The 235,415-nt window shown below is 41.8% G+C and overlaps 2 protein-coding genes and 1 long non-coding RNA gene across 3 annotated transcripts in view; 2 read left to right on the forward strand and 1 right to left on the reverse strand.

Moving 5' to 3' along the window:
* FZD4 (frizzled class receptor 4) overlaps nucleotides 1-2,668 on the reverse strand; it is an 11,348-nt gene extending 8,680 nt beyond the window's left edge. Inside the window, exon 1 of the mRNA XM_026706814.2 lies at nucleotides 2,125-2,668. Coding sequence (XP_026562599.1) covers nucleotides 2,125-2,403 — 279 coding nt within the window. The 5' untranslated portion in view covers nucleotides 2,404-2,668. The remainder of the gene's footprint in view (nucleotides 1-2,124) is intronic.
* A 41,455-nt stretch (nucleotides 2,669-44,123) lies between these two features.
* On the forward strand, nucleotides 44,124-198,818 carry TMEM135 (transmembrane protein 135). Its single transcript, XM_026706815.2, has 15 exons — nucleotides 44,124-44,285; nucleotides 58,046-58,173; nucleotides 59,979-60,071; nucleotides 80,918-80,951; nucleotides 105,125-105,190; nucleotides 146,511-146,557; nucleotides 175,958-175,999; nucleotides 177,382-177,528; nucleotides 181,586-181,655; nucleotides 190,085-190,252; nucleotides 191,362-191,425; nucleotides 193,643-193,719; nucleotides 195,232-195,330; nucleotides 197,040-197,107; nucleotides 198,267-198,818. The coding sequence occupies exons 1-15, from the start codon at nucleotides 44,145-44,147 to the stop codon at nucleotides 198,403-198,405; spliced, it is 1,383 nt and encodes a 460-aa protein (XP_026562600.1). The 5' UTR covers nucleotides 44,124-44,144; the 3' UTR covers nucleotides 198,406-198,818.
* LOC148125237 (uncharacterized) lies at nucleotides 114,817-116,456 on the forward strand. Its single transcript, XR_015744247.1, has 3 exons — nucleotides 114,817-114,845; nucleotides 116,216-116,258; nucleotides 116,374-116,456. It is a non-coding gene; the product is annotated as an uncharacterized LOC148125237 (long non-coding RNA).
* Nucleotides 198,819-235,415: the final 36,597 nt, after the last annotated feature.

The raw sequence follows: 235,415 nt of genomic DNA on the forward strand, positions 1-235,415 counted from the left end.
TCTACTGCTTCAACCTCCGTTGGGCGCCCCCTCCCCAGGGCGTCCTCTTTGCCAGGTACCCTTTCCCTCTCAGTACACCTGATCCCCCCCAAAGCCTCCTGTCTGGAAACACCCAGGAGTGGATTAAGCACTCCACTCCTCTGGAGAAAAGCATTGTTTTGAAAGGCGCAAGGAGGAGTCGTCATCATGGTTCTTTCATGCCCGTCATGAATAGGGTTGGTTGGGCTGTTCCTTGCAAAGTTTCACAGGAGTCTGCCCAGCCTCCCTTTTGAATCCCCCCCCCCTTTGGAAACAGCCCCCCCAACACCCATCCACCAGCAGAAAGACAGCAAGATCTCAAAAGAAGGGACGGGGCTGTTCTTATCAACCAGGGATGGTCGCAGCCTTTCCAGATCTCCGAGAAGTTTGCCCCCATCCAGAAGACGAAATTTCCAAACTTCTTTCTTGTGACTGTCTACCGGTAAGTCCTTGACTTACTCCCACCATTCAACCTCCCAAGTTTTGGTTGCAAAGTGAGACGTCTGTTTAAAGTGAGTTTTGCTTCGTCTTAACGACCTTTCTTGTCAGAGTTGTGGGGTGAAATCACTGTGGTTGTTAAATGGGGGGAAACACAGTTTTTAAGTGAATCTGGCTTTCTCATTGGCTCGGCTTGTCATAAGATCGCCAAAGGGCATCCCATGCCCGTGGGGGCCAATGACGGTCACCAAGACGAGCCGGTCTCCAAGAGCCCAGATTTTTGATCACACGCCATGCGACAGACGTAAGTCCGAAAAAAATGGCCACCAGTCCCTTTTTTCAGTACCGTTGTAACTCGGAGCATTCGCTAAATAAGCTGTGGTTAAGGCGAGGACTACCTGTAATTCCCAGCTAGACTCAACTTTGCAGACTATTATTCCCACAACCTCTTTGACCCAGCTGGCTAAGGAGTTTTCTGGGTTAGTAGCAGCCTGAATTGGTCAAGCAAGATGACTTCAACGGATAATTAGGACTGCAGAAAAAACAATTGCTATCAACCTGCCTTCCATGGAGGACCTGTATAGAGCACGAGTCAAAAAGAGGGCTGTGAAAATATCTACAGACCCCTCATATCCCGGACATAAACTGTTTCAACTCCTACCCTCAAAATGATGTTATATAGAGCGCTGCACACAGAAGAATTAGACACAATGCCATCACTCTGCTAAACAAGTAATTCCCTCAACACTGTCCAACTATTTACCAAGACTGTATTACTATTCTTCTTCTCATCCTTTCTAGTACCTATCTCTTCCCACTTACGACTATAACCGTGTTGCTTGTATCTTTACAATTTATATTGTATTATTTGTTTTCCTAGTAAGTTTGATTGCTTATTAGTAACCTATGGCTATCACTAAGTGTTGTATCTTATGATTCTTGATGGATGTATTTTATTTTTTCTTTTATGTACACTGAGAGCTTATGCACCAAAGACAAATTCCTTGTGTGTCCAATCAAACTTGGCCAATAAAGAATTCTGTTCTGTTCTGTTCTGTTCTGTTCTACTCTACTCTACTCTACTCTACTCTACTCTACTCTACTCTACTCTACTCTACTCATACCATCTGCCCAAACGTGCACGGTTTAGTGGGGCAAAGAGAGCCATGAAGTCTTGGATGCAGGCAAGCACTACCTATGGCCTCAGTCGCCTTCTCTTCCCCTCGGACGTCTGAAAAGGCACTCAAGCACATGGCCCCACACGGGGTTCTTTTCGCGTCCTATAGTTCAGAGGGCGACTCTCAACCCATCTTCCCCCTTTAAAAAAAAAAAGTCGATCCACTTTTCTTTTCTTTTTTTGCACCGAACTCCGGAGCGAAGAGAAGTGAAACTATACAGGCAGAAAGCGCCTTTTTTGTGTTTTTTAAAACGACCTCGATCTTTGCAAGTCCAAAGGGCGAGGATCTCCACGCGGCTTACCTCGGCGTGAAGGCGGCACAGGCTCCCCACCCTGCAGGATATTCCCCCCTCGGCATCCCAGTCAGGGAAAGTCAACCCGGCCCTACGTAGGAAAGCCAACCGACCCGGGAAGGAGAAAGTGGAAGTCATCCCGGGGAGGGAGAGAAAGGGAAAGTCAGCCCCGGGGGAGCGGGCGGCGGAGGCACCCACCTGCAGCTGGCTGGAGCAGCCGTACTGGATGAGCGGGGTGAAGGTGGTCAGCTGGAGCTCGGCGTCGGTCTGGAACTGGCTTCCTACCAGGTTGGGCATCTTGGTGACGTTGTAGCCCAGGTTCTGGCACATGGAGATGCGGATGGCATCGCAGCGGCGTTCCTCTTCCTCGCCGAAAGCGCCCGCCGCCTCCAGAGCCGCCAGCAGTCCCAACAGCAGCAGCAGGAGCAGCAAACGCCGCCGGCGCCGGGCACCCTTCTGCCCCGCGGCCGGGCACATCGTCCGGGCAGGCAGGCAGGCTGGCCGCCAACCCCTGCCCGGCTTCCCAGCCCTTGCCGGAGCAGGAACCGAGAAGGCTTCGCCGCCGTCGCTTCTTTTCCAAGCGTCCCTCCCTCCGGATAGCCGTCCGCCTCTTGCGCCGTGCGCCCCGCCGAGCGCGCTTCTGGCTTCGCCGCCGGCGCAGGGCGCTGTGACACCAGGCGAGGCGGTGCTCCGGGCTGGGCGAGAGGGCGGCGCCGGGGCTGCTGCTCCCGGCGAGGAAGGGCGAGAGGGAGGGCGGGCGAGCGAGCGAGCAACCTGCCCAGGGGAGGGGAGGCCTCCGCTTTTCGGACCGCCCACCCGCCCCCCTCTCCGCCCCGCGGCCTCTCAAGCGCCGGCCGAGGGAAGAAGAAGAAGGAAAAAAAAAGAGAGGGTCGACGAGGAAGCCGAGGCGTTTCTTTGGAAGGAGCTGGCAGCCTGGGCTTCTTCCCGTGCTGCCGGGGTGGCCTCGAGACCACGGGACGCGTGTGAATGCCGCTTTATTTAGTGCCTTGCTAAGGCCACGCTTGGCGTGGGTCTACGGGGCAATTTACAACACAGGCAACTGGCCTGGGCCAACCCAACAAAGGCAACTCGCCAGGGCCAACTCAACCAAGGCAACATCCCACAGTCAACCAGCTTGCCATGGTCAACTCACCACAGCTAACTTGCCACAACCAGCTCACCACAGCCAACTTGCTATGGCCAACTCAACCAAGGCAACATCCCACAGTCAACTCACCACAGCCAGCTTGCCACGGCCAACTCACCACAGCTAACTTGCCACAACCATCTCACCACAGCCAACTTGCTATGGCCAACTCAACCAAGGCGACATCTCACAGCCAATTTATCATAGTCAACTCGCCACAACCAACCCACCACAGCCAACTTGTCATGGCCAACTCAGCAAAGGCAACATTCCACAGCCATCTCACCACAGCCAATTTATCACAGTCAACTCACCACAACCAACTTGCCACAACCAATTCACCACAGCCAACTTGCCACAGCCAACTCACCATAGCCAACTCACTGCAGGATAACTCACAGCGGGACAAGAGTTACACTAATATAAAAGAAACAATAGAATAGAATCATTAAAGAAAGGATGCAAAAGGAAGGATGTAATGAAATGGGAATAGCAAAAATGAAATATTTTTAAATTTATTTTAAATAATTAAGTATAATTGTTAAATTTTCCTGCAGAAAGTTGGCCATGGTGACTTGGCTGTGTTGAGTTGACCATGGTGAGTTGGCTATGGCAAGGTGTCCCATTCCAACTTGGAGCGCAGGTAGTCCTTGACATACAATGGTTCATTTAGTGATCGTTTAAAGTTATAATGGCACTGAAAAAAGTAACTTATGACCGTCCACTCTCTTCTTGAAAGCTTCTAGTGATGAAGCTCTCAAAACTTCCGAAGGCAATTTCTGTTCCATTGGTTGATTGTTCTCACTTTCAGAAAATTTTTCCTTATTTCTAGGTTGAATCTCTCTCTGTTCAGTTTCCAGCCATTGTCTGGCCTTCGGGTGCTTTAGAAAATAGCTTGACCCCTTCCTCCCTGTGGCAGCCCCTCAAATATTGGAAGACCGCTATCATGTCTCCCCTGGTCCTTCTCTTCCCTAGACTAGCCAAGGCCAGTTCCTGCAACCGTTCATCGTATGTTTTAGCCTCCAGTCCCCTAACCATCCTGGTTGCTCTTCTCTGCACTCTTCCTAGAGTCTCAACATCTTTTTATAGTGTAGTGACCAAAAGGATGGGTTGTGCAAATGCAACTGAGGAATCTTTAACTCTGGGTTTCTCAAGTTTAGCAACTGTCTGGACTTCAACTCCCAGAATTCCTGAGTCAGCATTTTATTCCAATTTTCCAGCATGCTAGCTGGGTATTCCGGAAGTTTAAAAAAATCCAGGCATTTTTAAAGTTGTTATAGGGTTGAGAAACACAGCAGCTTAATTGATTGAATGCTTTGATGTGTAGTAAGAAAATGAAGCCCCTCCAAAAAAGACCCCTTCTTTGCACCCCCCCAGAAACTTAACAAACAGAAAAGCCAAGAAAAGAAACATGTTGCAATCAGAAACCTAAATAAATCTGTCATGAAAGCAGAAACATTGAATTTAGCCTGTATATTCACAAAGAGGTAATAGACAAACCAAAGATAAGTTGATAGGATTAATTACATTTGTTAGACAGGATTAAAACCCCAAGGAAGCCAGTATTTAGGATTAATTAATTACATGTGTTAAACAAAATTTTAAAAAATCCAAAGAAGCCAGCACTTTAGACTCATTGCTGGAGTTTGAGAGACAAACTAATCAAAATCAAATAATAAAAGTACATAAAAACAAACCTCTAAATTATGAAATGCTGTAAAAAAGAAAAAAGAAACTGGATAAAAATCCATGCATTGGCCAAACCAATTGGTCAGCTCTCCCAGAATTGAACACTGTTCATCAGTAAACTTTCTTTCCGACCAGCCTCCATTTTATTCCTGGCTTGGACCTGGACCTGGATTTTCCTTCCAATGGATGGATGCGGCCATTGATCCAGAGATAAACCAGCTCTGTTTTAAACACAGCTCGTTGTTGGAACTTAATATATGGCAGGGGTGTCAAACTTGTTTTCATTGAGAGCTGCATCAGGGTTGTGTTTGACCTTGGGGTGGGGGGTGGGGGCGTGGCCAGGAGGCATGACCAGCTCGACGTCAGTTGTGTCGGGGGTGCCTGTGGCGGCCCAGGAGAGGCTTGGGCCGCAGTGGTGGGATTCCATTTTTTTTACTACAGGTTCTGTGGGCATGGCTTGGTGAGCGTGGCTTGATGGGCATGGCAGGAGAAGGATATTGCAAAATTTCCATTCCCTCCCCATCACACTAACCTGCTTTCCAGCTCTGTTCTCCTGTGCAGGGCAACCAAAGAAGACCCAGCCGATCAGCTGGGACTCACGAGGCAGAGAAGAGATGGGGGTGTGGCCAGTCAGAGGTGGTACATGCCAATTCTTGAACTACTCAAAATTTCCGCTACCGGTTCTCCAGAACTGGTCAGAACCAGCTGAATACCACCTCTGGCTGGCGGGATCCATTGTCTCCAGCAGAGGGAGGTGAGGCCAGGGAGAGTGCCAAACGCTTGTCCTTGCAGGCCACACAGATGACCCCTGGTCAGTGGTGTAGGCTGTCCACAGCCCTAGGCAGTAGAGAGCAGGAGCCCAGAGTGGCCCTCCCGAGCTCCATTTTAACTGGCAGAGGCACTACGAGCCAGTCCTTGCCCGTTTGCCAGGGCTGCCTGATGGGCCAGTTCTAAGCACCTTGAGGACCAGGCTGGTATACCCATGGGCCTGACATTTGACACCCCTGGCATAGGGGTTTAGAGAGCTGCAGGAATGAAAAAAAAAAATCCTGGATCCGCCATGGATAGTACAGTAGCTGGTCGAGGCCAAAGCCATATCAGTCCCCGGACCTCCCCAGTTATGACTTACAGAGTTGGAAAACATGTCCCTTCCCTAACATTCCCTAACATTTTGTAAATACTCCGACACTGGAAGCTTTTAAAAAGATGTTGGATAACCCTTTGCCTGAAGTGGTTTAGGGTTTCCTGCCTAGGCAGGGGGTTGGACTAGAAGACCTCCGAGGTCCCTTCCAACTCTGTTATTCTATTCTATTCTATTCTATTTTATTCTATTCTATTCTATTCCTATTCCATTCTGTCCTACCCTACCCTACCCTACTCCATTCCATTCCATTCCATTCTATTCCATTCTATTCTATTCTTATTCCAATTCCATCCTATCCTATCCTATCCTATCCTATCCTATCCTATCCTATCCTATCCTATCCTATCCTATCTTATTCCATTCTATTCCATTCTCTACTCTACTCTACTCTACTCTACTCTACTCTACTCTACTCTACTCTACTCTACTCTACTCTACTCTACTCTACTCTACTCTACTCTATTCTATTCTTATTCCTATTCTCTTCTATCCTATCCTGTTCTATCCTATTCTATCCTTTCCTATCCTACCCTATCCTATCCTATCCTATCCTATCTTATCCTATCCTATCCTATCCTATCCTATTGTTGTGGTCTTGCGACCTGTCTGAAATTCAGTGAAGGCCACCCAAGACGTATGGCATGAATTTCCACCCAAATCATGAAAGCCATACTGCCAGCGTTTCTTAATGATTTATGACCGTTTTTCACACTTATGACCATTGCAGCATCCCCAGGGTCACATGATCAAAATTTGGATGCTTGGCAATGATGGATGATCCGTTGCCGTGTCCTGGGTTCTTGTGATCACCTCTTTGCGATCTTCTGACAAGCAAAGTTAATGAGGAAGCCAGATTCCCTTAGCAATCAAACAACTTAACAACTGCAGTGATTCACTTAACAGCTGTGACAAAAAGGGTCGTAAAATGGGGCAAAACTCACCAGAGACAAATTCCTTGTGTGTCTGATCACTCTTGGCCAATAAAGAATATTCCTATTCTATTCTATTCCCATTCTATTCTTATTCTGTTCTGTTGTGCTCTGTCCTGTCCTGTTCTACTCTGCTCTACTCTACTCTTCTCTACTCTACTCTACTCTACTCTACTCTACTCTACTCTACTCTACTCTGTTTTAAAAATATATATTTTATTAATACATTTTCTTTTTATATCACATAAAAATTCTGTATCAATCTGAACAGTGTATTGTCTGGACACAATTAGTTTTAAGTAGAAATACAATATTAATCAGCATAAATCATAATCATAAATCAACACAACAGATATAAACTAAATGTAAACCACCCCAAACTCAATTGCAGGAAGTATGATTTCAGCAACAGTGGTCAATGTCTGGAACTCACTACCTGATTCTGTTGTCACCTGCTCAACCCCCCCACTCCTTTACCCTCAAACTAACCTCCATTGACCTCACCCCATTCCTAAGAGGTCTGTAAGGGGCGCGCATAAGTGCACAATCGCGCCTATCGTCCCTGTCCTATTGTCCCCAATTATTAGTTCCTATTTCTTGTATATAAACTTATGTTTATTCTTATTTCTATTGTATTGTAAGCTTTTGACAAAATAAATAAATAATAGTAAGCATAATAAATGTATCACTAATAATTGCAAAACAGTAATACAATTAGTTTATCCATCTTACAAAATTTTCAAGACAAAGGTGTTCATTATCTTTTAGATTTTACTAAGTTCTAACCTCCGATTCTATTCGTTCACCATTGATAAGACAAGTCCCATGTCAAGAAATATTCTACTCTTGTTCTATTCTTGTTCCGTTCAGTTTTAATCTTATTCTATTCTCTCCTGTCCTGTCCTGTCCCATCCCATCCCATCCCATTCCTTATCATTCCATTTTTCAATGCTATTGTAATTTCGAACAGTCACTAAAGAAATGCTGGTGAGTCAAGGACCACTACTTGTATCTTACTACAAGGGCAAACCTATCCATATTTATTTAAAATTCTGCCCACAGAACGCTGTGGCAGAATCCCCATCCTAAGCATGTATAGGCTTGTACCTGAAAGGTTGACTTTGGAAAAACACCCTTGTCCAAATACTACAATGCCCATGAAAATATACCCCCCCTCCCTCTCTTCATATCGCCCCTAATCCTTACACACTGCAAGGGATACTTTCCCAGATAAGATTTTTCTGCAGTCCAGATAAGAGGATTTTGCTCATTAGTTATATTGCCACTTGAGACTGATAAGGTTTAAGCTTATACAAAAGGAGGCATTGTGATTCCCTCAGCAACACAATGTACAACGCGGGTCAAGAAATGACTAAATATTTTTTGCACTGAGTGACAGCCAGTCCATCTAGGCTGGGAAGTGAATTTATGAAAAATACAATGGGATTTTTTTTTTAAAAAAAAGTTTGTCTGAATTCCCCGCTAGCCAGCTGGATACAGGCCAAGTTGCTTTATAGTATGATGGGCCATGGCTCACTTGAAGGATCTGATTTATGATTGCAGAAAATCTTTTTAGGAAGCGGTTGGGGTCCTTGTGTAGTGGGAGCCTTCCAACATCTGTGAACAGTACAAGAGTTCCCTGGAACAAGGGGTCTCCAACCTTGGCAACTTTAAGCACAGCTGGCTGGGGAATTCTGGGAGTTGAAGTCTGCCAGGCTTAAAGTTGCCAAGGTTGGAGAGCCCCCTGGTCTAAACTCCCTAGAGTGTTATAATCGGGCAAGGATTCCCAGCACTTCCCCAGAGTGCTATATGCAAACCTTCACCACTTTTATCATCACCACGGACAATCTTGGTATATAAAAGCGAAATACCACTCATGCATCATCCCAAAATTTCCAGAACCACAAAGCCTACAAACTTGAAATTTGGCACGGATGAGGGCTCTGCATCAGAGGCAGAGATGGGGCTGGGGTAGTCTGGCAGTCATCAGCTGCCTTTGGGCTCAGACAGCAGTGAGGTGGGGGTGCTTCTGGAATCGGTTCCCAGCCTGCGCATGCATAGAGCTTCTAAAAGGAAGGCACAATTAAGAACTCAGGGTCGACGTGGCAGTAAGGCCACAGGTGGACGATGAATGGCCCCACCCATCAGGATTAAAAGAAAAGCAAAAGAGGAGAGGGCTTTTGCCGGAACCAACTCGCTTGTTTGGTCGTTTGTTTGTTCCAGCCTCGTGGAGATTTGTCTGTATAACCCAGTTCTTCCGTGCCAACACTGAGTGTGGAACTATTTACTGGGCAGCATTCCAGGACTGATAAAGGTCTGAGCTCATTAGTATACCTTTTGAAGACTGTTTGCCAAGCTGTTGGCTGACTGTGAATGAAATAAATTCACATTAATGTAATAAAAGAGGCTTTTGCCGGGACTCAGAATTGACTTAATGCTTTGCGGAGAGGCCTAGGAGAGAGCAGACTGGTAGTTGGCGTTCATGGATGCATTCTGCTAATCCTCTGCCTGTATGTCCTACATCGTGGCTCGGGAATTTGTCCCTCAGCTGGCTCAGGGATTCTGGGAGTTGAAGTCCACGGGTCGTAAAGTTGCCATGGAAACCTACCCCTGCTCTATTGCACCCTGAGAAATGTTTTCCCCATGGCTGATATCACTGGCAGAAGTCTTTGACCCAGCTTAGTTTCCCCGATACGGTGCTTTGAAATAACTCACGTATTTCCCAGTTTGTTCGCTGACCTCTCTCCTCAAGGCTGAACCAATATTTTTTTCCTCTTCAATCCATGCAGAATGCTGCAAATCTGCCCTCAGGTTGCAGGAAGGAAAGTAGACCTGGAATAGATCTCTTCATAAACGATCCTCTCTTGTGCTTCGATACTTTAATGGCCCTATTTGAAAGAACAACTCACTGGGATCTGAATTGCAGATCATTGTATGGATAGAGGAGAATAATTGTAGTGCAGGGCTAAAATGAGGGGGGTCCTTGCTTCTCTCTGAGCGTGGTTGTTTTCCTGCAGACATTTCATTACCCAACTAGGTAACATCATCAGTCTTAAGGGGTAGGATTTGCTCAAGTTGTTTATTCTAAGGGCTTGCTCTAGTAGTTGATGAAACCAGTCTGGGAGGGCTCTTTACTGTTAGCTTGTTTGAATATAAACAAGCTCCGAGAGCACCAAGGATCGGGGGTGGGCTTCAAAAATTTTAGCAAAGGGTTCTCTGCCCGGTTGCTGAGTGGGCGTGGCCATGGTGGGTGTGGCCTAGCCAGCCTTCTGCACCACCGGGGGAGGGTGTTCTTGTCATCCCTGGTCTCCGGAGGCTTTTTTTGAGCCTCCAGGAGGGTGGAAATGGTCTCCCCGGGCTCCGTAGGCTCTCTGGAAGCCAGAAACAGGCCCATTTCAGCCTTCTCAAACTTCCTGGAGGCCTGTTTTTCACCCACCCCGAGCATCTGCATGCACCCTGCACTTACCTGTATCCAAAATTGACTGCGTGGGGACTCCTGGGAGGGGAGGGGTGGGCAGGACAGGACCAGTGGGATTTGGGGGTTCTCCAAACTCCGCAGGATCTTAGCTAGAGGCTCTTCCGAACCCCTGCGAATCCTCAGCAGCCCACCCCTGCCAAGGACCCTTCAGATCATCCTATTTTCTCCTGGGCTCTTAAAGTATGCATTGAGAGCAGAACTTCTAAATTTATCACTTAAGGCCGTTGGGCTGAGAACCCGTTACATCGAACAAAATGGGCTATTCTGCAAAGGAGATGCGTTTGGCAGTTCAAATCTAACCAGGCTCAAAGGTGACTCAGCCTTCCATCCTTTTCCAGGTCAGTAAAACGATGAACCAGATAGTTGGGGGCAAGAGGCTGACTGTGTAAACTGCTTAGCGAGGGGCTGTAAAGCCCCGTGAAGCCATAATATAAGTCTAAGTGCTGTTGCTATTTCTCTTCTGGCTGATTCTTTGTATTTGCCACCTGCGTATTTTACTACTGTCTTTCACGTACCCAATTCCTGCAATGGTTCTACACATGTTTTAGCCTCCGGTCACCTTTATCGCTCTCCTCTGCCCTCTTCCTAGAGTCTCGACATCTTTTTTATATTGTGGCACAATGAGAGGTGCAATGGGAAGTGTAAATTGTGAAATGGGCAAGGAAGAGAGTCATATGTTCCTGGAGCTGTTCTAATTGCAGGTTCTGCCAGGTAGTGGAGCTCCAGAGCTTGGATCAGTAGAGAAGTCAATGTCTGAATAGAGTAGAGTAGAGTAGAGTAGAGTAGAGTAGAGTAGAATAGAATAGAAATCTGTAAGGGACTTTGGAGGTCTTCTAGTCTATCCCCCTGCTCAAGTTGGAGATCCTATACCAGTGGTGTGTAACCTTTTTGGGCTCCTGTGCCAAAAATTGTGTGCACGCTTGCATGCTCGTGGTCACGTGCCAGCACCCAGAAGACAATGCCCTCCCATGCCCCCTACGCATGCATGCGCCATCCCCACTCACCCACCACCCATCGCCCCCTTACCTGCACTGCACATCACAGCTGATTTTCAGCTGGTTTGAGGCGTTTTTTGGCCTCCCAAAGACTGGAGAAAGGCTTCTGCAGGCTTTGCAGGCAGAAAACTAGCCCCATTTCATCATTTCCGGTATTTTCGGGAAAACAGGAAGTGATGAAACGGGGCAAGTTTTCAGCCTGCAAAGCTTGCAGAAGCCTGCAGAAGCTTTCCTGAAGTCTTTCGGAGGCTGAAAAAGGCCTCAAACTGGCCAAAAATCAGCTGTGAGGCACGCACATGTGCCGTGAGATAAATTTGCCTTCAGCTTGCGTGCCGGCACAAATGGCTCTGTGTGCCACCTCTGGCATACATGCCATAGGTTCGCCATCACGGCCCTATACTATCTCACACAAGTGACTGTCCAGTCTCTTCTTCAAAACCTCCAGTGATGGAGCCCCTACAACTTCCGAAGGCCAGCTGTTCCACTGGTTAATTGTCCTCACTGTTCAGGAATTTTCACATTAATTCCAGATTGCTTCTTTCCTTGATCAGTTTTCATTCATTGTTTCTTGTCTGGCCTTCTGGTGCTTTAGGTTTAGAAAATAGCTTGACCACTCCCCTCCTCTCTAGGGCAGCCCCTCAAATATTGAAAGACTGCTATCCTGTCTCCCCCGGTCCTTCTCTTCACTAGACTAGCCATGCCCAGTTCCTGTAACCGTTCTTCGTGTTCTAACCTGTGTTTCTCAGTCTCAAAGGTTTCTCCTCATACTGGGGAATTTATTTATTTTTGTCAATTGCTTACAAGATAATAGGTATAAGTAAATACATAGTTATGAATACATGGGTGCATATAAGAAAAATAAAAAATAAAAGAAACATTCGAACAGGGACGGTAGGCATGTTGGTGCGCTTATGCACGCCCCCTACAGACCTCTTAGGAAAGGGGTGAGGTCAATAGTAGACAGTCTAAGATTAAAGTTTTTGGGGTTTGGGGAAGAAACCACAGAGTCGGGTAGAGTATTCCAGACATTGACCGCTCTGTTGCTGAAGTCGTATTTCCTGCAATCAAGTTTGGTGCGGTTAACCTTGAGTTTGTATCCCTTGTGTGCTCTTGTATTGTTATGGTTGAAGCTGAAGTATTCATTGACAGGTAGGACATTGCAATGTATGATTTTATATACTATACTTAGATCGGACCGAAGGCGGTGTAGTTCTAGGTTTTCTAGGTCTAGAATTTCGAGTCTGGTGGCATAAGGTATTCTGCAACGAGTAGAGGAGTGGAGAACTCTTCTTGTGAAATATTTCTGGACTTTCTCAACTGTGCTAATATCAGCTATGTAAGGTGGGTTCCAGACTGATGAGCTGTATTCAAGTATTGGTGTAGCAAATGTTTTGTATGCTCTAGTTATTAGTGTAATATTACCAGAGAAAAAGCTATGTAAGATTAGGTTAACAACTATTAACGTCTTTTTGGCTGTGTAGTTACAGTGGGAATTCTGGAAGTTGAGATCCAAATGGCATGCTTGAGAAAGAAGATTGCTGTAAGTCTAATGCAGTTTATTTTCTCTTCACTTAGCAAGATTTGCAAATCTAGTCACGGTAGGCCAATTAATTATTTATGGCCGAAGTTATGTTTAAAGTCCAATAAATTCTGATCTGTCAAGCAAGCCATGTGGCTTAGCAGGCCGCATGCATTAAAAAAATAAGCAACTTAAGGAAAGTAATCATTTTTCTCCGTCAGTCCTGTTCAGTGTATGCTGCAAAGTGACACACTCACAAGTTCTGTTTGTGCAAGGAAGGACGTCGTACGTTTCATGAACTTGCTAGTTATTCTTCCGTGGATGTTGTTGTGCAAAATTCATATCTGTGTAGGAGAGATGCCCATTTTGACTCAGTTGCTATATGAAAGGGAAGCTTGTATAATTTGCTGTAGTCCATGATCACCATCCTTTGGCTGTTGGAACATAAATCATGTTTTTGCACAACAAGAGTTTACAGGAGTGCAGCTCTTGAGTTTTTCAATGGGAAGAAACTTAGTCACAGAAAGGTGATGGAATTAATTCATGTGTCTGACCAGAACTGTTTCCACACATTTGCCAAACATCCAGAGCTGTTTCCACACATTTGTTCTTTACATCAGGAAAATAATAGAGCAGGGGTCTTCAAACTTGACAGCTTTAAGACTTGTGGACTTCAACTCCCAGAAATCCTCCTCCAGTCATGTGACCTGAGGAATTCTGGGAGTTGAAGTCCACAAGTCTTAAACTTGCCAAGTTAGAAGAACCTTGTAAATAGAGTGTGCAAATAAATGTCTCTGGAGATTCTTAATCATCCAGGTCACGGTTGTCTCAAAGGTGTTTTTCCAAAAGACAACTGGACTTTCTTGGGGTTTTTCCCCCTTGAAAAAGTTTCGCTTCCCATTCAAGAAGCTTCTTCAGGAACTGACAAAACATTTTAAATGGAAAAAAAACCCACAAGAAAATCCAGTTATCTTTTGTAAAAAAGCACCTTTGGGGCAATACAGAGTGGTGCAGTTGGGAATGAACCTTTCAAGCAGAAACTCACCAGGGTGCAGAAAGATTGGGAACATGCTATATAAGCGCTTTAATGTTGCTTACCATGAAAATGAAATTAATTTACTGGGATCTCTCTCCAGTGCTCTTTTGGATATCCCATTCAAAATTGCAATTTGGAAACAACTGTTGCATGTCCCCGGAGATAGCACCAAGACTTTCAGAGCAGGGGGCTGGACTAGAAGATCTCTAAGGACCCTTCCAGCTCTTCTCTTCTCTTCTACTCTCTTCTACTCCTACTCTACTACTCTATTCTATTATTCTCTTCTCTTCTCTTCTCTTCTCTTCTCTTCTCTTCTCTTCTCTTCTCTTCTATTCTATTCTATTTTTTCTATTCCATATTATTCTCTATTCTATTTTCTATATTATTCCATTCTATTTTCTGTTCTATTCTATTCTCTATTCCATTTTCTACTCAATTCTATTCTATTCTATTCTACTCTACTTTACTCTACTCTATTCTCTTCTATTTTCTATTTTATTCTGTTCTGTTCTGTTCTATTCCGTTCTGTTCTGTTCCATTTCATTTTTCCTGTTGTTCTGTTCTGTTCTATTCTATTCTATTCTATTTTCTCTTCTCCTCTTCTCTCTTCCCTTCCCTTCCCTTCTTTCCTGTTGTTCTATTCTATTCTATTCTATTCTATTCTATTCTATTCTATTCTATTCTATTCCATTCCATTCCATTCCATTCCATTTTATTCCATTCCATATTTTCCATTCCATTCCATTCCATTCCATTCCATTCCATTCCATTCCATTCCATTCCATTCCATTCTCTTCTCCTCTGCAATAAATTATGATGTAAAAGTAAAGGTGCCTTCAAGTCAACTTCTCCTATAATTGTCTTATCATGATATGGAAGTGCCCTCTCCATTGCCTTGCTTGGGTACAGGTAGTCCTTGACTTCTAATCATTTGTTTAGTGACCATTCAAAGTTACAATGGTATTGAAAAAGGCCACATGACCCTTTTTCACACTTAATGACCATTGCAGCAGCCCCGTGATGCTGCAGATGGTCAAAATTTGGACCCTGAGTAACTGGTGTGTATTTACCACAGTTGCAGTGTCCCAGGGTTGTGTGATCCCTCTTATGACCTTCTGATTAGTAAAGTCCCTGGTTAAATCAGATTCACCCAAGAACCCTGTCGCTAACTCTACAACTGCAGTGATTCACATAACAACCGTGGCAATGAAGGTTGTAAAAATGGGGCAAAATTCACTTCTGGTCTCACTTTGTAGCAGAAAGTTTGGGTTCAACCGTGGTTGCAGGTCAAGGACCATGTCAATGTTTTTCCAACTTCCGAGTGAGCCCTACCCAACCGTGCTCAGATTTCCTAAATGTCTCTTGACCAGCATTTATACAGGGAGTTCTCGACTTAAAACTTTCTGTTTAATGACCATTTGAGGATGCTTGGCTATAGACTCTCACATTTATGATGTGTGTAGTGTCCTGGGGCAGGGGTGGGGTTCAAAAATTTTAGCAAGGGGTTCTCTGCCCGGTTGCTGGGTGGGCGTGGTCATGGTGGGTGTGGCCTAGTCAGCCTCCTGCACCACAGCCGGAGTGGGGAGGGGCATTTTTACCCTCCCTGGGCTCCGGAGGCTTTCCTTGAGCCTCCGGGAGGGTGAAAATGGCCTCCCCAGACTCCGGAGGCTCTTTGAAAGCCAGAAATGGACCCATTTCTGGCTTTTCCGAACTTCCAGGTGGCCCGTTTTTCCCCCTCCCCGAGCCTCCGCATGCACCCTGCACTTACCTGCATCCAAAACGGGCCAGGTGGGGACTCCTGAGAGGGGAAGGGAGGGGTGGGCGGGGCCAGCCAGGAGCCTGAATTGGAGGTTCTCTGAACTGCACAGAATCTTAGCTAGGGGCTCTCCCGAACTCCTGTGAACCCCTGCAGCCCACCCCTGGTCATAAGTCAAGGACAACCTGTATAAACCAAGTGGTGATGGGCACTGCCCTAAAAGATCCTCCTCTTGTCTTCTACTGATCAGTAGATCTTCTCTTTCTCTTTCTAGAGAACCGGTCGTTGTGTTGCTGTGTGGTTCGGAGAACCGGCAAATGGCGCCCCTGGCTAGCCGCTCCCCTCTCCACCTGCCCCTCCCCTCCCTGCCCAGTCAGTCCTTATCGCGCATGTGCGACATCACTGACTGCATTGTCCCCTGCCCAGTCCCTCCTTAAGGTATTTCTTTTTTTCCCCTTCTCCTCCCGATGATCAGCTGTTCCGACGATCAGCTATTGAGATTTGAATTTGAGCTTGTATTCTGATTGGTTGTTAGACTCCCATGGGACCATGCAAGGGAAACTCTGTAGGCTGTCCTGAATTCCAGGCTTGGTTGAGCCTTGCTGGGTGATGATGTAATGAAAAGGCTTTAGACAATTCCCATAGTTCTACCTGGAGATCTTTGTTATGTAAAATATTCTGGCCCAGGCCTGAATGGCCCACTCATTAACAAAAGTGCGGGTGAGCTTCTGCTTCTGAGGTGAGTTTCTGCTTCTGAGTTTCTACTTCCCTTTTTAGGGGAAATATTCTGCCTTTTTAATATTTTTTAGGATATTTCATTTTTTCTAGGAGAGGTGATACCTTCCTACAGTTCTTTTATCAGGGCAATCCGGCATCAGTTTAAGAAGAAAAAAAAATCTATTTTTTGAGGAAATAACTCCCTTGCAAATCTCTGGGTGAACAATCCCGTTGATCATTATCACCCACATCCTGACCCTTGAGAGGTTAATTGTACTTCCCCCTAAGAGGAATTCCAACTGCCAGTTGATCTTCCTTTTTTTATGCTGCCTTGCACAGAACTTTATTTATAGGATCAAACAATTGTCTGCACCGTTGCCCCATCCTTGATGGAGCGGTGCTGACGATGAGTTTCCACGCCTTGCAATGTCTCCTCCCCAGAAGTGAATCTTTAAATAAAACGTCGAACGAAACAAACCCACAGTTACAGTATTTTTCATAACGGGAGCCCTGCTAGAGGAAGAACCAAAATTTTTTTTAAAAAATGAAGGCGGATGGGGAAGAGAGGAACTTGTTTATGTGGGTAGGAATATCGTTTCTGCAGTGCAGATAAAATACATGCTTAATTGCTTCTTTAAATAGATCAAAGGACGGCAAGGTTAAGCTGCACAATATCAATGGCCAGGAAATGTGCCACAGCCGACCTTTAATGCGCAGGGGATGCTCGGCTATCTCAGAAAGACTATGGAGAGAGCTCAAAGAGCTTGCTGGAATAATTGAGTGAGAGACATGGAGGTGATTGATGGCTGCTGATACGGCCTTCCATCTTTCCTTCTGGAACGTGCCAATAGCTTCATTTAGATCTTATCTATCTATAGCTAGAGAACTGACTTGGGAGGGTGAGGGGGGAGCAACTGTTGGAACTTCAAACCGAGGATTGTAAAATCCACTTTTGTGGGTCGGTTGTAACTTGGAGTGTTTGCTAAGCAAGTGGTCGTAAGCAAAGGACTACTTCTATCCCCTTTTTAATCATGCACAATAGAATAGAATAGAATAGAATAGAATAGAATAGAATAGAATAGAATAGAATAGAATAGAATAGAATAACATACAATACAATTATTAGAGTAAAGTCGAGTAGAATAGAATAACAATGCAACACAATATAATACAATATAATTATTAGGATGGAATGGAATGGAATGGAATGGAGTAGAGTAGAGTAGAGTAGAGTAGAGTAGAGTGGAGTGGAGTGGAGTGGAGTGGAGTGGAGTGGAGTGGAGTGGAGTGGAGTGGAATGGAATGGAATAGAATAGAATAGAATAGAATAGAATAACAATACAATACAATACAATACAATACAATAATTAGAATAGAGTGGAATGGAATGGAGTAGAATAGAATAAAATAACAATACAATACAGTGGAGTAGAGTAGAGTAGAGTAGAATAACAGAGTTGGAAGGGACCTTGGAGGTCTTCTAGTCCAACCTTCTGCTCAGGCAGAAAACCTTATACTATTTCAGACAAATGATTGCCCAATCTCTTTTTAAAAACTTCAAATGTTGGAGCATTCATAACTTCTGGAGGCAAGTTGTTCCACTGATGAATTGATCTCACTGTCAGGAAATTTCTCCTTAGTTCTAGGTTGCTTCTCTCCTTGATTAGTTTCCACCCATTGCTCCTTGTCCTGCCTTCGGGTGCTTTGGAAAATAATTTGACCTCCTCTTCGTTTTGGCAACCCCCCAAATACTGAAATACTGCTATCAAGTCACCCCTAATTCTCCTTTTCTTTAGACTTGCCAGACCCCAAACCTGCAGCCGTTCTTCACATGGTTTAGTCTCTAGGCCTTTGATCATCTAAGTTGCTCTTCTCTGAACTTTTTCCAAAGTCTCAACATCTTTTTTGTAGTATGTCCATAATGTATTTAAGAGGAGCAGAAAATCTGAACGGCAGATGAGAAAAAACAAAATAAACACTGCTATCATGTCACCCCTAGTCCTCCTTTTCATCAAATCAGACATACCCAATTCCAGCAACCAACCTTCCTTCCTTCCTTCCTTCCTTCCTCCCTCCCTCCCTCCCTTCCTTCCATTAATTTGAGCAACAGGCATGCCCCCCCACAAAAGCTTTCATTGGGATTTTAGCATGCGTGAAAAGAGAGACAGGATAGTCGATCTTTGTGCATGTCTTTGGCTCTTCTCAGCCTGGCACCGCTAGGAAAGGGCAGATTTGATTTCAACTAGAAACTTCAACTTCAAAACTTTCAATTAATTTTCTGTAAAACCTAATTCAAAGAACTGGTGGGAAAAGCCTGGATTTCAAGCATAGCTGCGATTCCAGACCTCCCATTCCCCAATATAAGTGACATCGATCAAGAAAGGTTTTCGGTTCCTTTCTGATCCCATTGTCTAAAAAGCCTCATCTAAATAATATTATGGTCCAGGCTTCCTTTCTTTTTTAAAATTTTTTATTTTAAACCATCTCATGTTTTACTATGTTATGTCCGTTTTTATTTGATTTCCTTCACATTCAATGGTCGATATTTTTTAGCAAAGTGCAACGGGGACATGGCGTTGTTGCCCTTGGAATATTTGTGCAAGAAATTTAATTGGTGCTAGGTTGCAGCTTAATTCAGTCCTTTGCATAAAGAGAAAATGTGCAAAAGCCTTACAGGTAAGACTTACCACAATTCGTTTAGTGACCATTCGATGTCACAATTTAATTGGCGCTAGGTTGCAGCTTAATTCAGTCCTTTGCATAAAGAGAAAATGTGCAAAAGCCTTACAGGTAAGACTTACCACAATTCGTTTAGTGACCATTCGATGTCACAATTTAATTGGCGCTAGGTTGCAGATTAATTCAGTCCTTTGCATAAAGAGAAAATGTGCAAAAGCCTTACAGGTAAGACTTACCACAATTCGTTTAGTGACCATTCGATGTCACAACGGCACTTTAAAAAGTGACTTAGGACCATTTTTCGCACTTAACGACCATTGTAGCATCCTCAAGGGTCATGTGACGTACATTCAGATCCTTGACCACTGACTCGCGTTTATGATGGCTTCAGCATCCTGGAGTCGTGTGATCCCATTTTGTGACCTTTTGTGATGACCCACGGTGTGGCACAAAGGCAACACAGTCACATAAGTACAAAAAGTCCCTTTAATACCTCCAACATTGCCCCAATGTCCAGTTATCTTCGGCTGGAGAAAATAACTCTCCCAAGAACAGTCTTTAAGTGGAGGAAATTCAGTCTGAAAATGAAGTACATATAAACGATAAATAAAAATCCAGACAAACCATGCTGCAGCAATTAACTGGACAGGGCAGGATAAGGAATTGCAGACTTCAAAGGCCAACAAAACACACATAGTTTGGAAGACACCAGAACCCAGATTTGCTTCCAGCAACTTTGCTGTGCATCGCTTGCCTTTTTAAACACTGTTTTCCCAGCTGCAGCTAATGAAGGGAATCAGGGCCCTTTCCTCCCCCATAAGCCATGCAACCCATGTTGCTTTCTTCTCTGTTCGTCCCTGCATGCCCTCTAGGATGAAGAGGGGGTGGCCTGGGTCTTCGTCTGAATTCCCTCTCCCTTGTTCTCTCTCTCTCCTGCTCTGCCCAGCCAGCCTTTGCCCTTCCCCAGTTTCTTCCACAGCCAACGGAGCCAGATTCCCACTCCCTGTCAGCTGCTCAGCCTTCCCCTAGGAATCAGATTCCAACAGGGGCAATGTACCTTTCTGTCAAGCAAGATTCACTTAACAACCATGTTACTAACTTAACAACTGACAACCCAACTTACAGTCAGAATTGACCCCCACATTTCTGTTGTTAAGGGAGACATTGGTTGAGTTTGCCCCCATTTTATGCACTTTCTTGCCACCATTGTTAATTGAATCACTGCAGTTGTTGAGTTAGTAACACGGCTGTTAAGCGAATCCAGCTTCCCCATTGACTTTGCTTGTCCAAAGGTCACAAAAGGGGAAAAACATGGCTCCAGAATACTGCAACCGTCATAAATATGAGCCACTTGTCAAACATCCAAATATAAATCATGTGACCATGGGGATGTTGCAAGTGTGAAAAATGGTCATAAGTCCCCTTTTTTGAGGGCCATTGTAACTTTGAAAGATCAAAGAAAACGAACTGTTGTTAAGTCGAGGACTATTTGAATTGAGTTCCAAGAGCCTGGGATTGCTTGAACTGCAATATGGACAGCAAATATTATTTTTGTACTTATAATGCAAAATAATACACGCTAGTAATACTATTTAGTAATACTATTTACTATTTAGTAATACTATTTAGTAATACTATTACTAAATTTGAAGATGATACAACAGTGGAGGGAGTCCTCTCCAGGGAGGGATGAGTCTGCCTACCGAGATGAGGTGGACCAGTTGCTTTCATGGGTGTGGAGACAATAACTTGGCCCTCAACAACAATAGGACCAAGGAGCTTATAGTGGATTATAGAAGGAACAGATCAGACATCCAGCCCTTGCTTATCAATGGAGAACAAGTGGAGCAAGTGGCCAGTTTTCAGTTTCTGGGTGTTACTCTAAAAGAGGACCTGACCTAGGGTGCTCACATTGCAGCTCTGGTCAAAAGGGCCCAGCAGAGATTATACTACCCGAGACTTCTCAGAAAACAACAACTGAATGAAAAACTGCTGGTGACCTTCTGCACACAGAGTATCTTAAGTTACTGCACCTCTGTATGGTTTGCCAATTGCACAATGGCAGGTAGGACAGCACTTCAGAGGGTTAATGTCATTGCCCAGAGGATCATTGGTTGTCCTCTCCCCTCTTTGGAAGAGCTTTAAGAAAGTTCAAAACATTCTCCTGCTACCTTAAGAAAGTTCAAAACATTCTCAAAGATCCATCTCATCCTGGGAACTCTTTTTTTTTTTGAACTATTACCATCTGGCAGACGGTACAGGATAATAAAAACAAGGACTAATAGGCTGAAAAACAGCTTCTATCCCAGGGCAGTAGCTCTTTTGAACTCTACTGTATATTGCAATATTAATGTAATATCAGGGGTTTTCAATTCAATGTATAGAACAGTAATGGCTAACCTTTTGGGGCTCCTGTGCCAAAAATTGGGCGCGCATTAGCATGTGCGCAATTGCATGCCAGCACCCAGAATGCAATGAGACCCCCCCACGCCCCCTGCGTATGCACGTGCAATCTACCCCCTGCCACCCCCTCACAGCTTATTTTTCAGCTGATTTGAGGCCTTTTCGGCCTCCCAGAGGCTTGGAAAAAGCCTCTGCAAGGGGCCTATTATTTGTCCTGAAAAGCCTTGCAGAGGCTTTTTCCAAGCCTCTGGGATGCCAAAAAAGGCCTCAAACCAGCCAAAATATCAGCTGTGAGGTGCACACATGTGCAGTGAGGTACGTTTGCCTGCGGCTCGCAATGCCGGCACAAATGGCTCTGTGTGCCACTTGTGGCTCGCGCGCCATAGGTTTGCCATCACGGGTATAGAATGTGAAGGATGTGTGTTTGTGTTTATTTTCATTGTCATAATATACACTGAAGATGGTATTTAATTTCGTTGTACGAGATGCAGTGACAATAAAGTAAAGTAAACTAAACCTAAATAAGTTTGATAAATTGGAAAGAATTGTATCTCCCGCATCTCTTACTCAATTTTGTTTTGAAATGACATCCCTCCGAGAATTTCTCAGCCCCAAAGCAGGAATGGCTTTCCAGATATTTTAACATTTTAAAATGGCTCGGAATGACATTCTCCTACCTTGAGGCCCAGAAAGCAAAGAAAGCCAGCCAGATTTGCAAGAGGAAATGATTTAATATTTTTGCTATGTGGATAATGACCCACGCAGGAGATATTTCCTGGCAGTTGCAGTTGGTGCCTGATGGAGAAGTCATTGCCCTTCTACTGGCAGGAGACCACGGTTAGAACAGAGAGCCACAATTCTTGGTCCCCACAGCTGAAGGTGCTCAAAAATTAGATTATGTTGCCTGGATTCACAGGCTCCTTCTCTGGAAGTTCAGGAGACCCTGGTTGCAAATCTGTAATATTGTCAAGTTGCCGATTGTTTTTAACCATCTCCAGTCCTTTGGCAGAGCCTTGATTGGTAGATCGAAGCAGGTGAATAATATTTGCTTGGGTGGATAGGTAGGCGGGTGAATGGATAGGTGTATTTCCCCAGGTAGGTGTCTATAGGGATTCTCAGTCATCCAGGTCATGGTTGTCCCAAAGGTGCTTTTTTCAAGAAAGAAAAAAGAGATGAAGAAGCTTCTTCGATGAGAAGCAAAACGTGAGGTACTAATACCACTCTATAAAGCCTTAGTAAGACCACACCTAGAGCACTGCATCCACATTTTGGTCACCACACTATAAAAAAGACGTTGAGACTCTAGAAAAAATGCAGAGAAGAGCAACGAAGATTAAGGGACTAGAGGCTAAAACATATGAAGAACAGTTACAGGAACTGGGCCTGGCTAGTCTCATGAAGAGGACCAGGGAGACATGACAGCAGCCTTCCAATACTTGAGGGGCTGCCACAGAGAGGAAGGGGTCAAGCTGTTTTCCAAGGCACCAGAAGGCCAGACAAGGAATAATGGCTGGAAACAGAACAAGGAGAGATTCAACCTAGAAATAAGGAGAAATTTTCTGAAAGTGAGAACAATCAACCAACAGGAACAGAAGTTGCCTTTGGAAGTTGTGGGAGCTTCATCACTGGAAGCTTTCAAGAAGAGACTTGACGGTCATAAGACACTTTTTTTCAGTACCATTGTAACTTTAAATGATCACTAAATGAACTATTGTAAGTCAAGGACTACCTGCACTTGAAGTTGGAATGGGACACTTTGCTGCAGCCAACTCACCCTGGTCAACTCACCACAGCCATGGCCAACTTTCTGCAGGAGAAGTCACTGCGGGAAAATTTAACAATTATACTTAATTATTTAAAATAAATTAAAAAAATATTTTGATTTTTGTCATTCCTATTTCATCCCTCCTTTTGCATCCTTTCTTTAATGATTCTATTCTATTGTTTCTTTTATATTAGTGTAGTTCTTGACCCACAGTGAGTTGTCCTGCGGCGAACTGGCCACGACGAGTTGACTGTGGCAAGTTGGCTGTGGTGAATGGACTGTGGTAAATTGGCTGTGATGAGTTGGCTGTGGAATGTTGCCTTTGTTGAGTTGGCCTATTATTGAGTTATTATTAGTCTATTATTGAGTTGGTCTATTAACAGGCCTATTATTTGGCCTGCAACGCCCGCAGAGGCTTTTTTCAAGCCTCTGGGAGGCTGAGAAAGGCCTCAAACCAGCCGAAAATCAGCTGTGAGGCGCATGCATGCGCAGTGAGGTAAATTTGCCTGTGGCTCGTGTACCAGCACAATTGGCTCTGCGTGCCGTCTGTGGCACATGTGCCATAGGTTTGCCATCACAGTTCTAGGTTGTCTAGGTCAGGGGTCGCCAACCTTTTGGACCTCAGGGACCACCAAACTCATAATTTTAAATCCTGAGGACCAGAGACCCTGGGAAAATCCCCCAAAAAGTCTGCAGGAAAATTCCCCACCCTGTTTTCCTACCAATCAATCATTTTTTATTTGGGATTGCATGATACCATCTCCATCTCCATTTTTGGGGATGGGGGGGGAAGAGAGAGAGAGAGAGAGAGAGAGAGAGAGAGAGAGACTTTTGGCTTCATGCAAGGAAAGCAGCAGAAGCAACAGTCTTCCTTTCTCTCTCCCAACCTCCACCAAAAATGAGTCTGTGTGAGACTTGTCGTGCTGGCGCAGCCTCTTGAAGCAGGATGCCATGCAGGGTCCCAAAGACTCATTTCTGGTGGAATTTGGGAGAGAGAAAGAAAGACTTTTGCTGCTTTCCTTGCATGTAGCCAGAAGCAGCAGAAGAAAGAAGTGGAAAGAAGCAGCCCAGTGGCCAGGCAAAGTGTGTGGGGCAACTAGGGCAAGTTCCCCCACTCTGCCCTTCCCCCCCTCCCCTCACTACCTCGTGTTGTTCACAATGCAAGCGACACAGGCCTTGTGTTCCTGCGGCCCATGTGGGTGGTGCAGCCTTGTGTTCCTGCACAGCCTGGATTAGTTAGTTAGTTTACTTTATTGTCATTGCACCTCGTACAACGAAATCAAACTCCATTTTCAGTACACATCATGACCATGAGAATAAACACAAATACACATCCTTCACACTCCATATTAATTGCTTTGGAGGTGACCTTTCTCTGCGAACCATCAACATTTTCTCACGGAGCACCAGTGGTCCCCAGCCCACTGGTTGGCAACCACTGGTCTAGTTGGCAACCACTAGAATGGTCTAAAATGGTCTAAAATGTCAAGTCTGGTGACATTAAGGTATTCTGCTACGAGTAGAGGAGTAGAGAGCTAAATTGGCTTGCAGATTTTTTTCCCTGGGTGCAATTCAAGAATAGAATGGAATGGAATAGAATAGAATAAAATAGAAATATGGAATGGAATGGAATAGAATAGAAAATAGACTAGACTAGACTAATAGAGTTGGAAGGGACCTTGGAGGTCTTCCAGTCCAACCCCCTCCTTAGGCAGGAAACTTTATACCTTTGCAGACAAATCTCTTCTTAAAAACCTCCAGTGTTGAAGCATCCACAACTTCTGGAAGCAAGTTGTTCCACTGATTAATTGTTCTCACTGTCAGGAGATTTCTCCTTGGTTTATTTATTTCTTTATTTTGTCAAGCGATTCTAAGATAACAGGTATAAGTATAAACATAGTTATGAATACATGAAATAGATGGATATAAGAAAAATAAAAAGAAAACAACAGGGCAGGGATGGTAGGCACGTTGGTGCACTTCGGCACGCTCTAGGTTGGATCTCTCCATCTTTAAAGCCCTATATGGCACAGAGACAGGTGATCTACAGGATCACCGGTTTTTTTAAACGACATCTACCCATCCTATCAGGTCACAATAGGGTGGGCCCGCTCCTAATCCTTTCCCCTAATACATTGCTGTCTGATGGGAGCTAGGAAGCTTGCCTTTTTCTGCAGCAGCTCCTGCCCTATGGAACACTCTGCCTCCTGAAGTTTGGCTGGCCTCCACCTTCAATACGATTTGAAAACCTGGCTTATCCCCCAAACGCTTGGGGAAGACGACTCTACGTTAGAAGTTTGACTTGCTGCCAGGTGTTCGTTTTTCATTATTTTGATGTGTTTAGCTTTACAGTTTTAATCTGATTTTATATGTTGTTTTAACTTTTGATTGGGCCTCCCAGAGTTGGTTAGAAGATGGGTGGCTATGTAAATGTTTTAAATGAGTGAAGAATGATACCGGCTTGATGTTTCCTGACTCTAGTGATGATCAGAACCTAGGTCGTATCACTTCTTGTTTGATTCACTGGAAAATGAAGCTGTTCTGGTCTTGTGTGCACAATGCAGATAAGCGAAGCAACTGTATGATGCTTTTATATCTCTTCCTCCTCTTCTCCTCCTTCTCCTTCTCTTTCTTTTTCTTCTCCTCCTTCTCCTCCTCTTCTTCTCCTTCTTTTTCTCCTCCTCCTCCTCCTTCTTTTTCTCTTCCTCCTTCTCCTCTTCTTCTCCTCCTCCTTCTTTCCCTCTTCCTCCTCCTCCTCCTCCTCCTCCTCCTTTTTCTCCTCCTCCTTCTCCTCTTCTTCTTCGCCTTCTTCTTCTCCTCCTCCTTCTTCTCCTCTTCCTCCTCCTCCACCTCCTCCTCCACCTCCTCCTCCTTTTTCTCCTCCTTCTCCTCTTCTTCTCCTTCTCTTCCTTCTTCTACTTCTTCTTTCCCACTTCCTCCTCCTCCTCCTTTTTCTCCTCCTCCTTCTCCTCTTCTCCTTCTCCTTCTTCTCCTCCTCCTCCTTTTTCTTTTTCTCCTCCTCCTCCTCCTCCTCCTCCTCCTCTTCCTCCTCCTCTTCTTTTTGTCCCCCCTCCCTCCTTTTCTACTAATTCCACTCTATAAAGCCTGAATAAGACCACACCTAGAATATTGCATCCCAGTTCTGGTCACCGGACTATAAAAAAAGATGTTGAGACTCTAAAAAAAGTGCAGAAAAGAACAACAAAGATGATTAGGGGACTGGAGGCTAAAACATATGAAGAACGGTTACAGGAACTGGGCCTGGCTAGTCTCATGAAGAGAAGGACCAAGGGAGACATGATAGCAGTCTTCCAATATTTGAGGGGCTGCCACAGAGAGGAAGGAGTCAAGCTATTTTCCCAGGCACCAGAAGGCCAGGCAAGGAATAATGGATGGAATTTGAATTTGAATTCTTTATTGCCATTGTATGTATATACACAATATAAACATACAACGAAATTCACATAACATCCAGAGAGCAGACCCAACACGCACACCCACATGACAATCCCCAAACACACCCCCACCTGCCAAGGTTCCCCACCCCCTAGAAACACACAAGCATCCCACACAACAGAACAAGTAATGCTGTCCAACCGCTCATTGATGGTGGTCCTTAAGTTCATTGTTAAGTGCAATTATAGCTCTGGGATAAAAACTGTTCAGAAAACATGTGGTCCGAGTTTTAATTGTTCTGTATATTCTGCCAGAAGGCAACAGTTCACAAAGAAACATTCCACAAATAGAAACTGATCAAAGAGAGATTCAACCTAGAAATAAGGAGAACAATCAACCCATGGAACAAAAGTTGCCTTCAGAAGTTATGAGATCTTCATCATTGGAGGCTTTCAAGAAGAGACTGGACTGCCATCTGTCAGAAATGGTGTCAGGTCTGCTTGAAGAGGGTGAGGTTGGACTAGATGACCTACAAGGTCCCTTCCAAGTTTGTTAATCTATATTGTGGAGGCTGCCGAATGGAGCAGGGTGATCTACTTTCAGTGGACCCCACTGGCTAAAAAAGTTAGAACATTCCAAGTCAAAGCAACAATGCGAAATCTTGATTTGCAGAGTCAATTTTGTAGAATGCAGGCTTGTCATCCTTTTAACACTGTACTATTCTTGGGCCTTTAAGACTAGCCCGAGGGGCTTTAAATATAGAAGGACAGGAAGGGAACATTTTTCTGGGGTGGAAAGAAGCAATAATAACAACGACACTGTTCTTTACAGCCACGGATTTTGGGGTGGGTGGGGGGAGGTTAGCAAGGAAGGAATGGTGTGTGAGTCCAGTTAAAATAAACAGGCAAACAGTTGTTAATTTAATACCCAGCCGATTGTGTGCCCTGAGAAGAGAAGCATTGCACAGTCAAAATGGTGTGTAACTCATGCTGACGTTAGAGGAATAAAGAGTTTACCAGATGACTTCAGAGAGAAGCTGTGCTTCAACTTAGCATAACACCAGCCTTTTGCCTGTCAGATGTGGAGAGTGGATAAAGAAAGATCATGCTTTAAATTCACAGGTAGATTCCAGCCATTTTAACAAAACAGTGCTGCCTTTAATCCATTCCCACACTTCCCTCATTCGAGCCGTTCAACTGAGTTTTGTAGTGGCTGCACATCACTGGAGTGGCGCAAAGAACCTGAAGTGTGTGTGTGTTTGTGTGTGTGCGTGTATACACACAGTATACATAGACATACTGCTCTTTTCCCAAAAGTTTATTTATTACAGCTTGACACAATGGTCAGTTATGGGAGATTCCATTCGATACCCTATAATGCAGGGGTCTCCAACCTTTTGGACCTCAGGGACCACCGAACTCATAATTTAAAATCCCAGGGACCACTAACTGGTTCTGTGGGTGTGGCCGAATCTGTGGGTGTGGCTTGGTGGTCATGTGATTTGCTGGGCATGGCTTGTATGTCAATATTATAAATATTTATATAAATATTGAATTTTTTATAAAAAAGAGCAACTTTTACCCAAAATCAGAAAAAGCAGGCAGGCAGATTGAGTTGCTCACAGAATCATTCAGTGATCTATCTATCTGCCATCAGCTAGCTCAGTCTGTCACATAAAATTTGCTTGCTGTGAGTCTGCACTGAATAATAGAACCTTCAGTCCTAAGGGAGGTTCAGCTGTGCTTAAAAGCGGAGCCAAAGATCTAAAGACTAGCTAGAAAGCAAGAAATCCAACCATTTCCTTCTTCCTAGCTAATCTAAATCTCCCGGCACAGCAGAACAGCTGATGGTCAGAAAAACAGCAATTTAGCAAGCTTGCCAGGTAAGGGGTGAATGGGTGGGGAGGGCGGGCCATGTGGGCGGTGCAAACTTGAGTTAATGCGCAGCCTGGATTAATTGCTTTGGGGGGTTGCTCTGGGGATGAGATTTCTCTGCGGCCCACCAAAATTTTCTTGCGGCCCATTGGCGGCTCACTGGTTGGTCTGCATTTCCGGAATGGCAGAGTAAAAGACCAGGCTCACATCCTTTTTGGTTGTTACCTGTATAAGTGGGTGAAAAACAGGTACCTTGGTCTAATTCAGGGGTGGCAAACTCTGCCAGCAAAAACTGAGCTTGGGGGGGGGCAAAGGACCAGCTCTTGGTTCCTCTGCCAGAGAAAGCAGAGCTTGGGGGCGCCCCCCCCCCCGGAAGCTCTGTTTTCGCAGGCAGAGGGCTATCAAAACAAACTAAGAACAAAATAAAAGGAGAAATGTTTCCCCTTTTGCATTTGAGCATCCAAGAAGGGACAGAAAAGGAGAAAGGGAAAGAGGAAAGGCAAAGAAAAAGAAGGAAAGGAAGGAAGAGAGCAAGGAAAGAAAAATAAGGAAAGAGAAGAATGAAAAATGAAGAGGGAAGCAGTAGTGGGATTCCATTTTTTTAACTACCGGTTTTGTGGGTGTGGTTTGGTGCGCATGGCTTGGTGGGTGTGACTTGGTGGGAGTGGCAGGAGAAGGATATTGTAAAATCCCCATTCCCTCCCCAGTCCAGGGGGAAAGTTACTGCAAAATCCCATTCCCTCCCCACCCCACTAACCTGCTTTCCAGCTCCCTTCTCCTGTGCAGGGCAACCAAAAGAGACCCAGCCAATCAGCTGGGACTCAGGAGGCAGAGAATAGAAGGGGGTGGGACCAGTCAGAGGTGGTATTTGCCGGTTCTCTGAATTACTCAAAATTTCCGCTACTGGTTCTCCAGAACTGGTCAGAACCTGCTGAATACCACCTCTGGAGGGAAGGAGAAAAGAAGAAAAGGAAAGAAGGAAGAAGAAAGGAGAATGAAGTAGGAAGGAAAAAGAAGAAAAGGAAAGAAGGAAAGAAGGAAGTGACGGAGGGAGGATCTCAGGGAAGTCCTGCATTAACACTTGGTCACCACAGGTGCCCCCGACATGAGTCCTGTGTTATGCCCACCCATGGCCACACCCACCCATGGCCACGCCCACCCCCGATCCGCCAAGGTCAAACACAATCCTGATGCGGCCCTCAATGAAATCAAGTTTAATACCCTTGGTCTATATACTAAATGAATGATCCAATGGGAACCCCATATCAAAATAACTTATGTGCGGCCAGAATTTGAAACCAACATTTAATATAGCACAGTACTTGAGCAAAATGGTTTGGTTGAGATCGGCATACGTGGGACTGATTGGGGTAGGTTGTAGGGGTGACACTGAAATATAATTTTATCGTATTTTATTTACCCATATATTAAATTATTGTATTTTATTCCTATCTCATTTAAATTGTATTTTATTCCAATTTCATTTTAAATTGTACCGGTACTTTATTCCAATTCCATTTTAAATTACTTTTATCGGATTTTAGTAATAATTTGTCTTTGGAACTCTGTACTTTGATATGGCCCATGGGCTAACCAATAAAGCAAACTAACCAACCCAAAAGTTTATTGAAATGTCCCCATACAGGAATTGCTATGAAGGACATGCGTTTCAAAGAATTCCAACCCCTCTATTGTTTGATTGGCACTTGAGGAGTTGATGAATGACAAACAGGTGGGCCTTGAGTCTCCCTGTAAGAGGTAGTCCTCAACGTACAACGGTTCATCCAGTGACCATTTGAACTTACAACGGCACTGGAAAAAGTGACTTAACAACTGTTTTTCACACTTACGACCATTGCAATCCCCATGGTCATGTGATTTACATTTGGATGCTTGACAGGAACACAGGAGACTGGCCCAAAGGCATCCAACTAGCTTTCATTGTATGGAGGGACTAGAACTCAGCCTCTCCTGGTTTCTATGTCAGCACCTTAATCACTACACCAAGCTGCTACAAAGGAATTTGCCGATAGGAATTTCCTCCTATTTCTATTATTTGTGAGAAAGGATGGTGGCGGCGGGGTTGTTTTGTTTTTAAATCAGGATTTCAAGCAACATGTTCATTCCCATTGCATTTCTAATCCTTGGTTTAGTATGATCTTACTTATTTCATTTGGGATTCGGCTTTAAAAGGAGCTAATGGTACTTTTCAGATATTCAGTATGGTAAGCCAGAATTTTGGAACCCAACCCATTCCGTTTCATCTGAAAACGGTTGTGTGTTGACACACAGATCAGAATTCTGAACAACCTCTTGAATTTCAAAAAGAGTTTTATTTATGTCAGAAGACAATTCAAACATTTTGTAAGCCTGCCCAGGAAAATCATGAATAATGCTGGTGGTGTACGTGAATTTCAGTGTTTGTTTTTCATATTTCTCACAGGAATGTTTAACTCTTCAGGGAGATAACTTTGCAGCCAAAATAATATGGGAAGTAGTAATTTAGATCCAGTATGCCAGAAAGTCAATTTTTTAAAGTTATTTTGGCCCCATGGATACATCTCAGGGGTATTTTTTTTAAAGAAGCCTGGGAAAATTGTACACACAAACATGGAAGGATTGTGATTTGTAGATAGAGGCATAAAATGTGTTACTCATTATCCCAAGCTGAGACCTCTCTCTCAAAGAGGTGGTAAAAGTGTTGGATTTAGACCATTACTTCTCAACGTTGGTAATTTTAAGATGTATGGACTTCAATTCCCAGAATTCCCCAGCCAACCATGCTTAAAGTTTTAAAGTTGCCAAGGTTGGACACCCCTGGCTTAGATTATACCACTTCACTATGCAGGTGGGAAAATGCTAGCATTACTCATTACAATAGAATTATCTGGTGAACAACAATAGGTGTTGGGAAGATTCTCCCAGTGTGGAGACTTATGGCTTTGATATTTGTTTATACTGATTATTACACTGATATATTTTATTCTCTCTAGATAGCATCTCTCCCTCTGATTCAGTCCCATAGGCCTTTAATTATATAGGGTGGAAAAGATGGGGAAATAAATAGAAGTAAATAGATAAACAGAAATAAAAGAAGGGCAGTGACTCTTGTATTCAATTATTCTATTCAATTATTCTGCTATTCAGTTATTGGCAGGTAGCCAAAAGTATTTTATCTGTTCTCAAAGATAGAAAAAATATGATTTAGAGAAAGAGAGGGAGGCTCTTCACACTACCTTTGTTGAAAAGGATACATATTTATCATTGGAGAAAATCCAGTTTTCTGCAAAACTACAGGATACTGCTGTGAATAACAATTCGGCCCTTATTTATTTTGGAAAAGTGACATCTGGAAAATGGGAATGGTTCCAGTTTAATTCCCTTACCTTGAAATATCGTAGACACAGGGGTATTTTGAGATCATATTTGACTTTTAAAAGGGAGAGAAAGGAGCAAACAACATATAGCTGCCTGCCATAAAAACTGTCTTCCAACCATGTGAAAGGTCTTTGGGGCTTAATTGCTGTTATTTGGAGGAAATTCAGAGCAGAGGCTGATTTTTGGAGAACTATTCCCCAATAGTGGAGTACAAGAGCCAAATAGCATATTTTTTTCTCTCTTAATACTGTACAGGTAGTCCTTGACTTATATTACCACATCCACAATTGAACCCAAAATTTCCATTGCTAAGGGGAAGGACTCTGTAAAATCTCCATTCCCTCCCCACCCCACAAACCTGCTTTCCAGTTCCGCTCTCCTGTGCAGGGCAACCAAAGGAGACCCAGCCAATCAGCTGGGACTTGGGAGGCAGAGAATGGATGGGGGCGGGGCCAGTCGGAGGTGGTATTTGCTGATTTTCCAAACTACTCAAAATTTCCGCTACCGGTTCTCCAGAAGTGGTCAGAACCTGCTGAATACCAGCTTTGAACACTGGAGGCTTAAACATACAAAGAACGGTTGCAGGAACTAGGCCTGGCTAGTCTAGGGAAGAGAAGGAGCAGGGGAGACATGATAACAGTCTTCCAATATTTAAGGGGCTGCCACAGAGAGGAGGAAGGGGTCAAGCTATTTTCCAAGGCACCTGAAGGCCAGGCAAGGAATAATGGATGGAAACTGAACCTGGAAATAAAGAGAAATTTTCTGACAGTGAGAACAACTAACCAATGGAGCAGCTTACCTTCAGAAGTTATGAGAGCTTCATCACTTGAGAATTTCAAGAAGAGATTGGACGGCCATTTGTCAGAAATGGTGTGGGGTCTCCTGCCTGAGTGGGGGGGTTGGACTAGAAGACCTCCAGATCCCTTCCCCAACACTGTTATTCCATTATTTCTGTTAAATAAAAGACAGTTCATATGAATTGTTCGTGTTCTGAAGAACAATTCCCCCCCTGCTGCATTAACATTGCCATGTTTTTTATACAGGAAGTAAGGATTTCACCTAATTTAGAGAAGTTTGAACAATACTTTGGTGCATTTAACGATCAAGGACACTGTTGTAGATCGAGGGAAAAGAGAGGCTTAGACCAGGGCATGCTAATAACAGACTTTATTACAAGAATAAGGGGCTGTCGCGTCTGCTTGCTAACAAGGCAGACTTGCCCAGCGAACAGCGGCGGGCTCAACTCAACAGCCGGCTTTTATAGCCGACTGTCAAACGGAGCCAACCAATGGGAGCTGCTAACGCCCCCGCTAAAAGAACGGACCAGGTTGGGAACTCCAACCAGTTCCAAGGACATAACAGACACCAATTGCAGTAACTGGGGTTTCTGGTTAGTTGTGCTGGGGCAATTGTAAATATTCTAAGGCTCTACTGTCCTGTTCTTTCTTCTTCAAAATGGAAGACATTAAGTACAGCAGGGCTATCAAACTCCTGGCCCATGGGCCAGATATGGCACGTGTTGGCCACGGCCATACCCAGTTTAGTGAAGGGAAAAAAAATTCACAATACGTCATGTGACACTGCCCTGACTGTTATGTTCGGAAGGTCGGGTTCAATAAGATGAGAGACTTCGGCTCAGTAACAACAGCTCTTTATTTACTGGCTAGAACAAGCTTAAAACAATAGTAGCTGCGGCGGCTCTTTTATAGAGCTCGCCACAGCTAGGCAGCCAATGACGCTGCTTCAAGTCTGCCGTGCTTGGTTTTAGCCAATCGCGGCAGACTCTTAGCGAGCCAATCAGAACTGTCCAAGCTGTCCAATCAGGTAGCGGTCTAAATGGACCAATGGGAATGCAAGGCTTCAAGTCTATGGATATGGAACACTGACGATGTGAGTTTGACACCCCTGAAGTGCAGCCTTGTATATATAGGAACGTTATAATAGCCTAAACAAGAAGCTATCAAAGCTTAGATAATTGAGGAAAAAGGTATGTGGTATATGTATATGTGTAATGTATGTGCATATGTATCATATGTATATGTATACAGTATGAATATGTATATGAATGCATATATAATTTTTATTTATTTATATCTTGCCTTTATTATTATTTTATAGATAACTCAAGATGCCAAATGCACAAAATACTCTTTCATGTCCTATTTTCCCCAAAACAAGGACTCTATGAGGTCAGATGTGCTAAGAGAGAACAATTGACCCAAAGTTACCTAGCCAGGTTTCATGTCAAAGGTGGAGCGACCATTTCCAGTGTCCTGGTTTCTAGTCTGGTTGCTTAATTACTAGACCAAACTGGAAACTTCAACCTTAATTAATCACACAAGTTCCAGGGACAATTAGGATTATGTTGCGATTATGTAATGGAGGTGGAGCAATCAATACCTCAAGACTATGCTCAATCTTTCCAAGTTTCTCTGTGTTTATAACTGTTAGTGTTTTATCAATATATAAAATGCAAAGAAAAATAAAAATAGGAAAGTAAGGGGTGAAAAAAGAAAGGAGGAAGTAAAATATGAGGTACAAGGGAAGAAAGAAAGAGGCTTTGACTTCCGACTCTTTTTAGCACAGTACAAGATACCAACATTACCTCAACTTTTTACTTTTACATACTAGTATATAAATAGCCTTTTTTAGAACAACAAATCTATCTAATTGGCAAAACCCGTTTCATTTTCTTTTTCATCATAAGCATAAGCATCATAAAATCCAGAAGTGATATCCAAATAAAAAACATAAATATATTCTGTGTCATATAGCATATGTGAGTATATACATAATTTTGCATTTATTTATTTTGTCATGTTTATGTAGTATATGTCTGGAACCGACATTACGTATCTGATATTAACACAGTTGAGAAAGTCCAGAAATGTTTCACAAGAAGAGTTCTCCACTCCTCTACTCGTTGCAGAATACCTTATGCCACCAGACTCGAGATTCTAGACCTAGAAAACCTAGAACTATGCTGCCTTTGGTCCGATCTAAGTATAGTATATAAAATCATACATTGCAATGTCCTACCTGTCAATGAATACTTCAGCTTCAGCCATAACAACACAAGAGCAAACAATAGATACAAACTCAAGGTGAATCGCACCAAACTTGATTGCAGGAAATACGACTTCAGCAACAGAGTGGTCAATGTCTGGAACACTCTACCTGATTCTATCGTTCCTTCCCCAAACCCCAAAAACTTTAACCTTAAGACTCTCTATTATTGACCCCATCCCTTTCCTAAGAGTTCTGCAGGGGGCGTGCATAAGCGCACCAACATGCCTACCGTCCCTGTCCTATTGTTTCTTTTATTTTATTTTTCTTAAATAAGTGTGTGTGCATGAAGGGAGGTTCAGCCAATCTCATTGTACACATGTTGTACTCTGACAATAAAGGTAATAATAATTTTCACATAACTGTTGCAGCATCCCCAGAGTCAGATAATAGATAATCAGAGTTGGAAGGGACCTTGTAGGTCATCTAGTCCAACCCCCCCACCCAAGCAAGAGGCCCTACATCATTTCTGATGAATGGCAGTCCAATCTCTTCTTGAAGGTCTCAAGGTCTCCCACAGCTTCCAAGGACAAGCTGTTCCATTGGTTGACTGTTCTCACGTCACGTGATCCAAATTCAGGGGCTTGGCAACTGGCAGGTATTTATGATGGTTGCAGTGCCCGAAGGTCACGATTCCCCCTTTTGCAACCTTCTGACAGACAACGTCAATGGGAAAGCCAGATTCACCTCATAACCATGTGACTAACTTAATAGTTGAAGTGATTCACTTAACAACGATGGCAAGAAAGATTGTAAAATTGGGGGGCGGTAACTCACATAACAACTCTTTTGCCTAGCACAGAAATTTTGGGCTCAATTGCAGTTGTAAGTCAACAACTACCTGCGTATTAAGAAATACTGAGTAGGATAAAGTATGCTTGGGAACCCTCAAATCCCTGTCCTGAAACTATCCTACCTTAAACCTTCTACAAACTGCAACATTGCCTCAACTTGTTTTTGAGGTGCCTCTTGGGAGGGGCACACAATTTATGTTGACATACTTTTCTGCTGACAAGGACGTGAAGAATGTACCTTTATTAGCACAGTAGCCTAAAGGAACAGCAATATTTAGAAGGTTAATTTATCTCACAAACAGAATTGCCCACATAACTTGCACCAGGGTATAAAAGGAGATTTTACGAAGTTTACCCAGCATAGATTAACTCCAAGGTTAACATCAGACCAACCATCAAGTCAGCAATACCCCAATCAAGAAACTGTCAAAGAACCATCAGTAAACAACCCAAACAAACAAACTCTAAAATTGCCCCCACCAACACTGACAAGGCAAGACACCAGAATATAAACTGACAGAAAACCACACTCCTTACTAGCACTGATGATGTTAGCTAGTTGGGTAATGAAACGTCTTCAAGAAAACAAGCAGGCTTGGAGAGAGCAAGGATCCCAAAGCAAAAATTGTCTAACAGCTTCTCATAAGCACCTGCATTAGTGATCACAGTGATGGAGGAAAAGAGATGTGGCTCAGGGTTGAAATGAGGGGATTTTTGGTGTTGGTGGTTTTCTTGCAGACATTTCATTACCCAACTAGGTAACATCATCAGTGCTTGTAGGGAGTGGGATCTGCTCCAAGGGTGGGATTCTACCGGTTCTGTCCAGCTGTGTAGAACTGGTAGCTCTGAAGAGCAGCCGACATAGAACCGGTTCTATGTCTGCTGATGTTTTGGCTCACCCGCCCGCCGGGGCTGTTACCTGACCTTTATTTCCTGCTTTTTCAACCTCAGCTGCTGTGCAAGGCACAGCTGCAGTTGAAAAAGCAGGAAAAAGGGGCTTTTTCAAATGCTGCTTCTCTGTACTCAGCGCTGCTCAGCTGTCCAGGCAGCAAGCTGATGACGATTTACAGGTGCGTTCAGTGTGCAGGGAAGCACCTTGTAAATCACCGAACCTTGTAAATTACCGAACCGATAGTTAACCCTGTCGGATCCCACCCCTGGTTTGCTCTCAATTTATGTTCTATTGGCTTGCCCTGTCAGTGTATCTATCAAACATCCTTCAGCCCAGCAATCTGCACCCAGATGAGCAGAGCAAGATTAACATCAGACCAACAATCAAGAAATAAACAATACCACAAGCAAGAAACTGCTGAACAGCCTAACACTAAACAGTAAACAGTAAGCAGTCCAACCAAGCCATGTCACCAAGCCACACCACCAGGGGTGGGATTCTACCAGTTTGCACCTATTTGCTAGAACCAGTTGTTAACATTCTAAGCAGTTCAGAGAACCGGTTGTTAGAAGAAATTACTGGCCTAATCCTGTAAGGAAGGCAGGAAGGAAACATTCTGGTGTTGCTTACAGAAACTGCCTCTCTGTTAACCCTTATTACATTCTTGGCAGACTAGACTTCCTGTCTTAGGAATGCCTCTGGAGGTTTTCCACCCCCCCTTTGTTAGTACTTTGGTTGTGTGGAGTGACCAGTCACTGAAAAAAGTGAAAAAAGTGACTTATAACCATTCTTCACACTTATGACTGTTGCAGCATCCCCACAGTCACGAGAGGCCAGGAGAGGAGATGCGTGCCTCGATATGAGTGATGTTGAGTTGGCCACACTCAGCCAATAACATGACCAACAAGCCACACCCACCAACTAAGCCACACCCACAGAACCGGTTGTTAAAAAATTTGAATCCCACCGTGCATGCCACACCCACCAAGCCACACCCATAGAACCGGCAGTAATTTTTTTTTGAATCCCACCACTGCCATCCCCCCAGGTCAGACACAACCCTGATGCGGCCCTCAATGAAATGGAATTTGACACCCCTGCTCTAAATACTCTTAGTCCACTATTATACAGATAACCCTCCATTTACAATGTTTACTGGCTATTTAAAAGTTACAGCAGCATTGCAAACTGACTTATGACCTATGTGTTACGCTGATGACCATGGCAGCATCCCCCCGGTCACGTGATCAAAGTTGGGATGCTTGGCAACTGGCCCATGTTTATGACGGATGCAGTGTCCTGGTGTTCACGTGATCTCTTCTGGAGATCTTCTGACAAGCAAAAATGAACGGGGAAGCCAGATTCACTTCACAACTGTGGCAAGACGGGTCATAAAATGAGGCAAAACTCACTTCACCACTGCCTTGCTTACCAAGAGAAACTTTGGGCTCAATTGTGGTCGTAAGTCGAGGACTAAGTGCATTGTAATGTAAATTCTTCCCAGGAAAACTGCGGGAACCTGTCCAGGAATTTGCCAGTCAACACCGATTTGAAGGTATGCGGAGAGACATTAATCCTATTATGATGCAATGATTAAAAACAAGTTGCTTGGGAAATAAATCTGCTCTCACTGTATTTTGATTTGTATCCTTATGCTACCTTTCCCCAACATGGAACATTCTGGATGGCTCTACTTACACATTTTATCTTCCCCAGTCCACGATTCGGAACCCAGAAGGTTTGGTGAGTAGCCAGACAGATCACAATACCTTAAAATAATTATAGTCCTTGCCTTACGACCACAACTGAGCCCAAAATTTCTGTTGATAAGCGAGAGTTGTTAAGTGAGTTTTGCTTCATTTTACGACCTTTCTTGCCCCCGTTAAGTGAATCACTGCAGTTAAGTTAGTAACATATTTGTTAAGCAAATCCAATTTTCCCCATTGACTTTCCTTGTCAGAAGGTCGCAAATGGGGATCATTCGATCCTGTCATAAATATGAGTCACTTGCTAAGCATCCCAATATTGATCACATGACCCTGGGAATGCTGGAATACTTGTGTGAAAAAGAGTTATGTCACTTTTTTCAGGGCCTTTGTAACTTCGAACAGTCACTAAATGAATGGTTGTAAGTCAAGGATTAACTGTACTTAATTTTTTTTATTAGTAGATATTTACCCCACCCTTCTCAGGGCTATGAACATACCTAATACTCCTTCCTTTTCCTAGTTTCCTTACAACCCCCTTGTGAGGTGGGCTAGACTGAGAAACTATGACTGGCCCAAAGTCACGCAGCCAGCTTTCAAGCCTAAAATGGGATCAGAACTCAGTTTCCTAGTTTTTAGGCCGGCACCTGTTAATGTTATCTGTTTTTCTGCTTAGACTTTGGGTTACTGAAGGCAAAAACATATGAAGAACGGTTGGTTGCAGGTATTGAATATGTCTGGTTTAATGAACAGAAGGACCAGGGATGACATGATAGCAGTGCTCCAATATCTAAGGGGCTGCCACAAAGAAGGGGTGGGTGGGTGTCAACCTAGTCCAGAGCACCTGAAGGCAGGACAAGAAGCAATGGATGGAAACTAATCAAGGAGAGAAGCAACCTAGAACTAAGGAGGAATTTCCTGACAGTTAGAACAATTCATCAGTGGAACAAGTTGCCTGCAGAAATTATGAATGCTCCAACACTGGAAGTTTTTAAAAAGAGATTGGGCAACCATTTGTCTGAAATAGTATAAGGTTTGCTGCCTGAGCAGAGTGTTGGACTAGAAGACCTCCAAGGTCCCTTCCAACTATTCTATTCTATTCTATTCTATTCTATTCTATTCTATTCTATTCTATTCTATTCTATTTCTATTTCTAATTCTAATTCTAATCCTACTCTACCTACTCTATTTCTATCCCTATTCTATCACTCTCCCTATTCTACTCTACCTCTAAAGTTCTAAACAGTGACATAGCAGCTGTGTTCCAAGAGCTAAAGGATTGCCACAAAGAAGTGGGAGCCAATTTATTATCTGATAATGAGTAGCCCTTCTGCTTGATTAAGTATTTGGAGTTGCCACCTCGAATCAAGGATTTGCTGCACCTGGGTTTGGCCTCCTATGACCACGGGGTCTGAGGACTCACGAGGCAGGGCCTCGGGGTCGATCCGACCACAGGTTTTAAGAGGCTACTATGGAATACTGGACGCATCTTCCCTAGCAATCGGAGTAATTTCAACTGCACCGTGACTGGTAATCTTGATAACCTTTACTATGGGGAAATGGTCCCATAAACTTCGGCCCCACTTTCTTGCTAGGGAGTTTTAGCCTCAGATATTTTGTGGAGAGGTAGATCTTGTCCCCAACCTGGAATGGCTGCTGCGGGGCTCAGTGTTTGTCTGCCTGTTTTTTATAGGATTGTGCTGCTTTAGCTAGCGCTTTTCTTAACATTCTCCCAAGTTGCTTTCAGCGTTGTCATCCAATTGGTCATGCTAACTTATGGGGCGGGGGGGGGGAACCCCTTGGATATTCAGCTATTGGGATGAAGACCATACCACTCACTACTCTGAAGGGGGTTAGTCCCGTGCTACTGTGAACAGCATTATTGTGCACAACCTCCACGAAAGGCAGGAGGTCCATTCAATTGGGCTGCTGCTGATTCACCTCAAGTACCTCAAGTCCTCTCTACCATGGCATTCAGTCTCTCTGTTCCCCCGTTGGTGCTTGGATGAAAGGCCGAATTAAGGCCCTGGGATGACCCAATAGACCGCAGGAACTCTCTCCGGAACTTAGCCATGAACTGGACCCCTCTGTCTGAGATAATTCTTCGTGGTACTCCATGCAGGTGGTAGATGTGTTTCAAAAACAGCTTGGCTAACTGGTGGGCTGAGGGTAGTCTGCTGAAAGGTATGAAGTGCGCCTGTTTGTAGAATAAGCCTATTACAGTCCAGATCACCGTGTTCTGTCCACTGTTTGGCAGCTCCACTGTGAAGTCCATTGCGATCTCCTTCCATGGCCTTGTTGTGTCTGCTATCGGGCGTTTTCCTGGTTGTTTGTTCATTGAGGCGCAGATGGTACAACTCTTCACATAACCGTCCATGTCTTTCTTTATGCTGGGCCACCAGAACTGCCTCCGTGCTAAGTGCAAAGTCTTTTAAGAACCTGAAGTGGCCTGCCGGTTTGATGTCCTTGGCTCCTCTGGAGGACTAGTGTGCATAGGGATTCTGGTTTGTAGAGTTTCGTCCCCTTCCACGCTAGGTCATCTCTTTTTGTCAAGATGTGTTGATTGTCCAGAACCAGAAGTCTGCTAGTAGTTTCCTTTTGAGTTTTGTGGTTAGGTCGCTTGAGGGTTGGTTTTGCCGGTTGTGGTCGGGGCAATTTCAATTGTTGTCGTTTGGTGGTTACTTGGGCTTTCCCCCCACAAAAAAATCTTCAAAGGATTCATTAGAGGCAACATACTGGCACTGCCCTGTATGAAACCAACTCTGGCATACTTAATTTAGAGTCACCTGTGACCCTGTTTCCCCCCTCCCCCCTGGGTGTTTCATAAACTGTGATGACTCAGGACATGGCACAAAGGCAACAGAGTCAAATAAGCAAGAAAAGTCCCTTTATTATCTCCAGCTTTGCCCCCAATGTCTAGGTTACCTTCGGTTGGAGAAAAAACTCTCCCAAGAACAGTCTTTTAAGTGGAGGAAATTCAGTCCGAAAACGAAGTACATACAAACTGTAAAACTAAAAATCCAAACAAACCACGCTGCAGTAATTAACTTGACAGGGCAAGAGAAGGAATTGCAGACTTGAAAGCACAGCAAAACACACAGTTGGAAAGATGTCAGGAACCCAGATAAGCCTGGACAATAACAGATAACTCACAATTTGCTTCCAACAAGTTGCTTTCCTTTTTATACAGTTCCCAGCTGCAGCTAATGAAAGGCATCAGGGCCCTTTCCTGCCCCATAAGCCACACAACTTACATTGCTCCCTTCTCCATTCCTCCCTGCATGCCCTAGGATGAAGAGGGGGTGGGCCTGGGTCTTCCTCCAAATTTCCTCTCTCTTGCTCTGCCCAGCTGGACTTTGCCCTTCCCCAGTTTCTTCCACAGCCAAAGGAGCCACAATCCCATTCCCTGTCAGCTGCTTGGCCTCTCCCTCCAAATCAGATTCCGACAGGGGCATGACATAAACCTGATTGTCCAATTGAATAGTTCACAGGCGGGGTGTCATCATTCACCTTCCCCAATTAAATATATTTGCGGGCAAAAACTCTTAGTATTTTTTGAAGATAAAAGTTGGAATGTACTTTTGCTTTCAAACGGCTGCACTTCTCTTCCAGATTTCCTTCCTCGCCCCCTTTATGGCAACTACTAAAACAGGCATGTTTTACGACATGACACGGTCGAGGCTCAATTGTGCACTCACAACCGCTGCACTTGATTATGGGCAATGAGGATAGACTGCAAATCCCTCCCCCTCCTACTCCATGCAGCTAAGAGGTTGGGAAACTTTCCATTTGAGATCTATTACACCATATGAAGTTCCCCATCCCTTCAATGGCATTTATAGACTTGATATGAGGCGTCCTTGATGCTATCTGAGCTTGGTTCTTTCTTACAGATGTTTCATTACCCAACTAGATATCATCATCAGTGCTAACTACTACGCACAGTATCACTGATAAGAGTCTATAGAGATTCTCAGTCACCCAGGTGTGTCAGGAGGCAACTGGACTTTGAAGATGTTTCGCTTCTCATCCCAGAAGTTTCTTCAGCTCTGACTGGATAGTTGGGAATGGACAGGTTTATATTCCTTGCAGACAGGTGGTCGTTTGCATCCTTAGAGAGTTGTTGAGGCCACTTGGAGGTTTATCTGTGTCCTCAGGGTCACCTGAGTAGTGCTAATGGTCCCTGTAATCTTCAATTTTGTTTTTTTCTTCTCTGGAAATCCATTCATACTCCCACACTTCAAAGGGTGTTCATCCCAGATTGTATAGCTAAAAGTCTTTGGAGTTTCTCAGTCATCCAGGTCATGGTTGTCCCAAAGGTGCTTTTTCAAGAAGCAACTGGACTGTTTTTTTTTTCCTTGAAGATGTTTCGCTTCTCATCCAAGAAGCTTCTTCAGCTCTGACTTCCATTCCCACCATACAGTCAGCAAGAAAAAAAAAACAAACAAACAAGAAAGGCCAGTTGCCTCCTGAAAAAGCATCTTTGGGACCAGCACTGATGAGGTTACCTAACTGGGTAATGAAGGACCATAGGAAAAACTATCAAGTTCTGAGACCAACAAAGACTCCCCTCACTTATCATTTGTGTTTATTGCATTATTTTCTCCTCTTCCTCCCCCCCCCTTCTCTTCCTCCTCCCCCTTCCCCTTTTATACTTCTTTTCCTCCTCCCCGTCCTTTTATTTTTGCCTCTTCTTTTCCTTCTCCCCTCCCTCCTTTCTTCCTCCCCCTTTTCTTCCTCCCTTTCCTCCTCCTCTCCCCCTTTTATTCTTTCTCTTCCTCCTCCCTCCCTTTCTTCCTCCCCCTTTTTCTTCCTCCTTCCTCCCCTCCTCCTCCCCTTTTATTCTTTTCCTCCTCCCCTCCCTTTCTTCCTCCTCCTTTTATTCTTTTCTTCCTCCCTTTCCTTCTCCTCTCCTCCTTTTATTCTTTTCCTCTTCTTTTCCTCCTCCCTCCCTCCTTTCTTCCTCCCCTTCTTTTATTCTTTTTTCCTCCCTTTCCTCCTCCCCCTTTTATTCTTTTCTCTTCTTTTCCTCCTCCCTCCCTCTTTTCTTCCCCCCTTTTCTTTTCTTCCTCCCTTTCCTCCTCCTCCGCTCCCTCTCCTCCTTTTATTCTTTTCCTATTCTTTTCCTCCTCTCCTTCTTCCTCTTATTCTTTTCCTCTTCTTTTTCTCCTCCCCCCTCCTCCCTCCTCCCCCCCCCCTCTCCTTTTCCTCCTTCCTTGCTGGCAGCCTATCAATTCCTCCCCCTCGTTCCCACGTTCCTCGCGGGTACCAAGGCCAAGCAGCTTTTCCCCGCCGTCCCTTTTGGGGTTTTTTTGCTGCACGTTTTCCGACCTTGCTAACCCCCTCCCGGCCGCCGTCCCTGACCTCCCCCCCCCCCCAACCCGCATCCCCGCCAACGGCCGCAGCGGTTTTTGCAAAAAACTGCCTCCACGTGCCGGGAAACGTTAGGCAACGCGGCGGGGGGCGGGGCGACGAGCCGCCGTTGGGAGCGCTCGCGCCAGCTCCTCCTCCTCCCCCCCCCCCCCACTTTCTAACTCCCCCGCACCCCTACCCTCGCCCCTTCCAACCCGGCGGGGGAGAAAGCCGGCTCGGGATTGGCTGAGCGGGGCTCACGCGAGCCGGCAAAGCAAAGGGGCGGAGGGAGGGCTAAGAAGGTGGTTGATCCGGAGTAACCCCGGGCAGCCGCAGTTGTTCTCCTTGGCGCGCGCTCGCTGTCTCGCGCCGCCGCCGCCGCCGCCGTCCTCCTCGTCTTTGCTTCGGCCTCCCGGGGCCTGCGCGTGCGCGCTCGCCGTTCTCCCACAGCGCGTCCCCCCCTCACCTTCCCCTCCTCCCCCGGGTCCAGCTGCTGGCCCAAGATGGCGGCGCTGAGCAAATCCATCCCCCACAGCTGCTACGAGATCGGGCACACCTGGCACCCCCACTGCGGGCGAGCTTTCGTGCACATCACCCAAGGGGCGTTTGGAGAGTCGCTCCGCATCTATGGGACCCTTTACCTGGTGAGAGCCACCCCCACCCCACCCCCACCTCCTCACCCCCTGGTTGTGGAGGGGAAGGGAAAAGAGAGACAGGAGGAGGATGGACGTGGAGTGGGATAAGAAGAGGGTGGGGACGGGGAAAGGCTCGGTAACAGGTGTGGATCCCCACCAGGGCAACCTGGGTGGCACCTGCAACTGGACTTGAAAAGTGGGTTGGTGTGACTTCCATATATATGTATATATATGTATGTACATATGTATATATGTATATGTATAATTGCAAGCTTCATCATCGCAGGAGGTTTTTTTTTAAAGAATAGGACAGCCACCTGCCTGAAATGGTATATCGGTGTCCTGCTTGAGCAGGGGGGGTTGGACTAGATGACTTCCAAGGTCCCTTCTAGCTCTTATTCTGATTGATGGAAGCCTTGCCTGTCATCTGAATGTGCTCCCCCCTCCCCCAGGTCTCTCAAGTGAAAGGCTTATGTCTGTTGTGTTATTCCTGTTGGCGGCTATTTCCTAAAAAAAGAGATGCCCATATCCACGTACAAGATACGTCATAGATGGAATAAACTATATCCGATTCTGTGATTCTATGGCTCTATCGCTCTGATATAATGATATAATCTTCGCCAATGATGTATATATTTTGCTGTATGCCTGCGTAGGACCAGGCGACTTGAAGGATTGCTTTCTCCCAAGAATATCTGTTTGCCTCACAGCTCCCACAGGGAGGGTGTGCCCCATGTTCTTACTTTGAAATCTTGTCATCTTATGGGACTTGGGTGATGTGCCTTTTCTGTGGTTGTCCCAGATTCAGCATATGACAGACCCTTACACACCTGGCCTTTGGGAAAACCCTAACTGCTTAACAATTTCCCCCAGGCATTAGAGAGTGGGGATGCCCTCCCTTTCTTGGTTGTGTGCTTGGTTGTCATTTTATATGACATTTTATGTGGCATTTTATGTTATAATTCTTGTTTGTTGTTATATTCCTGTTATTACTATTTTATACTTCCCAGAGTCACACCATTTGAGTTGGGATGCCTCATACATTTTGAAATAAAATAGGTCATCCCTAGAAACTTAATTGAGAATGGCTGGTTAATGTTATATTTAGTTGTTGACAATGCACTCTTGCTCTTTTCTCTCTAAAGACACACTTTTCTTTAAAAAAAACAACAAACCCTTATATTTAAGCCAGTGATGGCGAACCATTTTGTTGTAGTGTGCCAAACCCACAATGCAATGCGCCCTGCTCCCCTGCTCATGCATGCACAACACCCTTGTCCCTTTACCTGCAGTGCACATGCGCATGCTTCCCAGTTGATTTTCGGCCTGTTTGAGGTCGTTTTCGCTCTCCCGGAGGCTCAAAGGAAGCATCTGCAGCTTCGGGAGGCTGAAAACGGGCCTGTTTGGGCACTTCCGGTATTTCCAAAGGCCCGTTTTTTGGCCTTCTGAGGCTGCAGAGGCTTCCTTCGAGTCTCTGGGAATGCGAAAACGGCTCCAAACAGGCCGAAAATCAGCTGAGAGGCGTGCGCATGCGCAATGCAGGTAAGTTTGGCTGGGCCTCGCGTACCCACACTAATGGCTCTATGTGCCAACTGTGCCATGCACTGCATAGGTTCACCACAGATTTAAGCTGTATGGGAGTCTACAGATTCCAAGGCAAAAAGGTGCTTTTTGAATTTGCAGGGTTGTGAAAATAAGACCCCTCTACATCTGATTTAAAGGAAATGTGTCTTTTTTCCAGGATCACATGACAAGCAGCATAATCCTTGAAAAATACACAGTTGCTTTAAGGAGTTGCAGGCAGTACTGCGTTTATACCTCAGTGTCTTCTTAAGCTTATTCTCCCCTTGGGGGATTTGAAGTGCTGCAGAGTCCTTGGGATTTGAAGTGCTGCAGAGTCCATTTAGAGCCAGATTTCCATGGTAGTTAAAGCATGAGGCTAGAAACTGGGAGACCGTGAGTTCTAGCCAGAGGGCCGACCTTGGGCCAGTCACTTTCTGTAAACCCTGAGTAGGAGGTGATGTTAAACCACTTCTGAAAAACCTTGCCAAGAAAATTGCAGAAACTTGCCTAGGCAGTTTCTGAGAATTGGACAAGATTGAACGGAAGAGTCCTATTATGCTTTTGTTTCGCTTTTCCTTCAAGGATGTCAGCATGATTTGGGGTTTCTAAGGAGATTTGATCTTTTACTAAGCCCATTCAACTTCTATAAGACTACTGTGGCAGATACTTGTACTTCTTACTTGTGCAGAGGATAATTGAGCGATGTGGGGTGTATATACCAAGCGTTTGAATTGAGAGGAATTAGCAACTCTTTCTGTGAGGTGGACTGCTATTTTTTTTTTTTTAGACAAAATCACTGATTATTGGAAGAAAACATACTATCGAAAGAGCCAGTTTTGTGTAGTCATTGAGGTGATGGCCTAGAAACCAGGAGACTGCGTTAGAGTCTTCCCTTAGGCATGAAAGCTGGTGGGTGATTTTGGGTCAGTCATGCTGTCTCTCTCTCTCTCTCAGCCCAACTCGCTTGGCAGGATAGTTGTTGTAGGGAAAACAGGAGGAGGAAGGAGTATTACTGCAAGTATGTAAAAGCCACGGCACAGTGGTTAGAGTGCAGTACTGCAGGCTACTTCAGCTGACTGCCAGCTACCAGCATTTTGGTAGTTCAAATCTCAGCAGGCTCAATGTTTTCTCACCAGCCTTCCTCCATCCAATGTTTCCAGATTTAATGGAACTCAGCTACCATGTTCCTTGGGCAATCATGAACTTCTGAACGGGGTGATGAGCATTTTGGATGATGGGGTTCTGAGATCAAAACAGCTGGCCGGTGGTATGCTGGAAAGGTTATCTTTATAATCAATAAATTACAACCACAGTAACAAAATCAGGAATGTTCCTGGATGGTTTTCCTATTAGACAAACAGACTCCCTCCTGCTCAAGAGTGGAGCAGATAAGAGCTTTATTAAGCAACAGTTCAAATGTCCACATTGAAAGGACAGAGGGATGGGATATTTACAGAGCCTTAACAAAATACCCTCCTTAGGTGCTGCAGTCATTGATATCCCGTGGGAGAAAGTTAAAACTTATATGTCAACATAAGAACGCTTTAAAACCCAGGGCTAAAATCCCAGGAGCTTTCTACGGATCAAAATTTGTTCATGATGCAAATGCATGAGGCTGCCAAGCTGGATTCACTCAATAATATCTCTTATATTTAGTAACATCTCTTATTTTCCTGCAAAGAACTCCGAAATGGTGGAAGGGGAAAACAATTCAAAAATTACGCGTCTAATTTAGACTATTGCCCGGGAAGAAAATATATTTCAGACTATAGTTGATACCAATCAAGTGGATGTTTCTATTATGAGCCGTGGTGGCACAGTGGTTAGAGTGCAGTACTGCAGGCTCCTTCTGCCGACTGCCAGTTGACTGCAATTTGGCGGTTTGAATCTCACCAGGCTTAAAGTTGACTCCTCCTTCCTCATCCTTCTGAGGTTGGTAAAATGAGGACCCGGCTTGTTGGGGCAAAAGGCTAACTCTGTAAACCGCTTAGAGAGCACTGTGGAGCAGTTTATAAGTCTAAGTGCTATTGCTAAGTGCTATTGCTATGTTCACCACCAGGAGTTATTTATAAAAATTATAAAGAGGAGGTAAAAATAAAATAAATAATAAACAAGACCAGGTTGATAATTAAGAAGTAAAAGCGAGTGTATCTCAGTTATGTCCCCAGGTTTGTTCTTTGCTGAGTTCTCCAAATTTTCCTGAGACGACTATAAAATTCCTTGTGACCTTTCCTTGCCTGTCTTTCATCTCTCTGTTTATCTTTGCGTAGCTCAGGGGATGTTCAGAGTTTAAAGGTATCTTCAGTATCAACATTAGTTGTGTGCAAGGACCTTGACTAGATTCTATTTGGCTTCAGTTCATACAAGCATTATTATGGTAAGGACAAAATGTAATAGTGAAGAAGGTAAACTGAGAAATGAATACTTTTGTTGTATAGGTGTTCAGATTATTAATTCCTGAATGATTTATTCTAACAAAGATCTGCTTCAGAACAGTAAGCAAAAGCATTTACTATTTCCTACCTGATCCTTTTGACCACGGAAATACTAAAAGTGAATCTTGAATGTAATTCCCACTGTAAAACTTTAAAGGGCTCAACGCTCCAAATAAAATATCATACCAAGTAATAATGATTGATAGTTTTGACTTAGCTGGATGTGGCATTACTCTCTATCAGCCAAAATGTACAACTTAGCAAACTTGTCATCAAATTATAGTTTAGCACAAAATGTGAACCCAACCAGGTTTATACCTACATTCTGATGATCAGTTTTTGGCTATTATATTTTTTTTTAATTGAACGTTGCTGATAGTGTCTTGGTGTTAGCCACAGGAATAGATCAAAAGACCAGTTTAAAATGAATATTTTACATCGAAAGATTTCATTAGCGGACCTCGCCCGAGCGCGAGACAAACGCTGAAGAAAAAGAAGAAGAAGAAGAAGAAGAAGAAGAAGAAGAAAGATTTCAAATTGAATCCTTAAGATCCTTAACATCCTAACTGTAGTGTTTCTAAATCGTGTGGTTTATTTAAAACATTTACATAGCCACTATCTTATAACCAATCTGGGGAGGCTCCCAATCAAAAGTTAAAACAACACACCGAACCATTGTTACTATTATAAAGCTAAACAATTAACAACAACAAAAATCTGAAGCCAAGTCAAACGTTTAATGTGTAGTTGTTTAATATTTTCTCCAGGGGGAGGCTGGCCAAACTTCTGGGGGCAGAGTGTTCCATAGGGCAGCCATAGAAAAAGGCAAGCTTCCTGGTTCTCAATATTTAGGGGAAGGGATTTGGAGCGTGCCCATCTTATCTGACCTGGTCGGATGACTAGATAATCCTTAGGAAAAGGCAGTCCTGAAGAAACCTGGCCCTGTGCGATATAGGACTTTAAAGATGATGCCCAGCACTTTGAATTGCAACCAGAAAGAAATGGGAAGCTGGTACAGCTTGTGCAAATGTGTTACTTGGGCCAACCTAGGGACTGCCATTATTGTATGAGCTGCTAATTCTGGACCTGTTGAAGTTTCTGGGTAGACTTTAAGCGCAGACAAATGTAGAGTGCATTGCAGTGATTGCAATTGTTAGCTATATTGTTGCAGGCTTAGAGGAACTGTAACCTAAAAGAACTGGAAAGCAACAATACATACCGGTAAAGTATACATACCAGTAAATATCTAAAAATAAGCTTTAGCACACTTGAATTCACATCTATATTAAACCATGTAGTTTATGAATTATAATAGCTCTATTTCTGCAAAATAGCAACGAAAGCCCAGCAAGCTATATGAGATATGAATCCAAACAATGGTTAAGGTTGGACAGCTTAGTAAGCTTCTTTCAGTAATTATGGTAACTGGATTCCTCATTTTGCTAAGGTGTGGAGCATAGCTTGCAAATCACAGTGGATGAATTTATGGAATATGTATAGCTAAAACCAGACCTACCACACTATGAGGTGAGAGCAGATGAGCCTAATTTTCAAGACGTAATCTTGAACAATATTCCCAAGGTTGAATAAATATGGTGAGCTTCTTTTAATCGTGGGTTGTGACTTATATTTTGAAGAGAATCAGCACTTTTGAAGACTAGAAAGGAACCAGCATAGACTTGTGATAGGAGCCTCTTCTCTGATTGTGATTCTTCCAAGGAGATCAAAATTATTATTGCACTGCCTCTCGAGAGAAAAATGTGTGCGTGTGTGTGTGTGTGTGTGTGTGTGTGTGTAGGGGTTAAGAGATTATTCTATTACAATTGTCAAAGTATTAATTGAATAAATCACTCAACTGAGTTTTCATAGTGTCTCTCTCTCTCTTTCTCTCTAACTCCATCCATCCATCCATCCATCCATCCATCCATCCATCCATCCATCCCTCAGAGAGAGCCTTTGGGCAGTGCACAATATAATCAATGTATAAACAATGTATAAAATTGGCATTAAATATTAAAATTAATTTTTATAAAAGTAATATCAAAAAAATTATATCCTAAATCTAAATAATCTATTGTGTTTTATTAGCTAACCATTGATAAAAAAGATCCCAAACTTCATAAAATTGTTTATCTTCTTGTTCTCTTAATTTCAAATGTCAATTTACTCATTTCAGCACAATCCAATATTTTCTTGATAATTTCTTCCTCTGATGGAATTTTCTCACTCTTTATTAAGATAGATTTGGTATGATTTTATGATTCGTTGCAAAATAAATTAAGTAAATTATAGTTATCTCGTTAAAGTATGAATTAATAAAATTATAGTTAAATGATTTCTCAGTAATGATACTAGGTTATACAATTGTTGATTGATAATATGAGTTATTATGTAATATAATTATATTAGCGTTTAGGAAATGGATGCACAAAAAAAAAGTGGTAAACCAACTGATACACTGTAAATTTATGAAGAAGGATGATGTTTTTATGTTTTATGTTGTATGTTTTATGTTGTTTTGTTTGTTGTTTTGTTTGTTGTTAAAATAAAAAACTTTTAAAAAAAATATTAAAATTAATTTAAAATATTTCAAAATTATAACAAAATTTCAAAATGTCAGGATAGTCATTTAGCATTAGTTAATACAGGTGAGTGTGTGTGTGTGCATGTGTGTTTCCTCATGGGGCCAGCCAGCTCCATGGATGTATGGTCCTCTGTGCGTCCCACCCAAGGCCGCAGAGCTAAGCGTTGACCTCTTTGTGGAATGGCAAGAGAGCAGGGGATTCTAAGGCTAGTCAACACTAAAGCTGAGCTTATAGACAGGTATCTTCAGCAATAATTTTGCAGCAAGAGATGGGTGAAGTGACTTTTGTAACATACTGATCACTAATCTCTTATCTACCACGTGATCAAACCATGGAGAAATGGCCGTTGTGCCTACAAGTTAAGATTGTGGTAAGACACACCTTGGAACTCTCGGGAATCTTCAACAGGAATATTATTCCATACTAGATTGAATCTGATCTCACACTCAAATCTGACAGCCACATCTGTTAGTGGGATTGGCTCGTGTTAAGGAGCCTTGTTACTCAAACCTGGCCATTAAAAAGTTTCTTCACTTAACTGAAAAATGTAACATCAAAGACGATTTAGGTCTTTTGGAATGCCTGTATGTCCATGTTGAAATTTAGCTATATAAAATACTTTCACAACATTAAAGTACAGTAGCAGGCTTTACTTATATCAACTTAATCTGACCAGATTTACCAAAGTTACTTGTGAAAGATCAGTATTGTGATAGAAAAGAATGATTGAAGCTCAGGGCTGAATGTGGGAATGTGCTGTCTGAGCTTGGTGGTTTTCTTGCAGATGTTTCATGACCCAACTAGGTAAGATCATCAGTTAGTTGGGAGTGGGGTTTGCTCTCTTTTATATATTAGTAGCTTGCCCTTTCAGTGTTGGTGGGAGTGGTTCCTGATTAGGCTGTTGTATACTATTAGTTTGCTTGTCTGAGTTGGTAGTTCCATGTATGGGGTATGATATACTTTATTGTTGGTTTAGTTGTTGGTTACTTTTGGTATTAATCTTTGCACAGCTAGGTATTGATTCCTGTTGAGGAGGTTGTTTTGTTTCCTTTTGTGTTTTTTTAATTGACTCTTTGGAATGGCATGTAGATGTTGTTTATGTCTATATGCCTGTTGATGGCCGATTTGTCTTGAGTGCCAGCCAGGCTTCCAGGAATTCTCTAGCATTTGAGGCTTGGCTTGATCTAGGATGCCCACAGTTTCCCAATTGAAACTATGCTCAAGTCTCTCCATATGTTGTGAAATTAAGGCATTTTCATCATGTCTTTTGACTAGTAGTTGGTGTTCATGAATGTGCTCTAGTAGTCTTCTGTAGATCACTTCTGCTTTTCTTCTGGGAGTTCTGGGTCTTTTGATTTACTCAGGATGTTCTATACAACTTTAGTTGGTTTTGTGCTACATCAATGCCATTTGGTAGTAGTAGTCTGTTAGTGATTTCTGAAATGTATTTGGTGTATGGCAGTGTTATCTTTTTCACAGTTTGTATTGGTTGTGCTATAGTGGGTTGTGTGGTTAGACCACTGTAAAGAACAGTGTACCAAAATTCCACACCAGAGGTGGTATTCAGCAGGTTCTGACCAGTTCTTGAGAACCGGTAAAGGAAATTTTGAGTAGTTCGGAGAACCGGCAAATCCCACCTCTGACTGGCCCCACCCCCATTTATTCTCTACCTGCCGAGTCCCAGCTGATTGGCTGGGTCTTCTTTTGTTCCCCTGCACAGGAGTACGGAGCTGGAAAGCAGGTTAGTGGGGTGGGGAAGGAATGGGGATTTTGCAGTATCCTTCCCCTGCTATGGCCACCAAGCCACACCATGCCCACCAAGCCATGCCCACAGAACCGGTGGTAAAAATTTTTTGAATCCTACCACTGTTCCACACTTTCTAAAAAGTAGTACCATGTTTCTCCAACAATATAGGCCCCCCAGTAGGAAGACCCAGCATATTTTCTAGGCATAAAATGAAATTAAGCCCCTCCCCCCAAATTTAGGCCTAGTTTAAAACATGCGAAATTGGGAGGGAGGCGGGAGGGGAACTTGCCCTTAGGAGTGCCCTGTGGGCAGCTATGCCTTGCCACCAGCCACTCCTTACGGCCAATTGTGGTGGAGCACGGAGGGCTCCCTTACCCATCCTTTACCCGGGTCAGCAGGCAGGCGACATTGGCGTGGTTGTCCAGCAGCGTTTCAGCTGCTTCTCAGGCCTCCGTAGCTTCCACGGTTCCCACTGGTGCTGGCGCCTTTCTCGCCAGCGCCATCTCCAACAACAACGTCTGAGTCTCTCCCGCTTTTCCCCCGTGCCCGTAACAACAGGAAAAAAAAAAAGATTTTGAGGTACCTGGGAGCGCCGCACGCTGCGTTTTGATTTAATCCCGAGCAGCTGGGTGGGCGTGAGAAGAGCCGAGCGAGCGTCTCTGCTGCCGCTACCCTTGGTGCTCCAGCCTCGGGCTCTGCAAGTTTGCAAAAGTCCTGGTGCGCAGCCCGTTCCTGCATTCCAAGCGCCCAGGCCGAGCTGCAGCTGTCCCTCTCTCGCCTGCGCCGTCTCCAACAACAGCAGCATCAGCAGCGGGAACCGTGGAAGCGTTTCAGCCGCTTCTCGAGTGGGGGAGCCGCCTCCGTAACATCCACAGTTCCCGCCGCTGCTGCCGCTGTTGTTGGAGATGGCGCTGGCGAGAGATGGGACAGCTGCAGCTCATTATCTTTGAATGGACAGGTCATGCACAAAGAAACTTAAAGTGATAAATTAATATGCATGTCAGGATATTTTAAGATGGGGAAGTAACCAGTCAGCATTTTAAAAGACCATATAGGAAACAAAGTGCCTTTGTCCATGGAAGAAATGTAAAGTTTAACTATGTGAGGCAAAAGCTTATATGAAACTAATGAGAAATGGAAGCATTGTCCTAGACATGTTAAAAGTATTCTAACCCTCCCAGTGGTCGCATTTCTTTCTATAGAACAGATCTAATGAGCCTTGTTGAATAACTTTACCTCTTTTCATTGGGTGTGGACTTGTTAGTCCACAACAGCTAAAAGAGATATTGGAAATCATGGTTGGTAAGTAGTTGGAGAAACGAGAACGAAAGAAATGAAATCTAGGTTGCTTTTACAGAGGGATAGAATCAAGATCACGCAAAGTGTTAGTATCACTTTATAATGCCTTGGTAAGACCACACTTGGAATACTGCATCTAGCTTTGGTCCCCATGATATAAGAAAGAGGCTGAGCATCTGGAAAGAGTGCAGAGAAGAGCAACAGGAATGATTGTGGGACTGACTGGAGGCTAAAACATACAAAGAATGGTTGCTGAAATTGGATATGTCTAGTTCAATGAAAAGAAGGGCTAAGGGTGACATGATAGGGGCTGACTTAGGATCAGTCCTCACACTTACGACCATGGCAGCATCCCTACGGTCACCTGAAAAAAATCAGCGGGCTTGCCAATCAGCATATATTTACAATATTTGCAGAGTCTCTGGCAGGCTCTACAAAACAAGAATGTGTGGAGTTACTTCTGAGTAGTTTCTTTATTGCTTGGCTACAGACAGAATCTTGCCGGACTATCAGCCTAACTATAGATATACTTTGTGAACTGCCAGGGAGAGAGTCCCATCTGTGGTCTCTTGGAAGCAGCCCTTCCCCTCTTGGGACTCCAAACTACAGGTAGTCCTCAATTTACGACCACAATTGAGCCCCAAATTTCTCTTGTTCAGTGAGACATTTGTTCAGTGAGGTTTGCCCCATTTTATGCAGTGGCCCCGAGGTAAGCCGATGCGGTGCGCGTAGTACCGTGAGCAACCAGATGGAATGGGTAGCCAGCCAGCTGTGCAGGCTCTTAAGTGGTGCGTATTTTGGGGGGTAGGGCTTATATTAGGGCTATGTGTAAAACATGCTAGGGCTTATTTTCAGGATAGGTCTTATTTTTGAGGGAAACGGTATTTCTGATCAGGTAGTTTGCTAATTATTAAAAAATAACTTTAATTAGAATTAAACAAAACATTATTATTTAATTTAAATAACTAAACTAATACTTCAGTTACTGGCCAGTGTAAGCCCTGCAACCTGGAGATCTTGCAACAGTGTTGTTTTGGTGTCTTAAATGCCGTTGGTGAGATGTTTACTCGTAGGCTCTGATTGGCTTAAAATTAGCACTTGTAAAAAGAACCTAGTGAAGCTATCCAAGAATATTGCAAACAGCTTTTAAACATGTTGAAACAACATTCGGGCATTCCCGCACCATTACAAATTTCCCCACAGTTCGTTAAGGCTGCTTTTTTGTTCTTTCCGGAAGTTTCCACTCAAACTTAACTCATCCAAGATAATTGGGAAACCCACGCTACTGGGGGATACTATTCATTGTGCTAGATCATTGGAAACAACTAAACAACAACAACACTTCACAGCACTCCAAATCGCGTCGTTGTAACTAATAGGCCCTAACTTGTTACCTCCCTCTGTAGGTTGGTACACTTTCCTACACTCCCTCCCTCCCAAGATAATATAGGAAAGTTTAGTAGCCATGGGTACCACACTGTAAAACAACATCTAAACCAGGGGTGTCCAACTTGCATCATCATGGGGGCGTCACATGACATAACCAGACTTTGTTAATCTGGGCGGGGCCGGGGCCAGCATGTGTCGCATTCGGCCCGTGGGCTGCGAGTTTGACACCCCTGATCTAAATGCAGGCATGATTAATATGGCCATAGTAACTACCTTTATAGAATAGCTTTTGTTTTGTTTTCTTTTTAAAAAAAATGCTTTAATTTGTAAACCAAGTTGGGGAGAATATAAATTTAATACATTAAATTACATCTCCTCAAACAAGCCTGGATAATGATACTTTTCTTGCTGATATCATAAGTTACACTTTTGAGGAAGTAGAAGAGGTGGAAATGTTAGGAAAAATAAGGGGTCCCTCCTCCGTTATCTCTATACAGGCAGGTTATTTACGCAGATACCAAGGTAATGCATTAGTATGCATGTCAGGATGTTTTAGGAGGGGGAAAATGACCAATCGGTGTTTTCAAATATCTAGGGAACAAATTTCCTTTGTATGAAAATGTAAAGGGAAAGCAGGAAGCTTGGAATTTGAGCCATTCTATGTACAAAATGTCCCTTGGAGTATGAAGAAGTTCAGATTGCCAAAATGCTCCACAGATTTTGGAAGTTTTGAGGTTTAAACAACATTATTTTGAACTTGAAATGCAGGTAGTCCTCGACCACAATTTAGCCCAAACTTTATGTTGCTAAGTGAAACATGTGTTAAGTGAGTTTGCCCCATTTTACGACTCTTTTTTACCCACAGTAGTTAAGTGAATCATTGCATTTGTTAAATTAGTAACGTGATTGTTAAGGGAAACTGGGTTTCCCATTGATTTTGCTTGTCGTAAGGTCGCAGAAGCTGATCACATGACCCCGGGACCCTGCAGCCATCATAAATGTGAGTCGGTTGCCAAGGATCTGAATTTTGATCATGTGACCCATGGGGATGCTGCAGTGGTCAAAAGTGTGGAAAACAGTCATAAGTCACTTTGTTCAGTGCCGTTGTAACTTTGAACGGTCACTAAATGAACTTTCATAAGTCGAGGACCACCTGTATATTAAAAAAGTGATCAGAACCAGCCTGTTTTTAATGCAAACTGGCTCCCAAGTACAACCCCAATTTTCCATAGGAATTACCTGACCGATTTGGACAAATGAAGGATTCTTTAAGCCTGATTTTTCCCCACAAATAGGTCTTGTAATTCAAGGAGAGACATAAAAGAGTAGGGGAATAACAGAAATAGAGGCACATGAGTAACCATAACGTTAATTCTAGTACTGGCTGACCAAGTCATGTTTCTGATTCATTGACCTCAATTAGTGCTGTTGGAAAATTGGATTTGCTTTCATGCTGAAGCAATATGACAGATAGGCCACAGTCAGTAAGAATGGGATCTCACCATTCTTCTACTCTAATACTAAGCACAGGAGCCCCCCAGGGTTGTGTGCTAAGCCCCTTCCTTTATTCTTTGTACACACATGAGTGCACCCCATTGTATAACTCCAGCGCAATTATGAAATTTGCGGATGACACAACGGTGGTGGGGCTTATTAATAAGAACAATGAGCCTGCTTATAGAAGGGAAGTACAAGGGCTGACACTGTGGTGTCAAGAAAATAATCTTATACTTAACACCAAAAGAACTAAAGAACTAATCATGGACTTCAGGAGGAAGAGAGATGTACATTTACCATTGTATGTAAATGGCGAGGAGGTGGAGAGGGTTGGTAGTTTTAAATTTCTGGGCACGTATCTTGGAGGACCTCTCATGGACTATGAATGCTAGCGTGCTTGTAAAGAAGGCACAGAAGAGGCTGTACTTCCTGAGAATGCTCAGGAGGATAAATCTATCTCAGCATCTACTTCTGTCCTACTACTGCAGCACCATTGAGAGTGTCCTGACATAAGGCATTCTTGTATGGTATGAGAGCAGCTCTGTAGTGGACAAAAAAGCTCTACAGAGAATCATTAAAACTGCCCAGAATATCATTGGGCTCCAACTACCCGCCCTGGACGACATCTTCGCATCTCATTGTTTAAGGAAGTCGCACAATATTCTCAGAGACTCTTCCCATCCTGCTCACAATCTTTGTGAACTGTTGCCTTCTGGCAGAAGATACAGAACCATTAAAATTCAGACCACCCGTTTTCTGAACAGTTTTTATCCCAGAGCTATAATTGCACTTAACAAGGAACTTAAGGACCACCATCAGTGAGCCGTTGGACAGTATTACTTGGTCTGGATGCTTGTGTGTTTTTAGGGGGCGGGGAATTTTGGTGGGTGGGTTGTGTGTTTGGGGATCGTCATTGTGCGTGCGTGTTGGGTCTGGTCTGGTTATGTGAATTTCGTTTTATGTGTATACTGTGAATATACGTACATTGAAAATAAAGAATTCAATTCAATTCAAGAATTCAATTCAATATTTTAAAAGTGTGTGGGGAGTATGTCTCAGGTATGAAACACCCCCTAATTTCATACCTAGTGGGGCAAATTAACGGAATCAGTGTTAATCCTGAGACAGGTTTTATCTCAGTGTCATTTACTGTTTTTATTGATGTGGGTTTTTCTTGTTTGTAAATAGGATTTGAAAGGGTAAACATGTAACATTTAAACAAATAGTTTGAACTGGTGCACCTGTCTCTTTCAGATTGCTGCAATTCTCCGGAAACGAAAACTTGATTATTATTTGAACAAGCTGCTTCCTGAAATTCTGCAATCAACATCCTTCCTTACAGCAAATGGAAGTCTTTACATAATGTTTTTCTGCATTTTAAGGTGATTTCATGATACATCTTTTGGACTAAATCAGTGGATGGTGAAGTAACCTGGTTTCATCTTTCATCACACCCAGGTCTTTACTCCAGGCAGTCCTCAGCTTACAACCACAATTGAGCCCAACATTTCTATTTGTTATGTGAATTCTGCCCCATTTTACGACCTTTCTTGCCTCAATTATTACATGAATCCCTGCAGTTATTAAGTCAGTGACATGGTTGTTAAGTGAATCTGGCTTCCCCATTGACTTTGGTTGTGAGAAGAGGTGATCACATGATCCTGCAACCATCATAAATATGAGCCAGTAGCCAAGCACCTGAATTTTGGTCACATGACCATGGGGATGTTATAATTGTCGTTAAGTGTGAAAAATGGTCATGTGTCACTTTTTTCAGTGATGTTGTAACTTGGAACAGTCACTAAAAGGACTGTTGTAAGTCGAGGACAACCTGTACTTACTTACTGACTGCCCTATAAAAAGGAATATAGCAATTTTCTTATTTTTACAGAATATTGGCTGCATTTTTATGTACAGTTCTTTATATTGATGGTTCCCTGTTTGGGAAATGTCACCCTGGAAGTAGGTACCTACATTTTAACAAATAGTAATTTCGTTGAATGCAAATGTAAACATTTGGTCAGCTTAGAGTTTTTTCCTGTGGTAATAAATAAGACCTATCACTAAGCCAGGGCTCGGCAACCTTAAACACTCAAAGAGCTACAAAGGTCCTAACCGGAAGTCCCCTGTTCAATTCTGGAGCGTAAGTCCGGTTCCCCCACCATAGAGTGTCCTCCTAGCTTGGCGTCCTTTTTCCTCTACCTGTCCTAGCGGAAAGCCGTATCAATTGTGCAGCCGACTGGAAAACCTGCCCCTTGCCATAGAGCCGTGATGGCGAACCTATGGCACGCGTGCCAGATGTGGCACGCAGAGCCCTCTCTGTGGGCATGGGAGTTGTCGCCCCAGCTCAGCTCTGCCGCACATGTGCGCACATGCCTCCAGCTGGCCAGCTGGCCTTCGGGTCTCTGAAGGGTGGGGTGCATACAGGGGGGACGTGTGCGCATGCATGGCAATGGGGAGCAAGCAGGGGAACACATGAGCATGTGTGTGGGATGCACCCACATGCATGGGGAAGTGGGGCACATGCGTGGGGAACGCATGCGTATTGCATTTTGGGGATGCGTGCACGCTTTGGACACTCGGTGCCCAAAAGGTTAGCCATCATTGCCATAGAGTCTCCTCCTGCTGCACCATGCTCCCCCCTACCCCCCCCAAATTGGAAGCTCTTCTCAAAATTGTGATGCCAACCGGCGACAGAGAGCCTCAGCAGAGGGACGAAAGAGCCAAATGCGGCTCCAGAGCCGCGGGTTGCCGACCCCTGCACATGTTCCTTTGTATTAAGGTAAACCTTTGAAATGTAAGACAGCAAAATTGAGGTTCCTCCTGGAGGTGTTAGAACTATGAATGGTATGAGGTTCTTTGAAGTGTTTCAGAGAGCACTCCTGATGGACCAAAGAGGAGGAAGAAAGCGTACTTAGTACTTTCCCACTACAGCCTCCCACCTTGTTTCCTAACCTAATCCTCTGCAGACAGTTTTGGGAGACACCAGTGACTGGTCAGGCAGAGGAGGAATTGAAAATCACGCCCCCTTCTTGCTTTAGTAGGAGCATCTGCTGAGTATCGTTCTGCTCACGGGAACCCTTGATCCAACGTATTGCCACCTGCAAATATTTATTTATTTAAGAAAGTATGACCGCTTTTTCCCTGTCCCATTGCATGTAACAAATCCTACCTTTAATTGTTTTAGGCGAATACTGGGAAAATTCTATTTTTGGACTCCTGGTTTTGGTGCTGCTTTACCAGCGTCCTACATGGCTATTCTTATTGAAAGGAAGAGCAGGTATGTGGCGTTTTTTTTTTTACATCCTTTACAAACAAATAGAATTGTTTGTTTATATAATTACGATTATGATGTTATCCATTCAGTTGTTTCTGACTCTTGGCGATTCTGCGGGCCCGGTCTCTCCATAACTTCCGATCTGGCACTGCTTCCCATAGTTGTTCTATGCTCTGGCTGGTACGAGCTTTGATGGTGTCCAGCCACCATGTTCTTTGGAAGCCTGGTTTCCTTCTGTGTTTATGTAATATATCTGCCATTGGGGTGTGATTCAATTGTAGCAATCAGTGAACAGATAAAACAAGCACTTAAAATAATTCAGAATCATCACACTCAGTTTATGCTGCGACATTTTTACAGTTCCCATGAAAGTGTATATTTGGGTTGACATGAGGGGTCCTTGGTTGCTTTGCAAGCTTGCTTGTTTTCTTGCAGACATTTCATTACCCGAACTAGGTAACATCATCAGTGCTAGTAAGGAGTGGGGTTTGCTCCCACTTCTTACTAGCACTCCTTACTAGCACTGATGAAGTTACCTAGTTGGTAATGAAATGTCTGCAGAAAACAGGCAAGTTTGGAGAAGCACCAGGACCCCAAATGTTTACTTGATTGTAAAATTCTAAAACCATCAATTGTCTAACTTTATTAAGAAGATTATTGGCTTCTCTTCTTGTTCTAGGTGGGACTTATTCCAATCAATTTTATTTTAGCTTATTCCTATCAATTTTACAATTAATAAATAGATATTACTGCAGGATCAGAGACCGCATGACTGTGAATATCAGATACTAGGATTGACAATAGGCAGTTACCATCATGTCCTGTTTGTCGACATCTCAGAAGTTCATTTGGTTTATGGCTATAAGAAATACAATACTGAACTAAAGAAACTTGCCTCAAATGCCTTATGGCATATATATCCTGGCCTTGTTTTGCTCAGTTTGAGCCTCGGTGCTTATCTTTATTAGTTTCTGCTTATACAATTTTTAACGATTCTTTCGTAATATTTCGAATTCTTTTCCAGTGTACAAAGATACACTCCGAAGATACGCTATAAATATGTCAAGATGGTATTGCTGGAGGGATTGTGGTTCTAGGGTCGGCCAATTCAGGTTTAAATGTGTTAGAGGAGGGAGAGCGTTTAGGAAGATAGTCACATTCCTAGAGTGGGAAGGGATATATGATCCAAAGATACTCCTCCTTACTCGTATCTCTCCAGATAATTTCCTTTAAGAACCATGGCCTTTTCCATGGCTGTAGGACCATACTTCTTGCCTTTTTGATGGGATGCATTGGTGTTTCTCGGCTATACATTTCACCTGTCCAGAAATCATGAACCTCACCCTTCTCATCTCTGTATCCTGTTGCTCCATTTGTTCTCACCGCATAACTGAGGCCAGCCACACCCACCACCCTCCAATCACCTGCTTCTCCTGAAGGCTCCTAAAGACATTCTTTGGAACGAAGCCCTGTTGCTTTTTCCCTCCTGCCGGGTTCATGTTGTTCTCATCTCTCGCCGCTCTTTACAACCGAAGGCGTCACAAGAGAGGGCAAAAGGGATTAGCCGAGAACAGGTGCAGTATTCACAAAGTGCTGTGTGAGGTTCCTTGAAAGGAAACGGCCCTGGCACGGAGCTTGGCAGATAGAGATCGCCAAGAATTAAAAGAGGGGAAAACGGGTGGGCTATCTCCCCCCTCCTCCTCTTTGTGGGTGCGGTTTGTTCTTGCTCTGCGGGTCTGTTATCATCTATCGCTTGAAGTACGTGTCTGCGAGCAGGAGGAGAGCTCACCAAATTTGCTGCAACTTGTAAATTGTTGGCAATCAACTGCATCGTCACCTGAGGACAAAGCAAATCCGAGCCCTCCCTTTCCATCAAAAGGAACTGCAGGGACTTGTCTCGACCCCTCGGTGCTTTCCCAGTCTGATTTTGGAAGGCAAATCCCAGATGGGTTATATCCCAAAGTGAGAATTGAGAAAAGTTTTGGAGCTCCTATCCAAGTTCTGGAAAATATGCTACGATTGCTTGACTGAAATTATGCAGCAGCACCATTAGATTTTATTTTAATTACATTGTAAATGAGTTGGACCGGACCTTGGAGGTCTTATCATCCAATCCTCTGCTTAAGGAGGAGACTCTAAACCTGGGGTCCCCACCCTGTGGGCCGCAGCCCACTACTGAGCCATGGCGTCTTGGCTACCGGGCCATGTGAGTGGCTGGCCAGCGCGTGTGTGTGCGCGCCTGTGCATATCCCCTCTCCTGCTAACATCACGAGCGTTGCAAGGGTACTACCTTTGTTGCGAGCGTTGCAGGGCGAACGTTGCACGCATGCTCACTGCCCCATTTGCCTCTCACGCTTGCGGCTCCGTACACTCATAGCCCAGTTTGCTCAGGCGCATGCGCACGTAAAGGCACCTGCCCCTCCCCCCCCTTCGAGCTGCCAACCCAGAAGGCTTTTGGAGCTGTGCTTTATACCATTCCAGACAAGTTGCAAGTATCTTTTTGAAAGCCTCCAGTGTTAGAGCACCCACCACTTCTGAACTCGGAGTCTTTTCACCTTCATGTTTGTTGCTATTCTCTCTCTCTCTCCCCCTCCCTCTCTTCTCTGTCCCACTATAATTTGGGTTCCTGATACATCAGTATGAAGGAGAATGAATGATTTTGATTATAAAATTATGCAGCAGCACCATTAGATTTTTATTTTAATTATATTGTAAATGAGAGACCAATTGGGAACTCTACAGGCTACCTAGCTTCTGTGGAACTCAAATAATCCCTTTTCTCTTTTGGAAATTTGGGGTTTTTTTTAAGTCAGCAAGGACATTCCTCAAACAGAATCTTGCCATTTTTGCTAAACAAATTTTTTTCAAAGGAAAGTGATTACAGCCTTTGGTGTAAATAAGATGCTTTTTGTCACATAGATGCGAAGTATTTAATATTTAGACTTCTTACCCAAAAGATCGGATTCATTCAGGAAACTAACCTCTTTCTTTTTAAAATCAGAAATAAGTATTCATGTAGACCTCGACTTTCAAGAGTTCATTTAGTGACCATTCAAAGTTACAGTGGCATTGAAAAAAAGTGACTTATAACCATTGCAGCACCCGCATCGTCCCATGATCAAAAGTTAGGCAAATCCCACGTGGTCACAGCGTTCTGTGGTCACATGATCACGATTTACACCCTCCTGCTGGCTTTCCCATTGACTTTGCTTGTCAGAAGCTGATAGTGAAGGTTGCAAATGGGGATTATAAAAAGCCATGGCGGCACAGGGCTTAGAACGATTGCAGGCTCATTCTGCCGAATGCCGGCAGTTCAATCCCGATCAGTTTAAGGTGGACTTAGTCTTCCATCCTTCCGAGGTAGGTAAAACAAGGACCCAGATGGTTGGGGGTGATAGGTTGACTCTGTAAACTGCTTAGAGAGGGGCTATAAAGCATTGTGAAGTGGTGTATAAGTCTTAAGTGCTATTGCTATTACTACCCCGTGACCATGGGCATTCTGTAACAATTGTAATTATGAGCCTCTTGCCAAGCACCTGAGTTGAACCATATGGTTGCTGCTATAACTGTTACTACGAGGAAAGACCATAAGGCTCCTTGCTCAGGACTGTCCTGACATTGAATGTTTTCTGAACAAGTGTATTTTTAGGCAGTAGCAGAGAATAAATGATTTAAAAACTTAACATCATTCCCTAACAATGCAAGACTTAAAGTGCTTTCTTATCTTTTTTATTTTATTTTAAAACAAAAGGTACTTTCTTATCTACCTTGATCTCTTTAAGTATAATGCATTTCCTCTACGTCACGTTCCATTGTTGGAGTTTTGTATAACGTAAGACAGCGAAGATTGGAAGTGGTTGCATTTTCCGTGAACCAGTTTAGGTAGGTGTCTTTCCTCTGATTGAAGGAGAAGCCGATTCAGAAGCTTCCCCTCAGTTAGGATGCAGTGGTTCAGGCATTTATACAGATCGTCCTCTACTTATGACCACAGTTGAGCCCAAATTTTACATTGCTAAGTGAGACATTTGTTAAGTGAATTTTGCCCCATTTTCTTGCCACGGTTGTTAAGTGAATCCCTGCAGATATTCAGTTGGTAATGCAGATTGTTAAGTAAATCTGTCTTCCCCATTGATGTTGCTTGTCAGAAGATTCGCAAAAGGTGATCGTGTGACCCTGGGACACCGCCACCGTCATAAATACGAGCCAAGCATTTTGATTTGGATCACGTGACCATGGAGACAACATTCGTATGTGTGAAAAATGATCACAAGCCCCCTTTTTTCCGTGACATTGTCACTTTGAACGGTCACTAAACAAATTGTTGTAAGCCAAGGACCAGCGGTACTGTAGTTAGAAACAAAGCGAATTTCCTACCTGCTAAATCAAGGTGGGCAGGTATGGCAACTTTACGACCTGTGGACTTCAACTCCCCAAATTCCTGATCCAACCTTCCTGGCTCGGGAATTCTGGGAGTAGAAGTCCAGAGTTCATAAAATCGGCATAGTTTGCCACCCCTTCTTGGATTGAACGCCTGCCTGATCTGACTTCTTGCGTCCTTGCTGTGCCTCCCCTCATAACAGAAATATTAAAGCGCCAAGCTTAATTATTCCCTTTTCTCTCTTTGGCGTGTGCAGCTGAATGGTGACTCTCTCTCCAAAGGGATACTTCACATTCCAAGTGTGCAAGCATCAAGTGCAAGCTTAATGCGGCCAACAGAGCTTGAATTTGTACTCTTTATAGTTGAAGTTGCTTTGCACTTTTTCTCTGGCATTAACAGCTCTTGCAAGAAAGGCACCAAAAATAGATCACTTGCAGGTTGGATTCTAGTTTAGGACACAGCACATACCTAACGACATCACCCCCCTTTCCTTCATTTTTTGTTCAGGTTTTGCAGAGATTTTCAGATAATATTTCAGGTCCAGTTGAAACGTGAAATATTTTGATTTTGATTCCCTCCTTTCAGCTGTGGGGATCTCCTAAAGTATTTTATTAAAAGGTCCAATAAGTCTTCAGGGTTAATCTTCGAAGAGTTAAATCATCCATCCTTTAAAAAAAAAACCCTTTCAGAGTTTCTGAAAGATGAACGCTATTACCTGTGTAAATTAATTCCTGAAAAAAAAGATATCCCTTTTCCATAGAGCTGTCTCGAGTGTCCAGGTTGGGAGGAGCTCCAGTCTCGCTCTTCCAGGCTGAGCTTGAAAATTGAGGAACGCCCTCACCGTCACATGGTCCTCGGGCACTCCCCAGTTTTTGCTCAGCCTCGTGGCTAACAGGCTGTTTTTCCTTGCTCGGTCGCATTCAACATTCTAGGCCTCTTCTCTCATCGCCACGTGGATCACCGGCAGGCAGCGCAGGAACTCAGGTTTGAACTCCCCAGGAGTGTTTTTAATATCCGAGCCGTTTCTTTAAGGGGAGAAAACGAGCGCTTCGACCCCCAGCTTCGTTTGCCGCCTAATCGCTCCGCGCAGGCCGCTTCGTTTCTGCCTGCCTCTCCTCGCCTTAGCCGCTGCGTTCCCCCCCATGAACGCCTTCTAGCCCAGGTACGCTTCCTGGTTCTCCCAAGGGCTCTAATCTTCCTGGGAGTTTACCGCTGGGGCTGCCTCCGTTACTTTTGCGCCTCCATCTTGGGCCCCTGTGGCATCCGCCATCTTGGTGTGCCCTGGAACGGCCGCCATCTTGGGTGTGCCTTGGAACGGCCGCCATCTTGGGTGTGTCCTGAACGGCCGCCATCTTGGGTGTGCTCCTGGAACGGCCGCCATCTTGGGTGTCTCCTGAATGGACGCCATCTTGGTGTGTCCTGGAACGGCCTCCATCTTGGGAGGGCCGCATGGCCGTCCCGCCATTACTAGAGGCCTTTTACAGGCCGCAGCCTTAACTGACTATTAGGCAGCCTGGGATTCCCTTGTCTCAGCCTGTCTTTTATTCTACCAACAGGCCTCCTGCAGAAATAGGGTCTGTTGGCCCTGCAGCCTTTTCCCCAGCAGGCGAAGTAGCAGCTCTGCCCCCACTCACCCCTTCCCGGTCCGTCCGGCAGGGTAGCTGCCTGGCGTTCACCTTTCTGGCTGATTGGTCTCTGGGCTAGGCCCTGGTTCGTACCAAACCTCTATTTTAAACAGAAAATTTTTTTTTTTACTAAAAGGGGGCGTGAACGTGCGTTGGGATTCCCGGCCTCCCGTAGGCCGCATCCAGACCTGGTTTCAGCTACATTATTCCCTTCTGCCTGCGGCCCCAGGGTCATTGGTTTTTTTCAGAGGCCTACCAGTAGGCCGCATTGCTTCCTGACTCCTGGGCAGATCCTGGGACTGCTCAAATACCTTGCAATTCTGCCTAAGTCTCCCCAACTAAGGAGTTATTTGCTTGCCATGTCCCTTCCCGGTTCGCCCGGCAGGGACAGCTTCTGGCGTTCATTCTGGCTGATTGGCCCCGGGCTAGGCCCTACTTCCCAACACGTTACAGAACAATTCTGTGGCCTTGACAAAAAGGGGTGCAACACGAGCACTGGGAGTTCCAGCCTCTGCTTAGGCTGTACCCAGACCCGTTAACCGCCTCGCATTAACCAGAAATTTTTTTCCTTTTTCTCTCCTCTCCAGATGGCAGACGACAATACCTCTCGTGGCACTTCTCTGAAGGCCAAGGCCAAATCCCACCACCTGCGCAAACAGGCACAGGAACCATCCAAAGCTTCCCAAAGGGATGCCTCAGGCGACACAGGGCCCTCGAAGGGAAATTGACAGACGCTCTCAGGAGTCAAGCTCTGTGTCCCGGGACCCTTCCGCTCCATCAACCTCCACCCATCCTCCTCTCCCCTCCCTCCTGCTTCTGCTTCTCCCCACAGCCTGGACAGGCCCCTGAGGTCACCTTGCCCACCACTGCTGTAGAACTGCGCCCGGAGGAGTCTCTCCCATGGCGGAAATACCCGAAAACCTAATGCAGGCTATGGAGCTGGCCATCCGGCAAAGGGTAGCGCAACAGATGCAGCAGCTGGCCGGTCTGGCTCCTCGCCCGCGGCCCCGAGGCTCTAGGATCAGCGGCCTCGCATGGTCAGGCAACTCCCCAAGAGGACTTAACCTTACCTTTGGAGTTGGAGGGAATGGAGGCCCAAGAACCCGGGACCCTTCCTCTTTGGGGACGAGCAGGACCTTGACATGAGGTCCCTCATAGGCAGTGAACTTTTTTCGGGAACAGGTCCCCTAGAAGGGGACATGTCGGAGGACGAGGGCCTCCTCCAGGTCAGCCCGTTTCTAGGGCTCTTTAAACCGCACCTATTTAGGTCCCTCCTGTTCAAAGCCAGGACCACCTCGGGCCTGAACCCCCTCCCACCCAACCCAGCGGCGGCAGGGGTTCCTCCCGACTCTCTCTTCTCTCAGCCCGTGGCGGAAACTGAGGTGATCCCTGTCCCGCCCATATTCTCAGACATGGTTTCTAGGCAGCTGGCCTCCTCGGGCCCCCTCCCCCAACGCCCAGGACAAGCGGTTTTAACCTGGAACCGCAGTTCTCCACCTTGCTCGACCCCCTCCCCGTGGGATCGAGCCCGTGGTGGCCTGGTTTCCCGCTCTACTCCCAGCGACTCACTCGATGCTCTCCAGCCCGAGGACAAGCGAGCTGAACTGGCCCTGTGCCGCGCACCACCTCTCTGACGCTTGGGCAGTCAGGGCTTCCACTGCCGTCGTTTTTCACCAGGTCTTCCATCAAGTGGCTCCAGCAGCTCAAGCAGCATGTCCCCACAGCCAATCTCAGGCGCACCAGGACATTGCCAAGATCCTGGCCGCGGCCGAGTTTTGCAGACGCCACCTTCCAGGCGGCAAAGTTCTCCACCAGGGCCATTTCGTCCCAGGTTACCGCCCGCCGTCTACTCTGGCTCCGCCACTGGCAAGCGGACGTTAAAACAAGACTAAGTTAGCAACAGCCCCATCTCTGGGGGAAGTTATTTGGACCGGTTCTCACCCATTCCTGGCCGAGACCCGGAACAAGCGCAAGTACCTCCCTTCCCTCTCTAGGAGGTCCGACTTCAGAGGCTCCCCCTCTCCTCGCCAGGGTTCTTATCACTCCTCCTCTTTGCCAGATACTACCGATCCTCTCCCTATAGATCTCCCTACCGAGCGGAGCGGATGGGTCCGGAGGTACTTCTTCCAGGAAGCCCTCCGGGATCCGGGAGAGGTTCGCTCCGTCTTCTCGATAATGCAGTCGCCCTCAGGCGCTTGTCCTTTAAAAAAAAAAAAAAAAAAAAAAAAAGAGGAAGGAGTGCGAGAAGGCCTTCTCTACTCCGACCTTTAACCCCTGCTTGCAACAGGCTCCTACCCCAGGAGCACTCTTGTCCTCCTCACCCTGCCCTGGGCAACTGGTCGGCAACACATCTACCCCCATTCAATGCTAGCCGGGTCCCTTCTTGCGCTCCCGGGCCTCACACAGATCTCTGCGCTCCCCTCCTTCTCTCTGTCCCAGAGTTCTCCCAGGGGAATTCCCAACACGGGTCGATCTTCCCAGTTTCTTGAATCCGGTCCCAGTGCACACCTGTTGGCCTCTTTGGCGGGACTGCCTCCCGGATAGCTCCGCCTCCTCTTTAGGCCCCTTGTTGAGACATTCCAACATCCAGGGTTTTCTCCTGTTGGGCATGCCTTCCAGCGGGTCATCAGGGTTCCAGGAGAGATTCTATTCCAGACGGGCCCCACCCGCAGGACTAGCCAAGCTTTGGTATGTCCCAACCTGGACACTCGAGACAGCTCTATGGAAAGGGGCGTTGGTTCTTACCTGATACGCTTCTTTTCGTAGAGCTGTTGAGAGTGTCCAGCCCCACCCGTAGGCCGTCTGGTGGGAAACCTGGCTGTTCGACCGAGCAATCTAATATATTTTTTCCTGAGTGTGATGAGAACAGGACTTTCCTTCGTCTGTGCAAAAACCTGGGGAGTGCCCGAGGACCATGTGACGGTGAGGGGTTCCTCAATTTTCAAGCTCAGCCTGGAAGAGCCGAGACTGGAGCTCCTCCCAACCTGGACACTCTCAACAGCTCTACGAAAAGAAGCGTATCAGGTAAGAACCAACGCCCCTTCTCTTTTCTTCTGCTTCAAATGATTGAACTCTAAATTAATATTATCCTGTGACAGCTTTCAAGGTAAGTCATGGATTGCTAGCGGTCTGTAAGTCAACTACTTAAGGTGATGTCACTCTCTCGAGCATTATTGTTTCATTCCGTAAGTAGAATTTATATGGTTTTCGGCATTTGTGCCAAGGACAATTTGAACATTGTTATGTTGCACGTCTAAAACAGGAAAAAAAAAACTTGTGAAAAAAATAACACCTAAGTTCTTAAGCAGAAAGTGGAGCTTGGCAGCAAATTTTCATACTCTTTTTTTTGTTTTACAGTATTATTTTAGAGTATTTATAATGCTTTTCTGAAGGACATGACTTCATGTCTTTCCTATGGGAAGGAATAAAGCTCTTTTCTGCCTTATGAATTCTGGTGGCAACCACAGAGAAAGGTGAAAAGGTAGAGAGGATTGTGGCAAACTTTTCTCAATAGCAATAGCACTTAGACTTATATACCACTCCACAGTGCTTTACAGCCCTCTCTGAGCAGGTTACAGAGTCAACCTTTTACGCCCAACAATCAGTCCTCATTTTACCGACCTCAAAAAGGATGGAAGGCTGAGTCAACCTTGAGCCTGGTGTGACTCAATCAGCCAAATTGTAGGCAGCTGGCAGTCAGCAGAAGTAGACTGCAGTACTGCACTCTTAGCACTGCGCCACCACGGCTCATAATAGAAACATCCACTTGATTGGTATCTATTATAAAAATAGTCTGAAATATATTTTCTTCCAGGACAATGGTCTAAATTAGACGTGCAACTTTTGAATTGTTTTCCCCTTTCACCATTTTGGAATTCTTTGTCGGAAAATAAGAGATATTACTAAATATAAAGAGATATTATTGAGTCAATCCAGCTTAGCAGCCTCACGCATTTGCATCATGAACAAATTTTGATCAGGAGAAAGCTCCTGGGATTTTAGCCCTGGGTTTTAAAGCATTCTTATGTTGACATATAAGTTTTAACTTTGTCCCACAGGATATCAATGACTGCACCACCTAAGGAGGGTATTTTGTTAAGGCTCTGTAAATATCCCATCCCTCTGTCCTTTCAATATGGACATTTGAACTGTTGCTTAATAAAGCTCTTATCTGCTCCGCTCTTGAGCAGGAGGGAGTTTGTTTGTCTAATAGGAAAACCATCTAGGCACGTTCGGCTTTAATTTATTAACTATAAAGGATAGCCTTTCCAGCATACTGCCGGCTGATTTGATCACAGAATCCCATCATCCAAAATGCTGAACACCCTGTTCAGAAGTTCGTTATTGCCCAAGGAACATGGTAGCTGAGTTCCATTAAATCTGGAAACATTGGATGGAGGAAGGCTGTTCTAGAGAGTAATTTTTATGGAAAATTTGCCTGGAGAAGTGAGGATGGACTTCCTCTAAAAGTGTGGGTCCCACGGAGCTAGCGTAGCGATTACGTAGGAGCAAAGAATATTGGATTTTAAAAACAATTGATCTCAGATGAAATATCTTTGCATTTTTGTGATGAGATACAGGACAAGGCCTTATAAAGGATTTCTTGATCATTTCCCGTTTTGCAATATCCTACTGAAACTTCAAAGAAACACAGCATGGACTATATACCTTCAACTCTGTATGTCCTTCTGTATATCTGTTGGTGAAACAGCCAGGAGTATCACTCCTTGCAAAAGCTGTGAATTAATCAGTTATGCAATGTGTACTTGCAGATAAAGAGCAAATAGTAACAAGTTGCATATTTTTGTTAAAGTAATCGAAGTAATTACCTTCTCCTATGTGTATTTTATGTACATTTTTGTAAAAGTAAGTTTCAGAGTTGTTCTGTGGGACTTTTCCTTTACATCTGAGAAAATTCTAGTCATAATTGTATTTAAACCACTTTTGGAAACCCAGCAGAGTGGGGTATGCACAGATCTGTAATTTGTAAGAACTCTGGGTCTGATGTACTTACCCATGTCCAGGCAGAAGTAGCAAATACACTACACAACATGCAATTTTGTGGAGTAGGTTTGAGGCTTGCTCCACACAGTGACCCCAAGGAATATTATTTTCAGTAATGGTATAATCAGATCACTTCACGTTCTGTTGCTGAGAATTTAACAATTCCATCTTGAGAAGTAGCTTTGGTCGCCCTAGAGAACGCGACCGGATTTCAGTAGTTCTGTGCTAAGTAGCCAGCGATTGGAGTTACTAGAGTTGTTTGTGTGATTGAGACAGAATCTGGGGATCCAATAATTTGGGGAAGGGGATAGTCAGTGTTTTATTCCATTTCTCCTACAAACCAATTTTGAAGATAATTCAAGTTAGCCTACAGAGTCTGAATTCATATTGTGAAGACCACAAGAAGGCAAACGTACCCTTTGTTTTCTGGCACTTTAAGCATTGTATGAGGCATAGTGAAAATATCGGTACCTGTTTTGTTTATCTGACAATTCACACAACTATAAAATTATTTTACAATGTAAAGTTACATAGGTGAAATAGCACCTAGATCCAACAGGTAAGCTAATTTCGCTTCTAGTTTTCATTGCTCATGAATTTCTTTTATCCTTGAGTCTAAGGCTCTAAGCCTATTTAATAAGCCAAATGAATTTAGAAAATAGTGAAGCCAGATATTTTTCTTTTGGGGTTAATAGGCAAACAGATTGAAAGATCATACAGAGCTTTGTTTTTATAGGATAATAGTGAGGAGTCTTCTTTATAAACAAAGGTAGAAAGACTTACAAATACCTACAGCGTAAGAATGGATAGTGGAGAGAGAGCAAATTTGACTGTTTTGATTAAAGAAAAGACTTCCCTCAATTTTATTTCTACATGGAAAACACTTTTGTACTTTTTGGAGAAAATGAAAGAAATGAAAATTTGATTTTGGGATTTGATGATTAGAATTATGTGGGATTATAGAAAAAAAAAACGTAGACTACTGTGTACTCCAGAGTTTGATGTTTGATGTTTGATCTATATCTGTACCAAAGGAACTTGGAAGACATTTCTATTCTCTTTACTTTCTCTTTTCTTTTGCACTTTTATCTTTTTCCCAACTTTTCCTTTTTTATTTTTTCTTCTTCTTGCTCATTTATTTTGTTGGGTTTTTTTGAAATTCAGTAAAGTTATATGTAAAAAAAAAAAAAGCAGTGTAACAATTCTGGCACACTATGTGCAAGAGATTTAGGTCTCTCTTTAGAAGCTGATTGTTTTATTACTTGCCTAGTGAGACCAGCTCTGTAAGTCTTCCTTTGTTTAATCACACCACTGGGAAAGAAATCTAATCTCAGCTAATGAAAATAAAGTTTAGAAGTGATTTTGAAAAGGGCTGTGTGTGTGTTTTCTCTTGTCTCCCTTCAAGTGTCCTCTAGATAGAATTAAGTATTTACTTTGTGCCTGTTAACATTATAGTGGTACCTCTAGTGCATTACTACAGAGCAAGCAAATTCTGAATTGAAGTTCTATGATTTTGCCACAAAAATATTCCTCAGGCTAGGTATAGCACTTTTTAATTCAAAAGCCAGTTTTGTCTAGTGTTAATGCACCAAGCTAGAAACCAGGAGATTGTGAATTCTAGTCCTGCCTTAGTATGAAAGCCAGGTGGGCAATTTTGAGCCAGTCATCAGGAGACGGTGAGTTCTGGTCCTATCTCAGCCATGAAAGCAAACTGGATGACTCTCTCTCAGCCCAAATCATCTGACAGGTGTGTTGTTGTGGGGAAAACAGGAGGAGGGAGGAGTATGTTTGCTGTTTTGAGTTCTTTATAAAAATAATAAAGGTGGGATAGGAAAATCTTTAAAAAAAAGCCCCTTTCTATTCACAATGCAGTGCCTGTGTTCTGGGTTTAATATTTTCAAGGCATTTAGAAAACGTCTTTGCTATCTTCATACTTATCAGCTTTCTCAAAGGCTCATGGGCCTCTCTTCCCAATCTGTGGCTTTAACTTTCATGCTATATAAAGTAGAGGAGTTCCTTTAAATGCTAAAATTAATAAAGATGTGGATGTTTATGTTAAAAACCAAGTTGCCTATTCTGGAATTTTAACAATGTAAGTTCTGAATCTGGATATCCAAGTGTTGGAGAAAACCACTTCATTAATTGATCAAATATCAGAATCTTTTTGGTACCCGGCATATTTAGGAGACGTCAATACTTACATACTGTCATTTAGGTACTACGAAGTTACGGTGGCTTGTGCAGATTTGACAGTTTCAACATAAGTTGCACTTTGGCAAAATGTTATTGTATAATTCATATGTTTGTGGCACCTTGATATAGTTACGTTTCACTGACTAGTTCTTTCTTGTTCTCTGGAGATTTTAATAATTCCTGGGTTGTTTCATCATGGATTTCTTTAAATTTGTAAAATGCATTCCCTACTTTTCATATTATGAATCATATTATGATTTCCCCCCTGAAAGATGCAAGTCTTTACTTCCATTGTAGGAGCCTGTCCTGTTTCCTTAAGGCATGGTTGCTTGCATCCTGCCTTGAAGTTGACATCTCCTAAACGTGAATCATTGTGTCCGTGCCTTACACTAACTCCTATAAAGGTTGTCCTCAAGTTAAGACCAGTTGCTTAGTGAAGTTATGACAGACAAGCTACTCATGGCCCAGTTTCAAAGTAATGGCTCAGTGGGATGGGTCAAAGCAGGCCCAAAGCCAGGCGACGGAAAGCGGAACACAGAGTGGCTCAGGTGGGGAAACTTGGGGCAGGTGGACCTGTGCCTGGTGCTAGGCCCCCCAGGGCCTCCCTCATCCCTGAGGCACCCCATGCTTTGCTTCGCCACCCATACAGTCACTTAATGACCACCATGATTTGTGTCTATAATGGGAAAGCTCCATTATGGTCAAAGGTTGAGATGTACCTCTATCTGTACCTTCCTTCGCCAGCAGGTATGTTCTTATCAATGGCATCAGTTTGGATGTTTAGTGCAGAGTATTAATCAGCAGCTCATCAGATAAACTACAAAAACCACATTCCTGTGGCAAAATGACAGGTACTTAACTTTTGTAAGTTTGAAATGAGAGAACATTTCAAAACGTTTTACAGTAGAAAAGGAAAGGAGGAGGATGAACTCAGGAGAGAGATGAAGAGGAAAGAAGGGAAAGTACGGCTGATCCCAGAATGGGACATTTGACCGCAGCTACCTGGCCACGTCTGCTTCACCATCACAGCTGACCCACCGCGGCCGTCCCTCCCTGCCACTCGTGCAGTTTGCTCTTCCCCTACTGCCTCACCCCGGGCAATTTATCAGGGGACAAATTGCCCTGCCTCTTTTGCCACACGGGTCAATTAGCTGTATGACCCAGAAGCCCATCCGCGTGCCAAGAGTGGACCTCTGCTTTCTCACTGCCCGTAGAGCATGCAGAGGGAGCCAGGTGGGACAGGCAGCGGCCTCGAGCGTCAGGTGTTTCCACGGTGGGTTGGTGTGCGCGAAGTGGATGGGGTCTCTGGCATGAAGCATGCTATGTCCCCAGTAGCGAAGCCGGAAAGGCTTAGGTTTCTATTTCTATCTGGATTAAGCGTTTGGGGTCAAGTGTCGTAGACCCAGATGTTCCCTCCATTCTACTACGAAACATGCTGCCTCAGGAGTCAACTGTTGCTGTTTGCTGTTCAGTCATTATAAAAAACGTGCAATTTTAGGAACTGGAGTTGTTGCGTGTCTAGCTCTTTTATCTTGAATCTATTCCCCCCGCCCAAACAAAACTCCCAAAATGATTTTATTTAGTTTAAATAAGTTGTACCTCATACGTGATTTCTTAGCTGTCTTAAGATACACGGTTGCTACTAAAAATTTTTTTGATTCATACATGCACTGTGAGTAGATTCAGGCGTGGTTGTGGACAGAATCAGAAAATAAATCGAGCCATGGAATTGCAAGAGTTCACATGTTGCCTGTGTTTTAAATTTGTTTTGGATTCCCCCACCCCATTCTCTGATCCAGAATGTAATTCATTCAATTATGGGCCCTTCCTTTGCACTACGGCCTCTCTAAAGAAAATTCAATATGTTATTTCTCATTTCAGACATACAAAATGTAAGTACATATCATTTTGATCCAGGAACGGCCTTTTTTTCCCCCGTAATTTGTCTGTCTGGTGAGCTATTGTTGAGCACTCTATACTAAATAACCAATTAATAGATGCCATTGATAAAAACATACTTGGTAGTGAAGGAAGATCTTTCTCTTTCTCTCTCCCTTTCTCTCTCTAACGTAATATAAGACATCAATATTCCCACAGTGGGAATCTTGGTTTTACTTTAAATAAAAATATTATTTTTTAATTAGTGCCTGATGACCTCTTGATGACCAGGAAATTAAACTTTTGTTTTAGTTTCTTATCTTTCTTCAGGAAGGAGAACAAATGTTCCAAAACACAAACACATTTTCATAATTTATTGAGACAATTAAACATGGTTCTCACAGTGAACAAAATTGTACGCAGCTCGTGGCTTTGTAATAGCAAAGGATGTTTGGTGCCTTGTGGATTATAGCTACCATTAAAGGTATGATGGCATAGCTATGATGGCATAGCTATGATGGTATGGCTATGATGGTATGGCTCTGGAGATGAGAATACCATATTGTGTTCTTGGCACCAAAGCAAACATCAGAATGGAAATTCTCTCTCTGTCTCCCTCTCTCCCTCTCCCTTCCTCTCTCTCTCTCTTTCTTCCCCCTCCCTCCCTCCTCCCTGCCACCCTCCTCTCTCTTTATCTATACACACACATACATACATACATTCTCTCTCTCTCTCTCTCTCTCTCTCTCTCTCTCTCTCTCTCTCTCTCTCCCCTTCCCTCCCTCCCTCATATACCTACCTGGAAGCTTTCAAGAAGAGACTGGACTACCATCTGTCAGAAATGGTGTGCAGGGTCTGCTTGGGCAGGAGATTGGCCTATAAGGTCCCTTCCAACTCTGTTAAACTCTCTCTCTCTCTCTCTCTCTCTCTCTGTTTCATTTGAATGAAATTCACTTTCATGTTTTAAGTGTTTGAAATGATCACCGTTGGTGTATTATCAGTGTAGAAGAACAAAGGATAAATGCCTGCATGTAACTGAAAAATGCAGGTGGGGAGCTTTCAGTCAATTTGTCTTTTCTTTGAAATGCTCCCACTCACTGCCTAGATGAAGATGGTCAAGCCTTTGACCATTGAAGCAGTTTTCATAAAGTTCCTGGGAATTTTTAAACGATTGTTCATATACCAAAGATGTAGGAGTTTCTTTTCTCATCTTCAAAATATACCAAATTCTCCCGGTGTTGTTGCAAAGAGAGAAAGGAGAGAAAGTCAGTTGTTTTCACAGGTCAGGCTTATTATTGCCTGTTTGTAACCTTCCTCAAATACCCTTTTGTCTTTGTTCATCAGTTTTGTACGCTTTCACTTAAATATGGATGCATCTATTGGGATGTATTTAGGTGAGACGTCTTGGCTTATTTCCAGTCCTGTGTTGCAAGTTGCATTATAGCAATTCTTTCCCCCCAATAAAGCAGTATCAAATCAAATATTTTGTGCTCCAGGAACCGGTAGAGAGACAAAAGGAAGAAAAGACTAATTTAATTTATTTAATTAAAGGCTAAAAAGTAATTCAGTCTAAATTAAAACCGCAGCAGGGAAGGAACGCTGCAGAGTGGCCAGTTCTTGGACAAAAGTCATTAATCGCATAATAACCAATTCAGATTACACAAATTTGCATAAAATGAGGCAAGCCTGTAGTTTATGAAGAAAGAGGACTTTCGGAGAAACAGCAGCATGATTATGCAATGTTTATTGTGGAATTTGTGAAGTAAGGCATGCAGCCTTGATACCACATCAGAAAGAAAAAGGATAAAGAGAGAAAATGGTAACAAAATCAGACACAAATACATTGCTAATGATGTGGGGTCAATTAGGGCAAGATAAATTATCAATAATAATACGCACTGTAGGTATATACTTGCTAGGTAACAGAGGAGACCATGAGAGACAGTTATACAACTGATGGGAGATTGAATTTGCGTCGGTCACCGGGACTAGAGATGTACTCTTCCGAGCTTTTGGACTCATATGATGGAGCCCATTTTCAGGGAACTTCTCTCTACTGGAACATGTGCTTTGGGCTCGTGTTTATGTGATGTCTTGTCTATGTGATGACTTCCTATTGGCTGATTGGTGTGTTGATGGCTGGCGATTGGCTGTCGTTTCCTTAGGCTGCCAAGCCCTCGGCTCCTAAGAATTTGATAGGCTAGTGGTAATTCAGCACTCCTGTTGACTGATAAGGGGCCAGTCTTCAATCATTTCCGTGGCTATTTTTGTACCTTTTCTGCTGAAAACCTTAGTAGCTGCGAAATTAAATGTGCATCCTTGTTCATTGCAATGTGAGGCTACCAGTGAATTCATCTGACTGCTCGCTGTGTACTTGCAGTCTGGTGGTTAGCTTCGTCCCCATTTGTCCTACATAATCACAGGGGCAATCCATGCAGGGGATCCAATAGATTACATTGGAAGTATCTCCCACCTCCAAACTATCTTTTACAATGCATAATTTGCCCTGGAGTGGTAGCCGCCTTTGTGAGACATACGTCTATCAATTAGAGATTCCGTAAACGTTACCCACAATGAAGTTTGATTTGTGCAAAATAACAGGCACGCTAACAATATCAGACAGGTCAAGTTATCTGTCATGCCCCTGTTGGAGTCTGAATCCGAGGAGGAAGCCGAACAGCTGACAGGGAGTGGGAATGTGGCTCCATTGGCTGTGGAGGAAGCTGGGGAAGGGCAAAGTCTGGCTGGGCAGAGCAGGGAAGAGGTAGAGCAAGGGAGAGGGAGTTCAGAGGAAGACCTAGCTCCCCACCCTTCATCCCAGGGCATGTAAGGAGGAATGGAGAAGGGAGCAACGTGGGTTGTGTGCGGCTTATGGGGGAGGAAAGGGCTCTGATTACCTTCATTAGCTGCAGCTGGGAACACAATTTATAATAAAGGCAAGGTACTTGTGGCAGGCTGTTGGGAGCAAACGTGACTTTATCTTGTATCATCGTGGCTTATCTGTGTTCCTGGCATCTTCCCAACTGTGTGAGTTTTGCCGTGCTTTCAAGTCTGAAATTCCTGCTCCTGCTCTGCCAAACTGATTGCTTCAATTTGGTTGGTTTGGATTTTAAGTTTACAATTTGTGTTTACCCTGTTTCAGACTGAATTTTCTGCAGTCAAAGGCTATTTCTGGGAGAATTTTTCTTCAGCCAGAAGGTAATCTGGACATTGGGGACAAAGTTGGAGATAATAAAGGGACTCTTATTGATTATTTGATTGTGTTACCTTTGTGCCACGCCCTGGATCATCACATTATCTTTAAATGAAAATTCATATACAATGCTAATAGGACTCTAATAAATGTAATTATATGCTTATGTAACAATGCAAGGGATGTGGTGGCTCAGTGGCTAAGACGCTGAGTTTGTCGATCAGAAAGGTTGTCAGTTCGGTGGTTCGAATCCCTAGCACCACGTAACAGAGCGAGCTCCCGTTACTTGTCCCAGCTTCTGCCAACCTGGCAGTTTGAAAGCATGTAAAAATGCAAGTAGAAAAATAGGGACCCCTTTGGTGGGAAGGTAACAGCGTTCTGTGCACCTTCGGCATTTAGTCATGCCAGCCACAGGACCATTGAGACGTCTTCAGACAGTGCTGGCTCTTTGGCTTTGTAACAGAGATGAGCACCGCCCACTAAAGCCGGAAACGATTAGCACATATGTGCGAGGGGAACCTTTACCTTTATAACAATGCATCATTGTCAAGTTTTTCTAACATTTCAAATACAATACTTCATCTCATTTTTGTCCATATTTCATGTTTTGATAAACTCTATAACCCTTTTTAACATTGCAGGGAGTCATTATTTTACTTCATTGCTAAGATGAATAAGCTACCTTAAATAAGTCTTTTGTGGTATTCTACTTAACAGTGCGGAGCCAACATTGTGCAAAGTTGCTTTAGCTGTTTGAAATTGTTTCTTGGATTTACTGATGGGGAATCTGTAAACCACATCTTGTGATAGACATTTGTTTTCACGACAAGTTCTTTCACTACAGCCTCACTACATGGGTATTGTTTAGATTGAAATTTCCCTGTCCCTGCCTGCATTTTTAGTTCTCTTATTTTGAAGCTTAGCTGTTCTTGTTGGTTTTATGTGAACTTTTGCACCGGGGTCTCTCCGTCAGACTTCAGTTGAAAGAAGGAAATAGTTGGGTGTGAGTGATTAAGCATAATCTAAACATCAACTGTAACGCTTTGTTATTTCAGACTTCCCTCCCACCAACCCCATCGTAGTTCCAGATATGGAATTGTGAGCCAATCACTTAGGCAGCTGTCCAGAGGATAAATTGGCCATTTCTTGATTTGATTATGGGTTTGAGGTCTCTGGGTAATTTTTTTTGCGTTTGATTTAGTTGCACAGGTTAACTTCTATATTTAACTTTTAAAATGACTGTGTTTATAGATTAGATTCTATCTTCTGAAGGAGCCCTGTTCCAAACAGTTTTATGCAATTAAAGTTCACGTTAAAGAAAAAAAAAGTAGCCGTATAAGCTGCCTCCAGTTGGAGCCAGTGCAAAAGATTTGTCCTTGTAATAGATGTGTTGTGAACCGTGTTTTGCTTTAGCAGAAATACAGTATGGGATAGATTTTAGCAGAAGTACAATACACAGTGACATGTGGCATTCACAAAACCAGAAGGAGCAAAGTTGTAGTACAGGATTTGTGGGTGCCTTGCTTCTTGTACTTCTTGCGGTATATAAGTCTAAATGCTATGGTTACTGCTATTACTGTATGCTGCAATGTTTTGTGAGAGTGCATCTGTCTTAAGAATGTATTGGATATATTTGGCAAGACACTTTAATAAATTGGACAACTTTGCAACTCTATCAAGATTAAAAAAAAATGGTGAGACAGGAACAAAACAAGTTGCCTTACCTTAAATGAGATTACTGGTTCTATACATGCATGTTTATTTACACAAGTTGGCAGCAGCTTTTTATATTTCCACTGGGGATTTTCCCAGCCCTATCCAGATTAAACTAAGGGCATTCTGTATGTGAAAACAGACAAATGGTTGCCCAATCTCTTCATGAAAACCTACAGTGGTGGAGCACCCACTGGTGGAAGCAAGAAGGAGGCAAGGAACAGTTTCTTTACTGTTGTTTGTCTACAGGCAAAATCTTGCTAGACTAAAGCAATCATTTGCATAATCATAGATGCACTCTACGAATCGCTAGGGAAGAGCCGTCCTTGCCCTCTTCTGCCCACCAGCCATTCCAGCTCTCTCTGCCCACGAGGGAAGAGCCCTCCCCTCCTGTGACTCCAGATTACATCCCACCACAATTTCTTAGGCTTTGGGTTAAAGCTTGTACAGGTTAGGGTGAGTTATTTACTGAGCATTCTTTAAGAAAGGATTAACAATAACAACAGCAAGTTTGATCACATCAACCGGCAGATTTGTTGTATAAAGCAGGGGTGTCAGACTGGTGGCCCACTGGCAGAATGCGTCACATGCAGGCCACACCCACCCCAGCTCTGCGAAGGCAAAAAACCCATCGCGATACATCATGTGACATCAACATGATGCGGTGAGTTTGACACCCATGGTATACAGTAATACCCCCATGGTATATAGTAATACCGCTGAAGGAACAGGATGGCATTTCCATTGCTTTGTCTACTAACAGAATTTCCTTTTAAATATGACGGAATTCTTAAATGCATTGTGTTTGACATGAGTTTCGAATGCCCTAATAATTACTCTTTGTCTTTTTTGTTTTGGTTTATAGGAGGGGGCTGCTTACAATTTACATGGCCAATTTGGTAAGTAATGCTATTGTAATGCAGTATACAAAAGCATGAAAGTTATGTACATAGTTATAATCTATATATTTATAATCCTCTTTTCATTCCATGAGATATAGTCCCTTCATTGGCTCAACTGATACCTAGAGCCCAAATCTACATTTGTTTTGGAGCCGAAAAGACAAATAAGTTTCTGAGATGAAGAGCGTTGTCATGTTGTATTAGTCTTTTTCAACTGATGCCTTCCAGCCAGCCCTCCCGATCTAATGCAAATTGGTTCTCTGGGAGCAGTAGGTTATTCAATTATCATTAAAGTTGTTGATAATAAATTTTCCATGGAGAAAAAATAATATATAATGTGACGTGCATTAAAAGTCAATAATAGAAAACAACAGAACTACCAGAAGCATAATCGTGTGATTTATGATGATTGTATTTTATGATTATGATCATATTGTTGCTTATATGTACACTGCACCAGATACAAATTCCTTGTATATCCAATCATACTTGGTCAATAAAGAAAGATTGTTCTAATCAGGGGTGGGATACCACTGGTATAACAACCAGTTCGGTGAGCGTATGCTTTGCGCACTTTCACGCCAAATGCACGCTCCTCCGCATTTAAAAAAGGCAAGCCCATGCTTACCTTCAACTGCAGCCTCTGTGAAGAAAACTGCCAGTTTTCGAACGAACCGGTTCGGATCAAGCTGAACATAGGAACAAGGGGTTCGCCCGATCCGGTCCAAACCAGTAGAATCCCACCCTGGTTCAATTCTAATTCTAATTCTAATCCTAATCTTATTCCTGGTCTGGTTTGGTCTGGTCCGGTTTGGTCCGGTCCAGTCCATTTTTAAAGTAAGAAAGTTACTTTAGGTGTTCAGCCGGGTGGAAAAGAGCGAAAAGAAGTTAGAATGAAGTGTATGGTAGGGTTGTTTAGGACAGGGGTCCCCAACCACCAGGCCGTGGACCGGTACCGGTCCGTGGAACATTTCCTACCGGGCCGCCGGTTTGCTGGGCGCCGCCATCTTGTTTGACAAGAAAGTGCTTCCGGGTGAGCTTTTCCGGTTGGAAAGCGGCGTTTGGGTCCTGAAGGAATCCTTGCGCCTTAGTTTCATCGAAGGGCGGGGGCTTCGAACGAAACTAAGGCGCGAGGATTCTTTCAGCACCCAAGGCAAGGCGAGCCGAGTGACCGTCCTGAAGCCGTCCCGAAGCGAAGCCCATCGACAAAGGTACAAAGGAGGAGTTGAAGGTGGCGGGGAGAAGCGGGGGACGGCTGGCTGGCCGGTCGCTCGGCTCGCCTTGCCTTGTCATGCGTGCTGATGCCGGTACCGGGCCGCAGATCATTTTGTGATTCCGGTACTGGGCCGTGGCACAAAAAAGATTGGGGGCCACTGGTTTAGGATATACTTGCTTAGATTTACTTTCAGTAGGAATAGAAGAGCCACAGGGCTGTGCTATAGAATTCTTTAAAAATAGACAGATTGTGTGAGAAATCTGCATTCTTGAAAGTATTCATTCACACAGGACAGCAAAGGGGTGGTGTAGAAGCTGGAAGCCTTTGAATGAAAAACAAGAAATTTGGTTTAGATGTGACAGGAAGATAATCTTTGGATTTTGTGAGGGCATTGTGTGTTTAGAGTGTTATTAAAAAAATAACAGGAATAACTTTACAAAGTGGTGTAAAATTAAAGATAATTGTCCCACACCCTGCCCTCATGAGTCATGTTAAATATTTGTGTACAAACTGTTCATGGATAATTTAAGCAAATAGACTTAAGGATATGACTTTTAATAACAAAGTTTCTTTTAGAGTTTTTCAAATATGGCTATCTTAACCTAGAAAATATTGAAAGTATTGCTCACCTTATTGTTGCACTCATAATCTCATACATATTTAAATGCCTATTAATTGAGTAAAATATCTGAATTCATAAATCCATTAAAATGATATAGCAACTAAACTTTTATAATACAAGTAGTCCTCACTTAATGACAGGAGTGGAATTTCTGATACTGAATTTATGAAGCATGATGTTACATGTACATGGCACTTAGCAAGAGCAATTCCAGCAGTCCCTGGTTACCATTGTTAAGCAAAGATTGTGCGGTTCGTTAAGGGAAAGCGACCACGATTTCTGACTTCCTACCGGCTTCCCCATTGACTTTGCTTGTGGGAAGCTGGCAGGGAAGGTTGCAAATCAGAGTCATGCGATGGCGAGACACTGCAGTGACTGGAAATCTGATACGGTTGCTGAGTGACAAATCACAATCACATGACCAAGACCAGAACTTTTGAGGATCAATGGCAATAGCACTCAGATTTATATAAAATGGTATACAGAGTCAACATATTGCCCACAACAATTTGGGTCCTCATTTTACCCACCTCGGAAGGATGGAAGGCTGAGTCAACCTTGAGCCTGGTGGGATTTGAACTGCCAAATTGTAGGCAGCTGGCTGCAGAAGTAGCTTGCAATACTGCACTCTAACCACTGCACCACAGGGGCTCCTGGGAGTAACTATCATAGTTGCCACTTGTTCAGTGCTTTTGCAAATGTGAATGATTGCTGAGCAAGCCATTGTTAAGTGAGGATGACCTGTAATATATTTTGGATTTCATAGCATCCTTCTTTAGGTAAAATAGATTCATGTACCCACTGATGACTAGATAATTGATAAAGTTGTTAGGCAACTTAAGTAACCGATAGTTTTTTTGAAACATTGTTTTGTGTTAATATAACAACTTAAACTCAAAGACTTTGGCCACCTAATGAGAAGGAAGGACTCCCTGGAGAAGAGCCTAAGGCTGGGAATGATTGAGGGCAAAAGAAGAAGAAGGAGATGGCAGAAAATGAGATGGCTGAATGGAGTCACTGAAGCAGTGAACTTAAATGGATTCTGGAGGATGGTAGAGGACAGGAAGGTCTGGAGGAATGTTGCGATGGGTTGGACACAACTTCACAACCAACAATAACAACAACAACTTAAGTTACCACTTGCGTTATTAGTCTAAACACTAAGTCTATACTAGTCTTCCCCAACCTGAACATTTTTAAGATTTTGAGCTCATTTCCAGAATTTTCAATTGTTGCCACATTGGCTGGGGAATTTTTCGGGTAAAAATCCTGAGAACTTGAAAGAAGGCTGTTCCAGTTGTTCTTTATTTATTTTTCAATTCCCTGGGTGACTCTTTCTTCCAAGAATGAAGGAAACTTTTGATTGTTTAGCAACTAGACTGTGTATTTACAGAAACAGAGGATCAACAATTATTTATTTATTCTAACCTGGGAGTGTGGGAGGCCTGTTAATGTGACTTAACAACATTTCTGCATATCAAAAGATGAATCAACTTTTATTTAGGTATTTATTTCCTGCTTTTATTATTTTTATAACCTCAAGTCAGCGAATATACCTAATACTCCCTTCTTCCTCCTCCTATTTTCCCCATAACAACTACCCTCTAAGATAAGTTGGACTGAGAGAGTGTATTTAATCTAAACTTACCCAGATAGCTCTCTTGCCTAAGGTGAGACTAGAACTCATGGACTCCTCTAGTTTCTACCCTAGTGCCTTTCAATAAACATGTCCAGAGACCACAAAACAACCTTTTTCATTTTTTTCCTGTCCCTTCCTATTCCATCAAACCTTGACTGGTGAAAAATTCTTAGAAACAATTCTATTTTCTAAACATTCAATTAGCCAACAAAAATATTGCCTCAGTTCTGATTTTGGATGTTGATGTGTTTCTCATAGGTTGCATACCTGATTTTTCATGTAATACTGAATAAAAAGTGATTAAAATAAGTTGAGGTTTAGTTCTAAACTGGGATGTTTCCCCCCCCCCTTTATTATTGTAATGGAATATATCTGCCCATTGTAACAATATAGTCTTAAAGTAAAATCTAAGTTTAATATAAGCACTGCAGGATGTTTATTTTTTAATTTGTTCAATTTGGTGTTCAATTTTGTTTCCTCTAGAAGCCCAAGAATGTATCCATAATTCTCTTTCTTTCACTTTTTCTTGGCAACAGCAACCCAATGGGGCTAGTAAGTTGTGCTGAGAGACAAAGACTGTCTCAAAGTCACTTTATGAGCTTCCATGGTTACTTGAACCAGATGTTCCCTGTCTCCATAGGCCTAAATCAGTGGTGGTATTCTACTGGTTCGGCCTGGTTCTGCTGAGCTGGTAGCAGCGATGAGCAACGGAGACCGAACTGATTCTCTCCGATGCTCTGCTCTTGAGCCCACCTACCCACCCACCTGGGGTCCCATACTCACCTGTATCCTCTGAATTTGAAGAGCAACTGCTTTGTGTGGCAGAGAAGAGTGCCTGCCGCGTGGCAGCTGTTGAAGTGATTGGGAGAGTGCAGGCTTGCGGGAGGTGAGTTAGAACGCTTCTGCGCCTGTGTAAAGTGCATGTTTGGCATGCGCGCGCAAAGTGTGTGTACACGCGCAAAGCATGCCTACCAAGCCAGGTCCACCAAACGGGTGGTAAAAATATTTGAATCCTACCACTGGCCTAAATACAATAAAATATAGACATGTAGTTTTCTACTCAAATGCATGATGATCTATAAAGACCCTATAATTTCAGGATCATGTTGGCAACATTTGACTATGGCCAAGCTTTAGAAATTCAGCATCTTCTTTATTGTAGAATTTCTGAGGAATTATCAAGTGGTCCCAGGTACTAAATACCAAGGCCACGAAATGTATATCCTGCTTAAATCTAAGATTTACAAGGCAACCATCCTCCCTGCTGCACTGTGTGGCACTGAATGCTGGACAGCAACAACAGGGACCGAAAGCTCTCTCCATGCCGTGGTAATGTGAATGTTCTGTTGGGTATCGGGCAGCTCCCTTCTTGACCACATCACAAGCGACACAATTCGACAACATTTTGGTGTGGCACCAATTATAGAGAAGACGAGAGAAGGCCGCCTCTGCTGGTCCGGGCACGTCCAGAGACCAGCACCTTCTGCAGTTGCCAAGACTGCCTACCAATTAGAAGTCAATGGCTGGCAACCTCATGGGCGTCCAAAACAGAGATGGCAAGACACACCAACAAAGTTATGCAAGCCACAGGCCTGCACCCTGGAGATGCAGCTGACTATGCAAAGTGGCGCTCAGTGACCCGAAAAGCAGACCCTGCACCTGCGGGAATATGCTAGGAAGAAGAAGATGAAATGTATATCCTACTATTGCATTTAAGAAGATCTTGTCAATTCTAGAAATGGCTGTTTTTTTTAAAAAAAAAAAATTATTTCTGCAAGTATCAAGATCTGCATTGTGGAACCTGTGATGTTCCAGATGTCGCTGTTTGATGATTCTTGTATCTTGCCTTCATTGTTTTGGTGGTTGAGACCACTGAGAGTTACCTGGGCCAGCAGAGGTTCCTCATTCTTGAGGTAGGTAGATGTCTTTTGGTCTCCTGTTTTAATAAAACTGCCAATGATTTCACTTTGGAGCCCGTACAAAAAGATATACGTAAACTAATACTAGATCTAACGTAGGGAGGAATGTGGACTGTAGCATCTCAACCAGTTGCAATCAGTGAATCAACATTTCTGTAATACCGAGGAACTGAAAATGATAGTCGCTGGTACTGGAGGCTGGACAAACGTTCACAAGTCTTTCCAAATCTATTTTGGATGGCACATGTTGACGGCAAGACATTTTTAAGATGGCCAGAAAAGGGATGTATTGGTAACATATATGTATATAAGACGATCCTTCTAAAGATATATTGAGATCAAAGAGAACCCCAGATTCCAACGAGAGGAGAAAATGATACGTGATCACAGCAGTTATTTTTATCTGATAAGATAGGAAAAGTGGGCTTAAGATTACTCTTGAAAGTAAAAGACACAGAAGGTAAAAAGCTGGCAGGAAATGGAGGAAGTACATCAAAGAAGATCCTAAATATTTAAATCCAAGAACAAAATCAGTTCGGTGGGAAAGAAACGGCGCTGAAAGCATTGTGTGTCAGTCGTTTTATTCGGCAGAATAATGTGAGACATGCCCATTTCTTTATTAATCTTTGTTCTACTTCCTAGCTTGAAGCTTTCAAAACAGTTACTAAAACACATAGAATAATATTGAACTTCTATAAAACAATGGAGGGAGAATAAAGCTAACAGAATGTCTGAAACAAAAACCTGTATCCCTGTTAGGTATTAATGGGTTTAGCCTGATTTGGAAGTTTTGGGAGACGGTTCTTTGAGAGAAAAGTTGTGGTCATCATCTTTCTAACAATAATAAAGTGCTCGCCAAGCAAGGGAACTTTTAAACAAATTTGTATCTGCTGCCTCTGCTTTTATCATTTACACGAAGCATCTTTTCTCTCTTTAGTTTTTTTTAAAAACCCGTAATTTTAGAATATTTTGATTTGCCTTGAGAAAACTTCATTTTGAATATTCTCTACAAGTCTGGGCCGGTGTCAGGGCTCCAAGTAAAAGACCCAAAGCAATCAAACCCCGAGGCGTAGGGTTTCCTCAAAAGTACAAATTTATTAGGAATGTCATAATTGGCACAGCTGGTGAAAACCCGACTCTGAAGGACCCAGAGTTTTCCTCACCCAAATCAAAACCCAAAGTTCTTGCCCCCAGGTCACACATTCATCACATGATCCAATCAGGTTGTAGTCCCAACTCCGGTTGGCTTTTGTCCACGCCCTTCCAACACCTGGTAAAGCGTCCTAGACACTCATGGGAAAGAATGCTATTTTGGCTACCCATCCCCCAGCTATTTCTCTTATCTCTCCCCTCACGTTCCCACAGTTCCACCCAGCCTCGCTGTAGTAGTCCTGAAGATGCTTCCAAAATGGCTTCAGGACTGACAGCTGGGCTGGTAGATGAGTTCTCCAGGCTGGGATATGGTGCTGGGGGATTTCAACCTGTTTTCATTTAGCTTGGTAGCTCATAGCTTCCATGACCGTGATCCAGGTTATTGGCTCAATACATGGGGGCTTTTTCTTCTTCTTCCGTGACTAGATCAAACTTTAAACTGCCAAAATGAAGCCACCTTCTGGCTTTATCATTGGCCAAAAATACATCCTTATTGGTACATATTTCTGGTGGTAGCTGACATACCAGCAGATAGGCTAAGCTCTGTGTCTCTCCACGTTCACACAGCGTGTTCTTACCTGCTAAGAGCCTCCACTTGAGTATATCATTCAGGCACTCTGACTCTCAACCTATTCTGGGTCCTCTAGGTAGTATAAGAAAGGTCAGATCCAAATATGTGGGTTAGGAGGATTGTACCATGTTCAATGTTTTTAATGTATTTTTTTTGGGTTTTGGTTTGTGTTTGTTCAATAAAATTTTTTAAAAAAAAAGGCAGGTCAGATCCTTCAGCGGTATCCTTCTTTAATATTCCTTGCTCGATAGTCCCCTTCCTCCATCTTTTAATTGGAGTTTGTTCTTGTGTACCGTCTTGTGTTTGTTCTTGCCATGGAAATGACATTTGTTCCTAGATCTGAGTCAACAGGCTTGGAGCATATGTCTGTTCAGAGGATGTCAAGGATCATCCTCTTACTTGATTCTCTCCGCATCTGCTGCTAGTTCTATCCTTAAGTGGGGCAATGACAGCGAGAGGATATATTTTCTCAATTGATGTAGGTTTGAGACCACCTGTCACTAAGTGTATTTTGTCATTGATGGTGATACCAACTTGTTTGTGTGTGCAGAGGTGCCCCACAGTGGAGCAGCATGCTCTGCTGCAGTGACGCTCAGGACCAAACATTGGGGGGAGGGGTGTCATACGTTAGAACTGTTTTGCACCTCAGGACAGCGGCTATGTGATTTTGAGTTGGTGCATGTTGTCAATCTGGTCCCTTGCTGGGAATAGATTACCTCCCGTTAACCTTGGAGTTCTCTGTGACCGTTCCTCACAGCAGGGAGGAGGGACCTATGGGATAATGCTGTCCCAGATGCTCTTGGACCCTGTGGAGCTTCTGAGGAAGCTTCGGATAATTCCTGAAGCTCAAATGTCCTATGGCAGTGATGGCTAGCCTTTTCGGCACTGAGTGCCCAAAGCGCGCATGTGCATGCGCACCCCCAAAATGCAATGCGTGTGCATCACCCGTGCATGCACCCCCCCCCCCAGTGCATGTGCACCAGAGGTGGTGTTCAGAAGGTTCTGACCAGTTCTGGAGAACCAGTAGCGGAAATTTTGAGTAGTTTGGAGAACCGGCAAATCCCACCTCTGACTGGAGATTTTACAGTATCCTTCCCCTGCCACGCCCACCAAGCCATGCCCACAGAAACGGTAGTAAAAATTTTTGAATCCCACCACTGATGCGCGCTCATCCTCCTTGGGCATGCACTCCATTTTCCCGCATGCGCCCTGCATGTGCTCTGCCCCCCCGCACATGCATGACAGAGACCTGAAGACCAGCTGGCCAGTGGGAGGTGTGCACGTGCAGCAGAGCTGACCTGGGAGCGATGGCTCACGTGCCCACAGAGAGGGTTCTGCGTGCCACCTCTGGCACGCATGCCATAGGTTCGCCATCACAGCCCGATGGTTTTAGTTGCTGCTTGAAATGAGCAGGCAACAGTAGAAGATCTAGGCAGACTGGGTGCCCGGGGCGTGGCTGTTGATCCTGGAGGATCCCTTGGTTCATGGAAGAGCTTTAGGAAATGAAGTGGCTCAAGAGAGGACTGGAAAGCCACTGGAGGAAGACAAGAGTCCAAATTCCATTGAATTTGCTTCCTGATGTTCCACATGGGACTGCTTTGAAGAGCATTTGGAACCATCAGCTAATTCAGAATGCAGTGACATATGCATTTTGGATGTGCCACAATACATCCATGTAACTGTATGTGCCACACTGGTTCCACGTAAACTCCAGGGTACAAGTTTAATGTGCCAGTTTAAAGCTGTACATAGCATGGGTCTTTACTTTGTAAGAATGCCTATCCTTGATGGTTTTGCCCATCTCACTTGAGGTGACCGCCTCATTTAATGAGCACAATTTCCTAGGTGATTTCCTCATTTAATGACCACGGTCCCAAAAAGTAGTCAGTAATTTTCATTGTTTATAGATAAAGCTTTGATTGTGTCAATTACGTCAAGGTATGGAATGTGCTCAGAAAAAAACAGGCATCCCAAAACACCTCATTGTCTTCATGGGAAACTTAAATACAGGTCAGGGTCAGTCAGAGAACATGTGAAACAGGTTGCGTCAAGGAGTGTGTCAAGGCTGCATACTCCCCTCCCCGCATTTACTCAACCTACGTGTGGAATATATTTCTAGCCTTAACCATAAAGCTAAATGTAATAACAAGTCCTACGGTGGTCCAGAACCTTAATTGAAAAGTTAATCATAACAACAATGTGCAGAGTTGCTCTGAAAGAGAATAAATGTGTTCCAAGTACATCCACATTGAGGATTTCAGTGAAATGAATTCTTAAAAAAAAAATCTCAAATGAAACATCAAAGTGTGTAAGCAAGAGTAAATAGACAATGCAGTCAAATCTGCTAAATTGTAAGGAATGAATTTTGATTTGCTGAAGTTCCAGCAACTGTCGAGAAGTTAGAGCATAAGTATAAATGTCAGTGAAAGTCATAAAGAGACATAGTAATTTGTGGCTGTAGCAAATTGAATCTTAGTTCACTAACTTTTTAAAAAAAATTCCTTCCATTGAGCTACAGTTTAGATGAGCAATAAGTTACCTTGGTCTATCTGATTTCATTCTCAGCTATTTTGGTAACTTTGTAAGGTGCTCACCGATGCTGAAAACCTTCTTTAAAAATGAAACGCATATGTTTAAAGCAATCACAGAGCAAACATGTTTTACGTTAGCTTGAAAAGTCATTTTATTCTTTGAAAATGGATGCCCTCATTGGTTAGCCATGTATATACTGAACATCTCATATTTTGTGGAATAAGCAGTTTGGAATAGAGCAAGGACAATGCTACCACGAACTGATACCCTTAAAAGAAGAAAGATTTATGAAACTTAAGCAAAAAAATTACTTGATAATTCAGATTTTTTCTGGGAGGGGGGGGAGGGAGACTTGTAATATAAGCTAATTTGATTAACAGCGCACGGTATAATCAAATTACAGAAAATGAATAGCGCTCCTATTGCCTTCTCAAAGGCCAGAGTCTAAGGTCGTTGCCGCCACTCCACAGTTAATCTTTCCGAGGCAAGTTTTAAGAATTAGGAGTTATACGAACTCTTAACATTGCTGATGTGTTCAGTTTTAAAAACCATACACTAATAATGTTAGATCCCTGCAGCTGGTGTACTTGTGGATTGACATGGCTAATTGGCATTGGCATGTTAGCCCCAGGGAACCTCATCTGTCACTTCGGCACCGGAATTCTGACAGGAGCCAGAGAAATTATTCCAGATTTTCTCTCCTTTGTTCTTGCGCAAGGCAGCTTTGCTTTCCCTTTAGCTTTCTTGGAACGCTTTTCAGATTTTTAATCTAAAAATGTTTCTGTTCCGAGAGAGGTTCTTTTGAGCGTTCACTTAATTTTTTTTTTCCTACAGTGAATGAACGCACGGCATGCATGTGATGGAACAGGAAGGAAAAGTGAAGAGAAAATGTATGTGAAGGCTTTTTTTTTTTAAAAAAAAGATATAACGTGTGCCGTATCAACCTGCGATATTCAATGCAATGTTTTACGTCAGTGCTGAGTACTATACTAGATTGTGCATGGTGAATAGGAGCAGCAAAACATTCAAGATTTTCTGACCAACTTCAGACATGTTAAAAAGTGTGTTTGAGCAATGATTCAGGCGGACCAGGCACCTTTTGTTGTTTAATTTTGATATTTCTCCTGTTGCATCATGGATATAGTCTGCTATTAACAAGTAACATAGCTGTAAAATAAAAAAAAATTGCAAGACATGTAGCAAAGCTATCACTTCTAGGTTTGCAAAACAACAACAACAACTACAAATCTTCAAGGTTCTACACTAGAAAAGAAAACCCACATTTTTACAAACCAGGTTCTGGCCAGGTTCTGGCCAGATGGACCTCATTTGAGAAGAGAGTTGGGAAGTGACGTTCCTTGAGAGAACAACGTGGCTTTTTGTCTCGGATGTCACTGAAATGTGAATGCTTGACAGTTATTATTTGTAAATAAAGATAGCTCTTTAGCTAGTTTCTGTTTGGGAACTTCTAGCTTGAAATAAGAAAAATTAAAGCGACAACCTTTCCATCTGTAATAAAATCTACCTGATGCATCTCTATCCGATTTTGTGCTTTGACTTTCCTTTTCCTAGCCAGTCTTCACTGGAATAAGGCTGGCTCTAGCATTAGGGGTGCTCAAACTTGGCAACTTTAAAGACTTGTGGACTTCAACTCCCAGAATTCTCCAGCCAGCATAGAATTCTGGGAGTTGAAGTCCACGAGTCTTAAAAGTTGCCAAGTTTGGAGACCTCTGTTACAGCACATCTCTTCACTGATGATATTACCTCATTTTTCCTTCCCAATAAAGAAGCATACAGTAGATGGATTTCCTGCCTCCAGGGTAAAACTGCCAATTCGCTTGCTAGGAATGCAGCGTTGCTACTGTAAAGCCAGAATAGAAAATATTCATTGAAAACAAATACATCTGTAAAATTGATTGTGTGTGCTCATAATAAGATATGTATGCTTACAACAAGAGGTAATAGTTCCTTCCTCCTCCTAATAAATTTTGAGAGAGTTAATTTTCCACAAGCTTACCATGGACCAACTTCCAGAATTGCCCTCTCGTTTAAAAAAAAAACACTTCAAAATTTATATTGCATTTTATTTAGTATGTCAATTAATAATTCAAAATGTGTAGTCCATGAGGCTCTTTGAGTCAAGGATTCTGTAGTTCAACCCTATATTCTCTTCTGCTGGTTATTTTAAAATATTTTTGACTGCAGCATTTACAATCTTTGAATTAAATGCTCTTAAGATATTCCCACTTTTAACACAGAAAACACCAGTTGTCTCCCAATATTGTCCCAAGTCTCAGAAAAATCATCAATTTAAGTAAGAAAGCCGATTTTTAAAGAGCGATTACAGAATACTGAAGTTGAACCTGTGGGAATTCAGGCCTGTTATGTAAACAGCTTTTGGAATGGACAGATGTGGGAGGCTGACCATTTGAGATCTTGTATCTTCAGTGAGAAACTCCTTGGGTCTTCATTAATGGTTAGTTGGGGTTGGGGTAGAAGGTTGGCTCTACCTAAGATTGTAAAAGTCAAGCTTGACGGAAGGCAGTTCCATTTTCAAGGAGTCTGGCATTGCAAAACTCCCTTTTACTTGTTCTATAAAAGGAAAGTCAAGCCCTCATCTTATTTAGGAAAAAAAGAATCCTAGATTCCACTCAGTTTAAGTATGTTTGAAGACTCTTGTTTTAGATAATTGTTATAATATTGTTTTAGATAATTGTTCCTATCTGATTAAGAATTGAGATTTCTTAACCTTGGGTTGGGAAATAAAATTCTGAACAAGAATAGAATCGGAGGAAATTATTGCCTATTTTGGGGTTGCGGTGACCTCACACTTAAGATGCTGGGCTTATCGATCCAGAAGGCTGGCAGTTTAAGACCCAGGTACCCTGTGAGGGGATGAGCTACTGTTACTTGCCCCAGCTCCTGCCAACCTAGTAGCTCAAAAGCAAGCAAATAGATAATAGAATAGATACATAGGTACCACTTTGGTGGGAAAGTAACAGCATTTTGTGCACCTGGGCATATAATCATGCTGTCTTTGGACAATGCTGGTTCCCTCAGACAAGAAACGGAGATGAGCACTACTCACTAGAGCAGGGCTGTCAAACTGAATTTCTTCGAGGGCTGGATCGGCAGTGTAGTTCTCCTCTGCAGGCTGGTGGGAGGGGTGGGGGTGTCGGGGCAGTGGGAGGGCAAGGGGGAGATGGGACGGACGCCTCCTGTAGCACCCTGCCAACCAAAACGGGCCATGGGGGGCATGGCCCATTTGGGCCGGCAGAGCCACCACAGACCGGTCCTTTGATATTTCCAGGGCCAGATTTAAGCACCCCTGAGTTTGATACCCCCGCACTAGAATCAAATATGATTAGACAGGCGAAGTGTTTACCTTTTTATTTTTCATTGCCTGTATGCATGTAGAGGTCTATAAGGATATATTTATTAGATCCGATTTGATACATAAAACAATCACAACTTGTTTAAAAATAATAAAGGTGGGATCTAAAATAAATAACATAAATAATAAAACATTTGACATTCAGTATTGGTGTCTGAGTTCTTCCTTCTTACACATGCTTGTCATTATGTCCAATGTTTATCCTTAAATGTTCCACAAAAATTGTGCAGAAGCTCCAGAAGGCTTGGAGTTGTTTAGTTGTTAAAGAACCTTAACTATGGTTACAACATGTAATTCGAAAGCACAGTTGAGATTGACTCACAGTAATTATAACTTGTTCTATATTTTTTGTTGCAGGCGAACACCATATCTTGTAAATATGAGGTGTTATTAAGCGTGAAAAAATAGGATTAAATGTTAAATACAAATATTGTGTGAGTTTGGTATGTAAGCTATCAAGACATCAGTACAAGGATTAAAAAGTGTCTTTCTAGATGAGGCGGTGGAGCGACTTCTGAATCTGGAAAGCTGCTGAATTGCAGCTCCTCTAATTTCTAATAGAGATGCCAAAATATGTGGATTGTGCTAGCCCTTAATTAAATCTTCAAATATTTAGTCTATTACAGACAAATAGTGCTTCAAGGTAGAGTTGATAATAGTGGCAGAGAAAATTAGGCAGACATAGGGAGGCTGACTAATCTTCTGGTCTTCAGTCTTTAATAGTCCATAAGCGATAAATGAGTGTGATACTTTCAGTATCTCTCATTTTAACATTTTCTTTTAATGTCGCACAAAAGTTTACATGAAAATCCTATATATTTTCAGGTCCATTTCTTCTAACATATACATTTTTTGCAAGCAGTTTCTCATAATGGAACAATTGACATGCAGTGTATTATTTCTAATATATTCATATTCTATTTACAATGTTTGACCGAGAATTGCAACACAGTTCAGAAAAATGCAAACAATGATTGGTATTTAGATTTTTCTTAATTCTGTTGGTTTAGTTGCATTAATTTGACAAATGTAAACAAGTGGATGGATGCGTATTAAAATACACATTGAATTAACTCCCCCTTCTTATGCCTATCTTTCCAGCAATCACCATTGCAAATATTCAGTTCTTTGTATGAAGGCCAAAGAAAGTCATCTGATAACAATTTGCTTAATGTATTTGGAAATTCTCTGCTGCAACCAAGAATGAGAAAGAGAGAGACAGATAAATACATATTGTTTGCTTCTCTCTCCATGCCACTCATTATTTTTATCCTGAGGTCCTGGACAATATAGTTGTTATTTCCTTTTCTCTAACACAAAATAGTTACCTTTTAAAACTAAACTAAATTGCAGTGACAAAAAAAATGAATAATAAATAAGAGAAATTTGTTGGGTCTTTTTCTTTATCCCAGGAGTACACTGGCTGTCTTTGATAGATGTCTTAATCTTGTAATTATTGTAAAGCTTTCAGAACCTTGTGATACTCTCTCATTGAAGGTTAGCTAATTTTCTTTTGAAGGAATTCAATTAGGAGCTATTACAATGGCTTATTGCTTCAGGTTACGAAACCTTGGAGCTAAGTTGGCTAAGTAATTAAAAAAAAATACTTCATGAGGCAGCACTTTCCTTAGCTGTCAGTGTTTCAGTAGCTATAAAAATTATGCTTACTCCTGCACTTTTAACATGTGGCTTCAATTCACGTTTTAATCAGAATGTGGAAGTCATTACTGTGACATCTGAAACTGAGGTAGCAATAAAAAATTATCACAAACAAGACAGCAGACACAAATTATTTTGTGTTTATTAATGGGTGGCCTTTTGGAAACTTCCCGCTCTTCTTAATTGATTCCAGATATTTTTTTAAAAAAAATTGAAATTGTTTTGATGGATATTCCACCCATGTTAAACTTGAGCTGCCTCAGTGGGAATAAAGTTGTCAGCCATTAATGTCTGTCTTCAAAGATTTTGGTGATGATAATCAGGCTGGTGGGTTTACCAGAGACTGTTTTCAAAACAAACAGTCTGACTTGCTGCTTTAGTTTTTTTTTTCCATAACTGACCAGTTTTGCTTGATGAGAGAACTAGAGTTAACTCAGATCAATTGGAAATAGATTACAGGGAGACCTCGACTTAACGACAAAATTTCTGTTGCTAAGCAAGACAGTTGTTCAATGAGATTTGCTCCATTTTGCGACCTTTCTTCCCATAGTTGCTTTGTTAACATGGGTCTGACTCTTATTTTTTTGTATGTTGCATTTTGAGATGCCTTATGGCTCCTTGGTAAAATGCGGTTATTTATTTCAGAATAGGTCATGTGTACTGGGTTTTACTAGTCTGCCTTAGAAAAAAGCCAAGTTCTTTTTTTAAATTCTTGTTTGATTTTTTGTTTAACAGAAAAAAAGAACAAGTAAAAAGAGAAAAGGAAAAAAAAGGTGATGTAGAAAGATAATATTAGTAAGTGGGCAAAGGAGTTACTATTTTATTAATAAGTTATTACTTATTAGTAACCTATGACTATCACTAAATGTTGTGTCTTATGATTCTTGATGAATGTATTTTATGTTTTCTTTATGTACACTGAGAGCATACTGAATGCGCCAAAGACAAATTCCTTGTGTGTCCAATCACACTTGGCCAATAAAGAATTCTCTTCTCTTCTCTTCTCTTCTCTTCTCTTCTCTTCTCTTCTCTTCTCTTCTCTTCTCTTCTCTTCTCTTCTCTTCTCTTCTCTTCTCTTCTCCATTCCATTCCATTCCATTCCATTCCATTCCATTCCATTCCATTCCATTCCATTCTTATTGATAATGTCACTGATAAGAAATTAAGCTTAAAAGACAAAGCACATTACTTTAACAATAGGATTTGAATTCCTGACCTAAGTGACAAAATCTTTATTTTTTGGTTAAAAATACAAATAGATAAATATTTAGTTTATAACTTCCCCTTTGTTGTGTATTCTGGCTGTTGTATATTTGTTGTATTTGTTGTATATTTATAAACCATTATTTTCTGAAAGAAAAACCAGAAAGTCCAGTTGCCTCTTGAAAAAGCACCTTTGGAACATTATTTTCTGTGTATATCTCTAATTTCAGTTGTTTAGTTACTTTTTCCTCTTTAAAACCATATTCTATGTATTTATATTTGATTTGTGCATAATATATAGAATATAATAGAAGCTATTACTGTTTAAATTTGATTAAACGTCTGACTAAAGGCTTCGTTGCCATTGGTGGATATTCTAGTATAAGTTTCCAGTATAATATCATTGTTAACATATCTGTTTTCCAAATTTGTGCTAACTTTATCCTGCAGCTGTGAACATAAATCTTCGTAATTTGTGATATTTTTTGTTAGTATGTTTTGGAATTATGCCTAATGGGAAGAATTGTGGTTTTATTTGAAATTTGATTTCTAAAATTCTTTGAATAGTGCTGTGTATTTCTTTTCAGAAATTTTGAGGGTTTTTTTTACATGTCTAAAAATGTTAAAATGTTCCTTCTGTCTCATTGCATTTATTTCTGTATAATTTGGCTCTCTTGACAATTATATTATTTGGCTCTCTTGACAATTAATCTCATTGCACTTATTTCTATATAATTTGGCTCTCTTGACAATTATTGGTGGAATTGTGTACCAGCTATAAAATATTTTGTACATCTCCCTTCTTGAGTTGCAACCTGGGATCAGTTAATAGATTTCTTCCATAGTTTCTTTCATAATTATTCCCATTATTGTGTTAGGATTGTTTCTTTAAATTTTGCACCCAAGTTATCATAAAGTTTATAATTTATTCCCTCTGTATCACATATCTGAGATGGCTGCCCAGTCTCTTCTTAAAAACCTCCCATGATACAGCACCCAGAACTTCTGAAGGCAAACGGTTCCTCTGCTCATTTGTTCTCACAGATAGTAAATTAGTTGTTAGTTCTTGGTTGGATTTCTCTTTGTTAAAGTGCTATCCATTACTTCTTGTCTTGTCTTCAGGTACTTTGGAGAATAGATTGACCCCCCTCCTCTTCGAGACACCCCTCAAATATTGGAAGACTGCTATCACGTCACTTCTTCTTTTCATTAGACTAGATATACCCAATAATTTCAACTGTTCTTCATATGTTTCAGCCTCTAGCCTTTTAATCATCTTTGCTGCTCCTTTCTGCACTTATCTTGACATCTTTTTTGTATCGCAGTGACCAAAATTGGAAACAGTATTCCAAGTGTGGTTGTGATGACCTGGGGCATGGCATGAAAGCAACACAACCAGAGAACAGGTCTAACTCTCCTTTATTGCTCCGACTTTGCCCCCAAATGTCCTCACATTTACTACAAGTCCTGGAGCAAAGCTCTCACACGCACCTTCAGCAGCCTCTGGCTGCGAATAGTCCAATAAGTCAAGTCAGCCAAACAGTAACCAAGGCCAGAAGTCCAGTAAACCAGGTTAGCCAAAAAGTAGCTAGAGCAAGAAGTTCAGCAAAGCAGGCAATCCGGGCAAGCCCCACAAGACACAGCACAGTAACCTCCAGGTGCTGGCAAGTACACATGAGGCTCCACAGATTCAACCCTTGTTCCCAACAAATGACCCTCTCACTGGCACTTCCTTACGTCTTAGTCAGTGGTGGTATTTGACCAGTTCTGCCTGGTTCTGGAGAGCCGGTAAGAGTGATGGGCAGTGGAGACCGAACCGGTTCTCTCCGCTGCTCTAATGGTTCTGCTGTTGGGCCCACCCGCCCACCCGGGCTCCCATACTCACCTTTATCAGCTGAATTTGAAGCGTAGCTGCTTTGTGCGGCACAGAATAGCGCCACGCGGAAGCTACTGAAATGCCTGGGATTGTGCAGGCTTGCAGGAGGCAAGTTAGAATGCCTCTGCGTCGGCGCAAAGTGCGCGTTTGGCATGCACGTGCACGCAAAGTGTGTGCACGCGCACAAGGCGCGCCCGCCAAGCCACGCCCACCGAACTGGTGGCAACAATATTTGAATCCCATCACTGATCTTAGCCCCCTGATGTGCTTTGTGAAGGGGGGTGGGGCACTCTCCTCCCTTGTAGCTAGCTCAGTTTTGCGTTGATCTCGCCTTCTCTCTTCTCTCCGTGCTCTAGGATCAGGAGCGGGTGGTCCATGCTCGTCACCTGAGCTCTGACTCTCCTGATCCTCCCTGTCTCCAGGCCTTTCTAACCCCAACAAATTCTGCCAGACTGGCTCTGCCCTTTCCCAGTTTCCTCCAAAGCCAATGGAGCCGCCCTGTTGATCTCTGTTGGCTCTTGTTCCAGCTCATCTTCCCCAGCAGATTCAAACTCCGACGGGGGCATGACAGTGGTCTTACCAAAGCAGTATAAAGTGATACTAACACTTCATGTGACGTTGATAATATCCCGCTGTTAATGCAGCCTAGAATTGTGTCGACTTTTTAGGCAGCTGCCGCACACTGCAGAGTCGTCCTTAAGTGCTTGTCCACTACGACGCCTCTCACAGTTACTGCTGTTGAGCAGGTACCACCTATTCTATCTCTGTTCATTTATTTTTTCTTGCCTAACTTTTGATTTAGGCAAGCCGTATAGAAGTTTAGGAAAGAGAAAGTTAATCAGCTTTGTATGCTTTACATTTATACTTCTGTGTTATAGGTATAATGAACAGAACAATGTTCGGTTGTGTAAAAATTCCTACTGCATTGAAAACATTTGTAAATACTTGAAATATTTTCATGGAGTTTTTCAGTGTTTGTTCTTCTAAGCCTTGCTATAAAGCCCAGTAGATTAAATTAAAAAAAGAGGTCGATTTTTCCCAAATAGGAAACACTTCTATAACTTATGAAAAGGTTGCCCGACCTTTCAACTATTTTACCCAATTGATTGTAAATCTTTAGTTTCAGTTTGAAGGTACTCCAAAGTAAATATTGCACCAACTAGTTCTATATCAGATTACAGGCATCCTTTGTCAGAAATGATTCAGTTCTAATTAGCCATCAGTCTAGACAGAAGGCAGCAGTAACTCCAAGAAATGTGAAATAGTTTTAAGTTTTGTTGTTCTGTTTCTGATTAGTTTGGAGGCTTTGTAAGGCATATGACTATTGAAATAAAGCTTCATTTGTCACCCAGATTGGATGCAATTGGTAATCCTTACTGTGTACTGTAAAGTTGTAGTAAATCAGTGATAGTTGGACAAGATACATTTTTTGCAGTTTTAATTTATGTATAAATAACTTGGATGACTGAGAATCTCCTTAGACAATTGTAAAATTGGTCTCAGCTCTCTTCACTGTCTTGCTAAACAACAGAAATTCTGGTCCCAACTGGGATTGTAAGTCAATTTTTACTTTTGCATATGTGTTTGTTTGTTTCCTTCTTTTCTTTCTTCTTGGAAACAAATGTGCATCTCTCATAGATACAATATATATTGTCTTCCTATAATTTATTTATCTAATCAATTGATATTTCCATTCATTTTATATATGTGACTTAGGGAGCATAAGACATAGGTGATACATACTGTAAGTCTTATTATTTTAATTGCAGATACTTTTTTGTGTGAAACTTCCTTCAAATTGTAATTTCTAGTTATTTGTTTGTTTTTAAAGAACTTCCCCAGTTTTTCATCATTTGGAAAAGCCTCAACTTTCAATCTTTCTTTATCTCGAGGTCAAATTTTAACTAAAAACATTTTGTGTCTTTGAGAGCTGTCATGTTAGCTTTTTTTTAAAATAGACTCAGATAATAGAATTAGAGGTTATAATGAGTTTGTAGATACTTGATTGAATTCATGCCATGCCTGATAGGAATCTGATCTCAAGCAAATAATTGGCATACTGTCTTGAAAAATAATTGGCGTGCTATTTAAATGGAATGAAGAAACATTACACTGTCACCTGTTGGCATTTTGCATCTGGTATTTAATGAAGTAATATGCACCCCTAGGTGAAAAATACACCAATTTCTATTGGATTTAATTACTGCTTATTAGGCTAATGACTTGGGCTGGGGCCAGGAATGCATAATATGCATAAATATATTGGACTTAGGTGTGTTGTTTAAATTAATGATATTCTTTAGTGGAAAAGTGAGAATTGGGACGATCTGGCTCCTATCCAGAATTTTTAACCAAAAATGTGATTACAGTTGCCCTGAAGACCACAGTAAATCTATCCCTGGTTTTCTTGGCAAGGCATGTTGACAGTTTTTTGAAAGGGAGAACAAGTTTTTTCTGACATTTGCAGGCATGAGGAATGGTATTGGTTAACACTGAAAAACAGAGTGTATGCCTCAATATATTGTTGTATTGATTAATGCCTAAAACAATATGCAAACAGCCCAGAATTGAAATGGAAATAGGTTGGTCGCATAGCAAGAAGAACTGATGGCAGGTGGACCAAGGCAGTCATTGAATGGATTCCACTTGATTAAAAAGTGTCCATGAAAGAGACCTAATGACCCACTGTGGCGCAGTGGTTAGAATGCAGGACTGTAGGCTATTTCTGCTGACTGCCGGCTGCCTGCAATTTGGCAGTTGGAATCTTACTAGGCTCAAGGTTGATTCAGCCTTTTATCCTTCTGAGATTGGTAAAATGAGGACTCAGATTGCTGGGGGCAATATCTTGACTCTGTAAACCACTGTAAAGCACTGTCTAAGTGCTGTTGCTATTGCTAAAACAAAATGGAGTGATGACATCAGCAAGTATTGCGGGCTCCATTGGCAAAAGAAAACTCAGGACCATATAGATTGGAAACATATGGAAGAGGCCTTCAGCCTACAGACAAGGGCTAGAATGATGATGATGATGGTGGTGGCAGTGGTTATGGATACTTACTATACGATATTCCACAGTGCATTCTCTTCATATAACACAAGACACATTTCTCATTGAGTTCATCTCATGACAGTATCATGATTTACTGCTACTATCCCATCACCTCATAATTTGTTTCACAGGAACGAACAGTTCTGCTTTATTTTATTTTGCCAAGGTTGGGGATGATCCAAATTTGTTTAGATTTAGGAGCTGGATGAAAACGTTTTACAGGCAATCACTGCTTTTAGCAAATTGTTTTGTAGTATTTTGTTTTAAATAATCTAATTTGAGGTTATTCACTGTTGTATAACTGTTGGTCATCCTTTTAGTTATAGCTTATATTTTCATTGTAATTTAGATGCTCATTAGGGAATCTTGGGGTAAGGTGGAAAGATGGATACAAATAATATTAAATCTTTAAGATGGAAGGGGACAATGTTTTAGGGGAACTTTCTCATGTAACGGCACTGTTCCCAGGAATCTCTAGTATCTGCTGTGAGGATAGACCTTTCTCAAAAGCAGCTATGAATGATATATCAGGAACCAAGGGATTTGTCTCACTTGAAGGAAGAAATTCTTTCTTCAGAAGACATGCAGTTTTGAATTATGTCTTTAGAATTTGCTAGGGAAGATTATTTTTAACTTTAAGCTCTTATGACTTAATTTTTTTCCTTGGTACAGATTTGTAGAGCTGCTGAAAATTTGTGCCAGGTTGAAAGAGATTTTTAGGGATGTTCTATTGTATGAATGTTTCCAGGACCATGTATGTTTATTGCAATATTTTTCTTTAAACCTAGTTACTATTTATTCTTAATCTCTCCAACCCCTACATTGTTTTTTTTTTTAGATCTTCTCTCTTAAAATCCATTCTTCCCATTTTTTTAATGCAATGAGTTAATGTTTCTTTTAATACTGCCTTTCATTTGCCAGAAATTCCATCTTCTGTCTTATCTAATTACATAATCCTCTCTATTTTTTTTAAAGAAAGCTAACCATTGAAATGTTTTGGCTTTGATAAGCCTCCTTTCCCCAAACTTTATCTTAAACAGAAAACTTCAGAAATATACTTAATCTTCTTAGCATATGTGAATGGTGATTCTATCAAGAACGCCACAGTCCTGGGCTCACCCAAGCTGTGAAACTCCCTTTTATCTAAGAAGCTTTGACAACTGGGTTTTAGGTATGTGAGTGCAAGTATATTAAAGGAGTTCTCTTATCAGTTGAAGAAGAAGGAAAGTTACAGAGATCGTTGGTTCTCAATAGAAACAAAGGAAGCTTAGCAGTATTGACGGAATGCCCTATTCTGCCGAAACATCTTCAAAATGTTGGTAAGAAGAACTGATGAAAGGAATCAGTTTTGGAGAACACAAAAAGGCTGCGTGAAGTTGTCACCCTTTTAATCTTCAAGGGAATGTAGAATTAAGACTTGAGACTGGCTTGCAACTTCTTGTGGGTCTAAATGAGCAAATAAATGAGGTCCCTGACAAGGCAGATGGATTCTTTGCCCCCATCTTACCCACTGTTGAAAGTACAAAGAAATAAGAATGCATTAAGAGTTCCTGAAACATAGGAGATAAGATACATATGCAATCCATAATTTTAAATAAATTGCTTTAAGGAAAAATAGGGTCTGCATTTTAAAAAACATTTTCCTACATATTTTAAACGTTAAAAAACCCACAGGATTCTTAATGAGCTTTTGTAACTCTAACCATTGAATCTTTGTATCATGATCAAAGCGGTATTTTGTTTGACCATTCTCTAAATTGTTTTCATTAGTGTTTGTAATATTGAGAAAAGTACTGTCTTTGTTTGGAAGTTTTGAATTTTCTCATTCACATTTGAACTTTTCACTGAATTAGCCAAGAGATAGATTTAAAGAGGGTTATAAATGTAGCTTGTTTATTTCAAGAGATTTAGGTTCTTCTTCCTGGCACAAAGATGATACTGGTAGGCTCACAATATAAAAACAATGAAAAAAATATATAATACAGCTAAACAATACACAAAAAGTGAATTATATTTATATTTTCCCAAAGTCTGGGGGAACATTCCAGACTTTCTGGAACCTTCTTGGTGTTGGAACTTCATGAATCTATGGGGGATCTCATTTCACAGAATAGGCTCCACACGAGCAAAGATGCAGTCCTGGGTCCTGATAAGGGGGCATTGGTTAATCAAAGGAACCCAGAGTGTGCTATCTTGCCAGCTCTTGCTAATGGGTAGAAACTAGGAGAGGTGGGTGATTCCTCAAGTAATCTTTGCCATGTAGGGTTTTATAGCAGCACCTGAAAGTACACCAGCATCTAATACGGCTTGTGAAACAGTGGTGCCACATGGGCATATTGCGGCATATTGTCTATCATGTCCATCAATAATCTGTGCCATTTCACTCTGGACTGTTTGAAATCACTGAATAGGCTTTCCATGGAGAATGCATGGCGATAGTTGAGCAGAAAGATTAGGGCAAGTGTAAGTAGGTGAAACGCCTGCTGATCTAAAACACAGTGCGGTTGTCATACAAAATAAAGATATGCAAAGGCTTCATTGGCCAAAGATGGTAGATAGTATTTGAATAGGAGTTGTGACTCCCTACAGTCTTGAATGGGAAGAGCAACTCCACCTAAGGCTAAAGGTGGGAAATCCCAGAATCTGGGGCGAGAGGTTGTTAGGTTGATGCCAAAGCCACTTGACCCTGGAGGGATTTTTTGTAGGTATACAGATTGTCATGTATTTTTATCCTTGACAACCCTTGTACCATCCACTCCATCGTGTAAACCATGGGTGTCAAACTCAAGGCCCGGGGGCCAGATCCGTCCTTTGGGGTGCCTCCTGAGCTCAATTTTTGCTGGCAGAGAGTTTCAGGAGGCCGTTGCAGCTGAAAACGGAGGTCGCGAGGGCCACGTGTACCCCCCCCGGGCTCCATTTTCACAAGCAGAAAGTTGCAGGAGGCCATCGCAGCAGAAAACGGAGCTTGGGAGCCCGTTTTCACTGGCAGAGCTCTTGGGCCACCACAGATGCCTCCGACACGAGTGACGTTGAGCTGGCCATGTCCACCCCAGCCCCCCAAGTTCAAACACAACCCTGATGCAGCCCTCAATGAAATCGAGTTTGACACTCCTGATGTAAACAAAGCAGGACATTTTCCAAAAGTCCTCCTCTTCTCAAGAATTATGTAAGCATGTTATAAATATTATAGTAAGGATTTTTACCAATATGTTTATTAAAAGAGGAAATCCCATTGAATTCCACAGTATTGTTTCTTTTTTTTTTAAATGCCCTGTGAACATTGTAATTTCAAAAAAGCAGAACATTTTACTTCAAATATTCTCTCTTTTTGTCTGCAGGCCACAGAAACACTATTCCGCATGGGAGTATCAAGAGGAACAATTACTCCGTTAAGACATGGAGAGGTAAAACATTGTTTTTTTCCCCTCATGCGTGGTATGGGTTTTAAAAATGAACTTGGGTGAAGCTGGTTGATGAGGGCTGATAGAAATATCTGAAAAATGAAAACTGAAGCGTTCTCATGATCGTCATCTCTGACATCAATTAGCAGTTCAAGGGTGAGTATTATCCTTGTATAGATTTTTTTTTAAAAAAGATGAAACGGCACCATCTTAAGAACTTAAGGACAGGACTGCTTGATCAGGCCTTTCTGTCAGAACTGCCACCTCACGCCTGCTCCTGCTCTCTGCAATCGCTTCGGTACCAATCTGCCATGAACCGGGGGGGGGGGTGAGAGTGCTTGGGGGGGCAAAGTGAAAATTAAGAAAGTGAAAGTGCCTATCTGAGACGATGTTGAAGAATGTGGCTGAAAGCCAGCCTACAATCAAGAGTGGCCATTTCTAAAACATCTTCTTTGAAACTGAGGGGAAAGAAGGGACAACAGCAATGGAAAGTGCCCTAAGCGGGGAAAAAGCTTCCACTTGGCGTTTTGCCAGACAAATTTCAGTTCTGGCTTTCTACAACTGTATTTTACTTGGCTTCCAGTAAAGTATACCTTTCTCAACCCAACGTAGCTGAGGATTGTTTTCAGTCTAAGCAGTCTAAGTTGAGGCAGGTCTGATACTTTCTGAGCCCGATATTATTTTTTCTTTCTTTCTGGTTGCTCATAAGCAGGAGATATAGATATATTCTTCTCCTGCCATTGTTTCTACATCAAACATTTGGAAGTGTATTATTCCCCCCTCAAGATAACCTGGACATTTCAAGAATAATAGCCCTTGATTTCCCGGATCTGTGTGGATTTAGTCATTCCCCTTTTCAGGTAGTCCTTGATTTAAAACCATTTATGTAACGACCTTTTGGAGTTACAGGAGCATTGAAAAAGAATGACTTTTGAATGGTCATCACTTAATGACCGTTAACAGCATCCCCCAAGACCAAAATGGCCATCACTTAACGACTGTTAAAAGCATCCCTAAGATCAAAATGCGAGTAGTTGGAAACAAGCATGTATTTATGATGGTTGCAGCATCCTGGGGTCATGTGATCAGCATCTGTGACTTTCCCAGCCGCCTTCCGACAAGCAGAATCAAAGGGGGAAGCTGGATTCGCTTAACAACCATCTGATTCTCCTAGCAACTGCAGCGATTCTCTTAGCAGCTGTGGCGGAAAAGCTTGTAAAAAAATTTTTTTTGGGGGGGGGGAGGGGACTCATTTAACAGCCTTCTGGCTTAGAAACGGAAGGTCCCAATTGTGGTCCTAAGTCAAAGACTATCTGGAAAGCCTCATCATGTAATAGATAATGAGCTTCGCAGATTAATGGTGTGAAGAAGTCACCTCAACAACAACAACAAAAATGAGGGTTCAGCAAACTGCAGGGCCGTCTCCATCTCTAAAAACGGCGCTTTGTGGGCCAATGGCGAATTGAATGGATTATTTTGAAAGAAGTTGACTGGCTGGAGTACTGAAGGGGACCGTTATTCTCTCGCATTTTGTTATGGTCCTGACTTGTACAGCAAGCTGATATTTATGAAAGAAAAAGGCCTGTTGCCCACAGAATGACTTTGGAATGCTTTGGGGCTTTCATGTGGGATGCAAAGCAAAATGTTTAGCTTGGATTCTCAGAGAGCCTGTTGCCCTTCGCACAGTTTGAATTGCTAGAGCTGAGGCAGTTAAGACTTCACTTGAGACTCCAACTAGGTATTTTTGGTTCTGAGTTCACCTTGGCCAGCGGGTGACCTTGGGCCAGGTACTTTCTCTCAGCCCTGGAAAAGGAACCAACAACAAGTTACTTCTGAAAAACTCACCTAGGAAACTGCAGGAACCTTTCCAGGGTGTCTCTGAGAATCAGACCCAATTGAACAGAGGAAATTATATATCTTTGTCTCTTATCATCTATCTACACACACACACACACACACACACACACACACACACACACACACACGTGCATGCAGTGTTGTATTAATAACATTGTCAGTGGGAAATGATTAAACTCACTTAAAATGATCGTTTCTCCTGATACGTTAAGTGGTCATTTGAGTGGTATTAAATATTCAAGACTAATCTTGAATTAATAACCGATCTTCACTTTGCGCTGCAACGAGCCGATTTGAAAGAAAACAGCACTTAAACCAAGCGAGTCCGTAAAGGGCTCTTCAAACCTGGGCACGTTTCCAGCATCAGATGGACGTGGAGTTTTATAACACCAAATATTTTCTTTCCCTTGGTTCCTTCTCTCCTCTTTTCCATAAGCTGGGATAATTCAGCTTCTTCGTCTCCCTGGCTGTATTTCTTTTAGCAAGCTTTTCCTATAAGGAGTCATCTTTTACACCTAATACGGAGGTTGTTTGCTCCTTTATGCGTGGATTATAGGATTATTGACAAGGTTTTGTCACGGGGCGTGGAAATGAGGCTGCGAAGTGTCATTTATCCAAGCAAGGCAGATAATTCTTGGAATGGCGATCCTGTTCAACAACATCTACTGGATAATGAAAAATTACTTCAGGACATGTTACAACCATGGTGTTGACGGATCCCCAAGAAGTCTAAACACACCAGGGGAGATAATGAAATTTAAGAATATAATTGACTTCAGGGCTCAGCGCATTTCTCTCCTCTTCCTTACTAAAGTATTTTCACCGGGAGTCCATTTGATCTAGGCAGCAGGCTAGAAACCAGGAGATTGTGAGTTGTAGTCCTTTTTCATTAAAGCCAGCTCTGAGCGACTTTGTGCCAGTCACTTTCTCTTAGCTCAACTCCAAAGGGTGGTTGTTGTAGGGAATGTAGAAGGAAAAATGAGTATTAGTTATTTTTCACCCTTTTGAGTTATATAAAAATAATAATAAAGTCCGGATTAAAAAAAAAATCAATCTTTTTAAAAAAGGCTACCTTCTGGAAAATACTTGTAGGTTCCGAGGTCACTCCCACCCCTTTGGTTGTTAGGAGATCTCAGTGGAATCTGGCTGGTTTTGTGATGGTTTTGTCAGTCTTCAAGAAAACTTAAGAGCACAACCTCATCCAAAAGATAGAAGAGGCAACTAGAGTGTCAGCTCTATTGGACTTTATTCTGACTAACATGGCATTTTTCTTCAGGGCAGTAGCTTGTGCTTAAATTCCTGACTATCTTTTTTTCATGCTCCAGTTTTCTTCTTAAAAAAAAAAAAAGAATAGATTTGCAGTTCATTTTTGATGGTCATCAAGGGAATATGAAAGATAAAAGGGTATAAAGTGTTTTGTCATTAAGAAGATTTGGTTCATCACAGAAGTGATATTTTACATGAGATGCAAGAAAGCTGGATGTAATTCTGCAGACAACACTTTAGGGATTCTGTTTTGGTGGACAAAGACCATTGTGTTTCCTGTCCCAAAGGGTGAAATTTTCAGGGGGGAAAATAGAATGGACAGGAACCATATGGCTTAATTTGTTGCTAAGGTTCCTTTATTTATAGGAGCAGCCATAAGCTCCCATGATCTCCCAAAGGCCCTGAAGTAACAAACCCCGACATACTAGGTATTTTCCTTCCTTCCTTCCTTCCTTCCTTCCTTCCTTCCTTCCTTCCTTCCCTCCCTCCCTCCCTCCCTCCCTCCCTCCTTCCTTCCTTCCTTCCTTCCTTCCTTCCTTCCTTCCTTCCTTCCTTCCTCTGTTTATTTTCTTTACTTTCCTTTTTTTCCCAATTAGCTGCAAGAAGGTCAGTGCATTTGCTATAAATGAATAGGTGTTTCTGTTAAATAATGACAACCTCAATAGTTTTCCAGTTCATTGGCTGGAAGGTGTAGGTTATCCCTAAGAAGAGTGCAAATTGACTGTTGATGGAGGAAGTGATACTTGGTTGCTGGGGTAAGCAAAAATCTGTTTTGCCAAACACAGAAGTTGGCTTTTAGAATCTTCCCAAGAACATTATCTTCTCGAAGAGAACTCCACTTGCTGTTTTCTAGAACCAGCGCCCAATTCTGTCTGCGTTAGCATGATGGGCTCACAACACATCTTTAAAATGCCACTGTCTTCACTCTGTGTGGAGATGAGTTTGGTTTATATCTTGGCTACAACTGTTAGCCATGTTTCCCTTGGTACGTATCTCTGTCGTTAATGAAAACTCTTAATAGCTTTGGCACTGGTACCCAGATCAGATTGCTTGAGGCAGTGAAACAACTGGGAGGTGGCCAGAGCTGATGCATTATTTCAGCAGCTATTTTGTGAATGAGATTCTGCCAAATCTAGAACAAATATCTGTGCTTTGGGACTCTGTAATGCCCCCTACAAAGGTATCAACTCACCTCACAGTCTGACTGATTTTAAGAAAAGGCCTAACCTTTTTAAACATCCTGATTCTCTCACATAATTCTCCTGCGTTCAAACCTAACATACAGCCTGATTTTTCTTCTTCTTCCCCTTGCCTCAGAAATGTCCTTCAGCGGGTGTATTAGTCAGCAAGAGAAGCAAGTTCAAATAATTGCAAGGGCAGCCTGATTTAATGGGTTTGAAGTAACAAGGTTTCAACTTTCGAAACGGCAGTACCCAAGCAACAGGAAATTATGCATTTCTCCTGATGAAAAAAAGGGGATAAGATAGCTCAGCAGTTAAAGATGCTGAGCTTGTCAGCTGGGAAGCCTGAGTTCGAGTCCCAAGCGCTGTGCGAGCTCCCTTCCTTGCCTCAGCTCCTGCCCGCTTAGCAATTCGAAAGCATGCAAATGCGAGGAGATAAATAGGTACCACTTTGGTAGGAAGGTAACAGCATTACATGCACCTTTGCCGTATAGCCATGCTGGCTACATGCGTGTGAAAAATGTCTTTGGACAATGCTGGCTTCCTCAGCCAAGAAATAGAGATGGACATTGTGCCCTAGATTCGGACATGACTGGACAGGGGAAGTATTTATTTTTTACCCGATGAAAAGAGAGGATCAGGCTTAGAAGTACATGGGAAAAACTTGGAAACATAAATAAACCTTCAGGGTATAAGTGCCCCAATTCCTTATCTTAAATGTCTCCTCATATAATAAATTCAGATATTAATGTGCATCTTCTTAGAATGTTATTCTGCCTAACAGATTCTGGGAAAGGAAAAGGACCTCATATTTTTGAAAATCTTCCCAAGTCAGAGTCTTATAACCCTATTTGAAAGTTGCAGATGGGAATGCTGTCTATCATTCTTTTAACCCTTTTAAAACTTCTCCACCAAATAACGCCATTTAATATTGAGCGGAGTCGAAGAAGACATTGAAAACTAAAAGAAACTACAGCACATTTTATTTCAAACCTTTTTGGATATCGATATGTTCTTTTTTCTCTGTCTTCTTTTCAAAATGTGGGAGAGTAATGTGAAGAAGGATTCATGCAGTTTAAACAGGCCTGTGGCAAGCGAGGTGTATGCTGATAATGTACACTGAGAGAAAAAAAGAATTTTTTAAGTCATGTGAGATGACAGTGTTACAATCCCAAATGGGAACAAATTGCAGTGTGTGTTTATGTTAAGTGATTGAAAATGAGAAGGTTGCCAGTATTGTGAAAGGAATATAGGACTGTATTTGAGTATTTGTAGAAGAGAGTGAAGAATTAAAAACCATGTATAATTAATTTCCAGTTTAGAGAGCAGAAAATAAGAATCAAACACCAAACTGTTACTTCTTCTGAAATGTCTATGGTGTTGCCCTTAATTCCAGACTTAATGCATTTTAAGACATGGACAGAGATAATAAAATTAAAAACGCTCATAAATTAAATAGTGTTTTATAGAGCCCACTTTGTAGAAATAAATATACATGTCACTCTGTCCCATCCTAAGAAGCTAACCAGATAATCTTGAGCAAGTGACCATGTTAAATTCATTCAGTGCATTTTAAATTCATCTTTTACTTCAAAGGGTTAGCGTAGATTTAAAAGATCTGCATTCCATGGTGAAAAGGTTGTACATAGATGTAAAAAAAAATGCCTTGGATTTTGTTGCAGATAAATGAAAATATTTAAATACCCAAACCCACTGGGTTCCTTTTTATGCGATACGTGATATTAAAAGGATAATGATGATGCATTACTTTAAAACAAGTTGTGCTTTCTTTTGGGAAGGAGGTGATTTTTTGATAGGGTTGAATTATTATAATGTTTCTTATTTTTAATTTTTGACTTAGTGCAGTGAATTGTATTTGAGAAAGTATACCGTGCTTGAGAGAAAACTTTTTCTGTTTTGCCCAAAACAGACAATGAAAGCATCTTAAAAGCTCATTCTAATTTAAACTTTTCAAATATGTCTCTCTCTCTTCCTCCCTCCCTCTCTTTTTCTTTTTCTCCCATTCCCCCCCAGCTTCAGGACATGGCAGGCCCTAGTTAAAGGCATATTATAGAGCTAAATGGTGATGTGATCCTAGATATCCGATCTCTTCACCCTTCTCCTTCACATCACAAAGATACCATTATTTCCGTGGGTTCAAAAGTTCTGTTCTCACGGGTAGCTTATCATCTCTAATTTCATTGCTGTTGTCTGACTACTTTGTTGTTGTGATAATTTGTGGAGAAGGTAACAATTTTCATTATGCTTTTCCTTTTTCTTTATACTGCAATTTTTAATAATTATATTAACAAAGTATTGCTTAAGAATTGATTTTTTTTTTAAAAAAAGAAAGAAATGGAGTCGTTTAAGAACATAACCCTCTGAGTCACACTATTTTGTGCTCATGTCAAAGTTGAACATTCACGGGAAACTAAGCACTATAAAGAATGCTTAATCAGACTGTATGAAAAAAAAAACTTTTATAGATATCAGTAATGCTGTTATGTTCTTGAAAGTACTGTGTAAATTTTGTTTGTTCTACAAGTTTACAGCTTTACAGTTTGTTCTAAAATTTTGTTTGTTCTACAGCTTTAAAATTGCAAAATCAAAATTATTTAAGCACATAGTGTAAAATCCCTTTTAATTGCAAGTATTACACTGCTGGGTACTATTGTAAACTTCAGATTTTCTTTGAATAATTACTTAGGTACCTAGTTGGGTCAAACTGCCACGCAATGGCTAGAATTTGTTGTTGCTGCATAACTACAAACCTTCAGTGCCTTGAAAGCTGTAGGTTAGACAGGAAAAAACCCTTGGAATATTATTTTTCAAGATTAACATCTTTTCCTATGTGAATTGAAAACCACAATTAAGGGTTGAGGAAGCTATCCCTACAGGGAAACAAAACAGCTTTAGTGAATATTTAAATATAGTTACCCTGTCTCTAGCTTCTATTTTTCCATCAGACCGGCCTGCCTCAATATGTACAGTTGTGTTATGGACATACCACAGGGTACGGAGTACTGTACTTCAAATACAACAGTAGCTTCAAGTACCACTGTGGCTTGAAGTAAGGAATTAATTCAATTCCATAAAGCACCTACATCAGCATTTCATTTTGAAATCGCACATGTAATTAGTACCCATTAGATTATTTGTAATTTTTTATAAGCCAGTTGAAAGGCTTTCTCTTCTCAGCCCTTCCTATTACAGTATCTACATGTTGGCCTTCTGGGAGAAATCAAATAGGAATTACAATTAGATGAGCTAATTCTCCTTTATTGCAAGGCTACATTGACAGAATTTTGCAAGCCTGAAAAGTACGGGTAGTCCTTACCTTACAACCATTACGCAACCTGGAATTTCTTCCACTTTCTTCCGTCTCCTTTACCACCGAAGAAACTAGGAAAGGTCCTTTCCGAGCCTCGTGCCCCGCCCATTATCCAGCTGGGGCTGTGCTGTGTCTTATCTATCCGTTCCCTTGGCGACACCTCTTGGCCAGTCTTTCCCACATACCGTCACACTATGCGTGCTCCTTGGGACTCTGTGTCATTTCTGTTTACTCTGTATATACAGGTAGTCCTCAAGTTACGACTACAATTGAGCCCAAATTTTCTGTTGTTAAATGAGAAATTTGTTATAAGTGAGTCTTGCCCCGTTTTATGACTTTCGTTGCCACATTTGCTAAGTGAATCACTGCAGTTGTTAAATTAGTAACATTAGTAACGATCATAAGTACCTTTTTTCCAGTGTCGTCGTCACTTTGAACAGTCACTAAGCTAACTGTTGTAAGCCGAGAACTAACTGTATTGTCCCTGGGTTCTCTGATTTCTGCCTCTCCTTTTAAAGTGTAACTTGCATATTCTGCTGACGGTATCCAGGTGTATCTTATCCTGGATGATGCGGCAGGAACTTCCTTCTCCTGCAGTCTTGCCAGGACTTTCAGCTGGATACCTTCCCATTATTTTAAATGTGGAGAAGGCTAAACTTTTCATTTATCTCCTGTTGAAAGAAATACCCTTCTGGGTTCAGTCCCAAGTGGGGAAAAAGACACTGGAAACATGGAGGCTGTTTGGAAAGATGGTTTAATGGTGGACAGCAGGACCACATGGCTTGGAGCTCCAAAGTAAAAAAGAACGGATGACCACATACTTCAAGGTGAGAAGGGAAGGTCAAGAAGGAAAGACCAAGATGCCGAGAGACCCTTATATAACCTCTGTTGGGCCCCACCTTAGTGTTTCCTGTTCCTATGTAAAAAAAAAAACATCCCATTGGCTGTCAGACTCTGAGAGGCGGGGTCTTAGCTAACTTTGTAGACTTTGTCTGGACCACATGGCTTCACCTGAGTGTTGGCTGATGCAGTCTTCCCAGGCCAGGTGGTGAGATGGGTAGAGGGCTTTGTTATGTAGAATACTCTGGCCTAGGCCTTAATGGCCCATTAGCATAGGTGGGGGCAGGGGGCTGAGTTTCTGCTTCTCTGAGTTTCTACTTGAATCTCTTTAGGGGAAATATTCTGCCTTTTTAATATCTCCCAGGATATTTCATTTTTCTAGGAGAGGGGTGGGTGCTAACTTCCTACACCGCCTGACTGTCCTCCTTTTCCATCTTCCTTCCTTTGTTTTGAAGACTGCTTCTTGTCAATTTTGCTGGTGGTATGAACTCTCAGAGAACTAATACACAAAGCTATTCCTTGATCGCGTGGGAAGACTGGTGGATCATTTTTCATTGTTGAGGCAACGAGTTCACACTTTCGTTATCTTTTCATCCAAGTCATTAATAATAATAATTAAAAAAAAAAAACACACACCTGAGGAATAATACAAGGCTGGGACCCTTCCTCTTGTTTTATGAAGAACAGTGTTGTTGAGCATTCTTTAAATACTTTTACCAAGTCAGCTATGATCTTTCTAACGGATGACCATTCTTTATATGCTTGCTAATTAGCTTGCTCATCAGGAATGCCATTTGAAAACCACTTTATACACATGACTCCAAAAATGTTGTAGACTGGAAATCCTCTTGTGGAGCTCATTTCAAATGCCTTTTTTTCTATGTTTTTGACAACTTGTTGGAGCAGCCTGCTTGGTTTGCATTCCACTTGTCCAATAAAGCCAAGAAATAATGAGATGTTAATTGGCAGATGTGGAATTACAAGTCTGAGTTGGTTCTGAGAATGGAAACTCTTGGCTTCTCCTGCAGAACAAGCTGCTGAAAGTATTTCTTTGAGATTCGATTAATTCATCATTGCATCTTGTGTGCTGGGAAATGCGGTGACCCGAAACACTGAAGTTGGAAGTCAATATATCTGAATGCTCTAGGGATGTTTTTTAAGCTTGCAACAGACTTGCTCATCTGTAAGTGCTCAACAGATTTGTATGTCAACATTTGGTTCTCCCCCTCCCCAAAATAAAACAAAATAAATAAAACCCTATATTCACTCTCAGAGCATTGAAAGAGTATTAAAGACTCATAAAGGAATCAGATATTGTTGTAATTGTGCTCAGTATTATCTATACAGGGAAGGCAACCTGGTACCTACCCCTCCATTGTCTCTCTTAAGTGGAGCTAGCGGGAATTTAATCTAAAACTTTTCTAGACACACCAATTGGCAATATTTAGTCGACAACGTACAGCCAATCTGGCTAGAAACTGGGAGGTCATGATTTCTAGTCCCAGCCTGAGCTAGGTGACTTTGGGCAACTCCTAGTAGAAGAAGCCAGTAGCAAACCATTCCCAAACCATATCCAAGAATACTTCAGGGACTTACTCAGGCATTTGCCAAGAATGACTCAAATGCACCCCCTCCCCAAGTTAACAATGATTGGTAGAAACCTCCTCAAGATTTAAGGCCTGTAAACTTTTGATGCCAATCACATTTGGTATTATTGAACGATGGACTTTTTCTTGCAAATGTATCCCTTTGATACATTGGCATACCATTAGCCACTTCTACCCCTTTGTAGAAAGAGAGGGAAATGACCTTGCAAAAGTGGTTACGCAAATGTGGTTAAAGCATTTTTTAAAGTCCAGAACTTTCTGGATAACATTAGGAAGTGACTCAGGCAGAGTTGTGTGCAAATTGTTCTATACTACAGAAGGTCACAGAATTCTGGCCTAAATATTTTTCTTACAATATCAAAATTAAGCCATTGGTGCTTTCTGGAAACTATGATAACACCTTTCTACATTGCAGTGAGTAGCTTATTTCTGTAGAAAATAAATATACATTAAGAAAACAGCAAGAAATATCAATTGTGGTATATTTGGTAAGCTCTGTTCTTTATGTACCTTGGGGACAAAGCTGAAATGCAGGTTCTCTCCTTTTTAACTTCAAGGAATACATCTGTTATAGTAATTTACACAAACATATGGCATTAATTAGCATCCTATATAGCAACTCCATTTATTGCAACAGGTCTGCCTTTCTAATCTCCAAATGAAAGAAATGTAACTATTAGCCTACTTATGTTCAAGCTATTGTAAGGGGAATCACTCTGTGCTACTACCAATTTTTCATTCCCCAATCCTTTTCTTTTTAAGTATGCTGGACTTATGTCACACCCCTCTTTTGCCAGTAAAGCTGGGTATTTTGGTTCAAAGCATCTGGAAAGGCCAAATTGGGGAAAATAATTTTAAAAAATACTGCAAAAGGAAAGGGGTTATTCCATGTCTTCATCGCTCTTTCTTTTTCTCCATTGTACATGATTGTGGTTCTTCAAGAAAGGAGAACATTCTACCATTCCTAGTTTTGGATCTTCTGCTCCCAGGTAAACATTATTCACACTATGTTGAATCTGAGAGTTAGAAAACCTTTGAATGGAAAAATAGGATAAGTTGCATATGCTTTACATCTTAGCCGCTAATTTGCTTTCCTTTACCTAGAGATCAAACATTATTACAATTGCAGAGACCTTACCTCAATGCATCTTTCTGGGAAAGAATCGCAGAGCAAGTGGAGATTAGAGGTAATTTCTTGGTTGTTCAAGCCAGTCCAGTCTGCTCTAGCACCAAGCATCTGAGGTTGCATTTAGAGCAAGGTTGTCAAATTCACGTTGTCATGGCATTGTCACGTGATGTATTGGGACTTTTTCAGCTACAAATATTCTCTTCTGAAATATATTTTGCTCCCCAAGCAGAGCTCTGAATTCTGGCTGATCACCAGATAGCAATGTAGGATTACCTATTCATTCTGTGTTTTGGGACAGGTGACAGCGGTTTTTCTGCATAACAATGAATGGAATTCATACTCCTGTGGGTTTTTAAAAAAAACTTTTTTGTTAATTTTTTGTTAATTTCCTACCCTGCTTTGTGATTTCAGGTTATCAACTTCTAATTTAAAAAATCATGATTTGGGTCTAGTAATAGAACTGCTAAGTTACATGCCTTCCTTTGCTGCTAAAATGACATGTGATGTGATTGCATAAAAGGGCTTTTTACTGGGGCATCTATCGCCAGACTGATGTCACAAAGATTAAGGGGAGAAAGAGCTTTAAAATTTCGATCTTTTTCATATTTTGAAGTTTCTGATAAATCTCCTTTTCTTTTTCATTTCTTGCACGTTTTGAAAATGAACTATCTATTTCCATAAAGATATTGCTCTTTAAAAAAAAAAGAAATAAATGCAGTCAAATGTTAAAGTGAAACTGCTCATGAATAACAACACGGAAAAACCTCTACAGTGTATTGCTGATATTGCATCTTGATTTCATAAAGTTACTACTTGGCTGCCAAGTGTTCTTGAAGGATTTTACAAGTTTGCCATCTCTTAGATCAATATGTTCTATTTCCTTTAGGTGCTCTGCCAGCTGGCAAGCTGAGATATATTTTACAGTTTGGAAACTTAAGTTTGCATTAGGATTTGTTCTTTAGAATGACACCTGCCTCCACTTTCATTATTTCTCCCCTAGAAGTAAGAATATAGTCATACCTGTGTGCCTTTGTTTATGTTATTGAAAAAAAAGTCACAGGTTGATCAGAATGTTGTTTTTAATTATGGATTCTAAAGTACCCTTTGTGCTCTGTTGTCACCAGCAGTTGCAGAATCTCAAATCTCAATTTAGCTTAAGTTCATCTTTGTTTTCATTCCATCTCTTTTTTTTAAATCACTACCAGTTCAGTCCATAAAAACTGTTTGAAATTCATTTATTTGCAATTCCATAACAGTTTATTTTCCATATATGTCATTTTGTTAATGTTATTTGAATATAAGTAGAACTATGGAAAGATACTACGGTTAATTTACTGGAAGCATGATAAATTTCTGGATCATTAACCTATAGACAAAATGTTTTAATGTTGGTTATAGTCATATTTAGTAACAGTGCAGGATTTCTCTTAATGGTTCTCTGCCATAAAAGGACTGGTTCTTGCATGCCACAATATACATCATTTGATTTACAGTGTATGGTGTTTTTTTTTAGTATTCTTCTCAACTGGGGTGCTTTATTGTATGCACTTTTATGTCCTCCTATTTATTATTTCATTTATTTTATTTTATTACATTTATGTAGCCGCCCATCTGATTGAAGATGACTCTAAACAGTGCAGAACAAATGGTTAAAAGCACATATAAAAATCACAGGTATAAAAAAATATAAAAATCACATTAAAAGTAAATACTATAAAAAACAGATACAAAGCATAGGCGGAGAGAGGATAAAAATAGCCGGCTCATCAGTGGAGCCATCTAAGCCTATCTCTGGTTCTTTTGGAGCCTCAGATCTGATAACATAACCAGGTTTTGAAGCCTTCTGGATAATCAACATTGAGTTGGTTTTACTTGTAACAGATCTGAATATAGATGGCACTTATCTCTTTGCTTTAAACATTCCCTCCTACCCACTTTCCACCCCACGCCCACCCCCAGTCACCTTCAGATTTTTCTGCCAAAATTATTTACATAAATCAGTAATAAATGAAACGGGTAAGTTTTTCAGGCTGAAGAACTGGAAGCAAGAGGAAAAAAACGTGGGATGGGGAAAATGTACCAATTTAGCCACTCGTGCTTAAATGATCAAACCCTTAAAAATTCCAACATTTCTTTTAAAGACCCAAATACATGGAACTATTCAAAGAGAAGTAAAGGCCAAGCAAAGCAACTAACTTCTTAATTGTCTATCTATCTATCTATCTATCTATCTATCTATCTATCTATCTATCTATCTATCTACCTACCTATCTATCCATCCATCCATCTATCATCTATCATCTATCTATCTATCTATCTATCTATCTATCTATCTATCTATCTATCTATCTATCTATCATCTCTCAGTAGGATTTGCTACCTGCTCAATTTTTCCTCATCTAGAGCTGGATAGAAAATTACTATACAGCTACCAAATTCTGCCCCTGTCTTCACCAGCCCCTGCACGACAGCGGCCTAGTTTTCATCCATGAAATACATCCATGAAATACTAGATGGTCTATTTCAGGTATAATTTTAAATCAAAAGTATTTAGTACGCTTGCTGGAAGAAGGGCATAATAGAAGTCCTTAGCTCGAACCCCAACCACCACGAGTCCCAAGGCAGGACATTGAAAACTATCTCCTCATTATCTGAAGATAATATTGTGCGAAAAGATGGCATTTCTCCCAGCTCTTTTTTGGGAATACGATAGCCTCGAATATCCATTTATATCTTGCCCTGATGCAAAGCGATGAAACATGTCAACCTCCAGCATGCATCCATCAGATTTCTGGCTGTTGTGAAGCCATGTGCTGCCTGCCTGCCTGCCTGGGCTGTTCTTGCTTTTGACTCCATTGTTTTCACTTTTGGTAATTATTCCCTTTGGCCTATAAACTTTAAGGTCCTCCCGAGGTCAGGTTATACTTCGGGGTCTTTTTTTTTTTTTAAAGAAAAATCTGCAACACACATGAAGAATTCTCTGATGTTTCCTGTTTCCGGCAAATGTTTTTGGTGCTTGGCCATCTTAACTGCGGAGATTTATCGAAACAAAGAGCAAAGTTCAAAAATTATCTTCAGGCTCAGACTGGGACTGCTGGACAGTTCCCCATTGTTTTAAATATTGTCTGAAAGATGCAGGGAAGGGCTTTGGCTTTGTTTTCCTTATAGTTTGTCTGTTTCCTTTTGGCATGTCTTTTCTTCTCGTGTTTTCGATCGAGCTGAGCTGTTCGAGCCTGTTTCCAGTTACGCAGCATTTCTATTCAGAAGTGCGAAGAGGAAATCAGAACAGTTTGGGAATAATATTGTTAGTTAATTGCTGCTGGGAGCCCACATAGGTACAGTAAAATGTTTTATTTAGTCAAACACATCTGCTTGGCGAGGATTTGTGCAACACTATCCCTATGAAACAGAGCATCCCCTATACTTAGGAATATTTTTTGTTGTTGCGCTCTAGAGGAGAGCCTCCCTTTTAGCAAAAAAAAAAAGGAATCTCTGTTTCTCTCTTTGTTAGGAAGTACTGAGACAAGATGCTGGTAAAACAATACTGTGCGGTAATGTGTTATCCTCATGTTTCTGCAAGATATGGCTTGCTTCTCAGAAGTAAATTGAGAAACGTTGGGATAATAATGTGGGCGCCCAGTATAAAATATACTGCTCCTTCTTTATCTTTTTTTTAAAAAAAATTAAGCATTATATATAGAGTGGGGGTTATGTAGAGAGAAGCAGCCAAAATACCAGGATGGGTTTGGGTGCCATTGCTGTTTAAGTATTAGATACCTGAAGGCAATTCTTAGCCAAATGTAAGTATGATTTAAAGAAGAGGCATTTACTGTTGTTCATGATGAATTTGTTACTCTCTGTCCATGATGGCTTGGAAATATGCACAGGTAGTCCTCATCCTGTTCCAGTATTTGAGGGGCTGTATTTGACAAAAAAAAGAGGGGGTCAAATTATTCTCCAAAGCACTGGAGGGCAGGACAAGAAACACTGGATGGAAACTGATCAAGGAGAGAAGCAACTTAGAACTAAGGAGAAACTTCCTAACAGGGATGACAATTAACTAGTGGAACAGCTTGCCTTCAGTCATTGTAGGGCTTCATCATTGGGGTTTTTAAAGAAGATTCTAGACAGTCACTTATCTGAAATGGTATAGGTTCTCCAGCTGTTTCTTTTAGCAACAGAAATTTTGGGCTCTATTGTGGCCTTAAGAACTAGCTGTATCTGTGTTCTGTTCTGTTCTGTTCTATTCTATTCTATTCTATTCTATTCTATTCTATTCTATTCTATTCTATTCTGTTCTATTTTATTCTCTATTTTATTCTATTCTATTTCATTCTCTATTTTATTCTATTTCATTCTCTATTCTATTTCATTCTCTCTTCTCTTCTCTTCTTCTTCTCTTCTCTTCTCTTCTCTTCTCTTTCTTCTCTTCTCTTCTTCCTTCTTCCCTTCCCTTCCTTCCTTCCTTCCTTCCTTCATTCCATTCCATTTCTATTCTTATTCCATCCTATCCTTCTATCCTATCATCCCTCCATCCATCCTATCTATCCATCCATCCCTCCATCATCCTATCCTATTCCATTCTCTATCTATTCTATTCATTCTATTCCTATTCTATTCTAATCTATTCTATTCTATTCTATTCTATTCTATTCTATTCTATTCCTATCTATTATTCTATTCTACAACTGTCTCGTTTAGTGATCAAGTGGTGATGAAAAAGTAAATTGGTGACCAATCCTCACATGACAATCTTTACAGGTCTGTAAAGCAAATGAAAGCTGGAATCAGATCATAAGCACAGTCGTAGTTTCATTTTGTGACCACTTCAAAACCAAGTTGCCAGTCCTAATTGTGGTTTGACAGCCACTCAATCCCAGGAGACACAGCTGCCTAAAAGAGTTCTAGACAAGTGCCACGTCATCTCCATTTCTTAGCCAAGAGAGCCAGTGTTGTCTGAAGACACTTCTGTGGTCATGTGGCCACCATGACTATATACACCCTGGCGCAAGGAATGCTATTACTTTCTGACTGAAGTGGTACCTATTGATCTACTCGCTTTTGCATGCTTTCAGGTTGCTAGGTGGGCAGGAACTAGTAATGGGAACTTGCTTTATCGCATGGTATTCAGGTTTCGAACAGGGACTGTCACCTTTCCAGCTGACAAGCTCAGCATCTTTTAACCACTGAGCCATTGTGGCCCATTTTTCATCCGTTTACACATCAAAAACTATAATCGACTATATGAAGACCAGGCTCATAAAAGTAAACATTGGATGAAAAATCTGAAGACCCCCCTCCACTGCAGTGGAGAGCAATGTCAGCTGTTCCTAAAGGCTTTGCTAAAGATTATAGCATTAAAGCAACTAGTATTTTATTTTATACATTTACTTGCTTAAAGAGTAGCTTCCCATTAAGGTCAGTTTCCCTTCAATTTTATGCTTCAGAAATGAGATATGGAGAATGGCAAATTTTGAAGCGTGGATCACCCAAGTTGATCTGAGTTCATCTGGGAGAATTACTGCTCTCCTTCTCGGAGATTACTCATGCTGAATATGGCTTTCAACACATCATTTATACTGGGACAGTTGTTGAGTGACATCCAATAAGTGTGGGAAGTATTTGGAATGTCCCCTACGAATATTTTATAGTTAGGGTGCAGTCAGTCTTGAACCTCTAGTGAGAAAGGTGAGGTTCTGAGGATGGTTTAGAAAGTTGTGTTGGGGGTCTTGGCCTGAACATTGCCATTCCCCCTTCCCCAAGGTTTAACCCAAGGTTAAAGAAAATTGCCATTAAAGAAAATTTTTGAACACAATGTCTTATGTCCTTGTTTCTCAACCTTGGTCACATGAAGACAGGTGGAGTTCAACTCCTAAAATTCCCTAGCCAGCCATGCTGCCTGGGAAATTCTTGGGACTTGAAGTCCACCCATCTTCAAGTGGCCAAGGTTGAGGAACACATTAACCACACAAATAATTACGTTTGATATGAAAACTTTCAGAATCTGGATCATTTGAAATGCACATGAATGGCTTTTCTGATTTTATGAGTGAATGCCGAGTTCTTTGTGAACTAGATACTGCAGTGATCTTTTTTAAAAAAGGGATTTTGAATTCTTCAAGAATTGAATTTGATCCCAGAGATCAAGAAGAATATATTATAAGTTTGGCTGCCTTGGGTTTGATATTGGATTCATTTTTCTTCAGAGGATTTTAACAAAAAAAAAACCCTTTTTAAACACAGGAATTTTTCAAATGTTTGATAGGAGGGTAAGAGAAGGGTTTGGAATTTGGGTGCAAAGATGTTGATTTTTGGGGTGAAGTATGTTTATGAAAACTGAAGACTTATTTGGAGCTTTGTTTCCACTAATGAAGGATTCAATGTTTGAGGATTACTTGCTGTAAAATGACTTTTCTTCAAATGTCATATCTATTAACACGATAATGTAATAGAACGTGATCCAGTGTTCAGGGGGCTGGACTAGAAGATCTGCAAGGTCCCTTCCAACTCTGTTATTGAGTTGATACAATGCAGAAGAGTATTTGATAAAAAAAATACACACCAACTATGTCTCTAGAATTACAATGGTGAAATTTGGGATTGTCCCTAAAGTGTAAATTAATTAAGTTTAGAAGGGTCAGAATTAGACTTCTGATCTAGTATTTTTCAAATAGTCCTTTAATTCAGTGGCACTGTTGCTAAAAAAGGAATAGGGCTCTACTATGAATATTGGAAGATTATATAATAGCTTTCCAATGGTGCCCACTTATTTGGCTTAAATATAAAGAAATTGAACCCGAAATATAAAGTCCAATGTTAAAGCTGAAAATAATAGTTAAACCCAGAATCATAGTCTGCTAGTCATAATTTAAAAACTAGAAAATGGCTTAATATATTTTCAACCTTTTAAAAATATTTTAAGGGTATTAAGAGAGAAACACTGCTAAGTAAATATATGAATATATAATCATATTCATTTTACAATTTCATTGTAACATTTTACAACATTATCCCCATAAATCCATTGGGATTTTAAATTATTTTTATGTCAATCTTGATCAGAAGAGAGAAGCTACTTGATTTATCTGCATCCTTTGCAAACATTTGCAAAGTTTCCTTGGTATAATTATTCTCAGATACTTCCAAAAGGTAAAACATGTATTTTAACAAAAGTTAAGAAAAAAACAGAGCTTGCAGGGTATTTATCAAAATGTCGGATGAAAGCAGTATATTTTCGAATTACTTCTGATGTAATATGTGTTGTTCAGCTTTGCTGATTAATGATAATATATGGGCAGATTGAGGCTGGAGAGGAAACTAATCTGAGGAAGAAACGGGAGGGTAGGGAATCTGTCAGAAAAGTATGGGGAAATCTTCAAATTAGCACACATAAAAGCGGCTTCATATTTCTAGTTAGATAAACGAAAAGAAGGAATTTTGAAATCACATTGTTTGACCTCTGCAAGACAAGGCTATACTGTCCAGAGCTAATCAAAGATATCTCCATGATGAATTGTGTAGTAATCCAGAAAGCTGTTGTTTCTCATTTGAAAGGAATGGCTTAAACGTTTAATGAGCGCCAATATTTTATGGCCAGTCTTGCTATTGTGCAGCATCCATCACACCGCCTCCTTTTCTAGCCCCTTTGATGAGGAACAACTTGACTTTTGCAAATGCCAAGGGTCTGTCAATGTAAGGTTGCATTAACAGAGGGATAGAATCAAGCTCACAAAGTGCTAGTACTGCTCTCTGTAAAGCCTTAGCACTGGAATACAGCATTACAAGAAAGATGTAGAACAGGGGTGTCAAACTCACGGCATCTCGTGATGTAACACAACTTTTCCCCCCTTCGCTAAACTGGGAGGGGGCATCGCCAGCATCTGATGCATCCGGCCCGCGGGACATGAGTTTGACACCCTGATTAGAAACTTTGGAAAGAGTGCAGAAAAGAGCAACAAAGATGATTAGGGGCTTGGAGGCTAATACCATATGAAGAACGGTTGCAGGGACTGGGCACAGCTGGTCTTATAAAGAGAAGGAACAGGGTTGACATGATAGCAGTATTTCAATATTTGAGGGGCTGCCACAGAGAGGAGGAGGTCAACCTATTTTCCAAAGCACCTGAAGGCCAGACAAGGATTAATAGATGGAAACTGAACAAGGAGATATTTAATCTGGAAATAAGGAGAAATTTTCTGACAGTGAGAACAATCAATCCATGGAACAGAAGTTGCCTTCAGAAGTTGTGTGGGCTTCATCCCTGGAGGCTTTCAAGAAGAGACTCGATAGCCACTTGTCAGAAATGATAGGAAGATCCCACAACTTCCAAAGATAAGCTGTTCCATTGGTTGGTGGTTCTCATCATCTAGTCCAAAAGGGTGTTGGATTGATGATGTCCATTGTTCTCTGTCTTGTTAAAATACAGAATAATATTACAGTGCAATTATAATTGTAACATACTCTTTTTCACATGAAAGTAACGGCTTTAATTATTCTTTTGGGAAAAAAAGATTTATAGTTCTTCCCAATATCTGGACCATTGCAAAATGCCTTCCCCTTTTAGTGTGGGTTCAACAAAATTATCCTTCCCAAATTTTCATTCACCAGAAGACATTATCGTGGCTTTCTTTTTTTAAAATAGCTCTTTCGATTCTGAGGTGCATTTCAAAGTTCAATGCCTGAATGTAAAAAGTTAATTGTTCTGAGGCATCATTAATCCTGGGAGTTAATTTTATCACATGGTGACAGCTAATGTCAGCTGTCCATTATGAGGTTTCCTGTCATGGGAAACGTGAGAGGTATTTTAAGTTTGTGCTAACTCTGCATTTTGGGATTTCCCTCGCTCTTCCTATATGTTCTCAGGAAGCTGCTCCTTAAACAAAAAAGCCTGTGGACTTCATGGCTTGATACAAGAATCTGGTTTATTTATAAGCTTTCATAAGATAAGATGGGTTTGGTGTTAACAGGTAGTCCTCAACCTACAACCCCAATTGAGCCCAAAACATATGTTGCTAAGTGAGAAATTTGTTTAGTGAGTTTTGCCCCGTTTTACGATTTCTTGCCACATTTGTTAAGTGAATCACTTCAGTTGTTAAAAGTGACATGATTGTTTTTCACACTGACACCAATTGCAGCATCCCCATGGTCATATGATCCAAATTCAGATGCAACTAGCAGTGAAGGCTTCAGAACCATAGCCTGGTTTTGTGAAAACAAGTATGTTTGTGTAAGTTACTGCAATTATATTAAGTCAGAAGTAGGGCAAGCTCGATCAAGTTACTCACGGATGTTGTTGTTTCAGGCTCTAATTCTGGGGTCTAGTTACCATCCAAACAACTCCACCTCTGTTCGTGTGGTTTGTGATGTCATTGGGACCCTTTGATGGAAATGTATGCTTCACTTGTTATCCTGCAGTAGTTTAGGAGATTTTATTACATCATTTATTACCGTAACGAAAGGGAGAAAATGTAGCTTGATTTCTTAAAAGAAATTCTCTGATTTTCATCTGCTCCCTCTCTTCCTAATATTAATTTAGTGTTAATCGCCTGGCAAACTAGAATTAATTATTGACTGCTCCGCTGATAATTGCTTTTCCTTCCTTCCACCTCTCTGCTCGCTGAATTCAAAATTATGGGAAATGTTTTATTGCAGAAATTGAAGTGTTTAAATTCACTCTGCTTCTCATTACCTACTGCCAGGGCATGAACGTGAGTTACGGTGCTGCATTAAAGAATAATTTTGGAGTGTTTTTGTAATTTTTCCTGTTATTTGGGAGAATGGGCGAGTTCTTAAGGAAGCAGGTGGCACACTGGAAATTCAGCCTGCTGTCTCAAGTTGATTTACATGCAGTATACAGTATTTCCTGCTAATAGCTTAGAGTAGGATTTCTTTCATATGTCATGCTATATTTTCCTTTCTTAATCATTTTTTAAATGATAGCCGTTATTAATCCCCAAGAATGTGATATTCGGATATGACCACAAACTTAGACTATTCCTGTGTTCCTTTGTTACTCATGACAAAATAATTCATGGAGTGTTCCCAAATGTACAGATAAGAGCAATTCTCGATTTATTTTAGGTTTTGTCCTTTGTGTGTGTGTATGTGTGTGGGGGTTTGGTGACTTCCTTGACAAATTGACACATCTTTAACTTTAATCTTACCCTTAAAAGTTTGCTACCAGGTAAAGATGCCTGAAATACATAAAGATATACGTTTACACCTTCTTGCCATGCACAATATTCACTAGCCTGTTGCAGTAATTTTTAAAAAGTTAAAATGTATACTGTAAGCACTCCGTGGTTGGTGGTTAAGCAGCTTCCTAGGTATGACCATGGGTTGATTTGTGGAACACTTCATAGCATATTGTCTGAATCAAATGATCCTGGTATCCTTTTAGGTCTTGATTCTCTAGCATTTTGTAGAAAATTCTCTGAACTAGACGTGCTGCCACAATTTCATTAGATGGATAAGGAATGCATGCACAGGGGAGAGAGGGGGGAGGGGGGGAGAGAAAGAAAAGAAAAAGAGGAAAAGGAAAAGAAAAAGAGGGAGGGAGAGAGAGAGAGAGAGAAAGTTATGAGTTCAAGGTTGCACAGCAGTTACTAAACAGTCTCTCTCTCTCTCTCTCTCTCTCTCTCTCTCTCTCTCTCTCTCTCTCTATCTATCTATCTCTATCTCTATCTCTCTATCTATCTACCTATCTATCTATCTATCATCTATATCAACAAATGTATTCAGCACTCACTGTTAGTCTATAAAATGGTATATTTTACTTACTGGTAGGATCACAATGAAAAATATTTGCCAATCTTGCTTTATTTCCAGAGTGTTTAGAGTTTGGACCTCTTGATCTGTGTGCCCTTAAGATGTAATTTGAAAAATGAACTTGCACTTGAGTGCAGCCAAAACACCAGTAAAGCTTTTTCATCATTCTGTGGTTATTTATTCTGTTTGTCTTTATCTGGATCAAGAGAAGCAAACATATTGGCTTTAAGAATTGTCAACTAGAATTGTATTCATAAAAAAAAACTGATTTAGTACTTAAACTTGTATGTAAGGTTAGCAAACCATAAAATCTAGGGATTTAATCCGATGTTTGCTTCTCCCGCCCTTCTCTAATGACAGGTGTTCTCTATTTTGGCTCAGTTGTGTTCTCTGATTGCCAGTTCTAATAATTTCACTGTGATCAGACAACATTGCTTTAACAAGAATCTACATAATCTCTTGTTTAATATCATGTATTAGTCATCCTTTTGATCTTATCTCTCTGTCGTTCACTTGGGGCTTGTTGGCAGATATGTTCAAGAGTATCTTAACAGCTGTGGTGGTGTAGGTGTAGCGGGCTTGGCTGGGAGCCCAATCTATGCTTGACAAATTGTTTTATTCCTTTCCCATAAAACACGCGAATTCAGGATGCCAAGCAATCTCGTATTCCTATTAAATTACATTGGGCCTGAAAAGCGTTGACAAATATTTACCAGAGTGCATTACATTTCAGAAAGCTTAGGACCTGCCTTTGAGATATTGCTTTATCAACACCTCATCTAGTATTCAGGTGTCAATCCTTGGAGTGAAAAATAATTTATACTGTACACAGTACCTAAGCTTAATTAAGCTACTAAGATATAAGATATAATCTCAGAAGTAACCAAACTTAGTAGTTAGGGGTTATATAGGACTAACAAAAATCCATGCCCCATCTATAAGAGGAAAGTATGGCGCTTGGTCAGTATCCACGAACTTCATGAGGAATGGGTTTTCTTTTGATGACGAGCCCAGCAGCTTCATTTCTGGCAAGGTGTTGCCAGAAGATAATCTCCGAAACTTTGAACTGGGCTGAGAAACTGCCTAGCAATTGTGGAGGGATTTCAAAATAAGTGTCATTTTAAGTCTGATGGGATTGTCCTCTCAGAAATTGGGCTGCTTATTTTGGACAAGCTGGATACAGGAACCCCATGTAAAGAATGACACAGTAGTCCAACAAATCATGGGCTGCTGTTATCAAGGCATCTTGGCCCAAGAATTGTTGCAACTCTGTTGCACTGCTCTAATGAGCTCTACCTGGGTTTACCTTTGGACTTGACCTGGAAGCTACAGCAGATACAAAATGCAGCAGGTAGACTTCTGCTGTATTTAGAGTGCAGCACTGGAATATAGCAAGAATGGATCTGGTGGTCCCATCATCAAAAGAGAACCCATTGCAGATTCTCTTTCTTCCTGAGATTCTTGAGATATGGAACAGGTGGAACCTCTTCTCAGAGATGGCTCCTGCTTTGTGGAATACCATCATTCTAGAGATACTCATGATCCCAGTTTTGCTCTAGTTCCATACAGATGAAATCAATCTTATAGCAGCATCTCATTTGGCCCTTAGTTTGGTTTGTTTCTTTTTATGGTGCCTATGATGCCCATTGTTGATTTTTTTACAATGATATTTCAGTTTGCATAGTGTTTTATTTTGTGTGGTTTGCTCTTACAGTTCCCACCTCAAAGCATGTTTGTAGTGGAATAGGCTATAAATATTGCGGAATTAGTATTTGCACACCACTTGGACTCTAAATGATTTACAGGAGTACATATAAAATCCACCAAGCCACACTCAAAGCCAGTGGCCCGCACCTGGCCCGCAATGTGGTCAGATTCAGCCGGCGGGGCCGTCCTGGTCTACCCAATGCAAAGACGAAACTTGCCAGCAGTTTGGGGAGTGGCCTCAAACTAGCCATGCCCACCCAGTTGGCCACACCTACCCAGTTAGCCACGCCTACCCGATCCCTCAAGGTCAACCACAGCCCTAATGCAGCCCTCAATGAAATTGAGTTTGACACTCCCTGCGCTAAGCCATTAAATCCAATTTCCCCAAATCCATCGCCGCCCCACACAGCTTCCCAATTAACCCAAACGAAACTAACGAATACCCGTGGTAAAATTGCATAGCATTATCTGATTACTGTAACAAAACCAGAGGGAGGACTTTGTATGGAGTGATTAATACGGCAGCAGAGAAAATCATTACTCACAATGACCATGATGTATTTAAACACTGGGCTAATTCCAGCAGAATGATGCTTCACCATTCTAGCCATTGCCTATCCATAGCAGGATAAAAGGCCCCTTCGGCCTGTTTCCAACCAATACGGTCTTGAGTTTTCTTTTGCGAGTTGGGCCCACAAAACTTGCTGGTATTGTCACTCCATCTTGTTTCAGGTCTTTTTCATGGACACTTTGTAATCAAGTGGAATCCATTCTACGACTGCCTTGGTCCACCTGCCGTCAGTTCTTCTTGTTCTGTTACCAGCCCATTCCCATTTCTTTTGATGGCATCATGTATTTTTTCTTCGTTCTCTAGTGATGATGTTGAATGGTAACAAATAGAATATTCATTCCCACATGTTGGCCAGAAAAAAAAAGAATCAAATGCATAACTGCAGAACTGGGGAGACCTAGCTGATGGCAGTGCGTCGGAAAAGTATCCCGGACTACTTCCAGAACATGAGTGAACTGAGTGATGCAGCAGTTAAAAAGTCATATAAAAATCATTGTTTCCTGATAATGTGCAGAAATGGATATCTAAAAGATTGTCATAAGCGAGAGGAGGCAGACTTGTTTTCTAAGAGCAGAATAAAGATCAGCGGAATTAAAAGAAAGAAGATTTAGGCCAGGGGTATCAAACTCGATTTCACTGAGAGCTGCATCAGGGTTGTGTTTGACCTTGGGGGACAGGGAGAGGGGCATAGCCAGGGTGGATGTGGCAAGCTCATTGTCACTCCTGTCGGAGTCGCCTGTGGTGGCCTGAGTGCTCTGCCAGCAAAAATGGGCTCCTAAGCTCTGTTTCAGCTGTGACGGCCCCCTGCAACCCTCTGCCAGTGAAAATGGAGCTTGGAAGCACCACCCGTGCCCCTCGTGAACTCCGTTTTCAGCTACAATGGCCTCCTGCAACCTCTGCCACAAAAGCTCAAGAGAATGGCACACAACCCCTGAGCACTGTTTTCGCTGGCAGAAAACAGCTGGCAGCCCTGAGCACTGTTTTCGCTGGAACTGCAGTCCAATCCTTCATTGTTTCCAGGGCGGCCCCGCGGGCCAGATCTAAGCACCCCATGGGGTAGGATCCAGCCCCCGGGCCTTGAGTTCGACACCTCTGACTTAGGCTAAACTGTTAGGTAGCATTTTCTGACGTCAGAACTGCTAAGCAGGCTGCTTAGAACAGTGGTGGATTTTCACAATAGGAAGCTTTCAAATTGGAACTGGATAGCTTCCAATTCTTACTCTGTATTTCTAACTTAGTCCGGGTTTCGTGACGAAATTCATTTAGCAACTATTTTTGTCTTCCAACTTCTTGCCATTTTTAAAAAAAGAAATTAAGCAATTTTAGAAATGTCCAGCTGAAGGTCAAGCTAGCCTTTCATGCAAAGGTCAAGAAGCAGCAGTGAATTGTCTCTTGAGTATCTCCTTTCCCTCAGCATATGCTACAGAACAGGACGAGAAATTCTGGACAGCAGCCTGACTGTTGATCTTAAGAAGTCCAAAGAAGCTTCACAATTCTTACAGGGCAAGTGCTTGCTAACTACCGGCAACAGACACACAAAACATTTGGTAGAATTCTGCAGCACTAAAAGAGCTTCCCGATAGTTGAGAAGATGCTGAAGGGAAAAGTACTCAAGAATTTTGACTTGCGTGCAAATATGTTTTGCAAGGGTATTTCTTTTCAGCTCTTTGAAAGTGAAGCTGAATGAATTTTGAAACCAAGTCCCGAATGCAAAGTACCTTCCTATCCTTTCTATACTATCCAGAAAACAGCAGCAAAAAACACCAACAAATTAGGAATCAAGTTTAGGATTTCCAAATTTCAAGGCTGCTCAACTCCTTGAAGACCCAGGGGAATGACGTATTTAAAAAGAGAGCCTGGCCAACCAGGAGAATAATCATAAACCAGACTTAATTAAATGTAGCTTCACAACCCCCATGTCTCAAAGCTGGGAAAACAATCAGGTTTTTTTTTTTTACCCAAAGGTGCTTTTTCAAAAAGCAACTGGACTTGGTTTTTCTTTGAAGACATTTCACTTCTCATCCAAGAAGCTTCTTTAGTTGCCTTTGAACTTAAGAAGCTTCTTGGAGGATAAGCGAAACATTTTCACATTTTTTGAAAAAGCATCTTTGGGACAACCATGACCTGGATGATTGAGAACCTCCATAAACAATGGCTTAACAAAGGTTTTTTGTGGAGTTCCTGAATGTCATGGAGGTGGGAACTACATGAATCTCTGGTGGGGGTAATATTGTTCCATAGGACAGGCACTACAACAGAGTAAGCATGTTTCATGTCTCATAAAATGACCCTGTTTAATCACTGGAACTGGAGTGCATCCACTTTGCTAAATCCTATTATCCAGGCATTAAAAAAGCATCCAAATAAGACCAGACCCAATTGCTTTCCAAATATATGGACATTGGCCTCCAGAAATTAGCAAAATTTATTCCAGTTGTGGAGTTCTGTAAAGTGAATTCCATACATGTAGAGCAGGTGGTTCTCCAACCTTGATAACTTTAAGACTTGTGGACCTCAACTCCCAGAATTCCTCCTGGCTGAGGAATTCTGGGAGTCGAAGTCCACAAGTCTTAAAAGTTGCCAAGGTTGGAGACCCCTGATATAAAGAGCGTCGAGACTTTAGGACAACGAATTAGGTCCTCCCAACAACGTGTGCCTGATAAGGATTATGTCGTTTCTCTACTGCTTAGGTCTGTCCCTAAATAACTGCATGATTGAAGAATCTGGCCTTTCTAGAGAGAGCAACGAGAAAAAGGGAAGACTTATGCTTAGATGGAAATAACGTCCCAAAGGAATTGCAATTGTTTTTGGCAAAACCTGTAGACATTCTATTTTCCGTTTTTGTGTCTGGTGGGGAACCATTTCTAAAGTAATTAATTTTAAGAACAGGGGTTAAGCCGGGGTAATTGAGCAGAAAATTGCATTTTGGAATGTCACTACAAAAATCTCAAACCATGTGCAAGTATTATCCACGTGCAAAACCAGGCATACTAATACACAACTCTTTTGGAACTGCTGCTGGTCTCAAATAATTCTAAACCTCATAATTCTAAACCAGAGGTGGGCAACTGTGGCCCCTTTATAACTTGTGGACTTCAACTCCCAAAATTCCTGAGCTAGCATGGCTTGCTCAGGAATTCTGGGAGTTGAAGTCCATAATTCATAAAAGGGCCATAGTTGCCCACCCCTGTTCTAAACCATCCAATGAAGCTCCTTGGAGGAGGAGTAAAACGGCTATTTCTTCCTCAAGAAAAAAAAAGTAGTTGCCTTTTGAAAGTGGGGGAAAAAGCACCTTTGAGACAACTATGACCTGGTCGATTAAGACTCTAAACCTCATACTTGTTTGCAAAGAGCTAAATTTAGCTTTCTGCTAAATAAACAGAAAGTTTATTACTAATGTTTGTTCATAGTGTAGATCTTATAATGCAGATCTTAAAATCTCTGCAGTGGTTTCTCCTCTACTTTGTATCTCCTACTTTACCTTTTAAACAAGAACTGTCTGAGTACACTTCCCCTTGTTTTGTTGCTTGATTATAAAAGAAAATAAGCATTTCTATATTGGTTGTGCTTGTAGAAGATTGGGCACTGCTGTCTCTTTCTTCCCGCTCCTCAGTTTTCATATCCAGCTCTGAAGTTTGTCTGGGCCTGTGAATGATCTACAAAGCAGCTGTTCAGTGATAAAACCGGAGCAGCTGCATAATAATATGTGGGGGGAAGAAATAAAAAAATAAAAAAAACTCCAATAGCCTTATGTGCCCAGCAACTTACAAGAGTTTAACTTCCTGTTAAGAGTTTAAAAAATGTGCAATTGAAGTGAAATTGTAATTATGAGCATATGATATTTAGGTCTTATTGATAATTATCAAAGTTATCTGCCTAAATTTGTGGAAGTTATGGAAGAGCTTGTTACTGAAGAGTCCAGTATACTTTTGTTTGGATCTAATGTGTCCATGCAGAATCGTAAATATGTGGTTTTGTTTATTGTACTTTAAATATTAGAATGATTATCCCCAGGAAAATACCTTTATCTATTGATTTAAACATTTAGTTTCCCCCCCCAGATTAATGTTGATATGATTGTAACTAGTTAAAAATTCTAATGAATTTATGGAGAAGAATAAATGGTGCGAAAAATATATACTAGGAGGGGTTCATATGTCTTAGATTCTTGAAACGGATTGATATATCATTGAGTAGCTTAGCATGGGTTAGGCAAAGATCTTATGCATCTTAATTATGACTTTCATATCATTTTATATTTTTCTAGAGTTTCAACTTTACCTTTAAGGCTATTTTTTATCTATTCATGTAAACCATTTTTCTCAAAATGTTATGGGCAAAAATAGAAAGTTATTACCTCATTCCTATTATATCTTGGTTGTTAGGTCTTCTTTTGGACAAAATTCAGTTATTTTTTCCAGCATTAAAGGATGTAGAACATATTTGTAAGATTTGAGAATGGAAATATGAAGTTGATCTCTGTCCATATAAAAAATCAACACTTTGGAATATTCCCAATTTAGAAGTAAATGCTTTGTGAACGGAGAAGAATGCAAGAAGAATGTGTACTGTCAAAATCTGATGAATAGTATCTTATTCAATTGAACATTTCTGAATTGAACCTTCTGAAGATCCTAAATTACCTATTATATCGGAAAGTGTTTTGGAGCTCTAAAACCTATGCTTTATTTATTGAGATAGCAGAGGTGTATTAATTTATTTGTGCTTTACAAGAACTTTTAATGTATTGTTTTAATAACTCAAGTGCTGTGTTTCAAAATATGTTACTCTTTGATTGGCTGGGGTCATAATACAGTAACATTTGTTCATATTGGCTGTTGTATCCGACATACTTTGAAGTGAGATTAATCCACGAAAAATTTATTTTTCCTGTTGAATACTTTGGTGGATATTTAAGAAGGGTTGGGGTTAAACCTTTGTGTGTTGAAGTATAACATAATTGACAAGACTCAACACATGAATTGTCTTATTTTGGTCTAATGTTCTCATCTTTAATAGGATTTTGGGAAGATAAATAAAATTTAAAGAAGTTAATATTAAATTTTAGAATTTATCAAGTTATGAATGTTGGACTTAAGATGCTTGGGGTATAGTTAAATAGTGTTGCATTATTAAAAATATTATCACTGCAGTATTAAAATCCTAGATTGGGTTCACTCTTAAGTCTGTGAAATGACTTTTTATTCATATTATAAAGAATGGTCAGTATGATCTTTGTGGTCAAATTTACTGTGACGTTTTAAAATAAAGCTGTTTTTACATATTTTATATATTTCATCTCTTTTATTTATGATTTCTAAAAAAGTTCCTGGTGTCTGACAGATTTATTGCAGTATCTATGTTTTTTCAGTCTTTATTATTTTTATCTTGTGGATGGCTTATCTTTTTAATATATTGAATCTCTAAAACAGGTCTCCAAACTTGGCAACATTAAGACTTCTGGACTTCAACTCCTAGAATTCTCCAGCCAGGATAGCTGGCTGGAGAATTCTAGAAGTTGAAGTCCAGAAGTCTTAATGTTGCCAAGTTTGGGGACCCCTGCTCTAAAATAAAGTTAAATGTTTTCATCAATTTTCACCAATGTTTTCTTCTGCTTCCACTCTCATTCTTCTTTTACATGAATAAGCTTGCTCACGTATGAATTATACAGTACAAGAGCTTCTGCTTGCTTAAGGAACATCTAGTAAAACTACCTAGGAAAAGCTAACCATAAAGATAACTTAAAAATGGGCACCAATAGTTCAAAATTCTTCCATTCTTTCTGTTGGATAGAGCTGTTTATACAGCTGGAAGATCTCAAGGAGTTCTGTTGCAGAACTCCATTTTATTAGGTTTCTGACATCAATCAATTATAAATGGGTCATGGCAAGGGGGAAAAATGAAGTAAAATTCCAGCAGACCATTGGGTCATTTACAGCTTTGGTGACTGGTGAATGAATACACAGTGACTATTGTATGTGATATAAAACATAAAATTTAAGCTTTTAAAGAGTGTTCTGCTGGATCAGACAAATGGCTCCTCTAGTGTAGAAATCTCTTCCAGTGATGTTTGATTGATCAGGTACTAGGAGAAGAAGGATGTGAGTCCCAAAACAATCTTCCACTCCATTGTTATCAAGACATGTTTGTTTTTAGAATGCATTTCGCATTGCTTCATGATTACTCGGCTTCTTCATTGTTAAGGCTAACTGAATCCTATCTGTATGTTTATATTTGGGCATTTTACTGAGGGATTCTGTGCATGTAAATAATCAGAGTCTGAGCATCTTTACATTAGTTTTGTTTAAAGTTTCAGGGCGTTTATTCTTAAGGGATCAGATGGAAGCAGAACTGTAACTTTCCCACCATGTAATAAGACTTTATATCCTTGCTATTGTGTGGGAAGTGTGTGTTGTGTATTGGGTGTTGCTAATCCTATAGAAAATAAAGGATTTCAGTTTGATAGCAGTAAAAAGATATAACAGAACAGAATTACAGAATTGGAAGGGACCATGGTGGTCTTCTAGTCCAACCCATGATGGCTCAGTGGTTAGAATGCAGTACTGCAGGCTACTTCTGCTGCCAGCAGTTTGGCAGTTCGGGTCTCACTGGCTCAAGATTGAATCAGCCTTCCATCCTTCAGAGGTTGGTAAAATGAGGACCCAGATTGTTGGGGGCCAATATGCTGACTCTTTAAACCACTTAGAGAGGGCTGTAAAGTACTGTGAAGCGGTATATAAGTCTAAGTGCTATTGCTAAACTCTGCTTAAGCAAGAGACCTTATACCATTTCAGTCAGATGGCTGTCCAATCTCTTCCTAAAAGCTTCCAGTGATGGAGCACCCACGACTTCTGAAGGCAAACCATTCCTCTGGTTAATTGTTCTCACAGTCAGGAAAGGTTTCCTCTGTTCATTGATGTCTAGGGGGTAGTGCCTCCGTTTCTTAGCTGAGGGAGCCAGGGTAGTCCAAAGACAATTTCCATGGTCAGGTGGCCAGCATGACTATACAACAAAAGTGCATGGAACACTGTTATCTTCCCACCCAAATGGTACCTACTTATCTACTCGCATTTGCATGCTTTGGAACTGCTGGTGGACAGGAACTAGAGCAAGTAACAGGAGTTTACCCCATCGTGTGGCGCTCGGGTCTCGAACCCGAGCTGTCAGCTTTCCAGCGGGCGAGCTCCTCATCTTTGACCGCTGAGCCATTCCCCACCCCCACCCCCCTTGATAGCAGCATATTCAGCCTTCAACAAATCTGCACAATGGAGGCCCAAAGTTGAGAAAGCCTTGATGAGGAAAATATTTCGCGAGGGAAGTTACCTCAGTTACAGGAAATGATGTAAATTAGTTGGAAGAGTCAGGATTCTGAATGGCATTTACAAGTTTTTGTTCACTTACTGTTATTTATCTGAAAATAGACCAAGCCTTATTGGTCAGCTGTGGATTAGAGCACGTCCAGGTCAATTTCTTCTCCTTTATTTATAGGTTCACAATAGTGTTCTTGTCTTTCCTCTCAGTGGACATTTGAGGGATGCTTCTAATTCTAGTTTTTGTTGTTGCTATTGTTGCGGTTAGTACTGTTTATTAAATTTGTATATCATCCACCTCCCAATGACTTAGATCACGTAGGTAACAATAAAGGAAGACACAGCGAAAAGTCACATTACTTTGAAGGTGGATTAAAAACAGCACCATGGAGAGCTCAGATTAAGATTACTTACCCAAATCTATGTTTCTGGGAACAGCTAGCTGTAAGAGGATGTTGTCTTAGCGGAAGCCAACTGAAACATTATGTATGCTGATAAAATCTAATGTAGTTGGCACATTCCCTGGAAGCGCATTCTGGATAATCAAACAAATACAGATTTTTCTGCAGATTTCAGATTTTTTTTTTTAGAGAAGAAAGCTAAAGGATATATCTACTTTATCAGATATTATTTTGCCTGTTTTCTCAAGTTTCAAATTTCAAGTTGATGCATTTTACTAATTACACGTTCGTCTTTTTTACACAATTCTGTTACATAATAACAGAGTATAAATTAAAGACAAGGAAAAAGATTCCTAAGTTCTAAATTGGAACACACTTGTTGAGTCCAGTTATGTCTCCGTATTCTTTCAGATTGCCATGTATAACCCAAGAGGGTTAAGATTTAACTTTGTAGAGAAATTTATAAAGCCTGATTTCTAACATAGTACGTGGCTCGGGATAAGTCAGATTTCTCTTCTATTTTTCCAGTCTCTGGAGGAAAGCTTTCTAGTTCGCCCCATCATTTAATGCAACTATATGATTATCCCTATTTACTACCTCTTCATACTCTGCAGTCTTAAAACTATCCCTTTGCCTCTGGAACATTTATGGTGATGTTCTTTTTCTAAATGTGAATAATGATTTTTTTCATTATTTTTCCCAAGAAATACAGTGTAACTAAAAAAACAAACAAACAACAGAAATATTTTTAAATCACATGTGCTGAATATATTTAGAAGTTAAGGGGCCTGTTTAAAAGTAATAGAGGAAGAGACCGCTTGCAGAAATAAAGGCAACAGGAAATAACAGGACAATGTGGAGGAAATAGATTTTTTCCCCTTACCTTCTCTCATAATACCAGAACATGGGAGTCATTCAGTGAAATTAATTAACACTTGATTAGGGACAGTAAGAAAAACACACTTTTTAAAGGATCTGATGACCCTTTTGCCCCTGTTAAAAATATTTCAGATATGTTTGTCCAGTTATAGTGCAGTACAGCGTATTGGATAAGATGGACGGCTGTAGGCTTAATCTGCCAGGTTCCTATATTTTTTAAGATATTTTCAGATAGGAATTCTAACATGTAATCTGTCTGGTTCTACAATAGAATTTTATAGAGTCCAGATAATGTTTTTGTCCACACAATTTTTTCAACACATAAAAAGGTCTAAGTTGGGGGCCCCCAACCTCTGGGCTGTGGCCCACCAGTGGGCCGTGAGGTGTTTGCAACCAGGACGTGGAAACAGTGGGTAATTCCTGTGAGCAGCGGGCGAGTGCATGCACGCCGCTCGCACAAATGGAGCTGCATGCACACACTTGCCTACCGCTCAGCCAAAACCATCCCCACCCCCATTCTGCCAGGCCGTGAAACCAAAAAAGTTGGGGAACTCTGATCTAAGTAACGCAGTGAGAAATTGCTTCTCTGATACATCAACTATGATTAAAACTCATAGAGGAAAATAATCTTTGGTACAGGTAGTCCTTGATGTACAACAGTTTGTTTAGTGACCATTCAAACTTAACAACGACACTGAAAAAAGTGACTGATGACTGTTTTTCACAGTTACGATCACTGCAGCACCCCCATAGTCACATGATCAAAATTCAGTTGCTTGGTAACTGACTCATATTTATGACAGTTGCAGTGTCCCAGGGTCATGGGAACACATTTTGTGACCTTCTGACAAGCAAAGTCAATGGGGAAGCTGGATTCGCTTTAATAACCATGTTGCTAACTTAGCGACTGCAGTGCGTCACTTAACCAACGTGGCAAGAAAGATAGTAAAAATGGGGCAAAACTCACCTAACAACTTGTCTTGCTGAGCGTCATAAATTTTGGACCCAATTGTGATCGTAAGTCGAGGACTGCCTATATTGTGTTACTCTTATAATTTGTTGGACTTCATGTTTGAAAGCATGCAAATGCAAGTAGATAAATAGGTACCACTTAAACTGGAAGGTAACAGAGTTTGGTGCATTTTGGGTGACGCATTGCAATGCTGGCCACAAGACCACAGAAATGTTTTCGGACAATGCTTGCTCTCTCGGCTAAGAAACAGAGATGAGAATTGGCTCCTAGAATCAGACATGACTGGACAGGAGAAACCTTTACTTTTAGCTAATTTTCCAGCCAACCTAATGAAAAAAAAAAGGCTTTTGGGAGTTGATAAACATCAAATATTAGATTTAAAATGTTAATCCTATCAACGATGGAGAAAGCGAGAAAGAGTTTTTAAAACGTTGTCTTTTTATGAACTATCAAAGTAGCATTAACAATTACAAACACATTTGTTTTAGAACAGCAATTAAAAATTAGCACAAGTTAGTTTTTGCCTTTCAAAAAAAGTGAAAGAGCTTACTGTGAACCCGCAGTCTTTCTTTAATCACATGCTCCCATGTTGACTTTTAATGATCAAAAAGTACCTTGTAGCCATTTGAACGGCTGCCAACATCACCCACTGCTGAGATAAAATGAAATAATTAACTTGAGCTGACATGCTGAAACACAAGTGTGTTAGTGTGCCTCTGCTGAAGTTATGCAAGGGCTTGTGCTAATAGGTAGCAACGGAAACGCATGGAAATGTAACAGGGGGTTGCAAGGAATGTTTATATGTGCAACTCAAGGCAGAGAGTGCTCACAATTTGGCCACGTCTGTGGACTCTTGCTAATTGTTGCTTAATCTGCAGTAAATCCAGATACAAGCACGAATGAGGTAGATTAATGGATGCAGGTGGATAGGAAAAAGAATAGAAACGATTATAAATCTGCCACTTTATAATGCCTTATGGTAAGGGTGTCAAAATCAATTTCATTGAGTGATGCATCAGGGTTCTGTTTGACCTCGGGTGTGGGGAGGGCAGGCATGGCCAGCTCAATGTCCCTTGTGTTGGGGCACCTGTGGGGGCCTGGGTGGGACTAGGGGGATCCTCCTGCGTCAAGCTCCATTTTTGCTGGCAGAGGCACTGCAGGCCGATCCTTCACTGTTTCCAGGGCAACCCCGTAGGCCAGATCTAAGCACCTGTGAGCCAGATGTGGTCCATGGGCCTTGAGTTTGACATCCCTGCCTTATGGTAAGACCACACTTGGAATAATAGAATACTTTATTGGCCAAGTGTGATTGGACACACAAGGAAGTTGGCCTGGTGTAAATACTCTCAGTGTACATAAAGAAAAGATACATTCATTAAGAATCAAGAATCATAACGTACAACACTTAATGATAATAATAGGGTACAATAAGCAATCAAATCATACTAGGAAACAGTCAACATAAATCGTAAGGATACAAGTGACAAAGTTACAGTCCTACAATCACAAGTGGGAGGGGATGGGTGATAAGTAGTAATGAGAAGATTAACAGTAATATTAGTGCAGACTTTGTAATAGTTGAACAGTGTTGAGGGAATTATTTGTTTAGCAGAGTGATGGTTTTCGGGAAAAAACTGTCCTTGTGTCTAGTTGTTCTATGTGCAGTGCTCTATATAATGTCGTTTTGAGGGAAGGAGTTGAAACAGTTTATATCCAGGATGTGAGGGGTCTGTAAATATTTTTACAGCACTCTTTTTGACTCATGCAGTATACAGGTCCTCAATGGAAGGCAGGTGGGTAGTAATTGTTTTTTCTGCAGTCCTAATTACTCTCTGAAGTCTGTGTCTGTCCTGTTGGGTTGCAGAACCAAACCAGACAGTTATAGAGGTGCAGATGATAGACTCAGTCATTCCTCTATAGAACTGTATCAACAGTTCCTTGGGCAGTTTGAGCTTTCTGAGTTGGCGCAGAAAGAACATTCTTTGTTGTGCTTTTTTAATGATGTTTTTGATGTTAGCTGTCCATTTTAGGTCATGTGATATAATAGAGCCTAGAAATTTGAAGGTCTCTACTGTTGATATTGAGTTGTCTAGTATTGTAGAAGGTGGTAGTATGGGAGGGTTTCTTCTAAAGTCTACCACCATTTCTACGGGTTTGATTGTGTTCAGTTCCAGATTGTTCCGGTTACACCACGAGGCAAGTTGTATAACCTCCTGTCTGTATGCAGATTCGTCGTTGTCTCAAATGAGACCAATCACTGTTGTGTCATCAGCAAACTTCAGTATTTTAACAGATGGATCGTTTGAGATGCAGTCATTGGTATATAGGGAGAAGAGAAGTGGAGATAGCACACAGCCTTGGGGGGCCCCTGTGCCGATTGTACAGGCATCGGATGTGATTCTGCCTAGCTTCACCTGCTGCTTCCTCTCCGTTAGGAAGCTTATGATCCACTTACCAGTGTGTTCAGGTACCGCTACTTGGTTTAATTTACTTAGAAGAGTGTCTGAAATGATGGTATTGAATCCAGTTTTGGTCTCCACAATATAAAAAAGATGTTGAGACTCTGGAAAGAGTGCAGAGAAGAGCAACAAAGTTAGCAATAGACTTATATACTGCTTTACAGTCCTCTCTAAACAGTTTACAGAATCAGCCTCTTGCCCCCAACAATCTGGGTCCTCATTTTACCCACCTCGGAAGGATCGAAGGCTGAGTCAGCCTTGAGCCAGGTGAGATTCGAACTGCCCAATTGCAAGCAGCTGTCAGGCAGCAGAAGTAGCCTGAAGTACTGCACTCTAACCATTGCGCCACCTTGGCTCCTGATGATGATTAGTGAATGGGGCGTTGGTTCTTACCTGATACGCTTCTTTTCGTAGAGCTGTTGAGAGTGTCCAGGTTGGGAGGAGCTCCAGTCTCGGCTCTTCCAGGCTGAGCTTGAAATTGAGGAACGCCCCCTCACCGTCACGTGGTCCTCGGGCGCTCCCAGGTTTTGCACAGACGAGAAGGAAGGTCCTGTTCTCATCACACTCAGGAAAAAAATATATTAGATTGCTCGGTCAAACAGCCAGGTTTCCCACCAGACGGCCTACGGGTGGGGCTGGACACTCTCAACAGCTCTACGAAAAGAAGCGTATCAGGTAAGAACCAACGCCCCTTTCCATAGAGCTGTCTCGAGTGTCCAGGTTGGGACATACCAAAGCTTGGCTAGTCCTGCGGGTGGGGCCCGTCTGGTATAGAATCTCTCCTGGAACCCTGATGACCCGCTGGAAGGCATGCCCAACAGGAGAAAACCCCTGGATATTGGGATGTCTCAACAAGTGGCCTAGAGAGGAGGCGGAGCTATCCGGGAGGCAGTCCCGCCAAAGAGGCCAACAGGTGTGCACTGGGACCGGGATTCAAGAAACTGGGAAGACCGACCCGTATGGGGAATTCCCCTGGGAGAACTCTGGGACAGAGAGAAGGAGGGAGGTGCAGAGATCTGTGTGAGGCCGGGAGCGCAAGAAGGGACCCCGGCTAGCATTGAATGGGGGTAGATGTGTTGCCGACCAGGCGCCAGGGCAGGGTGAGGAGGACAAGAGTGCTCCTGGGGTAGGAGCCTGTTGCAAGCAGGGTTAAAGATCGGAGTAGAGGTAGGCCTTCTCGCACTCCTTCCTCTTTTTTTTTTTTTTTTAAAGGACAAGCGCCTGAGGGCGACTGCATTATCGAGAACGACGGAGACGAACCTCTCCCGGATCCCGGGAGGGCTTCCCTGGAAGGATTACCTCCGGACCCATCCGGCTCCGCTCGGTAGGGGAGATCTATAGGGAGAGGATCGGTAGTATCTGGCAAAGGAGGAGGAATGAGAAGAACCCTGGCGAGGAGAGTGGGGAGCCTCTGAAGTCGGACCTCCTAGAGAGGGAAGGGAGGTACTTGCGCTTGTTCCGGGTCTCGGCCAGGAATGGGTCGAGAACCGGTCCAAATAACTTCCCCCAGAGATGGGGGCTGTTGCTAGCTTAGTCTTGTTTTTGCGTCCGCTTGCCAGTGGCGGAGCCAGAGTAGACGGCGGGCGGTAACCTGGGACAAAATGGCCCTGGTGGAGAACTTTGCCGCCTGGAAGGTGGCGTCTGCCGAAAGCTTCGCCGCGGCCAGGATCTTGGCAATGTCCTGGTGCGCCCTGAGATTGGCTGTGGGGACATGCTGCTTGAGCTGCTGGAGCCACTTGATGGAAGACCTGGTGAAAAGCGACGCGGCAGTGGAAGCCCTGACTGCCCAAGCGTCAGAGAGGTGAGCGGCACAGGGCCAGTTCAGCTCGCTTGTCCTCGGGCTGGAGAGCATCGAGTGAGTCGCTGGGAGTAGAGCGGGGAAACCAGGCCTACCACGGGCTCGTCCACGGGGGGGATCGAGCAAGGTGGAGAACTGCGGTTCCAGGTTAAAAACCGCTTGTCCTGGGCGTTGGGGGGGAGGGGGCCCGAGGAGGCCAGCTGCCTAGAAACCATGTCTGAGAATATGGGCGGGACAGGGATCACCTCAGTTTCCGCCACGGGCTGAGAGAAGAGAGAGTCGGGAGGAACCCTGCCGCCGCCGGGTTGGGTGGGGAGGGGGTTCAGGCCCGAGGTGGTCCTGGCTTTGAACAGGAGGGACCTAAATAGGTGTGGTTTAAAGAGCCCTAGAAAGCGGGCTGACCTGGAGGGAGGCCCTCGTCCTCCGACATGTCCCCTTCTAGGGGACCTGTTCCCGAAAAGAGTTCACTGCCTATGAGGGACCTCATGTCAAGGTCCTGCTCGTCCCCAAAGAGGAAGGGTCCCGGGTTCTTGGGCCTCCATTCCCTCCAACTCCAAAGGTAAGGTTAAGTCCTCTTGGGAGTTGCTTGACCATGCGAGGCCGCTGATCCTAGGGCCTCGGGGCCGCGGGCCGAGGAGCCAGGCCGGCCAGCTGCTGCATCTGTTGTGCTACCCTTTGCCGGATGGCCAGCTCCATAGCCTGCATTGGGTTTTCGGGTATTTCCGCCATGGGGGAGACTCCTCCGGGCGCAGTTCTACAGCAGTGGTGGGCAAGGTGACCTCAGGGGCCTGTCCAGGCTGTGGGGGAGAAGCAGAAGCAGGAGGGGAGGGGAGAGGAGGATGGGTGGAGGTTGATGGAACGGAAGGGTCCCGGGGCACAGAGCTTGACTCCTGGAGCGTCTGTCAATTTCCTTTCGAGGGCCCTGTGTCGCCTGAGGGCATCCCTTTGGGAAGCTTTGGATGGTTCCTGTGCCTGTTTGCGCAGGTGGTGGGATTTGGCCTTGGCCTTCAGAGAAGTGCCACGAGAGGTATTGTCGTCTGCCATCTGGAGAGGAGAGAAAAAAAAAGGAAAAAATTTTTTTTTTTTGGTTAATGCGAGGCGGTTAACGGGTCTGGGTACAGCCAAAGCAGAGGCTGGAACTCCAGTGCTCGTGTTGCACCCCCTTTTTGTCAAGGCCACAGAATTGTTCTGTAACGTGTTGGGAAGTAGGGCCTAGCCGGGGCCAATCAGCCAGAATAAACCAAGCTGTCCCTGCCGGGCGAACCGGGAAGGGACATGGCAAGCAACTAACTCCTTAGTTGGGGGAGACTTAGGCAGGATTGCAAGGTATTTGAGCAGTCCCAGGATCTGCCCAGGAGTCAGGAAACAATGCGGCCTACTGGTAGGCCTCTAAAAAAAAACCAATGACCCTGAGGCCGCAGGCAGAAGGAATAATGTAAGCTGAAACCAGGTCTGGATGCGGCCTACGGGAGGCGGGAATCCCAACGCACGTTCCACGCCCCCTTTTAGTCAAAAAATTTTTTCTGTTTAAAATAGAGGTTTGGTACGAACCAGGGCCTAGCCCAGAGACCAATCAGCCAGAAAGGTGAACGCCAGGCAGCTACCCCTGCCGGACGGACCGGGAAGGGGTGGGGGGGGCAGAGCTGCTACTTCGCCTGCTGGGAAAAAAGGCTGCAGGGCCAACAGACCCTATTTCTGCAGGAGGCTGAGGCAGGGAATCCCAGGCTGCCTAATAGTCAGTTAAGGCTGCGGCCTGTAAAGGCCTCAGTAATGGCAGACGGCCATGCGGCCACTCCCAAGATGGCGGCCGTTCCAGGGCACACCCAAGATGGCGGCCGTTCCAGGGCACACCCAAGATGGCGGCCGTTCCAGGGCACACCCAAGATGGCGGCCACTCCAGGGCACACCCAAGATGGCGGCCGGTCCAGGACACACCCAAGATGGCGGCCGTTCCAGGGCACACCCAAGATGGTGGCGTTCCAGGGCACACCCAAGATGGCGGCCGTTCCAGGGCCCACCCAAGATGGCGGACGCCACAGGGGCCCGAGATGGAGGCCGCAAGTAACGGAGGCAGCCCCAGCGGCGGTAAACTCCAGGGAAGATTAGAGCCTTTGGGAGAACCAGGGAAAGCGTGCCCTGGGCTAGAAGGCGTTCGCGGGGGAACGGCGGCTAAGCGAGAGAGGCGGGCAGGAGCGAAGCGGCCTTGCCAGCGAGCGATTAGGCGGCAAAGCGAAGCGGTGGGGGGCAGCGCTCGAAGCGCTCGTTTTCTCCCCCTAAGGAAACAGTTCGAAGTTAAAAACACTCCCTGGGGAGTTCAAACCTGAAGTCCTCGCTGCCTGCGGTGATCAGTAGAAAGCGATGAGAAGGAGAGGCCTAGAATGCTGAACGACCGGAGCAAGGGAAAAACAGCCTGTTAGCCATGAGGCTGAGCAAAAAACTGGGGAGCGCCCGAGGACCACGTGACGGTGAGGGCGTTCCTCAATTTCAAGCTCAGCCTGGAAGAGCCGAGACTGGAGCTCCTCCCAACCTGGACACTCGAGACAGCTCTATGGAAAATGGAGGCAAATACATATAAAGAATGGTTGCTGGAATTGGGTATGTCTAGTTTGATGCAAAGAAGGACTAGAGGTGACATGGTCACAGTGTTCTGATATCAAAGTTTTTAAGGAGAGATTGGATTTTGTCTGAAATGGAATAGGGTTTTTTGCCTGAGCAGGGGGTTGGACTAGAAGACCTCCAAAGGTCCCTTCCAACTCTGTTCTATTCTGTTATGAGGCTTTTTTGGTCTAATTTGTATTTATTGCACATTGTATTACTTAATGATAGAATTCTCCATTCTATTTTTGATAGGTGTATATAGGTGATCATTCACAATCTTGTCTTTTATATACATTTCTGCTTCATTAATTGTTTTTTCCTTTTTTCAGCCAATCACATATTTCTAGATGGTTTGCACGCATAAAACAACAAAATGTATCTAAACTCATAATAGGCAATGCTTAAACAGAATCATATTGACTAACCCAGTGGCTGCCTTGCCACCCACAAAAATCTGGCTAAAATATGTGACATCTCCCCCCTATTTTTCATTAACTTTGTTATTGACACTTTTCACTGTAAAGTTCCCTTTTTATAATGTGCCTAATGAGATCTCTGAATTATTTAAAACTTCCTGAAATCTGATCTTGGTTTGGGAGTACTTATTGGGATTAGCTGTTTAAATAATGTTCTTTTTTCCTTTTTATAGGTCCTTTTATTCTGTGTAACAGCTGCCTTGTTTATGTTCTTTTTCAGGTATGTTGCCAATACTTTTCTTACTTTTATGTTAAAAGTTTATTTGAAATGGAAAGTGCTGTGCTTTTATATCTTCGCCCAAACAAAAAAGTTCTTATGCTGAAAGGAAGAAAAATAAACTCCTGAATTATAGTTACATTTCATTGCAAATTTAATTTTCTTGGGATTATATTGCATAATACTATGTGTGAGAAAGTTCAGGAAACATTGGGAGAGTGCCCAGTAAGCAGTTAGTTATTCATTTGCTTTTAAAACAATGAAGCATCCATTGTATATGACCCATTTCCTACTATTGCAGTTCCTTAGCCACCTATTCCTAGTTCCAAAACCACTTACGGTTATTAATTTTAACACAGCAGCCAAGAAACAAATGCTCTGAAGAAACATTGGTGATGACACATCACGATGGATACAATGATATTTTTTTTTCTTGGTCTTCCATTTTAAGAGAATGAAATTTTACAAAGATATTCTGCTTTTTTTTCTAACTTAATTTCCGCAAAAAAAGAGAACGTTCTGACCCTGAAAATAAAATAATGAGAATTAAAATAACGACAAGTCAGTTTGGCCTAGTGCAGGGATCTCCAACCGGTGGGCCGTGGCGCACTACCAGTCTGTGGTCTGTTGGTCACTGGGCCCCATGACTGGCTGGCCAGCATACATGTGCACGCCCCACGCCCCCCTTGCTAGCATCACCACAAGCATTGCACGGATGCCACCATCACCGCATGGGCACTACTGACATGACCACCGTGGGAGGGCTACTGCCACCACAAGCACTGCACAGGCTCTACTGTCGTCATGGGTGCTACTGTCGCCATGCAGGTGCTACCCTCACCACCCCATCTGCGTCACGTGTGTGCTCACGGCCCCGTCCGCACATGCACATGCACGTATAAAGGCTCTCCCTTGCCCCTCCTGCCACCAATCCAGAAAGGTTGGGGAACTCTTGGTCTAGTGGATAAGGCACCAGGTTAGAAAACAGGAGATCATGCCTTCAAGGCCTGCCTTAGCCATGAAAGACAGCTGGCTTGCTTTGGAGCAGTCACTCTCTCTCAGCCCAACTCACCTCACAGGGCCGTTGTTGTGGGGCAAATAAGTGGAAGAAGGTATGTTGGATACGTTCGTCACCTTGAGTTTATTTGTAAAACTTAATAAAGGCAGGACACAAATGAATCAATAAAATAATGAGAAAGCTAAAACCCCACCAACAATTAAAACTCTTGTTTGCAACAGTCAAAGCCCTTTCCTATCCTACTTCCATTTATATGAGTTAGCTAAAAATCTGAATACTAAAATAATAAAAAACACTGTTGGGGATTCATATCTTACTAATAACATTTTTGTTGTTTCTGATCCATGGAACCCATAGATATCTGTCTGCTTCCCGTAATTTTTTGGAGAGTAAGCAGGTCCATACAGTTAGGTGTATCTCATATAAAGTGATGTATTATCAATCTGTTCTCTGAATGCCGTTGGGGAGAATTTGTGTAAGATTGATGGGGGGAAAACGCAAAGGAAAGCCAGTGGGAATGAAGAGAGTGGTTATTCATCCTCTCTTTGTCCTAGTTCCTATTGGGGGGGACACTGGCTCTCAGTCCAACTTGCCTTTTGATGGCAGAATGTGGCTTAAGAAGGAATAGAAATCATCCAGTTAGGCGAACAAATTTTAAATGATGGCCTTTTATGCATTTTAGTGTGGCTTTGAAGTCAGCTGGGAAAGATATATAGCATTAGGGGTTTGCAGAGAGGAATAACCAAGATGGATGAACCAAATTCTTCTACTTAATGATTGCCATTGTCATGTTTCCATTTTAATCCGTGAATATACCAGGCTTTAAGGGAAAACGGAGCATCACCAGGTCATCATTCTTGCAATGTTGTATCGGTAGGGCCTCATTAATGTGTCCCATCCCAGAGCAAAACAATGGTATGAAAAGAAAATGTAATATACTCTCTTCTCCATCCCCAGAGAAAGTGTTTAGGCAATCCCCTCGCTTCCTAGTTTGAAAATCCTCCACTTTCTTTGTGTGACTATATATTAGGCCAGTGTTTCTTGACCTTAGAAATCCTAGGATGTATGTACCTCAACTGTCTCACTGGGAAATTCTGGGAATTGAAGTCCACATATCTTTAGAGTTGTGTGGATTTACAGTAATTATTCACGCTGGTTTCCTAAAAAAGCAACGGCCTGACAAATATTAGAGTATGAGGAGATTTGAGAGGGATATTATTGTTTATTGCCCTTCTGCTTTCAACATCAGCATTCTAATAGACAGATGGGCTATCTTCTGCACAGAGATGCTTTCGAAGACGGCTTGGAAGCTGCAGTTGAGTCACAATGCAATTTTTAATTAGGTAAGGCCACCCTTGGAATACTGCATCCAGTTTTGGTCACCACAGTGTAGGAAAGATGTTGAGACTCTAGAAAGAGTGCAGAGAAGAGCAACCAAGATGATTAGGGGATTGGAGGTGAAAACATATAAAGAACGGTTGCTGGAATTGGGTATGTCTAGTCTAATAAAAAGAAGGATTAGGGGTGACACAATAGCAGTGTTCCGATATCTCGGGATGCCACAAAGAAGAACGGGTCAAGCAATTCTCCAAAGCACCTGAGGGCAGGACAAGAAGCAATGGGTGGAAACTAATCAAGGAGAGAAGCAACCTAGAAATAAGGAGAAATTTCCTGACAGAGCAAATAACCAGTGGAACAACTTGCCTCCAGAAGTTGTAAATGCTCCAACACTGGAAGTTTTTAAGAAGAGATTGGATAACCATTTGTCTGAAATGGTGTAGGGTTTTCTGCCTAAGCAGGGGGTTGAACTAGAAGACCTCCAAGGTCCCTTCCAACTCTGTTATTCTATTCTAGTACACGTTGCAGGAGCGCATGACACAAATGCTATGTATCAAGTCATTGGCTTTCAAGAAGCTTCCAGTAGAAAGCAAAACATTGGTTGGAATTTATAAATGCTACCCATTTGGAAAACTTTCTTAGATCTAGGACTATACTCTGCAGGATCAACTCCGCTTACTTACTGGCTGATATTCCTCCTTTTTCACATTGTAGTTGGGACCCGGGTAGGGTGCATTTCTGTAGCAATGCTACAGAACTTTGGAACATTGTTGTATTCATAACCTAGCTATATCACTGAGCCAGTGAGCCAGTGGCCTTCTTTGAGATTTTGTTCCTGGATTTTTCTATTGTTGACTTTTTGTGGGGATGAGCAGAAAATAAGACCTTCTAAACTTTGGCAACTAAGTGAAGCAAATTGAGTAAACCTTTCCTAAACCGACTCATGGGATCCACGAAGAAGAAAAGCAGTCATAATTCTGTCTGCTTTTTCTTTGGCTTGCTTTCCTCTCACTTGGCTTGGTCACAATGATTGCATTGCTCAGACGTTTGATCTTTGGCTTCTGGCAACTCTTTCTGTGTGTTGGCTTGAAACATTTTATGATGCAACTTTAAATCTGCTCTTTAGGCAGCCGGGTGAAAGGCTTAAATGAGCTTTATTTTTTAATTAAAACTAAAACAGAAAATTAAAAATTGTACCAATAATGTATAATCTAATGTGGAATGTATACTGTTTAAAAATAATAAGGTAAGGAGAGTTCATTCTGTTTTAGAATAAAAACACACAAACAGCCATATGTTGATTTGTATAGCTGATTCATTTTGGATAGGATAGCATAGGATAGGATAGGATAGGATAGGATAGGATAGAATAGAATAGAATAGAATAGAATAGAATAGAATAGAATGCAGAAAAAAATATAGAATAGAATGCAGAAAAAATACAGGATAGGATAGGATAGGAGAGAACAGAACAGAACAAAATAGAATCTTTATTGATTTAATCATTTGGCCATATCAAAACTATAAAACTAATACAAATATACAAGTGAATACAAATAAAACAGAAGGACACATCCATAGTAAGTCATCATGTCTTCATTTAACATCCATCCAATTTAAATATTCCATCCTCTTTCAAATAAAGGTGTGGTGTTAGTAGTGATCAGCTACTTCGCTCCCTGCAAAGAGTAAGACAGTTTTTTCCTGGGTGCTCCATTATTATTATTTTTTAGCTTTTAAGTAAGAATCTAAATAAGCAGCTCCTTCTTCAGAGTACAGTTTAGAGTCGTATCTTCAACAACTGGTGCTCCACAAATTCAGTCTTTCTTCAAATGGAACTCCAAGAAACCTCCCTTGAGGCCTAGTAATTCAAAATGTGCTCTAGAAAAAGCTCTTCTGTGATATAAACAGAAAAAAAAACCCAGAAAGTGCAGATAAGACAAAATAGAAAGAAAAATATAAAAGAACGTAGTAAAAAAAAAAGAAATACATAAAGAAATGACTTCTTACCACTGTCTTGTAGTCTTCTTGTGAGGAGTAACTGTGTGGAGCACTTGTGTGCAATCTCAAATCATCTCCTTATCCAGACAGGAATTATGAAGGGCCAGTCTGTTTACCAGCTCTTCAATACCACTGCAGTTGTTGGTTCTGAAGTAGAGATGGCTTCAGTTCACCATTTCTTCCTTGGAAGATGAGTACCTCGCATGGTTAAACTTGGAAGTTAGATTCTTACATCCAATAAGAAATAATAATTGCTTGGCTCTATAATATCCTACTATATGCCAGGCCCAAAATCTTCAGAATTGGAACATTTAATAGCTGAAAGCTTCTACATTTGCAGCTTTTCTAACGTCAAGCCAACTTTTCCCTGGATACCCTTGTTCTACCTTTCACAATATGATGTTTTCCAGTTGCGTTGGACTGCAGTGTCTTTCAATCACCAACAAATAGAGCTCAGAAACAGCTTTGCTTCTCTGTGTTTTGTTATTCAAAATCAATAGTTACCGAGTTTAATCTGCATGTTGAAACAGATTTAATCTTCAGTTGCCAAGTTCACAGTACTGTTGCTGTAGCCCAACCACCAAGGATGTTTTAGCTCTTATGGGGGACCCTTTTCTCTCCCTTTCCCCGGCCACGTATTGAAGGGATCACAAAATCTAGTAGCAACAACATTTTATGACTTTAAAACAACTTTCCCCAGCTTGACGGACTCCAGATGTGTTGGACTACAATTTTCATGGTTCCCACCCAGGATGATCTAAGGCTGTGCTTTCCAACACATCTGGAGGGCATCAGGATAGGGAAGGTTTATCTTGGAGTTTCCATGGACTGTAAAGCAGGAGGATGGCCAGCCATATTGGAATAAGCTTTAGAAGGTCTGGTGAGAAATTAAATAAGATTGCTTGGAGGCAGAGTTGGAGAATATCTGCAGCATTAAATATTGATATGTTGGGAATGAAGAGGATGGCTTTCAACCATGTGGAGGTTTTAGATGTGTCTTATTTCTTTTGATCCATTGCATTTATCTCTATCCAATCTTTCCGCATCTCATCCTCTCTGCATATTTTGATTGACTGGAGTAGGGAAAATTTAATAAGCAAAATCTCCCACGAAGACGTTCACTCCTGTTCCATCATTTCTATCTTCACCTTTACTAACTGTTCTTGTTTGCTGAAGCCTGCTGATTTTGATAATTATTTTGTATTTCTTTGGTATCAAAGCTCAGTTCTAACAGTTTACTAACTCTAGCTAGCCTTTATCAGAATTATTCTTTTTTTCCCCCATTTATGGAAGAGAGGCTGGCCAAAGTGATCACTGGGCTTTCTAACACTGTCCTTCATTCTGACCCTTTTCACTCTTTCCTTCATTTATCCTGCCTCCCTTCTTTTCCTTCTTTTTTGGTCTGAGGCCAGTAAACTGTTTTCTTTCTATTTTGAGGAGGGGGCTGACTCCAGAAAACATGTTTATGTGTGATCTTCATTAAAAATGAAGTCTTCATTTGATCAATTTGTTTGCCCTAATATGTATCATGTGTCTCTCCTTTCTTTTTTATTTAAAGTCCTTGAAAGAATAATTCCTTTTCAGTTCTCACTTCATCTTTCAATAGATATTCTAATAAATCGGTTCCATTTGGGTTTTCGTGTCAGATAACCAATAGAGCATGGGTGTCAAACTCGCCATGTCATGTTGCCATCATGTGATGTTTTGCAATATTTTCCCCATTTGTGGAGCTGGGGTGGGTGTGTCCTGTGTGTGATGCATCCGGCCCATGGGCCACCATTTTGGCACCCCTGCTGTAGCGTCTGCATCAGGTTTGCGTGGTTAACTCTATCTGCAGCTTTTGCCATCTTGGTTTCCCAAATGTTACAAGCATATTTGAGTTGCCTTAGTGTTACAAATACAGCATTTAAATGGTTTGAACCTTATTTATCTCACACAATGTTCTAGTTTCACTGAATGGCCTTGTTCCTTAATCTTTCTTCTTATCAATAGGCATTCCTCAAGTCTCCTTGTTGGGCCTCATTATTATTCTCTTTGTACACTTTTCCTTTAATAACTTTGATTTTGTATTCTGAGTTCGATTGCCCCACGTAGGTTGACCCCATTCAGATTTACTCATGTCTGGATGATGCCATGTGGATCTCTCTTTCCACTTGCCTGAACAGGATATCAAGAGCGGATGTGCGGCCACCTTCTAAAACCGAACGTGGATGAAACAGAGAATATTGTTTTCCACCGATCGTGTTCTTCATTCCCTTCCCCTAAAAAAGGGGGTCTGGAACCTTAAACACTCAAAGAGCCATTTGGAGCCACTCAAAGAGCTGTTTCCCACAGAAAAGAAAACACTGGGAGCCACAAAACCTGGGTGGGGGTGGCCAACTCAACGTCACTTCCACCCAGTCACATGAGACCTCCCCGTCCCATGCCTACCCAGGTTTTGTGGCTCCAGGTGTTTTTTGTGGGAAATGGGTCTCTCTCTCTCCCTCCCTCCTTCTCTCTCATTTCTGTTTTTTGTGTTTTACCTTCTCAGTCCAGGAGAAGAGTGACTGGGAGACGAGGGGTGGGGCCAACAGGGAGCCACAGCAGAGGGCCCAAGAGCTGCATGCGGCTCCAGAGCCGTAGGTTGCTGACATCCTCCCTCAAAGTTATGCATCTCTCCATTTGCGAGGAACGATAGATTTCTGTACCAGATACTGCCGTTCATACTATTTTTCTACCTTCCTTATTTTGCTATGAATATTACATCTTTACTATTTGTGTCTACTCTTGGACTAAAGAGTAAGACATGTTAATTATTTGGACCTGATGCTAGAGGCCTCCAGATCCCTCTTCCAAAGAGGAGTTGGTATTATCTTTCCTTATTTTGCTCCTAACTGATTTGTCACCAATCATTACATTGTATGGAATTCAAGAAAGATACCAATGATAAGATTGACCGATATATAAATAACCTGTATTTGGGGATACTCCCGTAGTTGAAAGACCATCTGGTGACCCAGGTACCTGGGCATGAGTCACCCTATTATTAGGTAGACATCATTTGCTTGTAGTATAAAGATAGAATAGCTGCTATAGAATGAAGAGCTTTTTGTCAAACTCATTTCATGGAGGGTTGTATTTGACCTTCGGAGGGTTAGGGCATGGCCGGGAGGGCGGTATGGCCAGGTGGCATGGCTTGATGTCATTTGTCAAGGCTCTGTTTTCAGTCGCGATGGTCTCCGTTTTCCGCCACAATGGTCTGCCAGCGAAAATGAAGCTGTACACGGCACCCCCGAGCTTCATTTTGGCTGGCAGAGGGCTTCAGGAGGCTACTGTGGCTGAAAATGGAGCCCAGGCAGGCCACGCACGGCCCTCCTGAGCTCCATTTTTGCTTTCTGAGACACCACTGTTCCCATAGCAGCTCCATGGGCCAGATCTAAGCACCCCATGGGCTGGATCCAGCCCACTGGCCTTGAGTTTGACACTCCTGCTTCAAAGCATACATATCTTTTCTGCCCTCTGAAGTTTTGACGTGTCATAGATATACGGTTCTTTTAAAAATTGCACGCTGATGTGCTGTTGGCTCCCTCCCACATATACAGCAAATCACCTTTCTGGAATCAACTCCAAAGGATCAGACAGCTTCTTGTATATGCTGAATGATTCCAGTAAAAAATTTATAGGCTAAATATTTCATTTTGTTCATGACACGTACTTAACACAAATCCATTGCAACATCGCTTTAAGACATCTAGCAATTTTCTTAAGTTGCGTGGACGATAGGCGAGATTAGTTGCTATGGCGATAAATCCTTAGTAGTGATTCACAGTGGATGTGTCTGAATTTGTACTAAACGCTAGAAAGGGAAGTGTAAAGCTAGAGTTTTCCGTGGAAAGGAGTAATTAAGGATGACTTTTTAATGTATGCAAAGAGTGTATGCAAATAAGGATATAAAAAACTTTCAGATCGAGCTTAACTAGGTAGTTTATAATTAAATATCTGGATCTTCAGTTTTGCCAATGTTAAATATTGCACCATATTCCAAGATGATTCATTTGAGACAGACTGAAAGAGTCAAATCTACTTTTGTAAATATGAGTTCTCGTTTTACTCATTTCGGATTTGCTCTCTGACTAATGGGTTTTTATAATTCTAATGGAATTTGAGATTGGGGGCCCATTTCATAAGACATTTTAATTAATAATTCCACCCCCACCCCTCGCCCCTGCTTCCTTTCCCTTATCCTGATATCCTACTATTTTTGCAGGGAGTGTTTTAATGAAATATGAGCCAAAGCAGTTAAATAGGACCAAATAACCTGTGGTTCAGGTAACACAATCTTTTATTCTCTTTTGTTTTCAAAACCACAATATCTACACAGTCATCTTTCACCCTAGGTGTTCTGTAGTCTCCCCCCTTCCCCCCCTTCTCACTTAGCTCCGAACACTTAGGCTTACTTTTGAAAAAAAGAAACAAAAAGGAAGATTTAGTGATTCAGGTACTTTTTAACACATTTTTTTTCTTCTACCAAGGACGTTTTAATTATTCAAGTTGTATTTCTCTTCCAGACTGGTACAACAATGTCTTTCCTTTGTAGCGTGTAGTGTGTGCAGTGTGAAAAATTCTTGGCCTAGGTCAGGGGTATCAAACTCGAATTCATTGCAGGTCGCATCAGGGTTGTGTTTGACCTTGGGGGGGGCAGGAGTGTGTGTGTGTGTGTGTGTGTGTGTGTGTGGCCAGCTTGACGTCACTTGTGTCGGGGTGCCTGTGGTGGCTGGAGCACTCTGTCAGCAAAAATGGGCTGCCAAGCTCCGTTTCTGGCTGTGATGGCCTCCTGCAACCCTCTGCCAGTGAAAATGGATCCCGGGAAGGCCACACACATCCTTCCCGAGCTCCATTTTCGCTGGCAAGGTACTGCAGGCCAGTCCTTCACTTTTTCCAGGGTGGCCCCATGGGCCAGATCTAAGTACCTGTGGGCCGAATCGGGCCTACGGGCCTTGAGTTTGACACCCCTGGCCAAGGGTGTTGTAAGAGTAAACTTTTGTTTCTTTAAGATCATGGCTGATAGTCAGATTGCTCTCATGTAGTGTAAGAGATTGGGCTGATTTTTTTAAAAAGGTAACACCTTGGTGGCACCTCAAAACGTTGGCAATGTGATGTGTTAAGTAAGCATAAACACCTAAATGGAAGATTAAAAATGTTTGTGTGTGTGTGTGTGTGTGTGTGTATGTGTATGTTTTCTTATGTTTTCACGGGTGTTTATATGTATGGTATTTAGGTTTCTTCAGGTATTTTCCTGCGTCTTAATATTTGTGCTGTTATCATCGTGTCGTTTTGGCAGAATCTCATCGGCCATCCTCAGGCTTGTGTATTGGGTTCTTTTTAATCTTGTGTGTCAGGCTTGGCAAAAAACGGCTGCCAAGCCTGACACACAAGATTAAAAAGAGCCCAATACACAAGCCTGAGGATGGCAGATTAGATTCTGCCGAAACATCACGATGATAAAAGCACAAATATTAAGACGTGGGAAAATACCTGAAGAAACCTAAATACCACACACACACATACACACACACACATCCAATATATAAAATAAATATCAGCAATATGATGTATGGTAAGAAAACAAACACCCAGCATCAGCAATATGATGTTTATTAAATAAACATAAACTCCCAGACAAATAGAAGAGAAAAATAGAACGTCAATAAAATAAATAGGAAACTATAGGAAAGAAAGGAAAGACTATAGGAAACAAGTGTGCCCAAGTGTGAGTAGACACACAAGGAATTTGTCTCCGGTGCATAAGCTCTCAGTGTACGTACAAGCAATATATGAGCTTTTAATTTTTTTTTCCTTTCAATCCCAGCAGTTTAAGAAAGGAAGCAGCTGCTATAGAGAGATCATGTTCTTACATTCCAGAATTTCTGCCATTTCGTAAGAAAAAACATTTTCACAGAGTTTTTTTTTTAAATTATTATTATTCTGCCTCCTTTAAAAAGCAAACCCTGCAACTGACAAAGATGAGGCCAAATCAGGCCAGACCAAATACGGTTGTGATGCAGCTGTGAAGGGCCCACAGAACCGAATCCCAGAGTATAGAGGGCCATAAAGCAGAAGTTTGGGGCCAAATATTCTTCAAGTTCCTTCCAACATTGCGAGCCTGATTTTGTACTCAAGTTATATTTGTCTTGTGAGAATTTCATCAGAGAGGACACATAAGCTAGGAAACAGCAGCATTCTTTGAAAGAACTCCAAGGAGAATGATCAACAAGCTGAAATAACCTTTTTACCAACAATCTAAATCATAAACCCAGCTGAAAGCATCTCCATGCTAGGCTTTCCAGAAATACTTTTAAAATAAGAGGCAGATGGATTTGAAACTGAAGTGCTGTAAAAACGTATATAATATTCTTCTATTCCATTCTATTAAGGTTTTTTTTTTAATGCACGGTAGCAGTTACATGCTGTAAGAAAACAGCCTCTGAACGTCAATTGCTTGATATTAGGGCCACGGCAGAGAAAGTGGAAACTTATTAAATTAGAGGTTGCCTAATAAAATGTACTAAAAATGGATCTTGGCCTGGAAATATCAAAGATGCTTCGCACTCACATAGCTGATGGAATTACTGCGACAAGTTAAATTTCATCCAGTTTCCCTTTAGCAATCTTTGTGGAATTCTAAATTTATGTATGATGGTAAAAGGAGACCTGCACATATTTTCAGTCCATCTTCTCACCATGGAATTGGCAAAAGGCAGCAGACAAACTAAATGCACTGTCTAGGTCAGGGGTGGGCAACTATGGCTCCTTTTTACGACCTGTGAACTTCAACTCCCAGAATTCCCGAGCAGCTGTCACACAGCCAATCAAACGATCCAAAACCAGACCCTAACTCAGAAGTATCTGAACAGACAACACTAATTTACATCACGCAGATGGTACTTAAAACCAAAGGCCATGCCTCCATAACAGCCAATCAACAATCAGACCATGCTGCAGAAGTAACAAACAACAACAAATCAATGCCACATGCATAGAGAAGAGGGAATGTTACTAACACTCTGTCTATGATGCTGGGCAAATCTTCATTATAGCTCATTTTTCTTAGATCAGTGGTTTGATGCTGTCGCAGAGGTTTCAAGTTCATGTTTATGACTTACATTTATTATCTGCTAGTTCGGGTTCCCTGGAGGAGGGCAGCATGCAAAAAATAGTAGCACAAACACTGCCTTTAAATAACTGCAGCATTTGCACTCAGTGAGAACGTAGGATGCAGTTTTCTCAACTGGCCAAAAATACTAAACAGTGTGTTTCAGTCCTGCCTTAGGCTTAAAAAACCAACTGGGTGAGTTTGGCCCAATCACCAGGAGACGGTGAGTTCTAATTGCACCATAGTCATGAAAGCTGGCTGAATGACTTTGGGCCAATCCCTATCAAATGGTGAGTACTAATTTCACCTTAGGCATTAAAGCTAGGCAGGTGACTTTGTACCAATCATCACAAAACCATGAGTTCTAGTCCGCCTTAGGTGTTAAAGCTGGCTGGATGACTTTGGGCCAATCACCAGGAGATGGTGAATTCTAGTCCCACCTTAGGTATTAACCCTGGCTAGGTAACTTTGGGCCAGTCCTTCTCTCTCTCAGCCCGCCCAACCCACCTCACACGATTGTTGTTGTGGGGAAAAAAAAAAACAGAAAGAGGAAGGTGTATTAAATCTGTTTACTGCCTTGAGTTATTTATAAAATAATAAAAGTTGGGATAAAAAAAAAATCAACACACTGTCAGAAAGAAACGTAACTTCCTCCTTGTCTGGGAGAGCCGCACTCCTGAAGCTAACTGTACCTTGCTGGCCTGCGTGGCTTTCATTTCCCTGGATAAAGTACATAGTAATGTTGTCAGAGAGGAAATCAGGGCCGCAGACAAGCAAGTCCCGAATTTACAAGCAAGCTCCTCCATTCCCCCAACCATTATCTCTGACTCGAAACCGCAGTTGCATTTCCAATTGGCGGCCGATTCTCTGCATCTCAGGGAGGTGTTTGCTTGCAAGGTGAGCTGGCAGTAAGAGGAGAAGTTTTTAAAGGCTAAAGTTTCGGGTGTCTCCGTACATAGCCATCCCGAGAAGAATGAGTGGGGCTACTTGGTTTCCTTTTAAGATTCCCTCTTGCCGGTCACAAAGCGCTTTTTGTCCTTTAGTGCATTTATGTGAACCGGCCTTTGGCTGTTAATCATGTATCTGTCATCCCCAGATACAAAATAATAGCCCTAAGGGGGAAGGAGAAATAGCTGGTTTGGTTCTCAGGCCTCTGAGGACAAGTTGCTTGGGGCTACAGCAGACCTCTGTGTCCCAGTTGCCTGGAATGGTTAGGACTGGGTCACCAGCGAGACACATTCCTGTTCCTGAACTCTGCTGAGAACATGGCTTGATATTACAAGGGTGACAATGGAAAGCATTTGAATCGTACAGATTTGGTTTCTTTCTTTGCTCTCGGTGGCAGTGCTGCAGTTTAAAAACTAGAAGTTCCCTATATGTGAAATGTCTGGAAACCTTTTAAATTAAATATCCAGTGTTGCTTTTCGGCTTCCCTTTCATATCCAAGTTCCCATCAGAATTGTTGAAATTTCTGCTTGAAATTTCTGCTATAACATTTCTCCCCTTCTGTAATTTAATCACCTCTTCTAATATCCTCTCATTAAAGTAGACACATCTTGCCTTAGTGTGGCAGTTCTGCACTGGTATCCAGTTTCATGAATTGGGATCTTCGGGTGTGCTCGTTTGAGAATGTACCTCAATAAATTAAAACACAACCTACTTACAGGTAAAATTGCCTGAGCTCCAGATGCATGTTTATTAAACCATAATTTCCCAGTGTAGTGTGTCTCTAGGATGTGTTAGCACTGCAATTTCTAGTATGGAGATACTAGAATAGTATTATTGTAATAATAGGCCAGGGGTGTGAAACTCACAGCATCACAGCATTGTCACATAACCTAATGGGACTTTCCCCCGCTTCGCTAAACCAGACATAGGTGTGACCAGTGCGAGATACCTCTGGCCCATGGGCCGCAAGCGTAACAGCCCTGCAATAGACCATGGCTTTATTACAAATAGTCCTCAACTTAGAATAGAATAGAATTATTTTATTGGCCAAGTGTGATTAGACACACAAGGAATTTGTCTTGGTGCAAATGCTCTCAGTGTACATAAAAGAAAAGATACATTCGTCAAGAGTCAAGAATCATAAGGAACAACACTTAATAATAGTCAGAGGATACAATAAGCAATCAGATCAAGTCAATATAGATCATAAGGATACAAGCGACAAAGTTACAGTCATACAGTCACAAGTGGGAGGAGATGGGTGATAAGGAGTGATGAGAAGATTAACAGAAATAGTAGTGCAGACTTTGTAAATAGTTGGACCAAGTGTTGAGGGAATTATTTGTTTAGCAGAGTGATGGCTTTCGGAAAAAAAACTCCCCTTGTGTCTAGTTGTTCTGATGTGCAGGGCTCTATAGCGTCATTTTGAGGGAAGGAGTTGAAACAGTTTATGTCCGGGATGTGAGGGGTCTGTAGATATTTTCACATGCCTCTTTTTGACTCATGCAGTATACAGGTCCTCAATGGAAGGCAGGTTGGTAGTAATTGTTTTTTCTGCGGTCCTAATTACTCTCTGAACTCTGTGCCTGTCCTGTTGGGTTGCAGAACCCAACCAGACAGTGATAGAGGTGCAGATGACAGACTCAATCATTCCTCTGTAGAACAGAATCAGCAGCTCCTTGGGAAGTTTGAGCTTTTGGTGCAGAAAGAACATTCTTTGTTGTTTGTTCTTTGTTACAACTGTTACAACTTACAACTGTTTGTTTAGTAAATGATTGAAGTTACAATGGCACTGAAAAAAGTGACTTAGACCATTTGTCACACTTATGACCCTTGCAGGATCCCCATGGTCTCGTGATCAAAATTTTGGGCGCTTAGCAACTGACTCATGTTTATGACGGTTGCAGTTTCCCAGGGTCACGTGATCCCCTTTTGTGACCTTCTGACAAGCAAAGTCAATGAGGAAGCCAGATTCAACAACCATGTTACTAACTTAAGTGTAGTGATTCACTTAACAACTGTGGCAAGAAAAGTCTTAAAATGGGGCAAAACTTGCTTAACAACTTTCTTGCTTAACAATAGAAATTTTAGACTCAATTATGATCGTAAATTGAGGATTACCTGTACATCTGTCATAGTATGCTTAATCCAGCTAGGATTCAGCCTAATGTCCAAAGTGCTTAAAAAACTATATCATATATAATATCACTGTCTTTCAGCAACACTAATTGTCAGTACTAATGCCATTTTAAATTTACTGAAAGACAAAAGCTTTCTTTATCTTCTTCATATAACATATTTCTTTCAAAACATTTTATTACAAAATTTGGCCATCATGATTTTGAAGTTCACATTAAAAGATAGGAGCCATAACCTTAAAATACACACACACACACACACACACACACACACATACATATATATATATATATATTTAAATTAAAAAAAATCAAACATCACCCAGAATAACTGAGTAGAGAAATGGGCAGCATGCAAATTTAATTAGATAAATAAATAAAATGCACATAGCTGACTTCATGTTCATTTAGACCATTAATTCAAATGTGTGCATTTCATAACAACAAAATGTGAGTTCTACCTAAATTTTAGATGCCACCTATTTTTGTTATGCAGTTATCTTGGAAATACAGTTTAAATCCACAGGTTTGCACATGTTTCAGAAAGCATTTACAGATTTTAAAAGATTACTAGAAATTAGTACTTTGGAAATATGTAGTATTTCAGGGCCACCGCTAAATACCTAGGATTCTGTTCCAGTGAACTAACCTGTAAAACCCAGGGACGGAAAAGAACAGCTATTTTGCGGTTAGATGTTTGTGGTTTCCTCTTTGGGCGTCTTGCCATGAGATAAGTACAGTGCAAGATTATTGGAGGGTGAATTATATGAAAACAGCTAGTGATACGAAGCAGACGGTTTCCCACACATCTTCAAATTTGCCAAGTGATTAATGGCCATCTTTTACATTGCTTTCTCCCCACCCCTTGTTCCCATGCTGACATGTTGAGAGGTATCAGTAGGTTTATTACAGCAACTAACCTTGCTATAATATTGGGGTGGGGGAGTTTTAAGTACATTTATAATGTACCCCACCCTAAAAGCCCTCAGGAATACCGGATGACACACAGTAAAATGTAGCGCTCCTCCTCCCCAGTCAGAAACAATCTCAAGTATGCAAGTCTCTTAACCCTTTCAGAAGGTTCCAAGCTTAGTTTTAGGAGGATTAAACTAGAAACTCTCTAAATCAGGGCCCCTGACCTGGGAGCCACGGGCCACTACCGGGCCACGGCCTGTTCGAAACCGGGCCGTAGGAAAAATGAGCAAGTTTCAGTCGTGCAGGTGGAGGTTGCCTGTGCTCGCTCGTGAGACTCTGTTCACATGTGTGAGTGGAGCTTTGCACACAAGCTCATGTGTGAAGCTCGATTCGTGCAAGTGGAGGGTGTGCGCAACCACCGTTCGCACAGCTGGAGTGGTGTGTGTGCGCCAGGGTGCCCGCCACTCTCACCCTCCACGCTGGGTTGAGCAGGGCTGCCAAGCTGGAAAGATTGGGCACCACTGCTCTAAGTGAATGAAATGAACACGAGTTCAGTTTTTATATTTTCACTATACTAACTGTTAGAAATCTAGCACACAGAAAGTATCACTAAGTAGAAACTTGTCAGTTGATACCATGTCAAGAGCAAAATTATACCAAAGTGTTGTGATGTACTGTAGTTTCCAATGCTTTTTAGAGATATAAGGTAAGACATCCTTTAAAAAGATCCTGGTATATATGTCAGAACAAAGGAACCTTGTGAGTTGGCAATATATATATTATATACTGTATATTATATATGTGTGTGTGTGTGTATCTTTGGTTATTCGGGGTTTTCTCCTGTGTAAAATTGGAAGTATCTTGGCAACGTTTCGACGAAATCTCATTCGTCATCTTCAGGCTTGTGTCTTCGGCTTTGTGCTTCTCGGAGAAGAACGAACACAATAACAGAAGCCTGATGATGGCAGATGAGATTTTGCCGAAATGTTGCTACAACTTTAAAAGCACAACTATAATGACATGGGAAAATACCCGAACAAAGCTGAATACCATGTATGTATGTATGTATGTATGTATGTATGTATGTATGTATGTATTAAAAACCCTTCTCTAAAGTTCTCTATGTTTAAAACAGTCCAGCCCAAGATACTATTGGCTTATTCAGATGTTGTCTATATAAAACCTCGAGACTTGGGGCAGAAGTGATGTTTGTGGCTCTGGAATCCAGGTTTGTGTTGCGTTGTTTGTAAAGTAGGGGGTTTCAGTCCCGTGACAGCGGGAAAGGGCTTAACAACCATTTTATCAGCCTTCCAGGGACTGCTGTGAATTTTGTGTTTTTTCAGCAGGGAAGAAGCAGCAACAAGATTTTAGTTCCTGCCAGCCCTTTCACAAAATAGAGACCAGACTGTTGACTTTAAGCTACACAGCTAAATAGCAGGGGAAAGTCTGGTTTCTAGATTATATTTTAAATTTCATTTCCATCGCCACTTTATTAAGTTATACGCGTGTTGTAATGTCTGACATTTTTTTCTTCAGTCCCCTGATGGTTTGCTGTTTGAAGACAGAAATGAGATCTTCGTTCAAGATAAGCTAATGCTGTGGTTACACAAAACATTGGATAGTTTATATAGCAGAAGCTTCACCCGGCCTTTAGCGCAACCTGTTTTACTCTGTGAGGATCAGAAAGCAATTTGTGTATGTGTGTGTGTTAAAAGATTTTTTTTTGCGAGGATGCCAATTCATTTATTCGTGAATGTTACGCAGCCCACCCAGGACCTCGTTTATTCTTCTGAGATATAAATGGATCCAGCAAAAGCTGGTTGTTTTCCTTCCATGCAGTTATACTTTTTTTTGAATCTGGATGTGCTAAAAATATGGTTTTCATTTCTTCTCCAGAATGTTCTTTTACAATTGACTATATATATATATTGACTATAAAGTGATAGCTGGAATGAAAATCTCAACAGTTCACTAGTCTGCAGTCATGAGCTACTTCACTGGAATTTCCTTGCTTCTGCCGAGTGAAGATGAATATTCATGCTTGAGATGCTTGGCTTGGAATTCAGTTTGATATCAAGCAATGCTGTCTGTAATTTGAGTCATTTTGCCAGGAATTTATATCTTGAATTGGAAACATCACAAGTGGCCATATATACTGTCTTGGTGGTCTAGTATAAATTTACAGCACGTAGGGTCTGTAGGAAAAAGGGCCTTGTTGGGGTTCCAGCTGGATCCAAGCTCTATCTATCTATCTATCTATCTATCTATCTATCTATCTATCTATCTATCTATCTAACCAACCGACCATCCATCTTTCTCTCACTCTCTCCCCTCCCTCTGTCTCTCTCATCTATACCTATCAATCATCTACTTATCTACCTACCTATCTACCTATCATAGCCACCCATCAATATAGACATTTATTGGATTCGGCAGCTAGTAAATTTACATAAAGTAAATTCAAATAAAGTAAAATAAAAAGATAAGTGGATGCATGGATGGATAGACAGACAGATGGATAGATACAGTAAGCTGTCCTATAAGATTAGGCCTGCATGAATTGCTAAGTTAACAAATTCTATTTAGAATTGCAATATTACAAATCTAAACAACCAAAAATAAACAGATATAAACATCTACAGCTATTGAAGCACTTAAGGAAAATGTGAAAAGATAAAATATAAACATTGTATTATTTCATAGCTACTCCTTTTTAAATTTAAATGTGATTTGCACAATAGAAACAACTACTCTCAGATAATTCAGGCTGCTTGAATCTTTACATCTTTTGAAATATAGTTCTTCCTACACAAAGTTTCCTAAGTATATTATACAGTTGATTGCTGATTGCATAACTCTTACTGAAATTCCAGTATCTCAGTTGTCTCACTGATACTCTTTCTGAATTTTGACATTAATTTGTAACTGAATCAGTGCTCTTTCAAAAGATTTTGCCTGTCACGTTAGGCTGCACTATCGCACAATAAATTGATATACGTTATCCATGTGATAGTGTTTATCTCTGAGGGTTAACTCTTCCCGTGTTTACAACATAAACAGTAGGTTTTCTTTTTCTCATGAGTAATTTGGCACCCCAGTGTGTTTCACAGGAGAACATCAGCAGTGAATTGTGTCTGTGTGCTTTCTCAATTACTGAAGTGTCTAGCAAATAATTGCAAAGGTTTCCAGTGAAGGAGCCCTGTCTCTTACACGGTTGATGTGAGGGTAAAGGTTGTGACCTTTTGGGCTGAGGAGATTGTGGTGTGTGTAACAGGGGAGTAGTCTTATCAGCTAGTTCCATTCAACGTGTACTTTCCCATTGAGGCTGCAACGCCAGTAAACACTGGTTATGGGGATGTTAATGTTATCAGTGGGGTTTCTTTGTTTTTGTCACTTGTGAGGATCTGGGCTTGAGCCTAATTCTTCCAAATCCCTTTTTTTTTTTGACATCGGCTTTTTTGAATGCCTGTGTGGCACTGGAGGATTGGGTTGTGGTAAAACAGCATCACTTAATGTTTGGTTTATTGTCTCTATTGAAGCTGGATTCCAGCCGTCCTCTCGTGGGACAGAGTAGCAGAGCAAGATTTCTCAAAGTTGTTGTTTGTGTTCTGATCCAGGCTTCGTCGAACTTAATAAAATACAAGCGGAATTTAAAAGTAAAACCTTTTTTTTAATGCGACGCTGGGAATTACTTGCATTCCCAGCCAAAACTACTTATACACAGTTCCTCCAGATAAGAGCACACTTTTGAGTGCTGTAGAATGCTTGCTAACAGACATCCAATTAAGGCTTAACATAAACCAACCCAAAAACCTAAAAAAACCCAACCCGACCAGACTACAGGGCTTCAATGAAGGACTCGGAAATTACTGAACTGCTTTGCTTCCTGCAAAGCTCTTCGTCACTGAGGACTGACTTTTATCCCTTATGGGAGGGTCAATCACCTCCCAGCCTTATTCCCGAGTCGCCCCTTCTGCTTCAGTTGCTCTTGCCCTCTAGCAGCTCTGCGCACACGCACACTGGGAACAGGCTCCCCTTGTTCCTCTGCCTTGCTGCTGCCAGACTCTGAAAGCTCCAAAGGCAGCATCCCACTCCCAAATTGTCCTGGCCCCATCCCTGCATCGGATGCAGGACCCTCGTCAAGTCCTCGCCAGGCTTCCTGACTGGTTCCCTTTCGTCCTCCTTGTCCGATATCTCTCCACACTGGCTGCCAGCGAACCACAACAGTTTGTTTTTTTTTTTTTTTTCCAAAAGGCAACTGGACTAGATTATAAAATACAAATTCAACACAAAAAATAGTTTGTCGCGAAAGTGACTGCCTGCGAAGAAGGTTCCTGGATTGGGGCTAAAAGGGCGAAAACGGAAGCAGTATGCTCCGTCCCACGATTGGGTAGACCAGATTGTCCCTGTAGACTGGTCTCATGGGAAAAAGACTCAACTGGACTAGAGGCTCCCCTTCCTTTGAGAAAGAAGACATTTCGCTTCTCATCCAAGAAGCTTCATCAGTTCTGAACTGACGAAGCTTTTGGGATGAGAAGCGAAACGTCATCTTCTTTTTCAAAGGGGGGAAAAACAAACAAACCCTAGCCCAGTTGCCTTTTGAAAAAGCACTTTTGAGACAACCATGACCTGGACGACTGAGAATCTCCATTAGATAGTAGAACAAGATGGAGAAAAATAACCAGATGCTAATGAAAATATTCTTTTTTTTTCTGACTGGCGAACTTTTTTTGTTAAAAAAAAGAGAGAGGATACAGGTTGTCCTCGACATACAACAGTTCATTTAGTGACTGTTCAAAGCTACAATGGCACTGGAAAGAGTGACTGAGGACCTTTTTTCACACTTACAACCATTGCAGCGTCCCCATAGTCATGTGATCATAATTCAGACGCTTGGGAACTGACTCACATTTATGATGGTTGCAGTGTCCCGGGTGTCAACCCTGAAGCTGACCCGACCGGAGCCATCTTGGAGCTTCAGTGTTGCCATACTGGAGCTGAGGGGTGTGTGTGTGTGGGAGGGAATAGAGATAGCTGGGCTTTTGTAGCCAAAATAAAACAAAATCTTGGGAACCAAGGACGTTTCCACACCCTGGTCAGAGGAAGGAGGAGTGATGTCTCCAGGCAACCAGACAGCGTCTTGATTGGACCATGTGACTGATTGTTTGGGGAGGGGGCAAAACTTTTAAACAAATTAGGGGAAAATCGCGGGAACCTTCAGAGCCGGTTTTCACCAGAACTGTTCCATTATGATATATCCAATAAAACTACTATTTGAGGAATCTACCTGCCTCGGAGTTTTGTTTGCTGTTACTTGGAACCCTGACACTGGGGTCATGTGATCAACTTTTGCAACCTTCTGACAAGCAAAAACACAACCGTGTTACTAACTTTTAACACCTTGCCATGATTCCTTTAACAACTGCGGCAAGAAAAGTTGTAAACAAGGTGAAAATCGCTTCACAAATGTTTCATTTAGCAACAGAAATTTTGGGCTCAGTTGCAGTCGTACGCCAAGGACTACCTGTAGTGGACAGATTTGGATTTCATTACCCGTTGTAATGGATTGCATTCTTTTCGGTCAGATTTTGCAAGATTATCTTTACCATTATTGTTAGGTTGAGTGGAAATGGTCTGGAGTTATATCCTGAAAAGTAAAATCTTTGGGGACATTTCTCACCAAAAGTCTACTCTACTTCACTGGAGGAGAGATCTGAATATACTGCAAAGCTGTCCTGAGGACACTGTGTCATTTTCAGAGTTGAATTACATTTCTTTTCCCAGTCCCAGTTCATTTCTAAATGTGAGTTGAGCACAAGCTGTCATTCTGTTTTCCACAGGCAATAAAATTTTCCAAGCTGCCTAGGGCTTTTTTTTCATGAGAGCTTTCTCTTGTACTATCCTTTTAAATTATTCTCAATATTTAAAAAAAGAAACAAAAAATAGTATCAAAGTCATTTTTGTACCGCTACTTTTAAGTTGCTCATTTTAAAATATGTACACCTTTTGCTAGTGAAATAATAAAATGGGTTACTTCAAGACAATTGAAGATATATGATGGTAGACAGATATATTTTGGTATTAAAGTAATAATGTAATAAGTATATTGTCAGGAGTGCTGTTTCCAAAGGACGTTCCTAAATATAGCTGCTCACTTATTCAGGAATTAAAATGTCCACTTAGAAACAGACCCCTATTCACATGTCACAGATGATTTGTAACATCCCAATCCATGTTACGAATCTCTTCGTTATTCTCAGCATCTCAGATATAAAATTTGCAAAAATAAAATAAAGGCGTTATGTTACTCAAGAGAAATACACCCCTACTTGAGAATCCTATAACTTTGAAGAAACAAGGTTGAGAACCAGCACAGTGTAGTGATGTTTGAGGCTTGAGGTTGGTTCGGATCCGTTCACAGCCAAAAAAATTACTTTGTTCATCCTAATCAACCTGACAGGGCTGTTGTGACGATAAAAGTTGCAAGAGACACACATTAGCTACCCTGAATTCTTTAAGGAAAGGAGGCCGGGATACAGGTGTAATAAATAGTACTGATAGAAGGGAATATTTGTAGCTCGGGGTTGAATTGTAGAGCTCTTGGCATGCTCTGAATTTGGATGTTCTCTTGCAGACATTTCATTACCAAACTAGGCAACATCATCAGTACTAGTAGGGAATGGGATCTGCTCTCATTTTATATAGCAGTGGCTTGCCCTGTCAGCATTGGTAGTGATTGATCAAGGAACTACCAATTCAGACAAACAAGCTAAACAATAAACAGCCACCCAGTCAAGGAACTACAAAAACCACTCCTACCAACGCTGGTGGGACGGACACACACACATCCATTACACTTTTCAACATGCAGGATGGTTTTCTCCAAAAAGGGATATATTTCTCATATTTCATCACAAGCATAGCAAGAGGATTATTTTCTCTGTCAGTTTCCACATCTGTTTGGAGCTGTGTCCCATAGCATCCCATATACTTTGGTTTATTAAATATTTTCATTTCTTGTGTTTTATATTATTAAAATAGTTCTCTTTCGATCTGAAGACTCCAAAAGCCATCAACAGTTTAAAAAAAAACTCTAAAAGGAAAAAAACAAGTATGGCAAAGATTTAAAATCAGCAAGAAGGAAGCTACTGTGTCAGAATTTCATGCAGCCACAGGCCATTATAGCTGGGAATTGTGTCTTACATAGTTAGAGGGTTCAGTTTAGGCAAATCTCACATAGGATAAACACAGTTCCTTCACAAGCGCAGAAGCTTTGCACGTAACCAAGATTACAGCTTGCTTTTTGCTAACTTCAGGGGCAAGAGGCGAATGCCATGTTGGATGGTTGATCTTGTTCTCATCCCTGGCACAGGTGGTATTCAGCAGGTTCTGACCAGTTCTGGAGAACCGGTAGCAGAAATTTTGAGTAGTTCAAGAGAACCGGCAAATACCATCTCTGACTGGCCCTGCCCCCATCTATTCCTGCCTCCTGAGTCCCAGCTGATTGGCTGGGTCTTCTTTGGTTGCCCCACACAGGAGAATGGAGCTGGAAAGCAGGTTAGTGGGGTGGGGAGGGAATGGAGATTTTGCAGTAACCTTCCCCTGCCATGCCCTCCAAGCCACGTCTTCCAAGCCAAGCCACGCCTATCAAGCCACAGAACCAGTAGCGAACTTTTTTTGAATCCCACTGTTGATTCCTAGTTCCTGACCTCTGTAAATGCTCCCTTGGTATCTTTATTCAATGCATTTGTCTGTTAGCTAACTAAATCAGCTTTAAAGTGCTTCAATCTTGAATGAAAAACCATGTCTGAAGGATGTTTTTCACCCAGGGATATATTTCGTGTTTGATAGGTAATTTCAGAAAAAAAAATTGTACCCTAGTGGAAGAACGATATTTTCAAACAAAAAATAAACCACAGTAAAATGTGAAACAATTCCTCTTCCTTTTCTACCTTTATCTTTAGGATTCTGTTTCTACTTCGCGGTTTGTGTCTTGGTCTACTTGGTCTGTATGGTTTCTTTTCAAATCTTTTTTTTTTTTAAAAAAGGTGCCAAGATTGATTGTATTTTGAAAGGCTCTTAATTTGTCCTCTTCTACGATTTTTTTTTTTTCATTTAAAGAAGGACCTGGAAAAGCCAAGCAAATCACTTTTGACTGATTGTTTCCTGGTTCTTGCAATCGATGGTTTGTTTTGTCAGACATGTTTATATAGGAACGACAGGAAGGAATTGGATATATTTTATGTCACAATCATTTTCGTTGCAAGTGCAAAGAGTTAAGAAGGTTGCAGTGACTGTCAGAAAGTGAAAGACAGCTCTTATTTGATGTCTCTTAATTTGAGGAAGTTTGTAAACAATGTCATGCCTGCCTCCCATCTATAAAGGTAGCAATACTTTTATATCCCGAAATGGCTGTGTGATGAGCCTGCTTTTAGCCAGAGAGTCTTGCTGACTCTTCATGCATCCGTACAAATCCGACTCAGGGTAGGCTTCAAAAAATTTACCAACTAGTTCTTTACCCAGTTGCTGGGTGGGTATGGCCACAATGGGCAAGGCCTAGTCAGCCTTCTGCACTTTGGGGGAGGCATTTTCACCCTCCCCGGGCTCCGGAGGCTTTCCTCAAGTCTCTGGGAGGGCGAAAACTGCCTCCCTGGGCTCCAGAGGCCTCCTGGAGGCCAGAAACCAGCCTGTTTCCGGCCTCCAGAGGCCTCCAGGAGGCCCGTTTTTTGCTCTCCCCAAGCTTCCGCTCAGGCCCTGGGCTTACTTGGGATCCAAAACGGGCCATGGGGAGACTCCTGGGAGGGGGGGGGGAAGGGCGGGGCTAGCCAGTTGTTGCAACTACCAGTTCAGTGAACCCGATGTAAAATTAACCTCCGGTTAGCCTGAACTGGTGCGAACCGGTAGCAGCCCACCCCTGACCCCATTTCTGAATGTCCACAGTGTAGGTCCAAAATGTCAACAGTTGACTTTCATGTTCTTTATTGAGATGGTTGATGAACTCTGACATTGCTTTTTAATCTGCGCCTCTTCCGCTGAACTTAAGGAACGCTTGCCCGATCTTGAAAGCATTCTACAAAATACCTTTAGACGTCCTTAGTTTGTACTTGTTTATTTAGAAAATGTAAATGCTGTGGCCCACTTCTTTAGCCACACACTCTTTGCCGCGGAACAAGTCTTTGTTATTAATTACAGTAAAAAGAGTTCCAGCAGCTAAAACTGAAATGTTTTCGAAGACATGGGAACGGTACCAAAGCATCACAAAAAGTTCTCTCTATCCAGTCCTTTTGACGCGAAATTTATTGTGAATTTCTCCCATTCCCTCTCTCCTAATCAGAACAGAATGAAAACCTTTGCAAATGACTGCAAAAAAAGGACAGGCTTAGAGCCGCACTTTCCTGAAAAATAACCACAATTACATCTTTCTTGTAAGAAAAGTTACATGTTGCTTTGATAACCGTTTCTCTAAAGTTACATCTCCGCTCGTAACGCTTGTGATTTTCACTGCGCGTGATGCTTGTTCCCTACTCTAGTGATTAAGCCTCACCCGAGGAGCTCTGAGACACTCACCCTCTGAATGAGAATGTTTTGAGAGGTTTACAACAAGACACATTTAGAGAGAGAAAAAATGGAAAAGCTAATTGGTGACATTTAGCCCTACAAAGTGGTGTGGAGACCTTTTGCCTTCGCTCACAAGGGGGGTGTGGAGGGAAGATTAGTACACCCACATTCACAGCACAAGAGCAATTAGTTTTGGTCTGTGGCTAGACACAAAATGGGTAGTTCTGCTTGGCACGTCGAAGTCACTGGAGGCAAATATAGCTCCTGTAATCAGACATGTGCCTATCCAGCAGCTGCAGATTGTCTACTTGCCTGGGTATCCTTCGAGTGAGGAGAGTTAGCAAGTCTTTTGCAAGTTTCTTTCCACCTCAACTCCACTCCCCACTCCTCCAGTTAATGGCTAAATTTAGACAGGATCCCCGTTGGCCCTTTTAGCTGGTCACCGAGGGAATATAGCTTTTTCCTGTATCTTTTTACTTGCTTCTAAATGTACTCCTTGTCCTCTGTTCACATCTGGCATAACGATACTCTTGGGAGAGGAAACAACTGTTCCTAAATGAAATAAAGAAGCATGGAGTTGAGTAATCTTCAGATAACTTGGAGACACAAACTATTTTATAGTTGTTGTAAAACCCTGCTTTTAAAAAAAAAAACGTCATTTCATAGGCGGTACAGCCAGGATTCAATGAAAAGAAAAGCGAGAGACTCCAGCTGTTTTAGAAGTATCTCTTCAGTCATTTTTAGGATGAAAATCATAAAATCTATTTACAGGTAGTCCTGACTTAAGATCAGAATTGAGCCTAAAATTTGCTAAGTGAGACACTTGTTAAGCAAGTTTTGCTGCATTTTGCGACCATCCTTGCCATAGTTGTTAAGGGAATTGCCGCACTTGTGAAGTTAATAACATGGTTTGCTTGTCAGAAGGTTGCAATACGTGATCATGTGACCCTGGGACACCACAACTGTCATAAATATGAGCCAGTTGTCAACTGTCTGAATTCTGATTATAGGACCATGGGGATGCTCCCAACGGTCATAAGTGTGAAAAACAGTCGTATGTCACTTATTTCTCTCCATATGATTCTAATGTATAATAAATACAGTTGCCTGTTTGACAGGTTTCTAGGGTACCTGTTTTCTTTGAAAGAGTATGCTACACACGAGCAATTCCGCCTTTTCCACAATTTGCCAACTGAGAATTTAACTTTTGCTGCTGGCAAATTAATGTGAACATCTCTTAATTGCTGAGCACATGACTGGACTACATGACTTTCAGTAAGAAGAAAGTAAGTTTTGGTAGGATTTTAAAAGACGAGTGGATCCCCTTAAGGTACAGATTTCTTCTTCGATTTAGCAAGCCGGAATCGTCGTTTTACTGATTCAAAGCATTGCAAGGCTAAGCCATGATTTCAGCCTCACTCTAATTTTCCAGCTGTTGGGAATTCCTTCAAATATAAAGGCTTTTATCTATAGGCAGTTACAGACAAAGCAATGTCTGTTAACTTAGTGATTTGACTGTAGAGTGAAACTTTTCATATTGATTCTACATAACATAAACTCAGCAGAAATGAGTTTCTTAGATGGGGGGGCAGCAATTCCCAACCTGGAAAATGCTAGGTTGGAGAAGAAGATCTGAGAGGGGATGTCAGCAGCATCAAAAAAAACTTCACAGGCTCTTTGGGAAATGGGAAATGGTAATGGGTTTAACAGCAAATTATAGCCTGATAAATTATCATTTGCTCTGGGCTTCTACAGTGTATGTAACGAACATAACTTTGCTTTCAATTCCACTGTCCTTGGAAGGAATTTAGTCTATTCTTAGATATTCTTAATCTCTTAATAGGACTACAAATTCAAAGTGTCTTGGCTTGAGAGATACAGAATAAAAAATACCTTCAGGGTTGATTTTTTTTGACTTTCACTGACATTATCAGAGGAAAAACCTTTTGACAGGTTTATTCTTCCCACATTTCTCACATTGTAACATGCCTGCTGAAGAAACGTAAGCCTTATTAAGCAACATCTGGGTTTAAAGTTTAAAGGGTATTTCCCCTTACAATACTGTGCTCCACAAGATATCTGTGGCTCAGCAGATGTTGTTGAGCCTAACACCCCCAGCCATCATGGCCAATGAAATTAAATTGGAATTGAAATTCAGCAACATCAACAGGGAAAGTTCCCATCTCAACCATATGAACTGGTTTGTGCAGAAGTGTGTCTCGCTGCGTATCACAGCTGCGTTCAAGTTTAGAAGGATATTCCAGGAGCAGACAAGCCACTAAGATTGCTAGCAGTTTATCTTAGAGGCTACATGACTGGAACCAGTGCCAATCTGTGTTAAAATGAGAACAATCTGGAGTACATAATCTTTTTTTTTTTTCCTCTTCTCATTCATAAGGAAAGTTAGATCCCTTTCATTTTAGACAGGAGTTTCTTTGTTCCCTAAATACTGTTGTGTTTGTTTTTCAAGGCCTTTCCCAAATCCATGTTCCTTTTGTTTATACTGTACATTATATATGTATATATAATAATAAATTAGCATCATTTTTGTACACAACAAGCCCAAGATGGCTTTTTGTTTAAAAATTCCTTTCCAGATTTTAATGTTTGTCACATGAAAGACTTTTAATTAGTTATGATAACTGCTGTTAATATTACACAGTGGGACAGATGGTGGTCCTTACTGGATTATTCATGCTGCTAGCAGACAAATCCCACAAGAAGGGAATCCCACAAATTACACATTGCATGAACATATTCAAGTAACTTTTAAGTAACTGGAGCTTCATCGGTTTCCAAAATGAAATTCAGTGGTTTAGGCCAGGGGTGTCAAACTCATGTCATCACATGATGTATCATGACTTTTTCCCCTTGCACTAAAATGGGGGTGGGCATGGCCAGCGTGTGACGCATCCAGCCACGAGTTTGACCTCCCTGGTTTAGGCATTCAAAGACATTCAGGCAAGAAAAGCCAAATGCACAGCTATAGAATAGGTGGTACCTGACTCAAGAGCAGTAACTTGCAAGAGTTCTGTTGGACAAACCCTTAAATATGAGCCAGCAGTGTGCTGCAGCCACCAAAAATGCCAAGGCAATCCCAGGTTGCAATTAACAAGGGATAGAATCGAAATGACGTGAGGTATTAGTCCCTCTTTATAAACCCTTAGTAAGACCTCACTTGGAATATTGCATCCAGTTTTGAGTGCCAAAATATAAAAACGATGTTGAGACTCTAGAGAGAGTGCAGAGAAGAACAACAAAGATGATTAGGGGACTGGAGGCTAAAAACATGAGTTGCAGGCATTGGTTTTTCAGTGAAAAGAAGGACTAGGGGTGACATGATAGCAGGGTTGCAATATCTAAGGGGCTGCCACAAAGAAGAGGGGGTGTCAACCTATTCTCCAAAACACCCGAAGGGAAGGACAAGATCCTAGAAATAAGGATAACATTTCATGACAATGAGAACAATTAACAAGTGGAAAGGCTTCCCTTCAGAAGTTGTGGGTGCTCCAACACTGGAGGTTTTTAAGAAGAGATTGGACAGCTATTTGTCTGGAATAGTATAAGGTCTCCTACTTGAGCAGGGGGTTGGACTAGAAGACCTTTAAGGTCTCTTCCAACTCTGTTATTCTTTTCTGTTCTTCTGATTTTTTTAATTTCATTTGTGTTCTTGCTTTGGTAATTATCAGAGTGTATGACTGAGGGTGAATTATGGACCTTTTTTTAGAAGAACACCCTCATATCATATAAACAATATTTTTTAATGCTCTTGAAATTTCCCCTTTTAAACTGTTGGCTCAGCCTACCTCCAAAATTTATTAGATAGAAAATTGAATTACCCTTTGTCTCTCAGGAAAAGTGGAAATCTGTATTTGAAGCATATTTCCGGCTCTCATAATTGGTGGTTAATATACTAATGTGTTAAACATCTCAGAGAAGGTATAAATGCCCTTCTGTAGTCTGTCTAAACACTGGATTTATTAGTTTGATCCAGTTTTAAGGTGAATTGCTGCCGATTAGAGACACCTGCTGGCAGAATGTTGGAACTCTTTGGTAAATGTTGAAATGAAAAATCAAAACAACTTCTCCCCAAAGCTGGGCTTTTGCTAAAACTTGTTGAAGCTGCTAATATCATTTGGAATGTGTTTTTTTTTCGTTCTCCTGTTCGCATTACACGTGTTCTTGAAAAGCTATAACCTATCATAAAACCCCAGTAACTGCAGACATACTATCCTAAACTGGACTGACTGGAGGTCTCCAAGAAATAATCTGTAAAGGCTGTGATGTTGGAAATTGCCTCTATAGTGAGGTTGTTCTTGGTTACTCATATCTGAAATATGTGATTTTTATTTCAGAAGCAAGGATGGTTTGAAAGGATTTACATTCTCGGCACTGAAGTAAGTGAATACAAACAATTCTCTTCTTTGTAGCCTGCCTGACCAACTCAGATGGAGTGAAATTTTGTGCAAATTTAACTGTGGTGCGCAAACAACAATCCAACCCATACAGCAAAACGTGGCCAGTCAGAAATGAAAACTGGAGCCCTGGCAAAACTTGTCTTTGAATTGCTGTGTGAATGTCATCAGACCACTGATATAAAGCTAATTGGGTTTGAATTAAATGAAATCAGTTTTCGTCTCCCAGCACTGTGTATTTTCTGGATTGTATCTGTGTCTCTGCACTTAGAGAACAAGTGGAGCCTTCAATCCAAACAAGATTATGGATGGGAAAATTAAATAGTATGCAAGACATGTATTTTAAGTTTCTTCTAAAGGTGCCAAGACTGCTTCTAAATTTCCAAGACTAGGAATCTCTCTCTCGGGGATACATTTTTATTGATGCTTTGAGTGAGATGGGCAGCATTTAAATTTGACAGACAAATGTTTTGTGGGGAGGCTACAAGTCTAGAATTTCATTACAGGTAGTCCTTGACTTACAACATCATAGAGCCTGGAATTACAATCGTAAATTGTGCCAGTCGTTGAGCAGGTCACCAGGTGACTATGTCTGATTTTACAACGTTTTTGAACCTCTGAGTTCATTAAGCAAATGCCACGGGCATTAAGTAAATCCATTCCCTGCAATGGGCGTTTGTTTTTTGTTTTTTTGACAGAAACTGGAAGTAAACATCAGTTTCTAGCAATATGAGTCATAAATTGGTGATGTGACTATGGGATGCTACAAACAGCGATAAATACATGCGATTGCCAAGCACCCAAACTGCTCCCATAGCGGCGGAAGCCTAAGAACTTTGAATCTGGCTCATAAGCAACCTTTGAGAGGTCACTAAGCTTAAATAGTCACTTAATACCCATCCATAAATCAAGGACTATCTGCATTACATTCTGGCAATTCACTTTCTCTTGGTTACCTTGTTTCTGTATTAGATGGCCACAATATATAAAGTAGTTACGACTTCACAGAAATGTGATTTTAAAAATGATGAAAAAACAGACATCAGTATTTGTATACGTTTCATATATAGAGAAGTACATTTTTTAAACTTTCCAGACTGTCCCTGTGATCATCAGTAGTACATTTACAATGGAATATTAACTCTTATAATAAGCAGGCTTCCTATTTTTGCAAAACAACACATTGTTTTGTACATATGTAGAGCTAACAAGTCAGGCAACAAACCAATACGTTAGAAAACACCATAATAGCTTTAAACTGTAAGTATCGCATCTTGCAATATAATCAGAAGCAATTGCAGCGTACATTATGAAGGAGCCGTGGAGCTCAGGTAGCTAAGAAATGTGTTCTGTTTTCTTATCAGATTCATTGTAGGGAAAGAAGAAATTCCCACCCATTCCTATGTACCGGAAGGAGTTTTTGTAAAGAAAGAAATTAAAATAAAACACTGCGAAGATATAACACAGCAAATGAATTTTATTGCTGCAACAAAAAAAATGGTGGACAATATGTGAGTGCAAAATGTTTATTTATTTTTTTGTAATGTCTGTTTTCATCTTTCCGTTATCTTGTGCAATGGTAATGTTGCACTGCCCCTTTTTTATGTTGACCCCAATATTTGTGTTGCTTACATGAGATATTTACACACCTCTCTCTGCTACCATTATATAGCAGTAGCACGTAGACTTACATACCGCTCCATAATGCTTTACAGCACTTTCTGAGCAGTTTGCAATGTCGGCCTATTGCTCCCAACAATCTGGGTCCTCATTTTACCGACCTTGGAAGGATGGAAGGCTGAGTCAATCTTGAGCCGATCAGGATCGAATTTCTGGCAATGAGCAAAGTCAGCCTGCAATGCTGCATTCTAACCACTGCGCCACCCCGGCTCTATATATACATAGAGGAACACATTCTATGCATACTTAGCATGTTTCCATTTATTCGTGTTTATTTCTCATCTGTTTTGGCTTTAGATGGAAAAGTTAGATTTCAGGCCAGGTCTTTTCAATTAAAGGACCCAATTGGCCTTCTGTAAATTGAGAGCCAACTTGGTCTTGTGGTTTAAGGCATCAGAAACCAGGAAAGTGTGAGTTCTAGTCCTGCCTTATACATTAACTTATGGCTGAGTGACTGTGTGCAGTTACTCTTTCTCAGTCTAACTCACCTCATAAAGTTATTGTTGTGGGGAAAATAGGAGGACGAAGGGGTGCAGATAATTCTCAGTTTATGACCAATTTTCCATTGGTAAACAAGACAATTGTTAAGTGAGTTTTGTTCCATTTTATGACCTTCCTTGCCACAGTTGTGAAAAACTGCAGTTGTTAAAGATAGTAATTTGGTTATTAAGTGAATCTGGCTTCCTCGTTGTCAGATCACAAAAGGTGATCACATGACCCCGGGACACTGCAACCATCAAAAATATATGCCAGTTGCCAACTATCTGAATTTTGATCACGTGACCATGGGTATGCTGCAAGGGTTATAAATGTGAAAAATGGTCATTTTTCCAGTGCCGTTGTAACTTCGAATGGTCACTAAGTTGAGGACTACCTGTATTAGGTATGTTTGCCACCGTAATTTATTTATACAAATAATAAAGGCAGGATTAAATAAAACCTGCGCTCCGAAGTAGAATGGAGGAGCTGAGGTAGAACGGCGCTAAAGTAGAATGGAGCACCAGCCAGTAATATGCACTAGCAATAGGACTTAAACTTATATACCGCTTCATAGTGCTTTACAGCCCTCTCTAAGCAGTTTACAGAGTCAGCATGTTGTCCCCAATAATTTAGGTCCTCATTTTACCACTTCAGAAGAATGGGAGGCTGAGCCAACCTTGAGCCTGGTGAGATTTGAACTGCCAAATTTCAGGCAGCCGGCAGTCAGCAGAAGTAGCCTGCAGTACTGCACTCTAACCACTGCGCCATCATGTAATGTCTTATTCTCTTCCGGAGCAGAAGAGAAAATACGTCAGACACACATTTACTGAATTCTCTTTACCAAATTTTACTGTCTGAATTCTCAAGATTCCTGGTGCTTGCCCTATGAGTAATCTCAAGTTTTTCATGGTATATTGCCTTGAGTGAACCAGCTTACGAAGTTCCAGAAATAAAAAAGACCCAGTGTTTCATTTTTAGTAGGCATGGATTGAAGACCTCAATTTGGTACATGCTTGGGTTAATCCAGATAAGAAACTTTATTCAACAGCAAATAAACCAAAGAATAACAAAAAGGTATCAACACCCAGTCAGAAGCTCTACCAGTTCCATTAAAAAAAAAATCCTTTCACTGCAGGGCTTTTTTTAAAAAAACGAATCTTGAAAATTCAGCAAACAAGGTGAATAAACCTCCTTTGGCATTTCTAATGTACCATTTGCACATGCCCCCCCCCCCAAAAAAAAACCATTGAGTTCTTAATCCTTTTATCATATTTCTCTCCCATATGTTTCCTTTCAGATAGAGCTAAGTCTAAACGTCTGTAACTTGATCGTGTCCTCATTACCATTTTTTGCTACACAAACTGACCTGATGGATGATTTATGACTAATAATGCATTTTGCAGCACATAATTCAAAAGCTTCCAAAAAAAAATATTTGGCAGAGCGTGCAGATTGCATAATGTTGTTTTGCGCTCTGGGCTGCAAATATTTGAGCGCAAGAAAAATGTTAATTTCTAGAACCAGGATCAAATTGATTTCCTTGTAATTCCAGCTGATAATGTCTAACAACTGGACAGCCCTCCCTATCATTTTCAATTCCTCTACCAGTTTTCTGCCATAAAACTGCTGGAATCCCACATTGACAGCATTTGCACTGTTACGATGCTCATGGAAAGTGAAGTCCTGCGAGCTTGGAAGAATATACATTTGGCAGGCTTTACAGATTCTCTGCTGGATCTGGAAAGGCAATAATATACAATCTCCCAACTAACTTTGTGTCTATTTTTTTTCTGTGATATTTCTTCAGGGAGGTGTATATAACACTGCCAAACACATTCCTGGCTACCTGCAGATTACTCAGCTGATAGGGTCCTTTCCTCCCCATAAAATTAACCTAGAAATGAGGATTGGGGTTACATGGTCTTTAGGGTGCAGTTGTAAGATATCCTTGAGGGTTTTTTTTTTTTGGTTCAGTCCAGAATAATTGTGTGGTTTGCAACAAGGTTCTGAGGTCCAAGTGAAGGCATGGGAGGAAGTCCCAGGCTATTTTTCTGGGGTAAAATGAACCCATACTCATATTCATATATTCTTCCACTGCTATTTTTTTAAAAAGATACAGAAGGGATTGATGTTGGACTTAGTAATAAGGCTGAAAGCCTAGTTTTCTGACACCGGATTGCTATCAGAAAGTATAATTAGAAAGTAAATGAGTAAGTAAATACCTTGTTTCCCCCAAAATATGACCTACCCTGAAAGTAAGCCCTAGCTTGATTTTTATACGCGCACCCAATATAAGCCCTACCCCCCAAAATAAGCCCCAATTAAGATCCCACCCACTCCAGAGTAGACGGGTAAAAATTAAGCTAAGGTGGGGGTGGTGGGGTGGAGGTGCCCTACAACTTACCTTTGGACAGTTGTAGCCAGGCCTCACACCTGCCTCGCCAGCCTATTTCTTCTGCAGCCAGCAGGGCTGGCAAGGCTTTCCTGAAGGCCTCTGGAGCTGATAACAAAGCTCCGGATCGATCCAGAGCTCTGTTATCGACTGCAGAGGCCTTCAGGAAAGTCTTGCCAGCCGTAGAAGAAGAAGTTCCTGAAGGCCTTTGAGAGCGAAAAGAAGGCCACAGGTGACGCACACAAATGAGGTTAGTGAATAGATGACATCCCCCGAAAATAAGACCTTTTTGGTGGCAAAAAAAAAAGAAAGCGTCTTATTTTCAGGGAAACACAGTAAGGACAGGTAAGTCCTTGGTTCTAAGTTACAATAGGTCCTCACACTTTTGACCATCGCAGCATCCTTACAGCCACGTGATCAAAATTCGGAGGCTTGGCAACAGACATGTATCCCAGGGTCAGGAGATTTGAGACCTTCCCAGCTAGCTTCTGATCTGTTTCAAAGTTGACAAAGCAGAGTTCTTGGGGGAAGCCTTAAGAATTCCGTGATTCCCTTTAAATAACGGCAGTGACTCGCTTAATAATTGTGGCAATAAAGGTAGAACTGGATACAACTGATGAGCACTGATGATGTTATCTAGTTAGGGTAATGAAACATCTGCAAGAAAAACAAGCTCAGAGAGCACCAAGGACCCCTCATAGTTTTTAATGCCATTTCTTGGAGAACTGGGAAGAAAGAATTTTTGTGTGTGTCCTATTAATGGTTTTCTTTGTGATATCCCATTGTGGGCTCTGGAACAAAGCTTTTGCCTTTATTGTATAAATTATGCCACATTTACAAAACGTAACTGTTACAGGTACAGGTGTATCTTGGGACCATAAATAAATACTTGATAAGTATAAACAATGAAGTACTGAAAGGAGAATATTTTGTATGTGTTGGAGAAAAATGGAACATATAACTGTGAAATGTGGAAGAAATCTAGAGAGTCAACACTGTTTTGTTTGCTTTTTCAGATGCAAAAATGGTCCCAGGCACAGATGCTGTAAGCACTACGAAGATAATTGCATCTCATATTGCATTAAAGTGAGTCAACACCAGCCCTTCCATTCGCAGATAGAAAACTAAACAGGCAAATACGGGTGAAAGTTACGATGGAGTTGTTCCTGTTCTTAATTCCCTAATCTGTGGTCTAGTACTGGATAGGGTGACCTAGAATGAATGTCAATTATACATGACTCTTGTCAGGTAGTCTGCCAAGCCACGTTCTTTTCGCTTAAGATTATTTGGATGTCGCAGTTGTAATTAGTAAGCCATAGTTCATCGCAGAGATAGGCAATAGAACAGGGGTGTCAAACTCAAATTTCATCGAGGGGCTCATAAATTTTGTGTTTGACCTTGGGCAGCTGGGGTGGGTGTGGCTGGGGTGGGCGTGGACACCTTCATGTCAGTCATGTCGGGGGCACCTATGGTGGCTTGAGCACCATAGAAAAAAATGGAGCTTGTGAGGGCCACAGGGCCTAAACTCCATTTCTACTGGCAGAGGCACCCCGGGCCAATCCTTCACTGTTTTCTGGGTGGCCCCGTGTGCCAGGTCTAAGCCCCCTTTGTGGGCCTTGAGTTTGACATCTCTGTAATAGACAAAACACAAGCCATGCTCTTTTTTTTTTTTGCCATGAATATCACTAGCCACCAATTTCCAATTATTTTTGCCCCCAATAACCTCCAACCACTCAAATTCTACTCTACTATTAGTGAGAGAACTGCATCGCCACAATGTCCCCTGAACATATGGATCCACATATGGTCCCAGGCAGAAGAACAGATGAACCCCTGGTATACAGTTCAGTGTGTTGCGGAAAGCCCACCAAATGCAGGCTCTGTATCATAGTTAATTAAACTGTGGTATGTAAATCTCATTTTGGTATGTTAGTTATGTGTCACCTGCAGCATATGGGCAGAATATACGGACTAAAACTGTAGCCTCTTGTATGATAATCATCTTGGATAAATGTACACATGATCTTTAACAGCTGCCTGCAATTCCCAGGGATACGAGTGGGAGTTTTGTTACGCAGAACTTAATAGATGGCACTGGGCTGAGGGGTAAGACACCAGTTGTGCACACAAATAAAAATATTTACTTTCTTTCTTACTTCTTTCTTTCTTCTATCTGAAAATCAGATTCATTTATATGTCAGCTGCTTAAGCATTCCCCTTAAGTTATTGCTTTGGTAAGCTTTGGACATCCGCATAGATGCTAAGAGATATGGATAAACTGGATTGCAATCAGGAGTTTTTATCAGCACGCCTATCTTATATTATATACAAATAATCCTTGGCTTATGACTGCCCACCTAGGGACGATTCAAAGTTATAATGAACACCCCCCCAAACAATATTTATAAACTGTTCCAAAGGACACTTCCCATGGTCATGTGATCACATTTCAGACCGTGGGATATGACCCACATTCATGGCTAGCTTCCCATGGTCACATGACCAGTTTACGACATTTTCCCCCTTCCACGAACCAGGGTTTTACTTTTGACTTCTGGCAAAAGCGCCCCATAGCAAACAATAGGTTTTGCTTAATGACCACAGTGTTCGCTTAATAACCACCACAAAAGTATAAATATAGGTTGGCCACCTGTTCTGATCCACTTTACAACCCTCACAGTTTATGACAGTAATTGGCAGGTTCAGTGGTGCTTGTAAGTTGAGAACTACCCTAATTCTGGGTGCCCTAGTGATGCCTTTCCAAAGAATTCTTTCTTCCAAGAACTGTCTCATCTTCTTTTTAAGCTTTTTGTCCAAAACAATAGGGCACATTTTAGCCGATGCAGTTTATTCAACCTATATTAGAGCAGGGTTTTCAACCTTGGCAACGTTAAGACTTGTGGACTTCAATTCCCAGAATTTCCCAGCCAGCATAGCTGGTTGGGAAATTCTGGGAGTTGAAGTCCACTGGTCTTAACGTTGTCAAGGTTGGACACCCCCGTCTTTAGGGGTATACATTGCATAACGATTATAACCCTCATGATGCTATAGCAACCGGACAAACAAAATGGCGTCCCCAGCCTTTATTGATTTTTGAGGCATTTGCTTGACTGTTGCGGAGAAAACACTAGATTGTTAGCCATTGCAGTAATTGTATTTTTTATTTTCTTTTTAAGTAGAACATCGGGAGGTATACACCAGGGGTGTCAAACTCGCGGCCCACGGGCTGGTGCATCAGGCACTGGCCATGCCCACCTTTCGGTTTAGTTAAGGGTGGGAAAAGTCACGATACGTCACGTGATGACAACATGACACCCCAAATTTGACACCCTGGTATACACTAGCAGATGCAGGGAATTAGCAGCTTCTGCAACTCTGGTTATAGGAATTTATTTGGTAACCAGCTTCCTTAAGCAAGCATCTTCAAAAGAGTGTAGCTTTAGCAAGTGAATCTTTCCTTTGGCTCGGCTGTTGCCTTGCAGGTGGAAGAAATGGTCCATTGGTGTCAGTGATAAGCTTTTCAAGTCATTGAAAAGCAAGGTCTTATGTGTGTTGACTAATTAAATTATGCCCAGAAACCATGTAACAGATCTCACTGGTCCCCCATATTGGCTCAAGTATTTGGAATGTGCTGTCCTCAGCAGCTCATCCATACAGCTGCATTGTTTTTCTCTGTGTTGGGACAATTTTTTTTTTTTTAAGCCAACTTGTGAATATACAATATACATACTGTAACTACAGTTACAATATGTAGTTTAAGGATAGCGGGAGAAAATCCACAATTGTTGCCTACAATGAAGAGCAGTCGTTGTGCAGGGGTATAATTTATCCTCATCCAGAATGTGATTAGTAAGTGCTTTCTTTCCATAACTGCAGGAAAATTATTTTGGCTGGAATTTGATTGGAACAAGTATGAACACCTGCTTCTACTTTCTTTGGCAGGACTCCGGCAGATTTTTAAAATTGGATTTTGAAAGTAATATTTATTGGGCAAACTGGCTTTTGAGGGAAAAGGTTTTATTTGCCCCTATTATTTCTTCCATTCAGAGTCAAGTGGTTTGGCTTTTCAACAGTAGGTTAAAAAATAAATAAACCAGCACATGGAAGACAAGATGCAATTCAGTAGCTTGCATATTTTGACACAGTGTGTTTGTTGAGTTTTTGTGCTGAGCAAGACTTTTCTACTTCCTATGTATCAGCTCTTACAGCAGATTACAGCCAGCCACATACCACTACAATCCAAACTTCTAATAATCAACACAAGAGGCTGTTGTTGGTTAGCTTTAATTGCAAACCTCTTGCATTGATTTTGTTCACAATAGTCTCACGTAATGGGGCTTAAATTTCATTGCCTAGACATATTTTCAGCAATTACTTCCCTCACGGCTACCAGCACACACTAGCCTCTTTAATCACACCCAGAATTCTTGTACCCTGGCCCTGTAAAGTAATACAGAGTAATCAGCACTATAAATAAATCATCAAGATTTTTTAAGTGCTCCATTTAAAAATAGAAAACAACCTCCTTGAAAGTCAAGAAATTGAAAGGGTCATTGTAAATGAGGCTTGTGTTCCCTTTCTCACAATAATCAACCAAGGAACTCTTGAACAGGACAAGAGAGAGAGAAGGAGGGAGGGAGGAGAGAGAGAGGGAGAGAGAGAGAGAGAGAGAGAGAGAGAGAAAAGGAGAGAGGGAGAGAGAGAGAGTGTCTAGTTATTATTCCTCAGTCATTGATATTGGAGTTTAGGTACCTCATGATCCCCCAAAGACTCAGATCATCTTTATCCTTGACAACTTTACTGCCAATCTGAGTAGTAAAGGAGTGGTAAACTTTGAGTTTTTAAGATGTCTGTGCCAGTTGTTCTAGCAGGTGATGTCATCAGACATTCATCTGTTTGTACACTTATTTTGTTAGCTTGAATGGAAGTGTTGTGAAGTACAGGATTAAAATTTCCGTGTTAGCTGGATATTGGATAGTCCTTCTTTGTCCCTAATTCTGGAGACCACACCTGATATTTCTCCTTTGAAGTTGTGGTTCCTTTGGAGGCTGGTGTCCCTACAGTCTTGCCAGTTGGCCCCAGGATCATTTGCAAATTGTCTCTCTCTTTTCCTATTCAATAAAATCTTCTCTTTCCTTGGAGTTGGGTTTTTTTTTTTTAATTTTTACTTCTTTGAGAACCTAGAAGCCGTAGTTTTTGCCTATCTTGATTTGAAATTGGGGTGTTTAAAAGGAAACCTGTCAATTTATTATTTATTGGTTAAATGTATATACTCCCCATCTCGCTGTCCAAAGTGACTCTGGGCTGCTTAAAATACAATAAGAGAGTAGATATAAAAACAATTATAAATATAGGAAAACTTAAAATTACAAAAATTAAATAGGCTAAGAACTGAGGACTGCAGGGGTGATATGAATCCTGGCAGCGTTGGCCAGTTTTGTTCCTATTTCATATTAATTGAGGCAAAATTCAGTTTCTTTAAGATCATTTCCTTCTGGTTGGAAACATGGGGATTGAGATTTTTTTTAGACGAAGACAAGCAATTCTGATATTCTTCTAAGGCGGGTGTCAAACTGGCGGCCCACGGGTTGGATGCATCATGTGCAGGCCACGCCCATCCCAGCTCCGCGAAGGGGGAAAACGTTGCGATATGTCATGTGATGGCAACATGTTGGCGAGTTTGACGCTCATGTTGTATGGAGATCTTTGGACAGAATTAGCAGCTGCTGTTTGCTAAGGAAAGCCTGATGTGGTTTTATTTTCTTAATGGGACAGTAGCCTCTTTAATCTGGAAAGAACAGCTACCAGCACTTTTTCTTACCTGTCATAGCTTTCCTTTCTGCCAAAGAGGTTGCCTTGCCATTGCTGTACTTCTTTATCCATCACCTTTTTTCTGGCATTCCCTCTTTCACTCGTGAACAACGTGGATCAACCTACAATTGCCCCCTTTTCTACCTTTTTTAAGTATTGAAAAAAATATATTATTCCAAGTTACTACGATAAAGTAAGTATCATATATGACTAAATATATGGCTAAAGAACCAAAGAGGAAATAAAACTCTGTGTGCTATCGATAGAGAGATCTGATGGTAACCAGAATACCCAGGTTCTACACCTTTAGCTGGATGCTAGTTGCATTAAGTTGGATGAAACTCACAATATATGTACAAGTAGCCCTTGACATACAGCAGTTCATTTAGTGACCATTTGAGGTTATAACGGCACTTGAAAAAAAGTGACATATGACCATTTTTCACATCTATGACCGTTGCAGCATCCCCATGGTCATGTGATCAAAATTCAGGTGCTTGGCAATTGACTCATATTTACGATGGTTGCAGTGTCCCGAGGTCATGTGATTCCCGTTTGTGACCTTCTGACAAGCAAAGTCAATGGGGAAGCCAGATTCACTTAACAACCATGTTACTAACTTAACAACTGCAGTAATTCTCTTAACAACAGTGGCCAGAAAGGTCGTAAAATGGGCCAAAATTCATTTAACAACTGTTTTGCTAAGCAACAGACATTTTGGGCTCTGATGGGATCATAAGTCAAGGACTTATGATCCTAAATGAATTTGTGGTCATCCAGTACATTTAGATAGAAAAAATGTAAGATTCTCTCTGTCCAGTTGTGTCCAATTCTAGTTGTGTCCAATTTTGTTTCCTAGCTGAGGGAGCCAGCGTTACAGATAGGAAGGAAATTAACTCTGCAAAAAATATTAATTTCTTTAAACAGTTTTTACATTTACAACTTTTGTCTGCATATTGGAGGGGGTGTCCAAAGGAATTTTCCTTGAGATTAATGACACTGAAATTGTTTTGCCTTTTTCTTGGCTCAGTTTGGTAGCTTGCGTCATCTAATTCTGGAGCTGTTTGCTTTCAGATAAGTTGTACTATGCTTCGCTCTTGCACTTAGCCATGTTGGCACTAGTGTGTGTGTGTGTGTGTGTGTGTGTGTGTGTGTGTGAGAGAGAGAGAGAGAGAGAGAGAGAGAGAGAAGGGTTTAGAAATCTGATTTGACAGCCTTACAAAGGACTCCTGCAGATTCCCAAGAATCACATTACGTGAAGGCTAAAAGAAATGTTCAGAATGGCAGGCTCTTAAGAAAGAGGACAACAACAACAACAACAACAAAAAATCTACAATGTTTTTCAAACCTGGCAACTTTTAAGATGTGTGGATTTCAATTTCCTAGAATTCCAGCCAGCAATTCAAGGCGTTGAAGTCCACACAAGTTGCCAGGTTTTTAAAATGCTACTCTTAATGCATAGGCAGAAAGTTGAAAGAACATTCCTGAGAACCTTGATGTGGTTTAAGATGGTGTATGGACATGACCTGGAGGCAGAATAAACAGAGGTAAGACAGGCCGTAACGTCAGATGGATGACTAGACACCTAGGATCTTGCCTATCCTCCTTAGCACCTGAGCCTTTTATGGCATTATTGTTTCTCCGACCGTGTTTCCCTGAAAATAAGACCCTGTTTTATTATTTTGACACCAAAAAAGGCACCAGGTCTTATTTTGGGGGGATGTCATCCACTGGCTAACCTCACTTGCGTTGCATCACCCGTGGCCTCTTTTTCGCTCTCAGAGGCCTTCAGGAACTTCTCCTGCGCCCAGCAAGGTTTTCCCGAAGGCCTCTGCAGCTGATAGCAGAGGTCAGGATCGATCCGGAGCTTTGTTATCAGCTACAGAGGCCTTCAGGATAGTCTTGCCAGCCTTGCCAGCTGCAGAAGAAATGGGCTGGCAAGGCCAGTGCAAGGCCTGGTTTCAACTGTCCAAAGATAAGTAGTTGGGCAGCTCCACTCCCCCTATCCCCACCCTAGCTTAATTTTTACCTGTGTACTCAGGAGTGGGAAGGATCTTAATTTCAGGGTAGGTCATATTTTTGGGGAAAAGGGGTACTTTGCTGTCATCAGTGCTAAAACAGGTTCTTTCTCTTCCTCCTTGCTCACAGAATACCGAACTTCAAGTAAATATGAAAGTTTAGGCAGATTTCCCCATTCTCAAACAACTTTACTAGCTGTCAAGATATTTGAAAGCAAATGTTCCTTAATCAAATGAGGTGGGGGGATACTCCCCTTAGTGTGACTTGCAGAGTCCTACTTCAGACTGACGTTGTTGTGACTGTGACCGGCTGTAAGCTGAGGGCATAAACCAGTCCAGTATCTGATGTTTTTCAATATAAATCAAGTCTGCATTTCGATAGTTAGTTAGATGACCAACAAATAAGACACAAGAGTCACCCTTAATCTAAGATAAAAGGGAAAATAATAGATAATTCTAAAATACCGAAAAAGGGTTAGAGTTAATATAGGTAGTCTTTTGAGTTACAGTATCGCAATGGAGGCCAACATTTCCGTTGCTAAGGAAGACAGTTGCTAAATGAATTGTGCCTCATTTTATCATCTATTTTGCCACGCTTGTTAAGCGAATCACTGTGGTTGTTAAGTAAACCATATGGTTATTAAGTGAACCTGGCTTCCCCCATTGATTTTGTTTGTTGGAAGCCACCTGGGAAGGTTTGAATGATGATCACTTGACTTTGGGACGCTGCAGCTGTCATAAATACATACCAGTTGCTCAACTCTCAAATTTTAAATCACCTCACTGTGGGAATGCTGCAATGGTTGTAAGTGTGAAAAAGTCACACTTACAACTATTCATAAGTCATTTTTTTAGTGCAGTTGTAACTTTGAACGGTCACTAAACAGATGGTTGTAAGTTGAGAAGTATCTATATAGGTACTCCTCGTGAGTGGTGCAGTGGCCTAGAGATGGAGCTCTCGCCTCACAATCAGGAGGTATGAGTTTGATCCTAGGTAGCGGCAGATATTTCTCTCTCTGGGCTGAATATAACTCCGCATTGGCGACAGGAAGGGCAATGAGCCAGTAAATCACTCAGCTCCATTCAGTTGCCCAGACTCCACCCCGCAAAGGATTATGGGGTCATTAAAAGAAGATGGTGATAGGTACTCCTCATAAAAAGTGACTTATGACCATTTTTTACACTTAACAACCTTTCCAGCATCTCCATGATGATGTGATAAAAATTTGGATGCCTAGCAGCCAGTTCATACTTACGACCGTTGCTGTGTACCAGGATTATGCGACCTTTTGTGACCTTTTGACCAGCAAAGTCAGATTCACTTAACCTCCAGGTTACTAACTTACCAACGGCAGCGATTAATTTAACGACTGAGGCAAGAAAGGTTGTAAAATGGGTCAAAATTCACTTAGCAAATGTCTCATTTAACAACATACATTTTGGGCTCAGTTGTGGTCATAAATCAAGGGCTACCTGTATTACAGTGTACCGTGCAGACTATAGAACGGTACTTGGGGTGAGGAATAGGAAACAAACCAGACTGATACAATAATAACATTTTGAGAGAAAACAAGTCGGAACAACAAAGGCATTTAATTATAATTCCTGGTGAGTAGATATTACAGTTATTCCTTGTGAGTGGAGTTCCTGAGACTGTGTGTTTCTCTCTCTCATGGCACATTCTAGGGCTTCATTAGGATGTTTAGCGTCGGATACTTGATCCAGTGTTGCCTTCGCATCCCATCTGCGTTCCGACATCTATTTACAAAACCATCCCGGCTTCTCTCGCTTTTCTACAACAAAGAAAACTTCCAGCTTGGAGCTTTCCTTGGGTCATTCGTCAGCATATACAAAGTAGGTTTCAAAAGTGCTGAAAAATTAGAACGTGATTATGCTAAGCTCCTCATCTGGCCACAGCAGCTGCCGCCGTTGCAACCCTTTAGCTAAAAGTGCCTTTATTGTTCAGAGTGTCTCTTGAAGCTAAATTAAACATGTTATTTGCGAACAATTTTGAAGGGGAAAAGAAAAATAAGATGGCACTAACCAACCCGTTTTTTTTTTTAAAAAAAAACCTAATATGGATAAAAGGCTTAATGCTCCTTAGTGATCATAAGAGGGAAATTGGTGGGTTTCTGTCAGCAATTCGTAACCTCCCTAATAGGGGCAAGGTGGAAATTCACATGATTTTGCTTTCTCTTTTTTCTTAAGTCTTTATAACATTCCATTACTCAGTAAGCCAGGAGGGAAAAACAAGGACTGAAAATGTGAGGGTTTTTTTTAAAAAGGTCAGTATTATCATGGAATGGAAGCTTAGAATGGAAGCTTAGAATGGAAGTTTAGTTAAGTGGTTATTATAAAACCACCTCTAATATTTTTAATTAACTTAAATCTTAATGAATTTATGTTATTTGTTTGGTTAAAATTATTTTTTAATCAATTTAATTTTCTATCTATCTACCTATCATCTGTCTATCCATCATCTATTTATCTCTCTCTGTCTGTCTGTCTGTCTGTCTATCTATCTATCTATCTATCTATCTATCTATCTATCTATCTATCTATCATCTATCTGTCTATCTACCTACCTACCTACCTATCTCTCATTTCCCGCCTCCATTATTTTTACAAATAACTCCTCCTATTTTCCTCACAACAATTAGGTTTGCTATGAAAGCAAATCCCACTTCCTGTATATGCCCGTTTGGGTTTTTTTGCTAGCTTCAGTGCACAGCGAAAACCTTGCTTTCTCCTGTTGAACCAGCCTTTAACGCATATCCACATACAGTGCTTAGTTTATTTTATAATTCATAGCACAGGATAGCTATAAAATAACATTCAAAGCTGAAACCATAATCAGCTGTTTTCTTGGCTTGATTAAATTCTAAGTCTGTTATTGGAATCTTTGTTACTAGATTATTGCGTTGCAATGACAAAAATGTTGCCATGATTACTTAAAAATGCAGGGTACAAGCTGTTTCCTACGATGGGTACGGAACCTGGACGATGAAGTACACGCACTCATTGCAGGTAAATCTACATTTCCTCCCAACAGTAGAGACTCAGATTCCCATAGTTAGTAGTTTCCATGCCTCTCCCTAAGAGTGAAATGCCTCCTGATACTTTCTGGAGAATAATGTTGTGCATCTGATAGCGCAGAACCTGGAACCTCCACAAATGATTGCAGGGAAGCCTTGAAAAATTATAAAATTATAAAGTAATACACAAAGTTGGCATGGAGGCCATGTGTGGAACAGAATGTTTGCAGTATTGAAAAGTCAGGATGTTGGAACTGAGAGTAACGTTAGAACAAGTTGTAAGAACAGAAGGAACCCCAAGAGAACTTCTAAAGATAAAGGGTCCCCTCACACATACGTGCTAGTTTGTCTCCAGCTCTAGGGGTGGTGCTCATCTCCGTTAGAGCCAGCGCTGTCCGAAGACGTCTCCATGGTCATGTGGCCGGCATGACTAAAAGCCGAAAGCACACGAAACGCAGTTACTTTCCCACCAAAGGGGTCCCTATTTTTCTGCTTGCATTTTTTACATGTTTTCGAACTGCTAGGTTGGCAAGAAGTGGGACAAGTAACAGGAGTTCACTCCGTTACACGGTGCTAGGGATTCAAACCGCCGACCTTTCGACCTTTCTGATTGACAAGCTCAGAGTCTTAGCCACTGAGCCACCGCGTCCCAAAGAGAACTTGTAAAAGAATACAAAAAAAAAGTATACTAAGAAATAATGGGAGAAGGGACAGAGGATAGAACGGTTACTAGTCTATAGGTAGTCCTTGACTTACTAGCACAATTGAGCCCAAAATTTCTGTTGTTGAGACTTTCGTTAAATGAATTATGCCCCATTTTATGACCTTTCTTGCCTCAGTCGTTAAGTGAATCACTGCAGTTGATAAGTTAGCAACCTTCTTGTTAGGTGAATCTGGCTTTCCGCATTGTCGTTGCTTGTCAGAAGGTCCCAAAAGGTGATCACATGACCCCAGGGCACTGCGGCCATCATAAATATGACCGAGTTGCCAAACACCTGAATTTTAATCACGTGATCAAGGGGATGCTGCCCAAGATTGTAACTCTGAAAAAATGGTCACTAGCCACTTTTTTCAGTGCCCTTGTAACTTGGAGCAGTCATTTAATGAACTGTTGTAAATCAAGGATGAGTTAAGTAGCAGACTGAGTGTGGGGGCTATGTTATCATGGTGGTATCTTTTCCCACCTATTCTCATGGTGTTGAAAATCAACATTCATCCAAGGGCTCTCTGAGTGATGGAAGATTTAGGACAACACCAAAGGAATCACTTCTTCACATAGCACATGACCAGGGCTGGGCTGCTAGGGGGTTCGCAGGGGTTCGGGAGAACCCCTAGCTAAGATTCTGTGCAGTTTGGAGAACCCCCAAATTCTACTCCTGACTGGCCCCGCCCCCGCACACCCCTTCCAGGAGACCCCACACGGCCCGTTTTGGATGCAGGTAAGTGCAGGACACGCATGGAGGCTCGGGAGGGTAAAACAACTCGGAGTAGGAAGGCTGAACTGCGAGGCCTGAATGCCGTCACCCTCCTGGGGAACCGAGCCCCGCCCCCCGTGGGGCCATGGCCACGCCCACCCAGCAATCAGGCTAAAATTTTTGAAGCCCAGCCCTGCACATGACTGGAGTGTAGCATTCTCTACCGGTGATGTGATATGCATCATTTGCAGTGGCTTCAAAATGGGAGTAGACAGACAAGAGCATCAAGTTTTAAGTGACTCCTGACCATTACGGGAATATATTAGCCTTCTCCAACATGATTCTGTGGAGCCAATCGGAAAGGGAAGGCTGATCTGTTTCTACCTCAAGTACCTGAGCTCTTTATAAATCTTCAATGTGCAAAGATGTCTTAGTGGCATCAAGTTGTCCCAAAGGTGAGACAGGATGAACTAGATAAACCTTTTTCAATCTAGCTGGAGTCCCTTGCTGTCTATTTATTTGGGAACTGCTACAGTAGAATTTCATGTACAGTAGAATTTCATGTACAGTAGAATTTCATGTACAGTATCCAGAATTTGGCTAATTTTCTTTCTTTCTTTCTTTCTTTCTTTCTTTCTTTCTTTCTTTCTTTCTTTCTTTCTTTCTTTCTTTCTTTCTTTCTCTGTCTCTCTCTCTCTCTCTCTCTCTTTCCTTCCTTCCTTCCTTCCTTCCTTCCTTCCTTCCTTCCTTCCTTCCTTCCTTCTTTTTCTTTTCTTTTCTTTTTAATCACACAGGGCCCCTAGCAGGACTGTCAATGATGTTTTACAGAAGCACAACTATTTCAATGTACCTGGCTTCCAAACTAGTAGAGGTAAGCCTCTTTGCGCTGACAGAATATCTTTTCCTCAGGAATGGCAGAATTAGTTACATTCAATGATACTCCGGGTCAAGCTTCCCAACCATGTATTTTAAAAAATATTAGGATCTAGCTCTTAGCTAGTCTGCAGGGTTGCTTCTTAGAGAGAGATTCTGGATGAACTCTTGAGAGTTTTAAATCCATTGTTATTGTTTATTTTATTTATTTATTTTTATTTGTCAATTGCTTACAAGATACTAGAAATAAGTAAAAACATAGTTATGAATACATGGATACATATAAGAAAAATAAAAGAAACAATAGGACAGGGACGGTAGTCACGTTGGTCGGCTTATGCACGTCCCCTAAAGACCTCTTAGGGAAGGGGTGAGGTCAATAGTAGACAGTCTAAGGTTAAAGACTAAATAATAATAATATTGTATATATAATAATATATAGTAAATAATATTGTTATTATGATTATTACATTACTTTTGTGTTTTGCATGTACAGTGAGAGTTTATGAACCAGAGACAAATTCTTTGTGCGTATAATTAAAATTGGCCAATAAAGAATTCTGTTCTATTCTGCATTTTTTCTGCATTCTCTTCTCATTCCCATTCCCATTCCTTTCCTATTTCTTTCCTTGCCTTGCCTTGCTTTTCCTATCCTATGCTGTTCTATTCCCATTTCTTATTTTTTTCCTTTCCTTTCCTATTCCCATTCCCTTTCCTATCCTATCCTATGGTATTCTATTCCCATTCCTTTCCTATTCCTTCCCTTCCCTTCCCTTCCTATTCCTATTCCTATTCCTATTCCCATTCCCTTTCCTATTTCTTTCCTATCCAATCCTATCTTCTTCTGCGGCACTGAAAAAAGTGACTGAGGACTAATTTTCACACTTACAATCTTCGCAGCAACCCCCCCGGTTACAGGATCAAAATTTGGATGCTTGCCAACTGACTCCTATTTATGAGGGTCACAGTGTCCCGGGGTCACGTGATTTCCCCTTTTTCAATCTTCTGAGAAACAAAGTCAACGGGGAAGCCAGATTCACTTAGCAACCATGTCACTAACCTGACAGCTGCAGTGAGTTACTTAACAACTCTGGCAAGAAGAGTTGTAAAGTGGGACAAAGCTCACTTAACAATTGTCTCGCTTAGCAACAGAAATTTAGAGCTCAATTGTAGTTGTAAGTCGAGGACTACCTGTAATACATTTTACCACCCAAAGAGGGTTTTTTTTTTTTCCTTTTCAGATAAGGCCATTATGCCCACAGTCTAAAATGCTCACACCAGTGATCTTCATTAACTATGAATGAACCAACCATTCATAGGGATATTTGGGGATTATACCCAACTGATTCCACTATTGCTTTTTAAAAAGCCTCGTGGGGCCAAGACTTCTTGTATGGGTCATTTTTCTTGTGCCTAGCTTTGCATCATTGGTCTTTTTAGAAACTCATTCCCTTGCTTCCTTGATTTTTGTGCATGTGCATTTAATGTGTGCGTTTTTTAAATTTTATAGACTATGTATTTCAAAGGCATTGAAGCTGGAAAGGTTCCTTATTTCCCTCATGCAGACAGTATAATCTATGCTGTATCCACTGCCATCTGCTTCCAAGCTGTAAGTTTTTGTCCTTCGGGTTCGAACACTTTTGCTTATGTCTAACGTTGCTCATTAAGTCAAGTAAAAGGGATGTAGGTAGGGCAGTTTGTCCTAGACATTCATTCATACAATGGCTGCTTGACTCTATTTTACTTTTAAGAGGTTTTGTTAATATTTTCAGGCTGCGAGAGAAGAAGAGATGATCAAACCTGCCATTCCTCGGGACATCTTCCAACAGCCCAAACAACCTTATTGATATTTATGAGGAAAATATTTTGTAGTTCAGGATTGGATTGAGAGGTCCTTGGTGCTCTCTCAGTTTGGTGCTTTTCTTGCAGGCATTTCATTACCAAACTAGATAACATTCTCAGTGAACGGACGATATTACCTAATTTAGCAATGAAATGCTTGCAAGGAAACCCACCAAGCACAGAAAGCCCCAAGGACTTCACAACTGCAGTGATTCACCACATCTGTTCGCCCAATCATCTTGGGTGAGCTTATTCCACACTATGGCCTAAAAACATGGCACACAACTACTTTCATGTTACACAGCTCACCCCATTGTAAGGTAGCATATATCAGTGAACTTGGAAGAAACCGCCAACGTTTGAGCTCTGCATGTTTTATTCAGCAACTGTATGATTTAACATCCAAGAAGCAGTGCTAGCATAATAGCGCAAATGCTTTGCATCCAGGCCAGGATTGTTGATCTTTGTGAGAGATGATGGATTAGTGGTATTTATAAGAATGTCTTACCCAACCCAGTGTGCTCCAGTGTGATTTGGCCATAGCAAGTTGGCAAGGGCTATATGGCTGTGGCTAATTGTTATAAGCCCTTCATGTGATGCCCAGGTGGTACACAAGGTCAGTGATTGCTAGTAGGCTTCTGAGTGCAATTCAAGATAGCAATAGCACTTAGACTTGTATACTGCTTCACAGTGTTTTACAGCCCTCTCTAAGTGATTTACAGATTCAGCCTATTGCCCCAACAATCATTTTACCCACCTTGGAAGGATGGAAAGCTGAGTCAACCTTGAGCAGGTAAGATAGATGGCTGCTCACATAATAAGATACTATGCCAGAAAGGACTTTATAGGTGCATGAGCCATAGGGGCATAGTGGTTAGAAGGCAGTATTGCAGGCTACTTCTGCTGACTGCCTGCAATTTGGCAGTTCAAATCTTACCAGGCTGTAAAATGAGGACCCAGATTGTTGGGGGCAAAGAGGCTGACTCTGTAAACCACTTAGAGAGGACTGCAAAGCACTGTGAAGCGGTGTATAAGTCTAAGTGCTATTGCTATCTTCCATTGTTTCTGCCTGCCTGGAGTGCAAATGAGTCCATTCCAGATCTCTTTTTTTGCTACCTTGAGGGACTGAGGGCGAATGCCTTTTCTGTTTTTAGTCCTTGCCCTCTGGAACATCACATCATCTGTCCCCTCTCTGAAATATGGATGGTGCCCATTCTCCTTGGGTTCTAGGAAGTCATTAAGATCTGACTCTGATCCCAAGCTGGGTTTAATTGTTCATATATATGTGCTGTTTGTTGTTCTGATTATTTTAGTCTGTTTGCTAACTGTTTTAATTGGGGAGTTTTTTTGGAGGGGAGGGAGGAAGGCCGCATTTTGTAAGCTGCCCAGAGTCTGGTGGAGTGGGGTGACTATAGCAAAATATCGAATTGAATTCCCAAGTTAAAGCCATATATATATATTTGTTTTTTGTTTTAGGCTGTGATGGAAGTCCAGAATCTGAGACCTTCGTACTGGAAATTCCTATTGCGATTAACCAAAGGAAGGTGAGTAACTCTCAGTGGTGACATGTCCATGGAGATTCTCAATCATCCAGGTCATGGTTATCCCAAAGGTGCTATTATCCAAAAGGCAACTGGACTTTCTTGGAAGCTCCTTGGATGAGAAATGAAAATTTTTCAAAGAAAAGAAAAACTAACAGAAAAGTCCAGTTGCTTTTTGGGAAAAGTACCTTTTGGTCTCAATGTCCATTTCTGTAAGAAACATGGTAGGTACCAGACTTTCTTTTTAAAGGCATTTTGTGTTAAATGTCAACATGGTCAATCAACATGATTTAAAATTAAAATAAAAACCATTCTACCAGTGCAAAGCTTACATGAAGACTGGGTTTTCTCTTAAGTTTCCTAGTTTTGCTTGTGATCTTAGAGTTCCTTCACAGTTTTCATGAACAGAATTGTCCTTCAGTACATAAGATTTGTAGTTGTGCCCAGAAAAGCAATGATTCAGACAAAGAGTCACAATTTTACCAAAATTTTTAGTTTGTATGTTTTTTTTTAAACTTTCATTAGTCCCAAACAGAAATAGAATAATATTTCAGATTGCAACCTTTTCTCGTCTACTTGGCTAACAGAAATAACATTCACTGAAAGTTGGTTAGTCTTATATAAGAAGTCTAATAAAATAGTTTGTTTGAAACATTGGAGAAAAAATATATCAAACAGCTTCATCCCTGGAGGCTTTCAAGAAGAGACTGGACTGCCATTTGTCAGAAATGGTGTAGGGTCCCCTGCTTGGGCAGAGGGTTGGATTAGATGACCTGCAAGGTCCCTTCCAACTCTGTTAATCTAACATCTGAAATTTTTGAAGGCCTTTAACGGGATACAACTTCTCACCAAGACTACTGTAAAGAACATTTTAGTTGGGTTTATTTAAAAATGTGTTTGTCCTTTCTTATCATTTTACCGTAGTAGTGTATAAACATAGTAGCATGTTTATTATATTTCTCATTATATATCACTGCATGCTTCTTATAATAAATATATATAATTTCAGGATTGTTTTTCAGTGGGATGAACATGGTTCTAATTTCCTTTTTTTTTTCTGAAAAAAAAGTTAAATTCATACTACAGAGTTCATAATCTTGTTTTTTGTTGCTTTATTCCCTGAGTTATATAGAAAATTAATTTTGGATCTTTCATTTTCTAGATTCGGTGTCATGAACAGAAAAATATTGGATACATTTGGTACTGAAGCATCTAAGAATTTTAAGGATTTCTGTCCAGAACTTGACCCAAGATATACAGTGTATCCACCAGAGAGACCACTTGAAAAGTCTTGGAACTGATATATCCGTCCGTGATTATGTCTTAGCACTGGCTGTCCTAAAGAGTTAATTAACTTAATAGTCAAATAGATGGAAGACTGCTTGTGTTCCACATCAGTATTGTTTCAGTGAGTTATATTATACAATCAAAATACTGAAGCACCATTGCAAGGTGTGGCTTAATTCCACTTCCCTTCTTAGATAGAAGTTCTGGATCACTGGCTGGTTGACACAACCTGGTAGATTTTTAAAAATTGCATTATATATCAACGGATTAATATATGAAAAAGAATTTTTTTAAAAAATAAAAAGCCCAATGTGGTTTAAAAGATATACATTCACAGTTCACTCTGACTCATTCCAGTAAGTAGCTTTTTTAAAAAAAGAAAAAAATGATATTTTTACATTTAGAAATAAAAGATACGTAAAACAAATATATGTATATGTATGCTATAGTTGCAGATCAGATTCTAGTGGAAAAGATTTTCTTTTAGATGGATTTTGTTTTAAAGAAAAGATTATTATGGCTCTTGACAATTGTTTCAAAAGGCAATATCAGTACTTTATTTATACAACTGCTCTGTTTCTATCCAACTTTGGCTTTGAATACTATCTCCTGAGACCATCATCTCTCCAAACCCAGTTGCACACGAAGAGGTAAAAGGGTGGGGGAGAAGTTGGACATTTGGACTTCTCGAGAGGAATGTAGTAGTTTTTCAGTAGTTTGCATACATGAATGGAAGAGGGGAAAAATTACACTGTTCTAACAACATTCTTCAGAAAGTGAATATGCCACTGAACACACAGCCGTCTTGATTTCATAAACTTGAATGTTGCTTTCCAGTAACATTCAACGTGAATCTAAGACCTTACACTTAGTGGATTAAGTAAAAGAGGAGAACATGTTAACAATATTGGTGATATCTGCTTCTACAGATTGTGTTAGCTGATTTTTCTGATCAGCCCGTGACACTTAATGTAAAGCTGCCCATTATGCAAAGCCAGTTCCCTTGGTGGATTATCTGATTTCTGGATTAACAGCCACCTTACCGTAGCTGCATGTGAACTGCAAGGAAGACCTTTCAAAGCATTTGAGAGATTAAAAGGGGGAAAAAAAACCCTACTCAGATCTGTACAATACCTTAAAAGCTGAAATATTTGTGATTAAAAATACAAGAAAAAGAGAGGTTGCTTGGAACTAGATTTAATTTCTCTAAACTAACACACACCCCATTATATGATTTGAACATGCACGCAAATTAACCAGTATTATTTCACTCACTGTAACCATGATGCTGCATTCACAGGACAGGAGCATAACATTTTATTTTGATCCTAAGGAATTTGTCAGAATTGCGATTCAGGCTAAGCAAATGGAAATGAAAGTGGAATGGGAAAAAAATATACCGTAGAACACCTCTCTCTTTCTAATGTGCAATAATGTTTCAGTAATTTGCACTTATGTTCCAGGTGCTGTTTGGACTAACAGGGCTGATTGTGTTTATTATCTTTGCTGGAGAATGAAATCATATGCCAGTCCTTTAAGAGACCATTGATGATGCTTGTTCAGTATTATTACTTTTTCCCCCTCCGTAGATTTTACATCTGGTTTTGTCAAACCTTTTTGAATCCATTTCTGGCCCTTAGGTGTGGATCAAAAAGGTTATTTAAATCAGATGGCTGCCCTAAAAAATAATTACTGCCAATTGTGCGGTGGAAGTGATGCATTGTCAATTCCTAGATGAGCAGAAAGTTTGAATGTCCCAGGTAGGGGTCTTTCTGATCAATGGCAATAGCGCTTAGACTTGTATACCGCTTCACAGTGCTTTACAGCCCTCTCTAAGCGGTTTACAGAGCCAGCCTATCGCCCCCCAACAATCTGGCTCCTCATTTTACTGACCTCAGAAGAACGGAAGGCCGAGTCCAACCTTAAGATGGTCAGGATAGAATTGCCGAACTGCAGTCAGTGGGCAGTCAGCAGAAATACTGCATTCTAACCACTGTGCCACCGCGGCTCACCATATTCCTTATGAAAGGCAATAGATCAAGTACTTCATAATAGCAAACTCAGAACTCGCCAATCTATCCAACTCCCGTCTCATGTGTTTGCCTGCGACTTTGAAGTCTGCTGAAATAGTTTGAAGCACCCCAAGACTGGTACAACACAAATACCCCCCCCCCCAAAAATATAAATAGTATAAGATGTGGGGCTGTTAGTTAATGCCTGGTAGAACAAAGAAAATAGAATAATGAGGTTAGGAGGGAACTTGCTGGTTGGGCTTGAAGAATAATTAAATAGAAGAAATGCCTAGTCAGCATTTATTTTTAATTCTGTCTCTAAACGCCAGTATTTCTTTTATCCGAGCATCCTAGTTTCGTGAAAGGAAAAGATTTTAAGAAATTAACTTGGGGGGTAGGAGGGGCTGAGATGGAATGGAATGGAGGTCATCTGCAGTCAGCATTGAGTAGGAAAGAGCCAGAATGATAGTCGAGGATTTGAGCGCTTTCCTCTTACTCTTTTTTTAAATTATTTTTTAAACCTCAGGACAGCATGGGAGATCTAACATCTAAGGATAGAAAAACCCAAGAATTTGGGGAGGGGGCAAAGCGCAGAGGGATTCTAGTTGACTGGACCTGAGGAGAAAGAGAGGTTTATGATGTACCACAGACCCAAGCTCTTTGAATCTTCGTAGTTGTTGTGTGATTTATTTATTTAGATAGCACTTTTACATCAGGCTGCCATCCCAAAGCTCTCCGCAGCTTCCATGATGCAATAATAATAATAATAATTTAAACCTCCAAGGTACTTTAAACGTTTAAAAATGAAATCATAAAACCACGAGCCAGTAACGATCCTCTCGGCCACAGTCACAAAAATAAAAGGAAGGCCACAAATAAAACAAGAGGCAAGTCATGAACTCGGCACTCTCCAAAGGAGCTCAGTTTTTAAACATCTTTCTAAAAGTCATCAGGGGTGGGGACTGGTCCAAACTCTACCCCTGAAAAGCAGGGCCTTCTGGCTTCAGTTCCGGTCATCTTCTGGAAGTGAAGGACCACAAGGAGCTTCTCCCTAAATAATCTGGGCAGTTGGGCTGATTCAGGTTGGAGAGAGTGGTTCTATAACAGGAGCGTCAAACTCAATTTCATTGAGGGCCGCATCAGGACTGTAGTTGATCTCGGGGGGCCCAGGTGGGCGTGGTGGGCGTGGCCATTTTGATGCCATTCGCTGGGCGTGGCCAGCTTGATGCCACTCCCCAAACTGCTCTTTGCATTGGGTAGACCAGGCCGAAGCCACGCTGGCCGGACCCTTATATTTTCCAGGCCGGCCCCGCAGGCTGAATCCAACCACATTGTGGGCCGGATCCAGTCCACTAGCCTTGTGTTAGACACTCCTGTTCTATAAGATGCCCAGGTGCCAAGCCCAAGAAGTCTTTTTGGGGTCCCATAGCAGAAGGGAAGACAAATTTGAAAACCCATGGATATTCTCCCGTGGAAGAATCTGTTTCACTAGTTATCTTCATTTTGAAAACTCATTTGTTTGGGAAATGCAAATAAAGGACTTAAAAGGACTAAAATTTCCCAAAGGCTCATAGTCTTTTTGCATTTTGGCTTAAGGTAGACCTTTGCATTTGAGCCTAGATCTGTTTTTTTTATGTTTCTTCATAATGAGGCTTATTACTATATTTGTTAAGATCTTTTTCAGGTAGGCTCAAATTGCCGGGAGCAGATGTTGTTCAGCTTTTTTGAAATAGAATCACTTTAGAAATTTAATATCTGCAACTGCAACTTGCAGAAGATTGAGTTCTAAAACCCACTGATTATATCCAGTATCGTAGATGTTTCGTAGAGCTGTTTCAGACTTTGTGAAAACTGACTTTTAGGGAGACACCTGTGTCTGAAAGAACAAGTGTTCTCTCTGGGTGTGTTCCTTTCACTAGAAAAAAAAATCTTACTCTGAGGAAAACACTGGAATAAAAAAAAAGGTTGAACTTTGCACATTGTGGCAAACTTTTGAGTGGGAAGTACTTTCTGTGCAATACACTTTGATGTTTCTGATCAGGGGACAACACTGTCTATAAAAAGCTTTCACATGTTCGTCTGGCATACTACTATTTTTATTTATATATGATCTTTAACAGACCAATTTAAGGATGATGTACGGAAGTAAAATATGGCAAGGGATAGTTCTTGTAAAAAGTGTTCATTTCCCTCATGAGGGAGCACAATTCCTCCATCAGGTGAGTGTACCTCTTCCTTATGGAAGAGAAGAGGAAGTCCCACTTTAAAAAAAACCCTCTTTATTCCAACAATTAATTTTCCAAACAAAACCCTTAGGAGTTAGCATAACATGTCAAGTATTTGGACTTTCCTACATAATTCACTATAAAACCTTAAGTAGTGTGTATGTGCAGGAAGCACTTCTATCAATTTCTTGGTGATGATGGATTTTTGTGTAACGTGAAAGAATTAAAAGCAAAAAGACTGATATTGTTTTGAGTAGAACAAGTTGGAAATAAACAGTGAGCTCTGCACTCTCAATCCTGATTATTTAAATATTTGCTGATTGCTCTTGAATTAATTTAATAAAGAGATGTTTCTTTTAAAGAATCTTGGTTTAGTTGGACTCCTTATGCAAATCTCATAGTCCTGAAGATTACTCTGGATTGGAAAATAGTTTTGGGGTGAGGAAATGACAGAATAACAGAGGTGGAAGGGACCTTGGAGATATTCTAGTCCAACCCTCTGCTCAGATAGGAAACCCTAGGACTTGGGTGATCATTTCTTTCCATCTATATACCCTTCTCCTTGTGGTGAACTTCTGAAGGAGCTCCACATATCTTCTTTTTTATATATAAAAAATGCATATGTGTGTGTGCATGTTCCAGCATAACTCTGAAACGCCTCAATCAATTTCAATCAAACTTGGTATATAGATGACTTACACTCTGGAAACAAATACTGGGGGGGGGGTAAGACACTCTTAACACCCCTCAGGGGTGTGTGTGCCTTAAAATGGCTTCTACTGTACAGCACAGCAGACTTGCCATGGTAACAGTTTCACAGGACTCTACAAGTGGCTCCCTCTTGTGGAGGAATAGAAGAATTGCTATGCTGCACGAGAGACAGTATAACAGCGTGAGTCCCGACTGCAGGATTTTCCTGTCTAATACAGGATTGGGATATATAAATACTCGGGCAATGCCAGCTTATCAGCTAGTCTATATTAAAATAACAAAGGCAAGAAGAATTGGGCACACTTCTGTGGAAAATCAGCAGCAAAGGGCAATGTTGGATCATGTGGTCTTTTATTTTTTTTGAATCTGGAAAGAACCCCAGTTGATCCCTGAGATTTCAAGGGGAAAGCAATTCCTATTAAGGCGGTTTTCAAGTTCCATTTTTTCTCTAGTTTGTGAAGAAGCCAACAAAGCATGGGAGACACCATTAATAACCAAATGATGATGACGACAATGATGTTATCCATTCAGTTGTGTCCGATTCTTGGTGATCTTGCTGGGCCAGGTCTTTCCACATCTTTCAATCTTGTACGGAGTTATCCTACGCTCTGGGTGGTGTCTTCTTTGATGGCGTCCAGCCATTGTGTCCTTTGGCGACCTGGTTTCCTTTTACCGCTAACTCTTCCAAACAATATGTATGCTGCTTTATTGATTAGACTTACAATGCCAGCCATCTTATGAAACATCTCTGGGCATCTCAAGGTGGCCGCAAAGGCCACTCACACAAACCCAAATCCCAGTAAAACCAAAACTTGTTACTTCAATTGTTCTCTGACGCATTCAACACAACCATCCTCCGAGCTCCAACCTTACCCTCTCCTGATTCTTGGAGGGAAAACCAGCTCTTTGCAGCCTTCTGGAATACTAAAAGGAGGGGGATACCTTCGAACCTCAAGTAGTAAGACTTCCCAAAGGGTTGAGGTGACCACCAAGAAGGTACCCTGCTTTGGGGTACCCAGATGACAACATTTAAAGAAAAAGACCTAGAGCAGGGGTGTCAAACGATCCGACCTGCCGGGTGCTTAGATCTGGCCCATGAGGCCACCCTGGAAACAGTGAAGGACTGGCCCGCGGTGCCTCTGCCAGTGAAAATAGAGCCCAGGAGGGCTATGTGCAGCCCTTCTGAGCTCTGTTTTCCCTGGCAGAGGGTTGCAGGAGGCCATTGCAGCAGAAAACTGAGTTCGGGAGCCCGTTTTCTCTGGCAGAGCACTTGGGCCATTCAGCAGGTTCTGACCAGTTCTGGAGAAAGAGTAGCGGAAATTTTGAGTAGTTTGGAGAACCAGCAAATACCACCTCTGACTGGCCCCACCCCCATCTATTCTCTGCCTCCTGAGTCCCAGCTGATTGGCTGGGTCTTCTTTGGTTGCCCCTCACAGGAGAACGGAGCTGGAAAGCAGGTTAGTGGGGGTGAGGAGGGAATGGAGATTTTGCAGTAATCTTCCCCTGCCACGCCCACCAAGCCATGCCCACCAAGCTACGCCCATAGAATTGGTAGTAAAAAATTTTTTAATTTTTGTTTATAAAAGGTTTTTCTTTATTAAACAAACACCAACATGAACCAAAAATACATTAAAAATATTGAACATGGTACAGTCTAACATCCATCTTTGTCATTACTTTGCTAAGTCCAATAATAATACATACTTTCATTCCATATATATTATATATGCATATGATCATTCCTTATTCTCTTGAATATTCCTCTTCTCTAGCAACCATAAAACTTATCCCATATTTTATAATAATCCGAATAATCCTTGTTTTTTAATTTAGTAGTAAAATTTTTTGAATCCCATCACTGACTTGGGCCATTGCAGGCGCCCCCGATACAAGTGATGAGCTGGCCAAACCCATGCTGGCCACGCCCCCCCCCCCCCGAGATCAAACAACCCTGATGCGGCCCTTCATAAAATCAAGTTTGACACCCCTGACCTAGAGGATATCGACCTTATCTGACCTGCTGGAAGGGGAGAAGCCAGTTTCACAAAGTACTTGGATCACTCAATCACCCACTGACTCTCATATAGGTACTCCTCAACTTACAACCATTCATTTAGTGACCAAAGTTACAATAACACTGCAAAAAGTGACCACCGTTTTTCACACAACCATTGCAGCATCCCCATGGTCACGTGATCCAAATTCAGGCACTTGGCAAGCGGTTCACTTTTATGATGGTTGCCGTGTTTCAGGGTCACATGATCCCCTTTTGAGGCCTCCTGAAAAATGACCTCAATGGGGAAGTGGGATTCACCTCACAGTTGTGTTACGAACTTAAGCAGCTGTAATTATTCACTTGACGGTGGCAAGAAAGATCGTAAAGCGGGGCAAAATTCACTGAACCACCTGTCTTGCTTAGCAACAGAAATTTGGGGCTGAGTTGTCGTAAGTCGAGGTCTCTCTGTAGCAGCCCCCATTGTGCCATTGTGGTTTCTAAAGTGTGTTCCTTGCAGACGTCACTATTATTTGTATGGAGACAAAGATGAGATTAGACTTGGCCCAGGAAGCTTTTATTTCATATGGCTTCGCAGAATACAGCATTAATGCCTCCAAATGCACAAAAACAGCATGTGAAAAGTGTTATCACAATATAAAACGCTGAAATTGTTAAGCCCAAGAAGCTTAGAATCCAAGAAGACACCAAGAACCACAGAGAAAGCAGAAAATGGATATCGCGCTAACTAGGAATACGTAATTGCTCAATTGTGTTAAGTTTGGCTTAGTTACAATAATTTTATATAATGTAATAATATACCTAGGGCGGGCAGGAAATCGGTAGGCTGCCTGTCATCTGCATTGCCTTTGTTATAAGCCCCGAGTTACACCCCACCCCAATCATGAGCACACCGATGATACTTGGCAAGGGAATCCTTTTTTAAAAAAAAAAAAATCAAATCGAATAGATTAATTGTGTTATTGTGCGTGTATAACATCACCCCTGAGTTTCAGAGCTGAAAACCAAATCATTTTAAAAATCCAGGAAAAGAACAAAAAAAATGGAAGGGTCCAAAGGCTGACGAGAAAATAAGTGGGATTTACATCTGAATAGATACGTCTATTGGGATATACCGGTATGGATAATGGCAGAAAGGTTTACACAGAATTCTTGCCCATTTTCACTCTTCCCTCCCCTTCCTTCCCTTCCCGTTCCTTTTCTCCCTCCCTTTGTCTCTCTTCCCCTTCCTTCCCCTCCCTTCCTCTCCCCTCCCTTCCTCTCCTTTCCTTCCCTCCCTTTGTCCCATCCTTTCCCCTCACTTTCTCCCTTCTCCTCCCCTCCCTTTCTTCTCCTTCTCTCCCTCACTTTGTCCCTCCTTCCCTTCTCTTCCTCCCTCCCTTCTTTTCCCCTCTCCTCCTCTCCTCCCCTCCCCTCCTCTCTCTCTCCTCCCCTCCCTTTCCTCTCCTCTCTGTCCTCTCCCATACCTTTTCCTGCCTTTTCCTCCCCTCCCTTTCCTCTCCTTCCCTCCCTCCTTTCCCCTTCCTTTATCTCTCCTCTCTGCTCTTCTCCTGCCCTCCCTTCTTTCCCCTCCCTCCCTCCTCCTCTCCTCTCCTCCTCCTCTCCTCTCCTCCCTCCCTTTCCTTTCCCCTCTGTCCTCTCCCTCTCCCTTTCCTGCCTTTTCCTCCCTCCCTTTCCTCTCCCTCCCTCTCCTCTCCTCCCCTCCCTTTCCTTCCCTCCTTCCTTTCCTTCCCTTTATCTCTCCTCTCTGCTCTTCTCCTGCCCTCCCTTCTTTCCCCTCCTCCTCCTCCTCCTCCTCTCCTCCCCTCCCCTCCCTTTCCTCTCCCTCTCTGTCCTCTCCCCTCCCTTTTCCTGCCTTTTCCTCCCCTCCCTTTCCTCCCCTCCTCCCTCCTCCCCTCCCTCCCTTTCCTTCCTCTCCTTTCCTTGCCCTCCCTTTATCTCTTCTCTCTGCTCTTCTCCTGCCCTCCCTTCTTTCCCTCCCCCTCCTCTCCCTCCCTTTCGCCTCCTCCCCTCCCTTTCCTTCCCCTCCCTCCCTCCTTTCCTTTCCTTTATCTCTCCTCTCTGCTCTTCTCCTGCCCTCCCTTCTTTTCCCCTCCCCTCCTCCTCTCCCTCTCCTCTCCTCCCTTTCCTTCTCCTTGTACCCAGATTTTCTTTCACTTTTACAGCAACCGTTAAGGCATAGCAAGTGGAAACTTTTCTCTACTTCGCCAGCCAGCAAAAGTTCAGCTAAGTTCAGCCGAAGTGTGTATGTTGCCCAAGTGAGCCACTCATCTCTGGCATTGTTCTCTTTCAATGGGTGGAAATGTCTGAACTGGGGGCTGACTTCCTCTTCGTGAATGGGGCCATCCAGAATGTAACTCGGCTCGTATACCAAATGAATTTGGGGCAAAATGACACGACAAAATACTTGGTGCAAATGAACTTTTGAACGGTTTGCCCCAAACCTTTCGGAATTCCAGGAGAAACGCGGCCTTTTGTACAATGCAGCTCCTTGTACACGTTCCTAATTTTTTTTTCCTTTGAAGATCCCAGGCCTCAAATCTTTTATGAGTGGTTTCCCCGCCTGCCTTGAAAAGCTAGTTTGGGAAATTCTGCAGAAATCACTGCATTTGGGAAGACCCTGATTGTGTAAGGGGATAAACAGCCAAGGTTTTAACTATCCCATTGCTATGAACATGCTTACTGCAAATCGGTTTGTTCTAGTCACAGGGAAATTGAAAAGAAATAAACAGGTGGTTTGAATCCACTTTGGGCGGACTTGTTCAGTCTTGCACTCCAGAATGATATTTAAATCAGGGCCAGACATGAAGCTGACTCATCTAAAACCACAAAGAGTAAAGACTTCTACGTGTTCACAATGCACATTTGTTCCTCTTGGGGATGTGCCTCCTCATCTCATTATATCTTTGGTAAGGCCATAACCAGTTAGGGGCCAGTGTTGATACAGTTTTATAGTTACAGCATTTCCCTGAAAATAAGACTCAATTGGAAAATAAGCCCTAGCATGATTTTTCAGGATGCTTGTAATATAGAAGCTCTACCCCCCAAAATAAGCCCCAGTCAGACTGTTCTGACCCAAACCCTTTTCCAATAAAACAAACACGAACCAAAGAAAACAGAAACCTTTTAATGATTCTTACGAATCCCCGGTTAAAAGGCTGCTGCAAACTAACTAACTTTGATAAGCACAAACATCACCCAAACTGTGCGAGGCTGCCAATAATAACGGATAAGAAATAGTTTACAACACAAGAGTCTTCAAATACCAAGTGTAATGTCCATGAGGCTAGAGTTTCAAAACATCTTTGCTTCCTGCAAAGAATGTCCGATTCACAACTGGCTTTTATCTTCTTGAGGGAGGGGCCATTACCTTGCAGCCTTACTCCTGAGTCACCTGTGCTGCTGCAGCTGCTCTTTCCTCTGAGCAATCCTGCGTGCACCTCCGCTTAGCACAGGCTCCTCAGGAACCTCCTCATCGCTGCTGCCAGCCCCCACAATCTCTGAAGGCAGCAGTCCACTCCCTAACGGTCCTGGCCCCTCATCTGAGTCCTCGCTCTCCTCAGCCATCTGCACCTGCTGCCAGCAAACCACAGCACAGACGGACACATTTAGTACTGTATTTACCCCCAAAATAAGACCTAACCGGAAAATAAGCGCTAATGTGTCTTTTGGAGCAAAAATGAATATAAGACCTGGTCTTATTTTGGGGGGAAACATGGTAGCATACTCCAGGTAGTCCTTGGCTTACACATTTAGTGACTGCCTGAAGTTATAACAGCATCAAAAATAACTTGTGATCATTTTTCACACTTAAAACATTGCAAGTATCCCCATGGTCACACGATCAACATTCAGACATTTCGCCATTGGTTCATATTTATGACATTTTCCCTGTCCTTCTGGTCATGGGATCCCCTTTTTGTGACCTTCTGACAAGCAAAGACAATGGGGAGAGCCAGGTTCCCTGGACAACCCTGTTACTAGCTTAACAGCGGCAGGGATTCCCTTAACAACTCTGGCAAGAGAGGTCATAAAATGGGGCAAAGCTCAAGAACGGTCTCATTTAGCAACAAAAAAGAAATGGGTTCCATTGCAGTGATCATAAGTCAAGGACTGCCTGTATTGTTTCATAGGCAGTCATAGGTTTTAGTGTGGTGTGGCTATATCTTATACTGACCAAAGTTTCTTTGACGTCCGCAAAGAGCATACAGAATATGGTTGCATGGAGTTCCATAGATCAGAAGCTAAAATTTTCCCAGGTAGGGATCTAGTTTTACTTGCTGTAAGATGCTATGTTCCTCAGATGGGTTGGAATAGAATGGAATGGAATGGAGAGGAGGGGAGGAGAACAGAACAGAACAGAATGCAGAGAAAATGCAGAATGGTATGGTACGGAACAGAACGGAACGTAGAATAGAATAGAATAGAATAGAATAGAATAGAATAGAATAGAATAGAATAGAATAGAATAGAATAGAATAGAATAGAATAGAATAGAATAGAATAGAATAGAATAGAATAGAATAGAATAGAATAGTAGAGTAGAATAGAGTACAATAGAACGGAGTGGAGTGCAAAGGAATGGCATGGAATGGCATGGCATGGCATGGAATGGAATAGAATAGAATAGAATAGAATAGGAATAGGATAGAACAGAATAGAATAGAATAGAATAGGATTGGATTGGAATGGAATGGAATGGAATGGAATGGAATGGAATAGAATAAGAAAGGAATCGAATAGAATGGAATGGAATGGAATGGAATGGAATAGGAGAATAGAATAGAATAGAATAGAATAGAATAGAATAGAATAGAATAGAATAGAATAGAATAGAATAGAATAGAATGCAGAAAAATATGCAGAATGGAATGGAATGGAACAGAATGGAACAGAGTAGAATGGAGTGGAATTGAATTAAATTGAATTGAACTGAATTTCCACTGGTTAATTGTCTTCACTGTTAGGAAGCTTCTACTTACTTCCAGGCTGCTTCTCTCATTGATTAGTTTCCATCCACTGTTTCTTGTCCTGCCCTCTGGTGCTAGGGTTTTTATAAATCAGTACTAATACATCATATGATCTTGATTTATACAATGCAGGATTGTATTAGCTTTTTTGGCGGCTGCTGCTGCACAGTGCTGGCTCGTATGGATGTCAGAACAATATTTTTTTAAAAAAAAATCTGGATCCCTTTTTAGGTGATTCATTTAAAAGCACTCACCTGTAAGGAAGGATGTCAGAATCTTACATTCAATGGAATCTATGTACTTAAGAATCCTTAAGGCTCTGTGGGTTGGTCTACTCATCCAATGCTGGTGTTAAAACACCAGAAAGTTGTCTGTGCTCATTCTTCCAGGTCATGGTTGTCCCAAAGGTGCTTTTCAAAAGGAAACAGGATTTTCTTGGTATATGTTTTTCCTTGAAAAGGTTTCGCTTCCCATCTAAGAAGCTTTTTCTGTTCGGAGGTCCAATGAACCATTTGATCATTTGGCTTTCTGGATTGACTTTGCGTGATGGAAGCCAATTGGGATATTCGCAACTAGCAATCACATGACTACAACTATCATAAATACATGCCCGTTGCCAACCACCCAAATTTTGACCTCGGGGATGCTGTGATGGTCATAACTATGAAGACTGGTTGTAAGTTGAGAACTGCCTGTATATGTGCGGGAGAGGCAACAAGAAAGACTTTGACTTCAATGTTTTTGCTATTTCTCCTGCTTGTTTTACAGCATTTCTCTCCTGTTTTTGGGGAACTTTTCACTTGACGCAACTCAAATTCCATTTACTGCTTGCCACAAAACAGCTGGCGAGGTTCATTTCTCCACGCCAGTTAACAATTTCACTGCAATTTAGCTACTTTAACTCTTGGCAGAGTCTTCTATACAGTAACTCTCTACATCTTTGTGTCTACAGGAAGTGTTCAATCCAGCGGCCCCCACTTCTCCACTCCTCCTTTTCCCTTCTGCTTCTAGCCAGTTAGGAAAATGAGTTATGCTGTTTTCCCGCTCAGTCTGAAGAGAGAGACATAAGGGCAAGTTTTGCTACAGGAATTTTGGCTGGTGTTGGAAGTTATAACCCACCCCTCTCCTAGGAAAATGAAATATTTTAGGATATACTAAAAAAAGGCAGAATATTTCCCCTAAAAGAGAAGTAGAAACTCAGAGAGGCAGAAATTTAGCCCCCCCTATTTTGTTAATGGGCCATTAAGGCCTGGGCCGGTCTATTCTACATAACAAAGATCTACCTCCTTCAGGCAGAACCATAATAAGAATTGCCGCAAACCCTTTCATTACATCATCCCACAGCAAGACTCAACCAAGCCTGGGACTCAGGACACCCTACAGAGTTGCCCCTGCATGGTCCCATGGGAGTCTGACAACCAATCAGAACACAAGCTCAAATTCAAATCCCAACAGAGGGTATAAAACCAAGGAACTCTCGGCATCTCTTCCCTTTTCACTTTGGAGCTCCAAGCCATGTGGTCCTGTCCACCATTAAACTATCTTTCCAAGCAGTCACCATGTTTCCAGGGTCTTTCTTCCCCACTTGGAACTGAACCCAGAAGGATATTTCTTCCAACACTGGGCTCTGAAAACGGTCATCCGTAAGAGAAGAGACTGCCTACGAAGCCAAGAAGAGGGCAAGCCAACCTAGTAAACCTCCAAGATTACTCCGTCCCTAAACATCCAGACAACAAAAGGGCCACTACCACCTCTGACTGGCCCCACCCCCATCTCTTCTCTGCCTCCCGAGTCCCAGCTGATTGGCTGGGTCTTCTTTTGTTGCCCTACAAGGGAGAATGGAGCTGGAAAGCAGGTTAGTGGGGGTGGGGAGGGAATGGGGATTTTGCAGTAACCTTTCCTCTGCCATGTCCACCACGCCCACCAAGCCATGCCTACAGAACCGGTAGTAAAAAACATTTGAATCTCACCATTGAAAAGAGGCATAGAATCAAGATCACGTGAAGCCTTAGTATCCCTTTATAAAGGCTCGGTAAGGCCACACCTGGAATACAGCATCCAATTTTGGTCATCACCACATTATAAAATAAGATGGAAAAAGTGCAGAGAAGAGCAATTAAGACGATTAAAGGCCCGGAGACTAAAATATGGAGAATAGTTGGTGGATTTGGGTGCGGCTAGTCTACAGAAAAGAAGGACGAAGGGTGACATGGTAGCAGTATCTCAGTAGTTGAAGGGCTGCCATAAAGAGGAGGCGGTCAATTTATTTCTCCAAAGCACCAGAGAGGGCAGGACAAGAAACAAATGGATGGAAACTAATCAAGGAGAGAAGCAACGTGAAATTGAGGAGAAACTGCCTAATGGTGAGGACAACCAACCAGGGGAACAGCTTGCCTTCAGAAATCATGGACACTCCATCACTGGAGGTTTTTAAGAAGAGGCTACACAGTCACTTGTCTGAAATGGTATAGGATTTCCTGCTTGAGCATGGGGCTGGACTAGATGACCTACAAGGTCCCTTCGAGCTCTATTCTGATTCTGATGCAACTAGCCCATCACAAAGCTATGATAGGGGTTTTTTTTTCCCCCTGCAGTTTTTATTCTCATAATTGGCAGGGATACCGGTAATTTCAGATAGAAGCAGACAAATATTGCAGAAAATTGATTTCAACCTTATCTCACATTTCCGCTTTTGAATGTTTTGCTGCAGGATTGACCATCAAAAGCATCATAGCGCAGCTCTTGTACGCAGCATGTTCTGATGATTGGTGGGTGAATGTCCGGATTGCTTAATTATTTTGTCCAACGCTCTGTCTCCTTATGGTTCATGAAAGAAGAAAACCACACCTTTTAGAATTCTTTCATTGCTTCAAAGCATTGCAGCATCACTACAGATAGTCCTGTATGTCCCTTCCTGATTTTGATTCTGATGAGAAAAAAAAAAATTACAAATGCAATGCCAACTGTTGAAGTTTCGGCAAAACACTCAAGGCTGCCATTGCAGGAACTCAACCGGCAAAATCATGACTGAAGAAGGAGCTTTCCACATTTTTAAGATTAAAATGGCGCTGAGTAGACTTCCTGAAGGAGGATGGCTGGCTGGGGAATTCTGGGAGTTAAAATCCACAGCTCTTAAAAGGTACCAAGGTTGGGCATCCCTGGTTTGGAGGAAGGTTCCCAACCATCTTGTTGAGCAGAAATGAAAACTGTGGGGGAAAGACAGTCTTTAGTTTTTAGTTTAGTTTAGTTTAGTTTAGTTTAGTTTAGTTTAGTTTAGTTTAGTTTAGCTTAGCTCAGCTCAGCTCAGCTCAGCTCAGCTCAGCTCTAGTTAGTTAGCTTAGTTTAGTTTAGTTTAGCTTAGCTTAGTTTAGTTTCATTTTGTTTCATTTTGTTTCATTTCATTTCGTTTCGTTTCGTTTATTGTCATTGCACCTCGTACAGTGAAATCAAACACCATCTTCAGTGCACATCATGACCATGAAAATAAACACAAACACACATCCTTCACCCTCCACACTTTGAACCGAAAACTTCCGACACCGCACCAACACTGTACTATACAGCAGAATTCAAAAAAGCTACTGCCCTGGGATAGAAGCTATTTTTCAGCCTATTTGTCCTTGCTTTTATTATTCTGTACTGTCTGCCAGATGGTCATAGTTCAAAAACAAAAGGGTGCCCAGGATGAGATGGATCTTTGAGAATGTTTTAAACTTTATTTAAGGCAGCGAGAGCTATAAAGCTCTTCCAAAGAGGGGAGAAGGCAACCAATGATCTTCTGAGCAATGACATTAACCCTCTGGAGTGCGTTCCTATCTGCCCTTGTGCAATTGGCAAACCATACAGAGGTGCAGGAAGTTAAAATACTCTCTATGGTGCAGTGGTAGAAGGTCACCAGCAGTTTTTCATTCAGTTGTTGTATTCTGAGAAGTCTCAGGTAGTATAATCTCTGCTGGTCCCTTTTGACCAGGGCTGCAATGCGGGTACCCCACTTCAAAATAATCTCAGCAATTCCCCAAAACCAGGCTCTGAACCAACACAAAACTCATGTGTAACTTCGGATATTATCTAGACCTCAGCTTGCAGGCTTCTCTGCTTTTTAACTGCTGCCATGTTATGAGCTGGGACACTGCAACCGTCATAAATATATGTAAATATGAGGGATAAAATCAAGATCAAGTGAGGTACTAATACCACTCTATAAAGCCTTAGTAAGATCACACCTAGAGTAATGCATCCAGTTTTGGTCACCACACTATGAAAAAGATGTTGAAACTCTAGAAAAAGTACAGAGAAGAGCAACCAGGATGATTAGGGGACTGGAGGCTAAAACATACGATGAATGGTTGCAGGAACTGAGCATGGCTAGTCTAGTGAAGAGAAGGACTAGGAGCACTCTTCCAATATTTGAGGGGCTGCCACAGAGAGGAAGGGTTCAAGCTATTTTCCAAGGCACCTGTAGGCCAGATAAGGAATAATGGATGGAAACTGAACAAGGAGAGATTCAGCCTAGAAATAAGGAGAATTTTTTTGACAGTGAGAGCAATCAACCAATGGAACAGAAGTTGCCTTTGGAAGTTGTGGGAGCACCATCACTTTCAAGAAGAAATTGGACTGCCATCTGTCAGAAATGGTGTAGGGTCTCTTGCTTGGGCAGGGGGTTGGACTAGATGACCTCCAAGGTCCCTTCCAACTCTGTCAATCTGTTAAAAAAAACGAGCCAGTTGCCAAGTGTCTGAATATTGATCACGCGACCACGGCAATACTGCAACAGCTTTAAGTGAGAAAATGGTCATTAGTCACATTCATCAATTGCATTGTAACTTTGAACGATCGCTAAACCAACTCTTGTAAGTCCAGGACTCCCCGCAAATAAATAATCTAGTTAATTGAATCCAGAATTGGGATCAGCTGCTCAGCCCCACATGGTGGCGCTGTGTGTCCACAGTGCTGTTTCCTTCTCCCCCCCCCCCTTTTTAAAAAAAGATCTATTATACAGGGCTGACATTTCATCACGTAAAAAGGATGCAAAATACAGATCTACAAATGAGTTATGTGGCATCCAATGATGAATTCTCCAGGCAGTCAGTTCAACTGTTGAATTGTCAGTGATGGAGAGGGAATTGAAGAAAAAGCTCTCAAAGTAAAGATCAGAAAGTGAGATGGGGAGGAGGAGGAGGAGGAGGAGGAGGAGGAGGAGGAGGAGGAGGAGGGAGGAGGAGGAGGAGGAGGAGGAGGAGGAGGAAATAAAATGGAAGTCTGGCTCAGAATTTAACAGAATAAGAAAGTTGGAAGGGATCTTGAAGGTCTTCTAGTCCAACCCCCTGCTTAAGCAGGAAACCCTATACTATTTCAGACAAATGGTTGTCTAATCTCTTCTTTAAAACTTCCAGTGTTGGAGCATCCACAACTTCTGGAGGCTAGTTGTTCCACTGGTTAATTGTTCTAACTGTCAGGAAATTTCTCCTTAGTTCTAACTTGCTTCTCTCCTTGATCAGTTTCCATCCATTGTTTCTTTTCCTGCCCTCTTTTGAAGAACAGCTTGACTCCCTCTTCTTTGGGGCAGCCCCTGAGATATTGGAAGACTTCTATCATGTCACCTCTAGTCTTTCTTGTCACCGAACTAGACATACCCAATTTCTGCAACCGTTCTTCATATGTTTTAGTCCGCCAAATCCTCTTTGTTGCTCTTCTCTGCACTCTTTCCAGAGTAGTCAGCATCTTTTTATGAGAGGGGAGCTGCAAAATATTGTTCCGTGGGAATGCGATCGTTTTCCACTGAATGAATTTCTCCAAGGTGAGCAAAAGGAGTACACTTAAGATCATGCAACGTTTAATTAACTTAGGGAATTCGCCGCCACTTTATTATGGGATAAGCAGCAGTAAAATTTGTTTAAAAGGGGTTAGACATCCCTGGAACGTGTATTGCAGTGATAAAATACTGTCTTTTGAGACAATTGTAAACTTGACAGAGCAGCAGATTGGGAAGAAAACCAGGTGTAATTCAACATAATTGCCTCCTGACAACTTAAGTTGGAGTGAGTCAACGGACACTTATCCATTGTCCTTTCATATTCATGAACTATATTTTATTTATATCTGAACACAATGTTCGGGTTTCAAAAGAGAATCAGCAGATTATGCTCATCTCTTCCATTCTCCCAAAGCATCAATTCATTCTGTTGTCCAAGTCCAACACCTTAATCACAATATGGGAGTCAGTTAAGACCCATTTGCTGCCGTTTTCTTGCAGGTGTTTTATGTACCACTAAGTAGCATCATCATTGCTAGAAGGGAATGGGTTCTCCAGAGAGGAGGAGGAGGAGATTGAGGAGGAGGAGGAGGAGGAGGAAGACTGTGAGGTCCTTGGTACTCTCTGACCTTGGCTGTTTTCTTATGGATGTTGCATGACCCACTGAGTAGCATCATCAGTGCTAGAAGGGAATGGGTTTTCCAGAGAGGAGGAAGAGGAGGAGGAGGAGGAAGAGGAGGAGGAGGAGGAAGAGGAGGAGGACTGTGGGGGTCCTTGGTGCTCTCCGAACTTGGCTGTTTTCTTGCAGATGTTGCATGACCCACTAAGTAGCATCATCAGTGCTAGAAGGGAATGGGTTTTGCAGAAAGGAGGAGGAGGAGGAGGAGGAGGAGGAAGAGGAGGAGGAGGAGGAGGAGGAGGAAGAGGAGGAGGAGGAGGAGGAGGAGGAGGAGGAAGAGGAGGAGGACTGTGGGGGTCCTTGGTGCTCTCCGAACTTGGCTGTTTTCTTGCAGATGTTGCATGACCCACTGAGTAGCATCATCAGTGCTAGAAGGGAATGGGTTTTGCAGAAAGGAGGAGGAGGAGGAGGAGGAGGAGGACTGTGGGGGTCCTTGGTGCTCTCTGAACTTGGCTGTTTTCTTGCAGATGTTGCATCACCCAGTACTAGTGAGTGTGGAGTTTACTTCCCATTTGTCTACTGTACAGATTCCTCAAGGACCAATTCTCCCAATACTTGGAAACTAGAGAGAGTGCAGAGAACAGCCACAAAGGCGTGGGGTGGGGGGTCTGGAAGCTTGATCCAAAAAGCTAGGGGAACTGGGTATGTTTAACTGAATGGAGAGAAGGTTTAGGGCAGACATGATAGCATCTTCCAATATTTGAGGGGTTGAGGGTGGAGGTTCAATTCTCCGAACTTGTGGGTTCGTTTCTGAACATTTTATTACCAGGGTAGGTAACATCTTCTGCAGAGTTTAGGGGATGGCAGCAGGGGTGGGACGGGTTCTTTGCCCTGTTGCTGGACGTGGCCTAGTCGGCACCATGATGGAGGGGGCCATTTTTGCTCTCCCCGGGCTCCAGAGGCTTTCCTCGGGCCTCCGGGAGGGCGAAAACAGCCTCCCCGGGCTCCGGAGGCTCTCTGAAGCTGGAAATGGGCCCATTTCCGGCCTTCCTGAACTTCCGGAAGGCCCGTTTTTCCCCCTCCCAGAGCTTCCGCGTGGGCCCTGCACTTACCTGCATCCAAAATGGGCCATGTGGGGGCTCCTAGGAGGGGTGGGGTGGAGTGGGGTGGGCGGGCCTAGCCAGGAGTGGATTTGGGGGTTCTCCAAACTGCACAGAAACTTAGCTAGGGGCTCTCCTGAACTCCGCCCCGAACCCCAGCAGCAAACCCCCGGGTGGCAGTGTCGATGTTCTTCTGCCTATCAGGGCTTAGTATGATCAGTGGTGATGGGGAAGTCACATCAGGTGTGGGTCACATCAGGTAAGCATGTTGTGATGGGTCAGGTGAGGTCTTATGATGGGGAGGTCACATCAGGTGAGGATCATTGGGAGGTAAACTTCCCGGCCAGCTTTGGACAAGCAAAATCACTGGGCGGAAGCCAGATTTGCTTAATGACCAAATGATTCACTTAACAACTGAAGCGGCTCACTGAATAACTGCGACCAAAAGGGTCATAAAATGTTAAGGCAAAACTCCCTTAACAACTGTTGTTTAGTGATATAAATGTTGAGCTCACTTGTGATTGTAAGTCAAGGGTTACCTTTGTAACTTACTACCTTGTATGTTGTAAGCCTCCCGGAGTCATTGGGTACGAGATGGACAGCAAATCAATTTATAAATCAGTCAATCAGTCAGTCAATCAGTCAATGAATCAATAAGATTAAGGTTGGAAACAAAGATCTTTGCAAAAAGTAGGAGAGAAATTATGAATCTGCCGACATTCTCAGTAATGAGGTTGTGCATAATTTTGTCAGTTACACTTTCTGTTACACACACAGATCTACCAGAGTCACTTTGTCATGGTTTTGAGGTGCCCAGGGAGCCACAGGTAAAAAGGAGAACATCTACTGTCCCCCAGCCATCTGAAAGGAAGTGAAATTGTCAACAAAAGGAACGTGTCACAGAGAAGCCAATAGACAATAGAACTAACAGGCACACAATGCAACGTATTAACAAACCCACTGTTCAGTTTTCTGACATATTGTATTCAGGGGTGGGATTCTACCAGTTCACACCTATTTGCTAGAACCGGTTGTTAACATTCTAAGCAGTTCAGAGAACCTGTTGTTAGAAGAAATTACTGGCCTAATCCTGTAAGGAAGTCAGGAAGGAAACATTCTGGTGTTGCTTACAGAAACTGCCTCTCCGTTAACCCTTATTACATTCTTGGCAGGACTAGACTTCCTGTCTCTGGAACTTCTCTGGAGTTTTTTCCCCCTCCTTTGCTGGTACCATTCAAAGTAACAATGGCCCTGAAAAAAGTGACTTATGACCATTTTTCACACTTACGACTGTTGCAGTATCCCCACAGTCATGAGAGGCCAGGCGAGGAGATGCATGCCTCGGTGTGAGTGATATTGAGTTGGTCATGCCCAGCCAATCACATGACCACCAAGCCACACCCACCAACTTAGCCACGCCCAAAGAACCGGTTGTTAAAAAATTTGAATCTCTCCCCTGACTGTATTTCTGAAAGGCAGCTGATTTTGGATTGGTTAAAGACTTAGCGGTGCCTTTTGCACTGCCTGTTTCTAGGTTGAATTTGATTTTGATTTGATTCTTTTGTAATGGCTACACCTGCTGCATGAAATCAGTCTTGGTTTGGGTAAAATGAATCCTCTCTGCTTAATACAACGTTGTGCAAAATGCCCTAATTCCATAACCAAATCAAGCATGAGTGATGCCAGCTAAGAAGAAGTTTAAAAAAAACCTCGCAAACGTTGAGAATAGCTATGGCAAGAAAGACGGTAAAATGGAGCAAGCTTCATGATGGGATGGAATGTGGGATGGGATAGAATAGAATAGAATAGAATAGAATAGAATAGAATAGAATAGAATAGAATAGAATAAGAATAGAATAGAATAGAATAGAATAGAATAGAATAGAATAGAATAGAATAGAATAGAATAGAATAGAATAGAATGTTCTTTATTGGCCAAGTGTGATTGGACACACAAGGAATTTGTCTTGGTGCAAATGCTCTCAGTATACATAAAAGAAAAGATACATTCGCCAAGAATCAAGAATCATGAGGTACAACACTTCTTCATAATAGTCAGAGGGTACAATAAGCAATCAAATCATACTAGGAAACAGTCAATACAGATCGTAAGGACACAAGCGACAATATTACAGTCATAACTTTGAAACAATGGATGGAAACTAGTCAAGGAGATAAGCAACCTGGAATTAATTATTTATATACGTAAAGACTGGTGCACAAACAGCAAAATAACAAACAGCCATTGCTCACCAGATTTAGAGGCCATCACTGTTCGGTGTAGAGTGTTTTATCTGCCACGGGAGCTAACAGTAGTTACCGTCACTGCTGTATATTTGCCTCCAGATGCTAATGTTAGCATGGGTCTCAGTCACCTTCAAGACATAATTACCACGCAACAGAGAGCTCATCCTGAGGGCGTTCACATCATTGCTGGGGAGTTTGACAGAGCGTGCCTAAGAACTGTGCTCCCAAAACTTTACCGTTTACTACGTTACAGTCAGTGTTGGAGGTATATTTTGTGTATATTCATAGATATTGTACTCTCAAATTGCAAATGGAGACGTGGGTACTCTATCTTTCTTATCTTCATTTTTAAGTGCTTTGGTTTTATTGTATTGCAAACAGTTGCTGGGGTGCACAGTTTCGTTGTACTTGTACAATGACAATAAAGTTCTTCTAATTCTAATTCTAATTAAGGAGAAACTTCCTAACAGTGAGGACAGTTAACCAGTGGAACAGCTGGCCACCAGAAGTTGCAGGGGCTTCATCACTGGAGCTTTTTAAGAGGAAACTGGACAGTCACTTGTCTGAAATGGTATTGGTCTCCTGCTTGAGTAGGGGGTTGGACTAGAAGATCTCAAAGGTCCCCTCCAACTCTATTCTGATTCTGATTCAACTAGCCCATCACAAAACTATGATAGGGGTTTTTGTTTCCCCTGCAGTTTTTATTCCCATTATTGGCAGGGATACTGGTAATTTCAGAGAGGAGCGGATATTGATTTCAACATTATCTCACATCTCTGTTTTTTTTTTTATGTTTTGCTGCAGAATTGACCACCAAAAGCATCATAGTGCAGCTCCTGTACATAACAAATCCTGGTGATTGATGGGCGAATGTCCGGATTGTTTAATTATTTTGTCCAATGCTCTGTCACCCTATTGTTCATGAAAGAAGAAAACCACACCGTTTAGAATTCTTCTTTCATTTCTTCAAAGCATTGCAGCCATCACTTCAGGGAGTCCTCCATTCAAGATTGAACTGAACCCAACATTTCTGTTGTTAAGTGAAACATTTGTTAAGGTTTGCCCTATTTTATGACCATTCTCGCCACAGTTGTGGAGAGAATCACTTACAGTTGTGAAGTTAGTAACGGTTGTTAAGTGAACCTGACTTCCTCATTGACTTTGCCAATTAAGTGCACACAATCCATGTGTTTGGATTTGGGGAAACACCATTTAGGTTTAATTTATTTATTTAATGCATGGTATCTACAGTGGTCAGGAGATTCAATCCGGGAGATTAAAAATAAAATAAAATAAGAAGCAGGAAGCTGAGATACGTAAAGCATTGCCATATCTTTGGTATACCACTAGGGGGAGCATAAAGGCCTTAGTGTTAGTAGCATCTGCAAATGGCTAAGGATTCCCTCCTGTGGTTGAATTCACTTTTCTCTTCTTTGAGGGGGACAGATTTATGCTGATTTGTTGGTTCCCTTCTGATAGGAGTGTCCAGCTCCAGCTGGCTGTGGGTCCTCGAAGGCTCTCTCTCTCTCTCTCTCCCTTTCCTTCCTCTCTTCCTTTCCCTTTCCTTCCTTTCTTCCTTTCCTTTTCCTTCTCTTTTACTTCCCTTTCCTTCCTCTCTTCCTTCCTTTCCTTCCTTTTCCTTCCCTTTCCTTCCTCTCTTCCTTTCCTTTCCTTCCTTTCTTCCTTTCCTTTTCCTTCCTCTTTTCCTTCCCTTTCCTTCCTCTCTTCCTTCCCCTTTCCTTCCTTTTCCTTCCCTTTCCTTCCTCTCTTCCTTTCCCTTTCCTTCCTTTCTTCCTTTCCTTTTCCTTCCTCTTTTCCTTCCCTTTCCTTCCTCTCTTCCTTCCCCTTTCCTTCCTTTTCCTTCCCTTTCCTTCCTTTCTTCCTTTCCTTTTCCTTCCTCTTTTCCTTCCCTTTCCTTCCTCTCTTCCTTTTCCTTTCCTTCCTTTCTTCCTTTCCTTTTCCTTCCTCTTTTCCTTTCCTTTCCTTCCTCTCTTCCTTCCCCTTTCCTTCCTCTCTTCCTCCCCCTTTCCTTCCTCTCTTCCTCCCCCTTTCCTTCCTCTCTTCCTTCACCCTTCCTTCCTCTCTTTTTTCCCTTTTGTGCCTCTCTTCCTTCCTGTTTCCTTCCCCTCTTCCTTCCCCTTCTTCCTTCCCTCCCCTTCTTTTCCTTTCAAGTTGAAGTAAGCTATACAACATGTGTTGGTGCCGCAGTGGTTAGAATCAGTGTTGGTATTCTACTGGTTTGGCCCGGTTTTGCCAAGCCGGTAGTGGCGATGAGCAGCGGACACCGAACCAGTTCTCTTCACTGCTCTGTTGTTGGGCCCACCTGGGCTCCCATACTCACCTTTATTTCCTGGTTTTGAAACGCAGCAGCTTTGCGCGGCATAGCAGAGTGCTGCGCAGCAGCTGCTGAAGCGACTGGGAGAGTGCAGGCTTGCAGGGGGTGAGTTGGCACACCTCTGCGCCTTGCAAATGCCTCTGCGCCTGCACAAAGTGTGCATTTGGCGGGTGCGCACACACAAAGTCTGTGCATGCACGCCAAGCGCGCCCACCCAGCCACGCCCACCAAACCGGTGGTAAAAATCTTTGAATCCCACCACTGGTTAGAATGCAGTATTGCAGGCTAACCCTGCCCACAGCCTGGAGTTCGTCTGACTCTGCAAACTGCTTAGAGAGGGTTGTGAAGCCCTATGAAGCGGTATATACGTCTAGAATAGAATAGAATAGAATAGAATAGAATAGAGTAGAGTAGATAGAGTAGAGTAGAATAGAATAGAATTAGAACAGAACAGAACAGAACAGAACAGAATAGAATAGAATAGAATAGAATAGAATAGAATAGAATAGAATAGAATAGAATAGAATAGAATAGAATTCTTTATTGGCCAAGTGTGATTGGACACACGAGGAATTTGTCTTGGTGCAAATGCTCTCAGTGTACATAAAAGAAAAGATACATTCATCAAGAGTCAAGAATCATCAGGTACAACACTTAATGATAGTCAGAGAGTACAATAAGCAATCAAATCATACTAGGAAACAGTCAATATAAATCGTAAGGATACAAGCAGCAAAGTTACAGTCATACAGTCACAAGTGGGAGGGGATGGGTGATACGGAGTGATGAGAAGATTAACAGCAATAGTAGTGCAGACTTTGTAAATAGTTGGACAGCGTTGAGGGAATTATTGGTTTAGCAGAGTCCTTGTGTCCAGTTGTTCTGGTGTGCAGTGCTCTATAGCGTCATTTTGAGGGAAGGAGTTGAAACAGTTTATGTCCAGGATGTGAGGGGTCTGTAGATAAATCTCAGTAAATCTAAGTGCTATTTCCTTAAATCTACCTAAGAACAGCCTATTGCTTTGATTGTTGTAGCAACGGAGCAGCTTCTAGGGGTGATAAGACTTGATTGACTAAATGGGTCCTTGTTGAATCAACAGGAAGTTTATTATTAGTAGCATTTTAAATGCAGAGGACAGAGCTGCCTGAATAGAGGGGAACAAAGGAAAAGTTAAATAATACAAAAGGGATATTTTAGAGAATGCCTGCCTAGGTGGTATATTGACTAGCTGATTTGTTGCTACACTTCACAATTAGCCTATTCATTTTCTTGACAATACACATTTAGACAGATAGATGTTTTGGGTACCTGATAAATTGGCAGTCTGGAGCCAACCAACATGTAGTTTTATGTTCCATCACTTGAGCTGGTGTAGCCCTCATCATGTGTCCTTGGATATAACTTGTTGCCTGCTGTGTGGGGTCCTTGGTGCTCTCTGAGCTTGGCTGTTTTCTTGCAGACATTTCATTACCCAACTAGGTACCATCATCAGTGCTACTAAGGAGTGGGGTTTGCTTTCATTTCTTATACTAGTGACCTGCCCTGTCAGTGTTGATGAGAGTGGACATAATGGTTCTTTGATTGGGCTGTAGTTTACTCTTCGCTTGTTTGTCTGAGTTTGTAGTTTCTTGATCAGGGTATTGTTTGCTCCTTGATTGTTGGTCTGGCGTTTCATTTTGGTGTGAATCTCTTGGTCTTGATAGCTGGTGAGAAGGTGTTTTTGCCTTTTTGTTTCCTTTTGGGGCTTTTTGGTTGTCTCTTTCGAGTGGTGTGTAGAGGTTGCTTATCTCTATGTGCCTGTTGATGGAAAATTTGTCAGAGTGCCAAACTTCCAGAAATTCTCTAATGGTTTTTTGACCTTAAAAAAATGCTCACCTACAGCTACTGTGTTTTTCCAAGGGATCCCCCTCTTAGTCTGTGTTTTATTTGGTTAATTCATTTTTCTTTATGTCGAAGGATGAGAAATGAGGATGGAAAGCAGTAGATCCAAGAAAAGGAAGGTTGGGTAGGATACCACTCTGTGATACATTCTCTACAGCAGGGGTCCCCAACCACTGGTCCCTGGACCGGTACCGGTCCGTGGAACAATTTCTACCGGGCCGCCGGTTTGCTGGGCGCCGCCATCTTGTTTTGATGAAAAAGTGCTTCCGGTGAGCTTTTCTGGGTAGAAAGTGGCGTTTGGGTGCTGAAAGAATCCTCGCGCCTTAGTTTCATCGGGGGGCGGGGCGGCTTCGAACAAAACTAAGGCGCGAGGATTCTTTCAGCACGCATGGCAAGGCGAGCCGAGCGACCGTCCCGAAGCCATCATGAAGCCCATCGACACAGGTACAAAGGAGGAGTTGAAGGTGGCAGGGAGAAGTGGGGGACGGCTGGCTGGCAGTCGCTCGGCTCGCCTTGCCATGCGTGCTGATGCCGGTACCAGGCCGCGGATGATTTTGTGATGCCGGTACCGGGCCGCGGCACAAAAAAGGTTGGGGGCCACTGCTCTACAGTCTAAAGCTTCTCTTAGCCATCTCAATATGACAATTGCTTACTTATTTAACTCCTCTTTAGTTTCTCTAGCAGTAACTGCACAGAAATCAGAAGGGAACATACCTTGAGCTTAATTTCTTCAGACAGCAGGTTGCCTAAGACTTTAAACAGCACTGAGTTGAAAAATCCCCCACAAAACCCCAAACCCTATTTCTGATGTATTTCACTTTATTTTTAGCTTTTAAAAAATGTTCCTCAGTTGATCAAGTACATTTGATCGGAGCTCAGACAGTTAATGACTGCGGTTATTTTTCTCTTGGGAAAATCAGCATAATAAATACTATTGACTCTGCTAATGAAGAAGAATGAAATTATTTGGCGTTGAATCGCTTTCAACCCATTGAGCCTAAAACCTATCCTTGCTCCTCTTTCTTTGCCTGTGTATCCCATCAGCACCAATCATAATCAGAACAGAGCTGGACGGGACCTTGGAGGTCTTCTAGTCCAACCCCACCTTGCTCAAGCCATGTTACAGCACGTTAAAATTCATGCCGTGTTACGGCATTTGAGTCTTGCTCGCTGAAATGAAAAGCTGGATGTGAGTGAGACATAGCACATCTCCTGACTCCTGAGAGAAGGTTACTGAAAAATCCCCATTCCCTCCCCACCCCACTAACCTGCTTTCCAGCTCCGTTCTCCTGTGCAGGGCAACCAAAGAAGACCCAGCCGATCAGCTGGGACTCGGGAGGCAGAGAATAGATGGGGGCGGGGCCAGTCAGAGGTGGGATTTACCGGTTCTCCAAACTACTCAAAATTTCCACTACCGGTTCTCTAGAACTAGTCAGAACCTGCTGGATACCAACTCTGCTTATGACCATTTTTCATACTTACGACCATTGCTGCTTTCCCAGGGTCACGTGAGCAAAATTCAGATGCTTGGCAATGGATTCATATTTATGACGGTTGCAGTGTCCTGAGGTCATGTGATCCCCTTTTGTGACCTTCTGACAAGCCAAATCAACAAGGAAACTAGGTTCACTTAACAACCAGGTTACTAACCTAACAACTGCAGTGACTCACTTAGCAACGGTGGCAAGAAAGGTCATAAAATGGGGCAAAACCCACTTAACAAATGTCTCGCTTTTTAGGCACAGAAATGTTGGGTTCAATTTCTTGCAGGGTTACCTCATTCTTTTTGTTCCCTATGTTATCCGTCTAGTAATCTTGCAAGATTCGTTTTTTTTGCTATGTACATGTCTACATCCGAACTAGACTGTGTTGTTTCTCCGTGCCATATAATATAAGTGGGTATATGCATAATTTTGTACTTATTTATATATTTTGGTCATGTTCATGTCATGTTCATTGGAGGTGTTGACCCTTTGAGAGCTGTATGCAACAACATTTCATTTTAATGTATGCCAATTAGCATAGCGTTGTCCATAGTCCTGGAGTCTGGGGAAGGCTCTGACAAGGGCTCTGCATTGGAGGCAGAGTTGGGGCCAGGGCCATCTGACAGATATCAGGTGCCTTCAGAGTCAGACATCAGTGAGGCAGAAGAACAGCTGGAGCCTGTTCCCGATGTGCGCATGCACAGAGCTGCTAGAAGAAGGGAACAGTTAAGGAACAAGGGTTGACTCGGGAGTAAAGGCTCAGGTGGACGGTGAATGGGGCCTCCCATAGGGAATAAAGAGGAGAGAAAGGGGAGTGGTGTTTGCAGGAGGCAATTAGTTCAATTCATTGAGGTAAAGATCTGTTCCTGATTTCTTGTCAAGTAATTGCTGCTACAGCGTGGCATTTGGAAGATATCGGCCTGGCAATAAAGGTCTGTAGTTGTGAAATTTCTTGAAAGACTGTTTGCTGGGACTTTGCTGGAGAGGAATTCACTTTAACCTAAATAAAAGGGGTTTGATCAGGACGTGGAATCTGCTTCATGATCTTGAGAAGCCTAGGTCAGAACACATACATTTAAAGTGACAAAAAAAATTATTCTAAATTATTCTAATTTGTGGTCAGGGGCTACTTGTATTACACTTACTTATTTAACAGATAACAGATAATCAGAGTTGGAAGAGACCTTGTAGGTCATCTAGTCCAACCCCCTGCCCAAGCAGGAGACCCTACATCATTTCTGACATGGCAGTCCAATCTCTTCTTGTTGGTCTCAAGTGATGGCGCTCCCACAACTTCTGAGGGCAAGGTGTTCCATTGGATGATTGTTCTCACTGTCAGAAAGTTTCTCCTTATTTCCAGGTTAAATCTCTCCTTGTTCAGTTTCCATCCATTATTCCCTGTCTGGCCTTCAGAGGCTTTGGAAAATAGCTTGATCCCCTCCTCTCTGTGGCAGCCCCTCAAATACCGGAAGACTGATATCATGGCTCCCCTGGTCCTTCTTTTTACTAGACTAGCCAAGCCCAGTTCCTGTAAACGTTCTTATATGTTTGCTCTTCTCTGTAGTTTAGAAAAAGTCTCAACATCCTTTTTGTAATGTGGTGAACAGAACTGGATGCAGTACTCTAGGTGTGTTTGAGTGTGTTGAACGAACATAACCAATAGAACCTAAAACTCAACAATGCTTTTTTCCCCAAATAATCCTGTTCTAAGAGCTCACTTTTGGCCTGGTTTTAAGCAGGGGATGGAATTTAAATTAAAGATCATGGCAACATCCCGGGGCTCATTTAAGACTTTAATAGGATCCATCCATGTTAGATATCAAGGAGAATGGAACCAGACAAAGGTCTAAAGCTTCAATTTCATCTCCTTGGTGGTTTGGGATTTTATAATGGAACATTTACAATAAATTTGAAAGCTGGTTAGAAGGTAATTTAAATTGGCATTCAGTCTAGCATTTCCTCTCAGCCTGTGGTCATTGTTGCCCGTCTGTGATTGTTCAGTAAAAAGCACTGATGTGTGTAAAACCCAGTTGGAATATTGTTTGGCCTCCAAGATAAGTTCCATAGTCAGCTGCAGTGAGACATTTCCAATTTTCTTTGCATTTTCTCAAATGTATTCTTGTTTTGTAAAAGAGATTGATTGGTTTGTTAAACATGAATATTTTCAGGAGGCTTAAGGGGTTTCTTTTTTTTATTTTTTATTTTATTTATTTATTTGATTTGTCAATCGCTTAAAAGAGAATAGGTATAAGTATAAACATGAGTAAGAATACAGGAAATAGGTACAAATAAATGGGGACAATAGGACAGGGACGGTAGGCACAATGGTGCACTTATACACGCCCCTTACAGAACCTCTTAGGAATGAGGTGAGGTCAATAGTGGATAGTTTGAGGTTAAAGGAGTGGGGGTCAGAGGATGTGACAACGGAGTCAGGTAGGGCGTTCCAGGCACTGACTACTCTGTTGCTGAAGTCGTACTTTCTGCAATCGAGTTTGGAGCGGTTTACATTGAGTTTGTATCTGTTGTGTGCTCTTGTATTGTTGCGGTTGAAGCTGAAGTAGTCATTGACTGGTAGGACGTTGTAGCAGATAATTTTGTGTACTACGCTTAAGTCCAATCGTAGGCGGTGTAGTTCAAGGTTGTCCAAGACCAAAATTTCAAGCCTGGTGATGCAGGATATTCTGTTGAGAGCGGAGGAGTGGAGTGCTCTTCTCGTGAAATACTTCTGGACTCGCTCAATTATATTGATGTCCGATATACAGTGTGGATTCCAGACAGTTCCTTGAAGTTCTCCCACAGAGGTTTTTGAGTTTGGAACTGGTAGAAATGCCATTGGGGATATTGTTGATTCAACCAACACACATTTCCAGTAAAGGGAGTCCTCAACGTATGACCACAATTGAGCCCAAGATTTCTGTTGATAAGCGAGACAGTTGCTAAGTGAGTTTTGCCCCATTTTATGACCTTTCCTGCAACAGTTGTGAAATGAATCACTGCAGTTGTTAAGTTAGTAACACGGTTGTCCAGCGAATCTGGCTTCCCTGTTGAGTTTGCTTGTCCAAAAAGTCTCAAAAGAAGATCATATGACTCTGCGATACTGCAACTGTCATAAGTGGATGATCATATGACTCTGGGAAAAGGTGATCACATGACAAAAGGTGATCATATAACTCTGGGACAGTGTAATGGTCATAAATATGAACCACAATCTGAATTTTGTTCATAGACGATGCTGCAAAAGTTGTAAGTGTGAGAAACAGTCATAAGTCACTTTTTTCAGTGCTGTCGTAATTTCTAACAGTCATCAAATGAAAAATTGTAAGTTGAGGATTACATCTCTCTGTGTCTATATGTCACATCTCTCTGTCATCTATCTATCTGTCTATAATTTATCTGTCTGTCTATCACATATCTGTCTGTCTGTCTTTCTGTCTATTCTCTCTGACTCTCTCTTTCCATCTACCTAGATCTACTTGTCTATCTGTTTATTGTCTGTCTGTCTGTCTATCTATCTATCTATCTATCTATCTATCTATCTATCTATCTATCTATCTTCTGTCTTTCTATCACCTATCTGTCTCTGTCTTTCCATCTATTCTCTCTCTCTCTCTCTCCATCTATCTACAACTACATAGATCTCTCTCTCTCTCTCTTCTGTCTATCATCTAGTTATCTGTCTCTGTCTTTCCATCTATTTTCTCTCTCTCTCTCCATCTATCTAGATCTCTCTCTCTCTCTCTCTCTCTCTATATATATATATATATATATTCCTCATCTCTCTCTCTCTCTCTATCTATCTATCTATCTATCTATCTATCTATCTATCTATCTATCTATTAGCTAGCTATTGCATATATATCTTGAAACATTTATCAGCTAACAATTAATAGCACTGAAGATGAACCAGATGTTTTCTAACAGTTATAGCTATTGATAACATTTCTGCAACCATCTTAGAGGTTTCTGAAGAATAGCCATCCAACAGTATCCTGATCTCAACAGCAATCAGAATTATTGACCTGGTTGCCATTAGCTGTGCAAGTGATATTTTAATAGTACATGTGGTCCAATCATAGCTAAACTAAAAAAAAAAAACACAACACATTGCACCCAATTTTGTTGAAATTCTGTTTATGAAATGAAATTCAAAATTAATTTTTCTTTCATCCAATTGGTAAGGAAAATAAGGAAGAATTTTTCTTGATTTGTTCATTATGTGCCATCAACTAGCTGTTGACTCTTAGCAAGATAGGTTTTCTCCATGAAGCGAATTCTACTATATGACTCTAATTTGTACCTAAGTTGTACTATAAATGTAAAAGAGCAGGCCATAAATGCTATATTTGTTCGTTAATGGAATTTTCAGGGATGATTTGATAACTCCTGGAGGTTAGGACATAATCAAAGCATTATTTTCATTAGCATTCAGTCAACAATTTTCTTGGAAAAGGCAAATGTAAGTCCAGTTCAAATGTCATGGGAAACAATTAGCGATTGGTCAGATTACAAGAGGATGTTGTGCTTAGACAAGAGAGCTGGAGAAAGAGATTCTTGTGTTGTCTATGAAAAACCAGGAAACAGTAACCGTTTCTAGCATTAGATGGCCCATCACAAGATCTCATGTGATGGGCTAATTTATCCCAAATTCCAACTGCACAATCCTCATAAAACTGCCAGGTCTTGCAATCTCACACTTTGACTGGGCTACATTCCAACACTCTCTCTCTCTCTCTCTCTCTCTCTCTCTCTCTCTCTCTCTCTCTCTCTCTCTCTCTCACACACACACACACACACACACACACACACACACACACCAGAAAGACATTCATGTAGAATGATGTTCTTAAGTGCTAGGATATCAGCTATCTGAGAAGCACAGAGCCGAAGACACAAGCCTGAAGATGATGAATGAGACTTCATCGAAACGTTGCCTAGATACTTCCAATGTTACGCGGGAGAAAACCCGAATAACCAAAGAGATAGATAGATAGATAGATGATAGATAGATTGATAGATAGATAGATAGATAGATAGATAGATAGATAGATACTATATCTATCACCTCTATATCTACACACACACAACCACACACACACATACACACATACATACAGAGAGACAGAGAGAGATGAGACAGATAGAAGAGACAGATATAGAGATGATTGATATATCTATTTACTGCAAATAAATATCCTTTCTGTTACAGTTAAAAAAGCTCTCTCTCTTCTCCCACTCCTCCCTCGCTTTTTGTTACACAGCTTTGAATTTCTAAACTTCTTAGCTGTATGGACATGGCTGGCTTGACTTTGAATTTTATTTATTTATTATATTTATTTATTTTATTTACAAGATATAGGTATATACATAGTTATGAATACATGAAATGGATGCATATAAGAAAAATAAAAGAAACAATAGGATAGGGACGGTAGGCATGTTGGTGCGCTTATGCACGCCCCCTACAGACCTCTTAGGAAAGGGGTGAGGTCAATTGTAGACAGTCTAAGGTTAAAGTTTTTGGGGTTTGGGGAAGAAACTACAGAGTCAGGTAGAGTATTCCAGACATTGACCACTCTGTTGCTGAAGTCATATTTCCTGCAATCAAGTTTGGTGTGGTTAACCTTGAGTTTGTATCTATTGTATGCTCTTGTGTTGTTATGGTTGAAGCTGAAGTATTCATTGACAGGTAGGACATTGCAACGTATGATTTTATATACCATAGTTAGATCAGACTGAAGACGGCCTAATTCAAGGTTTTCTAGGTCTAGAATTTCAAGTCTGGTGGCATAAGGTATTCTGCAATGAGTAGAGGAGTGGAGAACTCTTCTTGTGAAATATTTGTGGACTTTCTCAACTGTGCTAATATCAGTTACGTAATGTGGGTTCCAGACTGATGAGCTGTATTCGAATATTGGTCTAGCAAATGTTTTGTATGCTCTAGTTAGTAATGTGATGTTACCAGAGAAAAAGCTATGTAGGATTAGGTTAACAACTCTTAATGCCTTTTTGGCTATGTAGTTGCAGTGGGCTCTAGCACTTAGATCATTAGAGATGAGTATTCCAAGGTCCTTTACAGAGCTTGGATCATCAACAAGATCTTGACTATTCAGCTTGTATTTTATTTTCTGATTTTTTTTTTGCCAATATGTAGAACAGAGCATTTATTTGTTGAGATTTGAAGTTGCCATTTGTTTGACCATTCTGATACATAGTCAAGGTCTTTTTGAAGGGTAGCAGTATTGTCTGTGGTATTGAACAGCTTTACATCATCAGCGAAAAGAACGCAGTTGCTCTTAATATGATCACAGAGGTCATTTATGTAGAGTATGAAGAGAGTTGGTCCTAGAACACTGCCTTGGGGGACACTACTATTGACAGGTACAGAATTTGATAGGACACTCCCAATTTTGACCATTTGTTGTCTTTTTGACAGGAATGCTTCTATCCAGTTATGCAGTTGTCCAGAGATACCATAAGATTTTACTTTTAGGAGTAGTTTGTCGTGTACCACTGAATCAAAGGCTTTACAGAAATCTATGTAGATTGCGTCTATTGCTTTGCCCTGATCAAGTTGTGTAGTCCATATGTTTTTGCAGTGTAAGAGTTGCAGATTACATGATAGTTTTTTCCTGAAACCAAATTGCTTATTGGAGAGTAGGTTGTTTGTCTCTAAGTGGAGGATAATGGATTGGTTAATAATTGATTCCATGACTTTGCAGGTGACGCAGCATAAGGAGATTGGTCTGTAATTTTCAACTAGGCTGGGGTCTCCCTTTTTGAAGATGGGGATGACCGTGGCTTGTGACCATAGTTTCGGCAAGGAGCTGGTCCTGAAAGATTTTTCAAAGATTATGCTTAGAGGTTCGGCTATGGCAGTGGATAGCTTTTTAAAGAAGTAGGCACATATTCCATTTGGTCCAATAGATAGGGATGGTTTTAGGTTGCATAGTGCTTTTTCAACATTATCTTCTGTAAAATCAATATGTATTAGATCATTGTAGTTGTCTGTAGTTCGGCTAGGAAATACTGGGCATGATCCATTGCTGTTTACAAATACTGAGCCAAAGAATGTGTTAAAGAGGTTGGCTTTAATTGTGTCATTGTTGCAATCTTTACCATTAGGTCCTATTAGGGGTGGGATGGACCTTCAGACTTTTAGTTTGTTGTTTACAAAATTGTAAAAAGCACGGGTGGAATTGGTGCATAGAAGGTTTTCCTCTTGTTTAATGTGATAATTGGTGCATTCAGTCTTTATCTGGTGGGATAAATTTTTGTATCGGCTTTTGAAATTGGCAACGGGACCAGATTTGTTTTTCCCCCAGAGTGATCTCTTTTTGGATTGAAGTTTCCTTATTGTTATGGGTTATCTAGTTTTTTTTGTTTTGGGAGTTGTTGGTACATATAGTTTGATGACTCTTTTGACTTCAAGCAAAAATATGTTGTAATGGTCTTCAACAGTATTGCATCCAGTGAATAGAGATTGCCAATCAAGGGATGAGAGATCGTTGTCTATAAGACCATAGTTGCCTTTTTTGAAGTTATAATTGGGGATTACGTCATTGTGATGATTTTTGTGTGGGCGTATGTTGAGACAAAAGTCAATCATATTGTGGTCACTGCTGGAAAAGGGTTCTTTAGTTTGTATTCCATAAATTAAATTCAAACTATTGCAGAAGATGAGATCGAGGCAGTTTTTTAGTCTAGTGTTGTTGGTTACTAGTTGTTCCAGTCCCAAATTTGTAACAGCATTGTAGAAAGTTGCGTGTATGGGTTCAGTTGTGCATTCATTTAGGGTCCAGTCAATATGAGGTAGATTGAAGTCACCAAGAAAGATAAAAGCGTGTGGGCAGGACGCTGCCCATGTTAGTAGTATATTTAGCTTGTTTACATATTCAATATCATAATCAGGTGCTCTGTAACATAGTAAGAATCGAAATGTGATATTTAAGGACAGTTCACAGATGATGGTCTCAGGAAGAGCAAGCTCCTGGGTAACTTGGATGTCTTTTAGATGTAAGGACTTTTTATAGAAGATAGCAACACCACCTCCTCTATGAATTTCACGATCTGATCGGTAAACATGATAGTCTCTTACTGTGGTAATGGAGTCAGGGAGAGATGCATTGAGCCATGTTTCACAGACAAATATGATGTCAAATTTAGCCATATTTAGTAAGAGGAGAAATTCAGGTATTTTATTCGCAAGGCTTCTTGCATTGAGTAGCTTGCATTTAAGGCCAGCAGTAGTTGGAATTGAGGTAGTTAGGGGCGTGCTTGCCTAGTCTTGGGTGATGGTGGATTGGTTGAGGTAGGGTTGTGGTTGAAGGTTAAAGTTGAGTTGTGGGTTGTGTGACTTAGTTTTGATACAGTCAGCATGGTAGTCAATGAACAGGTCCTTCTCTCCATTGTCTAGATGTTTTTTGAGTTCAGTGCGGAGTACATGGGAGCGGGCACATTGCTGTATGGTTAGGTCAGGGCGGCAACGGAGGTTCTTATGGTTGGTGTTGGTTTTGGCGAGTGAATTTATAGTGTAAATGAATTTACATTTGCTTGATTCATTTTTGCAAATGACCCTGCAGAAGCGTGGGACCACCGAGCTGTCTCTGTTTTTGAGCTCTCGGCCAATGCGGGAAATGTCAAGTATTTCATCAGGAGAGATGGTTGATGCTTGATAATCACTGATGATGTTTTGGACAGTTGTGATGTCATCATTATCATTGATGTCCTCTAGACCAAATAAGATGGCGTTGGGACCTTTCCGTTCACGCTCAACAGCTTCTCTGATGAGGATTGGGGTATCATTATTTGTCTGACTTATGTTTTTTTGTGGATTGGGTTGTGGATTGGGTTGTGGTTGTTGGGTAGAGATGTGGTTTGTAGCTATTGAATGTTGAGGTTTTTGCATTGTGTCTTTTTTTTCAAGGTTGGATAATCTTTCTTTTAAGGCGTCCAGGGATGCTACTATGGTGTCAAGGGATGTTATTCGTATTTCAATGGTATCAACTCTTTCCAACAGATCCAGTTTGGGTCTGCATGATTTGCAGAGATATGGAAACTCATTGGATGATTCTAGGTATTGAATCATTTGCTCGGGTAATCCCAAGCAGTCATGATGAGCCTATTTGTTACATAGAGAACATTTGATGGAGTTTTCATTATCCTTTAGAGTTTTGTAGCATTTAAGGCATGTGCAGGAGTCTTGTGGTTCATTGGTGGGGATTACTTTCTCTTTAGGTTGTGGTTTGGCATTGGATTTTTTTCTTGGCACGGTAGGTTTGTTAAGATGGTACTTTGATTAAATTAATTAATGGAACAAGTTTGGGTAATCAATATAGCCAATATTACACCAATCAATCAATTGCAGTAATCTCTCTAGTCAAATAATTTTCCTAAGCAACAATCAGCCTAATCAATTAATTACACTAATTATTAATCACACTGTTCAATTAAATTTACTAAATCACTGATTTTTCTAATCAATTAAATTACATGAATCTTGATCTTTTAAACTAATCAGTAACCACATTATTTGCACTAAACACTCTAATCACACTAATCAATTAAAACAGTAAATCAATTAAACCATTAATGAAATATTTTATAGAAATTGATTATCTAATCATTGATATAGGTGTTGAGGTAGAAAAGTTGTAAGTTTTGAAGTAATGAAT

Source organism: Pseudonaja textilis, chromosome 7 (genome assembly GCF_049901715.1).
Source record: "Pseudonaja textilis isolate UNSWEBS1 chromosome 7, rPseTex1.2, whole genome shotgun sequence".
Taxonomy (NCBI): Eukaryota; Metazoa; Chordata; class Lepidosauria; order Squamata; family Elapidae; genus Pseudonaja; species Pseudonaja textilis.

Excerpts from the sequence above, each read along its gene's own strand:
- TMEM135 (XM_026706815.2), top strand. The coding sequence starts at position 44,145 with ATGGCGGCGCTGAGCAAATCCATCCCCCACAGCTGCTACGAGATCGGG. Across the intron at positions 181,656-190,084 it reads GCATCTCATATTGCATTAAA|GGCTTCATTAGGATGTTTAG; the intron begins GTGAGTCAACAC and ends GGCACATTCTAG. Across the intron at positions 197,108-198,266 it reads TTGCGATTAACCAAAGGAAG|ATTCGGTGTCATGAACAGAA; the intron begins GTGAGTAACTCT and ends TTCATTTTCTAG.